This window comes from Phocoena sinus, chromosome 18 (genome assembly GCF_008692025.1).
Source record: "Phocoena sinus isolate mPhoSin1 chromosome 18, mPhoSin1.pri, whole genome shotgun sequence".
Taxonomy (NCBI): Eukaryota; Metazoa; Chordata; class Mammalia; order Artiodactyla; family Phocoenidae; genus Phocoena; species Phocoena sinus.
Window position 1 is genome coordinate 51412924 of NC_045780.1, and position 288358 is coordinate 51701281.

Here is a 288358-nt window from a genome sequence, read left to right on the forward strand (position 1 = left end):
CTGGGTGTTGGTGTTGAGATGGAGATCTCTGGGAGATTTTTTGCCGTTTGATATTACATGGAGCTGGGAGGTCTCTTGTGTAGCAATGTCCTGAAGTTGGCTCTCCCACCTCAGAAGCATAGCACTGTCTCCTGGCTGTAGCACCAAGAGCCTTTCATCCACACGGCCAGGAAGGCAAAGGGAAAGTACACAGGGTGGAAGATGAATTGCAGCAAAGCCTTTATCATATGATAGTGACTTTGCGGGCTCGCCGGGCGTGGGGGCATGTTTGTGGCTCGCCCTCAGTGGCCAGTCAGGGGTTCTCTATGGGAAAGTGGAGAGAGAGGAGCTCGCGGAGCCGCTCTGCCTCCGCTTCACTGTACACTGCTCCACATACAGTACATGCAGCCTGATGTGGACCATTTTTAAGGTCTTTATTGAATTTTGTTACAATATTGCTTCTGTTTTGGTTTTTTGCCGTGAGGCATGTGGGATCTTAGCTCCCCGACCAGGAACTGAACCTGCACCCCCTGCATTGGAAGGTGAAGTCTTAACCGCTGGACCACTGGACTGCTAGGGAAGCCCCTATATGACATTTTTAAAAAGGCAAAACCACGTAGACCAGGGGTCCCCAACCTCTGGTACCGCTCTGCGGCCCATTAGGAACCTGGCTGCGCAGCCGGAGGCAGACAGCAGGTGAGCAAGCAAAGCTTCCTCTGCTGCTCCCCCATTGCTGGCATTACTGCCTAAGCCACCCCCCATCCTGGTGTGTGGACAGATTGTCTTCCACCAAGCCGGTCCCTGGTGCCAAAGAGATTGGGGACCACTGACGTAGACGGCAAAAGGGTCAGTGGTTTCCAGGAGTTGTGGGGAAGGAGGGATGATTAGGTTGAGAACAGAGGATTTTTAGGGCAGTGAAACTATTCTGTATGATAGTAATGGTGGCTACATGTCATTATACATTCATCAAAACCCATAAAATGTTCAGCACCAAGAGTGATGTGCTAATGTAAATTACAGACTTTGAATGATGATGATGTGTCAGTATAGGTTCATCGATTATAAAAAAGGTACCACACTGGTGAGGGATGTTGATAAATAGGGGAAGCTGTGTATCTGGGGGAAGGTGGTATATGTTTTTTTTCTGTACCTTCCTCTCAATTTTGCTGTGACCCTAAAACTGCTCTAAAAGTAGTCTATTTGAAAGGAAAAAAGAAAAGAAAACTGGTGAGCTAGATTTACACCATCAATAAAGGACCTAGATTCTGTAGCAAACTGCTGGCCATTCTCCTGTCTGATATTTTGATCTAACACATGTGGGCTGTGGTTTATTATTTTTGATGCTATGATTGATACAAGTGCCTACATACATGCGTATATATACACATTTCCTGCTAAAAGCCATTGTACTTTTCTGTCACCTGTTATTCAGGGCTCAGACCTGCTGTAAATTTAGCACACCCTGTAATCCAGCCATGGTCTCTTGGGTAAAGTGCCTATCTCCTTTCTGGCACTTTGGAGAGACAGTGGACCTGCATATCCAAGAATGTGGGCTCTGCAGTCAGCCTGCCTATATTGGAATTCTGGACATGTCTAATTCCCAACTGTGTGATCTTAGGCTTTTGTTTTCTGCTCTCTATCATGACCTAACAGCAGTTTCAATGGTTCCTATAGTGTAAGGTTTTTGTGAGGATTAAATGAAATAACATACATAAAGCACTAAGCAATGACTGGCCCACACTTAAACTACTGTCGTTGTTGCTTTTATCAGCATGATTATACTCATCATCAGCCTTGCCTAATCTCTTCTGGTTTCTCTGGGCAAGGGTAATTGCCTGTTAGAGCATGAAGAAGAGTCAGAAAGCCTCAGGAACTCAGGGCTGAGCCCTCCTGGTTCCTCATGAAATTGTCTGTAGAGTGCAGGTATGGAGTCCTGATCTCTTCACTGTGGCCTGTCCAGGTGGTAAAGAGACTGATCTCATCCATCTCCCTGCAGCAAGAAAGACGTGGACCTGAGGATGAAGTGATTGCTCATAGTGAATAGTGGATCTGCAGAGATGATGGAACACAGGCTCCCGTGGGGTCTCTCCTGGGCTCTTTGTGGGTCTGCATCATGCTGGCACCATCAGTGCGTATTAAGCAACGCACCCGCTCTTGCAGCACTGGCAGTAAGGCAGTAACTCATTAATTCTGGCATCTGTCTACTCCCAGACAAAGAGAAATTGGTTCTGTAATTAGCACTCTACTGTTACCGCTTTTGTTTCAACATGTACATAACATTTATTTTCTCCATCTGGGAGAAAAGTGGGGAGCCCTCTATCTTTCAACCTCTCAAAGTCCCTGCATGACAGATTAGAGAGCTTTGAGATGCTGATTTGCCCTGTTTGTATTTTTTTGCATTTTCAGCATCACTTTTTGAATCTCTCTGGGATGAGGAGGTATCTTAGTCTGTTTAGGCTGCTATAACAAAATTACACAGACAAGGCAATTTATAAACAACAGGAATTTGGTTCTCACAGTTCTGGATGCTGGGAAGTCTGAGATGAGGCTGCCAGCATGGTTGGGTGAGGCTCCTCTTCCTGGTTCATAGCCTGCGTCTTCTCACTGTGTCCTTACGTGGTGGAAGGAGCTAGAAAAGCTCGGGGGGGGGGCTCTTTTATGAGAACAATAATCCCGTTTATGAAGGCTCCACACTCATGACCTAAGCACTTCCCAAAGGCCCCACTTCCCAACACCATCATCTTTCTTTGGCAGGTTAAGATTTCTTTCACATAACAGTCTTGAGGGAACACAAACATTCAGACTGTATAACAGGAAGTAACAGTCTTTTAATAGCAATTCTTAAATGAATGTATAACAAGTTCTTAGAACAATGCCTGGCACATGAACAGTGCTATATAAGTATTTGCTATTTTCATTATTATGTGGTACTAAGTGCTCGTTTTCTGGCTGGTTGTTTCATTGGACACAACACAGAGAAAAAGCACTGTCCTGTTTGGGGAGATAGGTTCAGCAAACCCTCCCCCATCTGAGGCCTGTGGCACACATTGCTAATCAATCGTGGCTCTCTCCTGTGCAAGTTCAAAGTTGCCTTACAAACCTCATCATGTCCCCCCAGGCAGCCAGCGTCAAGCAGTCGGCATTGGCACCCACGATAAAACATTCGCCATCACAGCCTAGGAGCTTACATTCTAAAGAGACCTCAAGAACTCCGCCACTCCCAGTGAAAATAGGCATGGTAAAGCCAAGTTATTCTAAGCGTGCTCAAGACTCCCCAGCTCCAGGCCTGAGTGAAACTAAGGCCAAACCTATTTGGCCACCTCCACCCCCGTGCACACTCTTGATTGACCTCTTTGAACTCTGAGATTCTTAATTTTCAGCAGTCTTTTGGCTGAATGTCTGTTCAGGCAATGAGGAGGTCTGAAGTTTGCCCAAGTGTTTAGAATTAGCCCTTTTTGAATCAAAGATTTAGTTCTAAATGGAAAGACCACTGACGTGGCTTAGTGGTATGTGTTCCAGTATATAAAATAAAAGAAACCTTCAATTCCATGCAGAAATAATTGTTTGGAAGCTCAAAAGGTTTAGATGTATTTTGGGCAGTATATTTTTCTTAATTGCAAAGTAGAAAATTTTTTCTGGTTCTATATTTTATGAAGGATGAAAACATACATTTAAGCCTTCTATAATATGTTTAATATAAGTTACTACTTGTCCCTACAAGATAGCTCTGAAACTGTTTTAACCCTTCATTCAGCTAAATGAAATGCTGAATGATCCTGAATATAATACTTCTAATTTACTTATTTTTTGAGATGAGACAAGTCACATCTTGGTTTTTCAACTTTCTCATCTGTAATATTAATATCCAATCTCAGTCCAACCGACATTTATGGGCATCACAGAAATTTAAAACGTATTTCTAAAATATCTTGCACACATATATTCTATGAAAGCACTGAATAAACACATACACACACACATATATATATATATATATATATATACACTACTTTTAGAGAACATTTTCCATTTTAGATTTTCAAATTCCTCAGCCCAGAATAAGGGCACATTAAGAAAGGGGATGTCCCAATCCATGACTGCATCCTGCAATTGCCTGAACCCTCTAATCTGAATGTTTCTACATCTTCTTATAGTCCCTTCTATGACTATAGCTTAGCTGGACTGTGGTTTTTCAGGAGCTGTCTTGAAATGGGGAGGATTTGGTTAATTATTGGTGTGACAGATGAATAAAGATGACCCAGGAAATTCTAATGAGTCACTCCTCTCAGCAACCGTTTCCAGATTCACTAAGCTTCTTTAAAGCCTCCCTGGCTGCCACGGAAGGTACATTTCAGAACCTGTAATAGGAACCTGCACCTAGCGTGGCTTTTCTGCACTGTTCCTTCCTCACCAGAAGCAGGTGTTGACACTGGAGTCTACTGCTGCCCTCAGATGTGAAAGAAGTTTCCAGCATCCTTTTCACATTTTTATAGGTGATGAAATTCACAAAAAGCTCAAAATTCTTATATTTCAGGATGTACTTTTCCTTTGATAGTTTTTACCAGAATTCCATGTGTAGAATTAGTGTAATAGATTTCCTTTCATATTTCCTGATCTCAGGGCTCCAAAGGACTTTCTCTCCTAAGGATCTTGATCCCTACCAGCAGTACATTTCCTGTGTGTGTATCTGGGCCCCAGCTTCCAGGTACCATGGGCAGATAGGATTCCTCTACCTTAAGTTTTGTGTTTTGTTTTTTAAAAGGAGAATCCAAAATAGGTTGGATACTGTGGCACCTCGTGAGGGATAGAGTTGTGGGTATTGTTGATGTCAATTAAAGGGTGATAACAGGAGTATATATTTTTGGTCTACCAAGGCCATAAATTCACACAAGAATTCACCAAAGACAGCATGGTCCATGAGTGAGCTTTTTAATTGAATTGGTATTTGGTACAAGGGTGACACCCTCTTTTACACCACCCATCTCCTCCCTGTGTGGACTCAGCCACTGAGGGAGAAGCCTCTGATCTGTTCATTAACACAGGCAGGTGGAGGTGGAAACTGCACTCAGTAAACTCCAGGTAACCCATTAGTTTCAGCTGGATCCACCTAGGGAATCACTGCAGGCTGTTTAGACAAAAAGTCCCGTTTATCTGCTCAAGAAAGGTAAGTTGAATTATATTTGCAAATGTAAATATCTCTGCTTTATCACATAACTTTCCCTGTTTTCTTTGCAAGTGATTAAAATTAGAACTTACTCTCTGTCTTTTTTCCAGTGAAATTTTAACAGCTTCCAATGGGCTATTCTACTTGTCAACAGTTCTGCTGCTCCTTGTTGTGATTTTAGATGGCATTGCTTTTAAATTCTCCACAATTTTACACATTTCCGGGCAGCAGAGAAATGAAAGCCTATCTGAGTTTCCACATAGGAGCTGTCAGCTGGTGAATCTGGTCACACATAAGGATAGCAAATTCTTTAAATCGAGAGACCAGCATCCACCGGTCTACTTTCTCAAGTGACTATAAAAACATTTTTAAAAGGAGCTCCCTGTCTTCACAGATGATGCCTTTACTGAAATGGTGAACTCTACTCTTTTATAGATAAGAAGTCTTTGTTTTTCTTGCCTGCTGAAAGCATTGCAAGTCACTGAGCTGTGAGAGAGAGATGCCCAGTCCTCTACCCTATCTTCCCCAAATAAGAAAATCATGTTTCTTGAGTGAATATACCAAGGAGTAAAGCAGGGCAGGGCTAACTGAGGGTGCTCAGTTTCCCACAGGGATGCGTGCACATTTGGCCAACTTTGCTATGTTATATCCTGAGTTCTAACCTACATATTGATTAATGTACAGGGGGGCAATTTTCAACCTCTATTCATATCCTAGTCCTGAAAATCCAGTTTTGGAAGCCCTTTGATAAGAACAGAAAAGTTATTTTAAGCAGGCTTTCCTTTATGATTAATAGCTAAGCTGACTTATCTGACCTATGTTTTTTCTCTACCATTTGCATCTGAGATGCAGAGCTGTGGGAATCGAACCCAGGAGCTACTCACACTTGCAACCAGTGCTCTCTGTCCTCCAGAAAGGCGCTTCCCACAGTGTACCTGGCTCTGCTTTCAATTCTAGAGCTTTCATTGCTTCCCATTGCTGAGCAGGTCATGTGCTGTCTCAGAGGCTTTTAGAGCTCAGTTCCCAAAGGTTACTGAGGAATTTTATAATAATTTGGCTTTCAAACATTGATAGTAATCAGAAAGCTAAATTATACCATTTGTGGATTATAATTTTACTTGTCATAAAATATGATCAAATTTAAAACCAGCTTTCTCTTCCACAGTTTATAATGCATAAATGGTCTTTCTGATATTTGCTGTATTCCAGAGTTAAAGTATTGGGAAAATCAATTTGAGAAATCTGTGATATTACATCAGTAAAATTTTTAGTAAAACATTTGCTTGATTCTAAATGTCAGGTAGACAGAGAATGCAGATAAAAGGCCAGGATTTTTATTAAACTTTTAGCTTCATGTAGATTAAAAGGGTTAAAATTTAGGGTAGCTTCAGCTGACCTAAATTTTCAGTTAGAATGGAGCATAGACTCATCTAGTCTAACTCACTAATTTTCTAGGTGAGGACAACAAAACATATACATGTTAAGCAACTTGCCAGGATGATAGAACCAGATGAGGAGCTAGATCACCTGAGTTTGGTCTTCTACTGAATTTTCTCAATGATTTTTCAAATTTCTTTCACGTAAAATATGTGGTAGCAATAAATGAGGTTCCCTCTGGGTTTACAGAAGAACTAGAAATGATCCCGAAATAAGAATTTCCTTATCCAGTAATACTTGAGAATACTATTACAGTACGTATAGAATGACTATGACATGAAGAGATACATTTTAAATTTGTAGTTTGTGGAGTCAGTCTTGTTATTTATTATATTCCTAGTTTTTAACCTCAGGAGCAGTCAGCCCCTTTGTAGGAAGGCGAGGTGGTGTATGTGTAAGTTGTAGATTGTAGGGTGTGAGACATTCAATCGGAGACAGCCTCACCTTGGCTACCAGTCCGTAGGGGCTGTTTACTGGCTGTCTCCTCTATCCACTGGAATGTTGACTGAAACAGCTAGTGATTCATTTTCCTGGAGACTTTGCAAACAAAGCAAAGAGGAGATGTTTTGAACAACGAAACTCAGACTGTGGAATGAGCTGCATATAATTCACTAAGCAGTCAACTTAAGCAAACATGATTTAACTGATAGTGTCCCTATGATTCGGGCATTAACTCTAAGCATTCTTTAAGAGTGATGTGATAGAATCCTTGGCCAGACAGTGGTCCAGGGGAAAGCTTTGTTGGTCCCACACAGTTTGTCTTCTGACATTATCCTGTTCCTAGGCTATTTGTTGATCATGTTTCCTTTTCTCTTGCTGAGAACTTTGAAATAAGGGTTTTATGTATTAATTACTGGATATTTGTCTGCAGTTGCTTGAACTTTACTTTTTAATCAAAAGTCTTTATCAAATGTATTTCTTAAGGGTTTCTAGTTTACCATTGTAAAAATCCATGTGATTTTAGAATTTGGGAAAGGCCCTTCCTCAAATGCGTGCTTTGTCAAATGACAACTACATTTATTAGATTTGCATTTTATGTTGGTTGCTAAATTTTTAAGGATATGAATCATCCTTTTATTGTGATGATTAATTGGAAGAGTGCTTTTTATAGGTATTCATTAAACAACAACTGGCTTACTTTTAGTTCTGAATACTCATTGTAATTGTATACTTGAGAGCTCTAAGCATCTAAATAATTCATTCTGTGTTTCTAGACCCAAGTTTCCCTGACCTAAAATGTGATTGTTTCCTTTGTATGGAACTTTCTGGGAGAAAGTAATGAACTATATAGACCATGCTTTTTTAACTAAAATACACACATCCCAGGAGACTGTGGCAGTATTCCAGAGAATGCTCAGAAGCCACAGGATATGCATGGTACCTCTACACTGAGAGTTAATTTTAAATATTTCAGAGAAAACTGCCCCCCTACAGCCTACCCTCCTCTGCCCTCTTTCCCAGTGTTCTCCCTTTTGTTATTAGGTAAATATTTGAAAGGAATCCATATAGAAAAAACTATAGGAGGCTGGAATCCAGATAGACTTGGATATAATTATGACCCCCAATTTGACCAAATGTCACTTGTATGATCATACTTATCTCACAGAACCAGCAAATAAAAAGAAAATTTAGGATTCCTACTGAATTATACATATATATAATAATATAATATGACATATGTTACCATTTCTTTTACAATAGTGCAAAGAGATGTAAAACATCAAGAAAAATATTTCCATAAGAAAACTGTGGGACCTAGATTAAGAAAATCACAGACGTTTACTATAAGACCTAAAGACTTTCTTGAGTAAAAGCTTCTTTGAGTACTATTCCTAGATGGACAGATTGAATATCATCAATGTCAGCTCTTCCCAAACTATTTTATAGTATTAATGCAATTCCAATCAAAAGTTCTTATAGAATATTTGTTTTGAAACCAGAGAAAATAATTTTAAAGTTTATCTTAAAGAAATGAATGTTAGAATAGCTGATAGAATTTCTACAAGAGAAATTAATGAAGGGTGCTTTCATTAGATATTAAAATGTATTAGAAAAAGGCAATAACTAAAATAGTTTGTTTCTATTGCAAGAAACTAAAGGCGGATCTATGGAACAGAAGAGACAGCCGTGAAGCACATTCTAGAATATATAAGATTTCTTTATGTGACAAAGGAAAAATCATATATCAATGGGAAAGGGATTCCACCATTACTAAAGTAAATCCATATGGATTAGAGTTTCCATGTAACAATAAAATACATTTTTTAAACTTAGAAGAAAACATGTAAATATTTATTAATCTCATTTGTCCAACAAATGTTCCTCTAGAGCTTATTATGTGCCAGATACAATAATAATATTTGGAAATACAACTGTAGAGAAGATGGTCTTGGTTACAACCCTCAAGATTTACAATGTGTCTGTGTCTGTGTGTGTGTGTGCTGGGGATGGAAAAAACTTCAGCCACACAAAAGGCAGTTTGTATTGTACCGTTGTTACAGAGAGGTACTCTTTGCTATCTGAACACTTTGTAGGGCTCAGCCTGGGGAGGTGGAGGTGAAGACAGGTTGTGATGGTATCATTGAATGCATCCAGGAGGATATGTAATGAGTGACCTGAAAAATGCATGTAAGTCTTTCCTGAAAGGAGAGTAAGGGTGAGAGGCTCAGAAAGAAGAATGCTTTAGGCATAAAGCGTAGAGTGAGCAACAGCCTAAAGGTGATGAAAAGGATGGAGCCCTCAGGAATTGGAATGACTTAGTCTAGCTGAAGCTAGAGTTTGAGTGAGGCATGGGGAGTGGGGAGAAAGGAGGCAGGTGGGTATGGACTTGTAAGTTTTAATAACAATTTGGATTTTATCCTGACAGAAATGAAGGGCCATTGAAGAGTTTTAAGCAAGGTGGTGACTACTTTGACACTCTTGAGAATGGATTGGGAGAGTAAGTCTAGAGCTTGGGAATATAGGTAGGAAGCTGTTAAAATAGTAAGCAGATTATGGCAGCTTGAATTGGTAGTTTGAATATGGACAGAAAGGCAATCAAGAGTGATGTAGGAGCAGAGTTGTAGGACTTGGTGATTGCTTGGATTTTGAGGTCAGAATGAAGTTTCATGGATGGTCTACATGGATTTCTAAGTAGTGAAAGAATTAATAAGGGGAAAGAAGAGAATTACAAAATTGGAAGCTGCTGATCAAAAAAAAAAAATCAGAGTCAGACACCAAGTGAAAACTGGGAGAGTAAAAATAAATATTTCTGATATATAAAGAAAGTAAGAAAACAATAAGAAATCCATAATATTAATCAATGGATAATTCACAAAATAAGAAATAAAATAACCAATAAAATTATAAAAATACGCACTTGAGCCAAAATGATTCCACTTTCATCTATTAAATCATTAAATAGACTAATAAATGATAATTCTAAATGCTGGCCAATGTGTGGACATTCGTAAGCTGCTGGTGGATTATAAACTGGTATAAGGTTTATGGAAATAGATTTGACGATAGAGACCAAGAACATTTTAGAAGTTACACCCCTTGGCAAGTAATTTCACTTCTAAGGATCCATCAGAGATGGATGAAAATAATTAGGATGTGGTTTTGTTGGAAAAAACCAAGGAATTATGTTATACTGATAGATAGGCCCATAAGATGAAATATTTTGTAGTTGCAAAAGAAATAATTATTTAAATATTTTTAAATGGCATTGAGAAATGTGTATCAGTAGGCTCTAGTAGGCATAATAATAATGATAATAATAAGCAACCCTGGAAGAAAATAACAGTGATTGATGAAAGGTGTCTGAGTTTTTCCTTCTTTGTGCTTTCTATATTTTTCACATTTTCTATTGAGCATAATATAAGGAGAAAGATTTTACTGTGTAAAATTGGGACAAAGAGTGACATGACATGAGCTGCAGTGAATATGAAATATGATAACTTAAGGTAACAGAGTTTTGGTTCATAATCCGTGGTCAAAATTTGGGCTTTTACTCATTTAACAAATGTTTTCAGCTAGAACTAAAAATAGTCCATAAGAGGTTCAAGCAATAGGTAAATTTTATTACATAGCATTTTTATTAATGAATATTAGACCAGTGTATTTAATAAAATGAAATTGATCATTGTCCCAGAGAGTACAACTCTTCATGCTAAAACTTGACATTATCTATCATTCTGCAGAAAAGATTGGTGGTGGAAACAAGGGCAAGTGAGGGCTCATGCTAAAACCGAGAACAAACAGTAAGAACATTTTATGGTCGATGGTTATCGGACTCAAAATTCATAGCATATAGACAACTCTCTGGCGACAAGATTTTATTTGTGCTACATTCTAAACTGTTTCACCATCAGTAAACAAGTTTTCTAATGCTAAGTGGAGACTGGGAGGCTGTGTGACTAAAGAAATAGCAAATTTCTAACCATCACAGCAGGATAAGTGAGCCTTTCCCAGCCCAATAAGTATTGGATTTCCTTATACACTGTGTATGAAGGCTAAAAATAGTCCATTAATTTAAATGCATTTGTTAACGTTTACACTTTGTGAGGCCCTGTTTATTTTATCCTTACTTAATATTTCATGTTCTTTTAGGTGATAATTAATTGTTTGGTGGTTTGTTGTATTTACCTTACAGAAGATAATGCTGCTGTTTATTGACCTGTGATTATAGAGCCTCTCTTATTCTTCTGTTGAAAATGGTTTAATAGCATAAGTCCTTTTTCAGTTTCTAGAATTTTTTCCCTGTTACCAGTGATTTCTGGGAAACAAGTACTAGTAGGTATTATCGAACCATGAAGACCTTTTCATATATGAAAGTGAATACCACCAAGCTACATATGTCATTCTAGACATTTTTGCTGTATTTATTTCCTTATTCTATGTTTGCTTTTTTATACTTTCTATCACTATAGAGGTTTCTCTTAGGTAACTATTCATATTTGGTCTTTTCCATAAAGATATCAATTTAGATAAGTCTATTAGAAGCTTGATAAATTAACTGGGAGATTTTGGAGCCATTAAAGTATCCAACTATCACTCTGTGCTGATCTCATGATACGTTGGTAAAATGATCAGAGAAAGTCTGCTCCAAATCTCACTCTTGGTTGATATCCATCACAGATTTCTATTGCAAAGGAAATGTCATTCTTCTCACTCTTTCTTTTAACCTGGTAACTTTCTACCTGTTGAACCCTTTTTGTTTCCTGGGCTTCTGGGACAGGAACTTTGATGTCGGGTCGATTTGGGCTGGAATCCCAACTGCTCACTGGCTGTGTAGCCTTAGGCAAACTACTCATCCTAAAACCTCTTTCCAGAAAGAACTAATTTTACCCATTGTCCACATTTCCAACTCCTGCCCTACCTTCTGAAAAAGGACTCTGACTTCATTGAAATCATTCATTATAAAGTTTCACTTAGGTATAGGAGGATAATCATAGTATCAGCCTTAAGGCATTATGTGGGTCTTAAATGTGGCAATACATGCAAAATCTTAGCTCAATATGGCTAACACTATCACACGACCAAATACCAGCAGTGAATTCTTTTCGTTGGTTTTTTCTCTCATCCTCTATTTTGTTATCCTATTTTCTTCTCTGCATTTTTTTCTCTTCTGTCTTACTCTTCCTATTCTCTTTCATCTCTGCACCACCTCATTCCAGTTTCTTTGCTCACACAATCTTTATTAAGGAGAGTTAGCAGGGAGTGGTAATATGTAGCACTTATTAGGTAAGTTGAGAGGCATTTTGTCCTTGGGTGGGAAGGGGAAGAGTGAGATCCACAAAGTCCTTTTTTTTTTTTTAATTTTTATTGAAGTATAGTTGATTTACAATGTTGTGTTAGTTTCTGGTATACAGCAAAGTGATTCAGTTATACACACACACACACACACACACACACACACACACATATACATATTCTTTTTCATATTCTTTTCCATTATGGTTTATTACAGCATATTGAATATAGTTCCATGTGCTAAACATAGGACCTTGTAAAAAATAAAATAGATAAACAAGGTCCACAAAGTCTTTTTGTCAAGAGGACCCAAAAGATGAAGAAGACTGCAGCTTAGTTGGGACAGGAAGAGCTGGGGCTGACTGGCTAGAGGAGCAGAAGATTACCTAATGGACCTAAGTGCTCTTGGGGAAGTGCTGTTATTCAAAATAGAAATTGAGAAGGACATAGGGAGATGAAGAGGATCTGAACAGGGATACATTTAAGAAATAGGAGATGTTTGATAGTTTCAAATGCATCCAAAGAAAACCATGAAACTTGACTGGTTTTGTGATTCAGAATTTAAAGAGAGTAATTTCATCTAAAACCTAAAGACATGTCTTTGGGCAGAGGCTGTAGGCATTGGGTAAAAACTAGCACTTTCTGGTGGTTGGCCACAAAGAGGAAATGAAAGAGGGGCCAGAAGTTGAAAAGGTTTTTTTTTTTTCCTGTTTCTATACTGACTTCTGACATCATGATTTCACATCACAGTTTTCAACTTATGAATTTGGGGCTTTAAAAGGGAAAGGTTTTTGTAGTTCCCAGCGTAATAGGGACATATCCTTTTATACATCTTTCCTTACAGTATTATACATTTAAAATATAATTGCTGGGCTTCCCTGGTGGCGCAGTGGTTGAGAGTCCACCTGCCGATGCAGGGGACACGGGTTCGTGCCCCGGTCCGGGAAGATCCCACATGCCGCATAGCGGCTGGGCCTGTGAGCCATGGCCGCTGAGCCTGCGCGTCCGGAGCCTGTGCTCCGCAACGGAAGAGGCCACAACAGTGAGAGGCCCGCGTACCACAAAAAAAAAAAAAAAAAAAAAAAAAAAAAATATATATATATATATATATATATATATATATATATATATATATAGTTGCTGGAAAAAAAATACAGTTGCTGGTGTCTGCCATTATTTGGTATATGTACCGGTAACAGCATTTTGAGGAGACCAGATGAGAGTTTCATCTTTCTCGTGAAAAGTTTAAAACTTGATTGGAAGGAAACTGAAGGACAGCACTTAGAAATAAATCTAATTGGCTGAACCGAAGCTATTAAAGTGTCATTATTTGGGTGTTGAGTAGATATGAAACTGAGGATAACCTCAGTCCCTGAAATAAGTAATTTCTTTAAAAAATAATATAAAACTGAGATTTTGCTGCATGTATTTCATGACATTACCAATTTGAAAGGTTTCTAATCTCTCATCCACTCTACAGAAGGGTATTTTTTAACAAGAGCATTATTCACAGGGACATATATTGTTGATCCATTTTTATTAACAGTATAGAAAATATCCATATACAAAAAAAGTTGGTTTATATTCTGGTCAGGATGGCAAGTGTTCCACTGCAGTAAAATTTCGGTGGAATTACAGGTTGATGAGAGTGGGGCTTGCACCTTAAATGTTTTAGATTGAAGTTTCTAGAAATGGTTCTGGGGCCACCAAATGGGCTGACATATGGAGGTGCTTAGGGTGACATGGCCAATGGGTCTTAAGAAAAAATAAGGAGCAGGTGGTGCTGAGGCATGTTGCTCAGGAGATGGAAGTGAAACCTGTAGATTTGGTGAAAAAATTTTATTTTCCCACACTATTAGTCATTTTCATTAAAAAAAATAAAACTCCTGCATACTTATTAAACTATTATCATTTGAAAATAGAATACATTATATTTTGCCGTCTCATTTACCTCATGCCAGTGGACAGCATGGAGCTGGGAAAGAGTATAAAACACTATCAAGCCATCTAGTAGGGAGACAGATCCAGAGGAGTCCGGTAGGTGTAGTACCAGGCCACTCATGGCTTCAGTGTGGCCACGGGAGGGGTGAGGCTCGAGGCTGAGCTGCCCAGGGGTGATGGAGCAGCTGTTTATTACTGCAGCTCCTTCCAGCTCCTCTCCCGTTATCTTCCATCTCTCGGAACTCCGGGGCTTTTCCCTGCGTATCTGGAGTTGGCTATATCACATGGTACTTTGACCAACATGTAGTATCGTTTGCTGAAAAGACCCTGGCATTGCAGTCATATAGACCTAATTGCAGTTCCTGACTGTCACTCCCTGTGTGACCTTAGCCAGGTTATTTAATCTGAGTTTTGAATTCCTATAATGAGAGTTAATAATACTCATCTGGAAGGATTAAATAAGCTAATGAGCAGTAATCTGTGGCACGATGTGAAACAATAGTAGGAACTAAACACATGATACTTCTTGCTAGGAACATCGAACACACATGCAACAGACATGTTGCAAGAAATAGTGTTTTACTAATAAAAAAAGTCACTAGTATCTTATATTTTGTAGACCACCATGGGCTTTTAGACCTTCTGTTTGCTCCATCATGATCTTGTAACAGGTAGGAAGAGCATTAAGCTTGAGTAACAAAAATATGAAAGAGTAATCTCATGAAGAAACTAGGTTTATTTTCCTCTTGCCAAAAGTTAAGAGATAGATCATCTCAACTTTTTGGCAGCTATTTGGGGCTATTTGGCAGCTCCATGAGGAGCCAGGCTCCTTCTAACTTCCTGCTCTGCCATTCTTGGTGTGTGACTTTAGTCCCGAGGTTAGTTCATGGTCCAAAGATTGCTGCTCTTACCTTCTGCCTGGCAGCCTACTTTCAGAGATGGAAAGGGTGAAACACAAAAAGCCTGGTTCTTCCCAGGGACTTTCATGAAAGAGGCAACGAGATAAAGCTTGGGTGTCCCAGAGAAAGCAAGTGAGTTCACTGGCAACTATCCCTAGAAAGTATCCCAGAGACACTGGGGTGGAGCCAGTGAGGTGTTTATAGGATACCTGAGACTAGTTATTGGCAGGGAGAAAGCGGTAAGGGCCCTGAGCTTGTTTGGATGTCTTATCTTATGACTCCTTCTGGAGAATACCCAGCTACCAAAGGCATGAAAATATCGTACCCTTTAGCAGGGTGCTGGATCTGATTAGAGCCAGCCCTAAATATAAGGTAAAGAAGAGATACCTGCTTTTCTCTCTACAACTGCAGGAAGTGCTATCAATCTGGGAGTCCCTGGCAGAGAGGAAAAGACGATGAGCCTTGAGCTAGAAAGCCTCAGATGGAGTCCCAACTTTCCACTCAGCAGCTTCTCGAGCCATGTCTCTGCTAAGTAGGGACTATACTCTTAGAACATAGCCTTGGAAATGAAATGAGATATAATTACTATAAAATCATCTAAGGTATTATTATTGTCTGAGCTCTCCTCCTTACCCAACAGAGCCTAAAGGGGCAGCAGAAGCTTGGCTTTGGAGGAGTATTGAGGATACCAAGGAAAATCTAAAAGACAACATCCATATAGAATCCTAAATATGTCATCTTTTATGTCTGGCTTCTTTCACTTAGCATGTTTCAAGCTTCATCCATGTTGTAATATGTATCAGTGCTTCATTCTTATTTATTGCCAAGTAATATTCCATCGTATGGATCTGCCACATGTTGTGTATCCATTCATCCACTGATGGACATTTGGGTTGTTTCCACTTTTTGGCTATTTTGAATAATGCTGCTATGACCATTCGTGTATACCTTTTTGTATGGACATACGTTTATAAGCAGGGAAATATCAGGAAATACACAGAGAAGGCTGCTCTGTGAGGGTTTGTCTGCTGCAATCATTCCTTGAGAAGTTGTCCTGGTTCTCCTGCTGCCAGGCAGTGGGGGCAGAGCTCATGGGACTTCCAGAGATGTCAAGTCGTGTACCTTCCCTCTTTCACTCTAATGCCAGGTTACCGGTCTCGTCTTGCAGTGACTCATGACAAACATTACTGCTGGTTGTGGAGGAACGAGTTGGCTTTGGTTTAGAAGCCAGATTCTGCTTGTTGCCACTTTGGCAGGTTACATCCTCTCCCTGAGCTTCAGTCTGGTGTCTTATCTGAGAGGTGGAGGTAATAGCTGCTGTGCAGAGTTTATGTGAGGATGAAATAATGCCTGTGAGGTATCCAGTTGAGAGCAGGTACTATGGCAATTGGCAGTTGCCCTGGGCAGTAGGGCAATTAAAGACACAAAGGGCACAGGTCAGAGACAGGGTAACACAAAGCTCTTTGAATGACTTAGCTATTTTAGAAATGTTTAAACCACTTTTCCCATAAGCACTCTATTAGTTTGCAAGGGCTGCCAAAGCAAAGGACCACAGGCTGATTGACTTCAATAACAGAAATTTGTTGTCTCGTAGGCCTGGAGGCTGGAAGTCTAAGATCAAGGTGTCATGAGTTTTGTTTTCTCCTGAGGCCTCTCTCCTCAGTTAGCAGATGGGCACCTTCTTTCTCTCTGTGTCCTCTCATGTCCTTTCCTCTATGCAGACATATCCCTGGTGTCTCTGTGTGTCCAAATTCCTCTTCTTATAAGGTCATGGGACAGATTGCATTAGACCTCACCCTAAAGGCCTCATTTTAACTTAATCACTTCTTTAAAAGCCTCACCTCCAACTATAGTCACATTCTGAGGTACTGGGGTGTTAGGAATTTTGAGAGGGACCTAATTCAGCACATAGTAAGCACCTAGGGAGGATCTACTCTGTCCCACACACTGGAAATAGAGAAGGGACAGTCTTAAGTCTGGCTGACAGGACACTCGGTCTTTTGTGAGAGACAAATAAGCAGATAATTGCAAAATGACTTTTCTCCGTTGACCCTTCCCTGTGTTTCACGACTGAGCTTGCAATCTCGGCAAGTGTATCACCAGATATACACTCAGCATTCTGCCCACCTCAGAATCCCAGTTCAATCAGCTATGAATCTTCCAGGTCTTTACCAGTTCAGGAAAAGAGTTTATCAGAGCCCATTTAGAAACAGGAAGTAGGTTAGCCAAGAACCCAGAGAATCAAGGCCAGACTGAGGTGAAGTGAACAAGTAGTTCAGGTTGAAGTTTGCATGCCTCTTTTCCTCCCATTTCTGCCAGAGTTTTAGGGGCCTCCAAATACAGTGAGACAGTGGCCACCCCACAATCCCTGCATGCCCAGGACCCAAATGCAAGGCTGTTCCATCTCCTTCCCACACCTGACCGCATCTCATCTTTACGCTTAACGCTTTCCAAGGTGATAGAAGCATGAAGTTAAGAATTATTGAGCACTTATTCTGTGTTGGGCAATAATCAGGCACTTTACATATGTCATCGAACTTGATCCTCAAAACAGTCCCAATTCACCTCATTTTACAGATAAGGGAGCTGAACTGTAGCATCCCCAAGGTGACACAGTCAGTAAATAGCCCACTTTACATGCAGGTCTTTCTAATTTCACTAAGACCTTCAGACTCTCAGTGGAGCGAACAGCGGCTGGTCTTAGGCTGGTTGTTAGTCTTAGGTTGGGTCCCCTAGAAGCAGTGCCTGGAAGGACTTTGGGTGCCTGTGACGTATGAAGGGTATTCACTCAGAAGAAAGGAGAAAGGGAAGCAGGGAGGGGAGGAAGGGAAGGAGGTGAACGACGATGCGCCCCCTGCTAACCTAGCTTCTGCCGTGGTGAGTGCTGAAGCACCAGTCACCTGCAGGACTGGCTCTACGTTCCAGGTCACTCAGTCGCTGGCTGCGGGTTCAGTGGATAAGGAGGGTGTGTAACTGGCAGCCCCACCAAGTAAGGGCAATTCCCCAGATGAGGTGCAGCCGTGAGCCCATAGTGCCGAGCACCAGGCTGGTAAAGTCACCAGCAGCTGCCACTCCTCACCGACTCTAGGAGCATTGATATTCTAAATGAAGATCCTAGGGAAACCATGCCTTGATCCAGAGGAATGCATCTTTACTACTTCAAGTCCTATGGCGAGTTACTGTAGGAGATACTTTTGGACCAGAGGGTGGGAGATGGGGGCTTTAGAATCTCCACGTTATACCTATAAACTGCTGTCTGACGATACAGCTGTAAGTCTCAACAGCATTTACAGTTTAACAAAGTGATTTTTGTGTACATTTTTCATTTGATCATCACAACCTTATGAAGTAGATGGCAGGTTTCATTAGCCCATTTTACAGAGATTAAGTGGTTCAATCGCAGAACTTTGATGTCATAAAGCTGGACCTAGGGCTTGCTTCTGACTTGAGATGGAGGGCCCCTCCAACATTCCGTACACTGTCTGGTGGGATGAAATCTGCAAAACACATAATGCCCCACCTAGGGTGACCAGCCCAGTCCTGTTTGCCCAGGACTTTTCCAGTTTAAAAACTGCAAGTCCCACATTCAGGGAAATTCAGGGCTGACTTATCTGTTAGGCAGAAAAGGCCACACCTGGGACCCCTTTTAGGGGCCCACAAAAGGGTCCTAATTTTAATTCCTTTTAACAGCAGAAGAAAAAACGAATACTATAACAATAATGAATATGTATTAACAAAGCCAGCCTGGAATGTTATTCATCATTATACCAACACAGTCATAAAATATAATCTTTAATTTTGTATGTGTATGCATGTGTGTGCATGTGCTTGTGTGTGAAGGAAGAGGCCATCGAAAGCAAAAGTGCCTAAGACTCAGTGTCATAATGCGGCCCTGAACGCACCATCATCCCAGGCAACCTGGGAATGAGAATCACCTCAGTCCCTTAGCAGCTTGGCAGTAGCAGTTCATCACAGCTGAGAATCTTAGGGCTTTCGCACACAGGGATTACCTAAAACCACCCGTGCTTCCCAAGATCTGTGATTTCCATGCTCTGGCCGCTTCCCTTCTAAACACATATCAGTTGCCTGGGTTCACTTTGGCTTCCCCAAAGAAGGAGCTGATGAGCCCTTCTGCATATTGTGCTGTAAACTCCATGTCTCTGTCTCCCTGTTGACCTGACCCGATACTTGTCTTACTTATCTTTTTGTGTCTCCAGCTCCTGGCTCAGTGTCTAGCACTCAATGTATATTTTTTCATTGAATAAATGAGTTAATTGATGGCCTGATTCAGCCGATTGCTTGTCCTATAACACAGGGGACACTAAATACTCCTGGCTTCAGTTTCCTCATCTGTAAAATAAATGCATTGGAATAGATGAACTCTCAGGTTCTTAGGGGTCACTTCATATCATGTATTCATTATACCAGATTATGTGACCACCAATGTCATTGAAAAATGTGTCTTGTTAGCAATGAATGAGTCCCTTGTTGATTCTTTGTCGAGTCATTACTGTGTTTTCCCCATCCCCATTTTTCTTTTAGATCCTTACTGGAAGGCAGCATGTCCAATTTTACCTTGAGAAAAACATCTCCCACAGGAAATGGTAATGTAGATGATGTTTCGCTTACTCAGAGAACTTAAAAATAGGAGAAAAACAACGCACAGGTCTTTTTTTTTCCATGTAGCTATGAAATTCTTAGAAGCAACCATCTAATTTAATTAACATGGCCAAAGTTAGGCTTAAGAAAAAAGTAAGAGTGCTATAGATTTTACTCATTTAATTGCAATTCAAAAATTTCTTTTAAAAATCAAGTGTGTGTGACCTTCTGTGCTTTTGGCTCCCATGAGATCAAAGAATTAAGTTATTTATAATCAGAAGCATCAGGACTTATCATTGTTCACTAAGTACTTCTAAAACAGTCTCGTGTGTCCTTCTGAGGCACATTTCTTTTTGAGCAAAATGGCCAACCCACTAAACCTGGTATTGGTTTTTCCCAGGCCTGTGGTTCTACACTCCCAGGTGTGGGGCAGGGCTTCATGGTGTGCACGAGCAATTTCAGTTGGCACCTGAGCAGTTTTATAAGTTATCTTTGATGATGGGGTGTGGGATTTGTTCTTTCTTGCCGGTGCATCTTACTTTGAAACAGTACTGGATTTGCCAGCCTAGAAGAGTGATGCTGGCCAATCAGATGCTCCTCTCAAGATTTCCAAGTAATAAACACACACTCAACTCCATGCAACTACATCTCCTGTTGTTTCATTTTTCTGTTGATAGATATGAAGAGTACCACTCAGGGGACTACACTGAAGCAACAGGGATTTCACAATGTGAACAAAAGAAGGACTTTCTTACAGGATAACAGCTGGATAAAGGAACGTCCTGAAGAAGAAAAGTAAGAGCGTGGGTGGGTGGGTGAGTAGAAAGAGCCATTCTCCATTTGGGAAACTAATGGCGATGTGGAAATTGGATAATTTCCTTCTAAAACACTTTGTTGCTTGGCCTCATGTTTGGTAAGGTTTAGTAAGCATAAATTCGTTACATCAGATTTTTAAGAATATCTCTACCATTGTTAATACTCACATACCTAAAAGAATATGAGTAATTAGTGAGAAAAAAGTAGGATTTCGCTGTTATAAATAGCATAGACATTGATGCCTACTTGATAATCTGAAAAAAAAAAAAAGACATCCCAATTTCCAAAAAGGTAATATTTAATCCATGGTAACGAGATTCCTGGTGCCTGATGTCAGTTGAAACAAACACAAGTATGATTCCAAGTTTACAAATTTAATAATAATTTATCTAAAATTTCCTTATGTGCAAGTAAAACCGATCAATTCTCAACTCATTTAGTCCCCACTGGTCATATACCTCTAGGTATGGAAAGGTGGTAAATGCAGTATCACTTTGTAAGAGAAAACACTTAACCATCACGAAAGTATTGTCTGCTTTAAGCATTGTTTCTATTAGCTGTATGTTTAAAGATCTGAAGACTATTAACCTAAGCATATCACCTCATTGCCAACATAGATTTATAATAGGCATTTGTCCAGCCCATATATATTTATTATAAATTGTGTGTATATATATATATATATATATATATATACACACATACACATATGTCTTTGATTCCCTCTTATGTGTCCGGCTAGATACTAGGTACTTTACGTATAAAGCATCACTAAATCTCATAGCAATCACATGAGGTAGGTATTACATCCTCATTTTTACAGAGGAGGAATCTGAGGCTCAGAGAAGTTAGGTAACTTGTTCAAGAGCACACAGCTATTAAGAGGTGGAACTGAAAGTAACATGACCCATTATCTTCCCATTACACCAATGGTTCTCAGTCAGGGACAATTTTGTTCCCAGGGGATGTTTGGCAAGGTCAGGAGACGTTTTTAAATGTCAAAATTGGGTGGTACTCCTGACATCTAGTCAGTAGAAACCAGAAATGCCACTAAACAACCTACCAGGCAGAGGACACACCTCACAACGAAAAATTATCAAACCGATAATGTCAACAGCACTGAAGTAGGGAATCCCTGCATTACAGGATAGTTTCTCTAAGCTTTCTACTAAACTGTCCATACATGGTTGCTTGAGGAGTGTACTTGTAACTGCTAAACAAAAATGTCTATTAAATTCTGTTATTAAATTTTATTATTTTAAGGAGCTATAGGGTTATTTGGAGACTCACACTAAGTTTTGGAGTTAGCATTCTTAGAAAACAATCATTTCCTTCTATAAAGCAACATTTACTGCTTCTGTTGGAAGCTAATATGACATTTCTATTTTTTCATGGTGGTAGAATGATATCAAAGGTAGATCACAAATTTTGGGTTGCACAAATTTGCACAGATGTGGGGCGATAGACAATTTAGATGGCTAAGACAATTTATAGTCAGTAGAAGTGATGGTTTTATGCCAGACAAGCTTCCTTAAAAAGGCCCAGGGAAGCCAGCTTGGCTGGCATGACAGCTGCTGAGTGAAGGAGAAATTGGCTCTGATGCTTTCCCCACGCCTGCTGGCCCAGTAGTGGGCTACGTGCTATGTATTTTTCTTCAGGCAAAAATGCGTCTGGTGTCTGCTACTCTCCCACAAGTTTAGGGAGGGGATCCCAGGGAGATGGAGAAGTTCTCTTGGCATCTTCGAGGGTATATATTCGCTGGAATTGTTTCAGTTTCACTGCTCATCTTTCTTTAATTATCTACTGCAGTTCTTTTATAGCTTTACTGTAAGTGGTTCCAGAGTGTTGAGTAATCAGAACCAGGAGAAATGTGATATTTCAGGTTTGGTTGGGTTGACATGGAAAGGTTCTGATACTTATTCTCTGCTTTGGCTCAAGGCCAAAGTCTCTACTACATGTTTTGACATTTCCTAAAATTGCCTGCACTTTCAGGTCCACTATACAAAGTAAGGAAGACATAGCTTCAGGATCTTATGTATAAAGTTCTATTGAAGGGTTGACCAGTAGGAAAAGGGAAAGTTTGGAATAAAAATATCACTCTTGTCACTTCCTAACTTTTTAGCCTTAGGAAAGCCACAGAATCCCTGATCAATTTTCTCATCTGTGAACTGGATATAAGTGTATCCCCTGCCTAATTTATAGGGTTATTTTAAGGACCAAACAGAGCAAAGTATATAATCTCATGGTTCAAAAATAGGCTAAATCTGTGAAAAATCAACCTTCTTAACCACAAATATTGGTACTTATTTTCCTACATTTTGTCAAGGGAAACTGTCAAGACCAACAAGTGGAAAAATTTCAGATATAATGGGCTTAATTAAATTTAATAACTTTATTGGAGTATAATTGCTTTACAGTGGTGTGTTAGTTTCTGCTGTATCACAAAGTGAATCAGCTATAAGTATACATATATCCCCATATCCCCTCCCTCTTGCGTCTCCCTCCCACCCTCCCTATCCTGCCGCTCTAGGTGGTCACAAAGCACCGCACTAATCTCCCTGTGCTATGCGGCTGCTTCCCACTAGCTATCTATTTTGCATTTGGTAGTGTATATATGTCCATGCCACTCTCTCACTTCGTCCCAGCTTACCCTTCCCATCCCCATGTCCTCAAGTCCGTTCTCTAGTAGGTCTACGTCTTTATTCCTGTCCTGTCCATAGGTTCTTCATGACCATTTTTTTTTTTTAGATTCCATATGTATGTATTAGCAAGCAGTATTTGTTTTTCTCTTTCTGATTTACTTCACTCTGTATGACTGACTCTAGGTCCATCCACCTCACTACGAATAACTCAATTTTGTTTCTTTTTATGGCTGAGTAATATTCCATTGTATATATGTGCCACATCTTCTTTATCCATTCACCTGTCGATGGACACTTAGGTTGCTTCCATGTCCTTGCTATTGTAAATAGAGCTGCAATGAACATTGTGGTACATGACTCTTCTTGAATTATGGTTTTCTCAGGGTATATGCCCAGTAGTGGGATTGCTGGGTCGTGTGGTAGTTCTATTTTTAGTTTTTTAAGGAATCTCCATACTGTTTTCCAGAGTGGCTGTATCAATTTACATTCCCACCAACAGTGCATGAGGGTTCTCTTTTCTCCACACCCTCTCCAGCATTTATTGTTTGTAGATTTTGTGATGATGCCCATTCTGACCGGTTTGAGGTGATAACACATTATAGTTTTGATTTGCATTTCTCTAATGATTAGTGATGTTGAGCATCCTTTCATGTGTTTGTTGGCAATCTGTATATCTTCTCTGGAGAAATGTCTATTTAGGTCTTATGTCCATTTTTGGATTAGGTTGTTTGCTTTTTTGATATTGAGCTGCATGGCTGCTTGTAAATTTTGGAGATTAATCCTTTGTCAGTTGCTTTGTTTGAAAATATTTTCTCCCATTCTGAGGGTTGTCTTTTCATCTTGTTTATGGCTTCCTTTGCTGTGTGAAAGTTTCTAAGTTTCATTAGGTCCCATTTCTTTATTTTTGTTTTTATTTCCCTCTCTCTAGGAGGTGGGTCAAAAAGGATCTTGCTGTGATTTATGTCATAGAGTGTTCTGCCTGTTTACTTCTAAGAATTTTATAGTGTCTGGCCTTACATTTAGGTCTTTAATCCATTTTGAGTTTATTTTTGTGTATGGTGTTAGGGAGTGTTCTAATTTCATTCTTTTACATGTAGCTGTCCAGTTTTCCCAGCACCACTTATTGAAGAGGCTGTCTTTTCTCCATTGTATACTCTTGCCTCCTTTATCTACAATAAGGTGACCATACGTGCACAGGTTTATCTCTGGGCTTTCTATCCTGTTCCATTGATCTATATTTCTGTTTTTGTGCCAGTACCATACTGTCTTGACTACTGTAGCTTTGTAATATAGTCTGAGGTCAGGGAGCTTGATTCCTCCAGCTCCATTTTTCTTTCTCAAGATTGCTTTGACTATTCTTGGTCTTTTGTGTTTCCATATAAATTGTGAAATTTTTTGTTCTAGTTCTGTGAAAAATGCCATTGGTAGTTTGATAGGGATTGAATTGAATCTGTAGACTGCTTTGGGTAGTATAGTCATTTTCACAATGTTCATTCTTCCAGTCCAGGAACATGGTATATCTCTCCATCTGTTTGTATCATCTTTAATTTCTTTTATCAGTGTCTTATACTTTTCTGCATACAGGTCTTTAGTCTCCATAGATAGGTTTATTCCTAGGTATTTTATTCTTTTTGTTGCAAGGGTAAATGGGTTTGTTTCCTTAATTTCTCGTTCAGACTTTTCATCATTAGTGTATAGGAATGCAAAATCTGTGCATTAAATTTGTATCCTGCTACTTTACCAAATTCATTGATTAGCTCTAGTAGTTTTCTTGTAGCATCTTTAGGTTTCTCTATGTATAGCATGTAATCTGCAAACAGTGACAGTTTTACTTCTTTTCCAATTTGGATTCCTTTTATTTCTTTTTCTTCTCTGATTACTGTGGCTAAAACTTCCAAAACTATGTTGAATAATAGTGGTGAGATTGGGCAACCTTGTCTTGTTCCTGATCTTAGTGGAAATGGTTTCAGTTTTTCACCACTGAGAATGATGTTGGCTGTGGGTTTGTCATATATGGCCTTTATTATGTTTAGGTTAGTTCCCTCTATGCCTACTTTCTGGAGGCTTTTTATCATAAATGGGTGTTGAATTTTGTCAGAAGCTTTTTCTGCATCTATTGAGATTATCATATGGTTTTTATCCTTTAATTTGTTAATATTGTTTATCACATTGATTGATTTGCATATATTGAAGAATCCTTGCATTCCTGGGATAAACCCCACTTGATCATGGTGTATGATCCTTTTAATGTGCTGTTGGATTCTGTTTGCTAGTATTTTGTTGAGGATATTTGCATCTATGTTCATCAGTGATATTGGCCTGTAGTTTTCCTTTTCTTGTGACATCTTTGTCTGGTCTTGGTATCAGGGTGATGGTGGCCTCATAGAATGAGTTTGGGAGTGTTCCTCCCTCTGCTATATTTTGGAAGAGTTTGAGAAGGATAGGTGTTAGCTCTTCTCGAAATGTTTGATAGAATTCGCCTGTGAAGCCATCTGGTCCTGGGCTTTTTTTTTGGAAAGTTTTTAATCACAGTTTCAATATCAGTGCTTGTGATTGGTCTGTTTATATATTCTATTTCTTCCTGGTTCAGTCTTGGAAGGTTGTCCTTTTCTAGGAATTTGTCCATCTCTTCCAGATTGTCCATTTTATTGGGATATATTTGCTTATAGTAATCTCCCTTGGCCCTTTCTATTTCTGCAGTGTCAGTTGTTCTCATTTCTAATTCTGTTTTTTGAATCTTCTCCCTTTTTTTCTTGATGAGTCTGGTTAACGGCTTATCAATTTTGTTTATCTTCTCAAAGAACCAGCTTTTAGTTTTATTGATCTTTGCTATTGTTTTCTTCATTTCTTTTTCATTTATTTCTGATCTGCTCTCTATGATTTCTTTCCTTCTGCTACCTTTGGGTTTGTTTTGTTTTTCTTTCTCTAATTGTTTTAGGTGTAAGGTTAGGTTGTTTATTTGAGATGTTTCTTGAGGTAGGATTGTATTGCTATAAACATCCCTTTTACAACTCCTTTGCTGCATCCCATAGATTTTGGTTCATTGTGTTTTCGTTGTCATTTGTTTCAAGGTATATTTTTATTTCCTATTTGATTTCTTCAGTGATCTCTTGGTTAATTAGTAGTGTAGCGTTTAGCCTCCATGTGTTTGTATATTTTCCAGTTTTTTTTCCGGTAAGTGATCTCTAGTCTTATAGCATTGTGCTCAGAACTGATTCTTGATAGGATTTCAATTTTCCTAAACTTACCAAGGCTTGATTTGTGACCCAAGATATGATCTATCCTGGAGAATGATCCATGAGCACTTGAGAAGAAAGTGTATTCTGTTGTTTTTGGATGTAATGTCCTAAAAATATCAATTAAGTCCATCTTGTCTAATGTGTCATTTAAAGCTTGTGTTTTCTTATTTATTTTCATTTTGGATGATCTGTCCATTGGCAAAGTGAGGTGTTAACGTCCCCTAATATGATTGTGTTGCTGTCGATTTCCCCTTTTATGGCTGTTAGCATTTGCCTTATGTATTGAGGTGTTCCTATGTTGGGTGCATAAATATTTACAATTGTTATATCTTCTTCTTGGATTGATCCCTTGATCGTTGTGTAGTGTCCTTCTTTGTCTCTTGTAATAGATTTTATTTTAAAGTCTATTTTGCCTACTATGAAAATTGTTACTCCAGCTTTCTTTTGATTTCCATTTGCATGGAATATCTTTTTCCATGCCCTCACTTTCATTCTGTATGTGTCCCTAGGTCTGAAGTGGATCTCTTGTAGACACCATACATACAGGTCTTGTTTTTGTATCCATTCAGCCACTGTATGTCTTTTGGTTGAAGCATTTTATCCATTTACATTTAAGGTAATTATCAATATGTATGTTCCTATTACCATTTTCATAATTGTTTTGGGTTTGTTATTGTAGGTCTTTTCCTTCTCTTGTGTTTCCTGCCTAGAGAAGTTCCTTTAGCATTTGTTGTAAAGCTGCTTTGGTGGTGCTGAGCTCTCTTAGCTTTTGCTTGTCTGTAAAGGTTTTAATTTCTCCATCGAATCTGAATGAGATCCTGCTGGGTAGAGGAAACTTGGTTGTAGGTTTTTCCCTTTCATCACTTTAAATATGTCCTGCCACACCCTTCTGGGTTGCAGAGTTTCTGCTGGAAGATCAGCTGTTAACCTTATGGGGATTCCCTTGTATGTTATTTGTTGCTTTACCCTTTCTGCCTTTAATATTTTTTCTTTGTGTTTAATTTTTGATAGTTTGATTGATATGTGTCTTGGTGGCTTTCTCCTAGGATTTATCCTATATGGGACTCTGCACTTCCTGGACTTGATTAACTATTTCCTTTCCCATATTAGGGAAGTTTTCAACTATAATCTCTTCAAATATTTTCTCAGACCCTTTCTTTTTCTCTTCTTCTGGGACCCCTATAATTCGAACATTGGTGCGTTTAATGTTGTCCCAGAGGTCTCTGAGGCTGTCCTCAATTCCTTTCATTCTTTTTTCTTTATTCTTCTCTGCTGTAGTTATTTCCACTGTTTTATCTTCCAGGTCACTTATCTGTTCTTCTGCCTCATTTATTCTGCTATTGATTCCTTCTAGAGAATTTTAACTTTCATTTATTGTGTTTTTTGTCATTTTTTGTTTGCTCTTTAGTTCTTCTAGGTCCTTGTTAAACATTTGTTGTATTTTGTCCATTCTATTTCCAAGATTTTGCATCATCTTTACTATCATTACTCTGAATTATTTTTCAGGTAGACTGCCTATTTCCCCTTCATTTGTTTGGTCTGGTGGGTTTTTACCTTTCTCCCTCATCTGCTGCATATTTCTCTGTCTCCTCATTTTGCTTAACTTACTGTGTTTGGGGTCTCCATTTCACAGGCTGCAGGTTCCTAGTTCCTGTTGGTTTTGGTGTCTGCCCCCAGTCGGTAAGTTTGGTTCAATGTGTTGTGTAGGCTTTGTGGTGCAGGGTATGGGTGCCTGTATTCGGATGGATGAGGCTGGATCTTTTCTTTCTGGTGGACAGGACCACATCTGGTGGTATGTTTTTTGGTGTCTGTGAACTTATTATGATTTAGGCAGCCTTTCTGCTAATAGGTGGGGTTGTGTTCCTGTCTTGCTCGTTGTTTGGCATGAGATGTCCAGCACTGGAGCTTGGTGGTCATTGAGTGGAGCTGAGTCTTAGCATTGAGATGGAGATCTCTGGGAGAACTCTCGCCAATTGATATTACGATGGGCCGGGAGGTCTCTGGTGTACCAATATCCTGACGTCAGCTCTCCCATTTCAGAGGCTCAGGCCAACACCTGACCAGAACATCCAGACCCTGCTAGCGTTGGTCTACTGCAGAGGTGGCTCACCATGGGAACAAGGACAGTGACAGCAGAAGGTCTGGGAAGCAGTCTTTGTCATGAGCCCTCCCAGAGTCCTCCAATAGCCCCACCAAAGATCCTCTAGCCTGGGCTTAATTAAATTTAAAACATGTTTGAAAAAACGTTTGCCTTCCTGCAGAAAAGGACTTTTCTAATATATGCAAAGTAGATGGCCGCATGTTCCCACACTGCTGAAGAAAACCCCAAACCAAAAAGCCAAATAACAAACACTCATGCCATTGTTGAATCACATGGAAATCTCATGGGGTAAATTGGAATAATGATTGTTTGTAGTGACAAACTTTTTTCTTTTCACCATGCTCTTTCAAGTGGCGGCTGGTTAAAATAAATGCATAGTTGTGTTTTTACACCCAAAGTAAAATGAATTAACCTTGCCAAACATTGTGAGCTCTTTCATGTCTGCCTTATTTAATGCTTACTAAATACTGTGATAACTTCTTATGTGACTTGATTTTGTTCTTTCTCTGCAGATATGAAAATTATGGTAGGGTGGTACTCCATAGATGTAACTCCCATGATGCCTCAGACAGGTGGGTGTTTCAGATGAGTTATTCATTAGCAGAAACACAAAGACAGTCATTTTTGAGAGTAGACTTGTTCAAGACAGGCTGAATATTTGTAGCTAGCCTCAGGCTTTCCCTGACATTCTGGGCACATGAAGGAGAATCTGTGATATCATCAGGGGTGTTTACAGGGCAAACTGTGCTTTTCCAGCTTTATGCTTCCAGAATACGGCTTGGAGGTATAGAATAATCAATCCACTGCCTACCCTACCAGGGTGGCCCTCCTGACAGGAAAGGGAAGGGGCCGCCACAGAAACATAGGCTATTTCTGAGCCTTAGAGAAAGGAACCCTGAAAGCAGAACAACAGCTAAGTTCACTTGCTTTATGGGACAATACATTTCTTTTCAAAAACTCCTAGGCTTGTGGAAAACCACTAAATGATACTCAATGGCAAATAGACTGACAAATGTAAATTAGTCGGAAAATTCAAACAAAACTCGTAAGCACAATGATGTAAATAATCTAATATTGATGAAATAAATAGATAATATTCTTACTAAAGTACATTTATAGTCACACACATACAAACACCCACACCCATCAGAAGAACTTAACTATTTCTCAGACACAAGTTTTATCTGGTCCAGTAGCCAGTGTCTTCTACCAAGACATACTTACTGATTGTCTTTCATGGTGGGGACTTTAAAAAGTTAAGTAGACACTTTGAATATGTCTATTTTGGAATTTTTATCTGTGAATTTTTCTGAACCATTTAAAAAATTGTTCATGATTTTGATGTGTTCTCAGGGTCCTGAGTTTACCCCCCTCTACACAAAATATCTGATTGGTTTTTGGGTTTCCAGCCTTGGCTCATCCAATTGACTGTTCTGTGATTTGGCAGGCTCTCTCCATGCCCTCTCCTTGGTTGTCATGATTTTGGAGCTTACATCCTTGTTCTCTGTTGGCCCTCAACTCACCAAACAAAGGGAACCTAATCATCTGAATCCAGGCACCAGTGAAAAATGCCTCCTCCATTTTATTTGCCTTTCTCTGCAACTATTAAAGAACAAACATACTTGTTGTGAAGTGTGACCAGGCAGACTAAGCTTCGTGCTCTTAGTGTGTTTCAGAATAATGGGACCTTAATGCCGTCTATGCTTACTTTATATTTTAAACTCTGTTGGTTACCTGAACCCTTCCTGTTACTGGACAGCATTTTGGCTAAAGCACATCGAGCTTTTATCCTAAGTAACAAAAATCTGCAAGCCTGAGACATTTCCCCTTTGACCCCTTGACTTGCGTCTCAAACGACATCTTCCTAAAAGGTAGTGTAGGTTATATATCTCCTTGCATTTACTCAAATGGATGCCCATGTGACACTTTTCTACCCTTTTGAAGAGGCTGTGTCCACTTCGATGTTCACCCAATACCACGTTGGAGCACCTACTGTGTGCTGACATTGTGCCAGGTGCTGGGAACACAAAGATTCATAAGACACCAGCCTTGACCTTAAGGAACTCACATTTCATGGAAAAAGATGAATACATAAGCACAAATACTCAAATTTACCATGGAAAGTGCTTGTGGAAGCGTGTGCCGGTGCTATGGGAAGGAGCAGAGGGAGTGGCTAACTTCGCCTGAATGAGTGGGAGACCTCACTGAGGACGTGGTCGTTAAGAGGAGCTTCCAGCAGAAGCAATGATATGTCCAAGAGTTCCACACGAGCAGAGACTGAAAATAAAGGAAAAGGAAAATAAATAATAGTCTCATCACCCTAGAAAACAAGCTTCACAGTGTGCACAAACTAGGACATTTTACTGTCCTTCCTCTGCCCGATCATTAAAACATGTCACATGAGGCAGAAGGCAAAAATAGTACCTGTGGAGATGCCCTGTGTGAGCCAGTCCCTATTCTAAAGTCTGGGGACAAAACAAAATCCCCGCTTTCATAGAACTTGCTTCCTAGTTGAAGGTGGAGGGGGGAGAGACTGAAAATAAACAAACACAATATAATATGTCATGTGGTGATAAGTGCCTGGAAGAATAAAGCTGCTAATGAGACATACAACAGTAACATCTGCAAAAGGGGCTGTTTTCTGGAAGGGGGTCAGATGGCCCTGCAGCACCTACCTGCACTCATGTATTACACCTGCTGGTGAACCACACTATGATTTCACTCTGAGTTTCTTTTAAAATGCGGGGAATTGCATTAGGCTTTTTAAAAACCTTATTCTTGCTTTAACCACACTATTCCCTCTACCTCTGTTTGTTCATGTCTATTTATCCTCCAAGATCCACCTTGACCTGCACCTCATCCCGAAAGCCTTCTGTGATCCCCGCCTCTACAAATAAGCTTTCTCAGCTTCAAACTTCCTTGCACTTGACCTGAACCTTTTCTATGACACTGACCACTTGTTGCCCTTGGACGTATGTCTGATTTGTCCTCTAGCTCTGTGTGTGTAGGGGTTACAGATAATTCATTCTCGACTTCCTCACTCACAGTCATCAGCACAGTATATCGTTTACCTCCAAATATTTGCTTAATAAAGATACACTACATCAAGTTAAAAATTACATGTTAAATAGTATACTGTTTTAGTACTTTTTCTGATTCAGTATGTTTGGTCTGTCAGCTTCAAGTGATGCTTTGAAATGCAAACTGTAAATCATGGTATAATTCTCCAAAGAGCTTGCTTTCCCTGTATCACAAGGTTATATAAAGCATTAAACAGGCTTTTTTTTTTGCTGATTGATCAGTCTGATCAAGATAGCTCCACTGCTTTGGTGATCATCGTTCCTACTATTGGGCCTTCTATCTTCTTTTCCCTTATTTTCTTGTCTTCTCCCCACTCCCTTTTTTTTTCTATTTATGTGTCCATCTTAACTCTGCCTCTGTCTCTCCTCTCCTTTCTTCTCCTGGTCTCCCCTCTCTTCTCCTGTCCTTCCTATCCATCCTTTCTCTATTCCCCCACTGTCTTCTTTTCATTTCTTTCCAGTGTCTCCTGTTTCTCTCTTTTCCTCTTTTTCTTCTCTCTCCCTCCCTCTTTTCTGCCAGCAAGGTCTCTTCTCTCAACCCTGTCCACGGTACTGAACTTATAATGAAGCAACTTGTACATAGCTGTTGTGTTGGCTTATGGCTCTGCTGAAACTCTGCAAACAAAATATAGCTGATTATAAGGGACTGAGTTCCTATTACGTAAAAATCAACAACATTGAAAACACTACATATTAGTTACTAACCATTTTGCATGTTGTGTTTCTTGTTTTACATATCCTTATCACCAATTTGAATGTGTTACATTATAATTAGAATAATTGGACCTAGAGAAGAATTATTTTATTAGCATGGGGAATCGGGTTTGCTATATTTTATCCTACCCAAGTTAAAGCCTGGGAAGATTTTGGTACTCCAAATCTGTAACATGTACATCTCCTACCCGAATAGGACAAAATTTTACCAAATCCATGATAAGTTTTATAACTATTTTTTGTAATTTATTTGATCTTTCTATAATTATTTTTTGCTACAGGAAAACAAACGAGAGTGATGAGCCAAAAGCCACAATCAGTTGGTACAGATCTGGTGACACTTTGGACAGGTAAGGTGTTTTGAACCACACGAGTGGCATGCATAACATATGTTAAATCCAGTTTCTTATAAAGCATGAGACATTTAAATGTTTACCAAAGTAAGTTTTGAACCATGATATTTTATCTCCAGGGACAGAAGGACTATAAAGATTGAATTATCTTCTTCTTCAAAACTCACAAAATCTTGACTTGATATGCCATTTTCCTAAAATCTTGCTAGCAGTAGATCAATAGGAAAAATTCCGAAGAAACCGGTTTGAATACAGGTGGGGTGAGCACTGCATGTGGTCTGTTCAACTTTAAATGGAGAATATAGTTTTTGTGTGTATGAGTAGCCAGTTCTTGTTCTAACTTTGGTCTTTCCATCCCAGAGGCAGAGAAACAGCAGTTTCTGTATAATTACCTTATGGAGAGACTATACCTTTTAATAATACAGTAGTTTTGATCTGCTCTAGGATAAAGACATTAGCTCTTTACTTTAGAAAGTGAAACTACTCTTTCGGCAGTGGAGTCACCATATGGCTGTGGAATGAGTCATTGGCTGAGCTTGTTATTGGCTCAGTCTTAGACAGAGGGAAAAGAAGGGCTCATCCCTATATAGAAAATTGAGGAATATCTATTCAAGTTGAAGTGTAAATGCTACAAGTCACATTTTAATTTTATATTTGGTAGAGGTGCTTATTAGGCATAAGTAAAGAACAAAGTTAACATGTTATTTGGAATCTAGACATAGTGAATACCTGGGGCCATTTATAGTTGAAGCCACTCCCTGTAGCTAAAGATGTGCTACTTTTTGGAGACAAACATGCCACCCGCTACAATTGAAGCACATATGCTGAAACCTATGGCATCTAATAGATTCTATATTCACACAATGCCTGTGCCAATTAATACAGCAAATGCATGCACTTCTGCACTCTTCATAGCTTTTTAAAAAAAAATTTAATTGATTTATTGAAATCCATCAAAATTAATAGGCTCTACTTTTTGAAAGATACTGTTAAGAGATCAAAATCAAACCAAAGACAAGGAGAAAATATTTGCAAATCATATATCTGATAAAAAAAAACCCCACAAACTTGTATCCAGAGTTTATAAAGAACTCTGCAAATAAGAGAGAAGTACTTCCAAACAGCAGAGTAAGGACCTCCAAAAATCCACTCCTCCAGAAAAGTATTAACACTGGAAAAAACTGTCAAAATCAACTTTTTCCGAACTCTGGAAATTAACCAAAGGCTTGAAACAATTTGCTAAGTGTCTATTTAAGAAAAAGAGTTGGCTGTCAGTAAGAACGGCACAAATTGCCACATTTTAAAGCTTCCTATTCACCTATTCCTCTCCCCAGCTCCATGGTAGCCTTGAAAACCAGCAGTCTGGGAACAACAGTAGCTTCTTCATAGCTTTTTAAGTCAATCTCCCGAATAGCAGACAATCAGCCCTGGTATCCCTAAGGAGGTGACTTCTCTCTTGTAATTCAAAAATCAGTTTGTGAGAGGAGTCATAGTACCTCTGCCCATTCACCTCCGCCTTGCAGGCTGTCCTATTACACTGCGAATTGAGGACGGAAACCCTACTTCTAGGAATGTAATTGCAAGTGAGATAATTATGTCTCAAGAAAGGTGAATATGTGGGAGACCTAAGCCTTTGTAGGTTGTGTGTCTGAAAGCTTTTCTCAGGCCAGTCAAAATAGAGCCTTGGAACTTAGCGATACACTAGACCAGGCCTCACAGGCAAGCTAACTGAGCTAACTGAGTCATTCTCAGCCTCAGTGACAAATCAGAATTACCTAGAGAGCTTTTTAACTCTGCTGATGACTTGGTCCCACCAGCTCTCATCCCCCAAATTCTAATTTAATTAGTCTGAGGTAGGACTCGGACATTTTTTAAAGCTTAGGAAGTGATTCTGATGTGCAGCCAAAATTTAGAGCCACCAACCTAGCCCAAACCTTCATCTTGTAAACTAGAAAATGAGGCCAGAGACTCCCTGCTTTATTTACACAGAGGTTTAGCGGCACATGTTTGGAAGAAGTATCCTGGTCAGGTCCTTCCGCAGGTAGTGTCTGTCTCCCAAGAGTGAGCTACATCTCTGTAAGTGTGGGAACAGATGTGAGGGAGAGAACACAGGAGTCTGTAAAGAAAGGCAAGTCCTCATAACAGGAGTCAGACTCCTATCATGCAGGCCACTCCAAGTGCAAGAGGTGAAATAATTTGGGGAGGTAGCTGATCAAATGTATCAGGTGTGTGAATATGTGTGCCATTTCAATACTAACGCATATAATGAGTAGGAGAAAAGTACTGACTTTACATTTGAAGAGTTCCCTTTTAAAATATACATCTGTTGGTAAAAATATGAAGTGTTCTAAAGAAATATAAGTAAATAATTGTGTACATGCATACACTATGGCGCAAAGCCTGAAGGTGGTTTCTTGACTAATTTGGAAAACCTAGGTTAAGGAGCCCTCTAGTGTTCGGTTATGGAAGTGTTACTTTTCCTTTGGTTGGTTGGATCCTGCTGCTAGTTATATTGTTTAGGTATTTCCTGTCTCTAAGACTGACTCCTATTAATCTCATATCACAACTTGGCAGAAAATTAGTTTCTAAGAGAAGTACAAAGTTAATCTCCCTAAGTAATAAGAAATTGATGAATGCATTGGAATGATGGTTTAGAGTTCTCTCCAATACTGTTTATACACTGATTCCCCTAGTGGAGTGAGAGAGATAGTGGAGGTGAAAAATAACAACTGAAGAAAGACATGTTGATCATGAGTGTTGGAACAATTACACTACAGAACCAGGTGTACGACATTGGGGCCTACTGGGAAGACTTTGGAGATAGACTACTTCCCGGCTGTGTGGCCAAGAGAAAGCCACCCACCTTCTCTGAGACGCCATTTCTTCATCTATAAAGCGAAAATAATTATACGTACCTTGTAGGGATGTTCTGAAGAGTAGAGGAAATTGTATAAGATGAGTGGCAAAGAGTAATAGGTAGCTATTTTTATTATTACATGCAGTATTGCCCACATAGATCAACACAGTAGAATTTTGATTAACTTCATTTAATTGTAACCTCAGAACTCTCCTTTATTTAAACCTTGAAGGTGTTTGAAATTAACACTCTGTTTTCTTTAGACAGATTGTCATTTTCCCTGTACCAGAGTAGCAATTTCCCAAGATTATTTTTATCTTATGTGAGGATCTCACAGACAGCTGTAAACGCTGAGTAGTTTCCACAGAACATTTAAGATTTAGGATTACCTGACATCTTATGGTATTCACAGTGGTTTACTGCAGAGCTCTTTAACTATAAACACATCAGAGGCTCAGTAGCAATTAGTACAGGGAATTTACTTACAGTCTTTGACCTAATGATCACCTGAGAGATCATCATGAGTTGTTTTTTTTTTTTTTTTTGCGGTACACGGGCCTCTCACTGTCGTTGCCTCTCCCGTTGTGGAGCACAGGCTCCGGACGCACAGGCCCAGCAGCCACGGCTCACGGGCCCAGCCACTCTGCTGCATGTGGGATCTTCCCGGACCGGGGAACGAACCTGTGTCCCCTGCATCGGCAGGCGGACTCTCAACCACTGCGCCACCAGGGAAGCCCTCATCATGAGTTTTTAATACTTGGATTCATTCTGTACAAGATAATACCTGTATTGTGAACAGTCTATTGAGAATATGGAGCTCTGGAGAATTCCAACCTTTCTTCCTTTTTACATTCAAGAGTTATCAGTTTGTGGCATTACGTACCATAAACAGAAACTATTTGGGGTTGACTCGTGGAATTTTAACAATTAGGGTTATTTACCCAATGTTTTAGTTACACATGTCAAAGTGACATCTAGGAATTGAAATCATTTTAAAGCTATGACAATTAAGCCATATTTTTCTATCATGAGTTTTTTTTTTTTTTTTAGAACAAGGCAAGGTTAGTGTCCTTCTTCCCAGGAACAGTTTATAAAGCCCTGTACTAAAGTGGATGATAAAAGTGAAAGTTTAGAGAAAGTTATAGTAGACCCATAGTATGGGATCAACAGAAGAATCTTGCTGATCTTTCTTCTGGAGCCTGATTTTGCCACATCCTAGCTTTGTGCAAGCCTGCAGAGTGCTCCAGAAGACAGCCCCACATCTCAGGAAGAGCTTTCCTATCTGGTGTGTTCTTCCTGGCGGGAAGGGACAGAACAGGGGTTGCAGTTGTGAGATCCCACCACTGGCATGCAGACTACAGGATTCCTAGTTTGTCTTATGACCCAAAGGACAGACAAACACACCTTTTCCAGAACTACCCTCCTTGTGGAGACCTGAGTTTAGAGGGTTTAAAACCTCTGATGGTCCACAGGGCCTATTAACAAAATGTGTTAGTCAGTGTAAACAAGTTTGCCAGGGTAGAGCAACTCTTGTAACAAGTTCCTTCTCCTGCCTCCAAATCTTGGTCGGTTAGCCCGATAGAAGATTACTGCTCACTCCCCTCAGAGTCCAAAGGGATTGGCTGGAAAATTAGGGGATGACCCTGTTCCATGGAATGACTCAGGGACCTAGGTTCTTTCCTAGGTTTTAATGCTGCCATCTTCAATCCATGGGCATCAAAGCCATAGCAGAAGGGGAAGAAAGAGCAAGGAGGATCACACAAGAGGTTTTATGATGGGTTTGCGAGTCATGAATAATATTTCTGCCCACGTTCTTTAGTTTAGAATGCAATCATATGGTCCCAACTTAATTGTAATGAAGATTGGGAAATATGGTCTTCCTGTGTGCTCAGAAGGAAAATAAAGAGTTTGACAAGCATATAGAATTGCCTATGCCACAAAACATTTTTTTAAAAATTGCTTAAGTCTTCCATTGGTTCCTTGTAGCGACATAGGAAGTACTGTCATTGGCTAGATATATTATTAAACAATAATGAATATGAAATAGTTAATGAGTTAAATGCTCAAATGAGTCAGAAAGGCTAGTTGAAAAACATAAACTTTACAAGTTGCAAACTGTATCAAAATAGCCTCATAAATAGATTTTGTTGTAAGAAGCTTTTTTGTTAATTGCAAAATTTTCTAACATGTAACACCTGAAAAGCAATTGTTTTTACCAGAGAAAGTTTCTGTTGTGAAGTGATTATAGCAAGAACGAGATCTGAAAGGAGTTTAATAATCTAAATGTTCATCCAGACTTTTGTCTTATTTCTTTATAAAGGATCTCAGACAGAAATGATGCTGCCAAAACATATAAGGCCAATACCCTGGATAACCGAGTAACGAACAGGTAACAGTATCTACTAACTTTGGGAAAGGCTCAAGTAATACAATATTTTTCTAAGCGTTACTTATTTACTTGATATTAAGTAGGATTCTTCAATCCTGCTTAATATCTTTCTATAAATTCTCATCCTCTATATTTTTTGTTTTGTTTTTTAGATGTTGGGGGTAGCAGTTTATTAATTAATTAATTTATTTTTGCTGTGTTGGGTCTTCGTTTCTGTGCAAGGGCTTTCTCTAGTTGCGGCGAGCAGGGGCCACTCTTCATCGCGGTGCGCGGGCCTCTCCTGTTGCGGAGTACAGGCTCCAGACGCGCAGGCTCAGTAGTTGTGGCTCACGGGCCTAGTTGCTCCGCGGCATGTGGGATCCTCCCAGACCAGGGCTCGAACCCGTGTCCCCTGCATTAGCAGGCAGATTCTCAACCACTGTGCCACCAGGGAAGCCCCATTCTCTATTTTTTTTTTCACACAAATAATTCTGGCATAAAAACTTTACTCCTGCTCATGGTTAAAGAAAAATAAAGTCTTACTTCTGGCTTCAAAATCAAGAGAGTTCATTGCTTCAGGCCATCATTCTTACCACATTTATGTTTCTGTTTAAGTTATCCTGGTGGCAAGATTATGAAATACATGTAAACGTCAATTTTACATTCCTATTGTTAAAGAAAATTACTGAACCCAGCAAACAAAAACACGGGGCTTAAAAGATAATGAATTTTCTAAAGAAAAAAAAATTCTTTTGGAATCTAATACACAAAAGGTAAAAAAATCATGAGATCAACTTTTCAAATTTATTCAAATACTGATGCTTTCTTTTTTTTTTCTCGCAAATAATGTTAACTTTTAATAATAATAACTCTAAGTTCATGGACAATTGCAAATTGATGCAAGAATTCATTCTTTGTTGCTGCTCAAACTTTGCCTTCTTTTTTTCTTACCAGAAACATGTCCACGTTTCGCTCACCAGAAGAAACAAAGATGTATGTACTTTTCTAACTGACATTACATTTTAAGAATAAAGTGTATTTCTTCCTATGTGTTCAAGAAAAATCAGGATATACTGCCCTCAGACCAGAGTTTCATTGTAGTTCAGCCATGCCCCCATAGCTTTGGCAGAGTTGAATAGTAGAAATAATGAAATGCTCTACAAAATTTCAAGTGTTTTCTGTCTGGACTTTTACACAGAAGGACTTCTCCTCTAACCAAACACCAAAGCTTAAGTCATTCTTTTTTTTCTTTTCTTTTTTTAAAATCTAGAACCTTTTAATTTTTTCCCTATTCCTATGGCAACTCTTTCTTCTTGCACATTTCACTTGCTCCCAAAACACCCATCGTATCTACAATACAACTTAGTCATGAAATCATGGCTTTGCTAACAATCTATGTAGACAAAATACATTTTCCCTGTACTAACAATGGTTGTTATAAACTACCAAACTAGGTAGATTTTTGAAAACTTAGTTGGTTTTTAAATTTGTATTTACAAATAAAGTAATTTTCACACTGGACTGCACCTCCAGTAGTTGAAAAAGGCCTGAGTGACCTCCATTTTTTTTTGAGGGTCTGCATATATTAATAAATGCTAAATAGAGATTTAAAATGGTGTGATTTTTAAATGTTTTCTTAAACTAATGCTTTTAATGCAAAAAATTTCAATATGATTCTGTTAGTCACAACATATACAGGATCAAAAAATATATGTAGGAATCCATAGGACATTGGAATTGATTGGTCTGGGTTTCAGACACACCATGTCATATAATGAATGACTTCTTCATTCAATTCCTTCGGTTTTAATTATTTGTATGATAGCCTGGCAATTTGTAAAATAGTAAACTAAGGAAGAACTTTTTCTCTTGCTGCTCTTTCCTGCTGAAGTGAAATATTTTGTGATGGATTCAGAGCAGGTGGGAATATGAGTAGATTATAAGACCTTTCAAAGGTGGGGTAGAGTGGAAAAGTTTCAGAAATGTGATCATTGTTTGTTCTTGCAATGAAACAGGCAACCTGGAAGTTTGTTCAGTGCAAATGCCACCAACACCCCAGCTTCCAACTCTGCTACTACTCCTGTAAAGAAAAAGAGGTATGATGGGCTCGTTGAGACTACCTCTTGCTGCAGTTCCGTAAGGGATTATTCTTTATTAATTTCGGAACCAAAACATCCACCAAGGCCCCCAGGCGGCGTCCAGAAGTTGCTCTGCCCTTCCTCATTATTCTCTCCAAAATTTGTTTTAATTTCCATTTCTCTAGGAGGTGGGTCAAAAAGGATCTTGCTGTGATTTATGTCATAAAGTGTTTTGCCTATGTTTTCCTCTAAAGGTTCGATAGTGTCTGGCCTTACATTTAGGTCTTTAATCCATTTTGAGTTTATTTTTGTGTATGGTGTCAGGGACTGTTCTAATTTCATTCTTTTACTAGTAGCTCTCCAGTTTTCCCAGCACCACTTATTGAAGAGGCTGTCTTTTCTCCATTGTATATTCTTGCCTCCTTTACCAAAAATTAGGTGACCATAGGTGCGTGGGTTTATCTCTGGGCTTTCTATCCTGTTCCATTGATTTACATTTCTGTTTTTGTGCTGGTACCATACTGTGTTGATTACTGTAGCTTTGTAGTATAGTCTGAAAACAGGGAGCCTGATTGCTCCAGCTCTGTTTTTCTTTCTCAAGGTTGCTTTGACTATTCGCAGTCTTTTGTGTTTCCATACAAATTGTGAAATTTTTTGTTCTAGGTTTGTTCTAGGTCTGAAAAATGCCATTGGTAGTTTGATAGGGATTGCATTGAATCTGTAGATTGCTTTGGGTAGTATAGTCATTTTCACAATGTTCATTCTTCCAGTCCAGGAACATGGTATATCTCTCCATCTGTTTGTATCATCTTTAATTTCTTTCATCAGTGTCTTATACTTTTCTGCATATAGGTCTTTAGTCTCCATAGGTAGGTTTATTCCTAGGTATTCTATTCTTTTTGTTGCAATGGTAAATGAGAGTGTTTCCTTAATTTCACTTTCAGATTTTTCATCATTAGTGTATAGGAATGAAAGAGATTTGTGTGCATTAATTTTGTATCCTGCTACTTTCCCAAATTTATTGATTAGTTCTAGTAGTTTTCTGGTAGCATCTTTAGGATTCTCTATGTATAGTATCATGTCATCTGCAAACAGTGACTGCTTTACTTCTTCTTTTCTGATTTGAATTCATTTTATTTCTTTTTCTTCTCTGATTGCTGTGGCTAAAACTTCCAAAAATATGTTGAATAATAGTGGTGAGAGTGGGCAACCTTGTCTTGTTCCTAATCTTAGTGGAAATGGTTTCAATTTTTCACCATTGAGGAGATGTTGGCTGTGAGTTTGTCATATATGGCCTTTATTATGTTGAGGTAAGTTCCCTCCATGCCTACTTTCTGGAGGCTTTTTATCATAAATGGGTGTTGAATTTTGTCAAAAGCTTTTTCTGCCTCTATTGAGATGATCATGATCATATGGTTTTTATTCTTCAGTTTATTAATATGGTGTATCACACTGATTGATTTGCATGTATTGAAGAATCCTTGCATTTCTGGAATAAACCCCACTTGATCACGGTGTATGATCTTTTTAACGTGCTGTTGTGTTCTATTTGCGAGTATTTTGTTGAGGATATTTGCACCTATGTTCCTCAGTGATATTGACCTGTAGTTTTCTTTCTTTGTGACATCTTTGTGTTGTTTTGGTATCAGGGTGATGGTGGCCTCATAGAATGAGTTTGGGAGTGTTCCTCCCTCTGCTATATTTTGGAAGAGTTTGAGAAGGATAGGTGTTAGCTCTTCTGTAAATGTTTGATAGAATTCGCCTGTGAAGCCATCTGGTCCTGGGCTTTTGTTTGTTGGAAGATTTTTAATCACAATTTCAATTTCAGTGCTTGTGACTGGTCTGTTTATATATTCTATTTCTTCCTGGTTCAGTCTTGGAAGGCTGTGCTTTTCTAAGAATTTGTCCATTTCTTCCAGGTTGTCCATTTTATTGGCATATAGTTGCTTGTAGTAATGTCTCATGATCCTTTGTATTTCTGCAGTGTCAGTTGTTACTTCTCCTTTTTCATTTCTAATTCTGTTGATTTGAGTGTTCTCCCTATTTTTCTTGATGAGTCTGGCTAATAGGTTATCAATTTTGTTTATCTTCTCAAAGAACCAGCTTTTAGTTTTATTGATCTTTGCTACTGTTTCCCTCATTTCTTTTTCATTTATTTCTCATCTGATCTTTATGACTTCTTTCCTTCTGCTAACTTTGGGGTTTTTTTGTTCTTCTTTCTCTAATTGGTTTAAGTGTACAGTTAGGTTGTTTATTTGAGATGTTTCTTAAGGTAGGATTGTATTGCTATAAACTCCCTTCTTAGAACTGCTTTTGCTGCATCCTATAGGTTTTGGGTGGCTGTGTTTTCATTGTCATTTGTTTCTAGATATTTTCTGGTGTCCTGATTGATTTCTTTAGTGAGCTCTTGGTTATTTAATAGTGTATTGTTTACCCTCCATGTGTTTGTATTTTTTACAAATTTGTTCCTGTAATTGATATCTAGTCCCATAGCACTGTGGTTGGAAAAGATAATTGATACGATTTCAATTTTCTTAAATCTACCAAGGCTTGATTTGTGACCCAAGTTTGATCTATCCTGGAGAATGTTCCATGAGCACTTGAGAAGAAATTGTATTCTGTTGTTTTTGGATGGAATGTCCTATAAATAACAATTAAGTCCATCTTGTTTAATGTATCATTTAAAGCTTGTGTTTCCTTATTTATTTTCACTTTGGATGATCTGTCCATTGGTGAAAGTGGGATGTTAAGTCCCCTACTATGATTGTGTTACTGTCAATTTCTCCTTTTGTGGCTGTTAGCATTTGCCTTATGTATTGAGGTGCTCCTATGTTGGGTGCATAAATATTTACAATTGTTATATCTTCTTCTTGGATTGATCCCTTGATCATTATATAGTGTTCTTCTTTGTCTCTTGTAATAGTCTTTATTTTAAAGAGAACTGAGAACTGCTACTCCAGCTTTCTTTTGATTGCCATTTGCATGGAATATCTTTTTCCATCCCCTCACTTTCAGTCTGTATGTATCCCTAAGTTTGAAGTGAGCTTCTTGTAGACAGCATATATACTGGTCTTGTTTTTGTATCCATTCAGCCAGTCTATGTCTTTTGGTTGGAGCATTTAAACCATTTACATTTAAGGTAATTATCGATATGTGTGTTCCTATAAACATTTTCTTAATTGTTTTTGGTTTTTATTGTAGGTAAAAATTTTCCTTCTCTTTTGTTTCCTGCCTAGAGAAGTTCCTTTAGCTTTTGTTGTAAAGCTGGTTTGGTGCTGCTGAATTCTCTTAGCTTTTGCTTGTCTGTAAAGGTTTTAATTTCTCCACCGAATCTGAATGAGATCCTTGCTGTGTAGGGTAATCTTGGTTTTTCCCTTTCATCACTTTAAATATGTCCTGCCACACCCTTCTGGCTTGCAGATTTTCTGCTGAAAGATCAGCCGTTAACCTTATGGGGATTCTCTTGTATGTTATTTGTTGTTTTTCCCTTGCTGCTTTTAATATTTTTTCTTTGTATTTAATTTTTGATAATTTGATTAATATGTGCCTTGGCATGTTTCTCCTTGGATTTATCCTTTATGGGATTCTCTGCACTTCCTGGACTTGATTAACCCTTTCCTTTTCCATATTAGGGAAGTTTTCAACTATAATGTCTTTAAATATTTTCTCAGTCCCTTTCTTTTTCTCTTCTTCTTTTGGGACCCCTATAATTCAAATGTTGGTGCATTTAATGTTGTCCCAGAGGTCTCTTAGAGTGTCGTCAATTCTTTTCATTCTTTTTTCTTTATTCTGCTCTGCAGTAGTTATTTCCACTATTTTATCTTCCAGGTCACTTATCCATTCTTCTGCCTCAGTTATTCTTTTATTGATTCCTTCTAGAGAATTTTTAATTTCATTTATTATGTTGTTCATCATTGTTTGTTTGCTCTTTGGTTCTTCTAGGCCCTTGTTAAACGTTTCTTGTAATTTCTCCATTCTATTTCCAAGATTTTGGATCATCTTTACTATAATTATTCTGAATTCTTTTTCAGTTGGACTGCCTATTTCCTGTTCATTTGTATTGTGTGGTGGGTTTTTACCTTACTCCTTCATCTGCTGTGTGCTTCTATGTCTTCTCATTTTGCTTAACTTACTGTGTTTGGGGTCTCCTTTTCGCAGGCTACAGGTTCGTAGTTCCCATTGTTTTTCATGTCTGCCCCAAGTGGCTAAGGTTGGTTCAGTGGGTTGTGTACATTTCCTATTGGAGTGGACTAGTGCCTGTGTTCTGGTGGATGTGGCTGGATCTTGTCTTTCTGCTGGGCAGGTCCGCATCTGGTGTTGTGTTTTGGGGTGTCTGTGACCTTATTATGATTTTAGGCAGCCTCTGTACTAATGGATGGGGTTGTGTTCCTGTCTTGCTAGTTGTTTGGCAATGGGTGTCCAACACTGGAGCTTGCTGGTCATTGAGTGGAGCTGGGTGTTGGTGTTGAGATGGAGATTTCTGGGAGATTTTTGCTTTTTGATATTACATGGAGCTGGGGGGTCTCTGGTGGACCAGTGTCCTGAACTTGGCTCTCCCACCTCAGAGGCACAGACCTGACGCCCAGTCAGAGCACCAAGACCCTGTCATCCACATGGAAAAAGAGAAAGAGGGAAAATATATATATATCATTGTTCCCAAAGTCAACCTCTTCAATTTGGGATGATTCGTTGTCTATTCAGGTATTCCACAGTTGCAAGGTACATCAAGTTGATTGTGGAGCTTTAATCTGCTGCTCCTGAGGCTTCTGGGAGGGATCTCCCTTTCTCTTATTTGTTTGCACAGCTCCTGTGGTTCAGCTTTGGATTTCAGCCTGCCCCTGCGTGTAGGTCGCCTGAGGTGCCTACTCCTTACTCAGAGCGGATGGGGTTAAGGTAGCATCTGATTAGGGGGCTCTGGCTCACTCAGGCCGTGGGGGGAGGGAGAGGTACTGAATACGGGGAGAGCCTGCATGGCAGAGGCCGGTGTGACATTGCACCAGCCCGAGGCACACCGTGTGTTCTCCCACGGAAGTTGTCCCTGGGTCACGGGACGCTGGCAGTGGCGGGCTCCACAAGCTCCCGGGAGGGCAGGTGTGGATAGTGACCTGTGCTCGCACACAGGTTTCTTGGTGATGGCAGCAGTAGCCTTAGAATCTCATGCCCGTCTCTGGGGTCCGCGCTTTTAGCCGTGGCTCGTCTCGAGCTCTGTCTCTGGAGCTCCTTTAAGCGGCACTCTGAATCCCCTTTCCTCGCGCACCAGAAACTAAAGAGGCAAGAAAAAGTCTCTTGCCTCTTCGGCAGCTCCAGACTTTTTCCCGGACTCCCTCCCGGCTAGCCGTGGCGCACTAACTCCCTGCAGGCTGTGATCACGCAGCAGATCTCTCCCTGGGATCCGACCGAAGCCCGAGCCTCAGCTCCCAGCCCCGCCCGCCCTGGTGGGTGAGCATATAAGCCTCTTGGGCTGGTGAGTGCTGGTTGGCACCGATCCTCTGTGCAGGAATCTCTCCACTTTGCCCTCCACACCCCTGTTGCTGCGCTCTCCTCCACGGATCCGAAGCTTCCCCCTTCCGCCACCCCCCATCTCTGCCAGTGAAGGGGCTCCTAGTGTGTGGAAACCTTTCCTCCTTCACAGCTCCCTCCCACTGGTGCAGGTCCCGTCCCTATTATTTTGTCTCTGTTTTTTCCTTTCTCTTTTGCCCTACCCAGGTATGTGGGGACTTTCTTGCCTTTTGGGAGGTCTGAGGTCTTCTGCCAGCGTTCAGTAGGTGTTCTGTAGGAATTGTTCCACGTGTAGATGTATTTCTGATGTAGTTGTGGGGAGGAAGGTGATCTCTGTGTCTTACTCTTCCACCATCTTGAAGCCCCTCCCCCAGATTTCTTTTTAAAGAAATGTCTACATTGTTTAGTGTCAAAGGAAATGGGAAAAGAGGTTTACTTGGAAATGGGAAAAGGGGTTTACTATATTCCAAATAGCCTGGAATATAGACAGTTACTTCCTATGGCAGGAAGTAAGTCGTTTTCATTTTATTTCCAAGACCTTGTAGGAAAGTCATCTTATTGCCTTTTTAACTGTCAATTTATTTTCAGCTTTTCCTGGTAGACATGTGGGTGGGGTCAAGCCTTTCCATGTTTATAATTGATGTCATTTCTTAACAGACAGTCCTGGTTTCCACCACCCCCTCCAGGTTATAAGGCCGCCCCAAGCACAGGAGCGAGCAGAAGGTAAGCGAAAGGTGTCAGAGGTAATTGAGATGTCATGTGATGGAAGAATCTGTTAGATATTGACAACGTATAATTGGGATGCTTTGGAATAAACTGGGGGCAATTTTGTAAACTCTGAGAACTGAATAAGACAGTGCCCAGTGAAAGTGAGGTCAGCATACAAGTGGCCCTGGTAGGAAATCTGACAAGCTTTGAGGAGTAAGTGCCTGTACTTTTAGTTTGCTAAGGGTTGCTTTAACAAGGTACCATAAAGTGGGTAGCTTAAAAGAAATTTATTGTCTTACAGTTCTGGAGGCTAGAAGTCCAAGATCAAGGTGTCAGCAGGGTTCCTTCTGAGGGTTGTGAGAGGGGATCTGTTCCACCCTTTCTCCTGGCTTCTGGTGTTTTCCTAGCAATCTCTGGCGTTCCCTAGTTTGTGTAAGCAGCATCCCAATCTCTGCCTTCATCTTTACGTGGTGTTCTCCCTGTGTGCGTGTCTGTGTCCAAATTTCCCTTTCTTACAATGACACCAGTCATATCGGATATGGGGCCCAACCACCTCTGGTATGATCTCATCCTGACTTAACTACTTACGTCTGCAATGACCCTATTTCCAAATTAGGTCACATTCTGAGGCACTGAGGGTTAGGGCTCCAACACATGAATTTGGAGAGGACATAATTCAATCCATAAGGGTAGCAGAGGAGAGAACAAACACTAGGTGGTGGCACTCCAGTGTGGGCTCCTGGTGCACAGCGATTTTTGGCTATGACAAGCCCAGATGTCTGGATGGGAATAGGTATGGCAAGTTCTTCGTAAACTTTAAGTGACAGATGAGTGGGGGATTTTTGTTTGTTTGTTTTTGTTTTGTTTTGCTTTTTTTAACTTTTTTGTTGTTGAGAGCAATAGTTACAGGTAAAATTACAGAGCATGAGGAGGACACCTTGTTCTACAATTTCCATGCTGGGAATGTCAACAACTATTTAACTTAATAAATATTTAATAAGTGATTACTGTATGCCAGATATTGTTCTAGGATCTTGGGAGATATCAGTGAACAAAACATGGAGCCTGCATTTGAGCCTTCAAAGAAGTAGACACAAATGTAGGACTCCCATAATCTATGTCATCACTAACACTCGAAAGAAAATAGGTCTCCAAGCTGGTTTTGCTTTAGGGTATCCAAAATTGTTTTTATGTCATCAACCCCTAGAGTATCTTCACCAAATATTTCCATGTTTAAATGGGCTTTATTGTCCCAGTTCAACAACTGGAAAAGAGTTATGAAACAGTGTGCTTGTTTCATATGATATTGTTTTATTTCCAAAAGTTTTCATCTGTTGCACAGGCTTTTAATGTCTTTTTTATTTCCAAATAATAGGAATATTTGGAATAGGAGTATTCCAAATAATAGGAATATTTGGAAATAAATGTCTTATAATTTAAGTTGAATCTGTAAGGACATAAATAAATTTTAGTTGACTAATAGACACAAAGAGCTCAAGTTGTCTTGTTCATACTTCTGGCTACATCTGCATGTATGTGTGTGTACATATGTATTTATTATATGTGTATAACATATATATAAAATTATTGAACATGTTGAACAATCACAACTTGGAATTACATTCACCTTTTAAAATATTTTCTTTTAAAACCTGTTCATCTATGGGTGATTTACAATTATATGAATTGCCAAATATGGATTATATTTCTAGTTTAAAACCTCCTTTCTCCTTAGGCTGTGTTTAGCTATTTCTCCATGGGTGATACCTTTCATGGAGCTACCTAAGTGGGAAAATATTAACTATGGGTTTTGCTAGTTACTATTGTAAGATAATACTTTAAGATCCATCCAGTTTTTTCTTGATAGACAGTAACTGACACTTAGAAATATTTATCACTTATTTCCAAGAAATATTTATCACTTATTTCCAAAATAACTTGTTATTTTTATCTTCTATTTATTATTCCATTATTAATGTAAATCACCATCATAATAAGCAACTGTTTATATAACTTTGTAAAGATACAAAAGGATTATTCATGAGCTAACATCTCATGTGTTCAATGCCCATTCAGCTGTGGATCTCTGTTTGCACAGAACTGATAGTGCTTGGCTATATGCCCTTCCGATTTATTCATAGCTGGATGTGATTTACATGGAAGATAAAATAAGTTACAATGCTCCTATTTCTGATTCTTGGATCAGATCCCTAGCACCGGAACTAAGGGAGAGGGAAGATTATTGGATAAGGTTGGTGAATTTAGATATCCATTCCTTTTTCAGAGTCACAGATTATTAATATAATGGCTAGACTGAAAGACTTCTCTTCAAGGATCAGAGCTAATGTCATGCCAAGCTTTCAGGGGAAGGAGAGAATAATAACACTATAGCAATGCCTTTGATTTCTAAAGTGCTTTTCTTTGGAAGAGCTCAAAGTACAATTTCTGTTTCTCACCTTTAATGTCAGTGCGTTCTCAGGGCTGAGAAATAGCCTTTTTAGTAAAAACTGAAAAATAGAAGCAATTATTAAATGATGAAAGGAAGCACAGTCTTCAAAGAGAGATCTTTGTCCCCAGAAGAACAAAAAGAAAATGAAAATAGGTCAAAAACAGATAATCATGAACGACTACGATTTTTAATACTCACTAATAGCTCAATGCTAAGCTTATTTCCCTTCAACCTTTGCTTATTCACTGGTCTACTTCTCCCTTCCTCTCCCCTCCTATTTTATGCAAAAGAATTTCCCCTTAATACCAACACTCTCGCTCTCATTTCTGTTCTTCGTTTTGTGAACCTTCATTTTTTCCATCACCTAATCTTTCCCAGAGATTTCATTTTCTCCTACACACCCATTCCCAATCATTACAGGAATAGGTCATTTTCCCAAACTTTGTTCCCCCTTGACCTCTCCATGATCTTTGATACCATGGACCATCCCATCCATCCCTCAGTTGTTCCTTTCTTGACTTACATAGTGTGGAAGAACCAAACTTAGTTGTGTTTGGATTAAAATCTATTACAGGCATGATATAAGCTGTACCCAAAGGGTGTTAAGCTTTTTTATCAACAGAAGAACCCATGATATCACACTGTCATCTATATTTATATGTATATCTATACCTATGACTCTGTAAGTCTGTGTTTATATCTATATGTATTTCTACATCTAGAAGTATATCTACGTGTAATTCTCTCTATATAATTAACATAAGGTTGGTGAGTTCAACTAGAGCTTAAATGAGCATATTTAATTTTCTAAAATAACCATATGTTATAGCTAAAGAAAAAAAGCAATTTTTTTAATGATTGAGCAACAAATAAAATGAATTTTTACTTCATTGAGTTGGTAGTAAACTTATAAAATTCACTACTAGAAAGGTTGGGCAGGAAACGTAATTGAATTATGAGAAGGTCAAAATAAGTGTTATGAAATTATATTATACAAACTACATAAAAACTTGGAAAATTATGATGTTATAATTTTAAAAGGAAAAAACAGAACTAAAATTAAATGCATATCACAAATACAGTAATATAAAAATATGGAAGCTTGGGACAAAAGATAGAGGGATTTATAAAAATGAAAATCATTGTAGTTAAGATTTTTTTTTCACATTTTTAAATTGGATTTTTTAAATTAGTTATCTATTTTATACATATTAGTGTATATATGTCAATCCCAATCTCCCAATTTATACCCCCCAAAAAAAGCAATTTCTTAAAACAAGTATCATTCTATGTATGAAATACATTAGTCTTGCAATAAGAGGGTTAAGATCTGGGAGATCAAACAAAATTTTGGAGTTAAAAGTCAAATATCTTTGAAAGCCTCTTGCTCCCTTTTTGATAAAACAAGATTAAAGAGAGAAGCTATAATTCATGCTAGTAAGACATAGCAGGTAAATTTCTGAGCTTAAATAAAACTTTTTCTAGCTGATTTCATGCTCCTTGGTCATTGGATGTAAATGTCCTCTGATCGTCTCTTCCTTCTCTTATTGAGAAGGGAAACGATGAATATAGTGTTTTGAATGACCAACCTGTGTCAACAAGATTATTTCCTCTGAAATCTTCTTTTCAAATGCCATCAGAACCTGTCATTTCTTTTCATTTTAATCAGGACTGAATCAATCTTTAGCGTTATAATTTTTGTTCCTCATTACATTGATCTGTCTCTCCTACCTATATGATCAAACCCCTGCTTCACTGTTTCCCCCCCTCTTCCATGTTCAAATCCCTTTCATCTTAAAAAAACAGCCTCTAAAAATTAATAGCCTAATCTTATAAATCTGTTTAGCTGGCACCCTGTCTCTCCATCACAGCCAAATTTCTCAGAAGGGTTGATGACACTGGCCACCTTCATCTTCTGGTTCCTATCATTAGTTCATGGAAACAACTCTCCTCAAGGTCACTAATGACCTTGCTGATACATTCTTGTTGACATATCCGTCCCTATGACTAACTACATACCTCTTGGCCTTTCAAAAGCTGCCACTGGCTATTCATGCCTTTAAAAATCTTGTCTCTCATTGTCTTTTGAAACCGTCCTCCTCCCACCAACCCCAACACACTCTTGGGTTTTTTGTTGTTGTTGTTGTTGTTTACAGGCATACCTTGTTTAATTTCACTTTGCTTTATGGTGCTTTGCAGATACTGTGTTTTTTACAAATTTAAGTTTTGTGGGGACCCTGTGCATTAGTGCCATTTTTCCAAAAGCATTTGCTCACTTCATGTCTCTCTGTCAAATTTTGATAATTCTCACAATATTTCAAACTTTTTGTTATTATTGTATTTATTATGGTGATCCATGATCACTGATCTTTGATGTTGCTGTTACAAAAAGATTGTGACATGCTGAAGGCTCAGATGATGGTTAGCATTTTTTAGCAATACAGTATTTTTAATTAAGGTGTATACATCATTTTTTTAGACATACTGCTATTGCACACTTAATAGACTACAGTGTAGTGTAAACACACCTTTGACATGTGTTGGGAAATCAAAAAACTAGTTGTGACTTGCTTTATTGCGATATTCACTTTATTGAAGTGATCTGGAATTGAACCCACAATATCTCTGAGGTGTGCCTACGATTTAGCCATTTTATCTCAGCTGCCTTTGCTACTTCACCATCCTCTACCAAGCCCTTAAATGTTGATGTTCCTAAAGACTTAATATCCCTCTTCTCTTCTTGCTCAGTGTCTGCCTTTTGACAAGTCATCCATGCCCATGGCTTCAGCGGCCACTTGTATGCTCCTGACTCCTTTGTTTATATCCACTCCACACCTTGTCTCTGAGTTACCTTTGGTTAGTCAACTGCCTACTTGACACCTTCACTTAAATATCCCAAAAGTATTGCAGACTCAACAGGTTCAAAACGAAATTCATAATTCTCTTCACTAACCTTGTCCTCTATCTCAATAACACTATCCTCTAGTCAATTGATGTCCTTGAAATCTTGAAGTCTTTTTTATACCTTTCTTCCCTTAACCACCAGTATCCAATCCATCAGCAAATCCTGTCAATTTACCTCCCAAATGCCTCTTGAATCTACATACCTCTCTCCATTTATATCATCATATCTCCCCTGAACTACAACAATAGCTACCTAAATATTCTCCCTTTATTCACCCTGATATCCACTCCCCTAATCTCTTGCCTACACAGTTGCCAGACTGATATTTTTAGAAGGATAATTGGAACATATCACCCTCCTAAATAAAAATACGACTCTTCATTTTTCTTAGAATAAAGACCCAAATCCTTAGCATTAACTACCTGTCCTTACTTCCCTTCCATCCCTCGTCATTCCCCCTTGCCCTCTGTTCCAGTCACTTAATCTGTGTTAAATGTGCTATACTCCCACCTTCTACAGACCCTTAGCATATAAGGTTTCCTCTGCCCGGTGTGCTGTCTTCTCCCCCATCCAGGGCACTGTGTCCTTGGGCCCATGTTTTGATCTGATCTCTCTTCAAAGTGGCACTTCTGACTGTTCTCTGTTCTGTTCTCTCTTCTCCACATTAACTCAGACATTGAGGATGGCAGCTTCTGACTGTTCTCTGTTCTGTTCTCTCTTCTCCACATTAACTCAGACATTGAGGATGGCAGCTTCTTTTCCTTGATTTGTCCAAATACTATTTGCATTAACGTTTAAAGATATGGGATGATGGGAGTAGCAATACATTGTAAAAGCCCAGACCAAACGATGTAAAATGTAGTTTTAGATATTCCTGTTTGTAAGTACTTTGGCCACTCCTGTAATTGACCATTTCTCATTGGTTGACATTCCTCTACAAGCCTGACCCTGTTGCTATTTTGCTCAGCAGCCCCCCTTCTTCTTTCTTCCATCTCTCTTTTTCTCTTTTTCACCTTCCTTTCTTCTTCTTTCCCCTCTAACCCCCACCCCCTAAATTCTTATTAATTACTTATGCCTGGTAGTTTAGTTGTCTTTTGCTGTCCCAGGCTATCCTCAGAGAATCTCATCCTCACAACCATACACAATGACATATCCAGTCTTTGGGAGGTATTATATGCTACCTTTTAAAATAAAATTATTTTCTTGTGTCAAAACAAAATAAACATTCAATCATCCACACTTAAAACACCGAAACTGTCTCCCTTACTCCCCTTATTCAATAGTCATTGTAGCGAATTCCAGGAACTTCACGGTGCTGATCAAAGAAAAAGATATGACCACTTGGGGGTGGGCAGTAGCAAACTAAGTGCTTTGACAGGTTTGCATGGAGAGGGAGTCATTCCCAGCATGAAACCTTCCAAAGATAACAGCACAGGGGCCGTAACCCAAAAGGGGAGGAGGGCAAGGGAACTCCTGAGAGAGAGAAGGATCACAGAGGGAGCCCACTCAGCAGCATGGTAGGCAGTTCCTGAGTCAGAGAACTCTGAAAGGCAGCAGCGGCTTGGAGGATTTTATAGCTCCAAAAGCTGATAACATGGATGCACAGGTAACCATAACACAAGATCAGCTATGTGATCATGAGAAAAGCATCAACATTTTCTGGGAGCTCTGATGTGGTAGGGAGAGCTTCTAACAGAGGATTCAGGGGAAAGGTTCTGAAAAAGGTGTGAGATTTGGGGGAAGCAGAGGAGATACCCAATGCCAGGTTTTCAAGCCCAGGGTGATTTTAAGCATAATGATGCCACCAACCGAGGTAGGAAGAAATGGGAGCAGAATTAGGAGTACACAATTGGTCGTAAGAAGCTGAATGAATGTGCATTGGTTTGAGCAAGTGGTCTGGGATACTAAAAGGATGTATTTGTGGAGGTTAATTTCCAAGCAGTGAAAAACGAGAGGTGTTTAGGTGAGAGGTTTGAGATCCAGATTTGGGAATGATTCCAAAGATTTTAAATGTAGTACATTCAAAGAGAGGTTACCTCTGGAGAAAATACTAAATGAGAAGAAAATGAAAGTTGAAGCGTGATGTTTCTACACACCCAATGGTAGAGGAGAAACCGGAAAATAACTAGTGCGATTACGTGGTTAAGGTGAGGTGTGATGAGGGTGAAGGTAGAGGAGGTGGGCGCATTCTACCATCCAAAACCAGCCCATCCTTCAGAGTCTGGTCTGAATCTTAATTCCTCCACACAGCTTTCTCAGGCCAAAAGGTTGTTTTTAATCCTTTGAACTCAGAATGTTAGTTTATTGTCCACAACCCTCACTTGGCAATTAATTGTGCATTACCTTGAAACATTACTTTTTGGGGGCATACTCATCAACTAGATGGCATCATCTTATAACCCTTTGACTCATCAATAAATTTACCCATAGTAATTTATCAGTAAGTACATATTGATTGATTAATTTTAATACATCTTAATAGGTTCTTCTAAAAAAATCTATTTATTTTTGGCTGTGTTGGTCTTCATTGCTGCACGCATGCTTTCACTAGTAGCGGTGAGCGGGAGCTACTCTTCGTTGCGGTGTGCCGGCTTCTCATTGCGGTGGCTACTCTTGTTGCAGAACACGGACTCTAGGTGCATGGCCTCCAGTAGTTGTGTTGCACGGGCTTAGGTGTTCCGTGACATGTGTGATCTTCCCGGACCAGGGCTCAAACCCGTGTCCCCTGCATTGGCAGGCGGATTCTTAACCACTGCACCACCAGGGAAGCCCAATACATCTTAGTATTTACAAGATAAGGAGTTTCCCTTGACCCGTTATTGTCTCTTTGTCATTAGGCTTTATTCTCTGTGTTTAAGATATAATGACTGTTTAAACAACCCTCTTTCTCTCTCTTTCCAAAACATTTGTTGAGCCCTGACTATGTGCTAGCAAAGGACTTTGCTAGAGGCCAGGAATACAAAAATGAGTAAGATCCAGTCCCTATTTCAAGAAACTCAGAGCCTGTCAGGGAGTCATTTTGAGAGAGGAGTGCCACCCATTAAGGCAGGCCCTGACTGAGAGCGGGTCCTGGGGGGTGATAAACACTGAGGTTGACATAGCCACAGAATATGGAGCATGGAGAGGGAGGCAATAGAGGATGTGTTTGGGGTACAGTGGGGTCAAAAGAGGACATGCCTGAGGTAAACCTTAAAGAATGAAATAAGAGTAAGCCAGGTGCAGAGGCGAGGTGGGGATGGAGCCACTCCGAGCAGAAAGGAGAGGAGCGGCAAAGGTTCTAACGCCAGAGAGCACGGGCTCTGAGCGTGTGTGTGCATGCGAGCTCACACATGCTTGTGTCTATTCGTGTGTGTAGAACTATGGGATTCCTGTCTAAGAGGCATTCTCTGCACTCATCCATGATCAGTTATGTTTAGTGATAGCAGTAAATCCAGTAATTACAAATTCAATGCCATGTAGAAAAATGCCTTTTTGTGTAAGACATTATGGGTAGATATTTGTAATTTGTGATAAGCTTAGGTACCTTTTCAGAAGATTGCTTCTATTTTAAGAGTTAATGCTTTGCTTTTATATAATTTGAGCTCTGTGTACTAAAGATTCTGAAATATGTATAAAAGAAAATATACATATCATCAGTATAGAAATTTAGAAGGTCAGAGCCAGTGAAAGTTTTTCCTTTCCCACTTTTTTCATTTTAAGATTTATCAGAAAGCCTGACACAAAGCAGTTTGTCAGCAAGCACTAGTGTGTGTCTTAATTTTTCAAGTTCTTAAACTTTTTCTCATCTTTGAGTCTTTCAAAAGAGTGATAACATTTGCCAGGGCTTGAGCCAATGGCGTGGATGATAGGCGCCATTCATGAGAGATGCTCAGTCAAATCACAATAAAATATAGGCACAGCATTTCTAGAAAGTTGATATTAAAGTTGCTTCTGATTTCAGAACCCACCTTTCAATATCGGTATTCAGTTCACGGTAAATTCAAGTGCTTCTGCTTCTGTATTTAGGTGACTTAGAGATGCAGTGCTTAAATGGCATACGAAGCTCATTTAAGAAAGTCACTGAAACCCTGTTTAGGTAGTTGTTTAACAGACAATATGAGAAAAAAAAAAAAAACAGACAATATGAATGTTTATGATGTTACCCATTCTAATGATTCAGGAGCAACAGTGAAGCCATCACCACCACCAAAAAACCAATGTGTTTTTTTCTGTAGTCATTTCCAAAGACAGAAAAGAAACTATATAATATGTGATAAAATTAAAATAGTGGAAACACACATAGGAAATTATCATATTGTTAAATGCTTGCTACATACTTTCATAATTTCCCATCCATATTTGTTTCAACCTCTTCTCTTTCAGTGGTTTTCACTTCCACTTAGCTGATTGGTAGATTTGAAGGAGGAAAAAAAATCCTGATTGAGAAGTGGGTTGCTATGGCAACCTTGCACTACAATTATATTTTTCTGTCTGTAGCTATAAATGGTAAAATGTAGCTTTTCTAATTATGCTGCAACATTTTTAACTCTATTGGTACCAAACCTTCTACAAAGTTTGCTGTCACCCTAAATTAAATCATACTATGTTAAATTAAATCATACTATATATTTATTTCTATCTCAACAAAACCTATCTAAACAAAAACCTTCTTGTATTAACTAGAATCTGTCATGTAAAAATTAGGAATCTAATACTCTCAGTAAAATGTCAAAGTATAGTGATTTAAAAATCTTATCTGAATCCCTAGAATACACATTATAGACATTCAAAGTAATTAGACCATTAACCTGAGGCAAGGTTTATTATTTTTGAAAAGTCTTGTTTGAATAGAATGAGGAGAAAGCTAATTCAGAATGTGCTGCTATAAATTCTGCAATACTTGAAAATTTCTGTCCCTCTGTGTCTATTGGCAGCTAAAGTTTATTTGAGCTCTTATAGATCCAACCTAAATTATACTAATTTACATTTTATTAACCACAACTGAATCTACACACATTTAGAAAGTGCAGTATATGAATGTTCAAAGGTACTTAATCCACAGCAAGTCCTCAGGGCTCTGTGGAACTGAGGATTCCTTGCAATCACTCTGCCTTCCCATGGTCATGCAGTGGTTTACCAGCCACAGATCTGGACCAGTCTCATTCTTTTGTAAATGGAGAAGCAGATTCTTCAGAGAGGATCAAATCAAAGTTAGTGGCAAAACTAGTCTAAAACCTAGGTCTCTGGAATTTTAGTCCACTGAATGCTCCATTGTTGTGGTGTGGCTCATTGAAATGGTCCTTGGCCACTGAAAGTAAGACACTGTTACAGCAATCATTCTTTTGAGCAAAGAATCTAAAGATTCTTTTGAATCTTTAGAATGCCTTGCATCTGTAAGCTCTCTGAGACCATGGACCACACCACACCTTTTCTAGTCTTTGAATGCCCAACTTTGCCTCATACGTTGTTATGTGTCCTAACATCATAACTAGGGCAGTTGTGGAATAAGTGCTTTTTGAACTGATGCTGTCTTGGGCAAGGAAATAATGCAGGACAACCTATTGTTCTTAGATTTTCACTGGTCATACCTGGAAGAGTATTGGTTTGATACAGTGTGATAGAGGAAAAAGCATGGGATTTGACATGAGAAAGGCTAGATTAAAACCTTGGCTGAGTCACTAGCAGTGTGATCCAGGGCAAATTACTCACCTTGTTTTAAGACTCAGTGAAAAAAAAACAAAACAAACATATACACTCCACAGGATAGATGTGCTCATTGAATAAAGTATGTGAGAACTTGGCCAAGTTGGCATGTTACTCAAAAAATATAATTTCCCTCTCCTTTGCCATTGTTGGAATAAAAATTCTATTTATGGGACACAAAAGCTAAGCATGATGGAAAGTGAAAAGAAAACTCACCATCAACTCTTAGAGTCAATTATTCTTTCAACCTTGACCTGTGCTGAGTAATAGAAATGTTCTTCTCAAAGTCAATCTGGAACAGAAATAACAGAGCCAAGCATGTTTTCCAAAAAAGCCGTAATGCAAAAAGTGATCTTTGCAGCAGCGTATTAAAATGAGGAAATATAAACAAGTTGACAGCGTTATTTCTATTAGCTCTGGGCTTTGGGCTACAATCTGCAAGTTTTCACATGTTGCTGGGGAAAGCTGTCTTTTGATTCCTGAAAATTATTCTTTACAATTATAGCCACTAGTGTGGTGTCATTGACCATGCAAATGTCTTATGGGGTTGAGGGAAAGACAGAGGGGAGAACCAGTGTCGACTCATCCAAGCTTAAACAGTGTGTCTCAAAGTGGTGTTCAAACAGGATCATTCCACATGAATGTCTCTCGTTTTTGTCTCTTCAAAACATTCCGGACCACAGCTTCCTGCCTCGCTCTCACATTCTAATGCCCCTGCTTGGCATGGCCTCGAGCTCCTGGCACGGCATGAATGACTCCTCTCATTGTCCCCAGGGCCAGGGTTCTGTCATCTGTGGCTGTCACTGCAGAGATGCAAATGAAAGCTCCTTTGAGGTGGATTGCCCTCAGTGTGGACTTGCCCTGGCCCAGGCCAACAGGCGTGTAAATGCATCACCCTCAGAAATAAATATGCTCCTCTGCTTTTCCTGGCCTTCACAACTGCACGCCTAGCTTTTCTTTCCCCAAGCCATCTCTTTCCTGTGCACCCAGATCTTCTCTACTCATCTTTGACTCTCAGACACAGTCAATATTTATCCACCTCTTTGAGGGCTTAGCCACTTTACATGGAAGAAATTTAGCTTTTTATCAATGTGATTCTGGCATAAGCAAAGTTGGGCACCATCCCTTGTCTCCTTTTTTGTAATCCTCCCTTCCTTCTTGTTACTGCTCTCCTGCCTGTTTTCATATCCAGTGCCTTGTCATTAATAGATGGGACTGACCACCTTCTTACCCTTTCCTCTATTCCTGGAAGAGAAGCATATAATCAGCTAATCGACACAGATACATGAAACACACATTATCACTTGAATGACATTAAATTATTCCCGATGCAGGGATATGTTTTGAGAAGGGAAGATGATGGTAATCAATATAAATAAAATAATATCTAATTGTAAAATCTAGCATTAGGTTAGAATGGGGCAACTATTATCCTGTAAATTATTTTTTTCCAGGCATATCATGTTACTCAATAACTCATCTGAGCGCCCAGCACCTACTAGGTATTAGGTAGTGGAATTAACAATGGACTTCTGTGGGACAGCTAAACTTGAACAGATTTTTAAAGTTTTAGGCCATTCTTCAGTACCCATTTTCCTCCTTACCAAACAGAATTTCAGCCAATCCCTTCACCTTTCAACACATCTTTCTTGGGCACCAACATCATATATAATCCTAGTACTTGGGATACAACTATCCTTTTAGGGCTTTCAGTCCAGGCAGGGTGGAAACAAAAAAATTTTGTGTAATTCAGAACAGCATGGTATGAGTTGTGAAGAAGGTGTGCTATGGGAAGACGTAGAAATGTATTCACCACAGTGTTGGGTACCACTACAGGCAGTAATCCCCAAGATAGAGTCTGAAGGGTAAGGCGAGTATCCAGGTGAAAGGGAGAAGGAGGTATGCCCGAGAGAAGAATGTGCTGTTGTGGTGAGATGGGTTTAGGAAGTGCAAGTGGTTTGGCCCAGCTACAGCACTGGGTTTGTGTGGGATGAGCACAACAGCCACAGCACTTAAACTGAGCCAGGAGGTGCTCTAATGCTTTGCATGCCCTCCTGCTGGCTTCAAAGCCACCATCAACACAAGAACCAGAAGACCCACCAGGCTCTGTGTCTGCTTCCCCACTGCCCATCACCCAGGAACTCACTACCACACTGCCAGAAAGCTTCAGGACTAATTCCTTCATGTCCCCCATCCCTGTGCCCATGGATCCCCATGGGAACTCCAGTCAGATCATTTCTTGTCACCTGGACCATCCCCACAGAGCTCTGTGCATCGCTGAACATGACCCAACCTAACAGCATCCCAAGCCCTCAAACCTGTTCACTGAACCTTCCTGGATGCATCATTCAGTATCATTAAAACTCGCTCCTCTTCAGGCTCGTCTCTCAGTGAGGGCTGCTTTTCTTCTAATCCCATGTATCACAGGGTCTGGAGGAAGAGGTGGGATCCTGTTTGCTCCATATTGCTAGTTCCTATCAAGTTTAACTCCCTCCTCCCTAAAATTCCTCATCCTCTTTGAAGCCACGCCATCATGAGCTTCTCTTCCTCACTGGAGTCATCTGAAGGTCTCTGAGCCACTCACCCTCACTCCGTGGAGACTTTGGCACTGGATTCATCGTCTCCCACAAACACCCCTCCTGTCATAATGCCTGCTGATTCCCAAATCCATGTAGTGGATCCTTCCCCATCCTGGCCTTTCACTTTCTTGATCTTCTCTCCAATGATCTTGTCCATTGTCCTACCCCAGCCCCCCATAGATCTTGCCCTTGTAAGTAACCACACACACTACAAAACTTCAATTTCAAAGCTTTCCTTTTCTGGCTTCCATTTTCTATCTACTCATGCTTTATCTACTCTATCCAGCTCAGTCCCTCTAGTCGTCTGATTCCAGTTCTCCAGCCCCACCACAACGACCAATACATTGATTCTACCATCTTTCAACAGCTCCTCTCCCTTCATATCCTCAGTTCCCTCCACATCCGTCTCAGATCCCACGGTCCCTCGCTGTAATCACTTCCGTGCATACCCCTTCCCTTGTCATCATTCTTTGTTCCACTTTCTTGGCTGAATTAGAAACTTCGTTAAATCCAACTCTCTGTTTAGTCCGTTCCTGCTCCTAAAGCAGCTGAGCATGGCAAAAGAAAACAATGGCTGCTAGCCTTTTTTTAATTCCATGAGCCTTAACCTCAACTAAGCCATTGGTGTTGCCCAAAGAGTCCTTGAAAGGCAGCACCACTGGGGGAGGGCTTATGGAGCCAGACTTCCTGGTTTGGATTTCTCACTCTGCCCCTTACCAGCTGTATCATCATGGGTTATTTATTTTCACTTTCTGTACCTCAGTCTTTTCATCTGTAAAATAGAAAGAAGCAGAATACTTATCTCTGGGATTGAAGTGAGGATCAAATGAGTGAGCTTTCTGTGCTTCCATCCAAGACCAACCTCCCCCTCCCTTGTGCCCTAGGTCTCCTGGTTTCCCAAGTCTAGCAATTTTCTGCTTACTCTCCTGCACCATCAAATTTACTGTCTTAACTGGATCATTCCCATCAACATATCTACATACTCTAGTAACCTTCCTTGACCTATCAACCTTCAGTTAGCTTCCCATTTTTCTCTTCCCTCTTCACTGCAAAATGCCTCAAAAGAAGTATCTACATCAATGCCTCTGCCTCCCATTTTGCCTTAAATCCACACCTAGAAGGTTTTATCACCACTGCTCCATCAAAACTGCTCTTATCAGGGTTAACAATGACCACCATATTGCCAACACCATGGTAACTCCCCACTCTTGTTTTATTTACTCGGTCCGTAGCATTTGGCATGGCCATATGAAACTTGACAGATGAAATGCTTCTTGAAACACTTGTCTCACTTGACTTCCCGGAACCACACCCTCATATTTCTCTTCTTTTCTCCTTGGCTACTTCCTTTCAGACTCTTTTACTGTTTCCTTCTCATATTCTTGACGTCTGGACATTACAAGGGTCAGGGGTCCATGCTTGGCCCTCTTTTCGTCTCTACCTGCACTGAATTCCTTGGTGATCTCATCCAGTTTCAAGGGTTAGATGCCGTCTCGAAGCTGATGATGCCCATATTTATATGCTTTTCCTCTGATATCCTCATGGCTCATTTTATCACTTCCTTCAGGCCTTGGCTCAAATTTCACCTCACAGACAGGTGTTCCCACACCATCACCCTATATTCTCTTACTCTGTTTTATTTTCTTCTTAGTATTTTTCTTCATCTCTCATATATTTATTTGTGTATTGAAAGCCTTTTGAGAACAGGGGAATTATCCACTTTGTAGAGTGCCATGTGCATAGAAAGCTACCAATAAATGTGTTAGATAAAATCATGATTTCATTCAGTCCTGACAACACCCCAACAATCCTATTGGAAGAGTTCTTACAAATGAAGAAATGGAATCAGTTTAGGCCATTGTCACACAGCTGGCAATTCAGGCAGCCTGACCCCAGAGCCTACCTGCTCCCTAAGGTGCTGCAGAAGCCAGAGGGGTACAGAGCGTCTAGATCACAGGGATACTTTCATGGAATTTATCTTGAGGATAATGGGGAACCACTGAGGTAGGAGTTTCAGGGTGGGGGTGTGACATGCCCTAGATAAAGTTCTGACTGCATCCCATATATGCCCATAATTGCCTGCTCTAGTTCCTGGGTGATCAAATCATGCCAGCTCAGAGGCTGCCTTGGCACTTCGTTGGAAAGTTTAGGCTGACAGTGTATGTAAGCTTTGCCAGCATCAAACTGGCCTGTGCTGACAATATTTAAGTCAGATTTAGTTAAGAGCTTCAAATCAACTTCACCTTGAGGTCTGTGGAATTAAAAACCTTTCTTGCTGTTTCCACAGCAGCTTGATAGTTGGCATAATTCCTAAAGAAGCTTATATGTTAATGCCCAAGAACCATTTACTATGCTGTGCACTGCTGACCCAAAATGTCACAACTTGAGTGAGACAGTCTAGTAAAATATTAAGCTGTTTAAAGAACACATTATGTTTCAAACTATAGTTGGGGAGGACAGGGTTTCCAAAAATCTGATTAAATGAACTTTTAAAATACCTGTAATTTGACTTATTTAAAGTTTAGAGCTCCAAAGATCCTGGCCTTTCAGGTAGCACATGCACAAGGGTTGTAAGATGCATGAGCTATTTCCATATAGACAATAAATGCATTTGGTGAATAGATGCCATGGTGAAATGAACTGCTGTTTCTGTTCTAAAGGGAACCAACTGTTCACCCGCCAATACCTCCAAAGCCCAGTTCTCCTGTTTCATCTCCTAACCAGCTGAGGCGGGATAACAGGTAAGACCTAGCACTCCAGAATTTCTTGCAAAATGAAGTTCAAGGGAAATGAAAGCAAATGAATTGTGACTTGTTTTGTGCAAAGCATGTGTATGTTTTGTGTGCATATTCACTGAAGAAGCACTTGGAAAGATTTTCTAATTCTATTTGCCCACACAAATGTGTATTTATGTTTGTCGTTGGATACTTATGGCCATTACTTGTCTTATGGAAGTACTTTCAATATAGAAACTAAACAGTAGTCATGTCCAGGAAGTGGGTAGTTCTTTAGTCTTATTTTAATTGAGACATTTGTAATTTATTTCAAAACTATCACAAAATTTGAAAAAATGTTCTAATTAACTTGTCTCCGAACCAAGAAAAAAAGACAGACTTGCTTTTCTACTTTGAATCTCCAGTGCTCTATAATTAATACTTAAAAACAAATTCAGAGATCTGAACATCTTCCCATGTGTTCCTGTTAAACAGTTTAATCATATCGTATTGAACTGTTTTTCAAGACCTACGTGGCACATTTCCATTATTATTGAGAGATTTAAAAAATGGTATCTCAATGAAGACTGAATACATTAGATTTGCTTAATGGCCTGCCTTTGATTCTTTTGTATTTTTACTTTTTGATGGTGATTCTTTTGATAACATGTAAGACAATTTGAGAACTATTCTTTATTAAGGGGGTAACTTCAGCCAGAAAATGCTGATTGGGTGGCAGGGCTGTGTAGCTTTAGGCATTCAACCTAAGAGTTAAAAACCCAGGTCTGAATTTCTATTTCAGTGAAAATTTCACAGTACCTTTGAAATTTTGTCCTTGGGAGGAGAGGATACTTTTTTTTAATGTTAAGAGAATACTTCTTCATTGAATTAATTAAAATATAGGCCAGATTTATAATTTTTAATTTGTGCAACGGTTATAATTATACTCTTAAAAATAACTTCTCAGGCTTTCTATCTTACATTATTTTTCCTTTTACTCTGATAGTACTGAAAATTAAATCTTAATTTGAATAAGATTTTTTAGGGGGCTAAAAAAAGTTGGTGTTAGTACCACCTAAATTCTAAACTAAAAACTCTGGGACTCTAGAGCAGTGACCTTGTACAGATTCAAAGAAGCTAGATTCCATGGGAATGGGGTCTAATCCATTTTACTACTCTAATTTATTTCTTCCACAAATGATCTTAAATATAAAATGAGGACAACTTGCATGTTAAAACCCTGATTACTTTAATCACAGCAAGATGACTTTAATGAAAGAATATGAAAGGGAAGTGTTTCCTATGTAATTAACACATGTCCTCAGGAGTACAAAAAAATAGTTGAATATAATTTCTTGAGAACAAGCAAGAATGTATAAGTAGGCCAATCAGATACTTAGAAAAACAGCAGAGAAAAGTCTTATATCACAAATTGTAACAGAACCTAGTACTGTAAAATTTAATTCTAACAACTCAGTGTGGTCTTTCTCAATGTGGTGGGTGTACTGGAAATATGAAAGTCTTTACCATCTTATCTGAGAAAACATATTTCTTGATAGTATTCAAATGGGATAAGTCTTTGAGAAAAAAATCTCTCTGATACCTAACAAAAAATGATTCTTCTTATTATTTATTTTATTTTGTTTATTTATTTTTGGCTGCGTTGGGTCTTCTTTGCAGTGCGCAGGCTTCTCACTGAGGTGGCCTCTCCCGTTGCAGAGCACGGGCTCTAGGCACGTGGGCCTCAACAGTTGTGGCACGCGGGCTCAGCAATTGTGGCTCACGGGCTCCAGGGCACGGGCTTCAGTAGCTGTGGCGCACGGGCTCAGCTGCTCCGCGGCATGTGGGATCTTCCCAGACCAGGGCTGGAACCCGTGTCCCCTGCATTGGCAGGCGGACTCTTAACCACTGAGCCACCAGGGAAGCCCTGATTCTTATTATTTTTAAATATTGTATCATTATCTAATAGAGATAAGTGTAAAAATTCTTTATTGATGACTGGAAACTAAAATAAAATGAACATGAACATATTTAGAAGATTTTTATCTCCAGTAGTGCTATTGTTCAAACACACTTTCATCTCTTTGAATGTAAATGTTTTCTCATAAATTTAAATCTAACAGAGAAGTGTTTTCTTACCTAACAGACAATATCTTTAACTTGAAAAATATAGGCAGATATGTCCACCTAAACCAAGTGCATATACAGAAACCAGCAGATCTGCTGAAAGAAATACAAGGTATAGTGATCTATATCTATATATCTATATCTGTGTAATTGTAGATATGATAAAGTATGCTTTGTTGGAACACAAACATACCTAAAATTAATAATAAAATAGACAAATCAGTTTTCCAGCTGACTTCAATAGTGGGTAATAAATGTTTTCATATGTACCTACAGAATTTTATTCCTTTTATTTCTATTCTAAGCATTACATTATGAGCAACCAAAATTGTCTGAACATGATAACAGAATAAGATTAAACCCCTTAAGACAGGAAAACAGCTGTTGTTGACGTGTAAGTGAATAGGTGGATATATAATTATTTGATTGAACATCTGCAAAAGCTTTGCCTAGAACTGGCTGTATGACAAGATCATATTCAGCTTCACCTGCACCATCAGAAAAAGGCTTACAAATTGCACTGATGCTTTTGAGCAAGGTTTCCCCCTAACAGTGCTGGTTTACGCCTGTTGTCTTGAACATCCCATCCAATTTAGTATTTCTTTTGGATATTTATTTATTTATTTGAAAAACACTATTTTTAAAATTAGTTTTTGAACAATGTTATTTTATAGATCTATCAATATGATAAACCAATTTTTTTATTATGGTTAAAAACCTAACATAATTTACCATCTTAACCATTATAATAAGCCAATTTTTTCAGACAATTTTTTTGACTGAAACACATTTTCCAAAGTGCCAAACTTACATACTTTTTATTTTCTTTATTATCTCCCTTGACTCTCAGGCATGCATCACACAGATATCTTACCTTTGGGGAGAGTACCCTGTACTTAGTACCTTAAGGTACAGCTCTATCTCTATCTTTCCCAAACTATGTCCCATGTGCCACAAGATGTCAATGAATGTTTTGTGAAAGAAGCATTTAATGGCTTACATGTTTAGGAAACACAACGGAATAGAGCTCTCTATCATGAACTTCCCAGAACCTTCAGTGTGCTTATACATATTCCAAATCTCTAAATGTTGGTTATGTTTCCCAAATTTCCTTGACTACAAAATTCTATCTTCATGGAACCCTATTAACTTTCTAAGATATCATTTATGAAGCACAGGTCTTAATTACAGGTAAAGCTATAAGGATTTCCCTAATCATTCCTTTTCATGACCTAGGGAGACCAGAGGGGATTCAAGCTCAGCTACAGTTTTAAATGTACTTTCTTTCCCTTTGGAAACATAAGAAGACAGATACTTTCACCTCATATAAGGGACTAGTTGATCATCTGAATATGTTGCTTAATGCTCCTTGGTTGGTAGAAAAACTTCGGAACATATTTCTGTGTTTACTTTTGCAGTTAATTGAATTTTTTTTCCATATCCTTTTTTTTTTTAATATCCACCCTTTTTTTTTTTAGATTCTTTTCCCATATAGGCCATTACAGAGTATTGAGTAGAGTTCTCTGTGCTATACAGCAGGTTCTTATTAGTTATCTATTTTATATATAGTAGTGTGTATATGTCAATCCCAATCTCCCAATTTATCCATATCCTTTTAAGTATATAAATTGTGTACAACCAATATCAGTCTTTAGGAAAAACTGTAGTTATTTCAGTGAGCAGTAGATGGCAGAGCCAATGCCCAGGTGGAGTGACTGGTGTGTGTGTGTGTGTGAATGCCGTGAGCTGACATGACAGACTATTTTGTTATTCAGTTAAACTCAGTAACTCCTGATAACACTTGGAGTTTTGCTTTCTTCACTGAACACAGATCAGACATTTTAGCTCCTTCATTGACTTGAGTTTGTTTGTTTGAAAGGGTCAGGATCTTGAAAACATCGTCAAAGTGACCACTTCATTTCAGAAAGCTGACAAGGGGTGAGAGCTCAAGAGCTTTTGAACTTGCATTTTTCTTCTCTTTTTGTTTCAAATGCTGTTTATCACATATAATTTCAAAGAAGAAAGACTCAGGCTCTCTAGATTAGCGTGGTAATTAGAAATGGGTGTTACTAACATTTATGGACACTCTTCATCCTCTGCTTTCTCTTCTGGTGAGTAGTGCTCATCCCGGTCACCATAGTTGTCCATGGTGGTGACCTTATTCCAAACCCTGAGTCCTGTATTTATGTTGCTGACCCAGATCCTTATTTATCTGTCTCCCCAGCACCCCCATTTAGAATGTCCTAGGCTATTTTCAACTTCCTCCCGAAATGTGCTATTTCCTGCCTTCTCTCTTTTCTCTCATTTAGGCAAGATCACCTTTCTGGAAACTTATTTTTTTTTTTAACATCATTATTGGAGTATAATTACTTTACAATGGTGTGTTAGTTTCTGCTGTATAACAAAGTGAATCAGCTATATGTATACATATATCCCCATATCTCCTCCCTCTTGTATCATCCTCCCTCCCACCCTCCCTATCCCACCCCTCTAGGAGGTCACAAAGCACCGAGCTGATCTCCCTGTGCTATGCAGCTACTTCCAACCAGCTATTTTACATTTGGCAGTGTATGTATGTCCATGCCACTCTCTCACTTTGTCCCAGCTTACCCTTCCCCCGCCCCGTGTCCTCAAGTCCGTTCTCTGTCTATATTACTGTTCTGCCCCTAGGTACTTCAGTACCATTTTTTTTTTTTAGATTCCATATATATATGTTAGCATACAGTATTTGTTTTTCTCTTTCTGACTTACTTCACTCTGTATGACAGTCTCTAGGTCCATCCACCTCACTACAAATAACTCAATTTTGTTTCTTTTTAAGGCTGAGTAATATTCCATTGTATATATGTGCCACATCTTCTTTATCCATTCATCAGTTCATGGACACTTAGGTTGTTTCCATGTCCTGGCTATTGTAAATAGAGCTGCAATGAACATTGTGATACATGACTCTTTTTGAATTATGGTTTTCTCAAGGTGTATGCCCAGTAGAGGGATTGCTGGGTCATATGGTAGTTCTATTTTTAGGTTTTTAAAGAACTTCCATACTGTTCTCCATAGTGGCTGTATCAATTTACATTCCCACCAACAGTGCAAGAGGGTTCCCTTTTCTCCACACCCTCTCCAGCATTTATTGTTTGTAAATTTTGTGATGATGGCCATTCTGAGATATCACAATGAGGTGACACCTCATTGTAGTTTTGATTTGCATTTCTCTAATGATTAGTGATGTTGAGCATCCTTTCATGTGTTTGTTGGCAATCTGTATGTCTTCTTTGGAGAAATGTTCATTCGGGTCTTCTGCCCATTTTTGGATTCGGTTGTTTGTTTTCTGATATTGAGCTGCATGAGCTGCTTGTATATTTTGGAGATTAATCCTCTGTCAGTTGCTTCATTTGCAAATATTTTCTCCCATTCTGAGGGTTGTATTTTCATCTTGCTTATGGTTTCCTTTGCTGTGCAAAAACTTTTAAGTTTAATTAAGTTCCATTTGTTTATTTTTGTTTTAATTTCCATTTCTCTAGGAGGTGGATCAAAAAGGATCTTGCTGTGTTTTATGTCATAGAGTGTTCCTCCTATGTTTTCCTCTAAGAGTTCTATATTGTCTGACCTTACATTTAGGTCTTTAATCCATTTGAGTTTATTTTTGTGTATGGTGTTAGGGAGTGTTCTAATTTCATTCTTTTCATGTAGCTGTCCAGTTGTCCCAGCACCACTTATTGAAGAGGCTGCCTTTTCTCCATTGTGTATTCTTGCCTCCTTTATCAAAGATAAGGTGACCATATGTGCATGGGTTTGTCTCTGGGCCTTCTATCCTGTTCCACAGATCTATATTTCTGTTTTTATGCCAGTACTATACTGTCTTCATTACTGTAGCTTTGTAGTATAGTCTGAAGTCAGGGAGCCTGATTCCTCCAGCTCTGTTTTTCTTTCTCAAGATTGCTTTGGCTATTTGGGGTCTTTTATGTTTCCATACACATTGTGAAATTTTTAATTCTAGTTCTGTAAAAAATGCCATTGGTAGTTTGATGGGGATTGCATTGAATCTGTAGATTGCTTTGGGTAGTATAGTCATTTTCGCAATGTTGATTCTTCCAATCTAAGAACATGGCATATCTCTCCATCTGTTTGCATAATCAGAGTCTTATAGTTTTCTACATACAGGTCTTTGGTCTCCTTAGGTAGGTTTATTCCTAGGTATTTTATTCTTTTTGTTGCAATGGTGAATGAGAGTGTTTCCTTAATTTCTCTTTCAGATATTTCATCATTAGTGTATAGGAATGAAAGAGATTTCTGTGCATTAATTTTGTATCCTGCTACTTGACCACATTGATTGATTAGCTCTAGTAGTTTTCTCGTAGCATCTTTAGGATTCTCTATGTATAGTACCATGTCATCAACAAACAGTGACAGTTTTACTTCTTCTTTTCCCGTTTGGATTCCTTCTATTTCTTTTTCTTTTCTGATTGCTGTGGCTAAAACTTCCAAAACAATGTTGAATAAGAGTGGTGAGAGTGGGCAACCTGTCTTGTTCCTGATCTTACTGAAAATGCTTTCAGTTTTTAGCCACTGAGAATGATGTTGGGTGTGGGTTTGTCATATATGGCCTTTATTATGTTGAGGTAAGTTCCCTCTATGCCTACCTTCTGGAGGGTTTTTATCATAAATGGGTGTTGAATTTTGTCAAAAGCTTTTTCTGCATCTATTGAGATTATCATATGGTTTCTCTCCTTCAATTTGTTAATATGGATTATCACGTTGATTGATTTGCATATGTTGAAGAATTCTTGCATTCCTTAAATAAACCCCACCTGATCATGGTGTATGATCCTTTTAATGTGCTGTTGGATTCTATTTGCTAGTCTTTTGTTGAGGATCTTTGCATCTATGCTCATCAGTGATATTGGCCTGTAGTTTTCTTTTTGTTTGTAACATCTTTGTCTGGTCTTGGTATCAGGGTGACAGTGTCCTCATAGAATGAGTTTGGGAGTGTTCCTCCCTCTGCTATATTTTGGAAGAGTTTGAGGATGGGTGTTAGCTCTTCTGTAAATGTTTGATAGAATTCGCCTGTGAAGCCATCTGGTCCTAGGCTTTTTTTTTTTTGTTGGAAGATTTTTAATTACAGTGTCAATTTCAGTGCTTGTGATTGGCCTGTTTATATTTTCTATTTCTTCCTGGTTCAGTCTCAGAAAGTTGTGTGTTTCTAAGAATGTGTCCATTTCTTCCAGGTTGTCCATTTTATTGGCATATAGTTGCTTGTAGTAATCTCTCATGATCTTTTGTATTTCTGCAGTGTCAGTTGTTACTTTTTCTTTTCATTTCTAATTCTGTTGATTGAGTCTTCTCCCTTTTTTTTCTTGATGCATATGGATGAGGGTTTTATCAATTTTGTTTGTCTTCTCAAAGAACCAGCTTTTTAGTTTATTGATCTTTGCTATCATTTTCTTCATTTCTTTTTTCATTATTTCTGATCTGATCTTTATGATTTCTTTTCCTTCTGCTAACTTTGGATTTATTTTGTTCTTCTTTCTCTAATTGCTTTAGGTGTAAGGTTAGGTTATTTATTTGAGATGTTTCTTGTTTTTTGAGGTAGGATTGTATTGCTATAAACTTCCCTCATAGAACTGCTTTTGCTGCATCCCATAGGTTTTGGGTTGTTGCGTTTTCATTGTCATTTGTCTCTAGGTACTTTCTGATTTCCTCTTTGATTCCTTTGGTGATCTCTTGGTTATTTAGTAATGTATTGTTTAGCCTTCATGTGTTTGTGTTTTTTACTTTTTTTTCCCCCCTTATCTGATTTCTAATCTCATAGCGTTTTGGTCAGAAAGGATACTTGATACGATTTCAGTTTTGTTAAATTTACCAAGCCTTGATTGTGACCCAAGGTATGATCTATCCTGGAGAATGTTCCATGAGCACTTGAGAATAAAGAGTATTCTGTTGTTTTTGGATGCAATGTGCTATAAATATCAATTAAGTCCAATCTTGTTTAATGTATCATTTAAAGCTTGTGTTTCCTTATTTATTTTCATTTTGGATGATCTGTCCATTGGTGAAAGTGGGGTGTTAAAGTCCCCTACTATTATTGCATTACTGGCAATTTCCCCTTTTATGGCTGTTAGTCTTTGCCTTATGTATTGAGGTGCTCCTATGTTGGGTGCATAAATATTTACAATTGTTATATCTTCTTCTTGGATTGATCCCTTGATCATTATGTAGTATCCTTCTTTGTCTCTTGTAATAGTATAGTCTATATTTTAAAGTTTTTTTTGTCTGATAAGAGAATTGCTACTCTAGCTTTCTTTTGATTTCCATTTGCATGGAATATCTTTTTCTATCCCCTCACTTTCAGTCTATATGTGTCCCTACATCTGAAGTGGGTGTCTTGTAAACAGCATATATACAGGTCTTGTTTTTGCATCCATTCAGCCAGTCTATGTCTTTTGGTTGGAGCATTTATTCCATTTACCTTTAAGGCAATTATCGATATGTATGTTCCTATTACCATTTTCTTAATTGTTTTGGGTTTGTTATTTTAGGTGTTTTCCTTCTCTTGTGTTTCCTGCCTAGAGAAGTTCCTTTAGTATTTGTTGTAAAGCTGGTTTGGTGTTGCAGAATTCTCTTAGCTTTTGCTTGTCTATAAAGGTTTTAATTTCTCAGTCGAATCTGAATGAGATCCTTGGTGGGTAGAGTAATCTTTTTTTTTTTTTTGCGGTACGCGGGCCTCTCACCGCCGTGGCCTCTCCCGTTGCGGAGCACAGGCTCCGACGCGCAGGCTCAGAGGCCATGGCTCACGGGCTCAGCCGCTGCGCGGCATGTGGGATCTTCCCGGACCGGGGCACGAACCGGTGTCCCCTGCATCGGCAGGCGGACTCTCAACCACTGCGCCACCAGGGAAGCCCGGGTAGAGTAATCTTGATTTTAGGTTTTTCCCTTTCATCACTTTAAATATGTCCTGCCACACCCTTCTGGCTTGCAGATTTTCTGCTGAAAGATCAGCTGTTCACCTTATGGGGATTCCCTTGTATAATATTTGTTGTTTTTCCCTTGCTGCTTTTAGTATTTGTTCTTTGTATTTAATTTTTGATAATTTGATTAATATGTGCCTTGGTGTGTTTCTCCTTGGATTTATCCTGTATGGGACTCTCTGCTCTTCCTGGACTTACTGACTACTTCCTTTCCCATATTACGGAAGTTTTCAACTATAATGTCTTCAAATATTTTCTCAGTCCCTTTCTTTTTCTCTTCTTCTTCTGAGACCCCTATAATTCAAATGCTGGTGTGTTTAATGTTCTGCCAGAGGTCTCTCAGACTGTCCTCAATTCTTTTCATTCTTTTTTCTTTATTCTGCTCTGCTGTAGTTATTTCCACTATTTTATCTTCCAGGTCACTTATCCGTTCCTCTGCCCCAGTTATTCTGCTATTGATTCCTTCCAGAGAATTTTTAATTTCATTTATTGTGCTGTTCCTCATTGTTTGTTTGCTCTTTAGTTCTTCTAGGTCCTTGTTAAATGTTTCTTGCATTTTCTCCCTCTATTTCCAAGATTTTGGATCATGTTTACTATCATTACTCTGAATTCTTTTTCAGGTAAACTGCCTATTTCCTCTTCATTGGTTTGGTCTGTTGGGTTTTTACCTTGCTCCTTCATCTGTTGTGTATTTCTCTGTCTTCTCATTTTGCTTAACTTACTGTGTTTGGGGTCTCCTTTATACAGGCTGCAGGTTCATAGTTCCCGTTGTTTTTGGTGTCTGCCCTCAGTGGGTAAGGTTGGTTCAGTGGGTTGTGTAGGATTCCTGGTGCAGGGGACTTGTGCCTGTGTTCTGGTGGATGAGGCTGGATCTTGTCTTTCTGGTGGGCAGGAACGTGTCCGGTGGTGTGTTTTGGGGCGTCTGTGAACTTAGTATGATTTTAGGCAGCCTCTCTGCTAACGGGTGGGGTTATTTTCCTGTCTTGCTAGTTGTTTGGCATGGGGCATCCAGCACTGGTTGTTGACTGGAGCTGGGTCTTAGCATTGAGATGGAGTTCTCTGGGAGAGCTCTCCCTGATTGATATTACGTGGGGCCAGGAGGTCTCTGGTGTACCAATGTCCTGAACTCAGCTCTCCCACCTCAGAGGCTCAGGCCTGACACCCAGCCGGAGCATCAAGACCCTGTCAGCCACACAACTCAGAGGAAAATGGAGAAAAAAAAAGAAAGAAAATAATTAAAAATTTTTAAAAAATTAATTATTAAAATTAAAAAAATTAAAAGTAATAAAAAAAGAAAAGAAATGAGCAACCAAACCAATAAACAATTCCACCAATGATAACGAGCACTAAAAACTATATATAAAAAAAAAAAGGACAGATAGGACCCTAGGACAAATGGTAAAAGAAAACCTATACAGAGAAAATCACACAAAGAAGCATACATACACACACTCACAAAAAGAGAAAAAGGAAAAAAAAAATTATATATATAAAATAAAGGAAGAGAGCAACCAAATCAATAAACAAATCTACTAATTATAGTAAGCATAAAAACAGAAAAAAATTAGATGAAGAAAGCAAACCCCTAGTCTACAGTTGCTCCCAATGTCCACCTTCTCAATTTGGGATGATTCGTTGTCTATTCAGGTATTCCACAGATGCAGGTACATCAGGTTGACTGTGGAGATTTAATCCACTGCTCCTAAGGCTGCTGGGAGAGATTTCCCTTTCTCTTCTTTGTTTGCACAGCTCCTAGGGTTCAGCTTTGGATTTGGCCCCGCCTCTGCGTGTAGGTCTCCTGAGGGCATCTGTTCTTCACTCAGACAGGACGGGGTTAGAGGAGCCGCTGATTCGGGGGCTCTGGCTCACTCAGGCCGGGGGGAGGGAGGGGTACGGAGTGCGGGGCAGGCCTGCGGCAGCAGAGGCCAGCGTGACGTTGCACCAGTGTGAGGCGCACCATGCGTTCTTCCGGGGGAGTTGTCCCTGGATCCCGGGACTCTGGCAGTGGCGGGCTGCACAGGGTCCCAGGAGGGGAGGTGTGGGGAGTGACCTGTGCTTTCACACAGGCTTCTTAGTGGCGGCAGCAGCAGCCTTGGCGTCTCATGCCTGTCTCCGGGGTCCACGCTGATCGCAGTGGCTCGCACCTGTCTCTGGATCTCCTTTAAGCAGCGCTCTTAATCCCCTCTCCTCGTGCACCAGGAAACAAAGAGGCAAGAAAAGTCTCTTGCGTCTTCAGCAGGTCCAGATTTTTTCCCAGACTCCCTCCTGGCTAGCCGTGGTGCACTAGCCCCCTTCAGGCTGTGTTCACGCTGCCAACCCCAGTCCTCTCCCTGGGATCCGACCTCCGAAGCCCGAGCCTCAGCTCCTAGCCCCGTCCGCCCCTGCGGCTGAGCAGACAAGCCTCTCAGGCTGGTGAGTGCTGGTCGGCACCGATCCTCTGTGTGGGAATCTCTCCGCTTTACCCTCAGCCCCGCTGTGGCTGCGCTCTCCTCTGTGGTTCCGAAGCTTCCCGCCCCCCGCCCCCTCGCCCACCCTCCGTGTCCACCAGTGAAGGGGCTTCCTAGTCTGTGGAAACCTTTCTCCTTCACAGCTTCCTCTCACTGGTGCAGGTCCCGTCCCTATCCTTTTGTCTCTGTTTTTTCTTTTGCCCTACCCAGGTACGTGGGGGAGTTTCTTGTCTTTTGGGAGGTCCGAGGTCTTCTGCCAGCGTTCAGTAGGTGTTCTGTAGGAGTTGTTCCACATGTAGATGCATTTTTGATGTATATGTGGGGAGGAAGGTGATCTCCACATCTTACTCCTCCCCCATCTTAAAGGTCCCCCCCCGGAATCATTTTTGATTCTTTCATGTCTTGACCCCTTTGTGTAGTATTAGGCACATATGGATTAAATGTCTAAAATGCCCTGCACACCCCCACGACCTCACCCCAGTTCAGACCATCATTGGTTCCATCACAGGTTATCAGAATAGGTATCCAGATTGACTTACACTCCTCATCTCTCCCCCCAGTAGACCGTTACTACCCATCACTGCCAGAGTTTTCTTTCTATGATTCTGCTGGAAAAATCACTCCACCTGGCTCCCCATTGCCTGTTCAATTATGTATAACCTCATTCAATGCCTTTGATAACCTGCCTCCAACCTAACATTCCTTAGCAATTTCTGACTTCACCCTTACATTTATCCTACATGCAGTACCAAATTTAATCACTTCCTTTCTGTAGTTTCCAGAGCCTCTGCCTTTCTTTATACCATTCCATCCACATGGTGGCCTTTTCCAACCTCAACGCCACCATATCCATCCATCCAAGTCCTACCCATTTTTCAAGATCCAGATCACATACCACCTCCTCTGTGAAGTCTTCCCTGAGTGATCCAGTGAGATGTGACTTCTGCCTCTCTAAGCTATTACAGCTCCATTATTCATATTATATAACAACTAGTCATATTTGGTATAGTTTTGTGGTATTTATGTAAATGTCTCATCTTTATTATCTCTTTAATCTCTTAGAGCAGATATTTTGTCCTACCACCTGTCATCTGCAAAGTCTGACACAATGTTTTGTGCAAAGTAGAAGTGTTTATATAGTAGATAATGGTAAAACAATGATAAGCAGTGAGAAAACCCTGAGTATAAACATTCCATAGTTTAAATCCTGTGGCTACAAAATTTTTCCTTGTTTAATGGAATTTAGCAGTGCTAAGAATGTTATTAAGGATTGCAGTCTCAGTCAAAGAACTGAAGAGAAGAAACAGAAGTGACACTTAGCTCTTTGCTGCAAACTCATGGGCAAAGTAGTAGCTCTAGATCCAGACAGAGATAGTCGAAAGTATCCTGAATGTTTTCATTTCTTTGTTGTCTAAGTGCCTAGATCTCTAATTTTATTTAATTATTTTTGTTTGAGGTAATAGTTTATTTTTAATAGGGATTGGACAGTTTTTTGGACTGGATAGATTTTTGGTGGGTGTTTAAGGGAGAGATAGGTGAGCGATGCTGAAGGGCACTTATGGTTTGGCACAAGTCCAACAAAAACAGTGAGAGCTGCAGTTAGTTTAACTTTCCTGTCCCCTCTCCCTCGCCAGGATGCACGAATTCCACAGCCAGATACATTCTTCATGGGGAGAAGCTGTTGCTTTGACGTGGGCCAGGGGAAATGTCTTTTGCATCGATAGCTGAGAATCGTTACTGTGGACTGTCTAGAGGGATGAGACATAGCTGTATTTATCTTAGTTGCTTTGTAATACTCCTTTGAAAAATGAACTCTTACTCCTATCTGACTAAGAGCATTTAATTTATTGTAAATGCAACGGTGAAATTTAATAGCCAAAGGTTTCATCAATTTAAGGCCATTTTGAAAACTCAACTCCTTTGTTCAGAGTGCAGCCCCTGTTTCACTTAATTTCCCACAGAGTGTCTTCTCATGATTTATGTTAATTTTCTCGTGGAAGCCCAAATCCTGATCTCATCATTGTGACTCACCAGTCAGAAAGGTTTAGGGCTAAAATTTACAGAGTTTGCTCTTTCCCTTGGGGACATGGAACAGATTTGTAGCCTCAGTGTTGGAAGGTAGAATTTCAAATAAGAAATGACAGTGCAGCATTGTGTCAGGGCACTGGGTAGTGTTTGTCTCACACAAGGATAGAACGTTAATCCATTTTTTGTCAGGGTCAGCAACTTTCACGTTTCTATATTTATTCTCAGCCTTCAGTTCTTCCATTGAATATGCAATACTACTTGAAATGATTCATCTCTGTGATGGCTGTTGATTGAATGAGTTTTTCAGATTCCTGAAGAGAGCTGTTCCAGTAGTTATTCTGGTGATCTGCTATGCCAGGCATCTATTAAGCACATTACTGACTCAACGACCGTAGATCTCTAAGGCTGAGCCAAAGTCTTGGTGCCTCTAAATTCAGTTTAAAAAATAAATATAATGAGCATTTTTAAATGAAAAAATTAATATCGACTGGAAACTGTTTACTATAATTGCCAAAATTAAATTGAGAGTTTATGACATGCCAGGTATAATCCTAATCACTTTCCATTCATTAATTTATTGGTTCTTTTCTGAGGTAGGTACAATTAGTATTCTTATTTTACAGATGAAAATAATTGAGGGAGCAAGAGGTTAGGTAACTCACCCAGAGTCACCAACTAATAACTACCTGACTAGAATCCAGGTATCCCTGACTTGGGAATCTGAATGTCTAACTACCAAGTTACTTGGCCTCGTGGCCTCCTGGTCAACATCAATGATGACTTGAGAAGAAAGAGGAACATTCAGGAAGTGTGAAAAATATGTGAGGCTAGAGCAGGAAGAAGGGAAAACCAAGACTTGTGAACTGGAAAACTGGGTGGGGAAGGCAAGAGAAATGGGGGTGAAGTGGGTGGATAGAAGGGTTGAGAAGAGGATATATTGTGAGGAGCAAACAGGAATGAAAAACCACTGTGGCTGCCTTCCTTGGGGAGAAGGCTGAACTCCTGTGGTTCTAAGGAATATTCCAGAATCCAGGGGGTTAGCTTAAACAAGTAGCTCCTGAAGAAGCAGTCAGTAGAGTCTTTACAGTTTTCAAGTATGGAAACAGGAGAGCAAGTGTAGCTGAACTGGAATAAGGGAGAGTAGAGTTCAAGAGAGAAGCCAGACTTACTGATAAATGAGTGTTTTCCAACAGCTGCTTTGTGCAAGTACATTATGCAAAGATAGAATCTATAATTAGTCAACATACCTGTATTTGTTGATTCAAGTAAAACCTGTATTAAGCATCTACTGTGTGAAAAACCCCATATTAAACACTGAAGAGGATCCAATATAAAATACATTTCAAAATTTTAAGTGGTGTGTGTGTGTGTGTGTGTGTCTCTATGTACACTAGCAAGGACATTAACATGAGACAAGTGTATGATTACTATATTACAAAGTATAGCAACGTAGGTACTGTAAAGGAGATACAAAAATCCAAAACGCTGCAAGGCTTCCAAAAATGTAGGGGACTCTACTCAGTTAAAGGACTGGGAAAGATTTCTTGGCGAAAGTGGTGTTTGAGGAGAGCTTTGAAAGATAGAGAGGATTTTCGTGGATGATAAATGTGGGACATACGTTGAACTTCAGAGAACTCAGAAATAGTTGTTTTAAGCTGAATCTGCCCCAGGATTTTACTAATGTAAGATATTCTTTTCTCTCCCCAAAGTGAAGAATTAGATAATCTCATCAAAATGAACAAAAGCTTGAATAGGTAAGATTTTAAAACATCTATTTTTTCGCTTTATTACTGAATTTGCTTTGTTATTTTTCAGTATTTGAGCATGAGGACCCATATACTGGGCTAGTCAAAAGCATCCTACAATTCTTGAATAAAAAGCTTGCAGAAATCGTTTCATCATTGTTATAAATGGTTATTACAATTTAAAGACACTAATATTGAAGTGTCTTTGATTTTCACACACCAGTGTTTAGTAAGGCAGTTATAAAAATAACCACATTTCTCTTCCTGAAATGCTAATATATTAGTATGTAAACAATTTGGTTTGGTCACTGAATGCTTGTAGTTGAACCACTACAAAAACCACTCATCTTCTTAGTTAACATTATCTCCTTATTGTGAGTCATTTGTAATTGCATAACTTAAAGATCATATTAATTGAGGTTTGTGTTAGAGGTCTGTGCAATTTTAGTTCTCTCTCTGTTACTTGGCACACTAACATACAAAACGGGCAGGGACCAAAGTGAAGAAGAAACAAAGCAAATGTCCGTTTTCTTATCTATAAAGACAGGAGGCATTAGATTAAGAATCAGACTTCATGGCCTACTGGGACCAGGCAGGGATAGATGAGTGAAGGGAGCTGGCTCTGTATCGTAGAGGGAGCGCCCTGACTGGGAGAGCCCAGCTGTTTCTCAGCTCCAGCTGATGTTGCCACGTGACAATTTGAGCCTAAAATTGCAGGACACTTTCAGGAGATCCTGAAACTCCAGGTGTCTACATGTCATGGCCAGCTTTGTAAATATTGGTCCACATAAGAAACAAAAACACTCCATGAACCCAAACAACACATCCATGAACCTATTACAGCTTGTAGATCCCCAGTCTGTATCTTTTCTTTTCTTTAAGGTCCACTGCAATTTAAAATTTGAGTCTAGGAAGATACCTGTTTGGAATAAAGTGATTTCAAGAATTGTAGCTCATCTTTCCTAGCCAGCTATTTTTCCTGTCTTAGGTATAAACTTATCTATGTTTTTTTGAGTTAAGTATCCATTATTAGCACTGATGAGACTCTTTGTTCAATACATTTAAAGAAATAAGGGTATTGATGGTCTCTTTAGAGCAAATCTTAAGGCAGAGCCAACAGAGAAAATGTAAGTATGTCTGTCTCTAACCTGAAAATATTATCTCCCAGATTGCTTGTTTTATTCTTTCAGACATTATTAGCTGGAAGGGAGTTATGTCCTCTGGCATAAAAATGTACTAGCAGATGGGGCAGTGCACTCAGTATTGTAAATTTAGTTCGGACATGATTGCCCAGAAGGATTTCTGCTGCTCTATTCAGTAAGAGTAAATGAGCAATTCATGAAAAATTTTTACTGTATCTGACCTTTCAAGATACCACACAATTTTATTTCAATATGCAGTCTTTTATTTGAATTTCTTTGTGTTTTATAGACCCAAAAGCCTTGAAAATCTCATTGTTGTGAATACCCAGACAGACAAAGATGGCAAAGGGTAAGATTTGATTGAGACTCATACAGGCTTCTTTGATTGAGTCCTAAACTGTATGCCATTTCCTGGGGGAGACCCCCTGCTCAAGACAAAAGTCAGACAGGCTGGTGGAAGAGGCACTTTATCAGGGTCAGGAGATGGGTGGGTGTCTTGGGACTGGCTCTGCCACCAACATCAATCTGGGTGACCCTGGACAAGTAGCTTAACCTCTGGAGACCTCTGTTTCCTCAGTCCATAAAATGAAGGGTATGATCTAGATGGTCTCTAAGTTCCCTTTTACATCTAAAAGTGAAAGAAATCAAACTGACCATTACAAGTAGTGAACAGTAGGCTGGTTTATGAACTAAATATGTTCACTATAGGACATATTGATACTGGGAGCATAGCCCCTCACCACTGAAGTCTTTCTGAGGGACTGAGACATTTTTCAGTTGGAATCTTGATTGAGTCACTTCATATGTATATCACTCAGATATACTTGTAAACATCTCAAGGTCAAAAGCCATGCTTTTATTTATTTTGTATCATAAAAAAGATTAATTAATGATCAGTAACCATTAATTTAAAGAGCATTTAAAGAGGTTAACTTATAGTTTTAGACTGACACTGATATACTAGAAAACGAATTACTACTGACATTATTTTTCATGTTGAAAGAAACCAAACTTTTGACAGTTTCATTAAAGAAAATCCTAGAACAATCAAGAATGACAAAGGATAAAGATTTCTGAGGTCTCTACTGCTTTTTCTCCAGATTGGCTGTTTATCTTGTATTCAGTGTGTCATTAGATTTGCCTTTTCCTACCATGATGATTATTTCTATTGTCCTGGTTATCTTTAAAAACCATTGATCTGTGCCAAGCTGTGCACAGATGGGTATTCTAGCATTCCAAGTCAAACTCTGCAGTATGCCTTCTTAACCCTCTCTGATGTAGAACACAACAAAGTCTATATAACAAAAAGTGTGGGCAATCACAAACTCCAATCAGACACTGAACACTTATTACCAACATATTACTATAATGTGAATGTGCAAACATTATTACAGGTGATTTTTTTTTTTCCAAATGGGGAACAGATGAAGTGGAAAGCAGTCAGTTCTCTGTAAGTGGTTGTATGAGTTTTACAGGAAAAGATGAGATTTCAGATTTTTTAAGAAATGAACTTTGGAAAATGAAATTAAACATCCTCTAGAAGGAATAAATAGCAGAATAACTGGGTCAGAGGAACAGATAAGTGACCTGGAAGATAAAATAGTGGAAATAACTACCACAGAGCAGAATAAAGAAAAAAGAATGAAAAGAATTGAGGACAGTCTCAGAGACCTCTGGGACAGCATTAAACGCACCAACATTCAAATTATAGGGATCCCAGAAGAAGAAAAGAAGAGAGGGACTGAGAAAATATTTAAAGACATTATAGTTGAAAACTTCCCTATTATGGGAAAGGAAATAGTCAATCAAATCCAGGAACCACAGAGAGTCCCATACAGGATAAATCCAAAGAGAAACATGCCAACACACATATTAACCAAACTGTTAAAAATTAAATACGAAGAAAAAATATTAAAAGCAGCAAGTGAAAAACAACAAATAACATACAAGGGAATCCCCATAAGGTTAACAGCTGATCTTTCAGCAGAAACACCGCAAGCCAGAAGGGATTGGCAGGACATATTTAAAGTGATGAAAGGGAAAAACCTACAACCAAGATTACTCTACCGATCAAGGATCTCATTCAGATTCAATGGAGAAATTAAAACCTTCACAGACAAACAAAAGCTAAGAGAATTCACACCACCAAAGCAGCTTTACAACAAATACTAAAGGAACTTCTCTAGGCAGGAAACATAAGAGAAGGAAAACACCTAAAATAACAAACCCAAAACAATTATGAAAATGGTAATAGGAACATATTGATAATTACCTAAAATGTAAATGGTTTAAATGCTCCAACCAAAAGACATAGACTGGCTGAATGGATACAAAAACAAGACCCGTATATATGCTGTCTACAAGAGAACCACTTCAGACCTAGGGACACATACAGACTAAAGAGGGGATAAAAATGATACTCCATGCAAATGGAAATCAAAAGAAAGCTGGAGTAGCAATTCTTATAGCAGGCAACACAGACTTTAAAATAAAGACTATTACAAAAGACAAAGAGGGACACTACATAATGATCAAGGGATCAATCCAAGAAGAAGGTATAACAATTGTAAATATTTATGCACCCAACATAGGAGCACCTCAATACATAAAGCAAATGCTAACAACCATAAAAGGGGAAATCAACAGTAACACAATCATAGTAGGGGACTTAACACCCTACTTTCACCAATGGAGAGATCATCCAAAATGAAAATAAATAAGGAAACACAAGCTTTAAATGATGCATTAAACAAGATGGACTTAATTGATATTTATAGGACATTCCATCCAAAAACAACTGAATACACTTTCTTCTCAAGTGCTCATGGAACACTCTCCAGGATAGATCAAGCCTTGGTAAATTAAAAAAAACTGAAATCGTATCAAGTATCTTTTCTGACAACAATGCTATGAGACTAGATATCAATTACAGGAAAAAAAACTGTAAAAAAAATGCAAACACATGGAGGCTAAACAATACACTACTTAATAACCAAGAGATCACTGAAGAAATCAAAGAGGAAATCCAAAAATACCTAGAAACAAATGACAATGAGAAAACAATGACCCAAAACCTATGGTATGCAGCAAAAGCAGTTCTATGAGGGAAGTTTATAGCAATACAATCCTACCTCAAAAAACAAGAAACATCTCAAATAAAAAACCTAACCTTACACCTAAAGCAATTAGAGAAAGAAGAACAAAAGAAAACGCAAAGTTAGCAGAAGGAAGGAAATCATAAAGATCAGATGAGAAAAAAAAAACAAATTAAGGAAATGATAGCAAAGATCAATAAAACTAAAAGCTGGTTCTTTGAGAAGATAAACAAAATTGATAAACCATTAGCCAGACTCATCAACAAAAAAAGGGAGAAGACTCAAATCAACAGAATTAGAAATAAAAAAAAAAAAGTAACAACTGACACTGCAGAAATACAAAGGAACATGATAGATTACTACAAGCAACTATATGCCATAAAATGGACAACTTGGAAGAAATCAACAAATTCTTAGAAAAGCACAACCTTCCAAGACTGAACCAGGAAAAAATAAAATATAAACAGACCAATCACAGCACTGAAATTGAGACTGTGATTAAAAATCTTCCAACAAGAAAAAGCCTAGGACCAGATGGTTTCACAGGCGAATTCTATCAAACATTTACAGAAGAGCTAACACCTATCCTTCTCAAACTCTTCCAAAATATAGCAGAGGGAGGAACACTCCCAAACTCATTCTACAAGGACACCGTCACCCTGATACCAAGACCAGAAAATGATTTTACAAAAAAAAGAAAACTACAGGCCAATATCACTGATGAGCATAGATGCAAAAATCCTCAACAAAATACTAGCAAACAGAATCCAACAGCACATTAAAAGGATCATACACCATGATCAAGTGGGGTTCATTCCAGGAACGCAAGAATTCTTCAACATACGGAAATCAATAAATGTGATGCACCATATTAACAAATTGAAGGAGAAAAGCCATATGATCATCTCAATAGATGCAGAGAAAGCTTTTGACAAAATTCAACACCCATTTATCATAAAAACCCTCCAGAAAGTAGGCATAGAGGGAACTTACCTCAACATAATGAAGGCCATATATGACAAACCCACAGCCAACATTGTTCTCAATGGTAAAAGAATGAAACCATTTCCACTAAGATCAGGAATAAGACAAGGTTGCCCACTCTCACCACTCTTATTCAACATAGTTTTGGAAGTTTTAGCCATAACAATCAGAGAAGAAAAAATAATAAAAAGGAATCCAAATCAGGAAAGAAGAAGTAAAACTGTTTGCAGATGACATGATACTTTAGATAGAGAATTGTAAAGATGCTGCCAGAAAAACTACTAGAGCTAATCAATGAATTTGGTAAAGTAGCAGGATACAAATTTAATGCACAGAAATCTCTTTCATTCCTATACACTAATGATGAAAAATCTGAAAGAGAAATTAAGGAAACACTCCCATTTACTACTGCAACAAAAAATAATAAAATACCTAGGAATAAACCTACCTAAGGAGACAAAAGACCTGTATGTAGAAAACTATAAGACTCTGATGAAAGAAATTAAAGATGATACAAACAGATGGAGAGATATACCATGTTCTTGGATTGGAAGAATCAACATTGTGAAAATGACTATACTACCCAAAGCTATCTACAGATGCAATGCAATCCCTATCAAACTACCAATGGCAGTTTTCACAGAACTAGAACAAAAAATTTCACAATGTGTATGGAAACACAAAAGACTCCGAATAGCCAAAGCAATCTTGAGAAAGAAAAACAGAGCTGGAGGAATCAGGCTCCCTGACTTCAGACTATAATGCAAAGCTACAGTAATGAAGACTGTATAGTACTGGCACAAAAACAGACATATAGATCAGTGGAACAGGATAGAAGGCCCAGAGATAAACCCACGCACATATGGTCACCTTATCTTTGATAAAGGAGGCAAGAGTATGCAATGGAGAAAAGATAGCCTCTTCAATAAGTGGTGCAGGGAAAACTGGACAGCTACATGTAAAAGGATGAAATTAGAACACTCTCTAACACCATATACAAAAATAAACTCAAAATGGATTCGAGACCTAAATGTAAGACCGGACACTATAAAACCCTCAGAGGAAATCATAGGAAGAACACTCTCACATAAATCACAGCAAGATCTTTTTGATCTACCTCCTAGAGCAATGGAAATAAAAACAAAAGTAAACAAATGGGACCTAATGAAACTTAAAAGCTTTTGCAAAGCAAAGGAAACTATAAACAAAATGAAAAGACAGCCCTCAGAATGGGAGAAAATATTTGCAAATGAAGCAACGGACAAAGGATTAATCTCCAAAATATACAAGTAGCTCATGCAGCTCAGTATCTAAAAAACAAACAACCCAATCCAAAATTGGGCAGAAGACCTAAATAGACATTTCTCCAAAGAAGATATACAGACTGCCAACAAACTCATGAAAGGATGCTCAACATCACTAATCATTAGAGAAATGCAAATCAAAACTATAATGAGGTATCACCTCACACCAATCAGAATGGGCATCATCACAAAATCTACAAACAACAAATGCTGGAGAGGGTATGGAGAAAAGGGAGCCCTCTTGCACTGTTGGTGAGAATGTAAATTGATACAGCCACTATAGAGAACAGTATGGAGGTTCCTTAAAAAATTAAAAATAGAACTACCATACGACCCAGCAATCCCACTACTGGGCATATATCTTGAGAAAACCATAATTGAAAAAGAGACATGTACTACAATATTAATTGCAGCTCTATTTACAATAGCCAGGACATGGAAATAACCTAAGTGTTCATTGACAGATGAATGGATAAAGAAGATGTGGCATATATATACAATGGGACATTACTCGGCCATAAAAAGAAACGAAATTGAGTTATTTGTAATGAGGTGGATGGACCTAGAGACTGTCATACTGAGTGAAGTAAGTCAGAAAGAGAAAAATAAATATCGTATGCTAACACATATAAATGGAATCTAAAAAGAAAACTAAAAAATGATTGTGAAGAACCTAGAGACAGGACAGGAATAAAAACGCAGACGTAGAGAATGGACTTGAGGACACGGGGATGGGGAAGGGTAAGGTGGGATGAAGTGAGAGAGTGTCATGGATTTATATATACTAACAAATGTAAAATAGATAGCTAGTGGGAAGCAGATGCATAGTACAGGGAGATTAGCTCTGTGCTTTGTGACCACCTAGAGGGGTGGGATAGGGAGGGTGGGAGGGAGACGCAAGAGGGAGGAGATATGGGGAAATATGTATATGTATAGGATTCACTTTGTTATAAAGCAGAAACTAACACACCATTGTAAAGCAGTTATACTCCAATAAAGATGTTAAAAATAATATTAATTAATTAATTAAAAGATAAATAAATAACTGAAGTTTGGAAAGTTCCATACAAGTGGTGGAAATTAGGAAAAGTGGGATGAACAACACAAGTCAATCGTGTGGGCTAGGAAGGAGGGGAAAAGAGAAGGGGTTTGTAAGGTGGTATAACTTGATAGCAGCTGGGCTTTGATGCAGAAAAGATGGGTCTGTTTGGTGTGGTAGGGAGAGCCCACAGTTTCTTTTCCTTCTTCCCTGCCTGTCTCCCTTCCTTCTTCCTTACACAGAAAGAACCTCAAATGTCAGCAGTCTTATCACAGTGAAAGACAGAGACAGATGAAAATAACATTGAACTGGGGGATTTAGAGAGATTAGCTTTCATATTCCCTAATTGTTTTAAGCTATTGGCATGTGAAAGTTTTATTGGTTGTGGTCAAGTCACATAAAGTACTGGTGTCATCAAAGAGTTATTTCTACCTTTCCCAGGTTACTTTTTATTTAAAATGACTTGTCTAAATCTTCAGAATGTTTAGATTTAAAATGTTGATCATCTGATTTCCACCCTTGATGTGAATGATTTTCATGTTTAAGGAAGACAATATCTCAACACATGTATTAAAGTTAGTTTCTCACCAACCCACCCTCAAAGGACAAAGAAAGCAAAAGCTGAGATGTGGGGGGGAACGTCTACTTTTAAATTGATTTAATCATAACCGAGCAATGGTTGGGTCCTCACTGTAGGATAGTTAGCATATCAGCATTTGGCATGAGAAGAGCTACTTGAATTAAATATTTCTAAAGACTTCTGATGTTTCAGGTACTGATAATGTCTTACTGCTGTTGTGAAAAATCTGTTGAATCTCTCTTTCTCTCTCCGTTGCTGTGCTCTCCCTGCCCCCTCAAATGTTATAAAGAAACCAAGGCCTTGTAAGTCTTATTAAAGTTAATCAAAGGACTGACAAAAACAAGAAGGGGTAAGTAAAGCTCCTAACATAATGGGGCTCTCTTTTTTCATGTTAGATTTTTACACCTTGTTGGAAACGGGAGTGTTATACTTTCCTCTGTCACAGTTGAACTGTTGCACTTTGGGGCCTATCAGAGATAGTAGTCAAAACATATGATGAATCCTGTTTCCGTAAGACCACATGTTTGAGTTGCACTGAAGTAAGTGCAGGAAAACTTACTGCATAATCTCTTATTCTATATTTTCTCAAATAATTTAAAAATGAGACAAATTTTCTATTTAAATTAAGAAATAGAAAGGACAAAATTGCAAAGTGAGAGGTGTGTTGGCGAAGATTTTTTAAACTGATTTAAACCAAGTACTACTGTGGAAATTAAAATAGACAAGCTAAGGGATAATTATATTGAAGTTTCTCTGGTCAGTTGGCCCTGGAAACATCTGACATCCTTTCAGGGACATTCTTATTTATATGGTTTTCAGAAAAAATTGAATGCAAGTTAATTGACATAAGGTCTCCATGTTTTTTCCAAAGAATCCAAGATCTCAAAACAGTTATCAAAGCAAATGCTAGGACAGATCAGACTAGCAGAGGGTGAGAACTGCTTTGATGTTTCTAAATCTTGCTTATTTTCTACTGGGTTAATTATGTGATCTTCTCAGTATACTGAAGGGGGTCACATCTTTGAGTTTGGCTTCTCTCTTCTGTGTCTGAACTCTACTGCCCTGAGCTTTACTTTGGAGAGTCTATCTAAATTTAACTTTACCTAGAGCCCAATAGAATCCTAGAGATTAACTTAACTATATTATTGATAGGTAACTTTCGTAACAAAAATGAATTTAATACCAGTATAATAATCTTCTCCAAAAGCTTGAATTAATCATCAATAATATGGAATGTGTATATAAAAAAATACTGTGGGAATACTTTGAAACTGGTCTAATTTTTTTTTAAGAGGTGAAGACCTTGATAATGTTATCGAAGTGAATCCCAAAGAAAGTGAAAACACCACTGGGTAAGACTGATTAGTATCTTTAAATCTGATTTCTGCAAGTGACAATAAGATAAAATGATTTGGCATTTTAACTTTAGAAATGTGTTTTACTGGCATGGAATTGGATAATAATGATAGGCCACATGACCTTTCCTCCTTGCTCCCAATAAAATTGCTTATTTTTGAAGAATTGCTCCAATGTTTAATAGTAAGTTGCCTTTTCTCCCAGATTTTGATTTGGTTTTAGGGGTGAGTTACTGAATTGAATTTCTTTGGATCTAAAGAAAGCACAATCTTGACAATATTTTAAAAGTGGATCTCCAAAATGACAAAGATAGCCAAGAGTGAGTGTTGACTAAAACTACTGAAAATCAACTTCTTTGAGCATGGTGGTCTCAGAAGGCAGCCCAGGGGAGGGGCTGGGCAGATACACACACTGGGAGGAAGAACATCCCACCACTTCTCTTCTTCAGGGCTATGTTGACAAGGCAGCAGTACTCAATCACGATACCTCTGCCATCCTCCACTGCCCTCTTTGGGTTTGGGCTATGCCCCTTTTGGTGTTACTCAGTTCATTTTAATGGAGATGACACGTGTCTCCCCAAGAAGTGTCATTAATTTTCCTACCATGTAAGGTATTTTTTCTTGCTCTTATAATTCACCATAATCTAATTATATTTTAAAAGGGGGAATGGTTGCGTTTCTATGAAAACATATATTTTTAAAATTATTTTTTATATTGTTAAACTATTATCATCTTTTACATTATTCTTATTATTTAAAAACAGAATAGGCAATTATATCTGATTTGTTAGGTGGAAATTTACATTCTATCTGGATCCAGTATAGAACTTTATCTAACTCAACATTACTTCAGTGCCACCCATCTGGGGTGTTCTAACAAGATGCATCTGAGGGCAAAGCTGATTTTCTTAAATAACAAGTTTCACGTATACTTATGCATTTTGAGAATGAAACAAAAACATCATATGTTTCTTGTTGGTAAATTAGGAAACTTAAATGGTCTTCAGCTCAAGAAGTAAGAGAAGAATTTTCGTTTGCATTTAGAGCTTTAAAAATTACATTGATAGAGAATGTGTATACTTACCACTTCTTAATTTTGTCAATCATTGTTCACTTGATCAGTGTTTTATTTTAATGACATTCATTAAAACTCATTTCCTTATTCAAAGGAAAGAAGACCTCAATGGGCTTATTAAAGAGAATCCTGAAACAAATAAAAATATCAAGGGGTAAGTAATTTAAAGCTTTTTATTTCTCCTTTGGCATTTATAAACACATTGGAATTCTGAGTGCTTGCATTAAGGGAGCAAATTGAAATTCAAACCGAACTGAACTCTTTTTTTCCACATATGTCATATTAAGCAATTCTATATGAGTGATACACAGAAGTGACCTCTTGCGTCTTATTCTCAGGTGACATTTGCTATAAGGTAGATTTTGAGAAATTAAATGAGAATTTGACGACCCTCCTCTACTATTTATTTCTTTGTGTGTAAGTGTATGTGTGTGTGTGTGTGTGTGTGTGAGTCTGTATGTGTATGTGCATGTGTAAATAGTGTGTTACGTATAAATGTGTGTATATATTAGTGTATATGTATAAGTGTGTTGGTATAAGTGTATGTGTGTGTATTAATCAGGGTTCTCCAGAGAAACAGAACAATAGAATAGAGAGAGAGAGAGAGAGAGAGAGAAAGAGATTTAGTATAAGGAACTGGCACATGCCCTTCTGGAGGCTGAGAAGCTGGAGGCCCAAGAGAGACAATAGTAGTTCCAGTTCAAGTTTGAAGGCCTGAGGACCAAGAGAGCCCATGGTTAAGTTCCAGTCCAAGGGCAAGAAAACAAGGTCTTAGGTCAAGCAGTCAGGCAGGCAAAGTCTCTTCTTAACTCAGCATTTGGTTCTATTCAGTCTTTCAGCTGCTTGGCTATGGCCCACCCATGTTAGGGACGGCCATCTGCTTTACTCAGTCTACAGATTCACATGTTAATCTCATCCCAAAACACTCACAGACACACCTGGAATAATATTTGACCAAATATCTGGGCACTCTGTGGCCCAGTCAAACTGACACATGAAATTAACCATCACAGTGCATATATATATATATATATAAATATATGTGTGTATGTATAAGTAGTGTGTGTGTATGTGTATGTTTGCATAAATAGCATATATAAACAAGTCTATGCCTGTGGGAGTGTAAGTAGTGTGTGTGGATGTGTTTATGTACAAACTGTGTGTGTACATGTGTACTGTGTTTGTGTGTAGTGTGGGTATGGGTATATAGTGCAGTGTATGTTTAAAGATGAAGAGCTTAACGAAGTGTACCTTGTAAACGAATCACCCTACCCATGAATTGTCAAGTAAATCTGGAAAGCTTATGTCCTCTTGCTTCTTTTTTTACTTTTTAAAAAACAGATGGAACATATCTGAAACTGAGCTTGTTGACGTGTTGCTGAAAAGTATACCAAATAATTCCATGTGGTTTCTTTTGAACTCCTTTCCATTCCATTCACTCAGTACGTGTTATTATGCATTGATTCTAAAATGTGTCACTGATGCCTGCAGGCCCTGTCAGCAGAGCCTGGCTGGCTGAAAGCTGGTGTGTGCTGTCAGGCCGTCCTGTTCTCAGCAGCAGTGTGGTTGCAGGCCCAGTGACCCTATGAGTTGCAGACGTGGACAGTTTTGCAACCGACAGACTGAGAAGAGAGCACTGACTTCCTTGGTTACCTGGGTATTTCAGGGAGGTAACTTGAGGTTGGGAGCAGGGAGTCTAAAAGACCCGGGTTCAAATTCTGGCTCTGTCACTTTCTAGCTGTGTCCCCATGCTTCAGATTACTCACCTACAAAATAGGGATCATAATACTGTCATGCCTGGCACATAGTAGATACAAATAGTTTTAGCAATGATAAAGATTCACATGAATTGTGTTTTCTTAATAATTTAGATTCTGTTCAAATATTTAACTTACTTTGACTCTCCAAGAAAAATTCATGTTCTTCCTTTCTAATTTTTATTAAAAAGAGTATTTCAAATCATCACCTTTTGTTTTTCATAGGTTGGGGTGTGTGTGTGTGTGCCTATGTGTACACATGTGTATACACACATGCAAATGTGTGCATTCATGTGTGTATGCGTGTGTGTGCATTCATGTTTGTATGCCTACATGTGTGCGTGCATACAGGTGTGTGTGCAAACAAGTGAAAATGTGTCTTTGATTGTGTACATGTGTACACATGCTTGTGTGTGCCTAAATATATATGTGAGTATATACGTGTGCTTTTGTGTGTATATGAGTACCTATGTTCATGGTTGTGTATGTGTGTGCTTCCTGGGACCTTTTAGGGACAGTAGTCATCTTTTTTTTTTTTCCTTTACCAAGCATAATTAAATTCTGTAGATCTCTTAAAAGTAAAATAAGATCGTCTCCCTCCCTTATAAAAAACTTTCAATGTTCTTTTATTTCAGGTAGAATAAAGTTCTAAACTTCAGTGATGGCCTTTCACATGTTCAGTAAAGTCCAGCCAAACTGATCTTTTTTCTATTCCAGGCTCACTTCTGCCTTAACACTTCTGTGTATGCTATTCCCACTTTGGGAAGCTCTATTCCCATATTGTCACCTTCTCAAAGAGATCGTTTCTGACCATTGAATATAATTAAGTCACCACCCCCTCCTTCAACCCCAGCATTGCAGGCACCAGGCACTCTTTTTTACTTTCTTCATAGCATATATTATTATCTGGAAATGTGGCATTCATTTACACATTTGATTGCATATTGCCTGCCACTCGTCAAGTTAGAATGGAAGCTTCTTGAGGGCTAAGCCCGTCTGTATTGTTCACAGCTATCCCATAACTTGGGGCCCATAGTAGGCTTTCCATAACTATTTGTGGATTGAAAGAATGCATAAATATTGAAGACATATACACTATGAGGCATTGCTTCTCACAGTTGAGCTCAAAATATTATTTTACATTACTACATTAAATAGCACACTCTTCTTTACTGACTGTATGAACTTTAAAATTTAGGAAACCTTATACTGATATGTGCCCTATTTAATATATTTAAAGAGATCAAGGTCTTGACAACACAACCAACACAAATATTACAAGGGAGGAGTTGCAGTGCTTAATGTTATGGAGTTTCTTTTTGAGTACTCAAATCTAGAAGCAGAATCCTGGGAATATTTTTCTCAGTCACTAGCATTCAAATTCCACATATTTCATTCAGGCAACAAGGGGTTAAAAAAATCAGCAAAGGGTATTGGTGTAGAATGGTTGTCTCTTTCAGGGTTAATAATTTCTTTATTTGCATGAAAAAGGATCAAATTTTTTTATTGCTGCTTTTAGCAGGGATGTACACATTCTCAGACATCTGCATACAAGTAAAAACTTGAGTCAACGTCTAGCTGCTTCCAAATATCTATACCTTTGATGTTGCACTGACGCAACCTCAGAGATTTCATGATCAATCTTAGCAGGGCCACAGGGCATGGGGATCCAGAGTGTAAAAGTGCCTTCTGTGGACATTCTTTACCCATGTGGTATCCTCTGTAGATCAGAGGCACTTTGGCTGGCACTGTGAATGTGGAAAACACATGTAGAAGCAATAGGAAAAGCAAAATTCCATTAAAATCAGAAGCAGATATACTAAAGGGTAATCATAAATTACTGATGTGTTTTCACTGACTACATGGAGTTTTATATTATAGTAAATATAGCTTACATTTCAGAACTTTATAGATTTTAATCTCCCTATTATTTGTTGCCAACACAACCAGTCAAAATTTGTAGTTTTAACACACAGTTATAAGTACCAGCAGCAGATACCAGATTTGTATATCATGGACTTTAACAAATTGGTATACTTATCTAAATCCAGTGTTTAAATAGAAAATCTGCTAATGAATGTCAATTTTACAAAACTTCTCCAAAGTTCAGAAGTTCCACAGCATGTTGGAAGTTGATAGGTAGAGTTGTGTCTTGTGGAATGTTCCATGAAATGTGTATACAGACTATTACAAAATATGTTTAGTGCACCTGGAAAAGGCTAAGAGCATAGCATTCAATGAATCAAAATAGAGTCCTAGTTCAGTATTTGCTAGTGGCCCTAATGGCTCCAAGATTAAAATATTGTCTCACTGAGTCTCAATGTGTTTCAGAGATATATAAATCCCTACATACTTCTGCGTACATTTAACAATCTTCAGCTCTTTGGCATGATCTCAGTGAGTGTTTATACTGTTCCTGAGTTTTAATGAATAGTTTTATCATCTTGGTTCTAGTCTATCATTAACCTCATCACATTTTCTATGCTTTAAAGGGGCCAGAGCCATGACAATCTCATCAAAGTGACCCCTGAAGTAAACAGAAGTAACCCAGGGTGAGGATTATATCATATCTTTCTTCCTTCCCATCAATTTGTGCATCAAATTCTGCATCAATTTGTGGCTCTCATTAGAGAAGCTATGCTGAAAAATCTGTGGAGTTAGAAAGTCTGAGCTCCATTACTTACTGGCTGGGTGCCTTGGAGCAAGTCCCTCGAACACTGAGCTGAGGCTTCTTTAGTTATAAAATGAGGATCATAATGTCTGTTCCACCTTTGTCATTTGATTGTTAAGGATCAAGTGCAATAATGGATATAAAATCACTTTAAAGCAAAAAGGCACTACAAATGGAAATTATTAACAAAATATAGTTTAATTATAGCTATAGGATTATGTAGAATACTGAAAGGGGCTGGCCAGGTGAGAGTTTTTGGCAAATAGTTCCAGAATTGATCTTTTAAACTCAATCTTGCCCTAATTTTATGGTTTTATTTTGACTGTAAATGGGAAACTGAGCTAGTATACCAATGATTTGTATGGAGATCAAAATTTTTACTCTTTTTTTTTTTTTTTTTTTTTTGCGGTACACGGGCCTCTCACTGTTGTGGCCTCTCGCGTTGCAGAGCACAGGCTCTGGACGTGCAGGCTCAGCGGCCACGGCTCACGGGCCCAGCCGCTCCACGGTATGTGGGATCCTCCCGGACCGGGGCACGAACCCGTGTGCCCTGCATCGGCAGGCGGACTCTCAACCACTGCGCCACCAGGGAAGCCCAAAAATGTTTACTTTTTTAAATGAAGGGCATAGACTGGCATTGATTTCTCTCAAAACCTAATCACAAAATTCATCTTGAGTACATATATCCTTCAAAGTACTTAGTTGACTTAATTCCATTTTTACTTATTATGTTTTTGTTTGCTTTTTTGTTTAAAGTTCCAAAGACCTCAGCAACCTCATCAAAGTGAACCCAAGAACAGGAAAAAGTGTGCAAGGGCAAGATTGAATACACACCTCTTTTTTTGTTTCACATTAACCAATGCTTAAAAACGTTATTAAATCGTTTCAGCAGACTGACACTGCTATAGTATCAATGTATCAATGGTAGTTCAAGAAAAATCATGGAACCCCCATGACCTTTTTTGGGTTTTGTTTGTTTGTTTTGTGGTACGCGGGCCTCTCACTGTTGTGGCCTCTCGCGTTGCGGAGCACAGGCTCCGGACGCGCAGGCTCAGTGGCCACGGCTCACGGGCCCAGCCACTCCGTGGCATGTGGGATCCTCCCGGACCGGGGCACGAACCCGTGTCCCCTGCATCGGCAGGCGGACTCAACCACTGCACCACCAGGGGAGCCCTGCTTATTAATTTTTTAACACTATTTCATTGGACTGATGTGAGGATTAAATCATATAAATCACGTAAATCACTTAGAACAGTGCCTGGCACATCATGAATTTTCTGAAAACATTAATTATTGTTTATTATTTCTATGCAGTTATAGTTAGATCCAAATATATATTTTCAGAGTCAACACTGAAAAACTCCAACCCCTTGAGATGATCTCTATTTTAATAAATATTTTATAGTAAAATATTTCTATAATAAAAATGTTTCTCCATTTTAATAAATATTTGAAACCACTTGATGTAAGTTGACCATTTCTCTGATCATTTCTTCCATGTTTTAAAGGGGCCAAAGTCTTGACAATCTCATCAAAGTGGCTCCAGAAATAAACAGAACTAACCAAGGGTGAGGTTTATGGAACTTCTTTCTCCATTTTCTTCTATTCAACCTCGAAAATATGATAAAACTCATTATCCCATCACAGAGACAGCCAATAATGGGACCCAAAATCAATACCTCTATGTCAGAAACCTAATCTTCAAGTCCTTATTCAGGGCTCCCTGGTTGTGGATATTTGTGGAGGAATTCCTTAAAATATGGGAATAATCTCTTATCAGTGTGGGATTTGTGTTCCATGTTTGGGATTTCCTCAAAATGAATCGAGTTTCCTCCTGGGATGAAATATCTTCCCCATACAATTTCTTAGACATAAGCAGCCTAAGAGAAGGTCTCCATGTGAAGAAAATTCTCCTTCCTTTATCCTTCATCATTTTTTGCCTCTTCTCTTATGTTTACACTCAAACAATTCCTAAAGTTGGGAGGTTATTTTTTAAAATTATACTTAGTTTATTGAAATAATAAAGAATACAAAGAATGACATTGTCTTTTATAGAGAGAATTTTCTTTAAGGTACATCACATTGAGTAAACAGATGTAAAAAAAATCACGAATCTATAAATATATATCGTTATGCTAGTTTGAATGCGAGTTAAATATAAAAGATACCAAGGTATATATTTCCTTTCTGACAGATATTCTATCTTACTTGGTGTATAGGAATTCTATTTTTACAGTAGGTAGATATCATATAAAGTTTATTAGACTAGATCAGGAGTCAGAAACTTTTGCTTAAAGAGCTAGGTAGTAAATATTTCAGGTTTGGGGAACCAAAACAGTCTCTATTTTAACTAGTCAACTAGCAACCATTGATAATACATTGTAAAGGAATGGGCATGGCTGTGTTCCAATAAAACTTTACTTATATAATAAGACTACAGGCTGAATTTAGCCTGAGGACCATAGTTTGCTGACTCCTGGACTAAACAGTATTTCATGTGGGTGAGTGAAGAGGATCAACTCTGAATGTACTTGGTACAGCTTCTGAAACAAAGCCTCCCTTGCATATCTTGTTTTATTCACTTTATGGTTGGACCAAAGATTTTATCATTCTTTTATCTGATTATTTAGTGCTAAATTGTCCTTAGATTTTGTTCACTAAATAAGAACATAACGCATTGCCACTGTCTGAGGGTCAGGTACTGAATCCAGAGACCATGTAATACTTCATGTTACAGATAAAAGAGTCAATGAAAGACAGCTATCCCTTGTCCCTCTTCCAAGATGACTTAGTATGTAAAGTGAAGATGGCCTTAATGATGTGACCTTTCCTGTGCAGTGTGTGAGCCTCGTTTCAGTCCCCACCCTCTGCCATATATTGCATTAGGTCATGTGTCCATCTCTTCTACTTGGTAGTGAAATTTTTGAGTTCAGAGAATACTTATTAGCTGTATAATCTTGGACACATCGTTTAAACTCCTTTAAGCCTCAGCTTCTTTATCCGTAAAGTGGGGATTGTAAGAATTACCTTCTTCATGAATTACCAGAAAAATTATATGCTAGCAAGCTTATGAAGCACTTATTCCTCAAGTACTTATTAGATATTATCTATTGGTATTATTATTACTGTTACTGTTTTTCTTCATTGTTGGATCCTCATTGCACCACTCAATGCTTAGTTCAAAGAAGATACCAAAGAAATTATCTGTTAGGTTGGATTTTATGAAATTGTGGCATTCAATAATTTTTGATCCACAAGAGGACAACTTCATATAGTTCAATATAATAGAATGCAATAATTTACATGGAAGGATTTGTACATGATAAAATTAGTTTATAGGTTAATCCTAAAGATTAGTTCAGGGATATAAGCCTTTCTAGTCTTTTTTCTTTTCAGGATGTATAACAAATTGTCCAATAATAAGGTATATCAAATTAGGCATCTTGTTCAGGCCTTCTGGTGTTAGAGTTGGTATGAAGGCCCAGTACGATAACAGAAATGTCTCTTTAGAGGTATTATTGCCTATTTGTTTAGAATAAAAGCAAGTTATATAATCTGAATTCTTCCTTGTTCTGACTTAGCATTGCATGAAGCATGATTCTGAACTGATTAATATCTTGGAGTAGCCTGAATGTTACATATTAATGTTATGTATATTACCTCCATACCTTAGAATCAGGAAATAGCCTCTTTTTTAAAAAATCCCAGGTTTTTGTTTTGTTTTGTTTCTAGGGGAGGGAAGCAAGGAACACGTGCAAATGACCAATAGCTTAAATTTTTCTCTTGTTCATTACAATCTTCAAAAATATTCTTGGAAAACAAGGAGTTTACGAGCAATTTAAATTTGAGGTTGTCTTAAAAGAAATAAGAATAAAACTAAATTAAATTTTCATATATATGTAGTTGTGTAAGAAATGAATTGATAGTAGCCACCTGCTTTTACCGAGGGCTAAAAAAAGAACTCAAGATGAAGTTTTGAATTAACAACAATCACTTGATTCAATATTAAGATTGAAAAAAAATGTACAAATTGTAATTGATTTGACTTGATTTTAACCACTTATTGAAATTTACAACATTTTTAAGGAACCAGGATCTGAACCATCTTATCAAAGTGACTCCCTCAGCAAATAAAAGGTAAGCTTATTAAGATTATTGAAGACTCGTGAGCAAGTCTTCAATTTATGCCCCAGAATAAGATTATTTGGCTAAGGACATTTGAAAGGGGACATGAAAAAAATGAGAACAAATTGATTTGTTGTGTGTAATCATGGTAGATAGATTTTTTCTTTTATTGTGTTGCTTCAATTTATTACATTATAATATTGTTCAAATTGTAATACTGAAGCAAATTCTGTTTAATGACTATTTGAGAAATTCACTGGACACAACAGTAGCGTAAGTAGGTTATTACTGCAAGTTTATAGTAAATAAACTATAAGTTCATAAAACTGAATAAACCAAAGAATATTGGCTTTCTTCTCTTTCACAAACCCAAGGATTAATAAAAATTAAATGACTCTTCAGAAAATTGGTGACATAACATTCTAATACTTGATTAGAATATTTCTACATGATTTTGATTATACTCCTGTCTTCTTGAAAAGTTAAGACCCATCATTCACTGGAGCAAAAGTTAAGAAAAACGTGACAGAGTAACTCCAAGCTACCTCTCACGATTATTATGATGATAATGGTGAAAAGCATGGTGCAGATGTAAGGAATTATTGTGAATAGAGAGAGGAAGGATGTTAGCAGAAGGGAGCATATGGTTTGGGGTCCAGCTATGGTTTCAATCCTAGTTCACCCTCAGTCATTTCTTAGGTATCTGGCCCAAAGAGGGTCTTAATTTCTATGAAACTCAATTTATTTATAAAGAGAGAATGGTAATACTTAACTCAGTTGTTTTGAGGATTTAAAAAAGATAACTAATATAACTAATATATATAAAGTAGAAACCCGGTAAATTTATCACTTTTTGTCTAGGATCCCATGGAATGATTCACAAGCATCAGAAGAAACAATGCCAGCCATTGTTTCTGATTTCCAACTGAATTTGACCTTTTATTTTATTTTGTTTTAGCAGTGAACAAGATCTTGATGAACTTATTAACGTAAGCCCCAAAGCTGTCAAAAACACAGCCGGGTAAGAGAAGGATGTGATTTATTTACTTTGCTTTGTTTCTCCCTAACTAAGTACAATTTGAATATAAATGACTTGTAATCATTCTATGGGCAAACTGAATATAAATCTTGAAAAGTCATCACAGTTTTTATATGTCCCTGAAAACTTAGATATCTATTTGCTAATAAAAAGAAAGGCAGCTCAAGTAAAGCAATTGAAGGGAGTGATTGGGGTAGAAACATAGCTAGTCTATGCCCTGTTTATGTTTTGTAGTATTGATGTTAATACCTTTGTCTCTGGATTTGGTTAAATTTATTAATGATAGTTAATTTTTTGAGAAGAGCTGAACACCTCATTAGTTGTAAGCAATACCATTCACCTCGTTTTCAGAGGGTGTTTTCTAGTAGTCGGTGGAAATTTTATGAGGTTCATTATTTCTTAGATGGTTTGCTGCTCGCAGCAAAGTAATGGATCTAAACTTTGATAATTCTTTAAGTAGTATCTATAATGATGAAAATGAAATTCACTTTTTGTCTCTGGTTATATGAAGATTTTTATATCATTATGCACTACTATTATATGTATGTACATATATATTTATATATATATATTTAAGACTGTTTTTATGATTTCACTTTTTTGAGTTTAACTGGTATGTACAAAAACTGCAAAATTTTGGAGATGGAAGGAAGGAACCTCAGAAAACTCGTAGCCCAGTTACTATGAACACTTGCAAGCCACTGTTCCAGTCAAACCTATTATATTTACAGAAGAGGAAATTAAGACTCAGAAAGGTTAAGTGATGTGACCAGTGTCACAGAGAAAACTAGTGGAAGACGAATAGTAGTTCTGTGATCTGTTGGGCGGTGAATAATTACTGAGCACCTACTGGGTTTGAAGCTTACAGCTAGGTATCATTAGGTGCACATTAGGTATAATTATAGGCCGTGGATGCCAAAAAGAGAATTCAGTAGACATACTCAATCTTATTAATAGCAAGCAATTATCATAGTTTAAAGTTAATTATGTACTGGGGGCAAAGAGATGGGACTCCAAGACAATAATAGGTTGTCAATTTAATATATTACATTTTGGGACGCTTATGTACTGCTTGCTGAATATAGAATGTATTGTCAGTGAGTTGCATTTAAAAAGAAAAGGAGACATGAAATAGCTAATGAACACGACAGGCAGTAAAATTCACATTCATAGATTCCTAGGGGTAGAAGATGTTAGAGATGGGCAGAGGCTTAGAGATGAACAAATCCAATCTCCCAATTTTACAAATGAGAACACTGAAGTATTCGGGGCAAAAGTCTCATAATCTTCTGTGAGTTCTTCCAACTCCCAGCCCAACTCCTGGTCTTTAAATCACAGCATGGAGACTTTGATCTTAAAATAGGTGAAAGTTGATTCAGTACCTCAGGAAATAGTGGAAACTATAAAGCTAGGACTTTTGCTCCTGCCATGGGACAGCCTGGAGATGTTCTCTACTACTTTCACAGGGTCACTTGAAATATTACTTCACAGTCTTTGAAGTGACAATGGCACAAATTTGTGCCAATGACTGCAAAACACTTTACAACCTTTGAACTACGTGAAAATAATAATAACTAAATATTTCAATGTATCCCTATATCCTTAAAGCAAAATAAATGAAAGCAGTAACTTGAGTAGGAAAAATGTTACATTTTTCCTGGATAAAATTTAGATATAAGATTCCTGTGTTTGTAGGATCCAGGGTCTGAAAAAAACGTCTATAAGTTTTCAATTCATTAAGTTGCATGATGCTATCAGTCAAGGCAATTCAGGACTATTACTGAGATCCTTGCTTTATTGACACAAGGTGTCGTCTTTTTAAGAGAAGTGGTAAAACATAGCACGCGTTTATATATATGTTTTCTAGGCTAGTGTTTCTCAAATTGTGGGTCACATCCCATTAAATGGTCTTGTAATTAATTTAGTGAGCGGCAGTCAGCATTTTTTCCCAGTTAGCTAGAGTGAAGTAGAGCAGAAAACATGAGAGTTCTTACGTAGTGGGTGTCTTATTTTGTGAAATTTATGTTTTATTATGTGTGTGTGTCTGTCTGTCTGACTGAAAACAAAGTATTGGGCTGTGATGTAAATTGTATTTTTTAATGAGCTCTATGATGTAGTAGTTTGAATAGCACAGTTCTAAAATTTGGAATGAACCAAGTTTTCTGTACTGAGCAGAACAGTAAAAACAGGAGTTCTCATGTTTGTGTTTGCATTTTTTTATGCAGCTTACTCCTAATTATGCTGGTTGGTGAATATTATATGTAGTTACACTAAAATATTGTGATTGATTTCATGTATTAAAAGGTTGTGGCCTTTGACATATTATTTCCTCTACAAAGTTTTATTTTTTGTACTTTTTTTCTTTTAATGTATGAAATTATCCTCATTTTAAAGATCGTCTTTCAGGCACAATTTAACTTTGTAACAGGTTTTTGTAATCAATTTATACAAGAAAATTTTATTTTGGATAGTTGTCATATGTTTATCATTTCTTTGATAGTGTTTGTAGATACCAGTTGATTATCTTTAATTGATAATATTACTATTGAAGATAATTCAAAACAGTAAACATTCATTTAGGGGCTTTCTGTCTACCGTGGAGATCTGAGAACAAGGATGAGGAGATCAAACTCAGTGAAGCCATGAGCTGGGAAGCAAATTCTATGGAAAGGCTTAGGGGTTGGGGAAGGAAATGCAGACCTTTTTCTCAGACTTTGATGACTAACCTCTAAGTGGCTCTCCTTCAGTTCCTAACCTTGCATCAGTCTTTTTGAAGAGTAAACCATACTTTATTTTTATATAAGGGAAAAGGACTTTTGGGGGGAAGGAGGTACAGGCAGGTAGCTGCCAAAATTTACTGAAAGCAGGTGTTATCAATCCCAAGATTTCTTGCTATTGTGGGCTCTTCTGTGAATAAATATTATAAAGCGGTTTAGAGGAACACGTTGAAAAATCACTACTTTCCAGCCTTTAGAAGCAAAGTATTATACAGAGGCAATGAGTGATAGCAAACCAGGTGGGAGGAAATACTGTTCTCCGACTGAGGAAAGAAACTGATAGGGTTTCAACTAGGAAGTGGACAGTTATCAGAGTATGTCCCTAATTTACCATGATTTCAGCTTTTTAAGTCATGGTAGAGGAAAGAAAAGTCACAATTTTGATGGATTACTGGAACTCTGTTTGCCAAGACTTATGTTAAGTATAATCCTAGTTTGGGAGTTTCTTATTTTTTTAAAAAATGGTATATTTAGCTGGTGAATATGGTTTTTAAAATATCAAGGACCTTACAATCAGTTTGTATCGTCATACTGTTAAAACATTCCAGAGTAAAAGTGGTCAATCATGAGATGTTTGCTGTGAACTCTGAGTTAGCGTGCCCTTGTAGATGGGCTCTGACAATAAATGTGTGAAGTCAGAGTAATTCTTCTCCTGATCCAACATAATTAGTCCTCCCTGGATTGGTTTGAAAATTTATTTCAAGGGGGTTCTATGCCAAACCAATATGTCTTATACTAAATGATAAACTAGCTAATCCCTTCTTCCAATTCCAGCCACCTTAAACCTGTATTATCTCTAACACAAGCTGCTTTAATTTTTTTTTCCATTTGAAGAAATCAAGATCTTGATAAGCTCATCAAAGTGAATCCTGAAACTCTCTCCAACAACCAAAGGTAATAGAACTGCATTAATTTTTGTGCTTTGGGTAGGAAGAATGTTTTGTTTTACAATTATTTCAAGCACATTTATAACCTTAATGATCTTACCAAAAGAATTTATTTATAATTAACCTGCTTGCTTTTTATTTTTCTTTTTAAAGAAACCGGGATCTCAATAACCTCATCAAAGTGAATCCTGAAGTAATCAGAAGCAATCAAAGGTATCAAATAAAAACAGTCATTTCACATTCTCATGTCTGTTGCCCCTGAGTGGAGTAGATTTATTATATTGCTTTATAGACCTAGCACAAACAAAACAACCTATCACTAATTGGAGTTTATTTTTTTCTCTTTTTCTCTTTTGAACAGCCAAGCTTTGGACAATCTTATTGAAGTGAAACCTTCACCTCTCAGAAATACTAAGCGGTAAATGACTTTGCCTAACTATCTTGCCATGCATTTAAAAAAGAACCCAAGGTTCTAGGTTAGGAATTTCCTTTCTTGCTCGCTTTCTTGCTTTCTTTCTTCTCTTTTTCTAAAAGAAGGCTTTCGTTTTTCTTGAGTGTTCAAATGAGCACACATTTATAACCCGTGTGTTTCCTGTCAGCCGAGAATATGCTACACTCTTCTGGAATCAATTGCACTCTTTTGGACTCAGTTTTGTACTTCTAATTTTCACGAAGACAAGTTAGGGTTTGTTGCCTATAGGAGATAGAGTATCAGGACTGATATGAAAAATGAGTGAAATTAAATAAGAGGAAAACATATTTTGGAGAAGCTGGACCAAATCGGTGGTTTACACAGATGCCTACAGAGCATTGGAGCATTGGAAAGGATATTCAGTCTTCAAAATTACAGATCCACAGCTCATGTGGGCTCACAAAATATTCCAGCAGATTTTAACCTTGAACTTCTATTTTGAGTTTTGTAAATATCTTATAATTCACTATCTTTATGTCATATCTTTCACCAAAAGAGCTTATTGATAATGCACCAGAGTGCGTTGTATGAGAAGCCCAGATTGTTCTGCTGACCTGAAATTTTGCCATAATAAATATATAGCTGGGAATTAAAGTCTCAAAATTCTGGGATGAAGAAAGCAAATTAACATATGGAAAAGTGCTTTGAAGCCACAGGGAGAAAGAGGATAGTGTGACATGCTCATCGGCCTAAATCTCATGTCTTTTTGTTTTCTACGGTAGTGGTTTTTTTTTTTTTTTTTTGGAGTATAATTGCTTTACAATGTTGTGTTAGTTTCTGCTGTACAATGAAGTGAGTCAGCTATATGTATACCTATATCCCTTCCCTCTTGGACCTCCCTCCCACCCCTCCCCCCCCATCCCACCCATGTAGGTTGTCACAGAGAACCAAGCTGAGCTTCCTGTGCTTTATAGCATGCTCCCACTAGCTATCTGTTTTACACGTGGGAGTGTATATATATCAATCCTAGTGTTTTAATTTGCCTTTTCTGTTTGTGTGTTTTTATCACAAGGTGTTGGGGTGTCTGAAGTAGGAAGGTACCAAGGCAATTGAAGAGCAATTGCTAATTAGAGAGCAGTATTTATTGAACACCTCTGGTGTGCCTGGCAATTTATATACATTTAATCCTCACAACAACCAACCCCATGAGAAATATATTCACGCATGCTATTCTATAGAAGAAGAAACTATAGCTCAAAGATATAAAATAAACTTCTCAAGAAAGAAAACACATCCTGGATCTAAACCCAAGTCCTTCTGATGTCACTACTGGAAGAACAAATGATCAGGAGCAAAAAAACCTCAGATTTACCCCTTCTTTCTGTCCTTTATTCTCCCAACAGTCCCTTCCTTTCTAATTTCCCTCCCACCCCTGCAGTTAAAGGACTACAATTAGATACGCTTTTTTTCTAGAAAATTATTGTGGAAATGACAGAGAAGAGAGGAAGATTTGTCTTATAGAGATTTTCTAATAACTGAAATAATAGCAAACTTTTGGTGCCGACCCTGCCACTGGTAAGCGTATGGAAATATCTTTGATAAGTAGAAGCATTTCTTCAGAGTGGTACTGGTAGGGGCAGATTTTTATTTTTATTAGTAACAGTTTTAGGAGGTTCCCAACCCATGTTGGAAGTGGTTAGGTTTAACAAGTACGTATGGAATAACTAACTGGCTACTGTAGCCAACTTCTCCCTTAGCGGCTGTTTCCATAAACTGTAGCGCCCTCTGTCTCTCTCTCTCTCCCCCCGCTCCTGTTCCCTCCTTCCTCCTCTCCCTCCTCCCTTTCCCCTTCTTCTGACTTTTGCCTCCTTCCCTTCCTCCTTCTGCAAATGCACTATGTTGACAGATAATGGTAACTTTCTCATAAGAGTTTTGCCTTTTGTTTATTAGAAGAGGCTAATTTCATAAAAAGTAATTTGTATTTCAGCAACTGCTAACAAAGTATCTATAAGAAGAGGACATTTTCCTTATACAGATAGGATTACTATAAAAAAGAAATTTAAAAATATTGACATCATGTTGTTTTCAGATGGCAGCCTTTTTTAAGGATTTATTTTTAAACTTTTTATTGAGATATAGTTGCTGTATAATACGATATAAATTACAGGTATATGATATAGTGATTCACAATTTTAAAGGTTATACTCCACTTATAGTTATTACAAATTATTTGCCATATTCTCCATATCATAGAATATACCCTCGTAGCTTATTTTATACCTAATGGTTTGTACCTCTCAATTACCTACCCCTATGTTGCCCCTGTCCCCCTTGCCTCTCCCCACTGGTAACCACTCGTTTGTTCTGTATATCAGATGGCAGCTTGATCCACAAATCTAACCTAAGTGATGTCTGACTATTCTTTAGTAGTTACACCAGATTTGATGATAATCAGCCAGGATGTTCAAGAATTACTGCAGAACAAACAGGAAGGACTAAGCTGCCTATTTGAAAAAAGTGACTTCATTCAATATGTTCAGTCACCTGTATCTGCAGTGTATTTATGTGGCCCACTTGATTTTAATGGGTAAAGAGAGGGGGCATTTTAACATGACTCCCAGTAGGAATAACAGCCACAGGGCACTTTTACATCCAATTCAATGTGACAGGAGCACTGATTATTTAATAGTATAACAGCAGTGAATCAGAGTTCCTTTTATGTGACTTTGCTGACATTTCCAGCAGCTGTATATTTAATTCACAGTTAGGGGTGGAATAAATTTCAGTCATGGATCAAAATGTAAGCAGGTGTCCCTGAGCTCTTTCTAGGAACACAACAACTTGAGCAAATGCAGATGTGTACAGAATTTTCATTTATTCAGGGAGAAACTGTGAATTTTAGCAATGACAGTTTCACATTTTCATGAACCAACATTAAAGGGGGATATTCAATTATCGGTAGCCTATAAACTGCTGCTCCCACGTAAAGATTGAAAAACATCTAGTGATACAGGTCTTTACAGTTAGAAAAGGCAACCTTCATCTAAAGCAGAAAAAATATTCTGAACTATTTGTAGTATTATACGGCCATCTTTATAAGGGCTTCCTATTTGCTAAGACATACCTTGTTAATATCCCAATAAGAAGTTTCCTTCCTATCTTCCTATTGAATATTTCTCATACTTCTGCTCAAGACAGAATGCTGGAGGTGGGAGGTAACCTTGACTCTTTCCACTGCTTCATTCCCCATAATCAGTAGGTCACTCTGGATGCTTCTCCTAGTTATCTCAGGAACCGAGACATTTCATCATCCCAACTGCTACTATGGCCCAGCTTACTGTTAAGTCTCCTCACTGGTCCCTCTGCTGTCTCTGGTACCTTCTGCCCTTCAATCTGTCTGCCATGCTGTAGAGTGATCTTCTTAAAACACAAATCTGATCCTGTCCTTCCTCTGATGAAATCCTCCAGTAGCTTCACATTGCCACTGGACAACAGTGTACCCCTTAACCTGGTTTCCAAAGCTCGCCATGATGTTGCCTCCACAGGCTTCCCCAGCCCCATTCCCTATGCTCCACCCACAAGCAAAGCCCACCCACACACCCCCTGACATGAGCACGCCTCGCTCCTCTGTCATCGCTGCTGCATGGATAACTGCTACTTATCCTTTAGGTGTCAGCTTAGGTGTCTTTTACTCAGGATCTGGGAAGCCCAACCTGACCCATCACTTCTGCATCAGGTCCTTCTGGATGTTCTCAAGCTCTCTGTTCTTCTGTCCTATGATATTTGTCTCTTGGCATTATTATTTAATAATCTCTCATCCACTATTGGATTTTTTAAGGGCAAAGATTGGATCTGTCTTGCTCATGTCTTTATCTACAATTCATGGCACAACGCTTGATACGTATTAGGTGCTTAATAAATATTCTCTGAGTTACAAGCTAAATTTCAAAACTAATCAGGACCTGTGATCATCCAACTAGACAAAGCCCATTGCCTTATAACTCTAACACTCTGAGCCCCATCAGTGAAACTAGACTGGAGGGATCTGATATCCTATGACTGGTCTCCTTGCTTAAGCCAAAAACCCTATTTTGAAACATAATCTCAATGAACCATGGTGAATTAAAGCCACTGAAATTCTTGGTCACATCTTATATTTAAAATACCTAAATTGATCATTTTCTCTATGGACCTGTTAATTTCTTTAATATAAAATCTTTAAGACTCCCTCATTGAAATAAATTATGAAAATATGTAAAGCTGGGACCATTGTGCAAATTCAGTAGAGCTGAAGAATTATAGCAGTTATCTCACTGTATTCTACACTCCCTTCAGAGAGATAAATATTCCTTTGAACTAAAGCTTAAAGCCTTAGTTTTAGTTCTTGGCATAAAAGAAGTACCATAGTAAATTTTCTATATGGAGGTTTTTAATTTTGCAAATGTGTTTGATACTCTGCAAAAACGATGTAAGTGAGCTGGAGAGAGAGAAACATATTGCAGCATTTGATAAATACCTCCCACACCTTCATAAGAGAGGAAGAGCAGTTGGGAGTGAGCTGATAACTTTCTCTCATGTAGAGCATATCCCAGGAAAAGTTGTGTTATAAGAGACATAATAAGCCTTGGTCCCCAGAATCTCTATTTTTTTCTTTAATCTGCTCTGCAAGGGAGTATTATATTCCTTAATGCGGCAGTAGAAAATAATTTACATGATTATAACAGATAAATGCTCATATTCAAAATGTGTGCTATGACTCTACATAACAGATAACTCATATCTTCTCCCAAACATTGTGTAGTCTGTGTAAAGAAAAGCATTTTCAGTTGCTATGGTTAACAAAATTTCTTTTTAGCATTTCTCTCTGTATCCACAGAGAACTGGTGGCTTTTCTTGAAGTTAATTCCAACTGCTCATAAAATCACAAAATTATAAGGTCTTCCACTGAACTGCCACAGAAAAGGTTTGGAATCAAGCCTTTGTTTGACCCTGCAGCATTTGGCTGGGCTTCTATAAAAATCTATTTTTCACACTTTGACTCACAGCTCTTCATCTTCTACCACAGTGTAAAAGACACGATAAGATAGATGTAGTCTTAATTAAGGAATAAAAATTTATTTTTACATTCTTCAACTTGGGAAGTTTATGGGCAATCTGAACTTCTTTTATTGGATCTCCAAATCTAGCTGATGACATCAATCAGGGTGAACAACCAGAGACAATCCACATTTTGTACTTTTCATGATCTGGAACTTTTCATTTTGCTTTAAATATTAGTATAAAATATTCAGAATAAAATCTTATAATCCATTCTACCAAACTTGATATGTGGCACTGTTTAATAAAAACAGCAAAAATTCTATGAACCCCCTAATAACATGGTTTACTCAATGATTCACAATTATATCCCTTTGGGAGTGTGCTTCTTTGAAGGCAAGCATACATTCCAATTTTGAGTTATCTACCTACAGTGGTTGGATTTGCAGGATTCTGGTTTCTCCTCCCTGCTTAGATCTAAATCCATTTCCGCTCTCCCCCACAATAGCTAGGGTCCAAAAGACTTGGGTACTGGGCGTGAGGAGGTGGGGTGGTATAGGCAGATCAAAGACGCAGTATCTGCAGCAGCCAGGAGTGGAAGGTGTCAGAGCAGATGAGGGCATCCAGCATCAGGCTGAGAAACTAAACATAACCATGTCATGAGGGCAGAAGCAGATGTGTATTTGGTTGCTAGGGCTGCCATAACAAGAACCACAGCCTGGGTGGCTTAAAAGAGAAATTAATTTTCTCACCGTCTGGAAGCTAGAAATCCAAGATCAGTATGTCGGTAGGGTTGGCTCCTTCTGAAGGTCCAGAGGGAAGGATCTATTCCAGGACTTTCTCTTTGGCTGGTAGAGGGCTGTCTTTACCCTCTGTCTTCACATTGTTATCCATCTGTGTGTGTATCTGAGCCTAAATTTCCTCTTCTTATCAAGCTACCAATCATATTGGATTAGGGCCCACCCTAATGACCTCATTTGAACTCGGTTTTTTCTGGCGTTAGGACTCCAACATAGAAATTTGGTGGGAGGGCAAAATTCAACCCCTAAGGAAATGTCCCAAAATAAGGAAACAAAGCCCTGGTTGGGAGCTGTGTGAAAAAAAGGAAAGAACTATGTGCAATTCATGGGTGAAATAAGGCAGGTTCTAGGTGATTGATGCAAATGGAGGTGAAATGTCCGTCACCGTCTCTTCTGAACTTTTTCTAAGAGGTTATTGTGCCCACTCTGTACCTAGATGTGGCCGAAGCTGACTGCCATAAAGGTTCAGGGTCTAATATCTTTCCCTTGGGGTCCCTTTCAGATCTTTTGCCAGAGCTGGGTAAGGTAGCATAGATTTCTACCAGAGAAGGGGAAAAAAGAGAATTTAAATTAATTTAATGCCACAAGTATTTTTGGAGCAGCTACTGTGTGCAAGGCCATGTTAGGCATGGTAATGTGATTTTACTCTCAAGTCATAATGAAAAGCACCAGCTTCCTTAAAAAATGTCACTCAGTTCATCCAAGGTTAGCTTTGGAGGGAGAATCACTTCCTGGGACAGAATTCTAATTCCCCAAAATTCACATTTCCTGGTGATCTCTCACTGTTTGCCATTGCCAACCGTCCCTGTTTGGCATTCCTGGGAAACTGGATTATGGAATATCATGATAATCCACTTAATTTTTATTCCATTATCCCCAAGTATTTGGTAAAGTACTATTGTATTTTAAAATGTTAAGGGGAGGATCATTTAATGCTCAGGCTATTAAGATAGTATGGTAACCCCTGAGGTCAAGAAGGTGACTCTAGTAATAGGGAAGGACCATCACGGGTTAGGTGAACGCAAAGCCTGCTGTCTCTATTTCTAGATTTGAAAGATGCGATCTGGGAGGTCTCCTCACACAGTTATAGTAGTTCTGTTGAAGAAGTCAGTTTTGAATTTTATATCATTCAGACTGCAGAATCAAATGATTTTGATACTTCTGAGCTACTTCTGAAATCCTGTACTTTTTACATATATTAATGGGCATATTTTCTACTGTAACTCACATTAAAAAATAATTTAACTAATTTCTACATTTTTAAAGATGTGCAGCTAGTATTTTATTTTATTTTGTTTTGTTTTTAATAGATCTTTATTGGAGTACAGCTGCTTCACAATACTGTGTTAGTTTCTGTTGCACAACAAAGCGAATCAACCATGTGCATACACGTGTCCCCACATCCCCTCCCTCTTGAGCCTCCCTCCCATCTTCCCTATCCCACCCCTATAGATGGACACAAAGCACCGAGCAGATCTCCCTGTGCTATGCTGCTGCTTCCCACCAGCCAACTATTTTACATTCGGTAGTATATATATGTTGATGTTACTCTCACTTTGCCCCAGCTTCACCCTCCCACCCAATGTCCTCAAGTCCATTCTCTATGTCTACCTCTTTATTCCTGCCCTGCAACTGGGTTCATCGATACCAATTTTTTTTTTTTAGATTCCATATATATGTGTTAGCATACAGTATTTGTTTTTCTCTTTCTGACTTACTTCACTCTGTATGACAGACTCTAGGTCCACCCACCTCACTACAAATAACTCAATTTCGTTTCTTTTTATGGCTGAGTAATATTCCAATGTATATATGAGCCACATCTTCTTTACCCGTTCATCTGTCGATGGACACTTAGGTTGCTTCCATGTCTTGGCTATTGAAAATAGTGCCGCAATGAATACTGTGGTACATGACTCTTTTTGAATTGTGGTTTTCTCAAGGTATATGCCTAGTAGTGGGATTGCTGGGTCATATGGTACTTCTATTTTTAGTTTTTTAAGGAACCTCCATACTGTTTTCCATAGTGGTTGTATCAATTTACATTCCCACCAACAGTGCAGAAGAGTTGCCTTTTCTCCACACCCTCTCCAGCATTTACTGTTTCTAGATTTTTTGATAATGGCCATTCTGACAGGTAGAGGTGATACCTCATTGTACTTTTGATTTGCATTTCTCTAATAATTAGTGATGTTGAGCATCTTTTCATATGCCTCTTGGCCATCTGTATGTCTTCCTGGTGAAATAAATGTCTATTTAGGTCTTCTGCCCATTTTGTAACTGGATTATTTGAGCTCCATGAGCTGTTTGTATATTTTAGAGACTAATCCTTTTTCTGTTGTTTCATTTGCTCATATTTTCTCCCGTTCTGTGGGTTGTATTTTTGTCTTGTTTATGGTTTCCTTTGCTGTGCAAAAGCTTTTAAGTTTAATTAAGTTCCATTTGTTTATTTTTGTTTTATTTCCATTACTCTAGGAGGTGGGTCAAAAAAGATCTTGCTGTGGTTTATGTCAAATGGTGTTTTTCCTATGTTTTCCTCTAAGATTTTTATAGTGTCTGGTCTTACATTTAAGTCTTTAATCCATTTGGAGTTTATTTTTGTATATAGTGTTAGGTAGTGTTCTAATTTCATTCTTTTACATGTAACTGTCCTGTTTTCCCAACACCACTATTGAAGATGCTGTCTTTTCTCCATCGTATATTTGTGCCTCCTTTGTCATAAAGTAGGTGACCATATGTGTGTGGGTTTATCTCTGGGCTTTCTATCCTGTTCCATTGATCTATATTTCTGTTTTTGTGCCAGTACCATATTGTCTTGATTACTGTAGGTTTGTGGTATAGTTTGAAGTCGGGGACCCTGATTCCTCCAACTCTGCTTTCCTTTCTCAAGATTGCTTTGGCTATTCAGGGTCTTTTGTGTTTCCATACAAATTGTGAAATTTTTTGTTTTAGTTCTGTGAAGAATGCCATTGGTCATTTCATAGAGATTGCATTGAATCTGTAGATTGCTTTGGGTAGTATAGTCATTTTCTCATTGTTGATTCTTCCAATCTAAGAACATGGTATATCGCTCCATCTGTTTGTATCATCTTTAATTTCTTTCATCAGTGTCTTATAGTTTTCTGCATACAGGTCTTTTGTCTTCTTAGGCAGGTTTATTCCTAGGTATTTTATTCTTTTTCTTGCAATGGCAAATGAGAGTGTTTCCTTAAATTCTCTTTCTGATTTTTCGTTGTTGGTGTATAGGAATGCCTGAGATGTCTGTGCATTAATTTTGTATCCTGCAACCTTACCGAATTCATTGATTAGTTCTAGTAGTTTTTTGGTGGCATCTTTAGGATTTTCTATGTATGGTATCATACCATCAACAAACAGTGACAATTTTACTTCTTCTTTTCCAATTTGTATTCCTTTTATTTCTTTTTCCTCTCTGATTGCTGTGGCTAAAACTTCCAAAACTATGTTGAGTAAAAGTGGCGAGAATGGACATCCTTGTCTTGTTCCTGATCTTATGGAAATGCTTTCAGTTTTTCACCATTGAGTATGATGCTTGCTGTGGCTTTGTCATATATGGCCTTTATTATGTTTAGGTAAGTTCCCTCTATACCCATTTTCTGGAGAGCTTTTATCATAAATCGGTGTTGAATTTCATCAAAAGCTTTTTCTGCATCTATTGAGATGATCATTTGGTTTTTATTCCTTAATTTGTAAATGTGGTGTATCACATTGACTGATTTGCATATACTGAAGAATCCTTGCATCCCTGGGATAAATCCCACTTGATCATGGTGTATGATCCTTTTAATGTGCTATTGGATTCTGTTTGCTAGTATTTTGTTCAGGATTTTTGCATCTATGTTCATCAGTGATATTGGTGTATAATTTTCCTTTTTTGTGATATCTTTTTCTGGTTTTGGTATCAGGGTGATTGTGGCTTTGTAGAATGAATTTGGGAGTGTTTCTCCCTCTGCAATTTTTTGGAAGAGTTTGAGGAGGATCGGTGTTAGCTCTTCTCTAAATGTTTGATAGAATTCACCTGTGAAGCGATCTGGTCCTGAACTTTTGTTTGTTGTAAGATTTTTAATTATGGTTTCAATTTCATTACTTGTGATAGGTCTGTGTATATTTTCTAATTCTTCCTGGTTCAGTCTTGGAAAATTGTACCTTTTCAAGAATTTGTCCATTTCTTCCAGGTTGTCCATTTTATCGGCATATAGTTGTTTGTAGTAATCTCTCATGATCCTTTGTATTTCTGCAGTGTCAGTTGATACTTCTATTTCATTTCTAATTCTGTTGATCTGAGTCTTCTCCCTTTTTTTCTTGTTGAGTTTGGCTAAGGGTTTATCAATTTTGTTTATCTTCTCAAAGAACCAGCTTTTAGTTTTATTGATCTTTGCTATTGTTTTCTTCATTTCTATTTCATTTATTTCTGCTCTGATCTTTCTGATTTCTTTCCTTGTACTGACTTTGGGTTTTCTTTGTTCTTCTTTCTCTTTTAAGTGTAGGCTTACATTGTTTATGAGGTTTTTCTTGTTTCTTGAGGTGAGATTGTATTGTTATAAACTTCCCTCTTAGAACTGCTTTTGCTGTGTCCCATAGGTTTTGGGTCATTGTGTTTTCGTTGTCATTTGTTTCTATGTATTATTTTATTTCTTCTTTGATTTCTTCAGTGATCTCTTGGTTATTTAGTAACACACTGTTTAGCCTCCATGTATTTGTGTTATTTACAGTTTTTTTCCTGTAATTGATTTCCAGTCTCAAAGCATTGTCGTCAGAAAAGATGCTTGATACGATTTCTTTTCTTAAGTTTTCTAAGGCTTGATTTGTGACCCAAGATGTGATCTATCCTGGAGAATGTTCCATCAGCAACTGAGAGAAAGTGTAATCTGCCACTTTTGGGTGGAATGTTCTATAAATATCAATTAGGTCTATCTGGTCTATTGTGTCATTTAAAGCTTGTGTTTCCTTATTTATTTTCTGTTTGGATGATCTGTCCATTGGCGTAAGTGGAGTGTTAAAGTCCCCTACTATTATTGTGTTACTGTTGATTCCTCCTTTCATGGTTGTTAGAATTTGCCTTATGTATTGAGGTGCTCCTATTTTGTGTTCATAAACATTTATAATTGTTATATCTTCTTCTTGGATTGATCCTTTGATCATTATGTAGTGTCCCTCCTTATCTCTTGTAACAGCCTTTATCTTAAAGTCTATTTTATCTGATACGAGTATTGCTACTCCAGTTTTCTTTTGATTTCCATTTGCATGGAATATCTTTTTCCATCCCCTCACTTTCAGTCTGTATGTGTCCCTAGGTCTGAAGTGGGTCTATTATAGACAGCATATATATGGGTCTTGTCCATTCAGCCAGTCTCTCTCCTTTGGTTGGGGCATTTAATCCATTTACATTCAAGGTTATTATCAATATGTATGTTCCTATTACCATTTTCTTAATTGTTTTGAGTTTGTTTTTGTGGGTCTTTTTCTTCTGCTGTGTTTCCCACCTAGAGAAGTTCCTTTAGCATTTGTTGTAAAGCTTGTCTGGTGGTGCTGAATTCTCTTAGCCTTTGCTTGTCTGAAAAGCTTTTGATTTCTCCATCGAATCTGAATGTGATCCTTGCTGGGTAGAGTAATCTTGGTTGTTGGTTTTGCTCTTTCATCACTTTAAGTATATACTGCCACTCCCTTCTGGCCTGCAGAGTTTCTGCTGAAAAATCAGCTGATAACTTTATGGGGATTCCTTTGTATGTTATTTGTTGCTTTTCCCTTGCTGCTTTTAATAATGTTCTTTGAATTTAATTTTTGTTAGTTTGATTAATATGTGTCTTGATGTGTTTTTCCTAGGGTTTATCCTGTCTGGGACTCTCTGTGCTTCCTGACTTGGGTGACTATTTCCTTTCCCATGCTAGGGAAGTTTTCAACTCTAATCTCTTCAAATATTTTCTCAGACCCTTTCTTTTTCTCTTCTTCTTCTGGGACCCCTATAATTTGAAAGTTGGTGCATTTAGTGTTGTCCCAGAGGTCTCTGAGATTGTCTTCAATTCTTTTCATTCTTTTTTCTGTATTCTGCTCCTCAGCAGTTATTTCCACCATTTTGTCTTCCAGCTCACTTATTCATTCTTCTGCCTCAGTTATTCTGTTATTGATTCCTTCTAGTGTATTTTTCATTGCAGTTATTGTGTTGTTCATCTCTGTTTGTTTGTTCTTTAGTTCTCTAGGTCTTTGTTAAACATTTCTCATATTTTCTCAATCCATGCCTCCATTCTATTTCTGAGATTCTGGATCATCTTTAATATCATTACTCTGAATTCTTTTTCAGGTAGATTGCCTATTTCCTCTTCATTTATTTGGTCTTGTAGGTTTATACCTTGTTCTTTCATCTGTGGCATATTTTTTTACCATCTCTTTTTTCTTTTTTTTTTGAGTAGGATTGTGTTCCTGTCTTACTGGTTGTTTAGCCTGAGGCTTCCAACACTGGAGTTTGTAGGCTATTGGGTAGAGCTGGGTCTTGGTGCTGAGATGTGGAACTCCGTGAGACCTCACTCCAATGAATATTCCCTGGGGTCTTTCTCTGTTAGTCCAGTGGTTTGGACTCAGAGCTCCCACTGCAGGAGCTTTGGCCCCGGGCTTGTGAACCAAGACCCCACAAGCCACCTGGGACAGCAAAAAATAAAGAAAAAAACAGAGTAAAAAATAACATTAGACTAGGAAACTAACAGATATGTTAGGAGAATATAAAATAAAAAGATAGTTGAATCAACAACCAGAAGGTACATCAGTACCACAATAGTAAAAAAGAGGAGGAGGGAAAAGAAAAAACAAAAAAGGCCTTGGCTATGGAGGGCAGGGCCTAAGCAAGGGCAAGATTTGGATGGTGGGCACGGCCAATGCTCAGGACCCACAGGGCTGGGAAAGGCCCTGGGGGCTGTGGTGGGTGAGGCTTAGGCTCAAGGAACAGAAGGGGCCCAGGCGTGCCCACCACCCCTGGTCTCAGATGGCAGGGGGCCTCACCTGGGAGCCCAGGAGACTTCTTGGGCTTGAGAAGGAGGGGCAAATGCCCTCCTCTCCTCTCCTCCTCCTCCATCCTCGGAGGGCCCCTCCCTCCTGCCTCTCTTGATCTCCCCAGCCTCCGTCCTACGCCCCCAAAGACCCACGCAGCCTGGAGGGGGCTTTGGAGGGCAGGGGATGGCCTAGGATCTCAGCAGCCTCCCCAGGATTGAGTGGGTGTGGCAGTGAACCTCCACTCCTCTCCGGCTCCTCCTGGAGGGCCCCTCCTGCCTGCCTCCTGATCTCCCAGGCCCGCAGCTAGTATTTTAAATGTGAGGTTTAAGTGTAGCTATGGAATGCTGCTTAATTAGCATATTTATCACTTATTGATGGCTTGGATGTTATATAAAAGGAGTATTAAATCTCATCCCACATAAATATGAGGACTTTTATGTTATTATTCATCCTTATCAATATTAATTTTGTGAGTCAGAGTCCCTACACTGATTCTGTGTAAAAGAACCTTACTTGAAATCTGCTATTCAGGACTGGAAAAGGGAGATTTATGAAAACAGGGGTTAACTCTAAAGATGTGAAAAGTTAAGGCAGAAATAAAAATGAAAATATAGTCCCTCAGAATTCTGGAATCCATAGTGCCTAGTGCTGTGTCACTACACTTCTGTTAATTATCACTTATTTATTCTTACTCAGTTCAGTCACAACTGTAGTCATTGTGCCTATAAATTTTATTTACATTAACTCATTTATTCTCACTGCAACCTTATGAAATTAGATATTATTATCCTAGTTTACAAAAGGAAGCTTAGAAAGGTTGACTAACTTGCCCAAGTAAGTAGGAGAAGAAATGGCCTTGCTCTGACTCCTAAACCATCCTGCTAACCAATAGCATTGGTGACAAGGCTTTTCCAAACTCATGGAAAAAAATTAAGAACTACCAGCAAATATATAACTAATTAATATATGTATATAACATACCAGAGAACATTGTATCTCATGAAGGTGTGTCAAATCATTATTGTAGCCCATGATTTAAGAATGTAATTGTCCCATTTATCCTCCACAGTATGAATTGTTTATTCAAATTTGGGGTTGACTTCTCATATTTCTGTCATGCAAAAAGCTGGAATGAAGGCTCTAATTAAATATTTAAGAGTTGATTTCAGATGGGCAGGTGGCTCAAGCCTTGACTCTTTTACAAATTAGTCAATCGGCCTTGGAAAATTCACTTAGCCGTTCTGAGCCCCATATGCTGTCCTGCAAGATTTTGTGAGATCTGAATGAGATAACCCACGTGGAAATACACAAGTTAGTACTTTGTGATGCAAAGTAAGTATTCATTCAAAGTTAGCCGAATGTGAATATCAATCAGTTGTTTCTTTTCAGACCAGATTTCTCAAACCTTCCAAAAAATTAGTTATTTCTCTCTCATAACGTAATCCATGCTCATACTTGGGTTGCATAGGACAAATAGTTCGATGTCAGATTTTCAATGTCCATATTCTTTTTTTTTTTTTTTTTTTTTTAAACATCTTTATTGGGGTATAATTGCTTTACAATGGTGTGTTAGTTTCTGCTTTACAACAAAGTGAATCAGCTATACATATACATATGTTCCCATATGTCTTCCCTCTTGCGTCTCCCTCCCTCCCACTCTCCCCATCCCACCCTTCCAGGCTGTCCCAAAGCACCAAGCTAATATCCCTGTGCCTTGCGGCTGCTTCCTCCCAGCTATCTACCTTACTACGTTTGTTAGTGTGTATATGTCCATGACTCTCTCTCGCCCTGTCAAAACTCACCCTTCCCCCTCCCCATATCCTTAAGTCCGTTCTCCAGTAGGTCTGCGTCTTTATTCCTATCTTACCCCTAGGTTCTTCATGACATTTTTTTCCCCTTAAATTCCATATATATGTGTTAGCATACGGTATTTGTCTTTTTCTTTCTGACTTACTTCACTCTGTATGACAGATTCTAGGTCTATCCATCTCATTACAATGTCCATATTCTTAAAGACCACAAATGACTATGTTTAAATTTTTGTACTGATCTAAAAATTTTTTATTCTAATGTTTATTTCCTAAAATTATATGTAATTACATCATATATATATATATATAAAATATTTTTTTTTCCTATAGAGACCAGGACCTAGAAAATTTAATTGAAGTAAATTCCAATATGTCTAAGAGTAAAAATGAAAGGTAAGGCTTATTATAATTTACGTTTTTCTTATGAATTCCATATGAGCCTTCATAAATTATATAACCTTGAAAGATTTTCTGAGAAGTTGAACTGTACTGTGATATTTAAATATAAACACCATATGAATATGAAAAACAATGTACAGGGTGCTTAATAACTGATTTGGGAAAAAGTTAGCAAAATTTGAATTTTTTGGAATTTCTGACTAAGGGCCTGCTGTTCAATGGCTTACTGTAAAAGGCATCATGGAAATTCAGTGCTCTGCACATGGGCTGTGAAGATTTATTTTTACTTACTGTTGCTTGGTAGGTTTTCAGCGGTGCAGAAAGCACTCTGGGAATCTCTTCCTTGGATACGTAGTGCTAAAAGAATGCACAAATTCATCACAGCCGCAAAACAGGACCTAATTTTGGAATTTCTTTACATCACAGAGAATACCAGCTTTAAAACTGTTGTACTTTGTTTCTTTTACAACGAAGGTTAGGATAGAAGCTATACTTCATTGTTGTTACAGATTGTTTAAATTAGGAAAGAATTTTAAAAGTCTTCCATGTTTAGCAATTCTTCTCCCAACACATGGGAGGACCCTAGAAGCAATAAGTTTCTATTTTTAACCTTCCTAAGATACAGCTGCCTTTTCTGTTTAAAAGAAAAAAAAAAACCAAAAATGTTTATGTAAAGAAATGATATTGTTGATATCAAATGAAGAGAGTAGAAAAGTAGGAAAAGAGCTGGCGCACTGTTTGATCTGTTTTTCATATCTCTTAAAGGCTCTTGCATATAAGAGGTAGGTAGTTTCTTTCTGTTCCCTTAATTCCCCAAATCATCCTCTGCCTTCTCTTTTTGTGATCCCAAGCAAGCCTCTGATAGAATGAGGGAGGATACATTTTCAGTAGGATCCACTATTTTGGGAACAGTATTGGGCTTACAATTAACCAAGCTCATTCAAATATTATTTGGAAATGATCCAGATTAAAAAATGACAAGTAAATGAGGAGGTATAATTAAGGAACTTCTCACTGAATATGACTTGAGAGGTGTTTCAGTTTGAGTTAGGTTTTCTCATGAAACAAGGTTTTATTGGAAAGATTAATGAAGAAATGGAAATTCAAGGACAGGAATGGTAGCATGGCCAGGCTTCACGGAAGCCTGCACTGGAAGGTTGTTCATTCTTGGCCAGAGGACATTCCATCAGGAATCCCCAGACATTAACCTTAGTTCTTGGTCATTGTCAGTTCTTTGTTGGCTTCTGCCTATTTTTCTCCTGCTCTTCCCTCTACCTGTTGTCTTCCTTATTCTCTGCTCTGTAGCTGTTTGATAACCAAGAACTTTAGCTGCCTCTCCTTCCTCGTAACTTCACCTTCCTCTAGCTTTCCAAGGTCTGGCCTCCTTCAGCAAGGCGGTGTGGTTGTGGCCATCTGTGTAGAAGAGGCTGTGGGATGGAAACCACCGTGGCTGGCTGTAATGTGCACACACTCTCCTTTACTTTCCTGCAATTTCATCTGTGCCTCTTTCCTAACATAACCCAACAATCACACGTACATTCACAAATGCACCCCGTCTCTCCAGCGGGATGGTGACCATCACAGTCAGTTACTATGTCTGGAGGCCTTAACCACCACTACAAAATCAGTTGCTCATCCCTGAGTTCTGTGTTCAGATGTTATTCATTCTTCTTCAGTTCTATCCGAATCCTGTACAGGATCTGTCTCCAAATTAAATGGAAAATGTAGATACTGCCCCAGCCCTGAAAGAACAACTGTAATAAAAGTTCTCACGTGAAAAAAAAAAAGTGGAAAAAAGAAATCTCTGGGCCCAATTTTGCACCCATATAATTTTGGCTACAGAAAAGAAACTTTACTTGACTCTCAAAATGGGTAAAAATTTAACAGAAAGAAAATTGAGGGTCAGAGAGTAAGAGACTTGATCAGGTGCAGAAAGTTAGTAAATTAGAGAGGTATCCTGGCCTCAAGTCCTCTCTTTATTTTTCCACAGGAGAATTCTGCTATTTTTAAATTTTATTTATTTTTATTGAAGTATAGTTATTGTACAATGCTGTGTTAGTTTCAAGTGTACAGAAAAGTGACTCAGTTATATGTATATATATATATATATATATATATATATAATATATTCTTTTTCAGATTCTTTTCCATTATAGATATTACAGGATATTGAGTAGACTTCCCTGTGCTATATAGTAGGTCCTTGTTGATTATCTATTTTATATATAGTAGTGTGTATGTGTTAATCCCAAAGTCCTAATTTATCTCCTGCCCCCCCACTCCACTATCCGCTTTGGTACCAATAAGACTTCTTTTTATATATTTAAAACCTGTAATTTTTACAAGAGCTCAAAACCTTGATAGTTTTATAGAAGTAAACCCTATCACATACAACAGTTCAAAATGGTAAACTCTTACTAAGCTTTTAGTCTTCATGCAAAAGAGATTTATAAAGTTTGCAGTGACATGGGTATTTATCAGTTGAAATTATTTTATGCTGTTTAAAGTCAAGTTGCCAATGTTAAGTCAAATAGGACAATGGAAATCTAAATAAGAGTCATAGGCCAATCTGTTAAACTGACACTTGATTTACTTTACTTTGTGAATGTATTCACTTTGTATAGTAATTGGATGTCCACATAGATATATGCTTTCTGATTAGTATATTCACAGAGTTGTACAACCATCACTACAATCACTTTTACAACATTTTCATCACCTCAAAAAGAAACCCAATGCCCAGTAGCAGTCACACATCATTTTCCCCCAACCCCTTAGCTCTGGACGACTACTAAGCTACTTTCTGGCTCTTTAAATTTCCTATTCCGGACATTTCATATAAATGGAATCATAAAATATGTGGTCCTTTGTGACTGGCTTTTTTCACTTAGAATAATGTTTTCAAGGTTCACCCATGTTGTAGCATGTCTCAGTATTCCATTTCTTTTTATTGCCAAATGATATTCTACTGTGTGACTGTACTACATTTTGTTTATCTATTTATCAATTGATGGGCATTTGGATTGTCTCCACTATTGGCTTGTAATTCACTCTTATGAACAATGCCACTATAAACATTCATATATAAGTTTTTGTGTAGTGTGTGTTTATTTCTCTTGGGTAAATACCGAGGGAGTGAAATTGTTGAATCCTACAGTAACTCCATCTGAGGAACTTCCAGACTGTTTTTTAAATCAGCTGTACCATTTGATGTTCTCACTAGCAGTGTATGAAGGTTCTAGATAGTTAAAATTTCAAGGTGAACTTCCACTGCAGAAAACATTTTCTCAAGTGTAATTCCATTTGGAATTTTGTAAGTTCCAACACAATATTTGGTTTTATAGTTTATGGAGTTATTTAATTAAGAAACAAAATTGTGACCGTTGATTGCAAGTTACAATTCAGCAATTTGTTTCAATGAAGGGTAACGTCTTAACAATAAAGCCATCAAGCAAAAAACATTGTCAGTCATAAGTTCTTCTTTAGGAATATTATTCAAGGCATCTAAGGAATAGTTTGGTGGAGAGTTCTCTATTGCACTGGTTCCCACATTTTATTTACATCAGACTCACCTGCTAATCCAGGGCCCACACTTTGAGAACCAGTGCTCTTTTGGGTAAGATGTCAGGCTGCCTCTAAGGTAGTGGTTCTCAATCTTGACTTGTATGTGAGACTTACTGGAGAGGTTTAAAAGACTGCAAATGCCCAAGCCATACGCCAAACCAATTAAACCAAATTCAACATAAGAATTTTGGCAGGACACAGTTCAATCCTTATCAGAACTGTTTACAAATTATTTCACTTTCCTATCTGCAGATTTTGCAAATTGGTGATATTTGATTTTATCTTTCTGAGGACAATACAGACACATTTCACACTCATTGACAACCTTTGTCCTTTGAAACTATTTGCTAAAATTGGGTTTTGTATTATATACTATATGATTTGAATATTTCCAAACAATTCACAGCTAGTTTCATTTTTCTGGAATGACATATTCTAATGATTGTATTAGAAAATCTTCTAATAATATTAATTCTACTTTCTCATTACTTAGTGTCATTTTAACTCAGCTGTAAAACATCTGTTTTGTGAAATATCTGTCTTAAAACTAGAAGATGGTTTTCTGTATGCCAGAGTTGATACTATGTGAACAGATGTTTTCTTCTTCTTTAAGAGCTACCTGGAAATGGAAGGAACAGGCCAGTCAAGAATGATAAATCATGATCAAGATCTAAATCCTCCTCTTGGTCTTTATGTCTCTCCTATATCAGAGTTTACTAACACAGGGGAGGAAAAAGAGCTAAAGCTTTCACTACTCCTGCATTAAAATTTTCCTCTGTCTCATAGGAAAAAGCAAATATGCCTGCACTTTGTTAAGCATAGTGACATTTTTAGATTAGCAGAAATCTAGGTCAAAGTTCTTTTGCAATCTTCAAAGTACTGTTTTCCATTAAAAACAAAATGGAAACTGGAATTTCTCAGAGGAACCCCTGGATAATTTTCATTAAACTGATAAACTGTCAGATATGTTGTACATGAAAAACTTTCTAAGATGGCACTGCTGCTGTGAAAATATTACTGGAACCAATTTCAGATGGTTCCTGCCCTTGGTAAAAAAGTATTCTGTCTTAGTGTTAGATAATGTGACACATGCCTGTAGATGATTCCTAAAGGTAAGATAGTGGTCTCTGTGGAGGAGTAAAGTTGTACATGTATTCTATTTGTGTATCTGTGCAGAAAACAGGCAAACAAGAAAGAGGTTCATTGTATATTTTTAAAAGTTCATTGAACAGAATTTTAATAAAACAAAAACCTTCTATGTGGCCTTGATTTTAAGTGCCAAATATTTGCATTTGCTTTCTCAGGCAAGATGGCCAAGTTAGTGGGTCTACTGAGGCTTTAATCAGCCCATCTTCTAGAACCACTGCCTACTCTTATGAAGCACAGAAGATGCTCAGGTACTGTGGTCAATTATAAAACAACTGACAGGACTATTCTCCTTCTGTTTTTTTTTTTTTCTCCTTCTGTGTTTTAAAGAAAACATCCACATACAACCTGATCCTTCCTTGAAATGCAGAAATTTAAAATTTTACCAGTGGCTAAGCAGGCTTATACAAAGGTGTTGAGTAAACAGCTTGGTCACTGGTAAGTTGTCAATTATGAATAATGAGTGTAAACTGTGATTTTTCCTTAAAAAGTCTATATTTTTTTTAAAAAGCATGATTGAGACATTGGCATTGACATTCTTTAAGTAGATTTAAAGGTTTCATTAAATCAGATGTTATCATGATCGTTAATTAAGGTCCACTTTTTGCTTGAGATTTGTGGGGAAAGCAATGGTTTGGAAATATGAATGGGACATCAGAGAAATAGACACTAAAACATGTTACAGGAATATTCAAAATAATAATCGTGCTCTACAACAGACTTACTGAGTGACCGATTTTCATAATAGTATTCTGGAAGTAGGCCAAGGTACTTCTGGAAGTTAAGACAAAATGGGAGACATAAATAAATTTTGCAGAAATGGATTGATACCACTTTAACATTTGTATTTTAAAGGTAATAGTTTAGAAGGACTATATGAGCATTATTGTTTTCATTGGATTGGATAATTGCCTTGTTAATTTGATTATCCTGTAAACAAACTTTAAACATGAAGTAAAATGGTTTGTATTGCAGCTCCAATGCTGAAACCAGGCATGCAGGACCAAAGGATACTGTTGTGTACACCAGGACGTATGCGGAGAATAGGTACTGGAAATTTATTTGAAGTATTTTGCTATATATATTTTATAATTTTGAAATAATCTGTGTTTAAGAAGGAATGCCATTATTTTAGGGTATGCTTGCTTTTTTCAAATAGCAGAACGTTTAAGAGTATATCAAGTTCTTTATATAAATAAATACATAATTCTTTATAATCTTTCCACTATTAAGTAGTCGTCAAATAATCATACAATTTCACTGAATGGACTAAGAAGTATTTTAATATAACACGTGTATACATAATAGGATAGATATTTGAAAGTTGTCACATAAACATACATGCCCATAATAAGCTTTATAAAATTACACAAGTATTGCTATGCTAATTTGGAGTCACACTTTAATTAAATGGTTCTATCGACTGTTGTTTACCTCTAATCTGAAATAAGGGGTATAACTTTTAGCAAATAAGCTCTGGCCCACAAAATCTGCTGCTTGATGTGATGGATGTTGAGGAGAATGTCAAACAAGGTCAGGGATTCACAAGTCATTCGATTTTGCAGAGTATAAAAACAAGAGTTGGCCTAATTGTGGTGTAGGGTAATGGTGGGGCATTCAGATGTGGATATACGCATGCGTGTGTCAATCATCGCCCATTTCAAAGAGGCCAGAGAGCAGAGTATGGGGGCGGGGCTCCCAGAAATTCGAGGTGCGTTCGATTTGAGCAACCTTGCCCCCAAAAGGGATTCCTCAAACCCCAAAGTAAGTTACCTTGTAAAATGCAACCTCAACTTTGATTTTGCTGCTTAATCCAATTCTCCCTAAAATCTATACCGACAGTGCAGTATGTATTAGACCAGAGGCCCTAGAATCAGAGTTGGGATTGAATCTTAGTTTGTCATTTACTGACTATGTGGCCTCAGCAAAACTACTTAACTTCAGTTTTCTGTCTCAATTCAAGTCTCAATTTTCTGACCAATAAAATGGGAATAATTTTATATGTATCAGGCATAAATATGTGCAAACTTTTATTTGGCATTGTGGGCTATGTGTTCTGTAAAGTAGATTCTATTTCTAACAGCAGTCTGCCTATGGGCAGTTTGGAGGGAGAGAAGGATTTCTCATTAAAAAATCCCAAGTGAGGGCTATGGAGTTATCCTTCACTGTATGAAATAACAGGAACATATTGCTTCTGGTCCTAATATGCTCCCAGGTAGTGTAGGTACTGGGGAAGCATTTATGGACAGTCAGCTGGTTAGTGCACTGCAAACTTCATTTGTCTCCAGGAGAAAGTGACGTTTACAAACTGGAACAGAAAGGGAACAAAGAGGACTTTTAAAAGTTACAATATTTTTGCTTTCATTCTAAATGATTCCTGGATGTTTTCAAGCAAATATAAAAACTTCCAAAGCTTTCTCTAAAAGTTCAGGAGGGTTTCTCTACGTGAATGGTGTCTGTCTATATTTGCCTGCACTGGCTCGTGCTTTGTGTATATTCTTTATGTGAGGCTACAGATAGCTTTCTTTTAGTAAAAATAAGGGAGGTGCAAGTATAAACTTCATGAAAAACAATAACTGCTTTTCCTGCTTACACTTGTTCTTGCACTCTCCTTGCCCCATTCTTTATTTATCTTGGTGAATATGTCAACTTATGTCAACTTGGAGGTTTCTTGCATATCAATAGTTCTCCAGATTTAAAAAAAAAAAAAGAGTCAGTACATTGTCCTGGCTTGTAACATCCCAAAGAATAATAATAATGAGGCTGTGTGAGTGGGTGTGTGTGTGCTTCCTTGCCTGCATAGAGGTATATACTTCAATATTAGGGGAGTAGCCCAATTCTCACATGGCCATATGTGTTTGTTTCTAGTAAATCACCAAAGGATAGATATCAGGAGAGTATCTCTGGAAAATACATACAAACCATTTATTCGACTTCAGATAGGTGAGTATGTCTGTATCTCCATACATAAAAGTATATACACACACACATATAAACATATGTATTTTTATATATTATAGATAATATATATGTGTGTACATACTTTATAAATATACGTTTTATTATGTATGTGTATATGTATTTATATATAATATATATTTACATATCTTCATTATGTATATAGCACTGAAATATATATGTACACATTCTTGTAGTCCATTGAACTTGGAGATGACATTCCTGACAGCGGTTATATTGGTGATTGTATGAGTGGAACAAAGAACAGCAACCTCTGCATCTAGGAATTTGCTCCTTGACTTCCTGGCTGTTGTTCTTTGATTTTGATGTACTTTATTCCAGTAGAGCTTTCTGTGCCTTACAGCTGCCTCCCAGGCAAGTGTCTCTGCTGTTGGTGATCCCAGGAGTCCCCAGTACTGCCACATTATTACCATCTAGGCTTCATTGCATCCCTAGACCGTGCCCTCAGCCCCTCCCTCCTTGCGGTTTTCCAAAGCCAGCTCACCTTACAAACAGCTGCGTGGATGTGCCGCTGTGACCCACTAGGGCCCATGCTCAGTTCCCAGGAAGGAGGTTAGGGTGAGCATCAATTTAGTGCTGGTAAACTGACCTCAGTCTTTTGCTCTTGATTACTCTCTTTTACCATTTTATGCTCAGTCGGGTAAATAGGTGACACTCCTGAGACTGTGACCTGCAGACTTTCAGCGGAGGAAATAAAAATAATTAGCATTTCAGTCCAACCACTGGAAACCAGCTTAATGCAAATGTCTGGTGTTCTATGGAAGGTATTTCTTTATTGCAGGGTGTGGAAATATGGCTCACTGAGGGTCACGACATATCTTTTTTTTTTTTTTTTTTTTTTGCGGTACGCGGGCCTCTCACCGCTGTGGCCTCTCCCGTTGCGGAGCACAGGCTCCGGACGCGCAGGCTCAGCGGCCATGGCTCACGGGCCCAGCCGCTCCGTGGCATGTGGGATCTTCCCGGACCGGGGCACGAACCCGTGTCCCCTGCATCGGCAGGCAGACTCTCAACCACCGCACCACCAGGGAAGCCCCCATATCTTATTTTTTATGCACAGCCTCAGCTTGTAACGCAGTCCTTGGCACCTAACAGATACTCAATAAATTATTCCTGAATAAACAAGCCTATGTTCCATTTACTAAGGGAAACATAGGTGGGCCAGGCATCAGAATTACATCCTCTTTTTGTCACTTTTGTTAAGATCTTCTATTACCAAGGCTCTTCTTAGTGTCTTGCCTTTAAGTCACACCTCTTTGATGTGACTATAGGAGCACCACAAGTATTGCTTAGATAACCAAAACACCAGAGCTAGGTTTTTCATAACGCTCTGAAAAGATCTTTGACTAAGTATGATCTTTTTTTTTTTTTGGTCACAAGGCACAGCTTTGTTCCCTGACCAGGGATCAAACCCAGGTCCCTGGCAGTAAGAGCATGGAGTCCTAGCCACTGGAACACCAGAGAATTCCTGACTAAGTATGATCTTAATAAGGATAACACCAACACCAGAGCTTTCCCTGGGCTCATATTTTTATTGTTAAGGAAGAAAAGCATTCTACATTAAAGTGTTGCTCTCAAAGTGAAGAATTTCTCTCCTGTTCCTCAAGTGATCCTTGAAATTTTTTTAGTCATCAGAGCAAAAGTCAATTCTCCGTTAAAACTGGTTAGTCCAGCAAACTTTTTCTGTTGATCATTGTGTGAAATTAGCTGCATCCCCACAGTTCTTACCTAAGCACATCAATCCCATAACGTGACCAGTGCCCCTTTACAAGGTAAATACCAAATTCCTCTGTACATGATTTATGGGCCTTCAGAATCTGATCCTGCTGAATATTGACTGATGTTCAATCACTGTAGCCACCCTCATTGTGTGGCACCTTGGTACATCCTGTTCACTCTGCTTGGAACCCCTCCATCACGCCCCTCCCCACCTCACTGAGCTCCCCTTGAGAGCTCCTTCACCCTCAAGCTTTAACTCAGATGGCACTTATGCTGACAAGCCTTTCCTGCTTCACCCCAGGGATAAGCTGCTCCACTGGCTGTGTTCTCCTAACTCTTTTCACACATCCATAAATATGTGGTGACCATCCAATCACACACCTGGCTACCCTAGTGGAAAGAAGGCTTCTCATTGGAGGAGACTCTCTCACTCTTCTTTATATTCCCAGCTCCTGTCTCAGTGTCTCTGGAATGGAAGAATGCTAGAGAGTGGCAGTATTTACTCTGGAAGTGCTTACAGTCTAACATGGGAAATTTAAGTGTGTAGGTACCTACGTATGCATATATGTGAAAAATGCATAGGAAACTATTTGCCCGGAATATGTAAGCAAGTACCTAGAGAGATCATTGAAAGAGGGAAATATTTATTTATGTACATAAGGGAAGAAGAGATTACTAGAATGACTGAGAGTATAAAATGAAACAAGGCTTTATCTACTCCAATCCCTTTCCTCTCTTACCCCCTCCTCCCCTCAACTTTCCCTCCTCTCTGCTTCTAGTCCTGCACTCGATGACAGGATCGATTGTGGTTTCTGGGCATGACTAGTTCTTTCTAACCCAGCGAGCCCAGTCAATCTCACAAGCAGGCCCAGGGGTAGCATAGGGCTCTGTGGCCGCTCTGCCTTCATTCAGATCCCGCCTCTGCCACTCACTGGCTGCATGACTTACCCTTCTGTGCCTCAGCTTTCTCTTCTGTAAAATAATGATAAAAATAAGAGTACCTGCTTCTCAGAGATGTTATGAAGAATAAACGAGTTCATATAAGCAAAGTGCGTGGAAAATGCACTGCACGTATTAAGTATATTAGCACTATTAAGTATTAGCTATTTTTGTGTGTGTGTGTGTGTGGTACGTGGGCCTCTCACTGTTGTGGCCTCTCCCATTGTGGAGCACAGGCTCCGGACGCACAGGCTTAGCGGCCATGGTTCACAGGCCCCGCCGCTCCGCGGCATGTGGGATCTTCCCGGACCGGGGCACGAACCCGTGCCCCCTGCATCGGCAGGCGGACTCTCAACCACTGTGCCACCAGGGAAGCCCAAGTATTAGCTATTTTTATTTCACCGCCCCGGTATGTATCCTACTTTGGAAATTTCAGGCTTGTTTGCTAACACCCTGAGACTAGTAAACTCTGCAAGGTGCTAATTAAGACTGTCCTAAGACCTTCCAAATGGAAAAGAATCAAGTAGTTATTGGTCTTTCTTAAGACTCTGGCGTGACCCAAGGTCTTTTGGACTTGCTGATCATTTATTTATTATTGAACATTATTTTTCCAAAATAAATAGCAAAGCTCTTTTTTCCCCATCAAATTTGTGGTGAGATTATATCATATTGGAGAATTTTTGTCATGAAAGGGCCCCCAATATTCTGAGTCTTACAATGACACCAAGAGAAGTGGCATAGGGGAGCGTTTTAGTGACTCTAGACCCTAGAATCTAGGTTATCCATCATTTGTGAATTCACCAACACATTCTTGAATGGATTTCTATTTTTGTCCTATTGAATGTTTTGAGAGTTAAATTTTTATATTAATCTGCAGCATAAATTTTCTATGATATAAGTACATTAATAATTCAAAACCCTCTTCTAGCTTCAAGGGGTACTTACGACCTAGTTCAGTTAGAAAACTGTGAACATCTTTGTCCTGCCCAGATGCACTTTTGATTGCTAATGAATTAATAATCTGAGACTTTCCTTCATGTTAATTCTTTGATATCATTTTGAAATAACTAGAAGAATCAATCACTTATCCTGCTATCCTAGGATAAGTAAATCCTCAGCTTTCCTTGATTTTTACACAATTTACTACAGTATCAACAAAATTAACATATCATTTCCATACGACTTTATGGGGAATACATCTGTCTTTTGCATCATGACAAATGTATTTTATTTATTTATTTTTTTTTATTTTATTTTTTTTTTGTGGTACGCGGGCCTCTCACTGCTGTGGCCTCTCCCGCTGCGGAGCACAGGCTCCGGACGCACAGGCTCAGCGGCCATGGCCCATGGGCCCAGCCGCTCCGCGGCATGTGGGATCTTCCCGGACCAGGGCACGAACCCGCGTCCCCTGCATCGGCAGGCGGACTCTCAACCACTGCGCCACCAGGGAAGCCCGACAAATTTATTTTTAATTGCTTACATCTCTATAGGTCTGTCATTGAAATGGATATGTGCACTTACTGTCGAAAACCCTTGGGCACAGAAGCTAAGATGATTTTAAATGAATTACAAATTTGCTGCCATTCCACTTGCTTCAAGGTAAGGCTATGTTTATTGCATTTAACGCAATATAAAATTGCATAATGATCCATATTAAATGGATCATAATGAAATCCATATTTCATTAAATAATTATTTAATGAAATATATGAGATGAAGTTAAAGCTTTCAGAAACACTGTCATGCACATTAACAATGCACTATTTAAACATTTCTCAGAGTTCTACAGCCTAAACCTCCAAGGTTTATAATTACTCTCTTGGCTTTAGGCTTAAAAGTTGATTATTGACACATTTATAACTCTGACCCTACAGATTGAAATCTGTAAAAAGATAAACACTTGTTCTCTTTAGAAAAGTTTTTGCAGCATTTTCATAAATCATGCATTACACAAAATATATAATGAAATCTGAAAAGGCAAAGAAATTGTTGAGAAGAAAGCTAGCATCTCCTTACGTTATGAAATTAGGACCAATGAGCTTAACAATAGTTGAAACTCAGTCTGCTTTTGAGAGCATGATTAATTCTAATTAAATGTGGCTTAGTATAATAATAAAGCGTACATAGTAGAATATGTCACAGTTTGTGCTTTTATATGCTATTTCTTTTACTTTTCACAAAAACATTCCATAGGTGAACAATATAGATTTTGGTGTAACTGGGTGAGCACTTAACTAGGAACCTGAAGACTTGAGCTGGAGTTCTAACTGACACTAATTGAGGCCATGTGACTTTGGACATCATCTAAATTAGCTTAGCCTCAGTTTCCTCATCTGTAAAATGAAGTAGCTGATTAGACCAGTGGTTTCCAACCCTGGATGCATATTATAATTGTCTGGGGAGATTAGGAGAAAAATAGAATGCTTGGGACCAGCCCCAATTACATCAAGAATCTTAGAGACGACTGCTGGGCATTGGTATTTTTACAATCTCCTTAGATAGATCTAACAGGCAGCCAGTTTAAGAACCACAGCCTAAATCTATGGGTCCCTTCTAGTGCTGATATTCTATGACTGATACAAATTATCTAATTCAGTTAAGTAGATGTAATACTTTGACAATTGATTGCTTCTCCTTAAATTAGCTTCAGAAAGTGACACAAAACAAGAAGAAATATGATGCCTCATTTTGAGCAAACAAAATCCAGAAGGACATCATATATAGAATTCTATATAAAATGTAATCTGAAAATTTCATAATTATTTAATTATGACAGTAAAATTTCCTTTTAATTATTAAGTTTACTCAATGAAACAAAAGTTAGTCTATAGCTCCTCATTTAAAATTATTATGCAGAAAGTTTTTTAAAAGAAGAAAATTCTCCTGATTATTGCTTTTGGTAAATAGGAATAATTTCCATTTATTATATTTTGGATGATTTATTTCCATTTTCAATTTAATTATAAAATACTACTGAGAATAAAAATGTCCCCACACTCCTAGGAAAAGAAAGATTATTCTATAGCCATAATAATAGAGAACCATCTGAACTGGCTTAAACATGTCAAACTGATCTATGACAATTTGCGTCAGTGAACTTGAAAGTCAGCCAGTTGGCAGTGAACTTGCTCCAGTGAGCACAGGTCTAAGGCAGATGTCAACCCTTTCCTTCCTCTTTAACCAACACAACTTGAAACAAACTTCCCCCTAAACCCTGCATAGGATCAGAAGTTCGTTTTGCTCAATGACGCTATACCCGGACAGCATAGCTCTCCCTTAGTAAGCAAACAATAAATGCACTTTGTGTTTTTGTTTGCAATATCCAGTGGTGATCTTGTCTTTGGCATAACCAATTTCTGAAAATGTATATCTACTCTGTTGTGAGTTACGTAGAGACTTCAGTGGTATGTATGCCCTGAAATGCACACCTCCATAGTAGAGAGATTTATGAGAGGATTTATTTGAAAAGTTCGGTGTGTGGATCACAGACAAGTAAGTATACTCTTATTTTCCCTCTGGGTTCTCTTGAGGCTTCATCTGAGTGTTGCTATGAAGGATGGTACTGAATAAAGTAAAAGTTTTGTTTGTTTTTTTTGTTTTGTGGTACGCGGGCCTCTCACTGTTGTGGCGTCTCCCTTTGCGGAGCACAGGCTCCGGACGCGCAGGCTCAGCGGCCATGGCTCACGGGCCCAGCCGCTCTGCGGCGTGTGGGATCCTCCCGGACCGGGACACGAACCCGTGTGCCCTGCATCGGCAGGCAGACTCTCAACCACTGCGCCACCAGGGAAGCCCCCAAAAGTTTTTTTTTTTTTTTTTAATCCTGTTACGCCAAGAATCTAAACTTCATATATAATGTAAACTTTATACATTCTGTTTAGTGTGAAATATGCAAACAACCTTTGGAAAACCTACAAGCCGGTGACAATGTTTGGATTTATAAGCAGAAAATACATTGTGAATCTTGCTACTCTCAAGTTGTAGGTAAGTGTTAAGCTCTGTAAGGAACCATCACTAACATTAATGAACTTTTAATGTTGATGAAAGATCTCAAAACTAAAAAGTATTTTCTTAATTATATTAAAAATTCAGCTGCAGATAACACGGTGGCATTTCACTTTATGGTATAAAAATCAGTCAACATTTATATTTTCTTCTGATGTCAGACCAGACATAGATACAACTAAGCAAAAGTCATTTATTTTAGGAAATTTTCTCCAAACAAAATCAGATTTTCTTTGCTCTACTGATCGGTGGAGTTGAAGTGCATTTCTGTGAATGACCTTTGCATTTGCACTGGAATATACTGTTTTTAAACGTAATTTGGTTATTATACTAAATGCCTTTTAATGTTATTTTTAAACAGAAAATTTAGAGTTAATGGTGTACAATTCTATATTAATGTTATTTTTAAACGGAAAATCTAGAGTTAAGGGTGTACAATTCTATATTGCATATAACATTTGAGTATTTTTTTTTACCTTTAAGACCAACTTTACTATAATTTGGATACCTAATTAGCATAAATGTTGTGAGAAGAAACATTAAGGGTCTGCATTTTTAACTCATATTTTCAATAAGCTTAGCATGAAAGCTGTAGAAGTTGATTTAAAAGATGTGTACAGTGCACAGTAAGCTAGCAATATAAAATCCTATGAAACTTCATTGTAAAGCTAGTATCAACATTTAATTTTTGCTTCAATAGTAAGTAGGTAGAATAACCATGATGATATTGGGGAGCTGGTCAACAGCACTGTGTGAAAGGCAAGTTGCCTGCTGGTGGTGAATGAAAAAGGAGCATTTGCGATTTTTACACGGGATCCAAAATATGGAATTTAAAGACAAATGTGTGATATTAATGAGGTACTGAGAGGCTACATCTGGAAAATACTCTGAAAAATATTCAGAAAGCCATGTTCCATCAGGCTGCAGAATCAATGACAAGAACAAAGCTAATTATATTCATACTTTGCCTTCTATTTTCTGCTTTCCCCAGCCAGTTCTCATATTTCTTTTTTTTTTTTCCTAATCGAGCAGCCTTATCAGGATCCATTGTTACATCAAGGGGCCTTGATGTGCATGGTGCAGCTCTAAAACTTTCAGTCCCGGGAGTCCATGATACGGTTTAGGAGATGTGGTTACCAAAACACTCAGAAGTCTTTGTGTTTTCTTCCCGGTGTGCATTTTTACAGTATATTTAAGTTGTCAAGACATGACTCTCAAGCATGTCATAAATATGAGTACAGGGCATTGGTACTTTGTATTCATGGTATGACGAAAAGCCATGCCACAGTGATGAATGCAGTAGGAGGTGAAAGTAAAATGCTTAACCCACCACTACCCCCTTGATGAGTAATTATTTATTTTTAAAACTTTAGTTATAGTCTTATTTTTGTACTGAATTTGTATATCTAACTTATTTTCTTTAAATTTTTCAGCAAAGTGGATTCAGTAATTCTGGCACATGAAAATCAAGACGAAAGCATTCACTAAGGAGTTAAAATTTTTATTATAAGAACATATAATCTAGAAAAGCTTTTACACCAAAGATTGACTCTGGTATAGAATTAAACAAGTCTGCTATTGCATAAATAATCTAATTGCCTCCACTAAGGTCACATACATAAAGGGAACCATCTGGTATCTGGTTAGATTTAGAGATCAAAAATTCAAGTGGTTCTAGCACCCAGTGTCAAAGGAAGCATGCTTCTGTTGGCAGTGAGCATTGCCAGCCTTCACCAGGTCCATCTCTGCTCAGCAGTAGACTGTGTGTCACGGTTTCCATTATAGACAAATTTACCATCCTCTCACCTTTGTTTCCCTAAGAATTGGGATTTACAGACGTTATTGAAGTCTTGATAAAACTGTCATGGGAGCAAGATATGTTTCATTTATGTACAAAAGTAATGTTGATAGAAATTTTGGCAGAAAGATAAAGTTTGGCAGAAAGATGTTAACGTATAAAGTTGTATGGACCTCAGAAAATCACTTAAACCTTTCAGATTTCTGTGCTATTATCTGTAACATGAGGGCCAATGGACAAAATGATTTCTAAGGTCGCTTTCTGCTCCAAAATTATCGGATTCTAAAGCAAGTTTTTGTTTGCTCTTTAGAAACATACCTGAATCTGTGTTTGTTAGGCCTATTGAACTAGATAGGATATCTGAACAATTTAACCTTGGTATCATCCTTCAGTTTATCACTGGTACAAGTTTTATAGAATGTGTTTTAAAAACAGAAAGACCTGCATTTATGGGTAATGGGTAAAATCATATGACATGGTGTTTATGTAATTTGTCAGGTTTTCTTTGCGTGCACTTCAAAATCTGGATTCATAAATGATCTATGAGAAATAATGAAAGTTATGGACTACAAAGACATGTTCTTTCGCATGCATATCTATTCCTATTACATAGCACTTTATATTTACAGATGGCTTATAAAAATAAATGAACTGTCAGTTACACAGAATCTTCTTGTACCGTGTCTATAAATGTTACTCACTGACATTGATATGTCAGTTATATGATCATAATTTATTAGATTCTGTGCCATGCTGCTTAAAGTAATTTTTTAACTGCTCAATCTATAACTTTGATTTTTAAAGAGCTTTTTCTTAAGGAATTGAAAATTCAGTAATCTTGTCAGGAACTATTATTATTATTAAAATTGAGACATTGCACTTATAAACTACTTTATATGCACATAGCAATTGCTTCTCAAAGGAAAGCATATGGAACATTGAGAGAGGGTGGAATTCTAAGGGAGTTTAAGGCAGTTGTAAAAAACTGACAAACTAGGGAGATTAAAAGATAATCATGTATTTTCTAAATGTTGATAAATGTAGAGTTATTCTTCTGTATAATGATTTCAAGCATCTGTTCCTCTTAGACACTGGTCCACAAAGTGTTAAACACTAATGCTTATTAAAATACAGAAATGTGTAATCATTGTCCTATGGAGAGGGAACCAGAAAAAACAATTAATAATAATTTGATATTCATTAATTCATGCTTGATGAGAAGCGGTGGTAATTGAGCCATATGTTTTATTGTTCTCTTATTACATGCTATCAGACTGGATCAAAAGAAATAATTTTCTTAGAGTTGGAATTTGTGGCAGGAAAGGACGAATGAAATAGTATCCCTCTCTTTTATATAAAGTGTATTAACATCTCAATGCCTTTGTAGTAATTAAAAATCATTTGAATATCATTTTTAAAGGATTCTACTGTTGAATGCTTAATTTAAAAAAAAACCTAAAAGGAACGTAATTCTCACTTTTCTGTAGCTGTTTAATGGACCCTTTCTTCTACAATAATGTATTAAATTAAACCAAAAGCTGTTGTAAAAATGGAATAAATACAGAGTGGAGAGAGAAGGGCTTCTGATTTACCAAGTCTGCCTCATCATGTCTGGGATTACTTGCACCATAGGAATGACAGATTCCTAAAACAGTTCGTAAGATCTCATTTTTTTTTTTTGCAGCTAACTAATTATGCTATGATTGGCATACTTTTCCTGGACACAACTGCCTAAATCTCAGAATACCAGGCCCTGAATTCTATTACAAATGAAGAGATGTCTCTAAAAAATAATTAATCGCTCCACTATGAGAGTATCCTTCTAAAAAGCAAAACAAAGATATATCTAGTAATCTTGGAAATAGAATTTGTTAAAAACCTTTTTTCTTTTACTAAGGCCAAGAAATAAAAATTTATTCAAGAAGTAATCTATGCATCCTTAATTGTTTGATTGCAATCACTCCTATAATTAGATAGGAGTGATGAGACAGTCCAGTTCTCACTGCTGGGGCACTCTCTGACTTGTTTACTATGATAGAAAATCATGAGTGTTTGGAACATTTTCCTATTCAGCTTGATTCAGAGCTCTACCAAAACAAGTGACCGTTTGGTCTACGTAGAGGCAAACTTACCATGATGATGTTGATTTTTTTGTTGTTGTAGTTGTTACTACTGAATATACTGGTTATTTGGTACAATGTAAATAAATTGTTTTTAGCATTCCACCTATTCCATAGCACTCAACAGTTCCCAGAGGCACCCATAAATATCTGTATTAACTTGGATAGGCCATTTCCCTCATGGGTCAATTTCCTGCTACTTAAAATGTGGGATTGAGAACATTGGCTTGCTATTGTACCCACCAGTGCAAACACTGCAAGAATCTATGAATCTATTCCTGCTGCTTACCCCATTCTTAGATTATCTCTTTTGTTAGATGCCTAAGAGTTGGTGAATGTTTTGAATGTGCTGCAGAATTGCATGTTAACTTTGTCACAACACAAAGTGAATTCTGGATCGTGTTTACTGGATCTTTGTCCTGCCATTTGAGACGTATGGCTTCTGAGATAGTACTGAAATGTTCAGATGTCTCCTGAGTTAGGTAATGGTTTCCATTTTTTCACTAGAAGAGAGGAAACTGATCATTATCATTGCCTTATAAATGTCATCTGGGAAAGATATTTTAACTTCATTGCCTCTTTGAAACATGCTTCTCATTAATACATTGAAATGCCCAATCATTCTAGACTCTGTAGGAAAAAATGCATTGTTCATAATCTACTGTCACTCATTCATTCACTCATTCATTTGTTCTGTTATCCAATAATTTAAAAATCTTCATTGAGAAACTGTGTTCCAGATCTGAGTGATAACAAAAATAACCAAGGCTCCTGCCCTCATGGAACTTAAATTCTAAAGGAAGGGTGGAGGCACAGTTTGAAAGACAAAAAATAAATAAACACGATAATTTCTGAAAGTAAATAAGACCAGGAAGGAAATAAAATGCAGCGACTAGGTCAAGGGGTAGTATTTAAAAATAATGTTGTCAGATGATATTTCAAATAAGAGCTGAATGATGAGAAGGAACCAGGCTGGGGAAAAGCACTCCAGGAGGAGACGTTTTAGGATCAGCCAAAATCAGACCACTTTCTGGGCTAAATGTGTCCGTGCTTCTCTTAAACACGAGATAGAAGTTCACAGATGCCAAGAGACAGAGAATAGTCAAAGCATTTTTAAGCTTCCTCTATTCCTCACGCAAAACAATATTCAGATATTACCTAGATAGCTTTCAGCTCTCTGCCAACGGGTGGGTTACAGCAAATGGCTACTTTGTCCTAGTCCTCAGGCTGAAGTTGCTCACTTGGATAAAGGAGTGACTTTGTCAAAGGTGGTTCTGAACCAGCGTTCACCTGAAGTAGAAACAATGGGCCAGGCATGATGTTTCCTCACCTCATTTGAGGCAGCACTCAGGATCAAATTCCTTTCTGTTTTCCAAATAGAAACAGTAAACAATTAGGCAGCATAATTTCAGATCTAGAAGAGACTTCCCACAGGAATTTTATGAATGTTACATGTTCTTGTCCTTTGTTGCAATATGAATAATGTATCTGGTGGAAAGGAACATTTAGATCTTGATATAACTTTCTTGACAGGCACAATTTGTTAATTTTATCTCCTTTCCCAAGAGAAAAGGAAAGATCATGAACTTCAAGGACCCTTCAGGCCCATAAAGGCAAACTGGATTGAAAGTCTCCCACAAGAAAGTGTTTAGTCCCTAAGGCAAGTGCAGCTTTGATGTGATTTAAAGAGATCACAGGAAGATTGCCAGGAGGCTGGAATTAGTGAACACAAAGAGATGAGGTTGAAGAAGCAGGCAAGATACAGGCCATGGTTGTTTCCTAATGGATTATTAAAAATATAGATTATCAAATGAGTGGTGGCATTTCATAAAATTCATTTATGCCTTTTAAATTTGTGTCATTAAAATATTATTGACTACTGTTGGTTTCATGAACAGATTAAAATTATTTTGAGACAAATACAGTCTACTGATTTTTGACAAAAGCACGAAGACAATTCAATGGAGAAAGAATAGTCTTTTCAACAAATGGTGCTGAGATAATTGGACACCCATATGCAAAAAAGAAAAGAAAAGTACCTAAACCCAGACTTTACATCTTTTACAAAAATTAACTCAAAATGGGTCATAGACTTAAATGTAAAATGCAAAACCATAAAACTTCCAGAAGAAAAAGTAGGAGAAAAACAACATGACCTTAAACATGGTGAAGAGTTTTTGGATGTAACATCAAAAGCACAATCTATAAAAGAAATTTCAGTCAGCTTTATTAAAATTAAAAACTTCTGCTCTGTGAAAGGCACTGTTAAGAGAATGAAAAGATAAGCCACAGACTGGGAGAAAATATTTGCAAAGTAGATATCTGATAAAGAATTTGTCCTCCATACCAAAGAACTCTTAAAACTAAACAATAAGGAAACAAAAAACTTATTTTAAAAAATGGGCAAAAGATCTAAACAGACACCTAACCAAAGAAGATGGCAAATAAACATATGAAAGCTACTCAACATCACTTTTCATTAAGGAAATGCAAATTCAAACATGGATAAGGTACTACTTTATGCCTATTAGAATGGCTAAAAACTGAGCATGCCAATTGCTGGCAAGGATGCAGAGCATCAGGAACTCTCATTCATTGATGGTGGGAATGCAAAATGGTACAGCCGCTTGGGAAGACAGTTTGGCAGTTTCTTAACAACGCTTAACATATTCTTTCACATAATTCAGCAGTTGTGCTCCTAGGTTTCTACCCAACTAATTTGAAAATTTATGTCCATTCAAAAAGCTGCATGTAAATGTTTAGAGCAGTTCTATTTATAATCATCAAAAACTGGAAGAAACCAAGAGGCCCTTCAATAAACAAATGTCTTGACAAAACTGTGGTACATCCATACAATGGAGTAATAGTCAGCAGTGAAAATGAATGAACTATCAAATCTGCAGAAACATGGATACTTCTTAAAAGCATATTGCTAAATGAAAAAAGCCGGTCTGAAAAGGGCTCCATACTATGTGTTCCACTTATGTGACATTCTGGAAAAGGCAAAACCATGGAGACAGTAAGTAGATTAGTGATTGCTGGGGCTTCAGGAGGAGTGGGCCTGGGGAGATGAAGAGCTGAGTAGGTGAAGCACGGGGAATTTTTTTTTTTTTTGCGGTACGCAGGCCTCTCACCGTTGCGGCCTCTCCCGTTGGGGAGCACAGGCTCCAGACGCGCAGGCTCAGCGGCCATGGCTCATGGGCCTAGTCGCTCCGCGGCATGTGGGATCTTCCCAGACCGGGGCACGAACCCGTGTCCCCTGCATCGGCAGGCGGACTCTCAACCACTGAGCCACCAGGGAAGCCCAACATGGGGAATTTTTTTAGTGCACTCGAACTATACTGTATATTGCAATGGTAAATACATGACACTATGCACTTGTCAAAACCCACAGAACTTAGCAGTACAAAGAATGAACCTTAATATATGCAAATTTTAAATCTCATTTAGGTGTTCAGGGGCAAGGGATCCCAGGATGGAATGCAGAGTGTTGCAAAAGGATCCAATGGTATTGCAAATGTATGAAACAGTCTCAGTAAGGGGGGTGAGGGGAAAAGGGGCTGACCTTAGTAGCTCTGAAAATGAGTGAACAGTAACTTTGGAAATGAATGGAGTGTGTAAGACTAAAGACACAGCAACTGTACAGATCACTGTACTCCAGTTGACCAAGTTGTTTTTCATGGAGTACAGGTTAACAATTCTGAAACCACTACACATACATATATACTGGAATTGAATAATTCAGTAAATAGACAGTGGTTGGTGGGAGCCACATTTCTTACCGTTGGAGTGGGAGGTTACAGATAAGAAGGGGAAGAGACAGGTATGGTCCCTGTGGTAATGAGTGAGTTAGAGACATCAGTATGATTTCGTGTTTAGTTTAATATAGATACAGATGGTTACACATAGAAATATCTAAAGGTATGTGCATTTACATGTGTTCGTATACACACATATATTTTCTTGCTCTGTCAGCTGACAGAGCCTAGAAGCAATGAATCCAGATCTTGATTTTTTTTAATACCATTCTCCAATAAAAGTGACCAAGACTCCTTGGAGAAATGGCTGGTTCTAGGGCTGGGGCAGGATGTAGAGAAGATGAACCCGGAGCATCTTATAGTGCCAGGAAATAAGGAAGTGCTCAAACATATACATGCACACACATATGTACACACAAATGATGTGGATAAGTCAGAGGGACATAAGTGTCAATTGAAAGCGCTCCCAATGGCCAAAGCTGGTATTTGGGCAACTAAATAAATAATTTAGCATTGAATTATAACCCAAAGTATAAAATAAAGATTTGTGAGTCTGTGCTGGCATCAATAAACATTTGAAAAAATAAATAATGGAGGAGACACAAATCTCCCATGCAGAATTCCAAATAATTTATATAGCTACTCCATCCTCAAGGAGGTAGAACATAACTCTTCACTTCATGTGTGTGGGCTACATAGTGCATATCTTCCAGACCACAGTATGGGATGAGGAAAAAAGAGTAACTTTATGGAGGAGGGACCTGACAAACACTACCTCAGAAAGGTAATCAAGATTAACGTCAATAATAATTAATGGTATTACTAGCATGTACTTGATAGGATGTGATAAAAATAGCACAATATCTCTGTAACCTTCTTCCCCAAAACCCAGAACTCCAGTCTAATCATGAGAAAAGCACACATCTTCATTGCGGAGACAATACTCCTCAAAACTAACAAAGGCATCAAAAATTTAAAAGTCCGAGACACCATCATAGCAAAAAAAGAGCCTGAGACATGACAACTAAATAGTTCCTGGATGAGATCCTGGAACAAAAAAAGGACCTTAAGTCAAAACTAAAGAATTCTGAATAAAATATAGGCTCTAGTGTTGCTTTTCCTTTCTTTCTTTCCTTTTTGTTTTTTTTTAAAGAAAGGCAGACTGCCACATGCAGACTCATTAGGATGTGTCTGGAGTCCTGGAAGTTTGGCTACCCTACATTCTCCTACAAATGGACCTTGAGATCTTGTGTGCAGGTTCTAGCAGGGGAGCACAGCAATTAGTAGACCCTTGACCCAAGAACGGTCCTCCTCTATCGGGGAAGGCCGACCAAGTGGGCAGTTTTGGGAGGGACACATATGGAGCAATGAGGGAGGGAGGTCACCTTCCTAGCCAGCAAGATCAGCCACATCAATCCTGGCGATCAATAGGGTGACAGATGTCGCAGCCAGATCACGCTCATATCTAAGGCTTTAGTTTATAATTGATTCATGAATTGTGACAAAGCTACCATGCTAATGTAGGATGTTAATAACAGGTGAAACTCTGTGTGAGATGTATGGGAACTCTGTATTATCTTCACAATTTTACAGTAAGTCTAAAACAACTCTAAAGTACACTATTTTTTAATAAATTAAGTTATTAAAACCCTACTATAGCTCACTAATGCTGGGCATGTAAATATCGTCAAATGAGAGATATGGGGTTAGAATACAGACTAAGCTTCGAAACAATGAAATCTAGAAAGACAAGGGTTCCAAACACATGGAAATTTCTTTCTCTTCCACATGACAGCCCTGTGTTAGGTTGTGGTCCAGAAAAGGTGAGCAGAGCAGCTCTAATCCAGGGTTGCTGACTCCTTCTGTCCTGTTACTCTGCCATGCCCTAAGGGGCTGCTTTTACTCCAGGATCAAAGCAGGCTCACCAGCATTGTTTCCACCTTCCAGCTCCATGGAAGGGAGAGTGGAGACAACCACCTTCCTTTTTTTTTTAAAGATGTGGCACAAAACTTTCACAAAACACTCCTACTTGCATCCCTTTTGAAATAAATTGGGACTCCTGGCTAGGTGGATTGCACAGGAAAATGAACTGTAATCTCTAGCCATGAGTGCCAATTAAATCTGAAGGGTTTCTATTACTAAAGGAAGAAGCCAGAATAAAACTAGTATCCATTACAAATCTCTCCCGGCTTCCTGCTCAATTATCCAAGCGCACCTTTGTTCCCATACACAGAGCACACCCCTCAAAGGGGTACATCCTGAAATCCCATTTGATCACTCATCCAGCTCAGAGGCCAGGAATTCTGGTTGACTCTGTGTTGTCTGTCAGGTCCTGATACGACCCCCTCCAGTGCAGGGACCCATAAACAGAAAGGCCATGATCTATCCCCCAACCAGCCAATACACAATTGTGGAGTAGAAACGAGGTAATCACAGGCAAAACTCTCATTCAGAAAAGGGAAGAATGGGACCAGTGAGTGGTCCATGGCAGTGAACAACGTTTGCTGGGCATCAGTTATGGAAAGTCCCCTCTGGTATTAGGATCCTTGGTTTCATCCGGTCTGTTCTCTGGGAGGCACCCTCTTGTTCACTGTCCACCATGGTCACATCTGAAGTGGACATTGGAGGTATGGATCTGGGGACCCAGGGTTGCTTCAGGGTGGGAAGGGGCATGGCAAACTGGGGAAGGGACATGGAAAACTGTCATAGACTTCTGTAAGCCTGGTTTATGTTTTGTTTTTCAGCAGAACAGTTTGCTCAAAAACTTAATATGCTTCAGTCTATCAGCTTCTAGTTAGTTCCATATGAAATTAACATTAGCAAAGGCCTCGGGTGGTCATAGTTCTTTCATCTGCCGCTTCCCCTCTTTTATTTACTGGCCTCTGTGCTTGGCTGTCCCTTTCTCCTTCAACTAAATGATCTTTGCAGTTGAGTTGATTCCCATTGTCCGAGGAAGAGCATTCAATGGCAGGCCTGGTACAGCTTCTGAGAAACATTACTGTCTCCTGCTCTTCATCATAAAGTTGCAGTTGGCTTTTCTAGCTTGACTAAGCCCTCAATCACTGGACTCCCAGGCAACTTAGACTGCAGGTCTCAGTCAGGACAGAAGTGCAATGCCTAAGCATTTATGCTTGCAGACTGGCTAATGGACGCCTTGCTTCATCTCTCTCATCGTATCTTGTTCAATGCAGTAAGGAGCAGCAAACACGTACTAACATCCTGAGTTTTCTCAATCTCTCCTCCTAGAATCATGGGTTCTGGAGCTAAGATAAACAAGAACTTTGCCAAATGTTTGGCCATGGCATAACAAGAGTCATCAGATTTCCTGCCTGCAACATCTCCTCATTCCTTATACTTGTTTTAGGCTTTTATTGGATAGCATCCTATTTCCAGTACCAGTTTCTAGATAAGTTAGGACACAACGAGGTGGCTGTAACAAAGCATCTGTAAAATACAGTGGCTCAAATAGGGCAGATTCTTTTTCTCTTTCTCATAGCACAACAGAAGGAGGCTCTGTCCATGAAATTATCTAAAGCGTATTGTACTGCCATCCTCTAGCATCTCATGATCAAAGTTGGCTCTCGTAACTGTGCCCCTGCCTGAAGGAAGAGTAAAAGGATGTGATGAAGAATCTGCCTCCACTCCTGTCACTCATATTCAATTGGCCACACTTAACTGCAGGGAGGTTGTGACATGTATCTCCTAGCCAGACACCTGCTAACCCATGTCGAGGTTTCTGTTACTAGAGGAAGATAGAGAAATGGATTGTGGGAGCAGGTTGTAGTCTTGGCATCTGTAGAGCCCTGTGAACTCAGGTGCCTGACTTGTCCCCTGTGAGAGCTTATCAGTGGATGATGGTACCTCAGGGTCTCCTATATGTCCTTGTATACAAAGACATTGTGATTTAGACCTCCCAACACCCATCCCTTTAAATAACGTCTTTTCTTGATGAACTAAGGATTTTAGATCTATGTGGCCATTTAAGTGTGTTTCTGACCCAATACTTTCAATTAACAGGATCTGGAATTGAGGAGAACTGGGGACCTCAGTTCCTGAACACTTCCATTATAGAGCCAGTCTGTCAGTGCCAAAGCTAGGATTGGAACCCAAAATACTGAAGTCTCTTTCACTAACCATGGGGTTTAAAAATGAATGCAATAATCTAAAAATGATAGCACCAGAATAGAACACAGTGACACACTAAGCTTCATATGCCATTCTCTTATTTAGATAATTCAGTATTTTATTAACTTTTAGAATTACAATGACACACTACTAACTCCTACTTAACTTGTGGTTTTTATGATTCTGGATCAATTTATTCCATACATTTGCAAAACACATTCTGTCCTAGCTTGCATTTGTATAGCTTTCCTCTTTCATGAGTGTTGTTTGTTTGTTTGTGTTTATTTTATTTTATTATTTTTATTATTTTTGCAGTACGCGGGCCTCTCACTGCTGTGGCCTCTCCTGTTGCAGAGCACAGGCTCCGGACGTGCAGGCTCAGCGACCATGGCTCACGGGGCCAGCCGCTTCGCGGCATGTGGGATCCTCCCGGACCGGGGCACGAACACGCATCCCCTGCATCGGCAGGCGGACTCTCAACCACTGCGCCACCAGGGAAGCCCATGAGTTATTTTTTTGTACTGTGCACATGTCACTTGTCACTTGAATTAGATGAGTTTAACAGCCCTTTTGGATCCCATTTAACATGAGATGCTTTAAAGGGTCAAACCTTGAGACCAAATAACAATTTTACTAAAGTTGATATGTATTATAGCCATTATATGTCCCCAATTTACTAGATTTATCACTATTGTAAAAAAAAGTTAGATTAGGATTTACTCCTTTAAAAGCTTTATTTTCCATAGTTTGCTGTTTTGAATATGTATTTTAATATTTCTTCTGGAAGTATAGCTTATTGGTCTACAGTTTTAGACTTGTTCCCTTCTAAATGTAGTTCCGTTTTTCACTTTTAGGATTTTCCATAAATTCTTTCACTTTGCATTTGTGTGTAGAAATATTATTTCGCCATGCACTTCTGCAAAGTTTGTGAGTCCCCAAGACTCCTGATGCCAATCATAAGTTCAAGAGGTCTCTAAGACAACTGTCCAGCTTGATAATTCACTAGAAGGACTCCCAGCGCTGTTCTACTCATGGTTATGGTTTATTATTGTGAAAGGATACAGATTAATACCAGCCAAGGGAGGAAGCACATAGGACAGTGTCCAGGAAATGCCAAGCACCAGTCTTCAACTGTCCTCTCCCAATGAATTTGTGTGGACCATGCCTGTTTCTCCCAGCAATTAGGTGTGACAAGACACACTAAAGTGTGACAACCAGAGAAGCTCATCTCATCCTTGGTGTCAAGAGTTTTTATGGGGGTTCAGTCAGGTAGACTTGGTTGACTGCTCACATAGTTGACCTTAGTCTATAGCCCCCAACCCCGCCTCTCCCCAGGTAGAGATGATACTGTGTGGCCCAAAGCCTTCACCATAAATCACAGAGTTCAAATAGAATATCTGGAGTGGCCCAAGGCCCCCAGGCAAACAAAAACACACTTAGCAGGCAGGACATTCCAGGGATCTCCCAGGAGTTGAAGGCAAAGGACAAACTTCTCTTTGGGCACTGTTAATCCTTTACTACTCATCTTTTAAGTAAATAATACTGTAAACCTTGTAAATCCAGAGATACTCAGGGTTCAGTCCCATAACAGTGCTACATTTATTCAAGAAGTGTAGTTCAACTCTTGAAATGTAATTAAGAAGAATTCCATCATTTACTAGTGACTCTTAAAGGACATTCAAGAGGATCCAAATACAGACTCCACATTCGCTTTTATTAAATTCCTCTTCCCTCATCCCCAACCCTACTTCCCCCCCGCAAAAAAAACCCTTTTAAACTCCCAGCCTACCTAATATTGCCCTCCTCCTTTTCTCTCTCCTCTTTCTTATCACATTGTTTAGTAGATTAATTTAGGCTTAAATTCAGCACAAAATTATCCATCCTTTTTTAGGATGTGGGAAGAGGTAGAAAACTGAGCTCACCAATGCAGATTTTCTTTGACAGGCAGGGAAATGGGGACAATCAATGCGTATGCTAATATTATTTTTTTCTGACATAATAATTATAACTTCCAGTCACCAGGCATCAACTGTGTTTCAGGCATTTCACATATATGTGTTTCTGGATCAAATATGTTACCTTCTCAGAGATCTCACAACCTAGGAAAACTTTCAACAATTTTAAGTGGAGGCAAAGTCATTCAAGAAATACTATAGGAATTACTGCTGAAGTGCATCATTCCATGATACTTTGTTGTGGTAAAGGAAATATGTACCACAGGGAGAAAATTGTTTATGTAAGTATCAAAATATTCAGCTTCAAAATTTCCTTTTTCTTTCTTTATTATTCTTTACTCTTACGGTTGTCTTCTAGCTCAATATTGGATAATTAATTTAGGGAGGAAAAGGGAAAAAATCTTAGGATTCTACCAAATTTTAACAAACACAAAATACTAAAATGCAGGCATATATATTTTTTAACTCTTTTATTAGGTAGTGAGACTTCTATTCTGTCAATTGTAATATATATGGAGATGCTTGAATCTGTTATGAAGTGTCAATACACTTTCTTTATACATAGTAGAGAAAAATGAGCTAGAAACTTTTCCCAATATCTAAGTACCTTAAGAGTATCATCGATTCATTTGTTAAACTGCTCACACACATGCTTCAGGGTGAATTAAAACCAAATTTGAAATACAAGTTACAGTTTATTATTTTGGCAAAAAGAGGCAACAGACTTTCCTTTCCCACCTCCATGACCCCTCCAACCCCTCCATCCCCACCCGACTCCCGCTTACCTCCAGCCTCAGGAGACTGGTTCAATACAGCAATTTACTATGTTTACATTATAAAAACATGACACAATATTATCAATGTATCTCCCTAATCAGCTGCAATTCTTGAATCTACTCAAATATCCAAGCAGTGCTCCCATTTCCCAAATTATACTATAAATATTCTCTAAGTTTGTTTGAATCACGATTACAAAAGCTCTGACCCTTGCATTGGATTAACATGCTCTTAATCTATAGAATTTTTTCTCCATCTCTTTTTTCCTCTTGCAGTTTTGTTGTTGTTGAAGAAGGAGGAGGAAGAGAATGGGGAGAAAGAGAAGCTGAGTCACTTGTTGCATAAAGTCTCCTACAGTTCATATTTTTGTTTTGTCTTGTTTTAGACACGTTTTTGGCCCTTGTATTTCTCTATCTTCACATGTGGTTAAATTCAGGTTTGGTGGTGGTGGTGGTGATGGTATGTGTATGTGTATGAGTGTATATATGAAGACTACTTAATAAGTGATATTGGGTGCTTCCATCAGAAGCACATACTGTCTTTCATTTGGAGGTATTAACAATTTATTGGGGATTTCAAAACGTGATGTTTTCATTCTACTTTCCCTTTTTCATTTATTAACCTGAATACATGTATAAAAAACACTTTCTCTTATCCATAATTTGGTTACTCTGAATATTTAGAGAAAAGGCAGGATAAAGATTTTATCCTTTATTTACCAGTTTCCAAAATAATAACTCAAAGCCCTAGTATCCTCCAAAGATGATCTATGTATTTAAATATCATTTTGAACTCGTGGATTTAAACATATTTGATGTGTTTCAATCCATGGCAATTATTGTCCTTATTGACACTTAGGTCATCTAACCTTCAGACAGTGGGAGCTTATTCAAGTTGGCTCCTGAGTCTTTTTCACACAATCCTACTAGCCTTGGATAAGAAGTTTCAAACTTATCTAGTACATTTCCTACCTTAGACCTACGATCAGACTCCTTTTTCAAGGACCCAGATGTCTTTTTCTGGAAAATGGTATTTAAAGACCCAATTCTAGGAACTCGGGTAACTCATTGCTATTGGGTCGGTCAATATCTCTAGGTAATTTCAGTGCATAGTGCTAAAGAAAAATATTTTTTTCACTAAAAAATATAAATAAGTCTTCACTGATATTCTAATTGAATTCAGGGTTATAAGGTTACACTCGTTCATCTTAGTGAATATCTCCTTTCTCCCATATACCATATCATAGCACACACATCACAGTCTCCAGATAGCTATATCAACACCACTATCAACAGTATATTTTTAGTAATTTCCTCAACTCAAATAAAATTATCTCTAGGAAAGGGATGGCAACTGAAAACTGACAGTATGAATCATTCTTTCTTAACAAAGACTAATTGCACGCCTTAAGCATATTTACTTGGTGTTATTTAAGATCTTGTAAAAATGTTGATGTACTGGGGTATGTATAGAAGTTTCTCTCAGGAGAATGACAGGATTTTCTTCACAGAATTAGCACCGTAGTTGCTATAACTAATTCTTGTCTTTGCTGTGCATTAACCAGAAGGCTAACATATTTGCAAAGAAACTCTCTTGTAATGTGACAAGACTCACAATAAGTTGGTCTCCCTCCACGAGAAAGGCCCAGTAGGGGTCAAGCCATACCGGATTATACCATGGTTCAGTCTGGTAGCCCCGAACACTTACCATAGCCACTCGCAAGCACTGAAGTAACAGATGGGAAATTTAAAAGAACAGCTTTTTAAAATTTAAAACAAATCTAAATGAAACCTCCCTCATCATCTCCATTCCACTCTTTCCCAAAAAGGGGGTGAAAAACATCACAAGTATGATTTTGAGATGTTTATTTTAAAAGTATCATTTATCCTAGTTTTCAAAATCTATTACAACCCATAGTAAACAGTGGTTTGTTTTTGTTGTTGGTGGTGGGTTTTTCTGTTTGTTTGTTTTGTTTTTGTTTTTTTAGTAAGGCAATGCCTCATTTTATCAGCTTTCCCTGGCTGATGACCAGGATGTGGAAAATAGAGTTAGGAGACTAAAGACTTCTAGGAGGCAGTAGCAGAGAGGTGAGCCGCATCCACTGCCCAGTTGATACAAGAAATCCTATCACTATACCTGAATGAATATGAACATTTTTCACCTTTATTTTTACGAGAAAATGGTTTATGTAATTTACCTTTCAGTCCTTACATAAGAGAGAGAAGTTTAAAATCACTGCAGCTTCTGCTTATGTTTTGCTCAGGGCTGGGCTGCGCTGGTTGAATGGGGTGCCGTGCGCCATGCCCGCAGCTGATGGGAGTGGGAACGCGCAGAGAGGAAGTCCGCGGCCACACGTCTACCCCGTGCAGCCAGAGTGGGGTTAGGATGCGCTGTTGAGTTGGGGGATTTTTTTTAAGCAGATGATAAAAGAGTGTAGCCCTCTTATCAAAGTGACATTCAAAGTTCACACTTTGAGCCACCGACAAACTCCACATCCAAGCAAACAACAGTGGGAGAAAAAATATTATAAAAAATGTATAGGGCTTCCCTGGTGGCACACTGGTTAAGAATCCGCCTGCCAATGCAGGGGACACGGGTTTGAGCCCTGGTCCGGGAAGATCCCACATGCTGCGGAGCAACTAAGCCCGTGCGCCACAACTGCTGAGCCTGCATGCCGCAACTACTGAAGCCTGTGCACCTAGAGCCCGTGCTCCGCAACAAGAGAAGCCACAGCAAATGAAGAGTAGCGCCCGCTCACTGCAACTAGAGAAAGCCTGCGCGCAGCAACAGACCCAGCACAGCCAAAAATAAATAAATTAAATAAATTCATTAAAATAAAAGAATAAGTCTTGGGATTTCCCTGGTGGTGTAGTGGTTAAGACTCAGTGTTCCCAATGCAGGGGCCCCAGTTCAATCCCTGGTCAGGGAACTAGATCCCACATGCGTGCTGCAACTAAAGAGCCTGCCTGCCGCAACTAAGACCTGGTGCAACCAAATAAATTAATAAATCTAAAAAAAAAAATGTATAAACCAGGAACTGAAGAGAAATGTGAGTCTGAAGTCACAGGACTGCCATTCTCACCAGCAAGCATGCGGAGACAGCAGGGATGCAACTCCCCAGGACCACAGAGAAGTAGGGTGCAGTGTCAAGACACTTTCCTCCCTCTTTCCATCCTGGGAAGAATAAAAAAAAAAGTGCTGCTGTTTTCTGCCCAGAGCTATAGCTTGTAAGAGTCTGAGTGCCAAGGCAGACACCAGGACAGACTCAACCTTGGTGACCAAGTGTAGCCAGCATATCATCTGACTTTAAACTCTTCCCAATATCATGGTCGAATAAGGACCCTAAGTATCAAGAGAAGACCAGGTTTTGAACCACAGGTCCTAGGGGCTGAGCTGAGGCAATCACAAAACCTCTTAATAGAAAGGAGGAAGAGAGAGAAAAAGAAAAGTAGCACCAGCTCAAGGTGGACCTCAAAACCAAAAAAGAAAATTAACAAAATAAAGACAACAAGTAAAATCAAATATTGGGAAATGAAATCATTCTAGACAAAACAAAAATAAATGTGCCACCTTAAAAAAAACTTTAAGATAAGTATATCCAGAGTCATCAAAGAGATGCAAAAAAGGAATAGCATCACTCCAAAGAAGTGAGAAATTATGCAAAAAGATGCTTTTTAAAACTTAGTAAACTGGATAAACTCTAACCTGGAATGATCAAAGTAATATGAATGAAATGGGAGATAATACTAAGGCATTCACCCAGAATATAGCAGAAAGGCAAAGAGAAAAAATCTTCTGAAAGAACAGTTAAGAGATATGGAGATAGATTGATAAGGAGATAATCAAAAATCAATGAACGAGTGAATAAATGAATGAACACACACACACACACACACACACACACACACACGGAATCCCAGAAGAGAAGAGGAGAAAAGGCAGAAGTAACAAGCGGAAAGATAAAACCTGAGAATTTTTAGAGTTGATGACGTAAGCTATCAGATTGAAAATATACTCCAGATAATTGAAGGTAAATGCACAACTAGACACATTAAAATAAAAGAGCAAAACACAAAGATATTCTTAAAATCTACTCATAGAGAAAAGACCAGATGGCCTACAATTAGACTTATTACCGGTAGGTACCAGAAGAAATAAAATTTTATCTTCAAAGCTCTTAGAGAAAATCTATCTATCCAGAATTTTATATCAAGTTAAAGCTCATTCAAGGATGAAGGAAGACATTTTCCCACAGACTCTTATTGAAAAATAAAACAAAACAGGCAACATTCCATATTTAAGAAGAAGGAAACACGGGCTTCCCTGGTGGCGCAGTGGTTGAGAGTCCGCCTGCTGATGCAGGGGACACGGGTTCGTGCCCCGGTCCGGGAGGATCCCACATGCCGCGGAGCGGCTAGGCCTGTGAGCCATGGCCGCTGAGCCTGCGCGTCCGGAGCCTGTGCTCCGCAATGGGAGAGGCCACAGCAGTGAGACGCCCGCGTACCACAAAAAAAAAAAAAAAAAAAAAAAAAAAAAATACTACCTAAGGGACTTCCCTGGCAGTCCAGTGGTTAAGACTCCACGCTTCCTCAGGGAGCACGGGTTCCATCCCTCGTTGGGGAAATAAGATCCCACAGGCCGTGCAGTGAAAAATGAAAATACTACTTGAAAGAAAGCTGGTATAGCATTATTATTATTAATGTTAAGTGAAATATATCTTAGGGCAAAAAAGCATTACAAAGGATGAAGGAAACGTTACACAATAATAAATTGAATTATCCACAAAGAAGATATAAATCATGAACTGAACATGTGTGCATAAAATATACAACACAACAAATATATATGTTTATGTATACAATATCAAGATAGGACATTTAAACACTTTTCAAACTGTAACTGATAGATAAGCTAGTAAGACCATAGAAGATTTGAATAACGTAAGCAACTTGATTTCAAATAAATATACATAAATTTTATATTTTTATAAATATTAGAAGTTTAGATAAATTATGTAATGTGTATCTTGCACCTAACAAATAGAATTACACATATTATTCAAGTACACATGGAATATTTCCAAATATTGGCAGTGTCCTAGGATACAGAAGAAGTCTCATCAAATTTCAATGAATCAATAACTCAGACAGAAAAAGACAAATACTGTATGATCTCACTTATATGTAGAATCTAAAAACAAAACACACAAAGAAATTTAAAAAATGAATTCACAGATACAGAGAGCAGATTGGTGGTTTCTAGAAGAGGGGGGAGGGTGTGGGGAGGGTGTACGAAACAGGTGCAGGTGGTCAAAAGGCACAAACTTCCATTTATAAAATAAATAAGTCATGGGGACATAACATTCAGCACGATGACTGTAGTTTAAAATCTCATGACATATATTTGAAAGTTGCTAAGAGAGTAGATCTTAAAAGTTGTCATCACAAGAAAAAAATTTGTAAATATGTGTGGTAATGGACGTTAGCTAGATTTACTGTGGTGATCATTTCACAATACATACAAACGTTGAATCATTTTGTTGAACACCTGAAACTAATATAATCTTATATGTCAATTATATTTCAATTTAAAAAGTCAATGAATCAGATTTATATAGACCATGATCTCTAATCACAATGTCATTAAATTAGAAATCAATAGTAAAAGATGATGAAAAGTATTGTATATATATATTCAAACTAACGTATTTTTATTTTTTTATTTTATTTATTTTACTTTTTTGGCGGTACGCGGGCCTCTCACTGTTGTGGCCTCTCCCGTTGCGGAGCACAGGCTCCGGACGCGCAGGCTCAGCGGCCACGGCTCACGGGCCCAGCCGCTCCGCGGCATGTGGGATCCTCGCGGACCGGACCGGGGCACGAACCCGTGTCCCCTGCATCGGCAGGCGGACTCAACCCCTGCGCCACCAGGGAAGCCCTAAAGTTGTTGTATTTTTAAATGACAAATGAACTCAAGACATAATCTCAATCAATTTCTAGCCAAACAACCACAAAAGCAGGAGATTCCAAAATTTAAGGGAATCAGCCAAAATATTTAAGGTAAATCTTAGCCTTCAGTTTATTTAGTAGCAGGAAACATTTACATAAAGTATATTGTAGTAGGCAGTGCTGTACTTCCAGTTCTCTGCTGCATACTCCTATTGCTTTGAAGTTGTATGTAACCACATGACTCGCTTTGGTCAATGAAATGTGAGTAGAAGGAATTTTTGCCACTTTCACGCACGAGCTTTATGAGCTAGTATGCAGTTGTCCAGGTCCTTTGTTCTTACCTTGGCAATGATAGAAGCATGGAGATGGAGCCTACCCTAGGCCAGGTACCTGAGGAGTAAGGATGACAGTCTTCTGACCCCCGCCCTGGCTCTCTTCCTGTGTGTCCACATGTGCAATGCAACAACATCCTTGGGACAGACTGCCACCATCTCAAGTTAGTTTTCCACAGTTATTCTCTGGATTTCTGTCTTCTACGAGCTGAATTAGTTTAGATTTTTCTTCTTTGAAGCTGCATTTGTAATCTGTTGGTCTCATCACCTACTGAACCTGATCTTTTAAAATTGTGTTTTATTGTTTGTTGTTTTCTCTGTTCCCAGGTTTTTAGTAGCATGTGGGAGCTTTCAGACAAGTGTTTTCCATGGACTAATAAAAAGTGCTTACAATTACTGTCAAATAAAGCCTGGAGTCTGAAAACAGAGGCTTTTAAACTGGTTATAAAGCTGGAAAACTGTCTAGTTAATTTCCCCCATCCTACCCATTTGCTATTCTTTAGTTCTCAGAGTAAATTCACCTCTGAGATTTTTTACATTTTGTTTTGATGAAGACAACCATGCCTTTAATAAAGTATTTTCTGTTCATCTACACTTCCTTTCTGAAACTGAACAAACAAAAAATATTCCTGAAGATAAGAAGTAAGAACATGTCTGTAATCTTGATGACTCAATCCTTCAGTGACATGATTATAATCATTTTCTCTGTGCAGGGTCTAGGATGAGCAAAATAGCATAGCTGAAACACAGATAACCCCGTTATGATATAATCATTACTATTTTCTGGAAGCTCATTATGTGCACAGACCATGGTTAGGCACTCACTGGACATTTGTTTTGAGTAAACCTGCTGCAACTTCTTTGAGGCTGGCTGATAATTTCTAGAACGTGATGATTTGCCTGAGAGAATGCTGCACTATTTTCTGTGAGCTGCCTTCCACTGCCTTTTACTTAGATTCCCATCATGTCCTTGCAGCTAGGCGAGTAAGTTGGAGAACTAAAATGACCCACTGTGATAGGAGGACTTCTAACCCTGCTGGGTCAGACTTTCAAATGATTTCTGACTTTGGTTTGTAACACTTCAGTGTGATGGCAATTTTTTGCAAGGAAGATTTTTGTAAGAGCTCTAGAAATTATCAAAGAAAAAAGAGCTCTTTTGAATGAAAGAAAGAAAACTCTACCACACTGACTTTTATGATGAGAGAAACATTTGAGGAAAACAAGAAAATAGATTGTTCAAACTCCAAAGGCTTTCAAAAGCTCTAGAGTAGACATCCAGTGTGATGGTAATATAAAGTACCAATTTTTGCCAGCAAGACTCAAGTCATACCAGATTCATTTTTCTCTTATAAAGTTAAAAAATTGGGGGAAAATTGTAAAGATGCTTATTTTTCAAGGTTTAAGTATGATGTTATCTTTTTCAACGTTTAAGTAATCTTACATACTTTCTTTCAAAAAGAGCAACTTGTTCAAAAATGTCTATTTGTTTTAGTTTAAAAAGTTTCAGATTTTGAAATAAGTTTCTGAACTTCAAAAAACATTATTTTTATACTTTTGACATTTTAAATACACCAAGATCATCATGGGATCTGTTTAGATCCAACATAGGCTGTGACTTGGTTCCTTCTGAGTATTCTTAGAGTGGTATTGACATTTGAAGAATCCAAATGGCTAGAAATACAAAACAAAGCAGTGATAGTTTATGCTGTTTTGTCATCTGTGCAGAAATAAGCATTGAATGAATAGCCTTTGTGCTGTCAGAAATGTTGTACCAGCACCGGCAACTTTGTTGATCTTGGAAACCTACTGTTTTCTGATCTGTGCTTGGTGACTTTTTAAGTTCCAGTAATATTTGCTTGTTAATGAATCAGACTTTGTTCAAGGCATTCTTGGCTATTGATTTTGCATAAGTCAATAGTTTTTATTGATAAACCGTTGAGACCAGAGCAGGGTATTTTGCTAGGTGCTGCCCAAGATCAGAAAAGAGATACTGCAATGAATGAGCTGGGGCTGCCTAGCTTTCAATTCCTGCCTCTGCTACTTCCTGGCTAGGTAACTTTGGGCAGATTGTGTGACTTCCTATGCCTCAGTTTCCTCACTTATAAAACAGGAGTAATTATAGAAACTACCTCAAAGGGCTGTTTGATGATTAAATGTGTTAATACAAGTAAAGGGCATAGAACATTTGCTGGCATTTAATAAGCACCAATAGCTATTATTAAGGTAAATTTTTAAAGTTTCATTTTAATGAGCGTGGCACATGTGTGACCGATTCGTAAAACAAAACAAATTGACCACAGGAGTAAACAGTATTGACTAGGAATTAGAGCTGGGTGCGGTATCCTAGTTCTATTGTTGCTTTCATACATCCTATATTCTGTCTGATAATGAATATCACAATACTCGCCCCAATGCCTCATAGCTTGATAAGGAGAACCAAATGAAATAATGTACTTTTTAAAAAAATTTACTATTTGAACCATTTTTTAAAATTAATTAATTTATTTTTGGCTGCATTGGGTCTTCATTGCTGTGCACAGGTTTTCTCTAGTTGTGGCGAGCGGGGGCTACTCTTCGTTGTGCTGTGCAGGCTTCTCATTGCGGTGGGTTCTCTTGTTGCAGAGCATGGGCTCTAGGCACGTGGGCTTCAGTAGTTGTGGCGTGCAGGCTCAGCAGTTGTGGCTCACGGGCTCTAGTGCGCAGGCTCAGTAGTTGTGGTGCACGGGCTTAGTTGCTCTGCGCCATGTGGGATCTTCCCGGACCAGGGCTCGAACCCATGTCCCCTGCATTGGCAGGTGGATTCTTAACCACTGCACTACCAGGGAAGCCCCTAATATACACTTTCTATACGAAGTCCTCCGAAAATTTTTTTTTTTTTTTTTGCGGTACGCGGGCCTCTCACTGCTGTGGCCTCTCCCGTTGCGGAGCACAGGCTCCGGACGCGCAGGCTCAGCGGCCATGGCTCACGGGCCCAGCCGCTCCACGGTATGTGGGATCCTCCTGTAGCGGGGCACGAACCCGCGTCTCCTGCACCAGCAGGCGGACTCTCAACCACTGCGCCACCAGGGAAGCCCCTCCAAAAATTTTTAGCCAGAATTAATTGTTCCTTCTTGGCCACTCCCTAAGCTGTTGACTTGTATTTTCGTCATGACACTTAGCACAATGTCTTGAACAATAATCAACTGTTTATATGCTTTTTTCTCCAACTAGATAAGGTCTTGGTGGTGGAGAAATTGTCTTACTCACTTTTAAAAAGCCATCTAGCATTGTGACGAACATAATAGACATGTAATAAGTGTTTGTTAAAAAGGGTTCTGACAAGTATACCTTGCCAAGTCAGCAGAATTATTATTATTATTATTATAACTACTCCTATATGTGCCTTTACAGGGCATAATTACATGGGTTGTTGGCATGAATTCGAGTAGAGCTGGGTGGGGTTTGAACGGAGCAACCCACACAGGGAATTATTTACATAAATTCTGGCTTCATATATTTTTGTCTTCTCTTTGCATTATTCCCTTACACTAAAACCCACACATTAATGCAGCAAGTATTCTTATTGCTTTTAATTGGGTCAGATGTGAATTATTATGGAGTCTGCAAAAAGCCTTCTAATCCTCCCATGTTGTTACCATATGACAAATGAGGCTTATAGAACTGATTAGGTTCTTGTCTAAATTTCAGCTAGAACTTGGGATTTATTTATCCATGTATTCTTAAAAATAATTTCAATGTGTTTTTGCTATGTGCAAGACACTTGCTAGGCACTGGACAATGGTAGTGGGGATCCACAGTATTCAAGACAGGTATTTTGTATGGATAAACAGGAATCTAAACTAAGAGGCCAAAAGAAAAAACAAAACCCAAAACAAAACAAAAACAAACAAAAACAAACGCTGTGGTTCCTCTGAATGAATTTGGAAACAGAGCTGGGGATCTTTGATCCTAGTTTAACACACTAGTGATTTTTTTCTTTTTGTGGTAATTGGATCTATCAACTTGAATGAAGGTAGTGGTCATATTAGGGTATGTCTATTGCAGTGATGGAAAATCTGCATTTAAAACATATGGGGCTTACTCTTAAGAGGAATTTCACTCTAAGACAAAGGGATAAAGAGAAGAGTGGTTGGGCCACGAGAAACTGCTAAGAATTATTGTCATTTTCAAGACTGAACTTGAGCAAGTAACCTAACCTTGTTAGCTTAACTGTAAAACTGGGATAATAACAGACTGTCCTTAGATTTCCTTGGAGAATTCGATTTACAAACTCAGGAAGAAACTATGCTGTCTTTCCAATTTTGTGGATGGATCAATTTGACGTCCATAGATACTATTAAAAATACAAATCAATTATTTTCTCTCTTGAAATTCACTAGAGTGACCCAGCGACCATAGTTCTGGAGTGTAAGGAATGAGGGGCACCAGAGAAATATGTATTTCTTTATCTGATTTTGTATGTATGATATATGGATATTTCTCATCAATTTATGGTGTTTCAAATGTATCCTTAAAGCATAAATTTTTTAATGAGACATACATTTTTATTTTCCATATCTTCTCTGTAAACCTCTGAAATCACCTCATGTATTTCATTTAAAACAAAAATATTTTAAAATTGAGAAGCTATGCATGCAATTTCTTTCAAAACACAAAGCTTACAAATTTGCATCAAAATAAAAAATCAAGACTGCTTAATTGAAACCTTGACACCATCAACCTCTTTAATTATGTGTTAAAGAGACAGGCATCCTGGGGATACCAACTTAAAATCAGGGTATATTTTGAGGGTTTCTGTTGTGTGTACATATGTAATTCACGGAAGGGGAAGAAAGAGGTGCTGACATAGAAAAGAAAGAGATAATATAAAATTTCTCTAGACATGAATCCTTTCACAGGTTAAAAACAGTTAGGAAGAGGGCAAAATTGTCTTTTCAGAAGAAGAACACAGAACAGAAATTTAGGACAAAATGTTTCACCTCTTTGCTAGGTCTAAATTTCAGTGAATGCTCTTTTTTGAAACAACAAAGATTTTTTACAATACTAATTGTTACTTAGAAAACACAGTTCTAAGGCTTGACTACTGGTTGCTTGGATGTGTTCTATAGACCATACTGAGTAAATGGAGGAGAAGGATGTTTATTATAAATTTCGCAGTAAAATGACTGCTTTTCTTTACATCTTAATTCTTGTTGTCTTCGCTCTTCTGTGCCTATTCCCGATTTCTTTTGTTAATGTGGAACCCAGCAGCTCTTTGTTCTCATTGTGTCTGTTGTCTCCCTTTCTTTGTGTTGCAGGGATACTGCTACCCACATCTGCCACTGAGCATGCGGAAAATCCTTCAATAGATTCTTTACTTAGGACTTTCAGTAGTATTACTCCACTTCTCCAGGTTTTAGTAATAACCAGTATATCTAGAAGATAGACTGAAACTTGGAAAGGTGATGGGTGATACAGGTGGTTAGGTGGTGGTCTAGCAAGCTGGGACACCAGATAGGAAGGCTCAGGGTAGTTATCACACATATTTATCCAATTTACGGAAGATCTCACCAAGCTAGTTAAATGCAGATCACTCACCCTACACACAGAAGTTGGAGATATAGATTGACAACTGACAAGACACAAGTGTTTCTGAGCAGGAAGCCACAGAGCTGTATCTAAAACCAACGGATACAATAACCAGTTCCAGAGGGATGTGGTACATTGACACAAAAATTGGTATGTAAAGTCCCAGAGCAGGGACCTTCACTAGATAGTATATCATCTGAGGATGAGAACCAGTTGTGTGGAAGTTTCTCATAATAAAATCTCAGACTTTTCTCTGTGTTAAACACCCCAAAATGCTACATCAATATCAATTGAATGAAAAGACTCAATTCTTCTGCTTAAGCCACCCCTCACCTCGCTTTTACAAGCAGATCTACCAATAATTTCCAGAAGGTGTAAGAAAAGGCAAGTTTGCAGGTGAGATTCGGGGTATTGGGGTCAAGCTCTGAGGTTTTCTCTTTTTCTTCCCCAACCTCAAGCCAGCAAGTCTGACCTAATAGCTTGTAAATTATTTAACAGATGGAACACCATTCAACTTTACTCATGTTTCTCCCGTAATGACTTTTGCCTGTTTTGTTCACTTGAATGCATGGCCAGCTCTTCGAATGGTATCTGGCACAGAGTTAGGTGCTCAAAGATCTTTTGTTTAGTGAATGTATACAGTATAAAAATGTTTTTCTTTTATTGTGGCAAACATTGATGGTAATACAATAGTTCAAACCGGACAGTTTTAGAAAAAACTGAACACCTGGCTCTTTAGTGGGGGGAAGGCCACTCTCCCCCCTCTTAGTGAGGAGATTTTCTTTCTCCTCGGCCTCTTCTCTCCCACCATTTTGTTTTTGTATTACCAATCAAGGGATTAATAGCATCACCTCAAAGCCTTTCCGTTCCACGTTTATTACTTTTTGGTTCTTACGATACCGTTTCCCGGTCTTTTGGTTTTCTATAGGTTTAACTAGCTAGTGGCTGGTAGACGATACGGTTAAGCCCAAGTGCTCTAGTAAGGTAGCGAACCGGCGGGCAAACGCTGCCCTCCTGCAGGGCAGGCACCTGCTGCGGCTGCTTTTTCTAGAAACCCGCCCCTAGCTCCGAAGTCAGCTCAGTTCGCTCCCTCCCCCGCGGCGGGAGGAAGTGCCGGTGGCGGGAAAGTTCGGGCCAGGTCCAATCAGGCACCTGGGATTGGGTAGCGCGGCCGGGGGCGGTGGCCCCCGGACCCCAGCCCGCGCTCCCGGCCCCGCCCCTCGGGAACGCCTCGCCCCCCGGCTGGTCCGATACCCCCGCCCCGCCCACCCGGCGCCCGCGCCCCGCCCCGCCCGGGGGCCGCGGCTAAAACCCGGAGCCGCCGCAGCGCCCAAGGGACTGGAGGGAGGCTCTGAGCATGTGCAGAGCAGCGCGGCGGCGGCTGCCTCGCAGAGAGGCAGCGGCCCGGTGCTGATGCGAACAGCCGCCTCGGCCTCTGCAGCAGCGTAGTCGGCCCCCGGGCCGGGGCGGCAGCGAAGGAACCGTAGCCTCCCCGCGGCCCGAGGAGCCGGCGCGTCGGCGCGTACCCCGCCCCTCCCCACCCCCGGCGGCCGCGGCGCCCTCGGGGACCACGATGATGGCGGAGCAGGTGAAATGCGCCTCGGCGGGGGGCGGCTCCGGAGCGGGCTCCGGGCCGGTGGTGAACGCGGAGCTGGAGGTGAAGAAGCTGCAGGAGCTGGTGCGCAAGCTGGAGAAGCAGAACGAGCAGCTGCGGAGCCGGGCGGCCAGCGCGGCCGCCGCACCGCACCTGCTGCTGCTGCCGCCGCCGCCCCCCGCCGCGCCGCCCCCCGCTGGGGCCTGCAGCCCGTTGGCTCCGCGGAGCCCCCCGGCCGCCGCTGCCGCCGCCTCGGGGGGACTGGGGCTGGGGCTGGCGTTGGGCGCTGGGGGCGGAGGCGGGGGCGGCAGCGGTGGCTCTGGCCCCGCGTTCCCGGGGACCTACTGCCTGCCCGGCCCGGCGCCTTCCCTGCTCTGCAGCCTGGCGCAGCCCCCCGAGGCGCCCTTCGTCTACTTCAAGCCGGCGGCGGGCTTCTTCGGCGCGGGCGGCTGCGGCGCGGAGCCGGGGGGCGCGGGGACACCTCCCGGGGCCGCCGCCGCGCCGCCCTCGCCGCCCCCCACGCTGCTGGACGAGGTGGAGCCGCTGGACCTGGAGAGCGTGGCCGCCTGGCGGGACGAGGACGACTGCACCTGGTATTGCCGAGCTCCGCTCCCTCCCTCGGGGCCCTCGCCTGCGACGCCCGGGGAGGGCGAGGGCTGGAAGGAAGAGGGGGACCTCAGCCACTGCCCCCAGACGGGGTGACCTGGCAGGTGCCGAGCCGGGCGATGAGCGGAGGCTGTTCACCAGGGTGGAAACCTATTTTGTTACAGCTCAGGCTGACCTATCTGGGGATGAACTGGTCCTTTTCCTCTCCTGTGTTGTCGTCTTTGCTGATGATTGGGTGCCACGCTCCTCGTTAGCATTAACTGCAAAATCCATGCTATCTTGTCTTTTTGTCACTCAGTCGTGTTCTTTTTCCTCAGTCTTTTTTGGGAGTGACGGGGGATGGGTAGGGGTTGGCCTCCATCTGCGACTGTTACTGTTTTGTCCTCCCAAACCAAGGCCGGACAGGATTTGCGTGCTGTCCCTACCTCCTCGGCACCCCAAGGCGCCTAGTGATGCATGGAGGAGTGATGAATCTTTCCTTAAGAGAGTCGTTCTTACTGTTTGAGTTGTTCAGTGGTTTGTCCTCATTCGCTGCATCTTCTTTGATAGCTTCTCACTTCAGAAACAGGCTCGCTTTTTCCAGTGTGCTGACCTCACTGGCTTTCCCATCAGTAACGGCGTAAAAAAAAAAAAAAAAAATGAAGGCTTTTCGGGGAATGGAGTGAGCAGCTTGAAGGCACTCTGTTACCTAGGACCCAAGGAACTTGCTTTAATTTAAAAAGTTAAACTGGTGATTGAAGAAAAGTGAGATTAGAGAAACTTTTTTTTTAGTTTTTATTGACTTGAGGCTGGCAGCATTCAGTTGAAATCTGGTTAGCTCTGTCTGCTTCCCTTCAGTGAGTACCTTGCGGCGGGGAGGGGAGAGGGGTGTTCTGATTCCTTTATTTGTTTTTAATGGTGCTTGCTCATAGGGTAGCAGTCACTTCATGACTTCTTTTGGTTGGTTCGCATGTTTTCCTCAGTCGTTAGAGGTAGTGTGATGTGGTCAGATGAATAGAAGCTTCAGATCAGGTGGGACTTAGGTTCACGCAGGGAGAATGAACAGCATTCACCTGTACGTAGCAGTAGCATGAAGAGTAATTGTAGTTCTTTTAATCTTAGGTCCTCTTCCTGTTTTCCAAGCTGGGTCTTCCTCACTTTCTTTGTGTTTATGTTGGGTGATTGCTCCGGAGGGAATGGGAGATGGAGAACCTTGCTGGTTTCCCATTAGGAACTGTGGTGGTCCTTTTCTCTTGCACTTTTTTATGTTGAGAACTCTAACCGTAAAGTACATTAATTGGTTTGATTCTGAGAATCAAAATACAGGGAGCTATATAATAAGGCATAGTCATCCTTCTGCTTAGTACTTTTCGGCAACGGGGCAGGTAACTCAGGTTGTAAAAATCAAAACAACTCGCCACTTTCTGGAACTTTAAGCCATTCTTTAGAAGCTGCACCTTTATTTTTGTAAAGTCCAGGCTGTGTTGTAATCTCAGATTCAGCCTGAATATGGTACCAGAAAATGCTGTCATGGTGGTGCTTAGGTTGTTACTAATAACTGTAAGCCCTTATGCCAATTTCAAATTATTTTAGATTGATTTAGTCCCCACTTGGCCTTTTCTGGAGATACGTACTTAAATAATAGAAGGAAACTTGCTGTATTTTGGCTGAGGATCAATCCTGTGCTTTAAAACTATTAGCACTTTAAAATTTATCATGATACACTATTTTATATTTTATATTAGATTTGTGCTAGTACAGTGAATATAATTGTAATATTTTCTTTTATTAAATGGACTTCTACCATATTTAGTTATCCTCCAACTATTGCTATATTTTGATACCTTAGGCTTTCCTTTTGTAGTTATTTTTTGTTAAAACATCATTAAAATAACTAAAAATCACCTACTCGGTGAGATTAGCCTAGTAGCACTTCAGATGGTTTGAAGCAAATCTAACCAGGTTTGATTTGCAGCAGGTTCTACTAATTTCACTCATCAGGTATGTCTGTGAATGACTAAATCAATGCCTTGACAGCTTACAGATGTTTCTGTAGACAAATGGCACACTGTTTATGCAGTATCTTCCTCAAAACAAACCCAGGGTTAGAATCCCAGGTGGAAAAACAGGGAGGGATCATTAATCTTAGTGGGATGGACTTAAAATTTTTGTAAGGTCACCTGATTTACAGAAAACTTTCTATCAGAGCATTTTTTTTTTTTTTTTGTGGTACACGGGCCTCTCTCTGTTGTGGCCTCTCCCGTTGCGGAGCACAGGCTCCGGATGCACAGGCTCAGCGGCCACGGCTCACAGGCCCAGCCGCTCCACAGCATGTGGGATCTTCCCAGACCGGGGCACGAACCTGTGTCCCCCGCATCGCCAGGCAGACTCTCAACCACTGCGCCACCAGGGAAGCCCTCAGAGCATTTTTGTACATTGAGATATATTTGTATTGCAGTACTTGGCCTCTTTGTTCATCACCAGTCAACAGGGTTTAATTTTCAAAGCTAAACCCACTTGTTAATGCTTGCAGAGCCTTCTGATGTTCCTTCGTCACTGCAAACTGCGTGTCCCTGCCTGATGCTGTCATCAATAGAGTGCTTTTCATTTGGTTTCCCTGATAATGTTTGCAGGAAGGCTACTTATTTTTATCTTCCCTGTTTATTAAGAAACAACTAAAGTGGATAATATGTACCTGATTATTTTAAATTATTTATAAATTTATAAATTACTTATAAATTTTTAAAACTTTATAAAGTGGATAATATGTACCAGATTATTTTAAATTATTTATAAATTTATAAAGTCACAGAAGTCTTCTGTCTTGTCCTCAATTTACTACTGTGACTCAGAGTGAACCCTGTTAACCTTCTGTAGATCCTTCAAGGTAAAAATATAGTTATACAAATCAATATGCAAATATATCCACATCAGTTTTTTTACACTTACCTTTCATTGGACACATCTTGGAGATCTTTGTTTCCCTATAACAGTTGCATCATCGTTAACAGTAACTTGGTCCTTAATAATGTTACTTTAACTGTATCACCTACAATTTTTCATACATTTTTATCATGATTTCATCCTAATGGGTTAAACAAAATTAATAATTTATTTAGAATAGCACTTCCTGCTAAAATGTCAGATCCTTAGGAAAGGAAGTTCACAAATGTAGGTTAATCATTGAATGTTTTAGAAGTTCTTTCACGTAAGTCTGTTTTTCCTAATACAATCTTAGAATGTACAGCCTGGACAGCACTTGGCTCAAGAGTTATGTGCGAAAGAAAAAAGTGAATGATGGAAGAGTATTTGCTTGATGATAGTTCATTAGTTAGTGAATGATCAGTCAGGTCTCGGGCCTTTTTTCCAAACAATTATTTAACCTGTAAGTTTCTTCTGTTTATTGAAAAAAAAACTTTGATGCAAGAAGAATGATGTATTCTGCTTTTTGTTTTGATGAAAAGCTTTGAAACAAAACAATTGTCTTATTTCTTCAAATATTTATCTTAGTTGAATTTAAAGTATGTCATTTTGCCTTAATACAATCTGGTTATATTAGCACAGTGCTGCTAAAATTCAGTGTCTCAGAAAATTAAAGTTGACTGTGGTTTCAGAACCTTCATTCTTAAGTCCAATTATTATAATCCCATAGTAAACTTCACATCCTGCTGTATCAGTTCTTCCATTATCTTACTACTAATTTGACAGCCTTAGCTCTCCAGGAGACCATAGGCCAGAAAGTACAGGGGAGAAACTGAGTACCAGGAGCAAATTTAAAAAGTTCAGAAGCGCTAAAGTCCTGATGCGTACGTGGCACATGGTGTGATTGGATGATTTGCCAGTCTGTACAGAAGGATGTTTTGAAGGTCTCTGTCCCAGTGTTACCAGGCTGAGAAGCACTAGGCTAAGAAGAACCAGGGTACAAGGAGAGGGAACCAGATTGGTATGAAGTGGCAATGGGAGCAGTAAATCATTAACTGCATACTAGACCTTTCTGTGACCTATTTCAGCTCCCTAATTTCAGTGTTAAGCGCCAAGGAGAAATAACTTATGTAAACTTCTTCAGTTATTTACTGAAAGAATTGACTAAAATTTAGACTTATTTATATGGATTCAGAAGTGTTTGCAATCATTGATGTTTTTTCCTCCAAGCATGGTTGTGACCCATTAATAGGTTATAAAGTCAGTTTAGTGGACTGACTCAGTATTATTTTTTTGTGAAGGTCAGTGGAATATAAAATCAGGACCAGGGTACATTGTATCTTATAATACAAATGTGTCTTGATTAAACTTATTTCAGTTTTATGTGTATATGTCCTGGGTTGAAATAGTTAATGCATTTGTGCATTATGGCTAAAGTTAGAATAACTCCAGTTTGTACTGTTCAAAGCAAAACGGACTTGGAGAAAACAGGTAGAAGAGCACGGCTCCCTGAAGATAGTGTAGTGCCGGGGTAGGTCAGAACCTGCTCACCTCAACCAGAAGACGAGTCTGTATTCAGACAATGCCAAGATTAAAACATGCCAACTGGTATAAAATACAGCTATAAAAGGAGGCATTTATTTTTAAAAGAGATGTGGCAGGGACTTTAACTTGCCCAACTGGAAAGGACAGGAGAAACGTTCTTTTTTTTTTTTTTAAACATCTTTATTGGAGTATAATTGCTTTACAATGGTGTGTTAGTTTCTGCTCTATAACAAAGTGAATCAGCTATACATATACATATATCCCCATATTGCCTCCCTCCCACCCTCCCTATCCCACCCCTCTAGGTGGTCACAAAGCACCAGCACCGAGCTGATCTCCCTGTGCTATGTGGCTGCTTCCCACTAGCTATCTGTTTTCCGTTTGGTAGTGTATATATTAGTCCATGCCACTCTAGGAGAAAAGTTCTTAATGATACAAGGGGAAAATGGTGATATCTACAAATTAAGGAAAATTTAATGAATGAGATATTCATCTTCCATGTGTAACACCAAGACCCTGGACAGCTGGCTAGAGTCATTGCCAATTTTTCATCAGAGCTGTTGAACACCTTGTACTATACATATGGCACAGCTAAATTAGACCACCTAGGCTGTTTTTTTGCATAATTGATTTTCAGTGGAAAGACCAGAGGGTGCTTCACTTTCTGACAGTGCTGATCGAAAATGCGCAGTGTTTTCTAGGAGCAAGTGGAGTTGACTGAAGCCTGTGCTGATGTGTCTTTCAAATGAGTAAATTTGAAATACTGCAGTGAGACACTGAAATAGAGTTTAGATATAAATGTGGAGGGAGGGGGAAGAGTCTGCTATGGGACCTTCAGTAACTAAAATTTAGACTTAATGTATCCTTTTAAATAGCTTATTGGGGGTAAGTTTCTTTTGCAGTGGCTAACCAGCTTGACTCTAGCAGATGCTAGTGAAACTAAGCTAAGATTGATTGATTGTGCTAATCAGTGCTGGTGTTTTACCTTTCCTTCAAATAAAACGTATGGTGATTTAAGACTCTTAAAATGGCTTGTTTGAAAATTGACACATATTACTTTTCAGTGACGGGTCTATGATATACATGTACAGTAAGTACCCTACAAACGAAACTTCAAGTTGTGAACTTTCAAAGATGCGAATGTGTGTTCACATGTCCAATCGCGTAAGTTAGTTCACTTGTCTGGTGTACCTTGTCATGTGCGTGCATCCTCTACAAGTGGTTGTGCTTTTGTGTACTTTACTGTACAGTACTGTATAGAGTCCAATAGTACAGCATCTTTATTCCAATCAATCCCAGGATGTCCAGAAGCAAGCGTAAAAGCGGCAGTGATGTAGCTGGTACTGTATGGTACTTTTCAAATGTTTTCTTTATTTTTTGTTTGTTTTTTATGTATTATTTGTGTGAAAAGTATTATAAAGCTATTATAGTACAGTACTATATAGCCGATCGTGTTAGTTGGGAACCGAGGCTAACTTTGTTGGACTTATGAACAAATTGGACCTATGAACATGCTCTTGGAATGGAACTCGTTCGTGTGTAGGGGACTTACTGTAATTATTTTTGTTGTACCATTTGTTTTTGAATTATCTGCAGAAGGATGACTTTAGAACCAAACGTTGAGAATAACCAAGATATTTTTCTAGACATTTTGAAATACTTCATTTGAAGCATTCAGGGTTATTATGATGGACTTTGTATTATTTCTAGCCTCCCAGTGTTAGTGCGTGTATGCAGTCAGGGGGTCCAGAAAATGAAGTGTATGAAAAAGAAAAGATTCTGTGAGAAGGACAATAGTTTCTAGTCATGTGCTTTTGGAAGTGTTGAAGAGAAGTGAAGGAAAATTAGAGTGTAACATTTTAAATGATAGCTTTTCTACTATTTGAAGGCTTCTCAAGTTTTAGACTAAGGCTTTTCACATATTCTTGCCATATTCTAATATACTGTCAACGAAAGGTAGAAGTTGAAAGAGCAGTTAGTAGGAGGTATGTGTATTAACAATGGCAAACTAGGATATTGTAAATGTTGCTGGCATTGTAATGACAGTGAAAGAGGTGATTTTATGACTTTTTAGAAGATAAGAGCCATTTAGGAGAAATACAGGTTTTACCTTGCTTATCTAATTTTGGAGACATGTTATACTCAGGGAGTTTGTAGCTACGTGATCTTCGTAACTCACTGCCCTTTTTCTCTCTTTAAATCCAGTTCTAGGCCTAGTCAGAGAAATGGTAGGCTCAAAACTATCCTGGGAACATTGTTTGGAGACTGACTTTAAAAATGATCCCTTCTATCTTAATTCCACATATTTGCGTAGTACTTCTAAAGTTCTATCAAGGTAATACAATAAGTAGGATGTAAATGTTTCAAAAACTCTTCTATACCAAGGCTTACTACAGAAAGTAGCAGTTCTCCCAACTCTTTCCTGCCTCTGAGTCCTCCACATAGATATTACTTTATACTCCTTTGGCAGTTTCTTTATTTCTAAACAGTCTTTATACTACATGATCTTAAACAGATATAGACTTGTTTTGGAAAATGAGGACTAAGGCCTCTTCCCTTCATCCTCCAGCTACCATATCTTCTTTCCCTTCTCGTAATGGTTTTTATAACTTTTCTCTTAAATCATTGTAATGACCTGTGTCATGGTTATCACTGTTATTAGCTGAGTCCTGTTAATTGTATGTTACATGTTTTCTCTAATCTCCTTGTTCCTCCGAGTCAATAATGGCCTCTCTTTTCCCCCTTCACTTTCTTTAATCCCTTATTACTACTTATCTCTGTAAATACTGGAGCCATAACATCTCTCAAGAAGGTCAAACGTATTTGATAATCTCTTAAATCTGTTTTTAAAAATTTGTTTTGTACTGCCATCCATTCTAGAATGCTTAATCCCATTGCTCCAGTCTTTACTGTTGCTCCTTAGGCTGGATGCACAATGCTGTTACCATGGGAATTCCTTCGGATTTCTTGCCAATATTGGATCTCCTATTTCATAAATTCTTTGTCTTGGAATTTCATTTATTCTTGTGGGTGGGATGCAGCCTCAGTTAGCTTTCTGAGAAAGGGGACATGCATGAGAAGTACACTTTGAAATCCTGTGTATTTGAAAATGTCCTTATTCTATCCTCATACAAGATTCATGGTTGGTCTGGGTATAAAAGTCTAAGTTAGTTTTCCTCATGTTTGAGGGCATTGTTCCATTTTTCCCCAGTTTTTATTGTTTTACACCTCTTGAAGTGCAATGTGATTTGGGTATTGAATCCTTTGTGACTTTTTCTTTAGGTTTCTTTCTTTATCCCTAGGGTTCTTAAATGTCATGTTGTACCTTGTATGGGTCTGTCTGTTCATTTGTTGCACTGAGCATTTGTGGGTGCCTCACTCTAGAACCTGGTGGCCTGCCTTCAACTTTGGAAAATTTTTTGCCTTTAAAACAAATAACTTTCTCTTCGCTTTCATGTGTGTTTTAGAACTTATAATAATGAGATGGAGGCCTGCCTGGTACAGTCATTTTATTTTCTTATCCTTCTCCTCTGGTTGTTAATCTTTGTCTATGTTTTGCTCCTGGGAGACTTCTTCAGCTTGATCTTCCAAACTCACTTATTGAATTTTTTGTTTCTTCTATAACAGTTTAATTGTTTCACTTGCCAAGAAAGAAGAAGCTGTTCCATTTAAATATCCTGTTTTTGTCTTGTGAATGCAACATTTTCTCTCAGATGGTATCAGTTATAATTGTCTTGGATTTTTTATCTGTTCCCTGCATTGTTTTTCCTCCTCAGTTCTTTTTTTCTCTTCTGTCAATACTTTTAGTCTCAGGGTTTTATTTAAAAGGAATATTCCAGATATCTGGTGTCGTGGGTTGTCTATTCATACCCAAAGGCGATATCGAAGTTGATCTAAGGCTCTGCATGGGTGGAACTCTGGCTGGTAGACTTTACCAGAGATTGGGTGGGTGGCCAGCTCAGGTTTCAGTATCTTTAGGTCTTCTCTTGGGTTCATCTGTGTCTCCAGACATCAAACCTTCTGGGAGATAGGAGTTAAGGCAGTCGATTCTCGGAATGTAAAGGGGAAAATGGGGCTAGGGTGCTAACCATTCAGCAAGTAGACTTTTGGTCGGCCTCTCTGGTTCAGTGCGGGTACTTCATCTGTCTTTCAGCTGAGTTCTGTGTGCCTAAAGTCAGCTTCTCTGGGTCAGCCTTATGCACGTGTCAGTAGTAAGCCTCTGGTCTTAGATTGTGGCAGAGGAGGGGTGGTGGGATGGGCAGTGTGGAGTAGAGGAGGGGATCTGGGGTCCCACCTATTCCTCACGCAGGCTTTCAGCCGAATTCCCTGCTTTCAGTCGCATGGTCACCCCCATATTCTGTGAACTGCAGGGTCGGGGGGAGCCACAGTAGCAGATAGCATGGGTGGGCAGCGGAGGAGAAAAGAGAGAAGTCCCTGTACGTGAATATGGCAGAGTGGGTCCCAGAGCCATTACATGTACCTCTGGGAAGCTGCCTTTGAATGTGCTGTGAGGCTGGGTGGTCAAACGAGAGAACCATATTACGTAGGCCCTAATAGATTAAGGACATCTTCCTGAGGGGTTCCCTGCAAACAGAAAGCAAAACGCTCTACCAGAAAAACCCCCAAACTGGTGGGAGTGTGTGAAATCCCCAGGCAAGCTGCTTGGTGGAGGTTGCTAGCGGCAGGAGAAAGCAGCGGTCCCGTGGGATGCTGGAGGTGATGGGCAGAGCAGTGCTTCACATGGGAGCTGAGAGAGGTTTGCAAACAAGCAGACGCTCAGTGCATGAACCTGTGTGTGTATTAAACAGTGAGGAAAATGTATTAATTTAAAAGAAGCTGAAAGATAAGGAGGTTGCACGGTTGCCTAGTGTTGTGGCTCCTTTCTGTCGGGGCTGTGGCACCTGCTTCTGTGATTCAGCTGCCTGGTGGATGGCAGCTCCAGGCTCCCTGAAGGGCGGGAAGTCAGTTGCTTACTGTCCTGTGAGTTTTTCGTAAAGCTTCATTACGGTATAAGTGCAATATAAATTGCAAATATTTAAAATATACTGTTTGATAGATTTGGGCCCACGTATAACCCATAAAACCATCATCACAGTCAAGATAGTAGAGATGGCCCAATGCTTTAAACTTCCTTGTGGCCCCTTCTATCTCCTCCTGTCCTGATCCTGCCTATGTCCTGCCTACGTCCAGGCACCCACTGATCTGTTTTCTGTCAATCTAGATTAGTTTGTGTTTTCTATACTTTTGTATCAGTGAAATCATATGGTAGGTACTCTTTTTCATTGGTTTGGCTTGGTCTGGCTTCTTTCAATCAAGATAATTATTTTGAAACCCACCTCTGTTGTTACATGAATCAGTAGTTCATTTCTTTTTATCGTGAAGGTTTTTAGATTGTAAGGACACAACGATCGTTTGTTTTAACCACTCATCTTTTCATGAACATTTCGGTTGTTTTCAGTTTTGGGCTATTACAGATAAGTCTTTGCAAAGACACATGGCATTTGTGTCTTTCAGGTAAATACTTCATGACTTTTGAGTGGCTGTAACAGAAAGTAGGTGTACGTTAATTTTTTAAAAAGCTGCCAAAATCGTTTCCGAAGTGGTTGTGCATTTTACGTTTCTGCTGGCAGTATAGGAGTTTCAGTTGCACGATGTCCTCCCGAAGGCTTGCTATGGCTAATCCAGGCATTCTAACAGCTGTGTGATAGGATCTCGCTGGCGTTCTAGTTTGCATTTCCCGAATGACTAATGATTAGCCTCTTTTCATACCCCTGTTTACCATCCATAGCTCATCTTTAGTGAACTATCTGTTTAAATCTTTTACCAGTTTTTAAAAACTGGGTTGCTTATTAAGTTTGCCGAATTTCTTATATATTCCACTTATAAGTTGCTTTATCAGATAAATGATTTGCAAATATTTTCTCCCAATCCATGGTTTGTCATTTATTCTCTTAACAGTCTTTCAAAGAGCAAGGCTTTTAGTTTCAATGAAGTCCAGTTGATACATTTTTTTTCTTTTATGGATCATGCTTTGAGTCTAAAAATATGTATCTAAGAAATACTGCCAACCCAAGGACACAAAGTTTTTCATCTGTAGTTTCTTCTAAAAGTTTTACAGTTTAGGTTTCATATTTTTGTGATCTGTTTTGAGTTCATTTTGGATAGTGTGTAAAGTATGGATCAAGGTTCACTTTTTGTATATGTGTATCCATTTGTTCCAGCACCGTTTGTTCAAAAGACTATCTTTTCTTCATTGAATTGTCTCTGTACTTTGTCAAAAAAATCAGTATTCCACATGTTAGTATTTCTGTATCTGGACCATCTATTGTTTTTCATTGATCTATTTATTTTCATGCCATCCTAAATTGTCTTTATTACTGTAGCTTTGGAATAAGTCTTAATCAGTTAGCGGTAGCTCTCCAACTTCATTGTTTTGGCTATTCTAGGATCTTTGCATTTCCATATGAATTTTAGCTTTTACAGTCTACAAAAAGCATGCTGAGATTTTGGTTGGAATTTTGTTAAATAGATCAATTTAGGGAAATTGACATCTTAACAATATTTAGTTTTCTGACCCATGTACATGGTCCGTTTCTCTGTTTCTTTTTAAATTTCTCTCAGAATGTTTTGTAGTTTTCAGTGTACGGGTCTTTGACATCTTTTGTCAGATTTATCCTTAGGCATCTTATGGTTTTTCTTATACTGTTGTAAATGGGAAGTGAAATTTCAAAAATACTGGTTGTTGCTAATATAGAAATACTTTTGTACTTTGATTTGGTATCCTACAGTCTTGCTGCTAAACTCATTCTAGTATCTTTTTTTGTATATTCCTTTATACATAGACGATTTTTTTACATAGACGATCATGTCGTCTGTGAATAAAGACAGAGTTGTTTCTTTCCAATCAAAATGTTTTTATTGCCTGATTGTGCTAGCTAGAACCTGCAGGCCTTGTATTGCTCTTGACAGTAGGGGAAAAGTGTTCAGTCTTTCACTGTTAAGGATCCTTTTTTGTAGATGCCTTTAATAAGATCGAGGATGTTTCCTCCCTTTTTTAATTTGCCGAGAGTTTTTATCAGGAATGGATGTCATATGTTTTTTTTCTTTGTATATTGAGATTATCATATGGTGTTTCTATTTTAGTATATGTGATAAGTTACGCTGGTATTTGAATGTTAAGGCAACCTCTCATTCCTGGGATAAACCTCACTTGGTAATGACGAAGTACCCCTTTTATATATGATCGCACCAAATTTGCTAAAGCATTTAGACCTTTTGCTTCTGTGTTCTTGAGGGGTGTTGGTTTTTAGTTTCTTACCTTGCAACGTCTGTGTCTGGTTTGGGTATCAGGTTTCATAGCTATGTTAGTCTCATAGACCATGTTGGGATGTGCTCCCTCCTCTTCTATTTTTTTGGAAGAATTCGTGGAGAATTGGTATTCTTCTTTAAATATCTGGTAGAATTTGGTAGTGAAACCTTCTAGGCCTGGGGTTTTCTTTGTGGGTAGGTTTTGCTCATTTGTCTTTGCAACGGTCTGTCCTTTTACTTTTAACCCGTGTGTTTATATTTAAAGTACTCATGTTGTAGGCAACATATAATTGGGTCTTTCGTGACCCCTTTAAACATGAGGAGAAACTTGCTCACATGCCCATCAGAATATTTCCCCTCAGTTTTTATTGTCTAGGACTGTGTCCAAGGCTTGTGCCTGAACCAGTCATTGGGCAAATGGGGTTAATGGAACTGGCACCATTGGCTCAGGACAGTGCATGCCTCTCAAGGTGTGGTCTCCACGTAGCAGTATCAGCATCACCTGGGAACTTGTTGGACATTCACATTGTTTGGTCTTACCCCAAACCTACTGAATCAGGTAGGTTAGAGCTGCCTGCAATCAGGTGTTAGCAATTTGTGTTTTAACAAATCCTCTGAGAGATTTTAATACGTCAAAGATTGAGAACAACTGGCTTAGACTAACCTTTAGTTTGGGGGTCTAGAGTGAGCTACCCAGTCCTGGACAGGGGTCTAGAGAGAGCTACACAGTAACAGTGCAGAGGTCTGACAGCAAGGAAGGGCAAAAGGGAAGGATCTACATAGATTGGTGATAATCTTGACACAGTAGGCCAGGGTGGGACCTAGGAATAAGAATTTTTAACTAACCAACATGCTCTCTTAGAGTGTGGTCCACACTCTAAGGGAAGAATGACATATTAGGATTACTGTCATGTTGATTAAGAGAGAGATTTTAGAATCTTCATCTCCTGACAGGAGTCAGCAAACTGTGTCTTGTGGGCATATTGGGCCCACTGCCTGGTTTATGTAGCTGATCAGCTTAGATTTTTACATTTTTAAATGATTGAAAAAATCAAAAGAATACTATTTTGACACGTGAAAATTATGGGAAATTCGACTTTCAGTATCTATAAATAAAGTTTATAGGAACACAGCCGTACTTATTATTTATCGTCGGGGATAACTTTGGGGCTGCAGAGGCAGAGTTGAGTAGTTATGACAGAGACTATGTGGCCACAAAGCCTATAATATTTACTAGCTGGCCCTTACAGAAAAAGCTTGCCAACCCCGAACTATGAGAATAATTTGCTAAATACTACATTCCCCAGCCCTCTGGGATAGATTACTCGAATAGGTGGTGGACTGGACGATAACAGTAAAAGTGAATAATGAAGTATGTTAGTTCAAGAATACCTGCCCATTAGAATTATGGTAACTTTGCTTGAAGTAGTGTTACTTTAATGAGATTTGTAATTAGAATAAAGCTTTATATAGCAAGGTCAGTTACTAGAGCCTGTGATTATAATTTTCTTTCTCTTTTCTGTCAACTGTTGGTTAATTCTCAAGGTAAACCTTTTTGTATAACCCTATCACTGAAAATATTCTAAAACCTACCTTAAAACAGTACATCAATGAGAGAAAACCTTTGTTATGACTTGTAGTGCCCCAGGGTGGTTATTTTGAATCCTGCCAACTCTTGTGCAATGGTGAAGGTGCTGAAAGTGAACTCTTCCTAAAACATATCTTTGAAAGCTGTTTGGCTTTAATGAGAAAGAAGCACATATCAAATTTAGTATAGATTTAAGACAGGGGAAATATCTGATTATTTAAGGGTTGAGAGAGTCAAACAGCTGACTTTTGTTTTTAGACTTACTTTTGTTAAATGCAAATAAGACTTGCCTTGTTTGCCACATCATGTTTATGTATATTAGCCCAAGTTCACATGAGATTCTGTTGTCAAAGAGAGATGAAAATGTTCACTTCTAGAAATATAAGTGAGCTGATCAGATCATCACAGTGCCCCAGGTCAGTTCAGTAGCCAAAGCCCCAGATCTCCGACTCTCTGAGACATTGTTCCATAGTTTTTTGAAGTCCTCCTTGCCACCAAGCTACAGAATGTGTCATATTCTACCAGGGGATATTTATCTGTTAAAAATGATTTTGGTGTTTGAAGTAATCAAATGTGAGTTCTGTTTTGATAGAAACTGTTAAATACATGTTGTTTTCTCAAGTACAAGAGAGGTAATCTCTGTGAAGCTATATAATCCCTATAATGTAGATTTCTTTTTTTAAGGTTATACGTTGGCTCTTCAAAGACATTCCCGTCATCAGAGAAATCCCTGAGCCCTTTGCAGTGGTGTAGACATGTCCTAGATAATCCGACTCCGGAGATGGAAGCAGCGAGGCGTTCCCTGTGCTTTAGACTGGAGCAAGGTAACCGCGAACCCGTACACCTGCATCCTCAAACTCCTGCCACTGTCCACTCTGTTTTGTTGCTGGTTTTGGAATAGACACTTAATTGAAAAACTTTACCCTAAGGTGCGGCTGTTGCATGTGATTCACTTCATATGTTTACACATCAGGGTTTCTCGGTATAGAATATATTTAGTTTTGTGCTTGTTTTTAGCCAGATTTTCAGCTTCTTTTAGTGTTGTAGGAATACATATTATTTTTCTATTTTTTTTCTTTCTGTTTATGAATGTACCAGTACATAAAATGGGCCAGTCTTACATTCTTTGGGAATTGTTACAAGGTTGTGTCGCTGAATTCCAAGATAGTAAACTGGGATTCCACTGGGACCTGGGCACTGACCTTTTGCCTTCCCTAAATGTTTATTTGGATGTATAACTGAAAGTCCTAACCTTTACAAACTAGGAGATAATCTTCATATTGTATGTAACGTTTAATTATGGAGCCCAACATAAGTTTAAGTAAAAAAAAAAAAATAATTAGGATAGTTGTAGCAAGGGGAAAAAAAAAGCAAAAGGAATGAGTAGTACTCAGCTCCTTGCTACTCTGATAAAGTAGACTAGTACTTAAGGCTGTAATTATTTAGGCTTTTGCTTGTCTCTTAACCTCTTGGTATCTGTTTCATTATCTAGGTACACTTTTCTCCATGGATCACTCGCATCCAAATCACACTTGAGCTCGAAAATGGGGTTAAGGGTTAACCTTAACCCTCCAGATTAAAGAATCAGGGTAGCTGAGAGTAGGGCTAAGGGAATCTGCATTGGCAAGGTCACCAGTGTGATTCTTATGCACACTGAGGTTTGAGAACACTGCCTATGAAACTCTTCAAGGATAATGAATGCTTATCAAATACTTGGACATGATAAGACAAAGTATAATAGGTACCATTTCTCGAGCTCTTAATTCTGACAGTCAGAACATTAAGCTCTTGACATTTTTCATTGTGTTCTAACTGCTCATCTGAGGTAGGTACTACACTCACTTTTAGAGGTGAGAAAAGTGAAGTTTAGAGAAGTTGAGAGGATTATGAGGGCAGAGTGGTCCTTGGGAGCAGAGCCAGGGCCTGGGTCTCCCTGACACCAGAGACTGTCCTTAACCAGTATTCCATCCTGCTTTATTGGCACAGTCAACAGTAAATATGAACAGAAATCTGTTTTAAATATGTGGGGAAGGCCAAACTAAAAATTAGCATGTTTTATTAGCATTTTAACTAAAATGAAATAAGTGATGTAGTAATAGAAAGTTGAAGAGTGGAGTAGGAACAGAGGCATACTAGGGTTAAAACTTTGGTGACAGATGCACGTCTAAGAGGACAGCCATCTCAGAGCCAAGACTCTGAGTGGCCCTAAGCAGACCATTATTTTCTCTTTCAAAGGTTGTGTAGGCCATCCCTAAGGTTCCTTATTCAAATACCTCTGATTCAAGGACTTTTTATATGTATATTTTTATATATGAATTTTGCTCAATTTCATTTGAAATAAAAATAAAATTCAAATGAAATTAAGAATTAGAATCCTTTAGTTCAAGGGTCAACAATATGAAAGGGATCAGATAGTAAATATTTTAGGCTTTGTGGGCCATCCAGTCTCTGCCATCACTAGAAAGCAGCCATAGATGCAAACATTAATGAGCAAGGCCGTGTTCCAGTAAATCTTTATCTGTGGACAGAGATTTGAATTTCATGTGACTTTTTTTTTTCATGTGTCAAGAAATATATTCCTATTTTTAATTTTGGTTTTTACCTTTTTTTGAAAATGGTTAAAATATTCATAGTTGGTGGGTATTATAAAAACAGGGGCAGGTTGGATTTGGGCCACTCAGGTCATAGGTTTGCTGACCCCTGCTTTATAGTTCATTTGCACACAAGGTCTAGATCTACATACAAGGTTGGTTTAAAAAGTAGAGGAGAGGCTATGTTAATTTAACGCAATGTAACATAATGTAATTTAAAAATAATCATAGTTGGTGGTTGCTTTTGAGATTCTAGACTAAGTGCCTAATTTTCCTTTCATTGGCAAGGGGCTAAAGCAAAATTGTGAGGTCGTGAGGACATGAATTGCAGTTTTATTCATAGTGTAATTTATTTAAATTTAATATAAAAGAGTTTGAGCAGAGAGCTAGCTTTTCAAATTCAAAATTAGTCTTTTACTAAATTTGTATATAAATCTAAATCCTCTTTTGCTGTGAGACTAAATGCTTTTGTTCCAAAGATCCATAATCCATAATCCCATTATGAGATAAGAAGTAATGGCTTAGAATAGGTTGTTCAGTGGGTGAAAAAATTTTTTTTGAAACTTAACATGTTTTATAAAGCAGTACATCTATAGTTTAGCAAGCATTAGTCTTACAGACATTATAAGGAAAAGGGCAAATTCCTACCCCATTCTCCATGCCCATTTTATTACTCAGATGCAATTACTTAACAAAAACTATTTGTTCTGGTTTTGTTTGTCTACCCTCCCTTTTTAAATTCCAGGCTTGTATGGCTATTGCCTGAGTTATCAATTTTAATCATTACCGGTTGACTTTCTCCTTCGGGTGGTGAAGGTTTCATTTTTAACTCCCCCCCCCCACTATACTTTTTCTCCGCATATTCCGTCATGTAGCTTTTTACCAATTTTAGGATACATCAGTATGGATTATGATAGCAAGACTCACATCGAAGCCATGCAATATTTTATCATTATGTTTCTTTTTTCATTTAACTCTGCTTTTCCTTGAGTTAATTGTAAAAAGACATTTTTCTTGATCCTTTACATTAATTTACCGTTAGACTCTCCAAATGAAACATCCTCAGTATGGTTAGACATAGACACCCACCAAGGGTTTTTATTCATTTAGTTTAACCATTCCTCCTGGTAGTGCCTTCTATTCTTACTGCAGTCTTACCTTGTTCTCTGTAGGCCTGTGCGCAGCTGTCGTGGTGGGACTTCCTTTTTGCTCTCATCCTAGGAATTCCGCATCCTGTCTTCTGCATTGTAACGCTTGTGTCCTAAATGCAGAGACTTCCTTTTCCTTATTCCCTAGTTTAGCAGAATACATTCTCCTGTTGCTTTTTGTGGGGAGTAGAAGTGGAAAGAGGATACGTGGGAGGTCAGTGGTGAGAACGTCATATGTCTGAAAATGTCTTTATCGTACCTTTGCTCTTACACTTGATTGTTCTTCGGGCTACATGTAGAATTCTAGTTTAGAAACCATTTCCAGCAGAGTTTAGAAGGCAGTGTTGCATTATATTTTAGCTTGAGGATTGCTGTTGAAATCCTGTACCGTTCTCATTTTTGATCTTTCTGCGTAAAATACACTGGATATTTTAGAATCTTTTCTTCCTGTATTTTGAAATTGCATTTGTGTGTGTGTGTGTGTGTGTGTTAGACAGTGGGCACTTCCAGCCTGGAAACTTTAACTCTGCAAAATTTCATGCATTATTTCTTTGTAATCACCCCTCCCCTCCAGTTCTCTCTATTCTTTCTTTCTAGGTACTCCTTTTAGTCAGATGCTGAATTTCCTGGATTGATGTTCACATTTTATATTTTTCTCTTCTTTTGTTTATTCTTGATTTTTTTTGAACATTCTGCTTTCTTGGAGATTAAAAAACTCGTCTGCTAAACTCTTTTGCTGCATATTTATTAGGTACCTGCTATGTGTCAGGAACCATGGTAGGTAACGGGGATCCAGCAGTAACCAAAACAGATGTTAAGTCCCTGCCCTCATTGAGTTTACCGTGTAGTTTGCAAACTTTCACTTAATTCTTGTGTTTTTTGTAAGATACCCTTGTATGTGTGAGATATCTTAAATCTAGCAGCTTTCTGCTTCAGTTTAAGTGATGAAATCTGTCTTTGATAAAGCAGGAGAGGAGCAGCTGCTTGGGCTGGGGAGGGATCCCAAGGGTTTTGGTACTCTTCCCATAGACTTTGCAGCAGTCATCTTGTGTTCATTTCACCATAGAACTCCCTACCCTCTGTGGTACCTGTACCATCAGTTTCAGAGCTTTTTCAGGTCTTTGTTCACCTATTCCCACTGTGGACCCTCAGAGCAGAGAATATCAAAACCCAACTGGGTCCATCACCTAATGTTTATCTGATTTTTCATTTCTAAATAAAATGACTCTTCTTAGTCTGATAGTATCTCCTCTCCTATTTGATATTCCATGTAGGTTTAGAAGACCTGAGTTAGCTGTCATTCTAGTGTGGTTTTGTAGAAATGAGAGAAGAAATCGTAGTTAGTCCTCCATAGCAAAGAATTCTTACTGGATTCCAGTTAAGGGATTCTTTGTCAGTGACAGCTAATTAACTGGTATCAGTTAATTACAGTTTTTTTTTTTTTTTTTTTTTTTTTTTTTTGCGGTACGCGGGCCTCTCACTGCCGCGGCCTCTCCCGCCGCGGAGCACAGGCTCCGGATGCGCAGGCGCAGTGGCCACGGCCCACGGGCCCAGCCGCCCCGCGGCACGCAGAATCCCCCCGGACCGGGGCATGAACCCGTGCCCCCTGCATCGGCAGGCGGACCCCAACCACTGCGCCACCAGGGAAGCCCCTAATTACAGTTTTAACTTAAACTTTATTCATTATATAGCATAAATGTTTAATTGGAATAATGTGTGTCATGTATTTTAGAAGTTTCAAGTAACTCCCTAATAAAGCATTTTCTTTTTGTTTAGACTTCATTTCTCTGGAACAATCATCATCTTCAAGTAACAGACATCACTGAGCATTTTCTTTGAGACCAGGGTTGTATCTTCATTTGAGTATAAATTGCCCAAGGACAGGGACTTTTTTTTGTTGATCACACCAGCTACAGAAGGGAACCTGACATGTATTAGACACTGTTGCTAAAATAAATGAATTTTTGTTTAATTCTTTATGAACCCAATGTCACAATTACTACTGTTATAATTTCAGTTTTGCTTTTGAATATTTCAAGATGGGGTGAATTCTTTGCACCACTTTCCTTACCAGCCATCTCTTTCTTTCAGAAGAAAGACTGGCGTCACCTGAAGTATCAACTTGCAGCATTGCTTTTCCATTCACAAGCATGTTTACTTTAAAATAATTGGTTTTTACTTACCTTACTGCATTTTGTTGCAAAATGATTAGTGGTTGTACATGCTTCTCCCAGCCATTCCCCCACCCCAGAACTGTTCAGTTAGACCATCCACTGCCATGAAAAGGAGCAGTTAGATGAGCTTTGAAGAAAGGTAAAGTTATCCTCTCTGTCTCTTTCTCTCTCTCTCTCTCTCTCTCTTTTACCAAGGGATAGGTAAATGTTCTTTAACGTTAGCCTGCAACTTCAGATAAGATGCTGCTTATTAGAGAACAAGTATTTTAGATATTTGGTTTTTATTTCCTGACCCTGATGTTTTGGGGAAGAAAATTGCTCAACAATTAAAGATGAATTCCCTGAGAACATGTGAAGAGGGGCATAGTTATGAGGAGCCAGAGTCTATCTAGGGGGTGGACCTTATGTCCCCTTGGGTCCCTTGGTCTTACATCTCTTCTTTCTCATTCCCTCTTGTACCCTAGGAACTTAGCCTGTGCTATTTTCTCAGTTGCAAATTAGCTGTCTTCTCTGCTTAAGGTCCACACATCCCCGAGCACATCTGAGTAAGGGTTTGTCAACCTCTGTTTCTGCAGGTACACGGAGTAGCATCTCTCTTAGAATTGTCTCTAATTGTGTAGTTGCTAACGAGCTCGTTTGGATTATAACTTCTTGAAGGGCCTAACTCTCTTCTTGTTGCCTACCTTCTCGATTTGGGAGGGTCCTCTAATAACCTTCATTCATATCTGACAACTGTGTGACCCTGGTTCTAGATTACAAAACTTGGTAAATTTTGGGAGAATATATGGGAGGTGTTCAAGTCTTGCCTTGAGGTTGTGAGAACAGGCTTATTAAAATCCTGCCCTTTGAAGAAGGTTTGTTTTTCTGAAGAAAATGATGGAAAAGAAACGTTTTATGTGATTTAATTTTATAGGGAGTGAGCACCTGTAAGATATTGCTAAAAGAAAACCTTTGTTGTCACAGCTATAATTTTGCTAATTGGTTAAGTGCACTCAAAATACAATAGGATAATTGTTTTTGGTGTAGGATATATATATTACAGATGATCAATATGTATCCAATACTCTTAAATTCTCATAGGGAATATAAATTGACTTTAATTAAAATATTAACTAATATTTTAACTGAATATTAATTAAATTAATTGCAACTTTATTGTGGCTCCTGAAACTTATTTTTCCCTTTTCCAAACTGGTCTTACTATTCAAATTGTATAATTTGTAAAGTCTTATGTATCAAGTAGTCAGCAAGGCAAGTTACTTAAGCTTTCTCAGCCTCTTCTACATTTACATTTATTTTATAGAGTTGCTATAAGGGGTTAAATAAAGATGTTTGTGAAGGAGACATAATAAAGGCTTAAATATTCAGTCTCTTTCCTAATATATTGGAATAACATAAATGACTTTTTTGGATAATGTACAGAAAGTAATGTTAGAAGTAAAATAACTAATTGCTGAAAGTTAAATCTTTCAGTACTTCTAAATCTACAATCTATTCGTATAAAATTAAGAAAGCCTAAACTAATATTTCCTCTTTTTCTTGGTTGGTTTTTCCTTTTTGAAAATGCTCCTAACAATGTTTGTTATGTTCCATTTGGAAGCACCCTGTTTTGTGAACGTCTTTTAATTGAATTTTTAACATGTGTATCCCTTTTTTTTTCACATAGATTAAGCATCTGAGGCTAGGGGGACCTGTACCTCAGTTTCCTTTTGAATTACCAGTGCTTACTAAGTTTTCAAACATGTTTTAAGCTCTGAATGGTTGGTTTCTGTGATGTATTAATTTGAGTACATTTAAATTCCTTAGAGCAAAGAAACTAATTGAACATTTGGTGTTGTAAATGGCATCCGGTTAGCCAAAGCCACACACAAAATAATTATGTAGTCATATTCATTACAGTGTTAGCTCTGAGGGTAGAGATTTGAGTCTGTTTCGTTCCCTGCTGTCACCCTCCCAGTGCCTGGAATGTCACCTGGTAGGCGTTAAATGCTGATAGTTGAATGAATGAATTTGGGGGAAGGGTTTTTTTTTTAGTTAATTAATTAACTTATTCTTTTTGGCTGTGTTGGGTCTTCGTTTCTGTGCGAGGGCTTTCTCTAGTTGTGGCAAGCGGGGGCCACTCTTCACCGCGGTGCGCAGGCCTCTCACTGTCGCGGCCTCTCTTGTTGCGGAGCACAGGCTCCAGACGCGCAGGCTCAGTAGTTGTGGCTCACGGGCCCAGTTGCTCCGCGGCATGTGGGATCTTCCCAGACCAGGGCTCGAACCTGTGTCCCCTGCATTGGCAGGCAGATTCTCAACCACTGCGCCACCAGGGAAACCCCATGGGGGAAGGGTTTTTGATCTAGTAGTTAGATCTAGTGCCTCAGCCCTACTTGACTCTGTGGTTAAGAGCACATCACTTGTTTCCAATGTCTTGCTTATAAGTGGGGACGTTTAACAGATTTCACAGGGCTGTTACAAAGATTTCAGGAAATGTTGAATGAGAAATTAGTTTGAAAAATGTGAAGTACCATGTAAATATATGGACACATTCCTAATATGCAGTTCTTTATTCAGAGACTGAACCCAGAAAAATACAGGGAATCCTCTTAGTTTGGCTATTTATAGAAAGCGAAGAGTATTTTTTTCTTTGGGGGAGTGGGTCTGTTTTCTCTCCCTATATATAAAGATACTTGGTAGAGTTAGGGATCTCAAATTGAAGTTTTATGAGTGTAGTTTATTCAGGAATAGTAGAAAATTCAAGAGGACCTCTGTGGTCTATTCTTTTTCTCCTGCTTCTCGGATCTATATGTATTAATATTTCATTTCTGACATGCTTTTCTTTCTTCTTCCCCACTTCCTCCACCCCTTTAGAATGTAAATAACAAATACCCATAGAACTTTCATGGGTAGCATTAACTCACATGATATTCTAAATTGGAATAAGGCTAATCTAGACTCTTTTGTTAAGTCCATGTCATGAGGCTGGGATGTTAGATAACCAAATAATGATCCAAAAGCTTATCTAAGTAATTTGAAACACCCAATATGTGGCTCAGTTAATTTGGGGCCAGTTAATAAAAGCTTATCTTGCCTTAAGATTCTTGAATGTCCATAACTATTGAATCAGGACAGGTCACATTTGAGGAGTGTGGGTATAGTTTGCACCAATAGTGTAGCTCTGCACACTTAGCTATCTTGGGTCATGTTTCCCTGGGACCATCTCTCATTTCCTCTGGGATTATATACTAAGCAAATGTGAATAGCTATTACCTCTTAGCTGAGTTTTTCTCTTCATATGACACCAGTTCCCATTCTTGTCTCAGTTGTTATGATGGAGTGTTTCTCTCTAAATTTAGCCAATGAAGAAGAAAGTTGTCGACTAACCCAGGGCTCTGAAGGTGGCCTTTTTCATTTGCAAAAGCCACACAGATTGAACTGAGACATTAAGAAACTTATCGAGTGTCTTGTCTCCTGGAGCCTGCCCAGTCTCTCCTTGCGGGGCCCAAGATGCTATCTCTGCCAGCTCGTGTTTCCAGTCTTCAGGTGCTCTGTCACATTTGGAACACAAAATTAAAACTTAGTCTGTGCGGTTCATTTTAGGTAAGCTCTGTAAAGGATTCCCTTTCTCATTGGAAAAGTAATCTGGAATCACACTGAAATTTTTGTGCAGAAACAGGGTTTCTTGACATTTGCTATTATCTCTGTGTGCTGGAAGTTGAAGATGCATTACGTCTGTGTGCTTCCATCACATCCTTGCTTTGCTCTTAGGCTCCGAATAGCATCATTGTATTTGCTTCATTATTAGGAATGATGTTGAGTACAGTAAAGTAACAAATAATTAGGGATTGTGTTCCCATGAAATTCACAGTTTCTATACCATTATAGCCAACAAACATAGATATGTATTTGCCAGATATTCCTAAACAATTGTCCTTTCCTTTCTTTTGCCAATTATGCATGTGTTTCTATTTGTTTTTTTCTTTTGCATTTCCACCATGATTAGAAAGGTGTTTATCAAAATAAGCAATAACTTATGACAGTGCATAATGTTTGTTATAATGAACACATAATTGACGTGCTATTTTGTTACCCACCCCAATGGGAAGAAATGATAGAGATTCTCCCAAAGCAGTTGTCTCCTGCTTTCACACTACTCTGATGATTGATTACACTTGCCTTTATGGCAGTAAAATTTTATTTTGGTAGGTGCTCATACCTGTTTCTTGGGACCTCTACCAAACAATTTCTGCAAGAATCTGTAGACAACCTTTCCTGAGACGCTGGGCCTTGACCAGAGAGATGATTCAGATGCTAAACCATGAAGTAAATGTGTATTGAGCACTTGCTAGCGCTCAGTGCTAAGGACTAAGGGTACAGTGGCAAGATGAACTCAGCATCTGGCCTTTGGAGCAAGCAGTCTAGTACAGGGAACAGATGACACAGATGGCAGCTCTTGTTCTTCTTTCTTCCTTTCCCTTAAAACAAGCATGATGATGTTTATGGACCTGAGTCTGAGGGGTATGGCCAGGAAATGCTTTCCTGAGGATGTGACATATTGAAGAGTCAGCAAAAGTTCAGCAGGTAACTCTGTGGCAGGGGAGGGCAGGGGAGCAGCTCAGACCATAGGAGCAGCATGTGGAAAGGCCCTGAGATGGGAGGAGACTCGTGAAGTGAGAGGAACTGGCAGACCACTGGCAGGGAGAAAACCTGAGCTGAGTGATTCTAAAGGAAACTAGAGTTAAGGACTCTGGACTTTCTATTGAGATGGTTGGGAAACCTTTGAATAGTTTTAAGCAAAGGAGTGACATGACTTTGGACAGGAAAGCTACAATTCAGGGTATTATCTGAATTGTCTTACAAGACTGACCCTTTTTTGAAATCTGGCAAAATTTGGAGAGTTGAAATAGTGATTTTAGAAATTCTTTGGGATGTTGCAGTTGGGCTTTAGCATTTTTTAGGATGATTCTTTAACTTAGTTAGACTTGGAAATGTTTTCTCCTGCTTCTCTCATTAATATCCTGAATTTCTTGCGTGACCTCCTATGGGAAGCAGTAGTTTAAAATGTGGCCAAACTTCATGGTGCTTAATTTACTTTGAAAATATAAGGCTTTGATAGTCTCATTTATTTATAATACATGGAGCTTTATACTTTTATATAATGACAAGTTTCATGTGTTTGAATTTTGGAGCTCTTGTCATTGTGTACCTGTGAGTTTAATATTTTTCCACTTGTAAGATATATTTCAGTGGATGGGGTGTGTGTGTGTAAAAGTATCAATTTTTGAAATTCAGGTTTTAGTGTGTGTGCCTGTGTATTCATATACGTGTGTATATATGCACATGCAATGTAATCGTGTGTGATTTTCCATTTTCATAGCATTTTTAAATAAGGAAAGTGGGATCAGGAAAAGGATACTCTAGCAGTAGGAGTCGCTGGCATGTGCTAAAGATGATGACTGCAAGTGGTGGGGATGTCTAATCTTCAGGGTCAAACCAGATACCTATTTTTATTTTATTTTTATTTTATTTTTTATTTTTTTTATTTTTTTGTGGTACGCGGGCCTCTCACTGTTGTGGCCTCTCCCATTGCACAGAGCACAGGCTCTGGTCGCGCAGGCTCAACGGCCATGGCTCACTGGCCCAGCCGCTCCGCGGCATATGGGATCTTCCCGGACCGGGGCACGAACTCGTGTCCCCTGCATCGGCAGGCGGACTCTCAACCACTGCGCCACAGCCCCCAGATAACTATTTTTAAAGAAGGCAGAGAGATCTGATTGAGAAGCAGAGCTCAAGGTGACTTCAGGTGTCCATAGTAGACTGAGCAGAGGGTGGGAGGAGTATTAGATGAACTTCGGAAGCCTGCTACCTTCCACCACTAGGATAGAGACCTCCTTCCTTTGTGCTGTTGGGATCTCAGCTGCTCTACTGCTGCATGTCCAGGCACGTATGGAGAACTTGCTTATGAAATAATCCACCTGTTTACATACTGTCTGTTGTTAGTTTCCTTAGAGGCCTGTTGGGGTAATACCTATACTGGTGCAAAAGAAACTCACGCCAGTTACCTGTATTCAGATGAACTTAGCCTTTATTCATAAATACGAACCAGCAACCAAGTCTCACTTGCTTTTTGAGAAAACTAATAGCATGAACAAAATAAAAAGGCCAGCTGACTTTGTAGGAAAGAAGTAACTAGGGGAATAGAGAGCTCAGTGTGCTGAGATTCAAGAGAGTAGTAATACAATTTTAAAACAAGAACAGATTGCTAGGAAGAGCAGTAGTCAAATTATTACTACTTTTAGTCATTTTTAATTTCTTGGAAGTACTGAAATAAAAACGGACAGGGCTAAGAACCAAGCTGCTTATCTGAATTAGACAAAGGAATTGCCCCAAAAGAGGGAAAATTGAGAGAAGTTAGGGCACTTGAAGGACAGGTCTGCAACCTCTAATCTTTAAGTTTTAGAAGCTAGAACAGATAGTTTAGAGGAAGAAAGAATCAGTTAATTACGGAAGAAGATCTCTTTGAGCTGAAAAAAGACACGCCCTCAGCATGAACTGGGATAGATGAAAAGAGACCTACACCTAGACATCCTGGTTTAATTCAGATTTTCCAGGGCTTAGGATAATATTCCTAAAAATGTTCAAAGGAAGAAATAGGTTATCTACAACAGTAACAGACCTCAGATATTTCATAAGTAATATTGGATGGGCAATATTGTCTTTAAAGTTTTGAGGGGAAGTTATTTTCAAACTGTGATTTTGTACCCAGGCAAATAGTAAATTGTGGAGACAAGTGGGAGAGGGTTTTGGATCTGCAAAGATATAGAAATTTTTACTTTATGCACCCTATTTTAATGGCGGGAAAAGTACCAGGAGAGAGATCCATGAGATCTATAAACCCTAGGTCACCAAGATGACCTAGGAGAAACCAAGAAAGATAAAATAAGAAAGTGATTTGACTCTGAGGGCTTACGATGTCCTTCCCCTAGTTGTTGGGGTCTAGTGCCAGTTACTTTTCTTTGCTGCCGTCCTTTCACAATGCTCAGTTCTCCAGTTAATTGTACTTACTACACCAAAACACTGAAATGCCATGTTTATGTGGCTTGACATCCAGTGATCACCTTAAACCTTGTCCGAAGCACAGCTATTGCACAGAACGAAAATACAATAAACGTTGACGGTGTCCAGATAGAACCGTCAAACCGAGGTGGAAGGTAAGAGAGGGTACGCATGCACGAAATGTCCAACCTTTTCACCACGAGGAGTCAGGTACCAACAAGCTGGTGCTGGTTTGTCTACTTAAAGTTGCGCTTTTATACGAATTATATAATTGTCCCCAAATTCCAAAGCAAAACTCCTGCCAAATGGATCTGGTTGTTATAACCTTTATGTATATTTGAATGTTCTTCTACGTGCAGGTATTTTAATAAAATCATGGAAGTGGTTAGTTTTAGGGCCAAAAAAAGTTTTTGCTTTGTCAAAGCTCCGTTCTTTATATTGATATGTTTACTTTCTACTACCACTCAAGACTAGTAGGTCAGAGGCCTTTTCTGCCACTGGAATGTAGGCCACACACATTGTGCCCCTTACTGGCGGAAGAGTACCCTAGCCCAGGAGATGCTAAATAGGAAGGATGGTTCAAATTCCATTTCCATCACTCTTCTATTCAGGAGCTTCTAGTGCTTTCTGTTAGCCTACTGGGCTTGGATTCTTACCACACTGTACATGTTCAAGGGCAGGGAGACTCTTATTGGTGATCTAGTCTATCCTTAGTGTTCGCTGGGGGGAACCCCCTATATTCAAACGTTAAGATCATCTAGCCTATTTCTTCATGGAATTAGATTCTGTAGCATCTTCCTTATCTCATAATTGCCGTGTAGAATGTGGAAGTTGTTCCAGCCGGCTGTCATGGCTTGCGTTGTGGCTGTAGTCTAACTTGAGAGCAGCCGTCTGCAATCCGCATGACAACATCGCATGGTTGACAGATCCTTAGGTCACTCTTTTCCCTTGTTCTTTGCAGGTTACATTATTACTTTCACATGGGCCCTCTTCTCACATTCTGTGGCCATTTTCACTGTCCTTAAATTTGATGTAAGCCATAGCAGTCAGGCCCAAGGGAGAAATGACTTCTGTACAAGGGAATTTTTAAACATGCCTTTGAAGTCTAATTACTACTGAAGTTAGATTTATTTTTAACCTCCCCTGTTAATTGCAGATGGGAAGTCTGATGACGATGGTGACTTGTGAAGTCATAGAGGTCACTCCAGTCCCGGATAACACTGGATTTGGTCCATGTGTGCCTAAAGCTGACAGCTTATCTTCAGTTTTGACCAGTGATGAAGTGGAAACAAGTGGACAGTCCACAGAATTTCCCTTCCCAAGTCTCATTTTCCAGCTTTACTTTTAGACCGTTGTCCTGGTTAGAGAAGACCTGAGAAGGATCCAGTAGTAGCTGGGAGAGAGGAGCATTCGGCGTGTGGCCTCGGGACTGGTTAGGGTCTGAGAAGTAGAAAAGGTCTAGTGCCTTAACTCATGATGATGAGATACTTTAACCAGCTAGATTACTTTAACGATGAAATTCAGATCAAGAATAATTATAAAACTCTGATCCCTATGGAGTAAATGTTATCAAGTAACACTCCTTCGTGGTGAAATTTTGTAACTCTCATTCAACAAATCTTAAACATTTATATGCCAATCATTGAGGGTATACACCATCTTTTAGTTACTTTCAAACCTAATATATTAAACTTAATCCTAATGTTGAAAGTGACTTTCTTGATTAGCTCTAGGTATTATTTAAATGCGTAAATGAACTGTTTTATTAGATGTTTTTTGAAGGTGGTATGTAAGTCATGTTTTTATAAATTATTACATTTTGCATATAACTGGAAGTTTAAATACTGAGTATCTACAATGTTCCGGGATCATAGGTGTGATGTATCATATATATATAAAACATATAATTTTAAATCATTACATTTGTCATTGTAGGTTGAATGGACTGAACCTGTGGGAAAAGATTCAAATTAACTTAGTAGGTTTTTCTAGCTGTAATTTGAAGATTGAGAGACTTGGGGGTGATGACTAACTTACTCTGATTAAATAGCTCCTAAGAGGGCTTCCCTGCTGGCGCAGTGGTAGAGAGTCCGCCTGCCGATGCAGGGGACGCGGGTTCGTGCCCCGGTCCGGGAGGATCCCCCATGCCGCGGAGCGGCTGGGCCCGTGAGCCATGGCCGCTGAGCCTGCGCGTCCGGAGCCTGTGCTCCGTGACGGGAGAGGCTGCAGCAGTGAGAGGCCCGCGTACCGCCAAAAAAAAAAAGCCCCTAAGAATACCAGTTACACCAATTAAGGCCCTCATCTGCTAGTTCTTTAGCCTTTCTCCTTATATCAGTCCACTGGCATGTGCATAATAGTTGAATCCTCTTTACTTTTTGTATGTCTGGAAAGAGCAGTATGACCACCTGTTTCAGAGCAGTAGAAGGACCTCCTAGATCCCATATGCTTATTTATCAGGCTGGGGAGAGCTGTGGAGAAATTAATGCTGCTCAGGTTCACCCAGTAAAAATAGTGGATCAGATAAGCTGCAAACCATATGTTACTACTTCAGGGGGCTGGCGCGGGTTGGAGCCGAGTCAGCAGTGCTTATTACTTCCTGTGAACTTACTCCAGAAAACCTTTCCCTCAGTCTGTGCAGTCAGAGTTTGTAAGAGTGAACCAATAAAATACTGTCTTTCCTAGGGTTCTTAATTCCCTTGTTTAAGCTTAGTCCAAGCACTTCTGTAGGCTGTAGGTATGTAAAGCTGTAATATAATCACCTAGGAAGTTTATTCTGGAGGGGATGGTTTGTGAAAATGGAGATCTTCCTGCCCCGGTGGTTTGTGGGCTTAGAGCAAAATGCTGTGGTCTGGATACAGCTTCCTGCCAATATAAGGAGAACAGAAAGTATTAAAAGAGCTGATGTCGCCTGTCCTTTGCTGATCCTAAACCACTCTGTACCTGGTGTTAGTAAAGAGCCATGTAGTTGAATTCCTCTAATTGTTTGGCTTGGAACTGAGGCCTGCCTACCTGTTGTATAAAAGAAAGAATAAAAGCGGAAGGATTGAATGATTGTTAATCTCTCCTTGCTTCCTTTTCTTTTACTTGCCAGGACTCTGTGGTAAAGAACATCATTGTTTAAGACTCAGAGATATGACTTAGAAGCTTGTGGTTTTGAAGAAACCATATTTCTTAAAAATGTGTCATTTGGGACGTTTGTTTCCTCTGAGATAGCCTTTGGGTAAATAAGTGAGAACTGTTGACCCATCCTGGTCAAACTGTTGAAAGTTCAAGGTTCAGTACTTTGCTTCTGAGTTGCTAACAGCTGAGGAAAGATTAAGCCTGTGAAATTGTCTAGCTGAGCTAGAACGTAAAAAGCATGCCCATCATTTTGAGAAGGCAGGTTAAACGGCCTGAGTATTAGGAAGAGTGGAAGAGCGGATCATTTCTGCACTCTCCTTTCTCCCACCTAGCTTCCAGAACATTTTCCCTCAGAATTTAGAAGACGTTTTTGCCCCAACTTGCTGTAACTTTTCAGTAGTTTTCCTTAAAAAATGCTTTGTAGTTTGTGAATACATGGTATAAACGTTTGTCTTATACTCGCCACAGCCCTGCTTATTACCCTCTGACAAACATACCTTCTCTTCCGATGAGAACGCTGCAACACAAGGATGTTACATTGATCTGCTCCAGATCTGAGAACTAGCATGTGGCAGGATGGAGCCTGGAACTCTGGTGTCCAATGTCTTTTTAGTCTTTTGTTGGTCTTTATTACAGTATGTTATGAAAAGTGACAGTAGAGAAGAATGCTATTGGCTATCGTTGTTATGTCTTAACCCTTGACATACCCTTGCAATAGAATTCTAATCCTGTGCGTTTATCAGAGGGAATATTACAAAACCTGTATGTATAATAGTCCAAGGGTTGGCAAGTTATGGCCATACCTGGCCTTCTGCCTGATCTTATATGGCCTCTTTCACATTTTTTAACGGTTGAAAAAATTTAAAAGAACAGTAATATTTCATGACCCATAATTTCTATGATATTCAGCTCTTGGTATATATATAAATAAAGTTCTGTTGGGGCATAGCCATATTCGTTCATGCATGTATTGTCTGTGGTTGCTTTAATGCTGTGATGGCAGAGTTGGCGGAGTTGAGTGGTGGCAGCAGGGACCATATGACAGCAAAGCCTAAAATGTTTACTGCCTGGCCCTTTACAGAAAATGTTTGCCAACTCTTGTGTTGGCCTGTTGCTGTGACTTTCATCTCTGACTTTCATAGGCATCGAATACAGCCACCTAGCCCTTCCAGACCCACATCTAACTCTTCTTACCAAGATCTTACCCTAGATCTCTAAAATTCCCCAGTGGCAAATAACCTTTAGTCACTAGGGCTTTTTTCCTTTATGACACAGGTGGTGTCACTTTGACATTTCCATGAGTAATATGGCCACCACACTTCAGCTATCTAAACCTAAACCAGTAGGACATAAATGCCCTTTAGAGAATCATAAAAAGGACACTTGCTAACATCTTCAAGTGTTTTGTTTAGGCTTGCCTGTTGAGATTAGTATCATCACGGAGATATGCTCTCCAGACTCACCTAGGTAATAATCTGTGCTTGTCTCAGTGGTGGGCTGGTCATTACTGTTAATACTTGCCAGGTTCTCTATTCCAGCCTCTGCCTTCTCAGCATGTTTATTGCCTTCTGATCTACAGGTAAGAGGCCACAAAACCCACCTTCATCTCCCGCCACCTCCACTGATCCTTCCCGTACCCACTCTTAAACGTTCCTTCCTTAGGCCTCTTCTCTTTTCCTTCTTTATATTCTGCTTGGGTGATTTCACTCATGGCTGCGGTTTCATCTAACACTTACTTGTTGATGTACCCTGATCTCTTTGTCTCTTGCCCTCTTTCCTGAATTCTGACTCCTTACTGGACACGAGCACATAGGCATGTCCTACAAGTATCTCGAATTTAATTCATTTTCTTCTTAAGCATGCTGATCTCATGTTTCCCGTCTTAGCGGATGGCATCTGTGTCTTAGAATCCATGGTGTTAGCTTTGCCTTACTCCTTTTCTCCACTCCCTGTGTTCATTGGCTCACCAGATACTTCCACTTCAGCTCAGATGTGGCTTAACATGTTCTCACCAAATGTTCTGCCAGTACTTTAGTTTGGTACCTTGTGGTGTCTCACCAGCTGCACTGTGAAGCCTCCTAACTGGTCCCCCAATCATCAATCTCTACCCAATTAGTCCATCATTCTATATGTCGTCAGAAAATACATATCTGATCATGACTTTCTCCTTCTCAAAGTCAAGACAGTACTTGAATATTAAAGCCTCTACTATACATGACAGTGCAGAAACGGATCCTCCCAAGCTCTCCAGCCCTAACTCTTCTCCACATATACCCTATGCTTCAGTCCTAACGTCGGCCATTCCCTGAATATGCACTGCTTGTTCGTGCCTCCGTGACTTCACATGTGTTATCCAGAATGAATATGTAGAATGGCATTGTACCCTGGGAGATAAGCTCCTCAACCTTCAAGGGCCATGTTAAACATCATGTCTTCTGGTGAAGTCTTTGGATTCCCTCAAAGGTGACCATTTTCCTCACTTTGCGTGCACTTCGTGGTGCTGTCATGGCGCTTGGACTCTTGTTACTTGCCTGTCTTTTGCACTACTGGTCTTTAGAAATTGAAGTGGGAAGGACGGGAGAACAGTAACCATATTTTACACAGCTCAGTATCTGTAGCATCTGGCACTGGAGAGCCACCATGGTGGGTGCCTACTCAAATGAATAGAAAAATGAATTTTAGGAAAGCAGGTGGGAGCATAGGGGCCAGGCAGATTTCCCAGAATGACTGTGGGAATTGAGCAGGAAAAGAACTCTGTGCTGTGTGTACCTATGGAAGAGATCGCTCCAGGAGACTGACCTTTATTTTTTTGGTATCTGTTGGTAAATGTTGAATAAAGGAAGGACTCTGGGTGTGGTCTGTAAATGTTGGGTGTCTGAATTATTCTGGAGCACTAGACTCTTTTTTTTTTTTTGGCTCAGGAGTACACAGATAGTTGGCCTCAAAGCAGCTCCTGGTTTAGGGAATGATGGAGAATATAAATTTGGGTAGCTGAGAAGAGCCACGAGCAAGGAGATACAAAAATATGACTTAATGTAGAAGGCAGTTCTGTGAATTTTAGTAAAACAGAACTCAGATTTGCTGTTAATGAGTTTTCATCAGGCTTATTAAAAACTGCAGAAAGAAAACATTTCTAGGGCTGCTTTAGACTGATTTCCTCACACTGCTGGGATCATTCCAACCTTCTGGAGTGATGCTCCAGATCACCTGCTTTGTGAGAGAGACAAGTGACAGGATGTGGGAAATTAGTGAGCCATGGTCTCTGCAATCTGCAGTTTTGACTTTTAGAGTCTTATTCTTGGATGAGAAAGAAAAAAAAAATAAGATGGGAGAAGTAGAGTAGGTCCAGTTTTTAGGATAACTTCCCATGCCTTAGTCTGTTCAGGCTGCTATATAACAGAACACTACAGACTGGGGGGCTTATACATGGCAGAACTTCATTGCTCACAGCTCTGGTGGCCGGACGTCCGAGATCAGGTGCCAGCATGGTCTGGTGAAGGCCTTCTCCAGGTTGCAGATTTCTCCCTGTATCTTCACGTGGCAGATCTCTCTGGAGCCTCTTTATAAGGCACTACTCCCATTCAGGGCTCCACCCTCAGGACTTAAGCACCTCCCAAAGGCCGCACCTACTGATACCGTCATCTTTGGGGTTTAGCATTTCAACGTATGAATGTTAGGGGGACACAAAAAATCAGACCACAGCACCTGGTTAGAAGTGTGTCTGTACTGTTAGAAGCCACTAGGCAGAGTAAGAGTCCAGCCCTCCAGGACTCACCCAACTCAAACCAACTCAGATGCTACACTGATAGTTGGGTGTACAGAAATTCCACTGAACACACTTTCAGCTGTTTTGTATATGGTTTCTTTGATTTTAAGAAACGTTGGCATCTCAAGAATTTGAGGAAGCTTTGTAGGCTTCTTGCATGGTTTACTGCCAACTAGTGTTCCTGGCACAATCCTTCACTTTAACTGTGCATTGTAGGAACTAGCTCATCTAGGCTGAAGCCTGTTTACTCCAGATGCGTCAGTTACTCCGCACAGGACCTGGCCGTTAGTGATATAAAATCATTTAGCTCGAAACCAGAAGATTCACACACATAAAATTCAACAATTTAGCGGTTACTGGGAAGTATTAACGAAGTGCTGCTACAGGTATATTTCTTCATTGGGCCTCAAGCTAGGCTGAAATGTCTAGACTTACCTTTGTCTTCAAAGATATACTAAATTTTAGTTATATTAAGTTTAAGAAATTTGGCAAAATCATTTAGATGTCAAGGTGGGAATGGTAGAATGGTTTGAAATAGGGGAGTATTAGTGAATCTGCCAAGATTTTGACCACATTCAACATTTATCGATTATATACTATGTGCCAGACATTGTATTGGGTACTCAACTGGCTCTGTCTATAACAAGGGGAAAGTGTGAAAATGATTATTTCCAGAATAGAGTGTTGCTTTATTTTGAACTCTTTTAGGTAGATGCAGTACTGTCCTTTTGAGGATTATCACTAAGATTTACATATTAGATCAGTTACTCTTTTTCATTTTATGTGAATTAAGCCATACTGCATTCTTAAATTATATTTTGATTATATGCATGGATATATATATTCAACAAAAATTTGAATATTTACTGTATATACTATGAGTGTAGGCAAAGATGATCAAGGCATTGTAGGAGGGTCATGTTTCTGGGAGCTTTTTTGTTAGGAGTAATTTTTAGTGTGGAAAATTTAAAAGATTTAGATTCTTTCTTAAACCTATCCCATTACCTATCCTTTATGATTTTTCTTGATATTATCATCACTGGAGCATTTATCAAATTGATTTTTGCAGGGGGGTTATACTTTGCCTAATGTACAAAAATAGCTTCACAGATATAGTGTAATTTTTTTAAGTTAGACAACTTTGAAGGTGTACAAAAAAAATAACCTAGTAGACCATTGGACACTCAAACTAGTTTCTTGCCGAAAGATGAGGTATCTGTCCACAACTTAGTACTTTGTCACATTTATTTCAATAGAAAATGCTTATTAGACAGAAGGTGGCAAAGTCGAAAGTTTAACCAATACCAATTGTATTCTTAACAAGGAAGCTTTAGAAACACTCTAGATGTGGGAAGTGAGGTATAGGGCATTGGATAAGGGTCCTAGTGAGGTGATCTGGAGTACCTGAGATCTAGTATTGGATGAAAAGCCACTGTGCTACTTTAGAAAGGAAGAGAGCAACACAGTTAAAATAATCAATGACCAGCACAAGCTTGGTAGTGATGCTCAGAGCAAGCTTTCTGAGGGCAGTGTTGGTGGCCGGAACTTGGCTGAGGAATAGATTGCGATAATCTAGTGAGAGATGGCGAGGTCTTGATGAAGGAAGTGGCAGTAGGACCACAGAGTGTGCAGACAGAAGTGTTCTGGGAGAGAGTTTAACTTAGGTATTTGGGAATGAAAGCCTTGCCAAGTATGATATGTTTGATCCAAGTTGGAGAAGCCCTGTACTTACCGATAGAACTTTAGAGTAGGAGGATAGGAAAACTTAGCTGTTCAGAAGTTCATCACCCATTTTCTCCTTTATCAGAAGTTGTCTTGCTCCTTTCTTAGGGTCATTTTGATCATCATCAAGCCTCTCAAAAAATTTGACATCCTCGTGTATACAGAAAATCCATTAAATTAATTAAATGGAAAAAACAAAATTGCCCTATGGAAAGTTCTTTATGTTTGTTTTTATCCTCTACGGAAATGCTTCCTGTTGCAGTTCTTACAATTCTTTAGCTACACACTGAAGAATAACTAGGATGCGGTGGCTTCCGCTCCCCTCCACTCTCCTTCTCCACCACAACCTCGGGCACTAATATAACATCGTTATTTTGTTAGCTTGTCTCTGCAATAATTCTCCTCCCTCTTCTTAAAAGCCTCCATGCCAAAGGACAATGCAGAGCATTCTTTCTTGCAATAGATGCTAATTGTGTTCTTCGCTGGAATCTTGCTGTCATAGCCACAGTCGCTGTGCCATCGTGTCGGGAGGCCCGGGTCACAGTAGTTATTGTGCAGAGTAATGAATGCTGGTTAGTGGTGATGCGTTGTCGCCTGCATCTGTGGGTGAGAACACGCAGTCACTGTAATTTGCCTGGCGAGTGATCATATTGGTGTAACATAACATCAACTGTTAAGCAAGTCAGCTGTCACAAAGAACTATTGGGTTTTTTTTAATATAGAATTTTTAATGAGAAACTTTGAGTTACAGAGATTGAAGATGTGAGAAGAGCTACCTGGTGTGTGTTGCATATTAACCCCTACTTCTCAGTGTGTTTTGGGATCAGGTTTACATATCTGGTGGTTTAGGGAAGGGCGTGCCAGCTCTGCACGTCTCTGCTCTGGCACAGATTGGGAATTGCATGTTGGATCAGTGACGTGACTGGTGTCAACTAGGAATGAGGCTTCCTGGCAGTGACCCCTTCGTGAAACTTGTGGATTCTGAAAGCAGAATCACTGTGAATGTAGTTTTCTCAACTAGTTCTTCCATCTGCGTAAGGAAAAGGTTATTTCTTCAGTAGTTTGAATGGGATGGTGCTGTTTCTCAAGAATTCTTGCTGAAGTAACAGGAAGCATTTGCTCTTATAAATAACCGTGGTGCTAATATGCAAGGACCTTACCAGTCTCAGGATTGGAGCTTGTTACTTTTTTGCCTGCCCACAGCCCACAGTTTCTTCCTCTCCAACCCCACTGCCCATCTTTGAACACTTTTTAGCTATTTGCTCATTACCATCTCTCATTAAAAGTGTCCTGGGAGTGCATTTCAAAGCAGTTCTTTTTATACTTATTTCTTCAAGTTTTGTCGAATTTCCAGCAAATGTAACGAAGTTATTGCTCAAAGTGAAACTTAACCTAATTTATACTTTTCATCTATTCCTTCCTGTCCTGCTTTAGCACATTGCTTTTTAGAAAAGTGGATTTTGACTAGCACAGTAATTTATGTCATGAAGAGAGAGGAAGTGATTTTAGGTGTGACTTGAAGTTTTTTTTTTTTTTTTTTTTTACAATTTAGGGTCTTTTTATGATCCCAAGATCCAAGGGGCTGGTAGTTTTGGAGGAGGGAAATATGTTAATTAGGACAGGAGAGATAATGTGCAATTAGATCATCTGCCAATGCAGGTAAAATTCCTTATTTTATAGTATTAAATTAATAATAGGTATAATCCTACCATTAAAAGTTACCTAAATAACACATGTTCAATGCAGAAAATTTGGAAAACATTTTTTATAAAGAAAAAAATCCAGATTATCAGTTACCTCTATGCCTGCCACCTGAAATAACTATCACTAAGTTTTGGTGTATATATACCCTTCTGTGATTTTTGTAGATCATTTTTTCCATAAAGCTTGTTTTGGACTCAAGCAGAGATGCAGTAAGATACAGTAGTCATTTTAAGTTTCTTCCATAATCCCAGAACAAGTTTCCATAGTAATTCTTTGGTCAACATTTATTAATATTAAATGGGTTGAAAATAAAACTTAGGGAAAAAAGTAGGACTATGAACAGTTAATATTAAGAACTGTTTCCCATAATTCTAAAGATAAGTTTCCTTGAGTTTTTCTTTTGACATTAACATTTTATATTATTAAAACAGTTAAATTTTTGTGCAGAAATAGAAAACATTAGTAATGAGGAAATTAAAAACAACTTTTCACTGTTATATAGATATACTGACTGTAATCAAGGTGGCACTGATTGAATGGTTCTTAATGAAGGTAGAAATAGGGCCCTGCTTCACAAATAGCCCACTTTTACATATGTTTTCCCTTAGATAAGTGAGAGCCAGTTAAGAATGAAAAGTTGCTTTGTCTCTTCATTTTGTTAACCTCTTCCCTTTCTCCCTCTGACAAGTCAACGTCTGCTTCTGTATAGCTAACCGCTGCTGTTTATTTTCTGCTTCTGTGACAGCTAGCCGATGGCGGAGTCTCTTCCCTTCAAATGTCTCACTGGCTTTTCCTTATAGCCCTGTGGCAAGACTCAGCCCTTATAGCAATGGCATTAATACTCCCAGCTTCTCTAAAACCTCAAATAAAGCAATACTAACACCTGAAAGAACAGGTAATATTTCAACTTCTCGTCTAGCGGCTTGCTTTGTAAATCAGTCACTAAACACAGCTTAAATATCCACCTTTCATTGAAAAGCTTGAGGGTAATCTTACTTATCACAATGGGGAGTCTGCTGCACACTTACTTTGGGTAATGACAAAGGCTAGGGTTAATTTGTACTTTAACGTCATTAATCTGCTCTCAATTGTGTACAGTAGGCAGCCTTCACTCTTTATCAAATGCATATATATATAATTATGTGTTACCAAATGCATAATGTGCTTTTAAAATTAAATGTTGAACAAAATAAAGGTCTTTATGATTTTCATTATGATTGAAGATTATCAGACTTTTATTATATCTTGCTGTTTAAAAAATTGTTGGTGCTTTTTATTAAGTCAGGGCTGTGTAGAAAGAATAGTCATAGTAGCTTTTTATGAGATGACGGTCTCATAGTTGTCTCAGCATTGGTGATTCCATCCCTATAATTTTCTCCCTTCAGCCCTTTCTTCCTCGGTTCTCCTATCTCAAGCCATTACTTTCTCACTTTCGTGAGTGACTACAAGTCTCCTGTGACGATTCTAGATTATGAAGGTTTTGTATGTGCTTCCCTGTATGGATGTGTGCCTTTTATGTGTGATATTCTTATCCATTTATAGCACTGCTGTTTGTACCTGTTTAAAAAATGGACCAGATTAAAATTTAGTTTAAAATATATAATCCATTACTACCAGAGACAAGCATGTCTGATTATTCATTGAAAATGTACAAGATATGTATTCTTATACCATGCCTTTAGATATATACTTAAGCTAATGGGATGCAGATTTAGCATTATTGATTTTTCTTGTCTTACGGTGGTAAAAAAAAAAAAAACATATAACATGAAATCTACCTTTTCAACAATTTTTTTAGTGTACAGCACAGAGTGGATTTTTGAATTATGAAAACTGAATTTGAGAAAACAAAACAAGTGGTTTTGTATGTATGAATTATGAACACATGAAGAGGTGCATACTGTCTTGCCATTCTCCTGTCATAGTGGTGTGTTGGTTGTTTTTTGGTGACTTAATGAAAACAGGAAAAATATAGATGGGTCTTGTTTTTTATTTTAATCCATTCAGCCACTCTGTGCCTTTTGATTGGAGAATGCCTTGAAGTGCTGACTGTTGATATGTGAACTGTAAAGCACATGCAGATAGCAGTTCTTTAGACTAAGTAACCAACACGTTTCCCTTGTTTTTAGGTTACACATCCAGGGGCTCCCCTCTCAGTCCCCAGTCATCCATAGACAGTGAACTGAGTACTTCAGAGCTGGAGGATGATTCTATCTCCATGGGATATAAGTTACAGGACCTCACTGATGTTCAGATCATGGCTCGTCTGCAAGAAGAAAGTAGGTTCCTCTTTTTAAAAAAAAAAAAAAAAATTAATTTATTTTTGGCTGTGTTGGGTCTTCGTTTCTGTGCGAGGGCTTCCTCTAGTTGCGGTGAGCGGGGGCCCCTCTTCATTGCGGTGCGCGGGCCACTCACTGTCGCAGCCTCTCTTGTTGCGGAGCACAGGCTCCAGACGCGCAGGCTCAGTAGTTGTGGCTCACGGGCCCAGTTGCTCCGCGGCATGTGGGATCTTTCCAGACCAGGGCTCGAACCCGTGTCCCCTGCATTGGCAGGCAGATTCTTAACCACGGCGCCACCAGGGAAGCCCCGGTTCCTCTTTTTAAACTAGAAAACGTTTTAAACGAGAGGATTCTACTTGAAATCTAAGGGGGTGGGGAGGTTTCAGGCATTTCTCCCCAGGTAATGGGCAAACAATTCTATTCTTTCTCTCATCCCATCCTGCTTTGTAGGTGGCGCAATTAAATGCTTCTCACAGTCTCATGACCATTGTAAAATATTAGGACATACTCTGGGCAAAATACATTGATGTAAAACATCACCAGTGTAGCCACTGTGGAAACAGTTTGCCAGTTTCTTAGAGAACTAAACATGAGGTTTCCATAAGGCCCAGCACATTGTATTCTTGGGCATTTATCCCAGGGCAATGGAAACTTGTGTTCAGAAACACAGAAACCTGTATATGAATGTTCATAGCACCTTTATTTATGATAATAGCCAAAAACCAGAATGAGCTCAGATGTCCTTCAGTAGGTGAGTGGTTGATCAAGCTGGGGGTACCTCCATACTGTGGAGTACTACTCAGCAAGAAAAAAGAGTAAATTTTGATAGACATTACCATCTTGGATGAATCTCCAGGGAATTATGCTGAGTGAAAAAGATGATCTCAGGAGATTTCATACTGTATAATTCCATTTATATAACATTTTGGAATGACAACATTTTAGAAATGGATGACAGATTAGTGGTTGCCGGGGCTTAGGGATAGGGCCTGGGCTCTCAGGAGGGAGGTAGATGTGGTTATAAAAGCGCAACACGAGGGATTTAGGGAGCTGCCCTGTTTTTGACTGTGGTGGTAGGTATGTGATCCTACAGGTGATAAAATTGTATAGAATTTAATACTAACACGTACACATATAAAAGTAATACTGGAGAATCTAAATCAGATGGGTTTATATAAGTGCCGATATCATAGTTGTCCTATTATTCTATGATTTTGCAAAATGATACCATCAAGGGAAACTGGACAGAGTACACAGAAGATCTCTATTATTCCCAGAACTGCATGTGAGTGTGTAGTTACCTTAATAAAAATTCAATTAAACATGCATTAATGCATTCTCAGATGCAAATTATTACATATAGAAGGGCTAAACAGCAAGGTCCTACTGTATAGCACAGGGAACTATATTTAGTATCCTGAGACAAACCATAATGGAAAAGAATCTAAAAAATTATGTGTATATATATATATATGTATAACTGAATAACTGCTGTACAGCAGAAATTAACAAAACATTGTAAGTCAACTATACTTCCATAAAAATTGTACTTCTCAAGATACATAGTTATTGAAGGAGAGATAATTGGAAATGTTATTTCCAATAACATTGAGTTATTGGTTCTGCAATAAGGTTACAACAGTTAATCTGAGAGTGAACTACTTCAAGGGTATTAATGGTATCACTTAAGGCAAAAGAAGACGTAGATCACAGACCTGGGCTAAGCTTATTTTGGAATTATCTTCTGAGGCCAACATAAGTAGAAACAGTCAAGTATCATTTAAGCGTAACAGTTTCCTGCTTTCAGAATTGGGCAAGGCTACTGTGAGAAAGATTGTAACGCTTATGCAGGATTTAATAAGATACATTTTGAGAGGAAAAACGGTTATTTTATGTTGTTATTTATTTAGTAATGGTACACTAACAGTAACTCTTTCTAAAAAAATATATGGCTGAAAGATTGGATGTCAGTCTCGGAAGTTAAGTAGTCAGTCAGGCATAGACTACTTTAAAAAAAGTTGTGGGTTGGGCTTCCCGGTGGCGCAGTGGTTGAGAGTCCGCCTGCCGATGCAGGGGACACAGGTTCGTGCTCCGGTCTGGGAAGATCCCACATGCCGCGGAGCGGCTGGGCCCGTGAGCCATGGCCGCTGAGCCTGCATGTCCGGAGCCTGTGCTCTGCGCAACGGGAGAGGCCACAACAGTGAGAGGCCCGCGTACTGCAAAAAAAAAAAAAAGGTGTGGGTTGGCAACGAGATAACTAGAAACTTCCAGATGATGATGAATAGTGTCTCCTAAGTAACCTTCCTAAGTATCTCTCCAGATTCCAGAAGGGATGGCTCAGGGAAATCGACAGATACTGATCGATGAACTGTAGCGGTATATTTAATATTCACTGGAATTGGGGCAATCTTTTTCCAGAACAGAATAGTCCAGTATTAGCTGTCTGTTTCGTAGGTAAACGTGTCTGTTTTCTTGGGATTTAATAAACTAAGAACAAGATAGTGGGTCTCCACTTGAATCACTTGCTTGACACAAATTTTCCTCAAATATTTGATGAATTGGAACTTAATAATTAAGCCAGATTGAAATGCCTCATAAGATAAAATACCAGTCCCTGTTGTTCCGTAGGTCTCAGGCAAGATTATGCTTCTACTTCAGCATCTGTGTCGAGACCTAGTTCCAGTGTGTCACTGAATTCAGGAAAAAAAGGGGCATGCAGTGATCAAGAATACGATCGATTCAGCCTGGAGGACGAGGAGGAATTTGATCACCTGCCACCACCTCAGCCTCGTCTTCCAAGATGCTCACCTTTCCAAAGAGGAATCCCCCATTCACAGACTTTCTCCAGCATTCGGGAGTGTAGGAGGAGCCCCGGGTCCCAGTACTTTCCTTCGAATAATTACCAGCAGCAACAGTATTATTCACCTCAAGCCCAAACTCCAGATCAGCAACCAAATAGGACCAACGGAGGTAAGTTGTATGCGCCTTTGGTATTCGATGTGCTTTGATCTTTCATACGTGGTCAAGAAATGGTTTTAAGGTCAATATAAATAACTGGTAAATGTTTCCAAGACTTATTAAGTACATCCTTAAGACCTTATCAGTTTGGTTGGTGTACATTTAAATCTATAATTGACCAGCTTCTGATTACGTGTCCCAGATTTATAGCTTCAGGAAAACCGTTGTGAGGTACCAGACTGAGTCAGAAATGGGGGAGCATCTTCGTGTTGTGGCTGGTAAAGCTGTAGGACAGCAGGGCTGTGGAAGTTGAGGAGTTCCTAGTTCCGTGGAGTCGGAGGCACGGAGCCGCATCTTCTCTCGTCTTTCTTAAAACCCCCCATCTCTGACGGCCTGCTTCTAGCCCAGAGTGATGGATGGGAAGTGTGGACCCTGGTGTGCTTGGAGAGGATGCTGCTGTGCACGTCGAGATTTAGGGGAAGTTCGGGATGTGTCTTTCCCTCTGGTGTCCTGACATCTAGAATTAAGATCTGTGCAGCAGTGGGGCTATGGAAGCTGATGTTTGGCGTGGTGTAACGGCAAGTTGATTTGTCCTGATGGCAGCACGGTGGGTTGGAATATGTGTCGTTCTTTTTTTGCAATTTTTTCTATTTCCCTCTTCATCATTTATCTTCCTTCTCCACTCCCAGGAGTTATAGATCTTGACTTACAAGAACTATAGGGAGAATAAGCATGTGATATTCTAAGCCTGGAATGTTTTTGCACTGATGATCAGTCTGACCCTCACACACAAATCCTGTAGAGTATGGAGAAACCAACGATATTTATAGAGTTACAGCTTTTAATTATTATACAGCAGCATTTCTCAAACCTGGGGCCAGAAATGATCCAACAAATTATTTTAAAATATTGCAAGGCCAAATACAAATCATACTAGTCATCACCTGCTATCATGTGCTTAGTGTTTGCTTTTTCTTCCTCTGCACTTGTATTATTCATGCTAATTGAGAGACCATTTGAAAATATTTAAGGTTTTATAGTCAGAACTTCTCTCTTTTTTAATACCTTCCGATTTCAAATTTAAAAGAAAACAGTGGCAGGTAAAGTGACTGCCACTAGTGAGTAATTTATTAAAGCCTATAACATCGAAGACAGTATTTTATGTGCTTAACGAAAATCACAGCATCATTAAAACTGCGGGAGAGGGCACAGAGTTGTTTCTGCAAAGGCTTTTTTTGTCAAGCGTCTTAGAGCATCACATCCTGCCTGTCAAGCAGATGCTCCCTCTGCATCTTGATTAGTTGTCAGCGGGATCATTGTCCTACCATAGAAAAGTGGTGTTAACTTACATTCAACACCATTATGAAAAGGGTTAGGTGTCCCCAAATCTGTGTTATGATGGTTCCTGTTAGGAAAGTGGAAATATTTCTCAGCCTGGTGTCTGACTGTGGTAGTTCTATTTTTCTAAAAGGTCCGGTCTCCACACGTAAAGGAAAATGGAATACAACAGCAGTTCTCTGGATTGGACTTCTGACTAATTAACTTAATGGCTGAGTACACAGGCTCTGAAGGCCAGTACGTGCTGGGTTCCCCTCCTGGCCTACCACTTATACCTTTCCCAGGCTTCTCATGCCTCTGAGCTCTCACTTATTTGGCTACAAAATGTAGACAAATAACATCCCTTTCTTAGAAAACTTAGGTATAATTGGACATCAAATCATCTGGTACACGTTCTCCTTTATGTAACATGTAATCCTTTAACCTAAGTTTGTCATAAGGAATAAATGAAATAATGACCATTCCATTGCCTGGAGTAGAAACGCTGGACAAGTTCAAAGTGCTGAAAAAGTAAAGGTGGTCTCCCCAGCCCCACTGTTTTCTTAAACTTTTATTAACGTGGCTCAGATATCTGAGCCTTCATTTGTTACCAGAGGATTATTTGGACAAAATTGTGGAATGAGAGTCGTAACTTTGAAACCAATCTCTCAAATATTTTTCTAAATTCTTAAAATAATATGGATAGAAGAAAATAATTATAAATAAAATAGAAGTGCGTGTTAATATTTCCTACTTCCGTAGCTCCTGCATTGCCTGGTTTCCAAAGGGATGGCTCTTGAAAGTTCTTGGTATATTTCTGGGGATCATAGGATTAAAAGGAGCATACAGAAGTCCACTTTTTTTTTTTTTTTGCGGTACACGGGCCTCCCACTGTTGCGGCCTCTCCCACTGCGGAGCACAGGCTCCGGACGCGCAGGCTCAGCGGCCATGGCTCACGGGCCCAGCTGCTCCGCGGCATGTGGGATCTTCCTGGACCGGGGCACGAACCCGTGTCTCCTGCATCAGCAGGTGGACTCTCAACCACTGCGCCACCAGGGAAGCCCCCAGCAGTCCACTCTTACCTGTGACTTCAGTTACCCATGGCCAACTGTAGTCTGAAAATGTTAAATGGAAAATGACAGAAATAAACAATTCGTAAGTTTTAAACTGTGCATTGTCGTGAGTAGTATGAGGAAATCTTGTGCCTTCCTGCTCTGTCCCACCTGGGACGTGAATCATCACTTTGTCCTGTGTATCCACGCTGTGTGTGCTTCCTGCCTGTCAGCACCTGTATAGGAAGAACATCGTATATCTAAGGTTCTGTACTATGGGCGGCTACAGGCACCCGCTGAGGGTCTTGGAACGTATCCCCTGCCCATAAGGTGGGGCAGGGTAGGGCTACTGTATTTGAATAGTTGGCCAGGTATGATAAGTGATTAAAGCTTGCAGAACATTTGCTAACTGTGATTTTTAGGGTATGGCAGGGATTATCAGTGGCATGGTGTAATCAGTGTTAGCCTCAGGACCTCCCCTGAACCCTGTATTTACTGCAGGTCTAGATTTAGATGTTTGGTGGGTAGCTGGCTGCTGCCTTTATTCCTTAAAGGATTCCTAAAGATTGATAGCAGAAGAAAACATTGAGAAACAATGGTCTAGACTATAACCCCACTGAGAGTCGGGAACTCCCTTGTCTAACACACTGTATAGTATATATACACAGGAAATACTCGTTCATTCATTCATCCTACAAAGTGGGGAAGGGTGTCCAAGTGAAAGGACCAGCACGCTCACGGGTACAAGAGAGTGTGAAGTATTTGGAAATTCCATTCTCCACTGTGGTTGGCAAGTAGGCTGTGTGGCGAGGGCAGCAGGAGATGAGGCTAGAGATGGCTGCAGAGCCTGTATCTTAGAAGGATCTTGTCTCAGTCCAGGAGCTTGGGCTTTCAGAGGAAGGGGAGGGACAGTGATTGGAGGGCTTTTAGCAAGTGGCTGGCTAGAAGTCACTGGCTGTATGGAAGATGGGGAGGAACAAGACAGGGTGTACAGAGACCAATTAAGAGGAACATTTTGTGAAAATGTGGATGACAAATAATGAGGTCTAAACTAGGTGGTAGTGGGAGGTTTGTTAAATATTTATGAGGCAGAATTGAGAGGACTTGGGAGTCGAGGGTGAAGAAGGGAGGTGAAACTGGGAAGATTCTGCCGCTTTTTGGATTAGGTGACTTGATGAGTAGGGCTATAATCAAGGGATCTAAGTGATGCAGAAGGAGCTGTGTGTGAAGGGGAGAAAAATGAATCTGGTTTTGTACTTGAATGGGTTTTTACTGAGTATTCAGATGTATCCTGTGTTTTCTGAGCTTGAGTGACCTGATATGTGTACTTTAGTTTTGGGGGTGTGTGTATTAAAGAGAAAACTGTCTACATTGTAGAGTTGCCCTCTTGTGGCTGAATTCAAATCTCAGCAGCACTGAGGTCTGTGCGTGAGTGACTCTCTGCTGCTCCTTAGTGGCGGAAGATGTACTCAGCAAGGAAAAAGAAAGGGAAGCATTTTTTCAAGTCTCCAAAGGTTTGGTGGTGTACTCATGCCCCTTAAAACTTTCCAGAAGTTAATGTGGTCATGTTGATGTGATGAGTGGATATGTCAAAACCTCTCGTTAGAATTTTAAGAATTTCTTCCTTTGTTGATATGCTAAGCAAAAGATTCAGTAATTGCTGGTTTGACACTTCTAGGTTTTCTTATTATTATTAACATGTAACAATTCCTAGGTTTTTTTTTTAAACTGTAAGATTATTTTCTATCCTCACTTTGATTCAGTTTTATCCACTTATTGTATAGGAACAAGCAGCTAATTGATTACCTAATTCGTCCCTCTTTTTATAGAACAAGTGCTTTACTTTAGCAGTCTGTTTGGTGGAACCTTTCTGGAGACATGGAGTGTGTTTGTCTCTACCGGGAGTAATTAATTAGCTTGCTAGAGTTCATAACACACGTGATAATTTCTGTTTGTCATTGAACAAAACATGATTTCTATTTGTATTTAATTTTGAAAGCTAGTGATTTAATTGGCATAAAAGTTGTGATTTTTAACTTAGTAAAATTCTTTTCTAGATAAGCTCCGAAGAAGTATGCCTAATCTAGCTCGGATGCCAAGTACAACCGCTGTTAGTAGCAATGGTAGTTCTCCAGTCACCGTGCGGAATAGTCAGAGTTTTGACTCAAGCTTGCATGGAGCTGCAAATGGAATTTCAAGAATACAGTCTTGTAGTAAGTATGACAATATTTTTGTATGTAATTTTAATTAGTTGTAACACCATTAGGAAAATCTTACTGTTTCATTTCTTTCTTTCTCTTAAGAGCACTACAGGAAACTTTTCTCCTTGTGACACTTTTTTGTCTTTCACCATGATAATTGAGTGGTATTTTCACTGGTGCCTATGTCACCAATTAATAATTAGTAAATTATATGCAATCCTTTATACCCAGGGATAGCAGTAGAAGCACTAAATGGTGATTGATTTGTTTACTCATCATACAAAAATGTTTTCTTTGCAGATATGCCTCTTTTTAGCTGTGTACTTGATACGTTTGAGGAAAGCACACTTATTCTGTCTAGCTGTTACTTTGGTCTTGTTTTTCACCAGTCCAGAGCTTTCCCCTGGCAAATGAAGTTCTATTTTAGTGTGTCTAAAGTAGGATTCATCTACTTCATTTCAGTTTGCCCCACAGTGTGTCATTCATCCTCTGTACGGTTTACCCAGTGATGAGCAGCATGGTGAAAGTAAAATCCAGTGTGTGTGTGTGTGTGTGTGTGTGTGTGTGTGTGTGTTCACTTTGTGTGGGGATGTGCTGGCTCCAGGGCACCCCCCACCTCCTAGTCATGCTGTCTGTAGGGGTAGTTGGGGTTAAGTCTGAGGCTGACCCCTGGCTGGCAGATCCAAGGTCACAGTCCCATTATTGATATGCCCAAACCCGGGAGGCCTGAAGTGTGTTCAGTGTGTGGCCAAGCGCCATCAACCAGATGTCTTAAGTCTGCACCCAGAAGAGTCCCTGGTGGCCCTAACAGACTACCCTGTGTCCCTCCAACACATGTCTAGAATGGGTTTGATTTTTGGTGCCTACCTCTGTCATTCAGTAAAGTGTTACACTTTACTGTCATTATGTCATCTTCCATACTAGCCTACTGGCTCCCTCTGGGCTTGGACCATAGTGCATCTGATTTTCTGTCCCCAGCACCTGGCATGCTGCCGAGGACATTGAGCTCTCAGTAAATGTTTGAACGAATGTATAAATGAATGCCATAGGGCTGTATCTTAGGGCTTGATCTGTTAATATTTGAATTAATGGCTTGTTTAAAGACAGAGAAGACAACCTCTGAACTAATGGTGGGAAACTGAGAGGACTACTAATTTTATGTCAGGAGGTTAGGACAGTTGGCCAAATATATCATGATGAAATTTAACTGAGATAAAAATTCTACACTTGAGTACGAAAGTCAATAGTATAAGCATAGAAGGGAAAATACAGTTGTGATGGTAGCAAATAGGGTAACGATTAGGAGTTTTTGTGAGCTCTAATTCAGTGTGGGTTAATAGCACGATTTGAGTGCCAGAAAAATGCACGTAACCCAAAATAGAATAGAACACACACTACAGACCATGGCAGGTTTTGACGGAAGTGCTCAAGCCATGGCAGGTTTTGACGGAAGTGCTCAAGAAATGATGGGAACATGTCAAAAGGATAGGAAACAACTTGAAGAAACTCCCAGAGACCAAATCTGGGACAGTTTGAGCCGCAGAATAAATATTTATATTAAAGGATTATAACCCATAGGTTATTTAACTGTGGGTCCATACTTAATTGAATAAAATAAATGGAGAAGAGGGGAAATTCTTCTTTATAGAAGAATTGCAATTGATACACAAGAGAAATGAAGAAAATAGAAAAACCATTGTAAGTCAAGCATAACAATGAGAGAAAACAAAAAAACCTGACAACAATGTTCATGTGTAAGAGGAGGTCAGTCATGAACTTGTTTCAGATCTCAGGACTCTGCTCTCATTGACTTTTATTCCTAAGCATTGTAAGAGAATATTCTTTATACATTCTAAGTGTGTATCATGAAAATTCCTAGTTCTGGGCCGTTCTACTTTCTGGAGTGAACAAAGGTAGGACACAGAAAGTTGGAGAGGCAGCCTGATATAGAAGGAAGACACTGGGTTAGCAGTCAAATACTTGAGTTTGGGTGTTTTGGTTTTCTTAAAATTTATTTTATTTATTTTTGGCTGCTTTGGGTCTTTGTTGCTGTGCACGGGCTTTATCTAGCTGCGGTGAGCGGGAGCTACTCTTCCTTCCGGTGTGCGGGCTTCTCACTGCGGTGGCTTCTCTCGTTGCAGAGCACGGGCTCTAGGCACGCGGGCTTCAGTAGTTGTGGCATGCGAGCTCAGTAGTTGTGGCTTGCAGGCTCAGTAGTTGTGGTGCACGGGCTTAGCTGCTCTGCGGCATGTGGGATCTTCCTGGACCAGGGCTCGAACTCGTGTCCCCTGCATTGGCAGGAGGATTCTTAACCACTGTGCCACCAGGGAAGTCCCTGGGTCTTTTCTTAATCATAAGTTCATGGGAAAGCTCCATATCCTTTCTGATTCTTGTTTTCGCATTTGTAAAATTAGGATACTGTCTATTGATCTCAACTAGTTTCTCTTTGTTATTTTTTTAAACTCAAGGGTGGTTATCTATCTTGTGTGTAGGAGAATTAATGGGAGTATCTTCATGAATAGCTGTTCCGTAATTTCAGTTCAAATGATTTTAAAATTTTATTGAATCTGTAGGTAAATTTTAGAATTGGTATCTTAACAATATTAGTTTTCTAATGCATTAACATGGAACATTCTTTCGTTTATTTAGATCATCTTGTCTCTCAAAGTTCTATAGCTTTCTATATAGAGATTAATACACCTATAATTTATTCCTAAGTATTTTTAAAATATTTTTTTAACATCTTTATTGGGGTATAATTACTTTACAATGGTGTGTTAGTTTCTGCTTTATAACAAAGTGAATCAGTTATACATATGTTCCCATATCTCTTCCCTCTTGCGTCTCCCTCCCTCCCACCCTCCCTATACCACCCCTCCAGGCGGTCACAAAGCACGGAGCTGATCTCCCTGTGCTATGCGGCTGCTTCCCACTACCTATCTACCTTACGTTTGGCAGTGTATATATGTCCATGCCTCTCTCTCGCTTTGTCACAGCTCACCCTTCCCCCTCCCCATATCCTCAAGTCCATTCTCTAATAGGTCTGTGTCTTTATTCCTGTCTTACCCCTAGGTTCTTCATGACTTTTTTTTTTCTTAAATTCCATATATTTGTGTTAGCATATGGTACTTGTCTTTCTCTTTCTGACTTCACTCTGTATGACAGACTCTAGGTCTATCCACCTCATTACAAATAGCTCAATTTTGTTTCTTTCTATGGCTGAGTAATAATCCATTGTATATATGTGCCACATCTTCTTTATCCATTCATCCGATGATGGGCACTTAGGTTGTTTCTATCTCCGGGCTATTGTAAATGGAGCTGCAATGAACATTTTGGTACATGACTCTTTTTGAATTATGGTTTTCTCAGGGTATATGCCCAGAAGTGGGATTGCTGGGTCATATGGTAGTTCTATTTGTAGTTTTTTAAGGAACCTCCATACTGTCTCCATAGTGGCTGTAACAATTCACATTCCCACCAGCAGTGCAAGAGTGTTCCCTTTTCTCCACACCCTCTCCAGCATTTATTGTTTCTAGATTGTTTGATGATGGCCATTCTGACTGGTGTGAGATGATATCTCATTGTAGTTTTGATTTGCATTTCTCTAATGATTAATGATGTTGAGCATTCTTTCATGTGTTTGTTGGCAGTCTGTATGTCTTCTTTGGAGAAGTGTCTATTTAGGTCTTCTGCCCATTTTTGGATTGCGTTGTTTGTTTTTTTGTTATTGAGCTGCATGAGCTGCTTGTAAATTTTGGAAATTAATCCTTTCTCAGTTGCTTCATTTGCAAATATTTTCTCCCATTCTGAGGGTTGTCTTTTGGTCTTGTTTGTGGTTTCCTTTGCTGTGCAAAAGCTTTGAAGTTTCATTAGGTCCCATTTGTTTATTTTTGTTTTTATTTCCATTTCTCTAGGAGGTGGGTCAAAAAGGAACTTGCTGTGAATTATGTCATAGAGTGTTCTGCCTATGTTTTCCTCTAAGAGTTTGATAGTTTCTGGCCTTACATTTAGGTCTTTAATCCATTTTGAGCTTATTTTTGTGTATGGTGTTAGGGACTGATCTAATCTCATACTTTTACATGTACCTGTCCAGTTTTCTCAGCACCGCTTATTGAAGAGGCTGTCCTGTCTCCACTGTACATTCTGGCCTCCTTTATCAAAGATAAGGTGACCGTATGTGCGTGGGTTTATCTCTGGGCTTTCTATCCTGTTCCATTGATCTGTATTTCAGTTTTTGTGCCAGTACCATACTGTCTTGATTACTGTAGCTTTGTAGTATAGTCTGAAGTCAGGGAGCCTAATTCCTCCAGCTCCGTTTTTCGTTCTCAAGATTGCTTTGGCTATTCGGGGTCTTTTGTGTTTCCATACAAATTGTGAAATTTTTTGTTCTAGTTCTGTGAAAAATGCCAGTGGTAGTTTGATAGGGATTGCATTGAATCTGTAAATTGCTTTGGGTAGTAGAGTCATTTTCACAATGTTGATTCTTCCAATCCAAGAATATGGTATATCTCTCCATCTATTTGTATCATTTTTAATTTCTTTCATCAGTGTCTTATACTTTTCTGCATACAGGTCTTTTGTCTCCTTAGGTTTATTCCTAGATATTTTATTCTTTTTGTTGCAATGGTAAATGGGAGTGTTTTCTTGATTTCACTTTGATTTTTCAGCATTAGTGTATAGGAATGCCGGAGATTTCTATGCATTAATTTTGTATCCTGCTACTTTACCAAATTCATTGATTAGCTCTAGTAGTTTTCTGGTAGCATCTTTAGGATTCTCTATGTATAGTATCATGTCATCTGCAAACAGTGACAGATTTACTTCTTCTTTCCCAATTTGGATTCCTTTTATTTCCTTTTTTTCTCTGATTCCTGTGGTGAAAACTTCCAAAACTATGTTGAATAAGAGTGGTAAGAGTGGGCAACCTTGTATTGTTCCTGATCTTAGTGGAAATGGTTTCACTTTTTCACCATTGAGGATGATGTTGGCTGTGGGTTTGTCATATATGGTCTTTATTATGTTGAGGAAAGTTCCCTCTATGCCTACTTTCTGCAGGGTTTTTATCATAAATGAGTGTTGAATTTTGTTGAAAGCTTTCTCTGCATCTATTGAGAGGTTAATATGGTTTTTCTCCTTCAATTTGTTAATATGGTATATCACATTGATTTGCAGATATTGAAGAATCCTTGCGTTCCTGGAATAAACCCTACTTGATCATGGTGTATGATCCTTTTAATGTGCTGTTGGATTCTGTTTGCTAGTATTTTGTTGAGGATTTTTGCATCTATGTTCATCAGTGATATTGGCCTGTAGTTTTCTTTCTTTGTGACCTCGTCTGGTTTTGGTATCAAGGTGATGGTGGCCTCGTAGAATGAATTTGGGAGTGTTCCTCCCTCTGCTATATTTTGGAGGAGTTTGAGAAGGATAGGTGTTAGCTCTTCTCTAAATGTTTGATAGAATTCACCTGTGAAGCCATCTGGTCCTGGGCTTTTGTTTGTTGGAAGATTTTTAATCACAGTTTCAATTTCAGTACTTGTGATTGGTCTGTTCATATTTTCTGTTTCTTCCTGATTCAGTTTTGGCAGGTTGTGCATTTCTAAGAATTTGTTCATTTTTTCCAGGTTGTCCATTTTATTGGCATAAGTAATCTCTCATGATCTTTTGTATTTCTGCAGTGTCAGTTGCTACTCCTTTTTCATTTCTATTTCTATTGATTTGAGTCTTCTCCCTTTTTTTCTTGATGAGTCTGGCTAATGGTTTATCTATTTTGTTTATCTTCTCAAAGAACCAGCTTTTAGTTTTACTGATCTTTGCTATCGTTTCCTTCATTTCTTTCTCATTTATTTCTGATATGATTTTTATGATTTCTTTCCTTCTGCTAACTTTGGGTTATTTTGTTCTTCTTTCTCTAATGGCTTTAGGTGCAAGCTTAGGTTGTTTACTCGAGATGTTTCCTGTTTCTTAAGGTGGGCTTGTATTGCTATAAACTTCCCTCTTAGAACTGCTTTTGCTGCATCCCATAGGTTTTGGGTTGTCGTGTCTCCATTGTCATTTGTTTCTAGGTATTTTTTGATTTCCTCTTTGATTTCTTGAGTGATCACTTCGTTATTAAGTAGTGTATTGTTTAGCCTCCATGTGTTTGTATTTTTTACAGATCTTTTCCTGTAATTGATATCTAGTCTCATAGCGTTGTGGTCAGAAAAGATACTTGATACAATTTCAATATTCTTAAATTTACCAAGGCTTGATTTGTGACCCAAGATATGATCTGTCCTGGAGAATGTTCCATGAGCACTTGAGAAAAATGTGTATTCTGTTGTTTTTGGATGGAATGTCCTATAAATATCAATTAAGTCCATCTTGTTTAATGTATCATTTAAAGCTTGTGTTTCCTTATTTATTTTCATTTTGGATGATCTGTCCATTGGTGAAAGTGGGGTGTTAAAGTCCCCCTACTATGAATGTGTTACTGTGCATTTCCCCTTTTATGGCTGTTAGCATTTGCCTTATGTATTGAGGTGCTCCTATGTTGGGTGCATAAATATTTACAATTGTTATATCTTCTTCTTGGATCGATCCCTTGATCATTATGTAGTGTCCTTCTTTGTCTCTTCTAATAGTCTTTATTTTAAAGTCTAGTTTTTCTGATATGAGAATTGCTACTCCAGCTTTCTTCTGGTTTCCATTTGCATGGAATATCTTTTTCCATCCCCTTACTTTCAGTCTGTATGTGTCTCTAGGTCTGAAGTGGGACTCTTGTAGACAGCAAATATATGGGTCTTGTTTTTGTATCCATTCAGCCAATCTGTGTCTTTTGATGGGAGCATTTATTCCATTTACATTTAAGGTAATTATCAATATGTATGTTCCTATTCCCATTTTCTAAATTGTTTTGGGTTTGTTATTGTAGGTCTTTTCCTTCTCTTGTGTTTCTTGCCTAGAGAAGTTCCTTTAGCATTTGTTGTAAAGCTGGTTTGGTGGTGAACTCTCTCAGCTTTTGCTTGTCTGTAAAGGTTTTAATTTCTCCATCAAATCTGAATGAGATCCTTGCTGGGTAGAGTAATCTTTGTTGTACGTTTTAACCTTTCATCATTTTAAATATGTCCTGCCACTTCCTTCTGGCCTGCAGAGTTTCTGCTTTAAGATCAGCTGTTAACCTTATGGGGATTCCCTTGTGTATTATTTGTTGTTTTTCCCTTGCTGCTTTTAATATGCTTTCTTTGTGTTTAATTTTTGACAGTTTGATTAATGTGTGTCTTGGCATATTTCTCCTTGGATTTATCCTGTATGGGACTCCCTGTGCCTCCTGGACTTGATTAACTATTTCCTTTCCCATGTCAGGGAAGTTTTCAACTATAATCTCTTCAAATATTTTCTCAGTCCCTTTCTTTTTCTCTTCTTCTGGAACCCCTATAATTCGAAAGTTGGTGCGTTTAATGTTGTCCCAGAGGTCTCTGAGACTGTCCTCAGTTCTTTTCATTCTTTTTTCTTTATTCTGCTCTGCAGTAGTTATTTCTGTCCCCAGTGGCTAAGGTTGGTTCAGTGGGTTGTGTAGGCTTCCTGGTGGAGGGGACTAGTGCCTGTGTTGTGGTGGATGAGGCTGGATCTTGTCTCTCTGGTGGGCAGGTCCATGTCTGGTGGTGTGTTTGGGGTGTCTGTGGACTTATTATGATTTTATACAGCCTCTCTGCTAATGGGTGGGGTTGTGTACCTGTTTTGCTAGTTGTTTGGCATAAGGTGTCCAGCACTGTAGCTTGCTGGTCGTTGAGTGAAGGTGGGTGCTGACGTTGAGATGGAGATCTCTGGGAGATTTTCGCCATTTGATATTATGTGGAGCTGGGAGGTCTCTTGTGGACCAGTGTCCTGAAGTTGGCTCTCCCACCTCAGGCAGGGCACTGACTCCTGGCTGCAGCACCAAGAGCCTTTCATCCACACGGCAAGTTCAGATTTTGTTTCCGCTTGATCTTTCACTCAGTCTTGAATTGTATCTGCTAGTTTAGGAGGGTCTCCTGTGGAGGCAGGGGTGGCTGTGGCTCGGTGCAGTGGCAAGGACACAGGCCTTTAAAATGTTTTTTATAAATAGCATCTTTTTCAAATTTTAGTTTCTACTAGTTGGCTGGTATTTAGAAATACAATTGATTTTTGTATTTTGATGTTGTATTCAGCAGCTTTGCTAATAACTTCATTTATCCTAATAGTTATAAATTTGGAATATACCCCTAACATAATGCATCTGAACACCAACGCATATTCAAGAATGTTCATAAAACCCCAAACTTAGAAATAACCAAGCTTTTCATCATCAGGGGAATGGATTTTGACATTCATTCAATGGAATACCCATAGCAATGCAAATACGGATGAATCTCAAAAACATAATATTGAGTCAAAGAAGAGAACATACTATATAACTCCATTTACATGAAGTTCAACATAGGAATAACTAGTCTGTGGTGATAAAAGTGCAAATAACAGTGACTTTGGGGGAGTGCTGACTGGGAGAGGGTATGTGAGAGCCTGCTGTGGTGCTGGCAGTGTGTCACGTCTTGTTGTGGATATGGTTACACCCGTGTGTTCACTTCAGAATTTCATTCTGCTCTAGGCTTAACGTTTAGGTACTTTATGTATATTGAGTTTCAGAAGAAATTAGGCCGAATTCACCTGTTGAGTCTTTTTAAAAAATTAAGACTTTGTTTTTGAGCAGTTTGAGGTTTACAAAAAAATTGAGCGAGAAGTAGAGTTCCCATATATCCCCGCATGTCCCCCTTCCCCTCCTCCAGTTTCCTCTGTTATTAATATCTTGCATTAGTGGGGTATGTTACAGTTGATAAGCCAATATGTTGGAACATTCACAGTTAGAAGCTACTAAATTAAAGAATTGTAGAATTGGTTGGAAAGGATCTTAGAGATGATTTGCCAGCCAACACAAGTTTACTGTGTCCCTAAAGCTTGATGGAAACAGAACTATAGCAGAATCTTAGAGACCTCACTTTTCATCGAATTTTTTGGCTACTGTACACATACATCAGCATTCCTACATACAGATTTCACCTAATGTATACTTGAACAAAGCTAATTTAAGGAAATACTTTCGAGATATTAAATAACACCACAGATGTTTTTTGTCTTTCTCCTCACTTTTTATCAAAGATATCTATTGTACATTCTGTGCTTAAGTTCAAAATCAGTTTCACTGTTTTAGAAAACAGGGTCTGTTTGTGTTGACCGCATCACAGGTGTACTAGGCAGCAAAGGCTAGAGTGGTTGGTAAACAACACGTAACGTTGTACGTATAAGCTTATGTTAAATTTGTGATTCAGTTTTTTCCTTGGAGAAAAGGATTTATAAAATTTAAAAATCTCTGCCAAACAGTTCACTGTTTTTTAATGTGAAATAGTGCACAATGATGGGCCAGTATATTGATGAAGTTCTTAAGGGTTCTTACCCAGAGAGCGCTCCCTTCATTTCACAGATTCTGCTGCTGTTATCAAGGTAGTACTTGCTGAGTGGTTACTCAGCCATTGTAAGGCTTTATGTGGATTAACTCGTTTCGTCTTCCCACCGACCCTATGAGATAAATGTCATGATGAAAATTATTTAAGAAATATGTCTGGGGCTTCCCTGGTGGCGCAGTGGTTGGGAGTCCGCCTGCCGATGCAGGGGACGCGGGTTCGTGCCCCGGTCCGGGAGGATCCCACATGCCGCGGAGCGGCTGGGCCCGTGAGCCATGGCCACCGAGCCTGCGCGTCCGGAGCCTGTGTTCCGCAGCGGGAGGGGCCACAACGGTGAGAGGCCCGCGTACTGCAAAAAAAAAAAAAAAACAACAAAAAAAAAAGAAATATGTCTGTAATAAGCTGTTTGTGCCTACCGATGCCACCTGTCTTCCCTTCTATAATCACTATAATTACTGCTATTAAATTGTCCCCCCCCCCCTTTTTTTTTTTTGTGGTACGCGGGCCTCTCACTGTTGTGGCCTCTCCCGTTGCGGAGCCCAGGCTCCGGATGCGCAGGCTCAGCGGCCATGGCTCACGGGCCCAGCTGCTCCGCGGCATGTGGGATCTTCCCAGACCAGGGCACAAACCCGTGTCCCCTGCATCGGCGGGCGGACTCTCAACCACTGCGCCACCAGGGAAGCCCCTGTCCCATTGTTTTATCCTCATGAAAGCATCCCCAGTGCAACCATCAAGAAATCCTAATGTCTTCCAAGCAAGCAAGGAAGAAATCCTGTGAGAACTCAGAGATGCTCAAATTTGTTAAAGGAAAGAAGGTGGTTGTTCCAGCTGGCTTCTAAATATAGTCAGGCACTCAAAAATGTTGCTGCTGATTGACAGAGAAGGAGATGCTTGTCAAGAAGTAGAATTTTCCAATACTAAATGCAGTCTGGAACTCGTATTTCATTTATCTACATGCATATATGTAGATAAATTTCTATACATGTAAAACCTTTCAACAGTATCAGCTGCTTTGAACATAACACGCTTGTACATAGTAGTAGGCGTTATCTCATGTGAGCGTTCTTTGTTCTTCTAGTTCCGTCACCGGGGCAGCTTCAGCACAGAATCCACAGCGTGGGACATTTCCCAGTGTCTGTCCGGCAGCCTCTTAAAGCCACAGCCTACGTGAGTCCAACCGTTCAAGGCAGCAGTAACATGCCTTTGTCCAACGGCTTACAGTTATACTCCAACACGGGGATCCCTGCCCCCAACAAAGCTGCAGCTTCTGGGATAGTGGGCCGCAGCGCACTCCCAAGACCTTCATTGGCAATAAATGGGAGTAACCTGCCTCGAAGCAAAATTGCACAGCCTGTCAGAAGGTAAGGACCTTTGCTCGTTCGTCTGCAGTCTGCACTTAGAAACTGCCCCGGGAACCATCCCGACTTTGCCTTTGTCTAACCCTGGTAGGTCACTCTGCCCCTTCTGGCCTGACTCGCGACCTCCCGCCTCTGCGTTCAATACCTCTTTAAGCAATTTGTAATCAAAATGGGCAAAAATGTCATTAGGTACATGCACATGCACACCCTCCCCCAACAGTCATGATTTAAAAGCATCTTAGTGATATTTAACTGGGGCTTTATTAGCTTATGTTGGTGTAAGTTTGGTATGTTCCAGGTAGAATTTTCTTTTTTTTTCTTTCAACATTCCAGCCTGCTTGCAGGGCACCTGTTCGATGATCTTATGGTTGTGACGTACCCTTCTTGAACCGGATCTCCTGGAGTGTCTTATGGTTAAAAACAATTCCATAAAAGCGAGTTGAGGACAGAGTAGAAGATGAGAAAATGGAGGCAGTAAATCAGCTCTTACAGGAAATTAGGATTTGGAGGAGGAGAGGGAGGCAACCATGGTAAAAGTGTGAAAAGGATGTGAGAACAAGTAATTTTTCTTTATGCATCGGGTAGCTATAAATAGTTTTTACTTTCTGATAAACAGGTGCTCAGATCAAAAACAAATTCAGAGACTATTGTAAAACAAACACAGAAAAGTAAATAATCCTACTATCCGGATAGAAATCATTTTGGTGCTTGTTTGTTCAATGCCAGGCTGTGTTGCAGTTGTGGCTGAATAGAATCACGTAATTTGACGTGTGTAGGTCACTGTGGACAGTCCATTTATCCTCACATAATTTGACGTGTATACGTCACTGTGGACAGTCCATTTACCCTCGGATATATGTCTTCAAACTAACCTCTTGGAAGGGCTGTCACTGCCAGACAATGAGAGGGTCTGTTTCCACAGACTTAGGCAAACATTGGGTATTATCATTCTTTTTAAATTCTCAGCCAATATAATAGGCAAATCTTTGATTATTTGTAAGACAGAATAACATGAAGAAATTTTCAATTTGTATTCAATGAAGTAACCACTTATGTTTTGGGGCCATTTTTCTCCCGAGTTTATCTGTTTCTGATTTTAAAATATTCTTTATACACTAAGGGTATTGATCATTTCCCACTTAGGTTGCAAGTCTGCTTGTGCACATACAACATGCGTGGCAACGTGCCGAGAACTGGGCTTTCCATTAGATGAGCATGTTGAAGGCCCAGAAATACAAGGCACACTTGGGAAGGTGCCAGCACGTTGTCACTGCTGGAGTGGCGGAGAGTAGATCAAAGTAAGTGATGGGACTCGTGGGATTACTTACAAGCCGTGTCCTTTTTTCATTCCTTTATAGTTTCCTTCAGCCTCCAAAGCCTCTGTCTTCACTCAGCACTCTGAGGGATGGAAACTGGAGAGATGGTTGCTACTGATGCAGTTCTATGTACGTTTGAACAGCTGGAAAGAAGTGGAAATGAGGGTCGTGTTACCTAGCTGGCTGGGTAACAGCGGGTGTCGGGATATTCTTTCCCTTCTGCGTTTTAACATATTTACTGCATTGTTTTTCAATGGACCAATCACCAGAGACTAATTATTGCACTTAAATATTTGCCTGAGATACTGCAGCGTTCACAAATCCATGGTTGCAGTATTGTGACACTTAGAGCTAGGAAGTTTTTGTAGAACTGATATGTACCTGAATCCTTTTTGAGAGAATTGAGATGTATCCATAATGCTTTCTTTGCCATCTGAGTTTCTTAAAGTAACTTGTTCAATTTACTTACGTGTTCTAAACATCTTCCCATTACGTGTTCTGTATTTTAATACACTGCATCTTTACAACCAGGTTCTATAACGTATGCTTTGAAATTCACTTTTTTATAGTTTACAGGAATTTTATTTTTTGTGCCTATTTCTTTTTACACCTACGTGAACCACTATGGAACAACTTAAACTTTGTGCCATAAAAATATTTTTGTGGTAAGGTACTATTTTTTTAGCTCTAGGGATATATCAGCAAAAATCCATCATAACACTTTGAGAGACATAAAGTTATGTTGAATGAGCACAATGTAATCTGAAGCATTGAACACTGAGACAGCCAGACAACAGAGTGAAATGGTCTTGTTGTTTTCATTGTTAATTTATTGTCATACGTGGGTTTCATATTTATAATGGCATCACAAGCGCATTGCACTTAATACCTGCAATGTTTGCTACTGTACTACAATTGATTTTCAATACTTTTACAGAAGATGAAACTGTAACATTTTATTAATAATGCTTCTGGAAATGAACGCATTTTAAAGCAAATAAATCTTTTTGATAGACCTTTTACAAAATCCATTTGCACTAATGAATGCTTTCTTAGGGTATATGACTTAATATTTGTTACTGTGTACACCGCTGTTTTGGAATGTTCAGAAATAAAGACTATTTCAGCAGTATCAGGTCACGCATGGAAGTGCAGCATAAACAGAACGAATACCACGCCTGCGTTTCACCACGACTGTGAAAGTGTTGTCATTGTTCTGCTCTTGTACCTGAGGCGGGTAGGCAGAATATTTGCATTTGTAAACAATTCTCTCTCTCTGAAATGCTTGGGAGAAGAGATGTGAGGTTTTAGTTCTGCAGTGGGGTTTCGGTACCACTTAGGATGGTCACTAGAACCCAAGGAGCCTCTTGCCCAGAAACCCATTTGTGGAAGAATACTGTCAGTGGCGATTCCAATATTTTATGGGGGTTGAACTTGAAGTATTTCTTTTCCCAGCGTCAGTAAAATAGCAAAGTATTATCATTAGTCTACACTATATTTGATGTACATTGGAAAACTTTTCACCTCAAGTTGCTATGGAAACGTTAGGTAAAAGGTGTCAATGTTAAGTTTTAAAACAGTTCTCCTGAAGGTCATTAGGGATTTTTATTTTTAAGAAATGTGCCTTTCTACATAGTTCCATGGGGAACTAAAAGACTGGCTTTTAATTAGCCTGTCCTTTAAATGAAATGTGGGCTAGAGGAGGTGAGGTATCAAAGGAGAAGTGATACTTATTGAGCACTTTGTTAGTGACAAGCACTTTCTTAGTCACTTTGCTAGTGACTGTGCTAGAAATTTTTTATATATTTATTTGTCTAATTATTAACAATCACCTCCTATTACCACCATTTAAAAAGTAAAGACCCTGAGCCCAAGGGATGTGACATTAACCTAGGGTAAACATCTAGCTAGTAAATAGTGAAGCTGACTTTTGAATCCAGGTGTATCTGATCTCAAAAGTCTGTTTTTGCCACTAGTGTGCTCTTCCTATGAACATATGTAGTTCAGTTAGTACATTTTTTAAAAATGAGTTTATATTCTGAGAAGGTGAAAGGATTCAACTCATTTGCAAATCAAGTATTTCATTTATATTCAAAAAAGTCTGTTCAGCCCTTGGAATAAAAACCAAAGATCCCTGTATCTTGGAATTTACATTCTAGTTAGTAGAGAGACAGTAAACCACATACAAGTAAGTAAATCACAGTACAGGTCTTAAGTGCTATGGCAAAAAAAGAAAAGGAGATGAAAGTAAGTAAGGGGGGAGGTGAGAAAATGGAGCTGGGGAGAGATCACAGTATTAAGTAGGATCATCTGGGTAGATCTCACTAAGAAGGTGACACCTGAACAAAGACAAAGTGGTGTTGGCGATTATTTTCACAGTTCTCCCCAGGATGGTAGTAACATTTATTCTAGATGCATAGGAGAGAATTTAATATATTGCATCAATAGATGCCCTAGGGTATGGTCCGCACATCAGCATCTCTTGGAAACTTATTAGAAAATGCAGATCCTCAGGCACACCCCACACCTATTGAATCAGCCATCTAGGTGATTTACAGAGCCCCCTTTGAGAAAAGCTGCTGGAAAGGAGGGAGCAGCCTAGGCAACGGCTTAGGGCAGAGCGTGCCTGGGGTGTTTGAGGAAGAGCAAGGAGGCCATTGTGGCTGCAAGCAGAGGGAACAAGGAGGGAAGCAGTAGAGATGAGGTCCGAAGGGAGACAGGGAAAGATCACGTAGGGCATGTGGGCCACAATAAGGCTTTGATTTTACTCTGGAAATGGGAGCTATTCATGGTTTTGAGCAGCAGAGTTTATGATTTGACTTTTTAAAAGCATCACTCGCATTTGGTGAGAATAGACTCTTAAGAAATGAAGATGCCGTGAAGGTGACAGGATAGCAATGGAGGAGATAGAAATGGTCAGATTCAGGCTGTCTTCTAAAAGTACAGCTATCAGGATTTCTTTATGGATTGGATATAGTGTGTTAGAGACCAAAAGAAAAACTCCAGGTGTTTTGGGCTGGCAACTAAAAGGATGGATCTCCTCCAACAGAGACGGGGAAGCTGTGGGTGGAGTAGGCTGGAAAACCATGATTCTGGCTGAGCTCAGTTATGCTCTCTAGGGAGTTCCCTGGCAGTCCGGTGGCTAGGACTCGGTGCTTTCACTGCCGGGGCCTGGGTTCGATCCCTGGTCAGGGAACTAGGATCCCATAAACCATGTGACACATTCTAAAAAAAAAAAAAGTTACGCCTTCTATCTCACGTGCATTCCTCACACTGTAACAAACCAGGACTCATATAGGAAAAGCGATCCTGAGATGCTTAGTTCTGCAACATGAAAGGGAGCTATGGTGCTGAGTTAACACAGACAGTCTAGCCTGGCTGACATTTGTATTAGTTAGCTATTGCTGCATAACAAGTTACTACAAAACTAAGTGGCTTAAAACATTATTATCTCAGTTTCTGTGGGTCTGGAACCTGGCCACAGCCTAGCTGGGTCCTCTGGCTCAGGGTTTCTCACAAGGCTGCAGTCATCCTGAGACTCACTAGGGAAGAATCTGCTTCCAAGATCACTCACGTGATTATTGGGACGATTCATTTCCTTGTGAGGTACCATTGCTTTTTGCCACACGGACCTCTCCTTGGGTAGCTTACAACATAGTGGCTTACTTCATCAGAATGAGCACGAGAGAGAGAGAGAGAGAGAGAGAGAGAGAGAGAGAGAGAGAGCGAGAGAGAGAGCCAGAAAGCTGGAAATTTTTCTGTTGTAACTTAATTTTTTAGAAGTGACAGCCTATCGTTTGTGCCATGTTTTATTCATTGGAAGCAAGTCACTATGTCCAGCTCTCATTTAAGGGGAGGGGATTGCACAAAAATGTTAATACCAGGAGACAAAGGTCATTGGGGCCATCCTAGAAGCTGCCTGCAAAACACTGCCAACCACTTTACTAGATAATGCCAACCTAATTTCCCATTAATTGTATTACTACTGTACATGTTTGCCAGGAGGCTATGAGAATTCCTGTTACTACACACATTCGGTATTGTTAAAACATCTTTAACTTTTAAGTCTGTGGGTATCTAGTTGTGTCTCATGGTCTTAATTTTCATTTCCTTGGTTGTAGTGAGATAGAATACCTTTGCATTTGTTTACTGAACATTTGCCTATCATCTTTTATGGATTCCTGTTCAGGTCTTTTGTCCATTTTTCTATTGGGGTTTCCTTACTGATTTGTAGTAGTTATTATATAGTCTGCTACAAACCTTTTGTCAGTTATATGTGTTAAAACTATATCTTCACACTGTGTAGCTTACCTTTTAATTCTTTTAATGAGGTATTCTGATAGAATTATTAATTTTAACATAGTACATATTTACCATTTTTTTAAAGATTAGCCGTTTTGTGTCTTGTTTAAAGAGTATTTCCTGACCCTGGAATCGTGAATATAATCTCCTTATTCTCAACGTCTTATTATTTTGCTTTTCACCTATATTTTATATTGTTCACGTGGATTTATAGTTGTCCTAGTAACACTTACTGAAAACTTTGTCCTTACCTCACTGTTCTTTGTCATAATCACATGTCTTTGTGTGTGTATGTGTCTATTTCAGAGCTGTCTATTCCTGTACCAGAACCATACTGTTTTAATCTCTATATACTTATAATTACATTTTTCTAAATAGAGTAGTTTTACTATCTTTTCCTTCAAGTGTGTCATGGATATTCTTGTCCCTTTGCATTTCCACATGTATTTTTAAACAAACTAGGCAGAAAAACATCCTGTTGGAATTTTGATTGGATTGCATTGAATTTATAATTCAATATGTTGGAAATTGACTGTTTACATACTGAGTCTTAAAAATCCATGAACATGGTCTACCTCTTCTTTTATTGATTGAGGTATTCTTTAATCTCTCTCAATAAAATTGTGCAAGTTCTTCCCAGAGGACTGAAATGCCTTTTGCAAGATTAATTTCTAGGTATGTGATACTTTTTTATGCTATGTGATACTTATATTTTTAAAATTTCATTTCAAATGTTTTATTCAACCACCTTAAATTTGTTAGTTATGTTAATTTATACTTAGAATCTTTATATACACAGTCAAAATGTATGAATGTTAGATTTCTTTCTTTCCTATCCTATATCTTTTTCTTTTTCTTGACTATGGTCTTCAATGCAGTAGTAAATATGATAATAGATATCTATCTCTTTGCTAATTCAAAAGGAAAGCTTTCTCTTTTCTTACCATTAGGTTTCAAATTTGCTAACAGTATTTTATCATAAAAGAATGAATTTTAAACAAACTTTGCATCTATTAAAATAAGACTATCTCATTTAATCTGTTAATATGCTGACTTTATAATGGATTTTTCTAGTGTTGACTCAACCTTGAATTATTGAGATAAATCCAATTTGGTCATGTTGCATTATTCCTTTTTAAAATAGATTGATTTCTTTACCAATATTTTATTTAGGAGTTTTGTCCAATTTTTGAATAAAATTGGTTTTTTTCTTTCTCAAACTGTCCCTATTAGGTTTTGGAATGAAGACAGTATTAGTCTCATAAAATGAATTGGGGAGTACTATGTGTTTTTCTAGCTGGGAGGATTTATGTAATATTGGAGTTATTTCTCCCTTAAATATGTGATAAATCTCACTGGTAAAGCCACTGGGGCCTGGAGTCCAGTCATGTTTTTAAAATCTGATGTTGTGTTTATTCTGCTTCCAAAAGCATGATTAAACCTCCTACTTTACTGGTGGCTTATCTATACACTCCTCTACTCTTCATAGTTCTATCAAATTTTGTGTTGTCTTTTTAGGCCACATGATTTGGTGTATACATATTTAAATATCTTTTATCTTCCTGGCAAAGTGAACCTGTTATCATGGAAATAGTCTTCTTTATCTTTCTTTGTAATGTCTTAAAAAATCTATTTTTCAGATACTAAATAGCTACATATTTCTTTTAGTGTTTATATGATACATATTTTTAAACCTTTGCTTTCAAATTTTATTCTTGTGTCAAACAACATAAAGTTCAGGGTTTTTTAAACCTAGTATGAAAATCTTTGCCCTTGAACTTGATCATTTAAGCCATTGTATATAAAATAATTACTGACATATTTAGATACAAATCTACCACCTTCTTAATGAGCTTTGTTTGTTACATCTGTTCCTTTTCCCCCCATTTTTGTCTTCCTTTAGATTGTTTTTTTTAATTCTGCTTTTCTCTCCTATTAGTTTGAAAATTATACCCTAATCCTCCTTTGCTATTCTTTTAGTGGTTACCCAAGAAATGACAATTTGCATCCTTAACCTGTCAAAGAATAGTCTACCTTTATCATCCTCGTGGGTAACAGAAGGACCCCCAAATCTCCCTACATCTAATCCTTAAATTCATGATTCAGCCAGGAATTAGGGAGAAGAGACCATAGATAGATTTTTGGGCTGTCTAAAATTCAGAGAAATCAGAATTAGCCATGTAAACAATGCAACACTATGCTAAAAGATGTTTAGAGAAAGAGTGGTGATGGGACCAAGGGAATGATCAGCTTTGGTGAGGTCAGCAGTTTGATCTTAAAGCAGGTCCTGGGTTCACTCATCCAACAAATATTTATTGAGAGCCTACTATTTGTCAGGCTTTGTGCTAAACACAGAGGATATCACAGCCAACAAGTCAGATGTGGTTCTACTTTCATGGAAGTGACATTCTTGATTCTAGTAAGAGAGACAGGTTCACATCTAACAAATACCATGTCCTTCCTATAAAGGAAGAAGCAAGGAGCTAAGATACAGAATAACGGGATGGGAGCAGGGGGGCAAGGATGCTCCAGAAAGGCCTGTCTGAGAAGAGGACATTTAAGCTGAGGATGTATGGGAATTCATCAAATGAAGAGAAAGGGAAAGATTATTTCAGGTAGAGAAAGGGAAGAATTTGGAGTGCATAAAGGGCCAAAAGAAGGCTGATGGGGCTGGATCTTAGTGTGCTAGTGGCTCAGCTGGCTCCATGCTTTGTGGGGTCCAGTACGAAATGAACTTTGAGAACATACTAAGAATTTCAGGATGGCAACAGTCCAGCATTAAACCAAATCACAGGGCCCTTCTGAGCACAGGCCTACGTGCCACTGCACAGGTCCCAGGACCACAGGAGAGGGAGGGGCATGAGCCTGTGGAACCTCAAGTAAGGAAGGGCTTTGAATTTTATTCCAAGTTCAATGGGAAGCTATTTATTAATAGTAACACTAACACTCATACTTCTCTTCCTATGTGCCAGACACTCAACTAAGTTCTTTAGAAGTTTTTACTAATTTAATCCTCACACAATCTTATTGTTCTAAAATTACACCTGTGGGATTTTAATTTGTGGAAGTGACTGAGTGATGACATCAAGAGGTCGATGCCACTGAAAGAAGACTTTTATTACTCATGTTTCCTGAAAGGAAGGGGCAGGTCACAGCACACAGAGGCAGGTTTTGGTCAGGAGGTGAAAGTCTAGGCCAGTGCCTTTGCTGGGGTTTCTGCAGGAAAGGCAATGCAAGGCAGAGTAAACAGTCTAGGATTGGCTGATTTGAATAATTCCAGGGGGCTTCGAGCTATAGGGGTGGTCTCCAGTTGCCTAGTACTTGGTCCTAGGGTGATTTAGGGCAGGGGGAATATTGCTTGGGTGTGTGAGAACTCGATAAGAAGTGGGTGGGGGACTTGGCCTTGGATCAGCCTGTCTGCACACGCAGGCCGACTCACAGGGAAGAGGTCAACACTTCGGTAGATAGTTTGTGGCCCTGTGATGAACAGCTACCAAACAGACATAACAAATCTAAGAAAGCACAGCTAAAACACCCACTGAAGGAAATACTGTTATAATTCCCATTTATTTTCTCTATATCCCCAGGGTTTATGTTATACCTGGAAACTTGTACCTTTTGACCCCATTTCACCCACTCCCCACCCCCTGCGTCCCTGGTAACCACCAGTTTGTTCTCTGTATCTGTGAGCTCATTTTTGTTGTTGGTTTTTAGATTCCACATATATGTGAGCTCATATGGTATCTGTCTTTCTATTATCCCCATTTTGAAAATGAGGAAACTCAGGAACAGAGAGGTTAAACAACTTGCCCACGGTCACAGAGCTATTAGGGGCCAGAGCTGGGATTAGGACCCTGGCTTTGAACCAAAAAATAACTTGAATAAATGTGAAGTTAAAACTCATGGTCTATGGAGAAAGGACTAAAGAGAGCCAAGGGTGGAAGCAAGCACAAAGCTGGGGTGGGCATTCCTGGTAGAGGGGGCAAGACGTGCGAGGAAACGGAGTGTGCAAAGAACAGGTGTTAACTTGCGTGGCCAATCAGGTGAACTGTTTCATTCAGCTGCCTGCAGGGTGCAAGGGAGTGCCGGAGGGAACTAAGCTGAAGGCATGGGCCGGAGCTAATTTGGGGAGGGCCTTGTAGCCCATGCAAAGTAAGAACAGGGCGGGGATGCCGGCTCTCTCCAAGGGAAGACTGGAAAGCAAGAATGCCATCTCAGACCGTGTTAGCCCCGGTTCAGTGCGGGGCACAAACTACCCTAGCTGTGTTGAAGCAGAAGGGATTTGATGGAAGAAATTAGTGCCTATAAGATAATTGGCAAGACAGGTGGGCCAGCCCAGGATAGGCCTCTGAGAACAGCTCGTCACACAGCATCGCAGACCAGGAGATGGGCTAACGGTGCCAGAGATGGGGCAGGGGGGAATGAGAAGCTGCCCCGGAACCCTTAGCTCCACTAACACGCTGCCCTTGCAGAGACCAGGACGCTGCATCCAGGCTGTGTCACCATGCCCTCCAGGTCTGTACCAACAAAAGGCAGATGGACCACAGGGGTCCCCATGTGTCCCACACATGAAAGTAGTGACCAGATAAGGGACTTCTGCTAACGCTGCCACAGAATAAAGCCAGTGCCTCCACAGCTTGCCCACAAAACGTCAGACGTTCCCGAACTGTCACCCTTCCCTGCAAGAGCATCTGATCAGTGGACCCCTGACTGCATCTGGAATTCTCGCAGCAAGAAAGCCTGAGGTTTGAGGGTTTTAGCTTTCTGTCCTCTGAAGTACAGGAAGCTTCCCGCAACGGAGCACCATATCCATATCCACCGGGGAGACGACTGTATTTGCCCCGTGGACACTGGACAGACCGGAAGGGAAAGACATGGGAGACGTGGAGAAACTAAGATAGGCAGGGCTTGGTCATTTACTAAAAAGACTTTAAACAGAGCTAAGCCAATTTAGCACATGCACTTGGCAGATTCATTTTAGGGAACATCGCATCCAATGATTAGAGGCGAGTGAGGGCTGTGGTCCGCTCTCCACAGCCTCCTAGCCAAGAAGCTATCACAGATGTGTTGCCGTAACATGGGCAAGACACGGGTCACCACTTTTCTCACTCCGATGCCATTTCCTCATCTTTCACTGCTTGACTGTTAAGCCAGTGGCACAGAAGCACTACATTCCTGCACTAATAGCTGTGCTACTAAGGACAGATATATTCACTTGACTTTCCCCAGAGGCGGATTCTAGACAAAAGTCAGCAGTTTAACTGGGAGGTACAGGACATGCTGTAGGCGAGTGGAATCAGGGAAGAACCGGGAAAGCAAGCACTAAAGGGGATTTGTTTGGCCAGTTGCTGGAACTTAAGCCCATAAGGATATTCTAGGAAATAGTGTGAACACACTCCTTAGGGTCTCCCACACAGAGCTGAGATATTTATTCACCAGCTCCCATCAGTCAGTGGGTGTTAAGTCCCCAGACTTCCTGGCCTTCTGTGTTGGGCGACATAGCTGTCTTCCCCAGCTTCAAAGACCCAGCCGATCTGCGGTCGGTACCCACTACAGTCATCTAGAGCAGGTCTGAAAACTACCAAACCTGGCCCACAGCCCATCTTCGTACAATCTTCATACAGCTTATGAGCTAATAATGATTTTTACATTTTTAGAATTGTTTAAAAAAACAAGAGCATGTGTAACAGATTATGTGTGGCAACGCCTAAAATATTAACTGTGAACCCTTACAGAAACAGTTTCTTAGCCCCTGACGTAGATTATCTTGCAGTAGCAAAGAATCCCCACATCTCAGGCTACAAACAGCCATTTCTCCCGTGCACTCTAGGGTCCAATGGAGTCAGAGGAGGGTTTTGCTACAAAGGTAGTCACTCTGCCCCTTCCTATAACACAGCCATGTCAACAGGGGGCACCAGGGCTCATCACAGCAGGGAGAGAGAACTGAGAATCAGAGACCAAGACTTCAGTGCTCCACACTGAGAGGGGCACGTGCCATCTCCTCAGAATATGACCAGAGCTGCCCGCACGGCCTCTCTAGCTGCACAGGAAGCATGAAACATGCTATTCTGAGTCCAAGAAGTGGAAGAGATTTGGGAACATTGGTGAACACTGCTCACAGCTACCAGCGCTCTTTCGCATCTTCCCTCCATTTCCCCAATATAATTAAACAAGTTTTTAATCTAAACAATATTTATTGACTTCATATATTATATTTTCCTGGAGTTAACTGCTTCATTTAAAACTAAAATTTCTTAGAGTTCTTCGAACCTCTGGCTAAGTGTTTTATAGTCCACAGAGCTCTGTAAAATACTTTTCTCCCACATAGTCAAATCTATCAGTCATCTATTAATCCCATTTTTTCTTCATTTTCCCTGAAGACATTTTTCTTCTGGAGCCTCCTCCACACGAAAAGATGCTCAACATCACTAATCATTAGGGAAATGAAAATCAAAGCTATGAGATAGCACTTCACACCCATTAGGACGGCTTTTATAAACTAAATAAAAACACAAAATGAAACAAGTGTTGGCAAGGATGTGGGGAAATTGGAACTCTTACGCACTGCTGATGGGAATGTAAAATGGTGCAGCTGCTATGGAAAACATGGAGGTTCCTCCAAAAACTAAAAATAAAATTATCATAAGTCCAGCAATGCCACCTCTAGGTATATTCTCAAAAGAAGTGAAAGCAGGGACTCGGTCAGGTTATTTGTATACCCATGTTCATAGCACCTTTATTCACAATAGCCAAAAAGTGAAAGCAACCCAAGTGGTCATCTGGAGATAAATAAAATTCCATACAATGGAATTCAGCCTTAAAAAGAAAGGTAATTCTGACACATTCTACAACATGGATAAACTTTGAGGTCATTATACTAAGTGAAATAAGCCAGACATAAAAGGACAAATACTGTATGATTCTACTTATATGAGATGCCTAGATTAGTCACATACATCGAGACAGAAAGGAGGATGGTGGTCAGCAGTGGCTGGGGAGCTTCTCTCTGAGGAAAAAAAGGTTTGAACTCAATACTGGGCCCCCATACTCTTAAGACCTGGACTTCAGAGAAAACCCCCGGAAATACCAGTTTTGAAAACCAATGGGGCTCATGTCCACGAGACCCAAAAGGCTACAGTGCACTGAGAAGTGGCTCTTAAAGGGCTCACGTGCTCTGACTGACTTGCCCCAGGAAGCAGTGTGAGAGCAGCTGGCCGAGAGATGCACAGACCTTATGTGAAAGAGGCTTATTTGCTTATCTTAAATCATCAGCTCGAGGGGCAGGCATCTAATTTAACACACATTTGGGGGCCTGCTGGGGTATTCTCTGGGGAAGGAGGCTGTTGGGTAGCATCTTCACACTCTTCCCTCTACTGTGCTCCAGAGTGCCAGTATCTTCCAGAGGGAAGATTATACATGTGCCTGGTGCCCTGGTTTTTATGTCTGGTGCTACAGCTTTTAGGGCTGCCACCTAGGGGGTGCCCCTTGATCACCTAGCTCTGCTGTCTGGAGGGCTTGCATTCCTGGGTCCCATGGGACTGTAACAATCAGAGACATAGTTCTTGGCCAGTTACCACCCTCAGGGCACTACACAGGCAAGTGAAATACACCCCCCAGTCTTTCTGTGAAAGAGGCTTATTTGCTTGTCCTGGAACTTTGGCATGAGGTGCAGGCACATATCTAGCAGCCTACTGAGGTTCTCTCAGGAAATAAAGGCTGGTGGAAAGCATCTTTGCACTCCTCCTCTGCCTTACTTCAGCTTGCCAGTATCTCCAGTAAGGAGCTTGTACATTCCTCTGGCACCCTGGTTCTTGTGGCTGCCCCCCAGGGGACACTTCTAGGTCACCTGGCTCTGGTGGCCAGCAGGACTTAACGCTTGTGATCCCAGAGAACTGTATATATTTCCATACTTTAAAATCTGCTGCCTGAGTGTCTGGCTTTCAATCAACCTGAATTGAGGTCCTAACTTAAACATAAAAAAAACATAAAATATGTCCTAAACATAAAATAGGTGGCTTGGACAATCACAAAGGTTTGAGTGACAGCCTAGAGCTAGGGCAGGGTTGAACAAAAAGTTTCCTCTCCTATACAAGGCCATTCTTTCAAGACTGGAAGAGATGGCTGTTTTATCTAATGTACAGAAACAAACACAGTCAAGCAAAAGGAAAAAAACAGAGGAATAGATTTTAAACACAGAACAAGGTAAAGCCTCGGAAAAAGTCCTTAAGGAAATGGAGGTAAGTGATTTACCTGATCAAGAGTTAAAAAAACAATCATAAAGATTCTTACTGAACTTTGAAGAATGGAGGGACCCAGTGAAAACTTCAAAGAGACAGAAAACACAGGTACCAAATAGAAGTCATAGAACTGAAGAATACAATAACTGCATTGAAAAATACACTAGAGGGGTTCAAAAGCAGACTAGATGATGACGCAAAGAAAGGATCAGTGAACCTGAAGATAGGGCAGTGGAACTCAGCAATTAGAGAAGCTAAAAAAGAAAGGTGAATATAGCTTAAGGGACAACATCAAGCAGACCACCATTCACATTAAAGGGGTCCCACAGGGAGAAGGAAGAGACAAAGGGGCAGAAAACATACTTGAAAAAATAATGACTGAAGGAATTAGACATTCAGATCCAGGACAGCCATAGAGTTCCAAATCAGATGACCACAAAAGGCCCACGTCAAGACATATTATGATTAAAATGTCTAAAGTTAAAGACAAGGAAAGAATCTTAAAACCAGCCAGAGAAAAATAACTTGTTATATACAAGGGAACCTCCATAAGACTATCAGCAGCGTTTTAGAAGAAACTGAATATATCATGACACTCCCTTAACCTTCCAACCGAGAATACTCTACCTAGCAAAGCTGACATTCAGAATTGAAGGACACAGGAGGGGGATAAAGATGGAGTAGGAGGACACAGAGCTAACCTTTTCCCATGAACACATCAAAAATATTTCTACATATAGAGCAATTCTCACTGAAAACAAACTGGAGACTGGTAGAAAGACTCTTATACAAAGAAGGCTGGGGCTTCCCTGGTGGCGCAGTGGTTGAGAGTCCACCTGCCGATGCAGGGGACACAGGTTCGTGCCCTGGTCCGGGAGGATCCCACATGCCGTGGAGCGGCTGGGCCTGTGAGCCATGGCTGCTGAGCCTGCGTGTCCGGAGCCTGTTGCTCTGCAACAGGAGAGGCCACAACAGTGAGAGGCCCGCGTACCACAAAAAAAAAAAAAAGGAGGCTGTAAGAAAAATCCACATGGAATTGGGTAGGAAGGGAAGAGATGTGATCAGGCTGGGATCTGCACCCCTGGGATGGAACACAGAGTAGAGGGGAATTCCATGGGTGTGGAGATACTTCTTGGGGAGTGAGTAGTGTGAACCACCTATTGGGCACCTCAGCCCTTGGATCTGACACTGGGAAAACAAGTCCCCTTAGCTGGTTTAAAAAAGAGTGGGACTGATGGTGAGGCCATAGAAACCTAGACTCCACTTGTGAAGAGTACAAACACACTTGCTTACTCCCAAAACAAGGTGGAGGAAGCAGGTTGAAACTGCCCAGGCCTCTGACCAGTTTCCTGCAACCCCGGCAGGTGCCCCAACCCAAGCCGAGTTCACCCCCGACCCCTCTCATTCCATGGTGCAGCTCTGCACTAGGATAAGGGCTCCTGTGGCTGAGAGGAGTGAATGGTTATGAGGAACAGAGCCAGCTTTGACCCAGAACATCTGAATGGGGCAAGGGTGGCCATTGCTGGCACCTAAGGAGACAACAGATCAAGAGGGGTCAGGGACACTGACTGATGCTGGGATTAACACAGCCTGTGCCCCGACCCACTCCAAGCACCTGCTCTCACCCCTCTTGCTCCATGGCCCAGCTCCACACTAGGGTGAGGGCTGATTCAACTGAGAGGAATGTGAGGTTGTGAGGGGCAGAACTGGCTTGGACCCAGAACGGCATTTGAACAGAGCAATGGCAGCCATTGCTAGCACCCAAGAAGGCATGGGTGAAAGAGAAGTCTGGGACTCTGGTGCCAGGACCACCACAGCCCATGCCTCAACCCATACTAAGCACCTACTGCTGCCCCTCTGCTCCAGCACTGCTCTCCTCTGAGGGGAAGGTGCCAATGCTAGGAGGGAACAGACCACACACATAAAGGGCACAGAGCCAGATTGGCCCCAACACTCAGGGCTTCTGTTCCAGCAAGTTCAAACCAAACACTGCCCCCCAGTAGGGCATCGTTGGTCACTGAGCAGAGGAGAAGGTCCAGCTCACACCGAAGCCACTGGGCACATGCAGACTAAATAGGAATGGTCCCACACAAGGACATCCCTTCATGAGTCAGAGAAAGGAGACAGAAAAAGTTAAGCAAAATGAGAAGACAGGGGGATTTATTTCAAATGAAAGAACAAGGGAAAACACCTGAAAAAAACAACTAATAAACAGAAATAGATAATTTACCAGAAAAAGAGTTCAAAGCATTACTACCAAGAATGCTAATTGGATTACAGAAAAGAATACATGAACACAGTGAGAATTTTAACAAGGATCTAGAAAATATAAATAACCAGAATGAAGAATACAATAACTGAAATTAAAAAAATACACTAGAAGGAATTAACAGCAGACTAGGTGATACAGAAGAAGGCCAAAGTGATCTGGAAGACAGAATAATGGAAATCACCCAATCAGAACAGCAAAGGGAAAAAAGAAATTTTAAAAATGAGATCAGTTTATGGACCTCTAATGCAACATCAAAGTGTACCAACATTCTCATTATAGGGGTCTCAGAAGGAGAAGAGAGAAAGAAAAGAATCAAAAATATATTTGATGAAGTTATGGCTGAAAACTTCCTAAATCTGAAGAAGGAAACATATCCAGTTGCAGGCAGCACAGAGAGTCCCAAACAAGATGAAGCAAAACAGACCCACACCAAAACATATCATACTTAAAATGGCAAAAGTTAAAGATTAAGAAATAGGCATTAAGAAAAAAACAAAGAATCATATACAAGGGAATCTCCATAAAGCTATCAGCTGATTTCTCTGAAGAAACTTTGTAGGCCAGAAGAGAGTGGCACAATATATTTAAACTGCTGAAAGGGAAAAGCCTGCAACCTAGGATACTCTACCTAGAAAGAATATCATTTAGAATTCAAGGAGAGATAAAGAACTTCTCAGGCAGCCCCAAACTAAAAGAGTTCATCAATACTAAGCCTATCCTAAAATAAATGTTAAAGGAACTTCTTTAAATAGAAAAGAAAAGGCCACAACAGAAGTAAGTATAGGGAAGGATAAAGACCACTAGTAAAGGCAGATGTATAGTAAAGGCTGTAGATAAACCACTTAAATAAACTAGTATGAAGACTGAAAGAAAAAAATTGTAAAATCAATTATAACTACAATAAACAGTGAAGGGATAAACATGAAGATGTAAAATATGACATCAAAAACACAACATATGAGGGAGGGGCATAAAAAATGGAGAAAGTGTTTGAACTAAGTGACTGTCAGTTTAAAACAAATAGACATAGGTCAACATATATGAACCCATGGTAACCACAAATCAAAAACCTATAATAGATACACAAAAACTAGAGAGAAAGGAACACAAGCATACCACTAAAGAAAATCATCAAACCATAAGGGAAGAAGCTAAATAAAGAAGAAAAAAAAACCAGAAGAACTACAAAAACTACCAGAAAAGTAACACAATGGCAATAAGTACATACCTACCAAAAACTAGTTGAAAAGTCAATAGACTAAATTCTCTAATCAAAAGATGTGGGGTCAACTGATTCACTTTGCTGGGTACCTGAAACTAACACAACATTGTAAATCAACTAGATCAACTATATTCAAAAAAAAGCAAAACAAAAGATATACGGTGGCTGACTGGATTTAAAAAAAGATCCATCTATGTGTTGGTTACAAGAAACTCCCTATAGAGCTACAGATACACAGACTGACAGTGAGAAGATGGAAAAAGATATTTCATGCAAATGGAAATGACAAGAAAGCTGAGGTAGGAATACTTACACCAGACAAAACAGACAAGATCTACAACAAAAGACAAAGGAGGGTATTATACAATGATAAATGTTTCAATACAAGAAGAGGATATAACACTCATTGACATATATGCACCTAATACAAGAGCACCTAAATATCCAAAGCAAATACTATCCGACATAAAGAGAGAAATTTACAATAATACAATATTACTAAGGGACTTTAACACCCCCACTTAATCAATGGACAGATCATCCAGAGAGAGAATCAATAAGGAAACAGTAGTCTTAAATAACACATTAGACAATTTGGACTAAATATCTACAGGACATTCCATCCAAAGACAGAAGAATACACATTATTTTCAAGTCCACATGGAATGTACTCCAGGGTAGACCAAATGCTAGACACAAAACAAGTCTCAACAAATTTAAGAGGACAGAAATTATATCATGCATTTTTCCCCAACCACAATGATATGAAACTAGAAATACAGGAAGAAAAATTGCAAAGACACAAACAAGTGGAGAATAAACAACATGCTACTAAAAAACCAATGCATCAATGAAGAAATCAAAATGAAAATCAGAAAATACCTCAAGAAAAATAAGAAAAAAAAAAAAAAAAACTTTCCAAAATTTATGGGATGCAGCAAAACCAGTTCTAAGAGGGAGGTAAATAGTGAGACAGGCTTACCTCAAGAAACAAGAAAAATCTCAAACAATCTAACTTACCATCTAGTAATTAGAAAAAGAAGAATCAAAAGGAAGGAAATAATAATGATCAGAGAGGAAATAAAATAGAGAAAAAAAGCACAATAGAAAAAAATCAATGAAATCAAGAGCTGTTTTTTGAAAAGATAAACAAAATTGATGGTCATTTGAAAAGATAAACAAAAGTGATGTGCATTTAGCCAGGCTCATGAAGGAAAAAAGAGGACCCAAATAAACAAAATAAGAAATGAAAGAGAAGAAATAACAACCAATATCACAGAGATACCCCCTCCCAAAAATAAATCAGAAGAGGATACTATGGAGAGTTATATGCCAGCAAATTGGACAACATAGGAAAAAATGAACAAATTTCTAGAAACAACTTCTGAGACTGAACCAGGAAGAAATTCACAATCTGAAAAGACCAATCACTAGCAGTGAAATTGAATTAGTAATAAACTCTCAGCAAACAAAGTCTAGGCTTCACAGGGGACTTCTACCAAAGAATAGCTAATACTTATCCTTCTCAAACTATTATAAAAACTGAAGAGGAGGGAATACTCCCAAGTTTATTCTACAAGTCCACCATTACCCTGATACCAAAATCAGACAAAGACACTACAAAATAAATAAATAAATAAAGTTAGTTACAGGCTAATATATCTGATGAATATAGACGCAAAACTCAACAAAATATTAACAAACAGAATTCAATGAATATATAAAAAGGATCATACACCATGATCAAGTGAGATTTACTTAGGGATGCAAGGATAGTTCAATATTCATAAATCAATCAATATGATACACCACATTAACAAACTGAATAAAAATCATATGATCATCTCAATAGATACAGAAGAAGTTTGTGATGAAATTCAATATCCATTTATGATAAAAACTTTCCACAAAGTGGGTATAGAGGAAACATACCTCAATATAATAAATACCATATATGATAAGCCCACAGCTAACATTATTCTCAGTGGTAAAAAACTAAAAGCATTTTCTCTAAGATCAGGAAAAAGACAAGAATGCCTACTCTTGCTACTTTTATGCAACACAGTATTGGAAGTCCTAGCCACAGCAATCAGACAAGAAAAGGAAATAAAAGGAATCTATATTGGAAAGGAAGAAGTAAAACTGCCTGCATATGACACAATGCTATACATAGAAAATCTTAAAGACACCACCAAAAAGCTACTAGAGCTCCTCAGTGAGTTAGGTAAGACTGCAGGATACAAAATTAATATACAGAAATCTATTACATTTCTATACACTAATAATGAACTATCAGAAAGAGAAATTAAGGAAACAATCTCATTTACAATCACATCATAAAGAATAAAATACCTAGGAATAAATCTAAGGACGTGAAAGACCTGTACTTGGAAAACTATAAGACACTGATGAAAGAAATTGATGATGACACAGATGGAAAGATATACAATGTTCATGGATTAGAAGAATTAACATAGTTAAAATGACCATAATACCCAAGGCAATCTACAGATTCAGTGCAATCTCTCTCAAAATAGCAATGGTATTTTTCAAAGAACTAGAACAAATAATGTTAAAATTTGTATGGAGACACAAAAGACCCCAAATTCTCAAAACAATCTTAAGAAAGAACAGAACTGGAAGTATCATGCTCCCTGATTTCATACTATACTACAAAGCTACAGCAATCAGAGTACGGTAATGGCACAAAAACAGACACAGAAATCAATGGAATGGAATAGAGAGCCCAGAAATAAACACTTACGGTCAATTACTCTATGACAAAGGAGGCAAGGATATACAATGGGGAAAAGCCAGTCTTGTCAATAAATGGTTCTGGGAAAACTAGACAGCTACATGTAAAAGAATGAAGTTAGAACATTTTCTCACACCAAATACAAAACACATTCTAGGTGGATTAAAGACCTAAATGTAAGAGCTGAAACCACAAAACTCCTAGAAGGAAACCTAGGCAGAACACTCCTTGACATAAAATGTAGCAATATTTTTCTGGATCTAAGGCAAAAGAAACAAAATTAAAAGTAAACAAATTTGACCTAATTAAAGTTAAAAGCTTTTTCACAACAAAGGAAACCTTCAACAAACCAGAAGATAACCTACGGAATGGGAGAAAATATTTGCAAGTGATATGACCAATAAGGGGTTAATATCCAAAGTATATAAACAGCTCAAATAAGTCAATATAAAAAAAAAACGATTAAAAAAATGGGCAGAAGACCTGAATAGATATTTTCCCAAGAAAGACATACAGATGGCCAACAAGCACATGAAAAGATGCTCAACATTAATCAGAGAAAGGTAAATGAAAAACCAAAATGAGATATTGCCTCACACCTGTCAGAATGGCTGTCGTCAAAAATACCACAAATAACAAATGTTTGCAAGGATGTGGAGAAAAGGGAACCCTTGTACATTGTTGGTGGCAATGTAAATTATTGCAGCCATTATGGAAAACAGTGTGGAGGTTCCTCAAAAAGTATAAATAAAACTAGTTTATGATTCAGCAATTCCATTCCTGTGCGTATCTCTGAAGAAAATGAAATAACTAATTCAAAAAGATACATGGGGGCTTCCCTGGTGGTGCAGTGGTTGAGAGTCCGCCTGCCAATGCAGGGGATGCGGGTTCGTGTCCCGGTCCGGGAAGATCCCACATGTCGCAGGGCGGCTGGGCCCGTGAGCCATGGCCACTGAACCTGCACGTCCGGAGCCTGTGCTCCGCAACGGGAGAGGCCACAACAGTGGGAGGCCCGCGTACCGCAAAAAAAAAAAAGATACATGGACTCCAATGTTTATAGTAGCATTATTTACAATAGCTAAGATATGGAAGCAACCTAAGCATCCATCAACAGATGAGTAGATAAAGTCATATATATATTGGGCTGTCCACAAAGTTCATTTGGGTTTTTCTCTATGCTCTTACAGAAAAACCCAAATGAACTTTTTGGACAACCCAATACATGTACACAATGGAATATGACTCAGCCATCAGAAATCATGAAATTTTGCTATTTCCATCAATATTGATGGACCTGGAGGATGTTATGCTTAGTGGAATAACTCAGTCACTTGTATGTGGAATCTATAAAATTAAACAAACAAATGAATATAACAAAACAAAACAGACTCAAATATAAACAAACTAAGGATAGGGAAGGGGTGTATAGCAGTAAGGGTACACCAGGTACAAACTACTATGTATAAAATAAATAAGCTACAAGGAACTATTGTAGAGCACTGGGAATATAGCCAGTATTTTAGAATAACTTTGTAGTATAATCTATACAAATTTTGAATCACTATGTTGTACACCTGAAACTAATTTAATATTGTAAATCAACTATACCTCAATAAAAAATAAAAAGATAAGGTACATTGAGATGGACACTTTAGAAACTGAACAGAAATAAAAGAATACTTTGAAGGGGCTTCCCTGGTTGTCCAGTGGTTAAGGCTCTGAGCTTCCACTGCAGGGGAATGGGTTTGATCCCTGGTTGGGGAACTAAGATCCTGCATGCCACACAGTGTGGCCCCAGAAAAAAAAACAAAAGCTATAAAAGGAAGACTTTGAAACAAATGAAAATAAAAATATGAAATATCAAGACGTATGCAATGCAACTAAAGCATTTCTAACAGGGAAGTTCATAGTGATGAGTGATTACCTCAAGAAACAAGAAAGTCTCAAATAAACATCCTAACTTTACATCTTAAGGAACTAAAAGAATAAACGAAACCCAAAGTTATTAAAAGGAAGGAAGTAACAAAGATTAGAGCAGAAATAAGTGAAATAAAGACTAACAAGACAGGACTTTCCTGGCAGCACAGTGGTTAAGAATCTGCTGGCCAATGCAGGGGACACAAGTTTGAGCCCTGGTCTGGGAAGATCCCACATGCCGCAGAGCAACTAAGCCCGTGTGCCACAACTACTGAGTCTGCGCTCTAGAACCTGCGAGCCACAACTACTGAGCCCACGTGCCACAACTACTGAAGCCCATGAGCCTAGAGCCTGTGCTCTGCAAAAAGAGACGCCACCGCAATGAGAAGCCCACTCATAGCCACCAAGAGTAGCCCCTGCTCACCGCAACTAGAGAAAGCCTGCATGCAGTAACAAAGACCCAGTGCAGCCATAAATAAATAAATAAACAAATAATAAAGACTAACAAGGCAATAGTAAAGATCAATGAAACTAAGAGCTGGCTCTTTGAAAAAATAAACAAAATTGATGAACCTTTAGCTAGATTCACCATGGAAAAAAAGGAAAGATTCAAACAAATAAGGAATGAAAGAGTAGTATTACAACTTACACCACAGAAATACAAAGGATCATAAGAGACTACTATGAATGATTACATGCCAACAAATTTGACAACCTAGAAGAAACAGAAAATTTTCTAGAAATACACAACATACCAAGCCTGAAATAGAAGAAATAGAAAATCTGAACAGACAAATTACGGATAGGGAGGTCAAATCAGAATCAAAAACCCCTCAAACAAAAGTCCAGGACCAGATGGCTTCACTGGTGAATTCTACCTAACATTCAAAGAAGAATTAAGGTTAATCCTTTTTAACTCTTCCAAAAAATAGAAGAGGAGGGAACTCTTCCAAATACGAGGCCAGCATTACCCTAATACCAAAACCAGACAAGGATGCCACAGGAAAATAAAATTACAGGTCAACATCCCTGGTGAATATAGATGCCAAAATCCTCAATGAAATATTCACAAACCTCACCAAGATGGTGAAATAAGTCATTCTTGACAATGGGCCCCATCAGCACTGGGGTCTATTTGTGGGAGCTACTACTCTCATCTCACTCCAAAGGGACTGCAGGGGAATCTGTAGGACCACTGGGAAACTGACTTTAGTAGAGAGGGGGGAGGGACTTTCAACAACCAGCATATGAATCTTGGCAGACCAAGTTCATACCGGCAGTGCCGAAGTCATAATCACAACCAGTGGCTTTGCTTACCAGTAGAACCAAGTCAGGGATGCACTCTGATCACAGAACTTTGTGGGGTGCAGATCTGCCTGATTTGTACACTCAAATGAAGACTTTTGCTGGCCCTAGGGTCAGGTTTGCCCATTCCTGTGCAAGGAATGGATTCACAGCCCCACCTGCTGTAGAGACTGTTTTCTGGCCCCAGAAGGGCTGACAACAACTTCTGGAAGCTGTGTGGCACAATGGTGCTCCAACCAAGAGGTGGGTGAGCAGATCTGACTGCCCCCAGAGCAAAGCCAGTATGGAGTGTGGAGGGTTTCCATGCTACACACGGGCAGGGGGATTAATTTACAGCCAAGGCTGAGGGCAGCTCCTGACTTTTCCCAATAGGAGAGTATGTTTGGGAAACTGAGAGTAGCCTGGAGCTGCCCCTCCCCTTCCTGTCCCAGCAAGACAGCTGAGACAAAGCTCCACTCACTATGGAGAGTATCTTCCAGCCCCATCTGACCAGAAGGGCTAGTGACAACTTCTGGAAGCTGTGGGACCCAGTGGTACTGGAGCCTATAGAAGGACAGGCAGAGCCAATAGTCTGCAAAGTAAAGCCCGTGGCCCTGTTTGGCCAGGGAACTTTGGGTGCAGGTTGGCTTGAATTAAGACAACAAACAAAGATCTTTACCAGCTTTAGAACTGCTTCTCCCCATGCACCCAGGCAGGGAAATCGATTTTGTAGCCACACTCATATCACTGAATACAGCCTTCAGCCTGTCTAACTAGGGAACCTAACCAAAGCACATGTGAAGCTGTTTAGCCTATTTAATAGCCCTTTGTTTAGTGGTACTTGAATAGAGAGCATAGCCTATGATTTCTCCCATCTGCAGAGCAAATCTGGTGATCAGGGAATTCTGTGTACACTCTGGCCTGACTCAAGTCCCCAGAAAATGAGCTGTATGGGTGCTGGGTTGGCGGTGCTGCCTTTCCAGGGCAAGGAAGTTAATTTATAGACAGTCCCATCTATGACTGAATATGCTATCCATTCCCAAGCACTTAGTAAGCCTACCCAGAGAATCTGGGCAACTGCAGAGACCATCCTACAGCCTCCCTTGGGTAGGAAACCAAGGTCGAAGTCCTATCTCACTGTAGTCAGCCAGAGGCACACCCCCAAGCTCCATCCTCAGAGCTTGAACATATGCCTTGCTCAAAAATAGACCATAATATCAGGTGCAACTTGCCCAAGGACATTACCAACAGACATATACAGAAACCCAAACTGAGCTGACTGGTGAAAATCTGTCTCTACCAAAGCAAACCTGTAAAGTATAGAAGAGGAGACCAATTACTCAAGTACAGATACCAGTGTAAGAAATCAAGGATCACAAAAAAATCAGATAAATATGACAGCACTAAAAGAAACTAATAAAGCTCTCATAACTCACCCTAACAAAATGGAGATCTATAAAGTTTTATACAAAGAATTCAGAATAATCCTAAGTTTAGCGAACAATAAAAAAAAACAATGCATGAACACAATGAAAAGTTTGACAAGAAAACAGCAAGCATAAAAAAAAAAGCAAACAGAAATCTTAGAGTTGAATACAATAACTGAAGACTCAATAGAGAGCTTCAAAAGTAGAGTCAACATGCAGAAGAAATAATTAGCAGTATGGAGGATAGGGCATTAGAAATTACCCAGTCAGAGAAGCAAGAAGAAAAAAAAGAATCAGGACAGAGTGAAACCAGTGCTGATGGCTGTCCCCTTGCCATACTTTCCAGCCCAAAACATGTGCTGGGTGGGGCTGCTAGTATGTGTAGCAGCTAGGTGCTAACTCAGGCAGAGGGACCCTGGGAGAGGACTCAGTCAAGGTGTGCAGAGACAGCCTGGAGAGCCTGGAGTGTGGTCCAGGTTGCCATTGTTAGGTCGCATGGTATGGGGCACAGGTTCACCATTGAAGCCCTATTACCAGCATAGCACAGGGCAGGGCACAGGTCCACTGATGGAGCCCCGTTGTCGGCATGCACACAGCAGGGCACAGGGCTGATATCTGAGCCCATTATTAGCCCTCCCACAGTGGGAGAGGGTCTGACAGTGGCGTACTTTGTTAGCACACACTCTTGGTGGCAGGTGCCACCACAGAATCACACGTCCCTGGTGGACAGCCCCTGGGGAGGAGTACACAGTGGTTCCTTTCCCAGTGGGAGCGCTCCAGTACTGCTCACATTACACCACAGCTTGGAGCTGGATATGGGGCAGACAGGTCCTGGGAGAGGCTTACCATAGAGGCAGCCCAGGTCCCAGGTGGCAGCAGCACAACCACCTCGATTCCTGCATCCACAACACCAGGACCCCAATCACCAGCCCAGAACTAGGTCTGGGACAAACACAAGGGGAAGGAACACAACCTTGGGCTGCTTCTGGGCAAAACTGCAGACACCTGCACAGGTGGCACATATGTTCACCATGACCACATGGGCCTCACTTGCTTCAGTGCTCACCTCCTTGGGGATGGAGCACACACCTAAGGGCAACTGAGTCTTATTAAGCCTGACCCTCAGGGTTTCTACTCCAACAACTGGGGAGCAGACCCAACCCCCGACAAGGCTGTGACAGCCATGGAAAGAGGAGGCTCCACCTAACAACCAGTGCAGTTTCTGGACACTACAGCACCAACCACACAACCATCAGGGGAAAATGGCCAGCACACTCTGAGGGAAGACATGGCAGGCATCCATACCAAAAACAGCCCTCACACCAAAAATATTGGACTTACACAGTATACAAGGAAGCCTCCCACATAAAAACAGCCCTTCAAGACCACAGTAGACAACCATTTTTCCTAAATTCATAGAGACAGAGAAATCTAAGTAAAATGAAAAAGCAGAGGAACCACTACCAATTAAAAGAATAAGAGAAATCCCCTGAAAGAAGAAAGAATGAAACAGATCTCTCTAGTGTACTAGACCATGAGTTCAAAAGGAGGTTAATAAAAATGCTTAAGGAATTAAGAAAGATTATTGATAGAAATGCATATCACTATAACAAGGAACTATAAACTATAAAAAGGAACTAATCAAAATTAGACTACTCAATTGCCAAGATAAAAACCAATCTAAAAGCAATGAATAGTAGACTATGTAGAAAAGTGAATAAGTGATCTGGAAGATAGAATATGGAAATCACCCAATGAGAACAGCAGACAGAAAGACAAATTTTAAAAAATGAACACAACATACAAGATCTGTGGGCTAAAATAAAGTGTGCTGACCTGTGCATAATAGGGGTTCCATAAGAAGAAAGAGAGAAAGGGATTGAAAATATATTTGAAGAAATTATGGCTGAATACTTCCCAAACCAAAAGAAGAAAACAGATATCAGGTACAGGAAGCACAGAGGGTCCCAAACAAGATGAACTGAAACAGACCCTCACCAAGATGTATCATAATTAAAATGACAAAAATTAAAGGTAAACAGAGGATTCCAAAGGCAGCAAAAGAAAAATAAAGAGTCAGTTACAAGGGAACACCCATAAGGTAAGTCAGCTAATTTTCTCTCCAGGAACTCTGTAGGCTGGAGTGGAGTGGCATAATATATTCAAAGTCCTGAAAGGGAAAAACCTGCAACCTCAGATATTCTACCCAGCAATGTTGTCATTTAGCATAGAAAGAAAGTTAAAGAATTTCTCAGACAAGCAAAAACTAAAAGAATACAGCAATACTAAACCTCACCTAGAGAAGACCTTTCAATATTTCTTTAAGTAGAAAAGAAATAAAAATCTATAGTAAAGGGAAAAATCACAGTAGAAAAGGCAAATATATAAAAGGACTGAAGATCACTTAAATAAGCCAGTACATAGAATAAAAAATCAAAATATTTTGTAAAAGTGATTATGACTACAATTAGTAGCAAAAAGATAAACATGAAAATGTAAAATAGGACATCAAAATCACAGAATATGGGAGAGGGGAGTAAAAAATAATGTAGATATTTTAGAATGTGTTTGAACTTGTTTGACGAACTGTCTAAAGCAAGTAGATATAGTCATTGGTTAACATACCTGAAAACCAGTGTAACCACAAAACAAAACAAAAAATAGATCTGCAAAAACTACAAAAAAGGAACTCAAGCAAAATATAAAAGAAAACCATCAAACTACAAAAGGAAAACCAAAAAGAAGAAATGAACAAGGAAGAACTACAAAATCAACTGGAGAACAAAGTTTAAGATGGCAATAAATGCATACTTATCTATAATAACTTTAAATGTCAATGGACTTTATGTTTTGTTTGGGGCATTTAGAGTGGCAGATTGGATAATAAAACAAGAACCTACAATATGCTGCCTACAAAAGACTCACTTTAGGCTGAAAGACACATAGATTGAAAGTGAGGGATGGAAAAAGATATTTCATGCAAATGGAAACTATAAGAAAACAGGGGTAGCAATACTCGTATCAGACAAAATAGACTTTAAAACAAAGTCCATAAAGAAAGACAAAGAAGGACACTATATAATGATAAAGTGATCATTATAAGAATACTACACTCGTTAACATATATGAACCCAATATAGGGGCATCTAAATATATAAAACATTCTAACAGACATAAAGGGAGAAATTGACAGGAATACAGTTATAGTAGAAGACTTTAATACCCCTCTGACATCAATGGACAGCTCTTCCACAAAGAAGATCAATAAGACACCAGAGATCCTAAATGACACAACAGAACTGTTGGACATAGTTGATATCTACAGGGTGCTACATTCAAAAAGACAGAATACACATTCTTTTCAAGTGCACATAGAACATTCTGTAGGATTGAGCACACACTAGGACACAAAACAAGTAACAAATTTAAGAGGATAGAAATCATTTCAAACATCTTTTCTGACCATAGTAGTATGAAACTGTAAATCAACAACAGAAAGAAAAATGAGGAAAAAAACCCCACCAATTACATGGAGACTAAATAACATGCTACTAAAAAACCAGTTGGTCAATGATGAAATCAAAGAGGGAATCAGAAAATACCTTGAGGCAAACGACAGTGAAGTCACATCCTTACAAAAATTTATGGGATGCAGCAAAGGAAGTTCTAAGAGGTAAGTACATAACAACACAGGCCTTCCTCAAGGAACAAGAGAAACTTCAAATAATCAACCTAACCTACCACCTATAAGAACTAGAAAAGAGAGAACAAAATCTAATGTGAGCAGAAGGAAGAAAATAATAAAGATCAGAGGGGAAAGAAATAAAATAGAGATTAAGAAAACAATAGAAAAGATCAATAAAACCAAGAGCTGGATTTTTGAAAGGATAAACAAAATCGACAAACCTCCAGCCAGGCTCACTAAGAAGAAAAGTGAGAGGATCTAAATAAAGTAAGAAATGAAAGAGGAGAAATAACCAATACCACAGAAATACAAAAAATCATAAGAAAATACTACAAAAGGATATATTCCAAACTGGACAACCTAGAAGAAATGGACAAGTTTCTAGAAACATACAGCCTTCCAAAATTGAGTCAAGAAGGAATAAATAGTTTGAACAGACTGATCACTAGAAATGAAATAGAATGTGTAATTTAAAAAAACTCTCTGAAAACAGAAGTCCAGAGCTAGAGGGCTTTACTGGGGGATTCTAACAAGCATACAAAGAGATTGAAGTGGAGGGAACACTCCCAAATTCATTCTATAGAGTCACCATCATCTTGATACCAAAACCAGTGAAAGACACTATAAAGACAGAAAATTACAGGCCAATATCTTTGATAAATATAGATGCAAAAATCCTCAACAAAATATTAGCCAACCAAATCCAATGATACATAAAAGGGATCATACACCATGATCAAGTTGGATTCACAGGGGTCGCAAGGATGTTTCAACATAGGCAAATAAATCAATGTGATACAGCACATTAACAAAAGAAAAGACAAAACCATATGATCATCTCAGATGCAAAATTCAGCATCCATTCATGATAAAAACTCTCATTAAAGTGGGTATGAAGTGAACATATCTCAACATAATAGAAGCTATTTATGACAAATCCATAGCCAACATAATACTCAACAGTGAAAAGCTGAAAGCCTTTCTGCTAAATTCAGGAACAAGACAAGTATACCCACTCTCACCAGTTCTATTCAGTGTAGTACTGGAAATCCTAGCCATAGAAGTCAGACAAGAAAAAAAAAAAGGTATCTTAATTGGAAGGAAGAGTTAAAATTGTCATTATTTGCACATGACATGATACTCTATATAGAGAACCCTAAAGACTCCACACAAAAACTATTAGAATAAATGAATTCAGCAAGGTAGCAGGATACAAGATTAATATACAGAAATCTGTTGCATTTCTTTACACTAACAATAATATATCAGAATGAGAAAATTTTAAAAATCCCATTTAGAATTGTGTCAGAAAATAATATACCTAGGAATAAACTTAACCAAGAAAGTGAAAGGCTTATACACTGAAAACTATAAAACACAGAAAAAGGAACTTGAAGATGATACAAAGAAATGGAAAGATATCCCATGCTCTTGTTTTGGAAGAGCTAATACTGTTAAAATGGCCATACTACACAAGGCAATCTACAGATTTAATGTAATCCCTATCAAAATACCCATGACATTTTTCACAGAACTGGAACAAATAATCCTAAAAGCTATAAGGAACCACAAAAGACCCAGAATTGCTGAAGCAATCTTGAGGAAAAAGAACAGAGCCACAAAGCTACTGTAATCAAAACAGTGTTATGACACAAAAACATACATATAGATCAATGGAACAGAATAGAGCCCAGAAATAAACCCACATACCTCTGGTAAATTAATATTTGACAAAGGAGGCAAGAATATACATGGAGAAAATATATTTTTACCAAGTGGTGTTGGGAAAGTTGGACAGCTACATGTAAATCCATGAAATCAGAATACTCCCTCACACCATATATAAAAATAAACTCAAAATGATTCAAAGACCTAAATATAAGACATGACACCACAAAACTACTAGAAGAGAACATAGGCAAAACATTCTTAGACATAAATCATATCAATATTTTCTTAGATCTGCCTCCCAAGGCAAAAGAATTAAAAGCAAAAATAAACAAGTAGGACCTAATCAAACTTAAAAGCTTTTGCACAGCAAAGGAAACCACAAGTAAAACAAAGACAACCTACAGAATGGGAGAAAATATTTGCAAACAATGCAATTGACAAGGGGTTAATACCCAAAATATAAACAGCTCATACCACTCAATATCAAAAAAAGAATGATAACAACAACAACCCAATCAAAAAATGGGCAGAAGACCTAAATGGATATTTCTCCAAAGAAGACATACAGATGGCCAACAGGCACATGGAAAGATGTTTAACATCACTAATCATTAGAGAAATGCAAATCACAATTACAATGAGATATCACCTCACACTAGTCAGAATGGCTATCATCAAAAAGTCTATAAGTAATAAATTCCAGAGAGGGTGTGGAGAAAAGGGAACCCTCTTACACTATTGGTGGGGAAGTAAATTGGTGCAGTCACTATGGAGAGCAGTATGGAGGTTCCTTAAAAAATGAAAAATAGAGTTACTATATGATCCAGCAATCCCACTCCCAGAGTTTTCACCTTTTTCTGGGTGAAAAAGATGAAAACTCTAATCCAAAAAGATACATGGACCCCAATGTTCATAGCAGCACCATTTACAATAGCCAAGACATGGAAACAAACCAAGTGCCCATTAACAGATGATTAGTTTAAGAAGATGCAGTATACACACACACACACACACACACACACACACACACACACACGCACACCGGAATATTACTCAGCCATAAAAAAGAATGAAATACTCCATTTGCATCAATATGGATAGACCTAGATAATATCATACCCTAAGTGAAGTAAGTCAGGCAGAGAAACACAAATATTATATGATATCACTTATATGTGGAATCCAAAACATAATACAAATGAATCTATATACAAAACAGAAACACTCACAGACATAGAAAACAAACCTATGGTTACCAAAGGGGAAAGAAAGAGGGGGGATAAATTAGGAGTATGAGATTAACAGATACAAACTACTATATATAAAATCGATAAGCAACAAGGATTTACCATATAACATAGGGAACTATATTCAATATCTTGTAATAACCTATAATGGAATAATCTGAAATAATACATACATATAAATGATTAACTTTTCTTACACCTGAAACTAACATATACTGTAAATCAGTTCTACTTCAATTAAAAAAAATGCTACCTACAGGAGACTCACTTTAGCCTCAAACACACACATAGGCTGAGAGTGAAGGGATAGAAAAATCATTTCAAGCAAATGGTAACCAAAAAAAAAAACAAGCATGGATAGCTATACTTATATGACACAAAATAGACTTTAAACTAAAAACGGCAAAAAGAGACAAAGAAGGTTTTTATATAATGATAAAGTTGTCAATACATCAAAAAGATATAATAATTGTAAATAGTTATGCATTGAACATCTAAGTACATAAAGGAAACACTAATAGAGCTAAGAGGAGAAATAAACAGTAATATAGTAATAGTTGGGTACTTTAACCACACTCTCAGTGGACAGATCATCCAAACGGAGAATAAGGAAAGTGGATTGGAACAACAATACAGACCAAATGAATTTAACAGACACATGCAGAACAATGTATCAAACAATAGTGGAATACACATTCTTCTCAAGCACACATGGAACATTTTCTAGGATAGACAATATGTTAGGCCACACAACCAAATGTTAGGTCACAAAACAAGTCTTAAGTCAAGAATATTGAAATCATACCAAGTAACTTTTCTGATCACAATGAAACTAGAAATCAACGATAAGCAGAAAACTGGAAAATTCATAAACACAGGGAAAGTAAATACTCTCCTGTACCACCAGTGGATCAAAGAAGAAATTAAAGTAAAATTTTCTTGAGACAAATGAAAATGAAAACTTACCAGAACTTATGGGATGCAAGAAAACTGGTTCTAAGAGGGAAGTTCATAGTAATAAATGCCTACATTAAGTAGCAAGAATGATTCCACAAAATCGACCTAACTCTATGCCTTAAGGAACAAGGAAAAAAACAAACAGAGTCCAAAGTTAGCAGAAGGAATGAAATTATAAAGATCAGAGCAGAAATGAACTAGAGAACAGAAAAACAATAGAAAAGATAGACGAAACTAAGAGTTGGTTCTTTCAAAAGATAAAGAAAATTGACAAACCCTTAGGTAGACTAACCAAGGAAAAAAAGAGAAAGGACCAAAATCAACAAAATTATAAATGAAAAGGGAGACATTACAATGGATACCACAGAAATTCAAAGGATCATAAGAGACTACTATTAAGAACTATATACCAACAAACTGGACAACCTAGAAGAAATGGAAATATTCTTAGAAACATACAACTTACCAAGACTGAATCAGGAAGAAATAGAAAATCTGGAGAGGCCAATTACTAGCAAGGAGATTGTTGGGAGATTTTTGATTACTGATTCAAAGAAAATCCTAGGACCAGATGGCTTCACTGGTGAATTTCATCACACATTTATATAAGAATTTACACTCCTTTTCAAACTCTTCCATAATACTGAAGAGGAGAAAACACTTTCAAACTTATTTTACAAGAGCAGCATTATCTTGAAAAACCAGAAAAGGACACTACTAGAAAAGAAAACTACAGGACAATGTCCCTGATGAATATAGATGGAAAAATTTCAATAAAATATTGGCAAACCAAATTCAATAGCACATTGAAAAGATCACTCATTATAGCCAAGTGGGATTTATCCCTGGAATGCAAAGATAGTTCAAGATACACAAATCAATGAATGTGATATGACATAATAATAGAATGAAAGAATCATATGATCATCTCAGTAGACAGGAAAAGCATGAGAAAAATTAATATTTATTCATTATAAAAACTCTTAGCAAATTAGGAATAGAAGGAACATATCTCAACATAATAAAGGCCATATATGACAAACTCACAGCTAACGTCATACTCAAAATGGTGAAAGTTTGAAAGCTTTTCCTCTAAAAATGAGGAACAAGATCACCCACTCTCTCCACTCCTATTCAACATACTACTGGAAGTCCTAGCCAGGACAATCAGGCAAAAAAGAAATAAAAGTCATGAGAATTGAAAAGGAAGATGTAAAGTTGTCTCTATTTGCAGATGATATACTTTTATACATAGAAAATTCTAAAGACTAAATCAAAATACTTTTAGGTCTCACCAAGAGATACAGTAAAGTTTCAGGATACAAAATTAATATGCAAAAATCAGTAATGTTTCTATACACTAATAACAAATTTTCTAGAAAAAAATAAGGAAATTGATCCCACTTACATAGCATCAAAAACAATACTTAGACATAAAGTTCCCTAAGGAGGTGACAGATCTCTACTCTGAAAACTACAGGACATTGATGAAAGAAATCAAAGCAGACACAAATAATGGAAATATATCCTATGCTCATGGATTGGAAGAATTGATATTGTTAAAATGTCAATATTATGAAAACCATCTATAGACACAATGCAACTCTTATCAAGATCCCAATGACATTCTTTTTTTTTACAGCAGAATAAAAACCCCTAAAATTTATATGGAATTGCAAAAGATCCTGATTACCAAAATTACCTTAAGAAAGAAGAACAAAGCAAATTCATCTTGCATCTTGATTTCAACCTCTCCATATACCTAGTTATATAGTCATCAAAACATTATACTACTGGCATTAAAACAAACAAATAGACCAACAGAATGAAAGGACAGCCCAGAAATAAATGCAATCATATACGGTCAAATAACATTTGACAAGGGAACCAAGAAAACTCAGTAAACAAAACACTCTCTCCAAAAACTGGTGCTGGGATAAATGGATATACACATGTAAAAGAATGAAACTGGATGCATATCTCACACTATTCACAAAAATAAACTCAAAGTGGATTAAAGATTTAAATGTCACACATGAAATCATGAAATTCCTAGAAGAAAATATACAAATAAAGCTCCTTGACATGGATCATGGTAATGATTTTTTGGATAGGACACCTAAAGCACAAGCAACAATATCAAAAATAAACAATTGGGACTCCATCAAACTAAAAAGCTTCTGAGTAGCCAAAGAAGCCATCAATAAAGTGAAAAGACACCCTACAGAAACAGTGAAAATATTTGCAAACCACATATCTGATGAGTTAATATCAAAAATATAAAGAACTTACAGAAATTAATAGCAAAAAAACAAAAAAATTAAATGACCCAATTAAAAGCTGAGTAAAGAACCTAATAGACATTTCTCCAAAGAAGATATATGAAAGGCAAACAGGTATATGAAAAGAATCTCAACATCACTAGTCATTAGGGAAATGCAAATGAAAACCATAATGAGATATCATCTCATACCTGTTAGAATGGCCACCATAAGAGACAACAAATGAGGGCATGAATATGAAGAAAAAGCAACCCTTGTGCGCTGGTGGGATTGTAAATCGGTACAGCTACTACAAAAAATACTATGGAGGATCCTTAAAAGAATTATAAATAGAACTCCCATAGGATCCAGTAATTCCATTTCTGGGAATATATCCAAAGGAAACAAAAACAGTAACTTGAAAAGATATCTGCATCCCCATGTTCATAGCAGCATTATTTACAACAACCAATACATGGAAACAACCTGAGTGTCCATAGATGGATGAATGGATAAAGAAGTTGTGAGATCGATATATATATATTATTCAGCCATAAAATTGAGAAAACATCATCATTTGTGACAACATGGATGAATCTCAGGGAAGGCATTGTACAAACTAAACAAGTCAGATAGAGAAAGGTAAATACTGTATGGTCTTACTGTGTGGAATTGAGAAAACCCAAAACACCGAAATTATAGGAAAATAGATCAAACTTGTGGTTACTGGAGGTGAAGGGTGGCGGGGAGGGGAAATTGAAGGAAGTTGGTCAGAAGTCACAAACTTCCAGTTTTAAGATAAATATGTACTAGGGATGTAATGTACAACATGATGACTACAGGTGACACTGACATATGATACATATACCAAAAGAGTAAACCTGAAGAGTTCTTATCACAAGGAGAAATTATTTTTTCTTTTTTTTAAATTGCATCTATTTGAGAAGATGGATGGTAGCTAAACCTAATGTGGTAATCATGTCACAATACAGGTATATCAAACCATCATGCTGTGTGCCTTAAATAATGTATGTCAATTATTTCTCACTAAAACTGGGAAAAAATTAGCAAGCTGAATTCAACAGTATATTAAAAGTTATCATACATCAAGGTGAAGTGGGATTTATTCCAGTGATGCAGGGCTGGTTCAACATCTGCAAATCAATGTCATACACCACATTAAAAAAATGAAGGGTAGGGCTTCCCTGGTGGCGCAGTGGTTGAGAGTCCGCCTGCCGATGCAGGGGACACGGGTTCGTGCCCCGGTCCGGGAAGATCCCACATGCCGCGGAGCGGCTGGGCCCGTGGGCCATGGCCGCTGAGCCTGCGCGTCCGGAGCCTGTGCTCCGCAACGGGAGAGGCCACGACATTGAGAGGCCCGCGTAACGCAAAAAAAAAAAAAAAAAAAAAAAAAAAAAAAAAAAAATGAAGGGTAAAAATCCTATTATCACCCCAGTAGATGCAGAGAAAATATCTGACAAATTTCAGCAGCCCTTTATGAAAAAAACTTTCAACAAAGTAGCAATAGAGGAAACATACCACAACATAATGAGGGCCATATATCAATAGGACAAGCCCACAGCTAACATCATACTTGACGGTGAAAAGCGAAAAGCTTTTCCTCTAAGATCAAGAAGAAGACAAGGATGCCCACTCTCAACACTTTTATTCAACACAGTATTGGAAGTCCTAGCCATGGCAGTTAGGCAAGAAAAAGAATTAAAGGCATTCAAATTGGAAAAGGAAGAAGTAGAACTGTCACTATTTGTAGATGACATGATATTACACATAGAAAACCCTTAAGACACCATCTGAAACTATTACAACTAATAAATGAATTTGTTGTAGGAAACAAAATCAATATTTAAAAACCCGTTGCATTTCTACACACTAATAATGAACTGTCAGAAAGAGAAATTTTAAAAATCCCATTTATAATTGCATCAAAAAGAATAAAATACCTAGGAATACAAGTAACCAAGGAGGTGAAACATGTGTACACTGAAACTACAAGACGTTAAAGAGAAAAACTGAAGAGGACACAAGGAAATGGAAATATATTCTGTGCTCATGGATTGGAAGAATTAATGTTGTTAAAATGACCATACTTCCCAAAGCAATCTATAGATTCAATGCAATCTCTATCAAACTTCCAATGGCTTTTATTACGTAAATGGAACAAACAATCCCAAAATTTATGTGGAACCACAAACACCCCTGAATAGCCAAAGAAATTTGAGAAAGAAGAGCAAAGCTGGAGGCATCACACCCCCGATTTCAAACTCTATTACAAAGCTATAGTCATGAAATCAGTATGATAGTGGCATAAAAACAATACATAGATCAATGGTACAGAATAGAGAGTTCATAAATAAACCCACATATAATACCAAAAAGCAGCTAAGAATATAAAATGGGGGAAAGGACAATCTCTTCAATAAGAGAAAGCCACATGCAAAAGAATGAAACTGGATCACTGTCTTACCCAAACACAAAAATTAGCTTCAAATGCATTAAAGACTTGAACATAAGATCTGAAATCATAAAACTCCCAGAAGAGGTAAGCTCCTTGACATCGGTCTTGGCAATAAGCTTTTTGAATCTGAAAACAAAAGGAAAAGTAACAAAAACAAAAGGAGGGGCTTCCCTGGTGGCGCAAGGGCTTCCCTGGTGTCGCGGTGGTTGAGAGTCCGCCTGCCGATGCAGGGGACACGGGTTCGTGCCCCGGTCCGGGAGGATCCCACATACCGTGGAGCGGCTGGGCCCGTGAGCCATGGCCGCTGAGCCTGCGCGTCCGGAGCCTGTGCTCCGCAACGGGAGAGGCCCCAACAGTGAGAGGCACGCATACCGCAAAAATGAATAAATAAATAAATAAATCAGTGGGACTACATCAAACTAAAAGACTTCTGCATATCAAAGGAAACCTTCAGTAAAAAGGCAACCTACTGATTGGGAGAAAATGTTTACAAACCATCTATCTGATAAATGGGTTAATATTCAAAATATATGAAGAGCTCATACAACTCAATAGCAAAAATCCAAACCGATTTAAAAGTGTGCAGAAGATCTGAATAGACATTTTTCCGTAGAAGACACACTGATGGGCAACAGGTACATGAAAACAGGCTCAACTTCACTAATCATCAGGGAAATGCAAATCACAGCCACAATGAGGTATCTCACACGTGTTAGAACGGCTATTAGCCAAAAGACAAGAAATAACAAGCGTTGGTGAGCGTGTGGAGGAAAGGGAAGCCTCGTGCACTATTGCTGGGAACGTAAATTGGTGCAGCCAATATGGGAAACAGTATGGAAGTTCCCCCCAAAAATAAAAATAGAACTACCATATGATCCAGCAATTCCACTTCTGGATATTTATCCTAAGAGAATGAAAACACTAATTCAAAAAGTTATATGCATCCCCATGTTCACTGCATCATTATTTACAATAGCCAAGATATGGAAACAACCACAGTGCCCATCGATGTATAAATAGACAAAAAAGTGTGATACACAAACACACACACACACACACATAATGGTATATTATGGGTAGACCTCGAAGGTATTATGTTAACTGAAATACATCAGAGAAAGAAAGAGAAATAATGTATGCTCTCTCTTATACGTGGAATACAAAAAAAAATCAAGCTCTTAGATAAAGAAGAGATTGGTGGTTGCCAGAAATGGGAAGGGGGAGGTTTAGGGTGAGAGAAATAAGTGAAAGTGATCAAATGGTTAAAAAAGAAACAAAAAAGAGATATGGCTTGTCACATATTAGCTCACATAACATGAAAGTCACGTAAAACATCTATACATGTAGGAAGAATTTTATTTTGCTAGCTGCTATCTCTTCCTTTGCTACATGAGATACTTCTACATACAACAAATATAAGGCTAATACTCATAGAATGGCTAAGGATCAGTTCCCACAGCTTCATTACTTTTTTAAAAACTATATTCAAGGGACATAAATAAATTCACATTTTGTGTTTCCAGGTGTCTCATTAATTTTGAAGTGTGTCAGCTTTTTTTTTTTTTTTTTTTTTGCGGCATGCGGGCTTCTCACTGCTGTGGCCTCTCCCGCTGCGGAGCACAGGCTCCGGACGCGCAGGCTCAGCGGCCATGGCTCACGGGCCCAGCCGCTCCGCGACGTGTGTGATTCTCCCGGACAGGGATATGAACCCGTGTCCCCTGCATCGGCAGGCGGACTCTCAACCACTGCGCCACCAGGGAAGCCCTCAGCTTTTGTTTTTAACACTGTTTGAAAGATTATACCATCTGGCTTATTATTTTCGTTGTACGATAAATGAAACAAATTTGGGATAATATTATAAAACCCTGCACCTTTTTCTTTTCAGAATGAGATGCAGATAAAGTCAAAGTTTGCTGATTAGAGTCAATATTTATCTTACAATACACAATTCATACTTTTAGATCCCGGAGTTAAACCTGAAATTGATCATCTTTCTGTATTTTGCATGTAATTCTTTTTACCTTCTAATAACTTATTTGAAGGACAGCTGGACTATTGTAATGGGACAGTTATGACTGTTAAGAACTCACAAGACGTGATAAGCACCCTGAAGTAATACTGCAATTTCATAACCCAGACTCCGTGGAAAGGCCCGACATTTTTGCAGAGGAGGAAGCTATGCTGTATTTTGCTTCACGATTAAGTATAAAATTAAATTGTGGAACATTAACTGTATTATTTTTCTATTACTGCATAATAAATTGTCATAAACTGAGTGACTTGGAACAGCACAGGATTATTATCTTACGGTTTGTGTAGCTCTGAAGTCCAGGTTCAGCTGAACTGGGTTCTCTGCTCAGTGCTTCTCAAGGCTGAAATCAAGGCGTCTCATGGGCTGCCTTGCTTTCTGAAGTTCGGGGTCTTCTTCCACGCTCCTTGGTGCTCTTTGCTGAAATCAGGTCCTTGTAGTTGGGACACCGAAGGCCCTGTTCGGGTGGCCGTCAGACTGGCGTCGGCCTCAGCTCCTAAAGGTCCTAACTTGCTGCCTGGCTCCCTCCTTCTGCCTCAAAGCAGCCTTTCAGGAGAGGTCCACATCCTTTTAAGGGGAGGCCCGGGTCCTGTTAAGGGCTGACTTGATTAGGTTTGGTCCACCTGGATAATCTCTTTTGATTAGCTTAAAAGTCAACAGGTTAGTAATCTAATTAGAGGAGTGATTCTCCATTTTAGGCACCTGCTGGGAATGCACTCAAGAGGGAGCTATACAGAGTTTGTACACTAGGGGGCGGTAATCTCGGGAGCCACCTTAGAATTGTGTCTTCCACGTTGGTCCATTATGTTGACGGCCAAATTAACTATCGCAGGTCAGAAAATCTAGTGAGACACTAGTGAAGAAAAGATCAAAAGACCTTCCCTCGCTAAGATATGCATGTCACATTGTTCCATCAGTTGAGTCTTGCAACACTTGCACTCACAATGGCCGTTTCTTAGTGTGCACTGGTCTTGCTAAGGATCTATGCAATCCTTTCTAATATTTTCTACTTATTCTTTTCTGTTCCATTTCATAACTTTTAAAAACGTTTATCATGACTCACAAAATGAATTGCAAAAATTGATTTCATGATGCATGATTGGAAAAACACAGTGTTAAGGGACATATTTTATTTTAATTAGTAATCTAGAAACATTTTTATTTATAGAAAGAAACTCAAATATATATACAAAAAATAATTAGTTCTGAATACTGTAAGTTACTGTAGACTAAATTATAGATGGGTCAACAAATGCGTAATCTTCAAAAGTTTACTAAAAATTATTACAAGACAATATAGCAATACCACTGCAGTCCACAGGAGGGCAGCATCTGTTCTAGGCATATTTTAGGTTTAACTTAAATGTGCTCAGTTTTCTAGTGAACAATAGGAATTCTAAGTGAATTATTTATAGTGTACTAGTGTAAGCAAAAAGTGGTTTATGCTTGGCTATAGAGAATCAGTCCTGTCGAAACCAAAAGAGCTACAATTTATTTATTTATTTATTTAGGCCTGATCCAAAAGAATCTGTTGAATTCTCTTTCCCCTTCTATTTCTCTTACTCCATTTTCCTTTTCCCTACTTTTTTTGTCCACTCTGTCTCTGGCCCACGTTCTTGCACAGGTGGTCCATGTAAAACCCAATTACCGTCAATAATATTGGACTAATAAACTTTTGATGCCGACTCAGATTCTTCGTAAAGTCCCTTTCTTAGTTTCCACGCTGAACTTGACCTCCAGCACCTGGCTTTCTACCTGTGCTAAGCAGTGGATCTTGTTGCATCACTTGTGTGGACTAATATTACACTCTTAACTAGTGTGAGAGGGGAGTCCCGCCTGGAGATGAGTCAGCACATCTAATAAACGTTCGTAGACGGTTAGGCCTTTTAGACTTAAATGTAATGTTGAATATAGAAGGAAACGTACTATTTCTCTTGCCTCTACTTTGGACCCACTACGAACTCACCTTAATATTGTGGTCCGATTTGACATTACCCTGTGACTCAATCACTAGGAAATAGGCAGGAGGGCCCCGACATCCTAGCTAAGTATGGAAGAAATCCCTGCCTTTTGTTTCACGTAGGCTTACATTGTCACAGGTGATAACATTGACCCTTAGTGTTTATTTGTTTCAGATGATTCTATTTTGGGAGAGGTTGGGTTAACCAGATCGTGTTTCCACATTTTTAAAGGGCCTGAAGGGCATAGAGTGCAACTACCTTTGTGGATTTCATCTCTCTCCTTCTTACCAGTGTGTCATGTGGAGAGTTTTTGCACTTGTCCTGCTTTCTCTTGCCTTTGAGCCTCAGCCTCTGTTGCTGCTCTGCTGAAACTCATGTTCCTACAGCCATCTCCTTGTCTCCATGCCCTGCTTCAGGAGTCAACTGAAAGCACTTCTGGGAAGGGTGGCCTGTGGCTGGTGTGTCTCACAGCCCCTCATCCGCTGGCATCATAGGTGCCTGTTGACTTCTTGGTCTCTCTCAACAGACAGTAGCCCCCAAGACAAACGCTGTGCCCTCTTCCTAGACCTGTCATGGTGCCAGGCACCTAGTAGGTACACAAGAAAACTTTTTGTACGAACGAAGTCAAAAATAACTGCTGATGTTCTTGTTGACTTTGAGTTGATAGACAAGGTACTTGACAGACAGGCTCTCAGTAGTCAAGATCCTGTAGGTAGAAAGGGCCAGTATGGCAGGGGTCTGGGGGATTAGATATGTTTGGATGGAAGCAACATCCATGGTAGGATGAGATGAGGTCAAGAAGCTGTGGGGATGGGAAAGTTGAGCTAATGGTGGACACATCAAGAGTCTGAAGAGGTCTGGGGGTACTGGTTGCACATGCAGCTGGATGCTTTGGTTCTGCGAGGGACAGGTATCAGGCCTTCAGCTTGGGGGCCTTTTTTCCAGTTGCCCAAACACCAGGCAGCACAGGAGGCCTGCTGGCTGCTTGGGGCCTGGGAGGAAGTGTCCTCCGAGAAGCGCAACACTGGAAGAGCATCACGCTCTGCATTGTGGGTGCTTGACCTGGACCCCGAGTGGCATATGGAGAGGAGAAACCTGATTTTCCAGAGCAGATGGGGAGTAACACACTGCCTGGTTGAAAATCCCCCAAACTACAAGTTTGCTGGAGCTCTGCATTTCTGATTCTGGTTTTACTCCAGAATGCAGGCTCCTTTTCTTACTCTTTTAAAAATCTCATTATAAAACTCCAAATCCCTCAAAAACAAAAAACAAAAACAACACCTCACTGTAATTTAGCATCGCATCCTTCTTGTCACACACACTCTCCCAGGTCCTAGAACCTAAAAAGGTAACACCAACACTCATCCCCTCAGAGGATCAGGGACCAGTTTCCAGGAACAGCCCAGCCACTCTGAGCTCATTTTCTCCTCTTTCCCAGAAGTGAGCTCGGCCAATAGGGTTGCTGTGGCCCAGAGTGTCCGAGCAACCCCAGTGGTAAGACCGTCTTTTTCGTGCTTGAAATGGAAGTAGGCATTTGTTTAAAGGAGAGCAGTCAGGACACTCATGTGAGGAACATAGAATGGTGGATGTTTCCATAGTTAGGGAATTCCAGAATCAAACGTTTTAAACCACAGTTTGAAGATACCTTGGAAAAAACTCTCTTGTTATTAAACCCCAGAAACGAGCCATATTCTGGAAATGGAAGAGTTTCTCTGAATGCAGATCTTATCTCTCTGGTCATGGAAAACCCTTAGAAAATAACAACCCTCAGAATGTTAATAAATAAATGCTTGGTTGCTTTGCTGCTATCACAGATGATACTTCAGTTGCTGTCAGCAAACTTAGCATTTCTTGATTCAGACTAAGTGTTTGGGAAGGCACAGAAGGTTGGTTGTTACAGACGTATATGAAAACATTAGGGAGAGGGGTGAGTTGAACATTTCTCCTTTAAGTTTAGTTCCTCTATTATTTTCTTTTTCATAACTATACCTAAAAGCAGGCATTAAAATAACTAAAAAGTAAGGCTTATGTATGATGTATTAAAAAGATCCAAGTATAAGAACACTCACCGAGGTGTTTTTTATAATAATGAAAGATAGGAAGTAATCTAGATGAGCATCAGTAGGAGTGTGGGTTAAAAAAAACATGGGACACAGTGGAGGGCTCTATGGTGGTTAAACTGAATGGCCTACAGTATATAGAATAACATGGAAAGATCTTGAAAATGTAGTATCTTTTCGGCTATATTGAAATGTGATCGACATAGAATGAAAACATGATTTTGAATAAAGAAAGCAAGTGGCAAAGGAATTATGTAAAATGATAGCATTTATGTAAATTAATTTGAAACAAAGTCATAAACTGTATCATTTGTATATGTTTATAACAAAACTTGAAAATACTTATGAGGAAGGATAAATCTCTAATTCAGGATAGTGATTGATGTTCCAGGGTCTAGGAGGGGAAGGAGATGGGGGATTGGGATTGTAGCTAAAACTATAAATATCATATTTTTTTAAAATAGAATTCTGAAGCTAAAATGGCAACATGTTAAAATGTATTAAATTGGGGGGCTAGATACACAGATGTCTATCGTATTACACTTTTTTCCTTTTGGTGATTTTGAAATGCAAACATAAAATTAAGGAGACCCATGAATATAAGCATCTAAAAAGTAAGCCTCAGGTAAGAATTATTGTTAAAAGTCTCAGTTTATCCATTATCAGCCTTTTCAGTCAGAAACCCCATTTCATTAAATTGTGCCTAGTTGATGCTGTGTCTAAATAAATTAGAAGTATGAGATTAACAGATACAAACTACTGTATATAAAAGAGATAAGCAAGAGGATTTGCCATAACATAGGAAACTATATTCAATATCTTGTAATAACCTATAATAGAATAATCTGAAATACATACAAGTGATTCACTTTTCTTACACCTGAAACACAATATTGTATATCAATTATACTTCAATTAAAAAAAAATGCTGCCTACAGGAGACTCACTTTAGCCTCAAACACACACATAGACTGAGAGTGAAGGGACGGAAAAGTCATTTCAAGCCAATGGTAACCAAAAAAAAAATAAAAAGCAGGGATAGCTATACTTATATGGCACAAAATAGACTTTAAACTAACAATGGCAAAAAGAGACAAAGAAGGTTTTTATATAATGATAAAGTGGTCAATACATTAAGAAGATATAATAATTGTAAATATTTATGCATTGAACATCTAAGTACATAAAGGAAACACTAATAGAGCTAAGAGGAGAAATAAACGGTAATACAGTAATAGTTGGGTACTTTAACCACACTCTCAATGGACAGATCATCCAAACAGAGAATAAGGAAAGTGGACTGGAACAATAATATAGGCCAAATGAATTTAACAGACACATGCAGAACAATGTATCAGACAATAATGGAATATACATTCTTCTCAAGCGCACATGGAACATTTTCTAGGATAGACCATATGTTAGGCCACACAACCATATGTTAGGTCACAAAACAAGTCTTAAGTCAAGAATATTGAAATCATACGAAGTATCTTTTTTGATCACAATGAAACTGGAAATCAATGATAAGCAGAAAACTGGAAAATTCATAAACAAAGGGAAACTAAATACTCTCCAGAACTACCAGTGGATCAAAGAAGAAATTAAAGTAAAATTTTCTGCAGACAAATGAAAATGAAAACTTACCAGAACTTATGGGATGCAAGAAAACTGGTTCTAAGAGGGAAGTTCATAGTAATAAATGCCTACATTAAGTAGCAAGAATGATTCCAAAAAATTGACCTAGCTCTATGCCTTAAGGAACTAGGGAAAAAACAAACAAACTGAGTCCAAAGTTAGCAGAATGAATGAAATTATAAAGATCAGAACAGAAATGAATGAACTAGAGAACAGAAAACAATAGAAAAGATTAACCAAACTAAGAGTTGGTTCTTTCAAAAGATAAAGAAAATTGACAAACCCTTAGGTAGACTAACCAAGGAAAAAAAGAGAAAGGACCAAAATCAACAGTTATAAATGAAAAGGGAGACATTACAATGGATACCACAGAAATTCAAAGGATCATAAGAGACTACTATTAAGAACTATATACCAACAAACTGGACAACCTAGAAGAAATGGAAATACCCTTAGAAACATACACCGTACCAAGACTGAATCATGAAGGAATAGAAAATCTGTAGAGGCCAATTGCTAGCAAGGAGACTGTTGGGAGATTTTTGATTACTGATTCAAAGAAAAGCCTAGGACCAGATGGCTTCACTGGTGAATTTCATCAAACATTTAAATAAGAATTAACACTCCTTTTCAAACTCTTCCAAAATACTGAAGAGGAGAAAACACTCTCAAACTTATTTTACAAGGGCAGCATTATCTTGAAAAACCAGAAAAGGACACTACTAGAAAAGAAAACTACAGGACAATGTCCCTGATGAATATGGATGTAAAAATTTCAATAAAATATTGGCAAACCAAATTCAATAGCACATTGAAAAGATCACTCACTATAGCCAAGTGGGATTTATCCCTGGAATGCAAGGATAGTTCAAGATACACACATCAATGAATGTGATATGCCATAATAATAGAATGAAAGAATCATATGATCATCTCAGTAGACAGAAAAAGCATGAGAAAAATTAACATTCATTCATCATAAAAACTCTTAACAAATTAGGAATAGAAGGAACATATCTCAACATAATAAAGGCCATATGTGACAAACTCACAGCTAACATCAGACTCAATGGTGAAAGTCTGAAAGCTTTTCCTCTACAAATGAGGAATAAGAGCACCCACTCTCTCCACTCCTATTCAACATACTAACTGGAAGTCCAAGCTAGGGCAATCAGGCAAAAAAGAAATAAAAGTCAGTAGAATTGAAAAGGAAGATGTAGAGTTGTCTCTATTTGCAGATGATATACTTTTATACATAGAAAATTCTAAAGACTCAACCAAAATACTTTTACGTCTAACCAATAGATTCAGTAAAGTTTAAGGATACAAAATTAATATGCAAAAATCAGTAATGTTTCTATACACTAATAACAAATTTTCTAAAAATAAAATAAGGAAATTGATCCCACTTACATAGCATCAAAAAGAATACTTAGACATAAACTTCCCTAAGGAGGTGACAGATCACTACTCGGAAAACTACAGGACATTGATGAAAGAAATCAAAGCAGACACAAATAAAGGAAATGTATCCTATGCTCATGGATTAGAAGAATTGATATTGTTAAAATGTCAGTATTATGAAAACCACGTATAGACTCAATGCAACTCTTATCAAGATTCCAATGGCATTTTGTTTTAAAGGAGGAGAATAAAAACACCTAAACCTTATATGGAATCACAAAAGTCCCCGATGACCAACATTACCTTAAGAAAGAACAAAGCAAATTCATCTGGCTTCTTGATTTCAAGCTATCCATAGAGCTAGCTATATAGTCATCAAAACATTATAGTACTGGCATTAAAACAGACAAAGAGACCAATGGAATGGAAGGAGAGGCCAGAAATAAACCCAAGCGTATACGGTCAACGAATATTTGACAAGGGAACCAAATAAACTCAGTAGAGAAAACAATCTCTTCAAAAACTGGTGCTGGGATAATTGGATATTCACATGTAAAAGAATGAAACTGGATGCATATCTCACACTATTCACAAAAATAAACTCAAAATGGATTAAAGACTTAAATGTAACACATGAAATCATAAAACTCCTAGAAGAAAATATACAAATAAAGCTCCTTGACATGGATCATGGTAATGATTTTTTGGATAGGACACCTAAAGTACAAGCAACAATATCAAAAATAAACAATTGGGACTCCATCAAATTAAAAAGCTTCTGTGTAGCCAAAGAAACCATCAATAAAGTGAAAAGACACCCTACAGAATGAGTGAAAATATTTGCAAACCACATATCTGATGAGTTAATATCAAAAATATAAAGAACCTATACAAATCAATAGCAAAAAAAGAAAAACTCAAATAACCCAATTAAAAGCTGAGTAAAGAACCTAATAGACATTTCTCCAAAGAAGATATATGAAAGGCAAACAGGTATATGAAAAGAATCTCAACATCACTAGTCATTAGGGAAATGCAAATGAAAACCATAATGAGATATCATCTCATACCTGTTAGAATGGCCACCATAAGAGACAACAAATGCAGGCGTGAATATGAAGAAAAAGCAACCCTTGTGCGCTGGTGGAATTGTAAATCGGTACAGCTACTACTAAAACACTATGGAGGAGCCTTAAAATAATTATAAATAGAACTCCCATAGGATCCAGTAATTCCATTTCTGGGAATATAACCAAAGGAAACAAAAACAGTAACTAGAAAAGATATCTGCATCCCCATGTTCATAGCAGCATTATATACAACAGCCAATACATGGAAACAACCTGAGTGTCCATAGATGGATGAATGGATAAAGAAGTTGTGAGATATATATATATATATTTTTTTTTTTCAGGCATAAAATTGAGAAAACATCATCATTTGTGACAACATGGATGAATCTCCGTGAAGGCATTATACAAACTAAACAAGTCAGATAGAGAAAGGTAAATACTGTATGGTCTTACTGTGTGGAATTGAAAAAACCCAAAATACCAAACCCCTAGGAAAATAGATCAAACTTGTGGTTACTGGAGGTGAAGCGTGGCGGGGAGGGGAAATTGAAGGAAGTTAGTCACAAGTTACAAACTTCCAGTTTTAAGATAAATATGTACTAGGGATGTAATGTACAACATGATGACTACAGGTGACACTGACATATGATACATATACCAAAAGAGTAAATCTTAAGAGTTCTTATCACAAGGACAAATTTTTTCCTTTTTTCTTTTTTTTTTTTATTGTATCTATTTGAGAAGATGGATGGTAGCTGAACCTAATGTGGTAATCATGTCACAATACAGGTATATCAAACCATCATGCTGTGTGCCTTAAATAATGTATGTCAATTATTTGTCACTAAAACTGGGGAAAAATTAGCAAGCTGAATTCAACAATATATTAAAAGTTATCATATATCAAGGTGAAGTGGGATTTATTCCAGTGATGCAGGGCTGGTTCAACATCTGCAAATCAATGTCATACACCACATTAACAAAATGAAGGGTAAAAATCCTACTATCACCCCAGTAGATGCACAGAAAATATTGGACAAAATTCAACATCCGTTTATGACAAAAACTTTCAACAAAGCAGCTATAGAGGAAACATACCTCAACATAATAAGGGCCATATATCAATATGACAAGCCCACAGCTAACATCATACTTGATGGTGAAAAGCGAAAAGCTTCTCCTCTAAGATCAAGAAGAAGACAAGGATGCCCACTCTCAACACTTTTATTCAACACAGTATTGGAAGTCCTGGCCATGGCAGGCAAGAAAAAGAAATAAAGGCATTCAAATTGGAAAAGGAAGAAGTAGAACTGTCACTATTTGCAGATGACATGATATTACACGTAGAAAACCCTTAAGACACCATCTGAAACTGTTACAACTAATAAATGAATTTGTTGTAGGAAACAAAATCAATATTTAAAAACCCGTTGCATTTCTACACACTAATAATGAACTGTCAGAAAGAGAAATTTTAAAAATCCCATTTATAATTGCATCAAAAGGAATAAAATACCTAGGAATACAAGTAACCAAGGAGGTGAAACATGTGTACACTGAAACTACAAGACGTTAAAAAGAAAAACTGAAGAGGACACAAGGAAATGGAAATATATTCTGTGCTCATGGATTGGAAGAATTGATGTTGTTAAAATGTCCATACTTCCCAAAGCAATCTATAGATTCAATGCAATCTCTATCAAACTTCCAATGGCTTTTATTACGTAAATGGAACAAACAATCCCAAAATTTATGTGGAACCACAAACACCCCTGAATAGCCAAAGAAATTTGAGAAAGAAGAGCAAAGCTGGAGGCATCACACCCCCGATTTCAAACTCTATTACAAAGCTATAGTCATGAAATCAGTATGATAGTGGCATAAAAACAATACATAGATCAATGGTACAGAATAGAGAGTTCAAAAATAAATCCACATATAATACCACAAAGCAGCTAAGAATATAAAATGGGGGAAAGGACAATCTCTTCAATAAGAGAAAGCCACATGCAAAAGAATGAAACTGGATCACTGCCTTACCCAAACAAAAAAATTAACTTAAAATGGATTAAAGACTTGAACATAAGATCTGAAATCATAAAACTCCCAGAAGAGGTAAGCTCCTTGACATCAGTCTTGGCAATAAGCTTTTTGAATCTGAAAACAAAAGGAAAAGTAACAAAAACAAAAGGAGGGGCTTCCCTGGTGGCGCAGGGGCTTCCCTGGTGGCGCAGTGGTTGAGTCCGCCTGCCGATGCAGGGGACACGGGTTCGTGCCCCGGACCGGGAGGATCCCACATACCGTGGAGCGGCTGGGCCCATGAGCCATGGCCAATGAGCCTGCGCGTCCGGAGCCTGTGCTCCGCAACGGGAGAGGCCCCAACAGTGAGAGGCCCGCATACCGCAAAAATCAATCAATCAATCAATCAGTGGGACTACATCAAACTAAAAGACTTCTGCATATCAAAGGAAACCTTCAGTAAAAAGGCAACCTACTAATTGGGAGAAAATGTTTACAAACCATCTATCTGATAAATGGGTTAATATTCAAAATATATGAAGAGCTCATACAACTCAATAGCAAAAATCCAAACCGATTTAAAAGTGTGCAGAAGATCTGAATAGACATTTTTCCGTAGAAGACACACTGATGGGCAACAGGTACATGAAAACAAGCTCAACTTCACTAATCATCAGGGAAATGCAAATCACAGCCACAATGAGGTGTCTCACACGTGTTAGAATGGCTATTAGCCAAAAGACAAGAAATAACAAGCGTTGGTGAGGGTGTGGAGGAAAGGGAACCCTCGTGCACTATTGCTGGGAACGTAAATTGGTGCAGCCAATATGGGAAACAGTATGGAGGTTCCCCCCAAAATTAAAAATAGAACTACCATATGATCCAGCAATTCCACTTCTGGATATTTATCCTAAGAGAATGAAAACACTAATTCAAAAAGTTATATACATCCCCATGTTCACTGCATCATTATTTACAATAGCCAAGATATGGAAACAACCACAGTGCCCATGGATGTATAAATAGACAAAAAAGTGTGATACACACACACATACACACACACACACACATAATGGTATATTATGGGCAGACCTAGAAGGTATTATGTTAAGTGAAATACATCAGAGAAAGAAAGAGAAATAATGTATGCTCTCTCTTATACGTGGAATAAAAAAAAAAAATCAATCTCTTAGATAAAGAAGAGATTGGTGGTTGCCACAAATGGGAAGGGGGAGGTTTAGGGTGAGAGAAATAAGTGAAAGTGATCAAATGGTTAAAAAAGAAACAAAAAAGAGATATGGCTTGTCACATATTAGCTCACATAACATGAAAGTCACGTAAAACATCTATACATGTAGGAAGAATTTTATTTTGCTAGCTGCTATCTCTTCCTTTGCTACGTGATATACTTCTAAGTACCACAAATATGAGGCTAATAGTCATAGAACGGCTAAGGATCAGTTCCCAGAGCTTCATTACTTTTTAAAAAACTATATTCAAGGGACATAAATAAATTCACATTTTGTGTTTCCAGATGTCTTATTAATTTTGAAGTGTGTCAGCTTTATTTATTTATTTTTTTTTGCGGTACGCAGGCCTCTCACCGCTGCGGCCTCTCCCGTTGTGGAGAACGGGCTCCAGACGCACAGGCTCAGCGGCCATGGCCCACGGGCCCAGCCGCTCCGCGGCATGTGGGATCCTCCCGGACCGGGGCACGAACCCGCGTCGCCCGCATCGGCAGGCGGACTCTCAATTTCAAGCTATCCATATAGCTAGCTATATAGTCATCAAAACATTATAGTACTGGCATTAAAACAGACAAATAGACCAATGAAATGCAAGGAGAGCCAGAAATAAACCCAAGTGTATACGGTCAACTAATATTTGACAAGGGAACCAAGAAAACTCAGTAGACAAAACAGTCTCTTCAAAAACTGGTGCTGGGATAAATGGATATTCACATGTAAAAGAATGAAACTGGATGCATATCTCACACTATTCACAAAAATAAACTCAAAATGGATTAAAGACTTAAATGTCACACAAGAAATCATGAAATTCCTAGAAGAAAATATACAAATAAAGCTCCTTGACATGGATCATGCTAATGATTTTTTGGATAGGACACCTAAAGCACAAGCAACAATATCAAAAGTAAACAATTGGGACTCCATCAAATTAAAAAGCTTCTGTGTAGCCAAAGAAACCATCAATAAAGTGAAAAGACACCCTACAGAATGAGTGAAAATATTTGCAAACCACATATCTGATGAGTTAATATCAAAAAATATAAAGAACCTATACAAATCAATAGCAGAAAAAAGAAAAAATCAAATAACCCAGTTAAAAGCTGAGTAAAGAACCTAATAGACATTTCTCCAAAGAAGATATATGAAAGGAAAACAAGTATATGAAAAGAATCTCAACATCACTAGTCATTAGGGAAATGCAAATGAAAACCATAATGAGATATCATCTCATACCTGTTAGAATGGCCACCATAAGAGACAACAAATGCAGGCGTGAATATGAAGAAAAAGCAACCCTTGTGCGCTGGTGGGATTGTAAATTGGTACAGCTGCTACTAAAACACTATGGAGGATCCTTAAAAAAATTATAAATAGAACTCCCATAGGGTCCAGTAATTCCATTACTGGGAATATAACCAAAGGAAACAGAAACAGTAACTTGAAAAGATATCTGCATCCCCATGTTCATAGCAGCATTATATACAACAGCCAATACATGGAAATAACCTGAGTGTCCATAGATGGATGAATGGATAAAGAAGTTGTGAGATATATATATTTTTTAGCCCACAGCTAACATCATACTTGATGGTGAAAAGCGAAAAGCTTTTCCTCTAAGATGAAGAAGAAGACAAGGATGCCCACTCTCAACACTTTTATTCAACACACTATTTGGAAGTCCTAGCCATGGCAGTTAGGCAAGAAAAAGAATTAAAGGCATTCAAATTGGAAAAGGAAGAAGTAAAACTGTCACTATTTGCAGATGACATGATATTACACATAGAAAACCCTTAAAACACCATCTGAAACTGTTACAACTAATAAATGAATTTGTTGTAGGAAACAAAATCAATACTTAAAAGCCTGTTGCATTTCTATACACTAATAATGAACTGTCAGAAAGAGAAATTTTAAAAATCCCATTTATAATTGCATCAAAAAGAATAAAATACCTAGGAATACAAGTAACCAAGGAGGTGAAACATCTGCACACTGAAACTACAAGACGTTAAAGAGAAAAACTGAAGAGGACACAAAGAAATGGAAATATATTCTGTGCTCATGGATTGGAAGAATTAATGTTGTTAAAATGTCCATACTTCCCAAAGCAATCTATAGATTCAATGCAATCTCTATCAAAATTCCAATGGCTTTTATTACGTAAATGGAACAATCCCAAAATTTATGTGGAACCACAAACACCCCTGAATAGCCAAAGAAATTTGAGAAAGAAGAGCAAAACTGGAGGCATCACACCCCCTATTTCAAACTCTATTACAAAGCTATAGTCATGAAATCAGTATGATAGTGGCATAAAAACAATACATAGATCAACGGTACAGAATAGAGAGTTCAAAAATAAATCCACATATAATACCACAAAGGAGCTAAGAATATAAAATGGGGGAAAGGACAATCTCTTCAATAAGAGAAAGCCACATGCAAAAGAATGAAACTGGATCACTGTCTTACCCAAACACAAAAATTAACTTAAAATGCATTAAAGACTTGAACATAAGATCTGAAATCATAAAACTCCCAGAAGAGGTAAGCTCCTTGACATCAGTCTCGGCAATAAGTTTTTTGAATCTGACAACAAAAGAAAAAGTAACAATAACAAAAGGAGGGGCTTCCCTGGTGGCGCAGTGGTTGAGAGTCCGCCTGCCGATGCAGGGGACACGGGTTCGTGCCCCGGTCCGGGAAGATCCTACATACCGTGGAGCGACTGGGCCCGTGAGCCATGGCCGCTGAGCCTGCGCGTCCAGAGCCTGTGCTCCGCAGCGGTACAGGCCACATCAGTGAGAGGCCCGCATACCCCCAAAAAAAAAAAAAAAAAAAAAGTAAATCAGTGGGACTACATCAAACTAAAAGACTTCTGCATATCAAAGGAAACCTTCAGTAGAAAGGCAACCCACTGATTGGGAGAAAATGTTTACAAACCATCTATCTGATAAATGGGTTAATATTCAAAATATATGAAGATCTCATACAACTCAATAGCAAAAATCCAAACCGATTTAAAAGTGTGCAGAAGATCTGAATAGACATTTTCCCGTAGAAGACACACTGATGGGCAACAGGTACATGAAAACAGGCTCCACATCACTAATCATCAGGGAAACGCAAATCACAGCCACAATGAGGTATCTCACACCTGTTTGAATGGCTATTAGCAAAAAGACAAGAAATAACAAGTGTTGAGGCTGTGGAGAAAAGGGAACCCTCGTGTACTATTGCTGGGAACGTAAACTGGTGCAGCCAATATGGGAAACAGTGTGGAGTTTCCCCCTCAAATTAAAAATAGAACTACCATATGATCCAGCAATTCCATTTCTGGAAATTTATCCTAAGAAAATGAAAACACTAATTCAAAAAATTTTATGCATCCCCATGTTCATTGCATCATTATTTACAATAGCCAAGATATGAAAACAACCACAGTGCCCATGGATCTATGAATTGACCAAAAAAGTGATACACACACACACACACACACACACACACAATGGTATATTATGGGTAGACCTCGAAGGTATTACGTTAAGTGAAATATGTCAGAGAAAGAAAGAGAAATAATGTATGCTCTCTCTTATACGTGGAATAAAAAAAATCAAGCTCTTAGGTAAAGTAGAGATTGGTTGCTGCCAGAAATGGGAATGGGGAGGTGTAGGGTGAGAGAAATAAGTGAAAGTGGTCAAAAGGTTAAAAAAAACAAAAAAGAGATATGACTTTTCACATATTAGCTTATATACCTTTAAAGTCACGTAAAACATCTATACATGTAGGAAGAATTTTATTTTGCTAGCTGCTATCTCTTCCTTTGCTACATGATATACTTCTAAGTATCACAAATATGAGGCTAATAGTCATAGAACGGCTAAGGATCAGTTCCCAGAGCTTCATTACTTTTTTAAAAACTATATTCAAGGGACATAAATAAATTCACATTTTGTGTTTCCAGATGTCTCATTAATTTTGAAGTGTGTCAGCTTAGGTTTTTTTTTTTTTTTTTTTTTTTCCAGGTACGCGGGGCTCTCACTGCTGTGGCCTCTCCCGCTGCGGAGCACAGGCTCCGGACGCGCAGGCTCAGCCGCCATGGCTCAAGGGCCCAGCCGCTCCGCGGCATGTGGGATCCTCCCGGACCGGGGTACGAACCAGTGTCCCCTGCATTGGCAGGCGGACTCTGAACCACTGCGCCACCAGGGCAGCCCTCAGCTTTTATTTTTAAGACTGTTTGAAAGATTATACCGCCTGGCTTATTATTTTCGTTGCACAATAAATCAAACAAATATGGGATAATATTATAAAACCCTGCACTTTTTTCTTTTCAGAATGCGATGCAGACAAAGTCAAAGTTTGCTGATTAGAGTCAATATTTATCTTACAATACACAATTCATACTTTTAGATCCCGGAGTTAAACCTGAAATTGATCATCTTTCTGTATTTTGCATGTAATTCTTTTTACCTTCTAATAACTTATTTGAAGGACAGCTGGACTATTGTAATGGGACAGTTATGACTGTTAAGAACTCACAAGACGCGATTTCTCCCTGAAGTAATACTGCAATTTCATAACCCAGACTCCGTGGAAAGGCCCGACATTTTTGCAGAGGAGGAAGCTATGCTGTATTTTGCTTCACGATTAAGTATAAAATTAAATTGTGGAACATTAACTGTATTATTTTTCTATTACTGCATAATAAATTGTCATAAACTTAGTGACTTGGAACAGCACAAGATTATTATCTTACGGTTTGTGTAGCTCTGAAGTCCAGGTTCAGCTGAACTGGGTTCTCTGCTCAGTGCTTCTCAAGGCTGAAATCAAGGCGTCTCATGGGCTGCCTTGCTTTCTGAAGTTCGGGGTCTTCTTCCACGCTCCTTGGTGCTCTTTGCTGAAATCAGGTCCTTGTAGTTGGGACACCGAAGGCCCTGTTCGGGTGGCCGTCAGACTGGCGTCGGCCTCAGCTCTTAAAGGTCCTACCTTGCTGCCTGGCTCCCTCCTTCTGCCTCAAAGCAGCCTTTCAGGAGAGGCCCACGTCCTTTTAAGGGGAGGCCCGGGTCCTGTTAAGGGCTGACTTGATTAGGTTTGGTCCACCTGGATAATCTCTCTTTTGATTAGCTTAAAAGTCAACAGGTTAGTAATCTAATTAGAGGAGTGATTCTCCATTTTAGGCACCTGCTGGGAATGCACTCAAGAGGGAGCTATACAGAGTTTGTACACTAGGGGGCGGTAATCTCGGGAGCCACCTTAGAATTGTGTCTTCCACGTTGGTCCATTATGTTGACGGCCAAATTAACTATCGCAGGTCAGAAAATCTAGTGAGACACTAGTGAAGAAAAGATCAAAAGACCTTCCCTCGCTAAGATATGCATGTCACATTGTTCCATCAGTTGAGTCTTGCAACACTTGCACTCACAATGGCCGTTTCTTAGTGTGCACTGGTCTTGCTAAGGATCTATGCAATCCTTTCTAATATTTTCTACTTATTCTTTTCTGTTCCATTTCATAACTTTTAAAAACGTTTATCATGACTCACAAAATGAATTGCAAAAATTGATTTCATGATGCATGATTGGAAAAACACAGTGTTAAGGGACATATTTTATTTTAATTAGTAATCTAGAAACATTTTTATTTATAGAAAGAAACTCAAATATATATACAAAAAATAATTAGTTCTGAATACTGTAAGTTACTATAGACTAAATTATAGATGGGTCAACAAATGTGTAATCTTCAAAAGTTTACTAAAAATTATTACAAGACAATATAGCAATACCACTGCAGTCCACAGGAGGGCAGCATCTGTTCAAGGCATATTTTAGGTTTAATTTAAATGTGCTCAGTTTTCTAGTGAACAATAGGAATTCTAAGTGAATTATTTATAGTGTACTAGAGTAAGCAAAAAGTGGTTTATGCTTGGCTATAGAGAATCAGTCCTGTCGAAACCAAAAGAGCTACAATTTATTTATTTATTTATTTAGGTCTGATCCAAAAGATTCCGTTGAATTCTCTTTCCCCTTCTATTTCTCTTACTCCATTTTCCTTTTCCCTACTTTTTTTGTCCACTCTGTCTCTGGCCCACGTTCTTGCACAGGTGGTCCATGTAAAACCCAATTACCGTCAATAATATTGGACTAATAAACTTTTGATGCCGACTCAGATTCTTCGTAAAGTCCCTTTCTTAGTTTCCACGCTGAACTTGACCTCCAGCACCTGGCTTGCTACCTGTGCTAAGCAGTGGATCTTGTTGCACCACTTGTGTGGACCAATATTACACTCTTAACTAGTGTGAGAGGGGAGTCCCGCCTGGAGATGAGTCAGCACATCTAATAAACGTTCGTAGACGGTTAGGCCTTTTAGACTTAAATGTAATGTTGAACATAGAAGGAAACGTACTATTTCTCTTGCCTCTACTTTGGACCCACTACGATCTCACCTTAAAATTGTGGTCCGATTTGACATTACCCTGTGACTCAATCACTAGGAAATAGGCAGGAGGGCCCCGACATCCTAGCTAAGTATGGAAGAAATCCCTGCCTTTTGTTTCACTTAGGCTTACATTGTCACAGGTGATAACACTGACCCTTAGTGTTTATTTGTTTCAGATGATTCTATTTTGGGAGAGGTTGGGTTAACCAGATCGTGTTTCCACATTTTTAAAGGGCCTGAAGGGCATCGAGTGCAACTACCTCTGTGGATTTCATCTCTCTTCTTACCAGTGTGTCATGTGGAGAGTTTTTGCACTTGTCCTGCTTTCTCTTGCCTTTGAGCCTCAGCCTCTGTTGCTGCTCTGCTGAAACTCATGTTCCTACAGCCCTCTCCTTGTCTCCATGCCCTGCTTCAGGAGTCAACTGAAAGCACTTCTGGGAAGGGTGGCCTGTGGCTGGTATGTCTCACAGCCCCTCATCCGCTGGCATCATAGGTGCCTGTTGACTTCTTGGTCTCTCTCAACAGACAGTAGCCCCCAAGACAAACGCTGTGCCCTCTTCCTAGACCTGTCATGGTGCCAGGCACCTAGTAGGTGCACAAGAAAACTTTTTGTACGAACGAAGTCAAAAATAACTGCTGATGCTCTTGTTGACTTTGAGTTGATAGACAAGGTACTTGACAGACAGGCTCTCAGTAGTCAAGATCCTGTAGGTAGAAAGGGCCAGTATGGCAGGGGTCTGAGGGATTAGATATGTTTGGATGGAAGCAACATCCATGGTAGGATGAGATGAGGTCAAGAAGCTGTGGGGAATGGGAAAGTTGAGCTAATGGTGGACACATCAAGGGTCTGAAGAGGTCTGGGGGTACTGGTTGCACATGCAGCTGGATGCTTTGGTTCTGCGAGGGACAGGTGTCAGGCCTTCAGCTTGGGGGCCTTTTTCCCAGTTGCCCAAACACCAGGCAGCACAGGAGGCCTGCTGGCTGCTTGGGGCCTGGGAGGAAGTGTCCTCCGAGAAGGGCAACACTGGAAGAGCACCATGCTCTGCATTGTGGGTGCTTGACCTGGACCCCGAGTGGCATATGGAGAGGAGAAGCCCGATATTCCAGAGCAGATGGGGAGTAACACACTGCCTGGTTGAAAATCCCCCAAACTACAAGTTTGCTGGAGCTCTGCATTTCTGATTCTGGTTTTACTCCAGAATGCAGGCTCCTTTTCTTACTCTTTTAAAAATCTCATTATAAAACTCCAAATCCCTCAAAAACAAAAAACAAAAACAACACCTCACTGTAATTCTTTAGGATCGCATCCCTCTTGTCACACACACTCTCCCAGGTCCTAGAACCTAAAAAGGTAACACCAACACTCATCCCCTCAGAGGCTCAGGGACTAGTTTCCAGGAACAGCCCAGCCACTCTGAGTTCATTTTCTCCTCTTTCCCAGAAGTGAGCTCGGCCAATAGGGTTGCTGTGGCCCAGAGTGTCTGAGCAACCCCAGTGGTATGACCGTCTTTTTAGTGCTTGAAATGGAAGTAGGCATTTGTTTGAAGGAGAGCAGTCAGGACACTCATGTGAGGAACATAGAATGGTGGATGTTTCCTTAGTTAGGGAATTCCAGAATCAAACGTTTTAAACCACAGTTTGAAGATACCTTGGAAAAAACTCTGTTATTATTAAACCCCAGAAACGAGCCATATTCTGGAAATGGAAGAGTTTCTCTGAATGCAGATCTTATCTCTCTGGTCGTGGAAAAGCAAACCTTAGAAAATAACAACCCTCAGAATGTTAATAAATAAGTGCTTGGTGGCTTTGCTGCTATCACAGATGATACTTCAGTTGCTGTCAGCAAACTTAGCATTTCTTGATTCAGACTAAGTGTTTAGGAAGGCACAGAAGGTTGGTTGTTACAGACGTATATGAAAACATTAGGGAGAGGGGTGAGTTGAACATTTCTCCTTTAAGTTTAGTTCCTTTATTATTTTCCTTTTCATAACTATACCTAAAAGGAGGCATTAAAATAACTAAAAAGTGAGGCTTATGTATGATGTATTAAAAAGATCCAAGTATCAGAACACTCACCGAGGTATTTTTTATAATAATGAAAGATAGGAAATAATCTAGATGAGCATCAATAGGAATATGGGTTACAAAAAACCATGGGACAGTCGAGGGCTCTATGGTGGTTAAACTGAATGGGGTACAGTATATAGAATAACATGGAAAGATCTTGAAAATGTAGTATCTTTTCAGCTATATTGAAATATGATTGACATAGAATGAAAACATGATTTTGAATAAAGAAAGCAAGTGGCAAAGGATTTATGCAAAATGATAGCATTTATGTAAATTAATTTGAAACAAAGTCATAAACTGTATCATTTGTATATGTTTATAGCAAAACTTGAAAATACTTACGAGGAAGAATAAATCCCTAATTCAGGATACTGATTGATGTTCCAGGGTCTAGGAGGGGAAGGAGATGGGGGATTGGGATTGTAGCTTAAACTATAAATGTCATTATTTTTTTAAAATAAAATTCTGAAGCCAAAATGGCAAAATGTTAAAATGTATTAAATTGGGGGGCTAGATACACAGATGTCTATCGTATTATATTTTGTTCCTTTTGGTGATTTTGAAATACAAACATAAAATTAAGGAGACCCATGAATATAAGTATCTAAAAAGTAAGCCTCAGGTAAGAATTATTGTTAAAAGACTCAGTTCATCCATTATCAGCCTTTTCAGACAGAAACCCCATTTCATTAAATTGTGCCTAGGTGATGCTGTGCCTCTGTGAAATCACTGGGGGAAAGGGGAGGCTTCAAGAGGGAGTGGAAATGCAAACCAAAACTCATCTTCAGCGGCCAGGAGGTTTTTATTTTCTCCCAAACGGGGACTCTTTGAAGGAAAGGATAAACTTTGATCTTCCTGTACCAATCCAGCATATCCAGCCAAGTGCTAGGGACACAAAGGCAGCTCAAAATATCAATAACAGAACTTTTGGTTGTCTTCCTGAACAGCTGAAAGCAGGTTCACACGGATTCCCTTATGTCGCCCCGCTGGGGTCCTGGGAATCTGATTCAGATCACATTACCAGCGCCACTCTGCCTAGTCACAGCGGGCTTGTCCTGTTCAATATGGAACCAGAAGGGCTTTGTTCTAAGAAAGATGACCTGGGAAATCCTGCTGAGATAAGTTGGTCTGGATTGCATTTGGCTCATCTCCTTACTGGATTGATAAACGTCCAGAACAATGACTGTGTGTTTCTCTGTTGGATTTTATTGAAAGGAACTTGCATTCAATACTTCTGACTGTGACAGAGCCATAGCATATTTTCTCTCAGTGCCTGCCTTACAATTTCTGAGGGTTTTCATGGTTTCTGTCTATAAACCAGCATTTTGAAAATTCTCTGCATGAAAGATGTAGTGAGAGTTGCATCAAGGTGATTCAGGAAAATGAGACATATGTGCTCATTGGGTCCAAGTTCGTCACTCTCTCTAGGCAAGAAAAGACAAGGATGCATGCTTAGCAAAGCCCCATCAGAGCTGATTATTTATATCACAGGTTAGCTATTAAAGCAGACAGCCAGAGAGGACCAGCACAGTGTGTGTTTGTTACTCTGGGGAGATCTTTCTGCCATTAACATCTTAATTTCTGCTAACTATCTTTTGATTCACAGCAAATGGTTTGATTGCTTCCAAAGGATTAAGAAAAAACCCTGGACATTATAAGGAAAGTTTGATAGCTCCTTTAGGCTGGTGAGTGGTGGTCAAGTGGATGTGGATTACACTCCAGGTCCAGCTGCCTCACCAAGAAAAATGATTCTAAAGAATGCAGAGGAATTAAAGACATCAGCCAATCTCTTTGTTGATGGTAGGTAGCAAATTATGATGTAGGGAATGATCTCTGTGGGGTTAAGGAGGCAGAAGTAAAGAGTGGAATCCCAGAGCCCTTCTAGTGGAAGCATGGCTGCATGGTGTCTACTCAAAGGGGTGGAGTCAGGTAGCAGGTTGGGTCTTGATGGGAAGGAAGAAGAGAGATGATTTGGAGGAGGAAGATGGGAAAACTCTACTGCTGCTCATGGCTACAGAAGTGACATGTCAGCTAGACTTGACTTTCGATTTTGGAGGAAAGGGAAGAGAAAGAGATTCAGTTTTTGAACTCTTACGGTGTTCTAGGAACTTCACTGAACACTTGAAAATGAATTTTAAATCTACTTGTCAAACACGTAATTGTATATTATTATGTTAATCTTTTTAGAGGAGAAAACTAAGCTTAGAGAGATTTATTTCCCCATGGTCACGTCTAGTAAATGGGGGAGGTGGAATTTAAATCTAAGTTTGGACTTGACTTCAAAGCCACGTTTATTCTACTTACTATTCACTGTTTGGACCATGAAATGGATCGTAACACAAATGAGGGCATCTGCGTGCACAAACACAACACACACATTCACTCACTCACATGCTCTCGTTGTGTTTACAGAGAGGACAGTGCTGTGCGTGCCCCGCAGCAGGTACCCAGGCTGATCAATTGCAAGTATGGGAAGAAAATATTAGAACTTTCATTTACATTTTCATTTCAGCTTTTAAAAATTACTACTTTGTGTACATGTTATAAATACTGTATTATGTACATTGTTTTGACATATATAATACATGTATGTGCATATATATATATGTGTGTGTGTGTCTGTGTGTTTGTATATATACATAAGATGTGTGATCAGAAATGTTTGGCGAGTGATGATATAGACCAGGGGTTGGAAATTACAGCTCGTGGACCAAATCCAACCCATCACCTGATTTTGTAAATAAAGTTTTAATGGATCATAGCCATGCTCACTTGTTTACATATTGTCTGTAGCTGAGTCAAGTAGCTGTGACAGAGACCACACGGCCCACAAAGCCTAAAATGTTTCCCAGGTGGCCTTTTACAGAAAACATTTGCTGCCCCCAGACTTATACCATGAAGTAGAAGTAGACAATAGGAGGTTTGAAGCAAAAGCTATGCCCTCAAACGTAAATTGATTTTTCCTCACGGTTCTGCCTAGAAGCTTAGTAGAGCCTAAAAGAAGTGGATAAAACCTAATGTTTCGGGGCTTCCCTGGTGGCGCAGTGGTTGAGAGTCCGCCTGCCGATGCAGGGGACGCGGGTTCGTGCCCCGGTCCGGGAAGATCCCACATGCCGTGGAGCGGCTGGGCCCGTGAGCCATGGCCGCTGAGCCTGCGTGTCCAGAGCCTGTGCTCCGCAACGGGGGAGGCCAGAACAGTGAGAGGCCCGCGTGCCGCAAAAAAAATAAAAATAAAAAAAAAAAAAAAAAAAAAAAAAACCTAATGTTTCATCTCAATGATCGTAAGTCAACTTTTTAGTTAGTACTTGATATCTCCTGACCTAAAACCCTGCATCTTATCAACCTGTTCTGTGCAAAATAGGATACGATGAACAGGCAAAAGTGTTGACACAGGGACATGTACAATAATGAACAAAAAAAGGATCATTTCTATAAAAGCCAGCATTAATCTACCTGCCGGTGGGCTCCCTGGCATACATCCACTCACCTTCCTCAGCTGCAGAAGCTGTAAATTTTCAGCTGTCAGCTCAGTATTGCTTGGCACTTGGTCAATGTTGACCAACTTGGCCTCAACCCCACGAGCAGGTTGTTTCTGGAGTAGTTCTAGGATTTGCTCTGCCTGGGGCTCAGATTTGCTCTCTACGGTCCCATTGGGATAAAGCCCCAACCATGATCTACTGAGTTAGGGTTGCAACTACGTTTTAACCCCTACCTGTCCTTATACCTGCAAAAATGGTTTTCCCCTGGGCTTCCCTGGTGGCGCAGTGGTTGAGGGTCCGCCTGCCGGTGCGGGGGATGCGGGTTCGTGCCCTGGTCTGCGGGGATCCTGCATGCCGCAGAGCGGCTGGGCCCGTGAGCCATGGCCGCTGAGCCTGCGCGTCCGTGCTCCACAAGGGGAGAGGCCACGACAGTGAGAGGCCCACGTACCGCAAAAAAAAAAAAAAAAAATGGTTTTCCCACTTCCTCACTCAAAGCTCTCCAGGATCCTGATTCTGCCACATGGGGATCTGGACCAGTGCCCTACTTAACTCACAGGCTCAGACCAGCTCTCCAGGATCCGGATTCCACCACATGGCGATCTGAACCAGTGCCCTGCTTAACTCACAGCCTCAGACCTCTCAGCAATTAAAGAGCCTGGATCACAACCACGTCTCCACTTGAACTCAGACAGTGTGCTTTGGGCTGCTGGCCATTCTTAGCCTCAGAGCTAGGCTGGCCTCTCTGGCACATTCCATGCAGATCCGTGCTTGTTGCCTTTCTCTGACAGCCCATTTTGAAGCCCGCGCGTGCTTTGCAATTAAGAACATAAGGATTTTGTCTGCAGTCTTCCCAAGCAGTAAAATCCGAGCTTCAAATATTTGAAATCAACGGGGTAACAGAACAAAGTCACTTATGAGATAAATCACTCACAACTGAGCTATTTCTCAAGTGATTAAGCATCTTGCCTGTAAGCCCAGTTCTTCATGTTGAGCTCCTAATAGAGTTTTCAACCCCTTTCAGGTCAGAAGCGTCGGTGAGAAGTCTGAACCTTCCAACCGACAGTGATCAGAGATTAATAATTCCCTCCAGCTGTGACTCCTATGCTCAGTGGAGATTGTGGCTCGCAGTGCCACTCCGGGCCTCAGAGGCTCTCGTCAGGGTGCCTGGTCCCCAAATAGGGGAATGTCCACTTGCCTTGCTGAGCCAATTCAGCGAAACTTAGCACTGATGCCCGATCGCTACGTGATGTTCCATGGTGGTGGGCTGACCCAGCAGCCATTACCTAGCCATTAAGGATGCTCACAGATTGCTACCTTGTTTTCTGTTTGGACAACCTTGAGGGAAAACTACTGATCCTTTGGGATCTGGTCCTTTATAATTTTTGTAAGGATTCACCACATCATGGAGAATGCCTTCAAGAAGATGGCTGGTTTTGTACCTGGTCTTACTCTTTGTACTCTCATCCCTCTAGCCAGACAGATACTTCAGTGCATAAATCAGATTAGATTTCTTCCTTGATTCAAATCTCTCATGGTTTCCCAAAACAATAATTAGGGCTCATTAGGCCCTGCAAATCTTCACCCTCCTCGTGCTTTAGTCGTGTCCAACTTTTACACTCATTTCCACCTCAGGGCCTTTGTGATTGCTGATTCGTCTGCCTGGAATGCTCTTCGCCAAGATCTTTGTGTGGCTGACTCAATCTTATCAGCCATGTCTTAGCACAAATGTCACCTCCTTAGAGAAGTCCTCCCTGACCACCCTAGCAACATAGATACCCTCCTGGTCCACTCACTTTCTCTCCCTGTCACCCTGTTTTACTGTATTCATAGCACTTATCAGTCTTTGGATTTATATTGTATTGTTTATGTCATTTTGCTTGCTGGTTTATCATTCATTTATTCATCCATGTCTACATGCAACAAGGGTAAGTTCCATGCGGGCAGAACTTCATTTGTCCAGTTGCCTACTTTATATTCAGAGAATAGTAGTATGCTCTCAGTAAATATTTTTGGACAAAGGATTGAAGGAACAAATGAGGTAATGAGGTAGTTTTCTCCGCTTCTTCTTGTATCACTCATCTTCCTCCAGGAAGTATTTCATTTCCATGAGATCGTTATGCACATCCTCTCAACCAGGCCCCATGTTTCACATATACCTTTCAGAAAACCCCTAAGTCGACTTTAAAGTCAAGATCTACCTCATCCCTGTAGACAAACAGGAAACTCAACTGAACAGCTCTATCATCTAAAGTGCTAACAAAATAGCTCCTCTAACTTCCATACCATTAAGCTTGCCCACAATTATTTTATTTATTTATTTATTTTAAAGGTTTTTTTTCTTTCTTTTTCTTTTTTTTTTTTTTTTTTTTGCGGTACGCAGGCCTCTCACTGTTGTGGCCTTTCCTGTTGCAGAGCACAGGCTCCGGACGCGCAGGCTCAGCGGCCATGGCTCACGGGCACAGCCGCTCCGCGGCATGTGGGATCTTCCCAGACCGGGGCATGAACCCGTGTCCCCTGCATCGGCAGGCAGACTCTCAATGACTGCACCACCAGGGAAGCCCCTTGCCCACAATTATTAACAAGAAGGCCCCCAAACTGCCTCTGCTAAATGCTTACATATTCTCACAATTTATCAAATTAAATAACGGAAGTTGAGCAGGCTGTGGAAAGTTTAAAATATTGTGCCAATTAAGGTTACATGTGCATTTCAGAGACATCTTTTCTTATTGATTTTGAGAAATGTGCTATCTTAAAAGAGACTAGATACAAAAATGGTAGCCAATAGCAATTTCTCAGATGTGTTTAAACCACACATTTTTAACCGATTTCATGCAGCTGTTTCAACAAGGGTCTGATCAGAGAAGCAGAACCACACTGAGTGATAAAAAAGATTTATTATAGAGATCAGGCTCTACGCAATTATGGGAGCTTGTTAAGCCATTATGTAAATATGCTGCCTTTGTGGCTAGCGCTGGGTCTAGGTCAGCTGGGAGAAGCTGGAGGGAAGAAGGACGTGAAGTCTGGGAGGTCAAGGACAAAGTGAAACCCGCGAAGATGAGCTAGGCCTTGTGTTGGTCTCTCATTGGAACTCATGGTGGTCTCTGACTGCTTCCATGCTTCCTACTTTGACGGCGTGATTGCAAAATTGTTGATGCTCTTTGCCATGGAGAAGCTGAAGGTGGAGATCCGGGAGGAGCTGAAAGAACTGAGGCCTGGATATTGCCCTGCACCTCCAAGGTGACCCAGCAGATCTGTGACAATGTGCACGATGCAAGCCACAATAGCGCTTGACTCTCAGCCAATCTTTCCAGGGTAAACATGGCTGTTGCTTCCCCTCCACCTTCTAAATCTCAAATACATTGCTCTTTCAGCTAATTCCAATTCAAATCGTTCAAGGAAACATGTTTCTGGCTCAGCTGATCTCACGCAACACCAAGCCACTGTAGTAAGTAGCAGATTTTACAAAACCCTACAACCCATACAGTCATAAATGTATATTTCTTTGAAGCTCATTGATCCCAGATAAACCTGGGCACCAGTTTAGATTTCACCTCCAACCAGCACGTCACCTTTAGGAAGTCACTTAAACACCCTGACCTTAAGATACTGCGCTGGCTAATTAAGGGCATTTTGATGATATCTCTAAATGGCTTTCCAACTCCATTATGTCCTGACTCTAAGATCTAACTTCTTATTATTTCTTTAATTTAAAAGAACTGAGTATAGAAAACTCAACCAATAAACATGATCTTTGATCAATGTGTAAACCTGTATGCTAATTCTAAATCTATAAAGTTCTATAATACTTATTTTTTAGAGATACATACTGAACTCTTTATGGACAAAATGACATGATGTGGGGGATTTGCTTCAAAATAGTAAGGGAAAGAAGGAAGTGCCAGGAAAGAAAGGGAGTAAACATGAAACACAATAGGCCATAAATTAATAATTGCTGAACTTCATAATTGGTGAATGTGGGTAATGGGTTCATTACACTATTCTCTCTACTTTTGTATGTGTTTGAAATTCTCCATAGTAAAGTGTTTATTAAAAAAATTGCTTGCAGGCTTCCCTGGTGGTGCAGTGGTTAAGAATCTGCCTGCCAATGCAGGGGACACGGGGTCGAGCCCTGGTCCAGGAAGATCCCACATGCCGCAGAGCAACTAAGCCCATGTGCCACAACTACTAAGCCTGCACTCTGGAGCCCGCGAGCCACAACTGAGGCCCACACACCTAGAGCCCTGCTCCGCAGCAAGAGAAGACACTGCAATGAGAAGCCCGTGCACCGCAACGAAGAGTAGCCCCCGCTCGCCACAACTAGAGGGAGTCCGCGTGCAGCAACGAAGACCCAACGCAGCCAGCAATAAATAAATAAATTTATTTTAAAAAAGAAAAAAAATTGCTTGCTAAAGAGTTTTGATTGTTGCATTTTGTTTTTTCTCATTTTATTGTTTAAGAAAAATGAGGTGTAATTGTTCCCTTATAAGATCCCCAGGGAGACAGGGCCCTCTGCCCATATGATAATTTATATCTACTGGTCCTTACAAATTATTCTCCACTCCCCCATCCCGCCAATGACCAGGCTGCAAGCCCAGACCTGGGAATTTTTGTTCACATACAACAAAACATTAAAGTATTCAATATGCAAAATGTAGTACAATCCCCTGTTTTCAGTGAGGTGCTTCACCCTCAGCCTCCCCCAGCCCCACTCCTGGCAGAGCCTTTCTGGTCCAGCTTCACAGAGAATAAATCTCCTGTCTTATGTCTGTGTTGGAGGATATGGTCACCCAGCTGTGAGAGTCAGGGACTGGATTTGGAAATCAGTTTCTTATAAAGACTCGAATAAGTCCTGTTGGATCAGCCCCCTCTCACATCCCATCATCACCAGCTGGGATGTGAGGTGGGACTTGACTTCAGACAGATAGGACCCTTTTCTGGGCTCCATTAAATCAATTGTAACTAGTCCTTGGAATTTCCATCTTCCAAAATGTTATTGACATATATTGTCTCCTATAATCCCATCTATACTTCTTTCTGTTTTTATTAATTTTTATCATTTTTATCCTTCATTCTAAATTTTGGGGCTTGGTGGGAGCAAGAGATAAACACATTTGTTTAATCCAATCCCTTTAGAGGGAAATCCCTGCTTGAGCATGTCCGCCCCAAACATTGTTTCCCTTTGTTTTCATAGGACTCATTTCAGGTGTCTTGTGTGGATCTATCCTTCTTCCTCATATATTAACCATGCCCGCCTGGACTTGCAGTATGTGTCAGGCTCACCTGCTGAAGCAGATTCCTACTTTTAGAATCTTTTGATCAGTACTGTCTCTCCTGACACGAGAAATGCTTCATTGGATAGAATTATTATTCTAGCTTAACCAAATCACTCAGAGTGATCGTTACCATCAAAAGCATTGTGAGACACATGGAAGAGTACACTTACCTGTGTTTAAAAGCAGAAGCCGGGGCTTCCCTGGTGGCACAGTGGTTGAGAGTCCGCCTGCCGATGCAGGGGACACAGGTTCGTGTCCTGGTCCGGGAAGATCCCACATACCGTGGAGCGGCTGGGCCCGTGAGCCATGGCCGCTGAGCCTGCGCATCTGGAGCCTGTGCTCCGCAACAGGAGAGGCCACAACAGTGAGAGGCCCGCGTACCACAAAAAAAAAAAAAAAAAAATGCAGAAGCCAGGCGAATTCTACCTTCTGGAAATTTACAGTGTCAAATCCTGCTTGAAAACAGCAGCTCTGTGAGTTCAGTTGTGTACATTTGCAGGTCCAGTAAAAGCGGGTTGTCTTTTTCTTAACAGAGATCAAAAGTTCCTTCTGGTCTTTTCGTAGGATGTAAAGCCTCTTTGGAGTGAGTGACAAGCTTCCAGAGGTGATGATGATAACGCCCTTCTGTCCACCTTGCAGAGCTGGTGGAGAGGGAAGCCAAAGGAAAAGCCAGGGCATTGGAAGAGACCCTGGGAAGTCTTGCCAGACACAGTGGACTGGGATTCCCTTTCCTATCTCCCACCTTCACCTAGGTCACAAATCTCCCACCACCATCTCAATTTTGTTGAGTTCCAAAAGGAATTATGATCCAGTGCCAATTTGTAAAGCTGCACTTGGAATGTGTACTTTGATTTAGACAGTACTCTTTCCTATACACAGTGGTCTTGACACAGCAATTAAGGTCAAATACTTAAATGAAGATAACCCCAAATTCTGTGAACCCTGGTTTTGGCTTGTTTACTTCTTGCTGCAAGATCAGAGATAAGCCCTCTGATAATAGCATTTATTATTTTTCTCCGCTTTCTTTTGCTTCTGCCTCCTCTGCTTCTCCACTTCAATTATTATTATTTAACATTCATTGAGTTCCTGATATTAGCAATTTTTTAAAAAGTGTTAAGACATAGTTCCTGTCTTCAAGGAGCTTCCTGTCAATACGATAACATTGAATTGGTATTGAGATTGGTATTGAGTGAAGAAGAGGAGATAATATTCCAGAAAAAACAGATTTTCATTTTCCATTTTCCTCTTTAAATGCATTCTCCATTCTCTGCTCCACTTTGTGTCTGTGTAAATACATTGTCACCAATCATGTGCAAGCCTTCCAATTTCGTTTTTTATAACTCACATACCACCCGTATTTGCCCAACTCCCTTGTTTTTTCACAGAAGGATGTGTCATCTTTGGTTTGGGTTTGTTAGCCCTTAATGAGGAAGTCTGCCTCAAACCCACCCATCCTTTTTGTGTGGGGCTGTTACTCTTCCTTTCTCCTGAAATAAAACTGACTGCAAATGGACTTCTCATCTGTTTCATATTTCTGTGTGCACAACTCATGGGGTTAGAACTGGTTTCTTCCATTATCTTAATTGAATCCATCTTCTACATGTAAACATTTTACAAGGAAATGTGAATTGTGCAAGGGTAGGCTAGGACCCTAAGTTTGAGGCTTCTTTTTATTACTAATTGGCTGCATATCCCATGCTATTCAGGCACACTTTTGCCTTAGTTTCCCAATCCTGAGAACTCCCTTTAGAGTAATGGCTCTGTTTACTTCATACACGTTGGAGATAAGAAGAGTGCTACATAAATATTGGCAGAGAATGTTGCTGTTTCTGTTTAAACCACTCTTGAGATTGTGGAATATCACAAAATATGGCTCCCCGTTGCCACGATACAGAGCTAGGATGTGTAATGTTTTATATTTCCTCTGTGTAGTTCAAAGTTTGTTTTGAATTTATTAATCAGCTGCATGCCTCCATTCTTATTCTGGGGGAAGTTATATTGTTCTTATGAGATAAAATAAGCTTAAATGAGTCCAGCTTGTGAAGATAACTTTTTTTTTTTGGCCTTATAATTCCTTGTTTTGGTTTTTTCCACACTAGGCCTTTGCTTCTATAACCATATGTTATTTTTACTTGCTCGAGGTGAAAGTAACTTTAAAAAGTCTGACAGTGAGATTAAATTTTCTCCTTGTTCAAGCAGACAATAAAAACGATCTAGGTCCATAAGGTTGCTGGGGATAAAAATGAGTGATAACTCTTCTTCCTCTATATTAAGATATTTTTCTTTTAAATCTACATACTTCATTGCTGGAGTTATTTCTGCTCTTATTGCACCTTAATAGGAAAATCTGTTCCCATAAAATAAAGAGCAGTTCCATTGCCCATGGATTCTTTTTTTTTTTTTTTTTTTGCGGTACGCGGGCCTCTCACTGCTGTGGCCTCTCCCGTTGTGGAGCACAGGCTCCGACGCGCAGGCCCAGCGGCCATGGCTCTTGGGCCCAGGTGCTCCGCGGCATGTGGGATCTTCCCGGACCGGGGCACGAACCCGTGTCCCCTGTATCGGCAGGCGGACTCTCAACCACTGCGCCACCAGGGAAGCCCCCCCATGGATTCTTTATATTACAAAATTGAAGATTACTATAATGCCTTGAGAATATTATTCAATTTACCAACATCTGATTTGCACACAAATTTTCCAAAAAATGCATGAAATCATGCATGTCATTCTCCACAAGGCAGTCAGTCATCTTTTAAAACATTATTTAAGTCAGGGGTCCCCAATCCCCAGGCTGCAGACCGGTATCGGTCTACGGCATGATAGGAACCGGGCTGGACAGCAGGAGGTGAGCGGCGGGTGAGCAAGCGAAGCTTCATCTGCCCTCCCCATCGCTCGCATTATCGCCTGAACTGTCATATCCCACCCCTCACCCCGGTCCGTGGAAAAATTGTCTTCCACGAAACCAGTCCCTGGTGCCAAAATGTTGCAGACTGTTGATTTAAGTAATGTCTTGTCTCTCCTTAAGGTCTTATGCAGGTTTTCTGTTGTATTTAGAATAGAATCCAAACTATTCCCTGTGGCCTTTGAGGCCCAATGTCACTTGACCCAGGCCTCCTCTGCACGTTTTCTCTCACCAAGTTTCTTCTGCTTACTATATTCCCTGACACTAACTGACTGATTCATTTATTCATTTGACAAATATTTTTTGAGGACATCGTATGTGTTCGGCACTGTTCTATACATTATAAGTACCACTTAGAACAAATGCAGCAAAGTCTTTACGCAAATGGAATTGATAACTTGGGGAGGGGATCAGATAATAAACAAAGCAAAGTGTGTTAGGAATACAT

The 288358-nt window shown here is 39.1% G+C and overlaps 2 protein-coding genes across 25 annotated transcripts; both read left to right on the forward strand.

The window, feature by feature from the left end:
• The first annotated feature begins 4325 nt into the window (after window positions 1–4325).
• On the forward strand, window positions 4326–137323 carry SCEL (sciellin). Of its 23 annotated transcripts, none has more exons than XM_032611002.1 (31): window positions 4326–4472; window positions 5022–5143; window positions 19696–19757; window positions 20430–20547; window positions 29063–29122; window positions 32626–32694; window positions 37875–37943; window positions 38877–38915; window positions 39938–40018; window positions 46157–46222; window positions 62483–62563; window positions 64710–64775; window positions 77816–77860; window positions 79283–79342; window positions 86867–86926; window positions 87288–87347; window positions 88520–88579; window positions 92675–92734; window positions 94362–94421; window positions 96940–96990; window positions 97937–97999; window positions 101629–101688; window positions 101835–101894; window positions 102043–102099; window positions 117071–117133; window positions 122008–122100; window positions 122825–122896; window positions 124718–124792; window positions 128974–129082; window positions 131362–131464; window positions 132919–137323. In XM_032611002.1, exons 3-31 carry the CDS (start codon window positions 19715–19717, stop codon window positions 132933–132935), a joined length of 1920 nt encoding a protein of 639 aa, XP_032466893.1. In that variant the 5' UTR covers window positions 4326–4472; window positions 5022–5143; window positions 19696–19714; the 3' UTR covers window positions 132936–137323. The 23 variants fall into 23 exon arrangements, 21 of the variants coding, with proteins under 21 accessions (XP_032466893.1, XP_032466904.1, XP_032466908.1 ...); XM_032610998.1 differs by lacking the exon at window positions 4326–4472 and adding an exon at window positions 86285–86344 and having other exon boundaries at window positions 5000–5143; XM_032611000.1 differs by lacking the exon at window positions 4326–4472 and adding an exon at window positions 86285–86344 and having other exon boundaries at window positions 5000–5143; window positions 134968–137323.
• A 21877-nt stretch (window positions 137324–159200) lies between these two features.
• On the forward strand, window positions 159201–219634 carry SLAIN1 (SLAIN motif family member 1). 2 transcript variants are annotated; one of them, XM_032610685.1, is made up of 7 exons: window positions 159201–160053; window positions 174093–174232; window positions 198801–198950; window positions 201579–201920; window positions 206335–206490; window positions 217012–217294; window positions 218650–219634. In XM_032610685.1, exons 1-7 carry the CDS (start codon window positions 159440–159442, stop codon window positions 218723–218725), a joined length of 1761 nt encoding a protein of 586 aa, XP_032466576.1. In that variant the 5' UTR covers window positions 159201–159439; the 3' UTR covers window positions 218726–219634. The 2 variants fall into 2 exon arrangements, with proteins under 2 accessions (XP_032466576.1, XP_032466577.1); XM_032610686.1 differs by having other exon boundaries at window positions 159327–160053; window positions 201609–201920.
• Window positions 219635–288358: the final 68724 nt, after the last annotated feature.

Coding starts and splice junctions, on each gene's coding strand:
- SCEL (XM_032610998.1), top strand. CDS start 19,715: ATGTCCAATTTTACCTTGAGAAAAACATCTCCCACAGGAAATG. Junction 86,927..87,287: donor ACAGATCAGACTAGCAGAGG/GTGAGAACTGCT, acceptor TTTTTTTTTAAG/AGGTGAAGACCTTGATAATG. Junction 94,422..96,939: donor ATAAACAGAACTAACCAAGG/GTGAGGTTTATG, acceptor AACATTTTTAAG/GAACCAGGATCTGAACCATC.
- SLAIN1 (XM_032610685.1), top strand. CDS start 159,440: ATGATGGCGGAGCAGGTGAAATGCGCCTCGGCGGGGGGCGGCTCCGGA. Junction 160,054..174,092: donor GACGAGGACGACTGCACCTG/GTATTGCCGAGC, acceptor TCTTTTTTTAAG/GTTATACGTTGGCTCTTCAA. Junction 201,921..206,334: donor ACCAAATAGGACCAACGGAG/GTAAGTTGTATG, acceptor ATTCTTTTCTAG/ATAAGCTCCGAAGAAGTATG.